Here is a 261,495-nt window from a genome sequence, read left to right as displayed (position 1 = left end):
TCATAAAGTCTTAGGTTCCTTATCCTTGAATTCTTTAAAAGGTTTTATGGAGCATGACTCCTAGAGTGGATTTTTTAAAAAATGTTTTCCATGTTACTTGAAGGAAGGATTCTTTTGTTTTAATTCAGTCCTTTCTCTTATGGCCCATATTGTATCTCCACCCAGAATATAAAACGTCTTCCAGTCGATACTGTCCCTGATAATAGCTGTTAAGAATTCTGAGTTGGGATTCCCACGTTGGCACTGTAATGAGTGACAGGCCGCTTTTCAGTGGAAAAGTCAGGCTTACCCTTCTAATGGGGAGGGCTCATGTCCCAGCAAATACCTTTCTGAAGCTCCCCCTCTTGACCTAAAACCCCTGAAAAGGCACCTTAAGTGTCCCAACTCCTAGTGTAGAAAATACTTAGGGATGAGTTGTATTAATGGTACAGTAAATACATAGCTGTGACTATAATTTTCAAGAAGCAGTGATGTGCAGCATTAGTGATGAGAGAGTGTTAAATGAGTACGTGACACCAGATAGGGATGTGCACTTTCTCCTGTCCCCCTCCCCTTTTTCTCATGCTGTAAATCCTCTCTAACTGAAGTGTTATGAATGGATGCTAAGTTAAAAATCATGGATCCTGTGCATTAAGATATATAAGAAAACAAATTCACATTTTATTTTATTATCCTGGCATTTCAGATGCCTTTTTTTTCCATGCATATGGATTTGTTTTGAAACATTTTTCACAAATGATACTCATGCCATCCTTTGGTGAGCTCCAAAAATATCTTCCTTTTATTTTAGCAAACAATGCCATTCTCAGACACATCTGAGCCCCATAAGACTCCCTAAATGAGTATAAAATCCCATGTTTTCGTGAAAAATAAATTCATTGTTTAATTATACTCAGGTTTTCTCAAAGATCCCATTTGTGAGAAACTTTCTCTTCCACTCAATTTCCTCATGCCTGTGTCTGCTTTCTGAAGCATGTTTTACCAGACAGGGAAGTAGAAGCGAAGTCAAAGCATTTTTAAAAAATTCTGTTTTCTCTCCAATTACTGAAAGAACTCCTAGCAACGTTGAAGTTTATTTTTTATTTATGTAATTACAACCCTTATTCAAGGTATCAGCATGCGTGGCAAATGGGATCTTGCAAATACTATCTTTATTAGGTTGGGCAAGATTTCTAAACTATGTGTGTTTCCCAAGTGATGATTGCCAACATTTATTCAGTGCTGTCATGTGCCAGTGATGTTCTTACCTTACCTCTTTAATACCCCCAATAGCCTAATGTGTAGGAAACATTTTAAAGATGTGTAAACTGAGGCACAGAGAGCCAGTGGTCTGGTTTTCTCTTGCTGCAGAACAGATCACCCCAATAGTTGACGGTTTAAAACAACAGTCATGATCTTTCACGGTCATAGTGGGTCAGGGATTCGGGAGGGGCGTGGCTGTGCAGTTCTGGCTTGGGGTCACTCAGGCGATTGTGGTCCGACCGTAACCGGTTAGAATAGGCGGGAATGGAACCAGGAGCTGAAGCGGGCGGGGGCTAGCTGGGAGTCTGTGCTCATCGAGTCTCGGGACCTTTCCAGGGGTCTGGGGGCTCCAGCGTGAGGGCCCCAGGCAGCAAGGTGGAAACCACCCTGCCTTTTGTGACCTCACCTGGGCTACCACGTAACAGCACTTCCACTGTGGCCACAAGCCCACCCGGTTTCAAGAGGAGGGAACATAAACTCCACCTCCAGATGGCGAAACGGGAAGAACACTGTGGGACAGGAGAAACTGCCACCGGCTCCGGAACATACAGTCCGTCATACCAGCGACACCGCAAGTGGGGGCAGAGCTGGGATTCAAGTCGAGGCACTGCACGCGGCCACCATTCTAACGCTGCAGGTGCTTGGTCCTAAATAATGAGTCTTGGGCTGAGCATGTTTTTGATGACTGAGGCATTGTGCATTCTGTGAGTTAAGACCTATGTTCTTTTTTTTTTTTTTTTTTTAAAGATTTTATTCATCTATTTGACAGCACAAGCAGGGGGAGCAGGAGAGGGAGAAGCAGGCTCCCCCCTGAGCAGGGAGGCCAACACGGGGCTTGATCCCAGGACCCCAGGAGCATGACCTGAGCCAAAGGCAGACGCTTAACCCATTGAGCCACCCAGGTGCCCCAAGACCTATGTTCTTAAGTCTATGGCAATAAAGCAGCTGCCCTTACTCACACATTTGAATTCCAAGTGTTTCCTGACCACCTACCATGGGCCAGTTTCCGTGCTGGTTGCTAAAGCCATAAAGGACACCCCATTCTTGCAGACCAACGGGGGAAAATGCCATTGCAAATAAATTCCACTACAAGGTGATAAATGCAGAAGTGGGTGTAAGACTGGTGAACTGATGGGTGTCTGGGATTTGTTTTAAAATGTTCCGGGGTGGGGGGGGGGGCTGGAAAGAAACAAACTAGGTCAGAGAGAAATAAGATTTGAAAAGTGTTGGTAATTGCTAAAGGTGGGTAAAGGGGTGCCTGGGGGGCCCATTTCTTTCTATTTTTGGATATGTCTGAAAATGCACGCGATTAAAGAAATACTAAAAATACAAGGGAGAAAGGAACCACAGTGGAGGTGAGCATAAGGTGGAGGTGAGGAAGCTGCAGGGAGGCCAGGGCTCCTCCAGGAGCAACATCGGAGTTGCTTTCATATTTGTAATAAAATGATTGTGCTTCTCTTGTATGGAAATGCATTTCCATTATCCTTGAACAGATACTGTTAGGTGAGTTGAGTTTGGGAGGACATATACAAGTTGGTAAAATAAAGCAGGGAAGAGCTTTGCAGGTGATGAAGGGTATGCTGGCTGGCATCCACTCCTTCCAGCACCGTGGCATGCCAAGTGCTTTGAGCGTAGGCTTGTCAGTTATTGAGTCAGCTAGCGATGTTTTCCTACCTGCGAGGTTCACATTCAGTGATAAGAGAATTGGAGGGGAGAGAATGAAACTCACCACTGCTCCTGGGGAACGGGGCTTTTTCCATTGGCATTCAAGGACTTTGGGGATGAAGCTTGTCTTCTTTTCAGTTTTAAAATGCTCATCAGATTGAAGAACTGTATCGTTTGAAAACTGATCTTGGGTGATCATCAACAACCATTGCCTCAGCAAAGGACTGAATCTCAAGTGCCAAATTTAACTGGAAGGAATAAGCAGCTCTATCTTCAAGATGAAATATGGAATTATTTAAATACAAGATGGGAGGAGCTCTGTGATAGCCCATGTTTATCAGAGGTGATCAGGAACCCCAGGTACTCAGACGACATTTACAATATTTTCTTCACTTCTGATTACCCTCCCTTTATTTCATCTTCTTTATCATGAAAATAACCAAACAGGGCACCTGGGTGGCTCAGTTGGTTAAGTGACTGCCTTCGGCTCAGGTCATGGTCCTGGAGTCCCAGGATCGAGTCCCACATCAGGCTCCCTGCTCAGCGGGGAGTCTGCTTCTCCCTCTGACCCTCTCTCCTCTCATGCTCTCTCTTAAATAAAAATCTTTAAAAAAAAAAAAAAACAAACATCCACAAAAATAGAGGCTATAACACATATCCATGCTTGTACTCAGCTTCAATCCCTATCAATACTTGGCTATGTATTTTTAATTCTCTTAGATAATTTCACCCAGAAATAAAAGGACTTTTTAAAAAAACCACAATGCGTTATTACATCTAAAAAATTACCAAAAATTCCCTATGATTGTCTAATACACAATACGTATTCAATTTTCCCTGACTGACCAAGAAGTCTTTTTATAGTTTAATCAGCATCCTAACGAGGTCCTCCATTATGTTACATCTCTTCACTAACCTATAATGTTATTCAAGAACTTTGGTTTTTGTTTTGGTTTGTCCTCTCCTTCCCCCTCTATTCTGTGTAAAAATCTTCTAAATGGAAAGCTGGAAGACAGGAATGTCAGGTTGGTGTGATGGCTTTATGACATTTTTCGTAGCAGCTTTCATCTTCTCTAAAGGAGACCCAGCACCCTCCATCTGAACAGAGGGATATTTGTGCCTATGTTCACCTGTTTAAAGCTTCTGCTTTGAAGAATAAAGTTTACAAGGAATCTTCAGCTGTATGGATAAAATCAGTGAGATAACTTCAAACTGATACTGATACCAGACATTCGTTCCTGAGAACCTTTTTCAACCATACACTTAAAATCAGCATTATAGATGTTCTAAATGATTACCTTGGGAAATTAGCGTGTGAGCCTGACAGGGAAGAAAGATGAAATTGTTTAATGGATGTATTTCATACTGATTATTTAAAAACAAGTAATCATTACATGATGGATCTTTCACCACACACACCCACACATGCACACACATACCATCAGAAACTGCTAAAAAATTATTCAGAACACTTGTTAAATAAAGACAGTAAGGCAGCCTTTATTCAAGAGGGGCTACTGCAATGGGGCTTTGTAGGGGAAAGAGGTTGGACTCAAGGAAGTTGGACTCTAATAAGGACAAATGGGGATGTATGGGCAAGGCACAGGGTGGGGGTCAGTGGATGGAAAATCGCCAAGAAGTAAGGGTGAGGGGGATTCTTGCTAGACCAACCACAGAATTCTGCAGGCAGCCCAGGGGATCAGATACCAGGGTGGAGGATTTCCCCTAAACTGATTTCGCAGCATTCTTGCTCAAACAGGATTCTCCAAGGTCAGAGAGAAGCCCAGGGGCAGACCTAGAGTGCTCACAAGAACCAGAAGAAAGTTTGGCCAGAGCACAGTCTTTGTCGATGCACACTTGCTTACAACTACTTCCCACCAAATGTTAATTTCAGGTTAATAATCCCCCCACCCGTCCAATAGTCAAGTGTTTACTGTTCTTAAAGGTTGAGCGCACTGGGTAAGCAGAACCCTTCTTTTCAAGCGTTGCATCCCCCGCCTCACAGAAAATTAAACCAGGGTTGCCCCTTCCCAGAGAGCTTCGCCGGGTAAAGCTCTTGCATTAATAATCCTGTGACCCGTGGGACCACTGACTCCAAGTTCCGCGGAGCATAAAGAAACTTCCAAAGTGGTCAGACAGGCTGGGTGACTTCAGGACAATGAGCCTTTCTGCTCTAAAATCGGAACCCAGCTGCGACGAACGCAGGTTTCCGGGCACTTAGCAGACCGGAGCTGCGGACTCCGTGCGGGCGGACCGCATCCCTGGGCCGCGGGTGCAGTCGTTCCCGCCTGCCCCCCGCCGCGCACGCGCACGCGCCGCGCCCCCCGCCGCGCGCACGCGCACGCGCACGCGCACGCGCGGTCCAGGTGTGGTCTTCACGTTCCCGCCGCCTGTGCCCGCTTCCGTCCGAAAGACGGTGCAGCAGCTGGCAGCAAGCCCCCCGCCCCGCGCTGCGATTCCGAAGCATAGCGCAGAATGCCTTGTAAGGATTTTGCAAAGCCCACCTAGGAGGTGAAGCGGTGTTAAGTCGACCTTTTCTTTCCAGGGGGCGGCAGGGTCCGGAAAGAGAAAGGACGCGTCCGGCTTAGACTGCCCCCCCCCCCCCCCCCCCGGCACACACACACCGCCTCGCCCGCCCCAGGTGCTCACCCCCACCTCAGAAGTCCAGTGGAAGAAAAGTGGAGAAACTCCGCTTTCCAGGGCCCAGCGACTAGTGTCTGAAAGGGAGGCCTGGGGATGAGCGGAGCAAGGCGGCCGCAAGGCCTCCGGGGCTGACTCGGGCGGGTGCTGCGGGGATTTCTGCTCCGCGCTGCCCCCCAGGCCTCCTTCATCCTTCCCGTCTGTTTGGTTTGGCAGATGTGCGGAGCCCCCCCGTGACCCCGGGCGCCCAGCCCAGCGCGGCCGGAGCCTCGACAGACAAATCCTTCTTTGTGAGAAGGGCCCGCCTCCCTGGTGAAACCACCTGTACTCCGGATATATAGGTCTGGTCCTAGAGAAATAGTTAATCGGGAAATGGCCACTCGATATTGTCGAGGAAGAAAGCAAGTTACGAAACAGCACGTGTGATACGATCTTGTTGGAGAGGACAAAACCAACACTAGGCACACATACCCTGAGGTTTCGAAATGACCAGAAGTATACACCCCAGACTATATTTTTGGATTACCGGATTATAGGTGATTTTCATTTTCTTTATTTTATTAATCTGTTTTAAGTGTTTTCAAGAGTAAATGGCTTTTTCTTCTAACGAGAATAAATGATAAATGTTATTTTTAAAAGGAAAGTATCACAGCCACCAGTGGGAAGAGAGTCAGTGGATGGATCCTGGGCATGACCTTGCTCCTTAGTGACCCATGACAGTCACCCTGGAGGTAAGGTGTGTGAAGGCTGCGTAATATTCTAGGATGAGGATATGATTAAGCAGTTTATATCCCCACCCAGAACTCTCTCTTCCTATTTGAGAAGTTCTGCTCACAGGAGTAGTAGGTGGATCTTTGGCAATATGATTTGGGAGAAGGTAAAAGGTTCTACATGTCTCCGTGTAACCCCGAAATTCCCTTTGGGTGAAAGAATTGTTAGGTGTCTGAGACAAGGAACCTTCTACTCAACTCTGAGGCACAGATATGTCTGCTTGTGAACCGTGACTGCAGACACCCACCTGAGAAGCATCCTGCCCAGAGGCACAGGCCTGGCTGTAGGAGCTCCGAGGGGCCAGAGCATGAAGGGAGGGAGACCAGCAAGGTAAAGACACAAAGATACATTTTTGAGGGGTCATTATTTTCCCCCTCAAAGGCCAGACCTGGAATGTTCACACAGACATTACAGTGGCCAGAGGAAGTAAGGAAATGCCATCTCCCTAGGTGCCCAGGAAGTGGAAATGGTAGACAGAGCGTCATCTCTGCCACAAGAACCCTTCAGCTGTATCACTACCTCCTCCACAAGGGTCCTTCCATAGCCCTCCAGAATCCTCTAGCATTTCCTGTGCATACTGCCCATCTTGTGACTTTTTAGAGGATGCATTCTGTCCCCTGACTGGACAGGAGCTCCTTATTTTTTTTTTTTTTTTAAAGATTTTATTTATTTATTTGAGAGAGAGAGAGAGAGCACATGAGAGGGGGGAGGGTCAGAGGGAGAAGCAGACTCCCTGCTGAGCAGGGAGCCCGATGCGGGACTTGATCCCAGGACTCCAGGATCATGACCTGAGCCGAAGGCAGTCGCTTAACCAACTGAGCCACCCAGGCGCCCCATGGAGCTCCTTATTTTTCACCTCTTTGCTCTCCAGTGCCTGGTACAGGGCTCCGGAGGGCGTAGGACACCACCGTAAATGGCCAGGAGGTGACTGAGGTGCTCAGAAGTGTGTCACCTGTGCTGTCCTAGTGCATTACTGAGAACAGTTCTGTGGATGGAATACCAAAGTTAACAGCCAGTTGCTCTCTACTCGGTTACTGAACTGGACAGAGAAGAGAGAGAATCCAAAACTGAGGTCAGCTGCCTTACTGATTTAGTCAGGAGGGAGAAAGTTCTCCCAGCCAGAGCACCCAGGAGGTCCAGCTGGCTGCCTTCAGAAACTTACGTCCTGGGAAGCAATGGGTCAACAAACACCTAGCGTTACTTGTTGAAGTTGAACAAGGATTTATTTACTGATCAGACAGAATTTTTTTAAATGTGTATTTCCTGCTAAGAATGGAATTAAAAGGCAGCTAATCCTGGCAGAAATTGCTGATTCCATGTCTGAAGACAAGAAATGTAAAGATGAGTTCAGAACGCTTTGTCATACCAGAAAGCAGGGAATAAATAGCCCAATATTGCTAGCGTCATGCCGGAATGACCTTGGAGCCAAGCCGAAGAGGCTCCCAGTGGATCTATAAATTCACAGTGGCACTCAAAAGAAACAAACTTCGTAGGCCATGTTGGAATATGTTAAAGAACCGTCTTATTTTGAGAACTGACAAAGAAAAAAAATCGTGTATTTTGCTGTTCCTAAATGAATTGTACTTTAGAGTAACCAAATAGCTGATGGAATAATTTTTCTTTATGGGAGTATTCCAGCTAATAATAACTCTTGGTAATGATTACTGACAGCTTGTGATACCACAAAAAGAGACAAGCTGACACTGTATGCCTCCTGATGGAAATACACAGTCCTATGAAATCATGTTGGCCAAAATTTGAACCTGATCCTGATCGTGCTTCTAGATGTAACTAGCAATTTTCAGAAAATACAGTGAAGTATTAAGTGGCACTGTAAGGACCTAAGCAGCAAAATCCAAGCTATAGGGGACAAAAGCTCTTCTGACAAATAAATTTTAAAGAACAAAGCGAGTGGTAGGAGAAGAGGGAACCTATACATTGAAAGGTACTTGAGATATGTATTATTTAATTCCAGGGGATCTAGTTGGTTCTTTTTTGAAATCTCCTTGCAGCCACTAGACTATAACCTCCATAAAGGCAGGGCATTTTGCCCATTTTGTACATTGCTTTATTCCTCTTCCCTAGAACTGGAATAATATTTGTTCACGGACAAATACATGACTTCATCTCCCTGCTGTAGCTAATGAGATAAGGAATAAATGGCTGACTTAGTTAAGACTCTTTGGGAGCAAATGAGAGCTGACGGTTCTTCTGTTCCCTCCAATGTTTGATGATCTCAAAATCTGCTGATTCTTCCCCTGAAAATCTATCTTTAGGACAGTTACCGACTGCTTTAGTTTGTGTTCCAAAGAGGCAGACCCTGAGAACCCTGAGAAAAGTATTCAAGTGCAAGGAGTTTGTTTATTTTGGAAAGGATCCCAAGAAACATCTATGGGTAAGTTGGGAACTGAGAGAGGAACAGAATGGCAGCCAATACAGGGTGTATTATAAAGCACATCTCTTTGTGGACATCTGGAGCTTAATGCCAGTGGGGAGTTCTGGGAGTCATTGTAGGGTTATCCCACCTTAGGGGCGAGGGAGCTTTGGTCTTTGTACACCACTTGCATCAGTCATTGGATGAGGACTGCTGGGGTTGGGGTGAGGGGTTTATTCAGTTCAGAGCCACAGGTGGGGCACCTTCATCAGGTACTACCCTGATAAACTTATTGACTCTGACAGTATATATCTAATAAGACAAATACTTAATATAGTGCTAGGCTAACATAGATATTAGCCTGGGGTAGTAGATAAATCAGATTCTGGAGTCAACCCAACTTGGGTTCAGCAATAATTTCTTCTATTTACCTGCTTTGTGACCCTGAAAAAAATCACTCAGCGTCTCTGCGCTTCAGTTCCCTCGTATATAAAAAGGGTCTGAGGCATAAGATTGATATGGAGAATAAATAAGATCGTACCTGGCAAACAGCGCTAGAAAAGAAATTTACATCTTTTCCCTTCTCTTGGATTTAAGCCAAAACAATAAATTATGAAATTTCAGGCATCAGCGAACCAGGAGAAATCTGCTTGGAGAGGACGAGGAAAAGGGAAGACAACTTTCTGGTATTCCTGAGTTACAATATGGAGGAAACACTGCCACCCTGCTTCCTAGTTTGGAGCTGGAGTGTCCACGAGAGTGCAGTACCACTGACAGAAATGGAGACGATGGAGACAGAGGTTGTTGCAGTGTGAGGATGACTAATGAAGCCATTCAGGCAAATATTTGGACCTTTAGTCCCTGAGAGGTCAGAGATCTGAATGCCATCCTAGACTTTGACAACCTACTAGCTCAACTTAAGCATACTTAGCAAATGTATATACACTTTGACATAGATCACTTGATTTGAGTTAGAAAACACTGTCTAGAGTTTTCACTGGGGCAAGAGACATAGAAACACAACTTGGTGAGAGACAGAAGGATTGGGGCAAAGGGAGAGAAGGTCAGTCGGCCTGTGGTGCCTACAGTGTCTGAGAAGACTTCTCATTCTCATGTGTGGAAAAAAACCATTGCTATCACTAATGCACATGACCGTATGTCCCAGTCTCTCTCAAATTTATGTGGAGCTGGGAATGAAAAGGGCACAGTTGGAATCGTTTGGGTTTTGGTGTTTCCTCCTAAATGCTTCAGGACTTTGTTGTGAAGCTTCCAGGGATCATACCTGCTTGTGGTTTGTGGTTCCAGTTGTCATTCAGATGGGCCAATTTTTAAATGAATGACTAGAATGGTAGTAGGCAAATGAGAAATGGGCAGGGGTGGGGTGAGGGAGGAGTTCTCAAGTATAGATGTAAAAATGAGAAAGAATGAGGAGGAGGAGGGGAGGGAGAAAGGACAAGAAATAAGAAAGAACAGGAAGAACTCCACAAAGGACTGGGATACAAAAATTTCCAGAGTAATTCTGTAGTTTACCCATATATATGCAATAAACGTTTGCCAGTCCCTTCTAATGTGTCAGGGATGGTTCTAGGAGCTGGAGACACATCAGTGAATCAAACATGCCTTTCTGGCACTTACATTCTAGTGGTCCTGCTGGAGGGCCCATTTAGGAAGTTGTGGCAAGACTGAAGTCCGGTTTAGTTAAGACTTTGTAGCTCTTTGGGTCCCTTGGCATCATCCCTTAGGTCAGAGATCTAAATCGAGATCTGCCTTTTACAATCTAAAAGCCGAGACACAGCAGAGTGTCTGCTGTGAGAATTCTCCCTGGCCAGATAGGATTGGAAATTGGAAGAGAACCGACTCAGTGAGAATGTTGCCAAGCAACAGATCAGAGTCACCAAATCCTCGGAAACCTGGGTAAGAGAAAAGCAGCATGGTTGTAATTACAGTGTGGTTCATCTGCCTCTTCCTTGAGTAGCCGTGGGGCAGGAGCAGATGTTTATCTTCAGCGGGGGCAGAATCTCTCCACATGGAATCCCCATGGGGTGCTTCCAGTTGACGTATTGGTATCCTGGTTACTAGGCCTTCCTTTGCAGAGCAGAGTATGCCCCAGAAGTTTTGTAACAATCATCTAGAAATCACCAGATGAGTAGATGAGTAGCTAGCAAAGAGCAGATAGCTGACACACTACCTTCTTGCCCCCAAACATTTCCAAGTGGGCAGCAAGATATATACTAAAATGCACTGGTAGTTCCAAGACAACCAACAATCCCACACAGAAAGCTGCATTCGTAGATGGCAGTAGGACACCAAGAGACCCAAGGGGAGGAGTCGTGCAGTAAGCAGGAGATCGATGGTAAGGTGTGAAAAATGGGTTCTCACCTGGCTCTGCCGCTGACTAGCTGTGTGATCTCGGACAGGTCACTTCAGTTCTGCCCAGAATCTGATTCCTTCTCACCATCCCACTGCTACTACTCTCCAGCCACGGGGATCATCGCAACATCTGCTGCGTATCTTCACACCCCAATGGTCTAGAATCGACACAGCTGCCAGAACAAGCCTGGAAAAGCTCTCAGATCTTGTCACTCTTTTGCTCCATCTCCCCAGTGGTTCCTCTTTCCTTCAGAGGAAAAGCCAAGTCCATGCAATGACCTGGAAGGTTCTACAAGATCAGACCGCCTACTACTGATCTCCTCTCCTACTCCTCGAGCCCCTCTTCACCCTGCTCCCCATGCTGTCTTGACAGTCCTTGAACCTGCCGTGTACTGCTAGTGCAGAATATTGGAATTAGCTCTTCTCTTCTCTGTGCCTGGAACCCTGTCTCTCCAACTAGCTCAAATCCAACCTCCTCTTCTACCCCAACTCTGCTTACATGCTGCTTTCTCAGTGAGCCCCGTTCTGACTTCCTATTTGAAACTGCAGCCCCTCAGTCACTTAACCTGCTCTATTTCTTTTTCTAGAGCATTTATTACCTTCTAAAATACTTCATAATATACTTCTTGATTATCTTTATAGTTGATTATCTGCATTCCTCTAAGACCCATGAGGATAGGCATCTTGCTATATTTTTTCACCGATGTACCTGAACTGGCTTAAAAGAACACCTGACACATTGTTAGTGTTCAACAAATATCTGTTAAATGAACAACTCAGAGTGCAATGAAAATCTCCATTCACAGGCAGATGGGACTCGAGGCTGAGATGACTGGAATATCCAGCAGGTTTCTTGCTTTGTTGTCTTCCCAAGGGGTGGGAAGGGATACTTGGGTAGAAACACTACCCTGTCGACTTCCAGGGAAGTAAAGAGTGGTTCTTTCTTGGGCTTCTTCTACCAGCTTGCTCCACCAAGTTCCTACCTATCCCCATGGGATTTGTGCTTGACTCAGAGATGAAGGACCAGACTGCTGTCTATCACAGAGTGTCTAAACTGGAAGGGATCCCCTCCCTCTTACACACAGCTCGGAGGCATTCATTTCTGCCATGCTCCTTGTATTGAAAGCAATCCAGTGCAGGGTTGTGCAGAAGACAGGATCCACTACTAAGTGGCCAGATGGTTTTCTTATCATTGGCTGAATCAAGTGCCCTTACACATTAAGCTGTGTTGAGGTCCAGGACCTCTGCCAAATCATGTTACAAATAGAAAAAGGCAAGTCAAGTCCTGACTGTCTCCTGGTAGGAGGTTAAGTTCCTTCTAGGTAGCACACTCTACAGAATTGTGACCAATGTTACCCCAGCATATTCATCCTGGGCGGAGTAGAATGAGGGGTAATAAAATAATCTCTTTCAAGGAGGCCCTACGCCCCGCCCCCCCCCAGGGACAACAGATAGCAAAATGCAAAAATAGAAGAGAAATTAATTGTGATTATTTTACTGTTTATAGAAATCTATCACTAAGAGTTTAGCTGCCCTTTTTACACTAAAAATATTTTACCAAAAAATCAAAATAACACTGCAGTGTCTCTGTGCCCATCGTGCAACTTCAGTGACTCGTTCAAAGCCAACCGTATTTCATTTACCACTCACCAAATAGCAAATACGCTATTTCAAAATAAGGCCATATTTCCAGATTCTGGGTGGATAAGAATTTTGGGGGAGACACTATTCAACCCAGTATAGACCTCAACCGTCCACATCTCGTGACAACTTGCTGGAGATAGTCAAGTTTCTATTTTTCTTGAACCCCTTTGGACAAAATATTTTAAACTCCCTTTGCTTACTTTTCAACATTTTAAGTCAAATGTACAGATTCCAATTGTGTTTTTTTTGGTAGACTTCGGCTATCAAATGTGCATCACAGGGGTCTGTGATGAGGTTTGAAGTCTGCTGTGCTCTCTGGTACTTGGGTTGGCACTAGAGAGTTTGTCTTTTTTTCTTTCCTTCTATAGTTATTACCTGCCACTTCTTGCTGTTGTTAGCATTTGTGTTTGGGTAAATAGATCCTCTGTCATTTCTAATTTCTGTCAGTTAGAAAGCCACAACTCTAAGTTTGCTGTAACTGTCCAATTTAGCCTTAAATAGTCTTAATAACAGGCCGAGGAGCTTCCCTTGACTAGAATAAAGTGTATTGAATGCAAATGTCACATGCAGCACACACAGAAATAAGCCAGAATTCTAGAGGTTTCCTCACTTGGAACTTGTCGAGAAAGCTTGACCTCAATGAGATAATATAGCTCATTTAGACAGGAATATAAACAATTCTAGGTGTTGATATTGATTTCCTCTTCCTTGTAATTAGAGGTCAGCTGATAACATTTTGGCCTCACAGCCAGGGGCAAGGGACCCTGTCCCAGCCATCCAGAGCACCTGTCCTCTTTGCAATGTCCCTGTGTATGGCTCTTCTTTTCTGTGTTGAGTCCCTCCTTTTTTTCACCCCCCCAGGCTTGCATCACTAATCATGGATCAGTGCACTTGTTCAAAGCAAAGTCTTGAAGCATGCAAGTTTCATTAATTGATTTCTTTAGAAGACTTTGCTTCCCTCCAGTATACTCTACAAAATGTGGGTTAATAGGAACAGCTGCAGAGTGCTCTGTCAGTCCGTCTGTTTGTCTCTCTCTCTGTCTACCCCAGGCATTGTTTTCTGATGCCCGTAATTTCCACCCCATCACGAGGCCCTCTTCTGCTTTCCTGGCTCCCACTGATGCATTTGCTATATAGTTGGATTGTCGATGCGTGGGGTGTGACTGTACTTACTCAGTCTGATAACGTGTAGAAGCTCAAGTGATAATGGAACATGCAGTTCTTGTATCACTGAGCCTTGGATTCCCAAGCGCATTAACCTCTGGCCCCTTTTCTGCCAGGATTCGACAAAGAAGTCAAAAGTTTAACTCCAGGGTAGGAGAAAATTGACTGTGTAAATGCAGATTTTTCTAGGCATTAAAATGAAAGCTCAAATACTGACCCCATGGTCTCCTGCAATCGTTTCTTCTGAGAAAAGGGTCAGTAGACTGTTTTCAGTGAGCGTATTTTTAGATGGTTTGCCATTAAATCCAGTTTTGTAGGTATACGGCTGGCTCTGGGTAAAACATGGCCAACTTGACTTTGCTCCCTCTGCAGCTCCTGTCTGAGTCCTCCTCCTGTCTGATAGTCCCTTCTCTGCCCCAGGTCTCCCACTGCATCTCCCTCCCTTAGGCAGCACCCTATGCTCCAGAACATCCCATTTCTAAAAGCATAGTCCTGTCCTGGGGTCTGTTTCCTCAGGGTTCAGCTAGATACTGACTAACGCAACACGGAATCCTGGAATTTCAAGCTAAAAGAACTTTAGAGGTAAATTAGATGGATTAATTTTAGTAAAGAGCTGGACGAAGGGTATATGCATATGCATATATGTGTGTGTGTGTGTGTGTGTGTGTGTGTGTGTGTGTGTGTGTGTAGGTAGGTGTATGTGTATACATATATATATATATATACCCACACAGATACAAAAGAAGTATAGTGTCGTACTGGGGTGCTGTGGGGGGAGTCCTCCCAATTACTCCACAACCAAGGTTTATTCCCCCAAAAGACCTGCCCAGTAAATGACACGCAGCTGAAATGATCTTCTCGCTTTTGTTCACTGAGCCACGTAAGACATAGTGTTACACCAAGTAGGAGACATTGGTGAGCCATTATCTTCCTGGGGAATTGCTGCTGTGAGAGTTCACTCTTTTTTTACGAGGACACAAGTTTCTTTAAAAATCTTGGAATTCAGCAATTTTTTTTTTGAATTAGAATTTTTATTTTGCGATAATGAGCGAATCATGTGCAGTTGCAAGAAATGCATTTGGTACTTTCAGTTGAGGGAACAATTTCATAATGCCTTACATACTGTAGGCATGTTCAGTATGTAATGCTTGATGGATAGATGGATAAAATAACTATAATTCATGCCTCACAGAGGTCTCATGAGGGAGATATGTTCAGAAGTTACTGGGCCCAAGGCTAGAAAGTGAATCTCTTAGATCATTTGGTGGCTCTGTGTTTTGTTTTCTTATACATTTCTCATTTGTAACGTAGTTTTATTTAGTTTTTACACACGCAGTATGCACTTAGTCGCATCATGTTTTGCTGTTGTTAATTGGCAAACATGATGAAATCTAACTTGTGAAATGCTAGTCTTTTCTCCACTGAGCTGGTCAGGGGTGAGAAGTAAGCTGAGGAGAACAGCGGCTGGGGAGAGCCGAGGACTGGATGGCATCTTTCTGAAGGCTCCGGGCTTCTCTGGTTATGTGCCTCCGAGGAGCAGCATGGCTCACGGGTCACTTTCCCACAGCACAAAAGGAACATCATTTCCTTTAGACCAAACTCACCCACAGTGGCTTCTACTTATCATTCTTCCATCTCCCTCTAGAATCCTGACAGACAAGAATGCTGCCTCAGGCCTGCCTGCCGTGCTGCAAAGTATGACAGCCTGCTCTCAGGGAACCATAAATATTTGGAATTTGAAGTGGATTCGGGACTTAAAAAAAAAAAAACAAAATAACAAAACACCTTAAGAAACTAAAGTTTGAGAACAAGTTAGCCAAACCCTGGATTCCTTGAAATGCATTTGAGAAGCATTGCATTAAAGCTGACCTTTTTGCAAGAGTTTCTGGAGAATGATGTTTAGTGGGTTTTTTTTTTTCTTTTAATGTGATAAAAATTCACTCTGCCAGCTGAGCATGTGCTACGGGGCGAGAGCAGGTTGCTTTCTCTGCGGGGGAGAGAAGTGTTCGAGTGAGGCCCTTTGGGCTACTTCCTGATGCTGGTTACAGCTTTGATGAAGGTTTAAGCTGAAAGATACATCAAGTTTGAAATACATATTTTACAAGGGGAAGGCGTGGGACGGTGTCCTGGATTCCATCAGGCATGCACAGAGCCTCCTGTCACGCAAGGCAGAGAAGGGGGTTGAGCTTGCTGCTCAAATCCCTGAGGAGACGAGGTCCTCTTACTCACCCTCAGGAACAGTCATATAACTTCTCCGGAGACCTGTCTAAACGAAGAAAATACAGTTCTCTAATTCTGAGGAAGGCCAAGAGTAATGTTGCACAGAGAAAGAACAAAACAGAGTAATCATCTGGTTAAGTTGTTTGGTGAAATTTTAATGCTTCCTCCTCCGTAGTCCTAGTAGGAATATCTTGGAGATAGTGGTTTACCATGCATAGACCAGAGTTCTCGAGGCCATGAACGCAACGGACTATCAGGGTCAAAGGCAGGGCCTGCATCTTAAATCACCACGTACTTGCTGGTAGCTCTCATAGGCGGTGGCAGGAATCAGGGCTGGGGGGGTTTGGGACTGGAATCTGGGAGGTGCGGGGAGAGCAGTGTCGGCAGATACGAAATCGGACCCTTCAGACTTGCACAGTAGGACTGTTTTCAAATCATATCCCTCCTCCTACCCCAAGACCACTCACTTTCCCTGGCAGGGCTAGCCCGACCTTCAGCTTGTGGGTTAACCCCCTTGTGTTATTTATCCTTCCTCTCAAATCTCACAAAGGGAGAATCTGGTGACAACCATCATCAAGGGGAGAGCTAAACAGAAAGAAGGACAGAAGGCCTCATCAAAGGCCCAGAGGTGTGGAAGGCAGACACCCAGCTCTGACCTCCCCCCACCTTGTATTTGTGTGATGACCAGCTCAGGCCCTTTTGACCACTAACTAGAGCACTAGCTCCTTCTCCATCCTATACCTCAGACCCCTGGCAACTTCTCCACCAACTGCCCCAATCCTGTTACTTGGAACCTAGTTCTTTCTGACCCCAGGTCTCCAAATCCAGAATGGCAAATTCTGAGAGTTCAAAGGAGACGTGAGAATTTGATAGAGTAGCTCCAGGGATCAGTTTGGATAGGAGTCTGGTAGTAAAGAATAGTTTTTCACCTTATCCTAGGCAAAATGGTTCTATTCCATATTGCCTTAGGATTAATGTTGCCAGATTAAGAAATAAAAATACAGATGCATTGATAATATGCCACAACGTGGATGGACCTTGAAATCAGGCTAAGTGAAAGAAGCTAGGCACAGAAGACCACATATTGTGTGAGTCCATATAGGTCAAATGTTGAAAATGGGCAAATCTATAAAGATAGAAAGTAAATTCATGGTTGCCTAGGGCTGCAGAATAAGGGGGGCCCTGGAATGGGGAGTGACTGATAATGGCTACAGGGTTTCTTTCTGGGATGATACCATGTTTTAAAATCAGATGGTGATAATGGCTGTACAACTCTGTGAATATACTAAAATCCATTGCGTTATATACTTAAAGTGGTGGAATTTTATGATACATGAATATCTTAATAAAGCTTAATAAAGTTTTTAGTAATATAGGATGGTAATTTAAATTTGAATTTCAGATTAACTATGAAAATAAATTTAGGGTAAGTATATGCTATGCAATATTTGGGACATATTTCTACTGAAAACATTTTCATTATTTATTTGAAATTCACATTTAACTGGATGTCCTGTATTTTATCTGGCAACCCTACTTAGGATTCGATTAAATGTCTCAGAAAGCACCAATCAATAGCAAGAGTAAGAAGAACTAGTTCATGAGATGTCATTTAAAAGAGATTTATGGGGGGGGCACCTGGGTGGCTCAGTGGGTTAAGCCGCTGCCTTCGGCTCAGGTCATGATCCCAGGGTCCTGGGATCGAGCCCCACATCGGGCTCCCTGCTCGGCGGGGAGCCTGCTTCTCCCTCTGCCTCTGCCTGCCTCTCTGCCTACTTGTTCTCTCTCTCTCTCTGTCAAATAAATAAATAAAATCTTTAAAAAAATTTAAAAAAAAAGAAATTTATGGGGACCCCCTACATCTTTTGGGCATCAAAATTCTTAACAATTCATCAAGACCAAGAACTTCTTAATTTAATGATAATCATTTTTTAAAAATCGAATTGTAGCTGCCACGGCAGAGAAATCCAAGAAGAAAAGAAATAGCATTGAAATTCTTCATTAAAAATGTCCAAAAATTATAGAAAATGTCTAGGAGTGAGAAGAACTGGATATTTTATAAGAACCTACTAATCTTGGGGCGCCTGGGTGGCTCAGTCGGCTAAGCGTCTGCCTTCAGCTCAGGTCATGATCCCAGGGTCCTGGGATCGAGCCCCGCGTCGGGCTCCTTGCTCAGCGGGGAGCCTGCTTCTCCTTCGCCCTCTGTCCTTTCCCCGACTCTTGCTCTCTCTTTATCTCTCTCTCTCTTAAATAAATAAAATCTTAAAAAAAGAACTTACTAATCTTTACATTTCATGAATCTTACCATTGAATTAGACACATTTTAGGGGAAGTTCAGGAGTGTGGATGTAAAAATTTTTGACTTGTTCACTTAGATGAAAAATTATTTTAACCTATTTACTATATATAGTGAGATTTGCTATAAAGTAAATATTGTCATGCTTATGGAAGAACATGAAGGCAGCACCTGTGAGAAAAGGTGATACATGTGTATGTGTCACACACACACACACACACTCACCCTCGCTCAACATATATACATTCTTTGGATGTTTCGTATTTGTTTTAAGGGGATGTCTCAGGTTGCAAATTCTAGTAAGCAGAATTGTTTAAGTTTGCACTTGCATAATGGTCATCTTTAAAAAATGATTATACCCCTGCTTTGATACTGGAAAATCTAGCATAAAATTGTTACAGTGGCATAAATCAGAATAGCAATTATTAGCTAGTTGTGCCTGCAAAGCTCTGTTCAGGCTCTTAGGCAGCAGTAACAGTAGACAATATTATTTTTCTCATCTTACAATTGGGAAAACATAAAACTGCAATACATTTCTCTGAATTTAATAATTTTATAAATTGAAATTCAAATATGTTGGGGTTACATGGTACAGCATTTAACCAAATGTTAGATTTTTGATTACGTATTTTGAATGAATAATGGGTGTTGAGCTAACCATTACACTGCAATAGCTCAACTTTCCTGCTGGTATTGGTGCAGTAAAGAAAAAATTTTCTAAACAAAAATATAATTATAGATTAAGATATATTAAAATTAAATTAAATTGGTAGGTTCCACGTAAGTTCAGAGAAAGAGACCAGTCTTGCCCCTTGAATAATTTCAAGAAGCGTAAGTGATATCAACATACGTGGATGTTATACGTGATCTCAACAGTGGGCAATGATTTTCAGAACACTTCTCCTCTTCCTACTTACACCCATAGTTTTAAAAAATCATTCATTTAGGTCACACATTGGGATTTAGATTACTAAGAGGCCACTGCATAATTGTTTTCTTGTTAAAATATTCCTTTTAAGGGCTAAGGTCTTTATATAAGAAAGAGGTTTTTTTGTTTTTTGTTTTTTTTAAAAAGAGAGTGTTTTTTTGTTTTGTTTTTTCCAAAATAAGAAGCAGAATTTAAGAATACAAAGAGTATTTGGGGATTGAATCTGCTTAAAAGAAGAAAAATCCAGGCAGCTAACTTTATTCCTTAGGTTCAGGAGCGTTCTTTCTGCTGAAACTCTTCAGGACTGGAGTATTTCTGGGGGCAGGAGCAGGGTGAGTGCTGAAATAGGTTAAGTATTTTGCCCTAGGTCCTACAGCTCATAAGTACCGGATCCAAGTTCTGGACCAGGGCAGTTGGCATCAAAGCTCACAGCAGTAACTACTACTCTGTTTTATTTATTCTGCGTAAAGCCTTCCCCAGACACTCAAACTGCACACGTCTTTCAGGTCATATCACAGATTTTAGCAGTTTATTGCATTCATACTGTTTTGTCCTGTAACTCATTGATAATGATCTGCAGCTGGACATCAAACTGCTATGTGCCATGAATTTTATTTTTGCATGGTGGCTCAGCTGCTCATAGCGTGCGTTCAGCCGGCACCTGTAACTTCTTCTTGGCCTTGACATAACGCCTCTGATGGTAAGAGCAAGGTGTGTGAACCTGTGGCCTGAGCCACACCAAATCGGAAAGAAATCTTTTCTCAATTGCTTTTGTCAATTCTTTGAAATGTGCCAAAGAAAAGAGAAAACGGTCGGGGCTCCTTCAAGGATTCCCCCGTGTGCTGGTCTTATGATAATCACATAATCCGGACAAGTCGGGGCAAGAGAACAGTCAGGGAAGAATGAGGGGGTCACTGCTGAAGCTGGTCAGGTGTTGCTCTGGGCTTCCATCTTCTCTGAACAAGGATCATTCCACAGGATTATTAAACGAATTCCTGTAGCTCACTCAGCCGACGGAAGGTCTCAGAGACTTGAAACTTCAGGACCAGGCCCTGCATTTTTGTATGTCCCAGAATGAAAAGGACCTTTGTTGACTTTCATTTGATTTATTTAACAGTCGGCCCACAGAGAACGGAAGGCCGCATGTGACATTGAGGGGAAAGAGGCCCCCACCCACCTCCCATCATTTGGGCATCGGCTGTTATTGGCTGTTATCCGTGAAAACATTGGAAGGGAATTTGTTTTGTGGTTGGGTTTCCTTTTTAACATCATTACAGTTATATCTGCAGTATTTCCTCAAATATGTAAGGGGAAGGGAGCGGTGACTTCCTAAAGGAAAGTATTTATATTTTTAGGCTGAAATATGCTTTTACAAAGCTTCTCCCAAAAAACACATAAAAAAAAAGAGAGCTTTGAACAACCAGAAAAACACGGCTTCAGCTGCAGCCAAGGCAGCGTGGCTTATGAAATACAGTCTAATGTAATGAGAAAGAGATGAGCAGTTTTGTTTTATTTTAAAGGGTGACCAAAAAAGAAAATACTTCTGGACTGTGGAGTATCTGCCTCGACTCCACCTTCTTCTGAGTTCTCTTGCTTGAGGCTCACAGGTCAGCAGAGTTGGGAGAGCCATTCCCTGTGGGCTGATAAGATCCAGCTCCGGGGTGTGAGTTGCGGGGGTGGGGGTGGGGGCAGGAGAGGAGGCGTGGGAGAGACGCTCTCTCGTGAGGACAGAGCCTACCCTGTTTTGTCATAAACGTCAGCGTGTTGTAGCTCAAGAGAGTTGTGCAGGGCACCCAGGGCAGTGTTTGGTACGCTGTTGACCCCGGAGGGGGCCCCGGCATCCCCATGCTTTAACAAGCAGCCCAGGGGAGCTAGTCCTGTACCCAGCTGGTGCAATGGCCTTATTTTTCAAATGAGCAGTCGGTGCTCTAGAGGGCTAAGGAAAGTCAGCACAGCATCCAATTTAAAGCCAATTTAAAGCAGAACTCACTTGAGACATGTGGCTTCAAGAGCGTTACTGTGCCGTGCAGGCGTGGGTGTAGACGGGCTATAGGCGTGGGTGTAGACCGGCGGACATAGCCTCGACGGTATGCGTTAAGGGGCTCTGGGAAGACAGCCTCCCTGGCCCTCCAATCCTCTCTCACGGGGTCATCCTGAAATCCTTTAAAGAACACACAAAACCTTTATGTCACAGTTAGAGATAACACGGGAATGCTCTTTAAAAAAATAAGAACTTAGCATAAGTATGCATGAAGCGAAGGAGAGGTGATAATGGGTAACTATCCATTTCTGAGCAGATTTTGATATGGGAGGAAGGGGTGGTACGAAATTGCTTGGGAGCAGGAAGGGTGCCCTGAAATGAGGGAAAGTCACAGGTCACAGACGGAAGGCAGCTGGAAGGTAGGAATTTTGTTTGCTAAATTTTTGTTATGAAAGTTTCAAACATTCAGAAAAATTAAAAGAATAGCATAGTGATCGTCCAGAAACCTACAATTTGTATTAAAAAATGTAAACATATCCCCACATTTGTATCACCTATCCATGCATATACGTGTGTGTGTGTGTGTGCACGTGTGCTTGGGGATGAGCATGTGTCTAAGAATACGGAGTGCAAGACGCAGGAAAATGCCAACATGCACTGCAGAGACATTCAGCATTTAGTCTGGGGCACAGTCAGAGGGAGGAACTAGACCTAAGGTTCCTGGGATCTCAGCCTCTGCTCTTTCCTCTACAAAACATCCTATTATTAATCATGATGATTCATACCCACCCTTTTGATCTCACTTTAGAGCCTTCAAGTTGCTTTCTCATAATGCATATTCTGCTCAGTGCCCCTGAACCTAGTGCCAAGGGAAGAGGAAAATAGGAGGGGAAGGGGGACGACACAGGGTGTGGAACGTCCTGAAAGCCTGGTCTCTCCAAGGAGTGACAGCTCAAAAGATGAGGCGCTGTTTTTCTCGTATTGGTTCTCTTGAAGTTTTGAACAGGAAAAGTAGGAAAAACTAACTGAGGGCTGTCAACCCGTAAGAAAGAGGTCTGGCTTTGTAGGAAACAGATGAGGCGGTGACTGTGGGATTTTGGGGACACACACCTGCTTACTTCGGGTGTCAGCATCTGTCTCTGCTGTAAGCTTCTCTCCTGAGGCTTCCTCCTTCTGGGATGCCCTCCTTCCCATCTCTTCAACTGGGTTGGGTGAGGGGCCCCAGCCCGCCCTCCCAGCCGGTGCTTACTCCCACGGTTGCATTTTCACCCTGGGCTGTCATTTCCTGTTTATTTATTTGTTTCCCGCGCTGAGCCACAGGTCACAATGACTGAAATCGTCCTCCTTGCCCTTGTCAAGCTCCATCCCTGGCACTCGCGACCATACAGTAACATTCATTGAACGATGGACCGGAGACCATCAGCTTGCAAAGATCTGAACTTTAACTCCATGGAGTAAGGTTTAACTGCACGTGGAACAAAGTGGAGCGGGGTTTGTTTTTACTGCATTTTACGATTTGTTTTTCAAGAGGGAGAGCGTTTGGCAAGCATCGGAGGAAGAGAGGAAACAGACTTCAATGCAGTTAGGATAGAGGCTTAAGCAGCTTGGAACGTAGCCCAAGGGAATATTTGAGGAGCTAATGACCCATTCTTGGGGACAGAAAATATGGATTTTTTTTCCGGACAAAGAGTTTATCGAGCCCGTGCTGGAGTCAGCAGGGATGGAGGCTGCAAGCCGGCAGGTGGAGGAAAACCCTGGGGCCAAGAGAAGAACGTGGGCATGGCGGGCAGCTGGCCCCGGCGAGCAGCCCCTGCGTGGCTGGGTTTTAACAAAGGGCAAAGGTGATCAGCTCAACGTGAGCTCAGACTCTGTGGACAGCCTGAGCAGGTCTTTTCTAGTCTCCAAAGGAAGAGATTTAAGTTTCCCGAAAAACTGTAAAATGTATATTTCCATTTAAAACATACATAATAGGAACGCCTGGCTGTGGAGTTTGGGAAGATGACAAAAGTTCCGGAGCTAAATGGCGGTGTTGGCTGCCCGACACTGTGAATGAACTTAATGCCATCGAACTGTGTGCTTTCAGATGATGAAAATGGTAAATTTATGTTATTTGTATTTTACCACAATTTTTAAAACATATTTTGCAGAGTTAAAATAATACATTTTATATTATGTATATTTTATTTTATTTTTAAAAAAGATTTTATTTATTTATTTGAGAGAGAGAGAGAGAGCACGAGGGGGGCTCAGGGGCAGAGGCAGAGGGAGAAGCAGACTCTCTGCGGAGCAAGGAGCCCGACACGGGACTTGATCCCAGGACCCTGAGATCAGGGCCTGCGCTGAAATCACGAGTTGGACGCTTAACCGACTGAGCCACCCAGGCACCCCTAAATCTACTCATTTTCAAATCAGGTTGTTGTTATTGTTTGATTGTGGGGGTTCTTTATATTCTCTACGTTAGGTTTACAGAAGTTTTAACCAGTGTCGTCTTAGAATTGGCCAAGGGTTGATCTTGATCAGATGTACTCATTTCTGCTTTTTGCGTAAGGACAAGTCTAGGCTCATCAGAGGGAGAGATTAGGCCCTCCGTGCACACTCCAGTTACACCAGCTCCCCACAGATTTCCAAATATGCCTGCATTTTCATTTCTCCAAGACTCTGGAGGGCAGTCCTCTACCCGGATCTCCCTTCCCCAACACGTCCACCCTGCAATATTCAACTTGCTTTTCAAGGTCCATTTCACATGCAAGTCTTCTTTTAGTTTCTGGAGTAGCTGGCCTTCAAACTTTTTGGTCAATACCCCCTAAAAAGATTTTGGAAGATCACTTAACCCTTGTAGATGATCAGTTTGGTGATACTCCCAATTTTTTAAATCATAAGTTGAAATACATTTAAATGAGATTTAATTTCCAGAGTCTTATAAAACTAATAGTTTAAAATACAATTATTATATGTCTCTTTTCAACGGATCCAGGGGTGGTGCAGTATTTCTTCCAGAGGCTTTTTCTGTGCTGACCAGGTCCTGGGGCATCCCGCAGGTGTGCAAACCTCCTGTTCCTCTCAGCATTGCCATTTGACCTCCACAAGTTTTTTCTTGGTAAGAGTAGAATGAAAGTGATAGAAGCCAGTAAGAGTGGCGATGTTGGTGGGTTCCAGGAGGACGAGCCCAGCATCTGCTTCTCCGATCATGGTTTGGGGCAGCCGCAAAACCACGGACAGGTTTGTGTGTCCGAGAGCGGACAAAGTGTGTGTTCCCCGCCCTTCTCGGGCCCCGGGAGGCCACTGGATCCTGGAGAAGAGGTGGCTATGGGATGGATTAGACACCCTGCCCCTCCTCACGTCCCAGAAACAGCAGGACCCCAGGATTCAGGGAGAGGACCCTTAAAACTTGAAAGGGCAAGTGGCTTGAAAGGCATCTATCTCTGTGATCACATCTGTAGACCAAATACCAAGGACCAGGCACATAATGGGTGTCCAAGTGGACTGAGGACAGTGAGGGCCTGGCTGACTCTTCTCCCCTTCTGGACACCTTGGCATGACATACGACCCCTGCTACCACCACCCAAAACCTAGATACAACCCCAGGTAAAGGGTTGGATGAGATTTAGTTTCTACCACACTGATGAAATGGTAATGATGTACTGGTGGCTTGAAAGATAAAATGGTATGAGTTAAAGAAAAGTAGAGCTATAATTCTTACACATCTGGGGGTGCAAGAAAAATACACTGAGACATAGAGGAGCCACAAACATATAGAACATATTATTCTTGCTCCTCTAAATATACGGTCTGAAAACGGGGATTGTATCTGCTTTACATTTAGCGTTGGCATACTTGTGTTTCTGGAACGTGTGTGTGTGTGTGTGTGTGTGTGGTCATGGCAACTGTGGTCTATGAGGAAGAACCATCGTGATTCCAAACAACTCAACCAATATTTCCACCATTCGATTTGATTGATTTATGCCTTTTTTGGTCTCATTTTGGAAGCACAAAATCTCTCATGAGTGTTGGGAAGTAAGCATTTTCACCAAGGACAAAAGAACTTAGAAAGCAAAAGCAAATTAAAACTGGAAATTGGAGAAGGTAGAAAAGTCTTAACGAGAATGAAGGAAATTGTGAGAAGAATTTCTCCCTGTAGGGGAACCAGAAAGAAGCAATAGGTCAGCTCAAGTTCATTGGACCATCACATAGCAGCCCAGAGGGGCCTCCAACTAAGCACAGGATGGGAGTCTAAGGTTCTCAGATTTAAATCCATTTCATCAATGGGCCTTCAAATCCAGTTAAATGGGGCCAGAGTTATGATAGCTTCAGTTAAGTTGTTAGCTGAAATCTGAGGCTGGGAAGTTGACTTATTCCTGTACTTTTGATCAAAGCAACAAATAGTTGGCTAGACAAAGCAAAAGCAATAATAAAGCAATTTTATGTCTTTAGAATCGGTGAGCAGACGAGCTTGCTGTTTACAACACACCAACCTTGGTGTGAAATAAGGTCTTGGATTAATAAGGTGCCTTGTGTTGGAAAGGTGCGTGGGCATTGTAAGCACCGTAAGAAAGCACATCTCGGGCTTGATGTTAGCATGTCAATGGGGAAGAGATGCTGATTTAGAGTTTCCTCCACTGGGGCAGGCAGGCGAGGTACTTAAAAGATATAAATGGTGCTTCTGCAAATGTTTGAATGGAAAGCATGTTACAAAAAAGAGGTACCCTTCTGTGCATGCGCCTGCTTGTATTTAATTACCAAAGTAACACCTACTCATTTTTAAATATATAAAATATTACAGAGCAGGATAAAATAAAATGTTAAATGGTTTATCAGTTCCTCCTAATTCTACTCACCAATGGTAACTCTTATTAACTGCTTGGATTGTGGCGGAAAACAGACAACACTCTCAAAAGCGGGGATTGAAGAAAGTTTTATGAAGGGAATATTAACAAAGGAGTGGGTAGGGTTATGGGAATCTAACAAGGGGTAGTGAAGCATCCTTGGGCTAGCTGCAGCAGGGACTCTTTGCTACTCTCCTAGGCCTGAGGAGCAAGCTAAGGAAGTGGTTGCCAGCCCTGCAAGACCTGCCATTATAGAACAGGGCCCTGGAGAGGAACTATTAGTCTTGGGTAGAGGACCACCTATGGCCAACCTGGGTGTCTGACCAGGGACAGCTGGGAAATAAATACCCCATTGTCTCTCTTCCCCTGGCCCCCCACGTCTTGCCAATTTCTGTTCATTGGCCAGATCTAACTGGAAGTAAGAGGGCAAGAGAGCCCCGTTGGTGCAATCCATGGCAGCTCATGTCTCCTGGTGGAGAGCAGGAGAGAGGAAGATGGAGAAGGAGTCTGAAAGGGAAATGGAAAAAAATCCAGCAGGTAGCTTGCCCACAGCCTCAGTGACTCCCAGTCCCTAAAAGTCTCTCCACAGCCCATGAATGGAGATTTCCCTGGGTTTCTCCTTGGGGCGGAGGCAACCTCCGTGGAGGATGATCTCTTAGAGAGGAGGGCTGTTGGGGTGGGTAAGAGCCTGGGGACCTGAGCCTCCCAAATGGTGATGTTTTAATATTTAGAGTCTGACTCATCAAATCCAGGTGGTAATCATTTAGATCCTTGGGCCACCCAGCAAAGATTTATGAAAGAGTACTTAGCTCTTAATTAATGCATAACAAAGCATAGAAGCATTTTCCCTTTCTGGGAATACAACGCCAGGGCTGGTCTGACCACAGCATCATGGGTTTTGTTTAGCGGCAATACTTTCTCTGGCTTGCACTCTGGTGTGATAGTAGACGGTAGGCAATTCTGTATAGATGCCGAATTATATCAAAATTATGACTAAGTAAGTTTATTTTTATTTTCAATATATTGTTCTTTAATTTACCCATGGAATTGATTAGGAGAGACTTAAAGGGGTTAAGGATAATATAAAATGGACCATAAGTTGAGTTGTAGGAGTTAGGAGCTGTGACTAGAGGAACGTGTCCGTGAGCTTCACTGAACAACATGCGTTGAAGTCTGGGCTAGGAGAGGAACAGTGATGGGAGCCTTCTGGAGGAAATTGGGAAGCAAACTGTAATTTGTTCTCAGCTCAGAGTCTGTACTTTCCTGCACAGTGACTAGCAGAACCGCGGAGTGAAAGAGAACCTTAAGCACTTTGAAGGAGTAAGGTATAAGGCAGCTTCCGTCAGCACGACTAGAACTTTCTAAATCCCCACGGATTTTCCGCACTCTCTTTGGCATGGTCCTCAAGCTAGTCACCCACTTCTTGGGGCTTGGTTCCTAATGTGAACACAGCACTGGGTGCCTCATCTCACTAGTGTGACTAACACAAATCGAGACCCACTTACCACATGTTTAAATAATCCAGTTTTAAGTCAAGCTCACAAACTATATGTTCTGAGAACGTGCTGTATTTGATTAGTTGATTAATTTTACTTTGTTTTTTAATTTTAATTGCTTTACTGAGATACAGTTTACATACAGCATAACATTCATCTGTGTTAGGTGTACCGTTCAAAGAATTTCAGTATATTTACGGAGATGTATCCTTATTACCACAATCTGATTTTAGAACGTTTCCATCACCCCTAAAAAGAAACTTCCTGCCCGTTAGCAGTCACTCCCCACATCTGCTCCAGCCCTAGGGAACTACTACCAGTCTACTTTTTTGCCTCTATGATGTTCTTTTTTTCAGACATTTCATGCAAATAAAAATGTGCAGTCAGTGGTATTTTGTGTCTGGCTTGCTTCACTGAGCATCATGGTTTTGAGGTTCTCCCACTTTTTCACATGGCTTAGTACCTCATTCCTTTTTGTTGTCAAGTAGTGTTCCATTGCATGGATACACAACATTTTGTTCTCCATTTATCAGTTCTTGGACACTTGGGTTGTTTCCACTCTTTGGCTACTATGAATAATGCTGCTACGACCACTGTGTGCAAGTCTTTGGGTGGGTATATGTTTTCCTTTCTTTTGGGTAGAGAGCTAGAAGTGCACTTGCCAGTCACATGAAAGTCTGTATTTCATTTTTTGAAACACTGCTAAACTGCTTTCCGAAGTGGCTACACCATTTGACATTCCCACCAGCCCTATATGAGGGCTCGGATCTGTCCACATCCTCAACAGCACATGCTGCTGTCTGCCTTTCCCATCAGAACCACCCGAGTAAGTAAGAAATGGTATCTCACTGTGGTTTTGTCATTTTGACAGTGTGCATTTTCCTAATGACTAATGATGTTGAGCATCTTTTCATGTGCCTATTGGCCATTTGTACATCTTCTTGGGAAAAATATCTATTAAAATCATTTGCCTTGGGGCGCCTGGGTGGCTCAGTCGGTTAAATGTCTGCCTTTGGCTCAGGTCATGATCCCAGGGTCCTGGGATCGAGCCCAGCATTGGACTCCTTGCTCAGCGGGGAGCCTGCTTCTCCCTATGCCCCTCCCCCTGCTCGTATGCGCTCTCTCTCTCTCTCTCTCACGAACAGGCGTGCTCTCTCTCTTTCTCAAATAAATACATAAAATCTTAAAAAAATCATTTGCCTTTTTAAAGAATTGAGGTATAATTGACATCCAACATTATATTAGTTTCAGGTGTACTACATACTTTTGTCTTTTTTTAGCTGAAATTTTTATTGAGGTAATAGTAGCTTCATAGGCTTGTGTAAGAAAAGACCCTTTGTACACTTGCCCAGTTTCTCCCAAAGGTAACATGTTGTAGAATATCACAACCAGGATGTTAACATTGATACAATCTACCAATCTTACTCATATTTCTTATTTTATTTGTACCTGTACGTGTGTGTGTGCACGCATGCGCACGTGTGTGCGTGTATACTTAGTTCTATGCATTTTTATCACCTGTGCAGGTTTGGGGACCCACCACCGCAGTCAAAATCTGAACGGTTTCATCCCTGCAAGGATGTCTAGTGTGGTTCCTTATAACCATATCCAGCTACCTACCCCCACCATTCCTAACCTCTGGCGATTGCTAATCTGCACTCCATTTCCATAATTTTGTTATTTCAAGAGTGTTACATAATGGAATCACGGAGTATGTGACCTTTGGAGATTGGCCTTTTTTCACTTAATGTAATTCTCTGGAAAATCATCCAAGCTGCTGCATGGATCAATGGTCCATGTGTTTTTATTCCTGATTAGTAGCCCGTGGTACAGATGTACTATAAATCTTAAAAAAAAATCACTTCATGTCTTTTGCTGATTTTCTAATTGGGCTACTTATCTTTTTGCCATTAAGTTTTGAAGGTTATTTATATACTCTGGATACAAGTTCCTTATCAGTTACATGATTTGCAAATATTTTCTCCCAGCATATGGGTTGTCTTTTCATTTTCTCGATAGTATCTTTTTTTTTTTTTTTTTTTAAGATTTTATTTATTTATTTGAGAGAGAGAACGAGACAGAGAGCATGAGAGAGGGGAGGGTCAGAGGGAGAAGCAGACTCCCCACTGAGCAGGGAGCCCGATGCGGGACTCGATCCCGGGACTCCAGGATCATGACCTGAGCTGAAGGCAGCCGCTTGACCGACTGAGCCACCCAGGCGCCCTCGATAGTATCTTTTGATGTACACAAGGTTTTAATTATGATTAAGTCAAATTTATCAATTTTTTAAAATTGCATGTGTTTCTGGTGTCATATGTAAGAAATCATTGCCTAACCCAAGATCATGAAGATTTATTCCCATTCCTTCTAGGATTTTTATTTATTTATTTATTTATTTTTAAGATTTTTATTTATTTGTTTGACAGAGAGCGAGCAAGAGAGGGAACACAAGCAGGGGGAGTGGGAGAGGGAGAAGCAGGCTTCCCGTGGAGCAGAGAGCCCAGTGCAGGGCTCGATCCCAGGACGCTGGGATCATGACCTGAGCCGAAGGCAGACACTTAATGACTGAGCCTCCTAGGCACCCCCTTTCTAAAAGGATTTTTGTAGTTTTAGCTCTTACATGTTGTTCTATGATAATTTTGAGTGAATGTTTTTTGTAGGGTGTGAGGTGTTTTTTATTTGTGAATATCCAGTTGTCCCAGCACTATTTGTTGGAAAGGTTATTTCTTTCTTACAGCATTTTGTTGGCACGCTTATTGAAAACCAGTTGACCATAAATGTACACAGTTATTTCTGGGCTCTCAATTCTTTTTCATTGATCCACATGTCTGTCCATATGCTAGTACCGTACCATCTTGATTACTATAGTATATCTTTTTATTTTGGTAACTACACAGTTACAATCCCCTATAAATTCAGGTTCTAATTTAGAACTTTTTGATTCCAGGGCATTCTTGCTCCCAGCCTGTCCCTTCCCCCTTCTCTTTGCACTCCCAGCTCTGTTTCCTAGTGCTAGAAGTCTCCTGTACACATGTTCAGATGCCCCGATCCTCAGACATAGTACTGGGGTTCTGTTTCTGTGCTGCCTGTCAGCTGGGGAACACCCTCAGCTCCTAGAGGGCTCTCTCTAGTTCTCCCACATGGGCTTGCACATCTTAGAGCCCACCGTGATGCACTGAAATCTCTCTGACCTTCCTTTCTGCCATATCTTTCTTTTGCCTTTCTCTTTGCTTTCAGCTGGAAGAAAGCTCTGCTTGGAAGGGCTCATATGATCACACATGGTTCACCCAAATAATCTAGGATAATCTTCCCATTTTGAGGTCAACTGACTAGTAACCTTAATTACACCCTCAAAGTCCCTTTTTCTATGTAATGTAACATATTCACAGCTTCTGGTGATTAGGAGGTGGACATCTTTGGAAGGCCATTATTCAGTCTACCACATGGGGGTTAGAATTGTTAAGTTAGTGCTGTGGTTTTTGATTGTCTGGAAATATGTTTAGTTCACCTTCACTTTTGAAGATTATTGTCACTGGCTATAGAACTCTAGGTCAACAGTTATTTTCGTTTTGTATTCAAAGAGGTATCATTCCATTGTCTTCTAGCTTCCATCATTTCACTGAGAAGTCAGCTGTTAATCTCATTGTTACACTTGAAGACAATGTGCTTTCTTTTCCACTGGCTTCTTTTTTAGTATTCTTTTTGTCTTTAGTTTCCAGCAGTTTTATTTTGTTATGCCTGTGTGTGATTTTCTTTGTGTTTATTCTGCTTTGGCTTCTGAAATCTGTGAGATGATGTTACATATTAGTTTTGGAAAATTCTCTTTTGTTAACTCTTCAAATATTTCTTCCTTACCATTCTCACTTTCCTCTTATGGAATTTGAATTACACACATATTAAAATTTTCAATATATCCTACATATTTCTGTGTCCCCCCCATTCTTGTTTTCCTTTGTGCTTTAAAATTTGCATATTTCCTGTTGATCTATTTTTCAGTTCACCAATTCTTTCTTGTACTATATATTGTTCATAAACCCATGGACTGAGTTTTAATTTTGGAGATTGTACTTTCCATTTTAGAGTTTCATTTGAATTTTTTTTTTTTTAAGATTTCTCTTCTGTGGTAAAATCCTCTATTAGTTTCTTTTTCTCCATCTTTTCCTCTATTTTCTTGAACATATTATAGTTATTTTAAAATTCTTGTCTGCTATGGGTCTGTTGCTAGTACATATATTTCTTCCTTAAGGACTCCATAGGGTTCTTTTCCTTGGCATGCCTTGTAATTTTTAAATGAATGGAGTGTGTATGTGTTTAAAATATTATCTTCTTCCAGAGAGAATTCACCCTTTTCCTTGCTAAGTAGATACAGATAGAGGGGAGGCTGGTCACGTTAGTTCACTAAGGGGCTGAAGCAGACTGTAGTCTGGATTGAAGTTTTGGCATAGCTCAGTTTACATTTGGTTCACCTCTTCACATGCTGATGTCCCCTAAGGCTCTCAGCTGAGAACTTGATGTGTGTGCAGGGGCTCCTCCCCCTGGGCAAATCACGAACTCCAATCCTTGTCTAATCTTTATACTGAGGTTGCCAAAGGCTTTACTTTACTTTTCTGAGGGTTTCAGCCCATCCTTTGCAGTGTCTCGAAGAGAAAATTTCCCCATTTGAGGCCTTCTAAGTATGTCACTCAAGCTGTATAAAACTGCCAAAAGTCTGTTGGTTTCTTCATCAACCAGGAGCAGTTCTCTCATCAGGCAAAGACTGGATTTTCAGCTTCTGCTCATATCCAGGAATGGGGCTAACCAATCTCCTTTGGGGAAAGTTAGGCTGCAGAAGGTCAGCTCACTGCTTCATGGGTCTTCCCTCTGAAATTTTATTACTTTCTTTCCCTCTTGCTTCAGCAACTACGTGATGCCTTTAAGCGGACAATGTTTATGTTTTACATAGCTTTTCTAGGTTCCTGGCAAAATCATTGGTCTGACGTTAACAACTCCATCCTACTTAGAAGCATAATGTCAGTGCTGGAGGCGGTATTTTTGATATACATCATTTTAAATGCTTGTACTGAGAAATTTTTAGGATATGTAGTGTGCTCTGTTGCCAGAAATGGAAGGCCTAAATGCACTTTTTTCTTGACAATTGGTATGTTTTCTATTAAAACATGTTGTCTCTATTGTATGTATATATTTAATTCTGATATGAAATACAATATTTAGACATGGAGCACTTATCTAATTACTTTTCCAAATTATATTTATACCTTTTAAAATATTTAAGTACAATAAATAGAACAAATTGAAAGTGATGAGCTGAAAAGACACCAGGATTTGCAATAACTGTCACAGATGGTAGACAATTCTTGTCAATGTGCCACTTATTTTGCACTTTTAAGTTATCAAAACAATCCTCATTGAGAGTATAAAGGAAATGTGAACAAATTGCAAATAAAACTACAATTTTTTTTTGCAAGAGAAGCTATCTATATTTTTTTCATCTACAATAAATGGGATAAATGTTAAGAAGTTCATAACTTTATCTTGAATTATTAAGAGTAGCCAACTACATTTAACATTTTTCTAAATGCTTTGGTTAGTCACATTCCTAACATAATTAAGTATAAAACAGCATAAGAATCTAATTCCATTTATAATTGAATGCCCAAAACAGATGATTTTGGAGTTCCACTTTTGGACAAATACAACATGAATTAGATCATTAAGCTTTCTCTTGTGAATGACTGTGTTTCTGCCTTTTAAAATGTTTTGATATCTGCATGTTTCAGATAGCAGTTATCTGATTAACCTTAGCATTTTCCTAAAACTGTCTATTTTTAGCTGGTCCTTCTCTTGCCGTTGGAGATCTGCCATGTGCAGTGATATTGGCGGGGGGGGAGGGGGCTGTTTACTGGAGAACATGTACTTTGGGCAAGATGGTAGGGTCCTGACAGGTTGTAATTTCCACTGTTGGAGATCTCAGACACTGAGCACTCACTTCCTTATTTGGAGGACACATAATCAAGGCTAGAACTTGGCAATTATATTAAAAAAAAAACCCAACAGATAAGGAACTGGTTCCATTCCAGTGAGTAGGAGAAAATATACAAAAATTGTGTTTGCCTTATCATGTTGCCTTGTTATTAATATTGGCCATTTTTATTTCAATGCAATAGCGACAAGGTGTTATATATGTTCATCTATATACTTACAAAATTAATAACGTATAGTGTGTATTAGAGTAGCACTTTGCCATGTTTTTTTGTTTGTTTGTTTGCTCCCACACCAGAGCTTTTATGGGGAATACCATTTACATGAGGGATACGGCCCCTTGGGAATGCTAGTGAAATGCATAAATCCCAGCAAAGTAGTTTTTTTTTTTTTTGTAGTTTTTAATTTTATTATATTATGTTAGTCACCATACAATACATCATTAGTTTTTGATGTAGTGATCCACGATCCATTGTTTTTGTATAACACCCAGTGCTCCATGCAGTACGTGCCCTCCTTAATACCCATCACTGGACTAACCAATCCCCCCTCCCCCCTCCCCTCTAGAACCCTGTTTGTTTCTCAGGTCCATAGTCTCTCATGGTTCATCTCTCCCTCCAATCCCCCCCCCCCATTTTTCCCTTCCTTCTCCTAATGTCCTCCATGTTATTCCTTATGTTCCACAAATAAGTGAAACCATATCATCATTGACTTTCTCTGCTTGACTTATTTCGCTTAGCATAATCTCCTCCAGTCCCATCCATGTTGATGTAAAAGTTGGGTATTCATCTTTTCTGATGGCTGAGTAATATTCCATTGTCTATATGGACCACATCTTCTTTATCCATTCATCTGTTGAAGGGCATCTTGGCTCTTTCCACAGTTTGGCTATTGCAGACATTGCTGCTATGAACATTGGGGTGCATATGGCCCTTCTTTTCACTACATCTGTGTCTTTCCAGCAAAGTAGTTTTAACTTCACCCTTTTCTTTCCTTATCTAAAAAGCCTTGTAGTTTGCAGAGGAATGAGAGTAAACTTATTGTTGAAGGAACTTTGAATCTACCCTAATTTAAAAATAAATAGAACGGAATCAATCCCAAACTGATACTCTATCGTTAATAACCAGTTTCTCTGACACACTTCCCAGTGGGATGGATACTTGCTTGTGGATCATATCCTTTAGTTTGGAAAGAGCTGTATGGAATACATGAATATCGTACAATAAATACGTACCTTTCAAGTGTTAGTTCAATATTACCTACTGTCTGAAGTCTTATCTCATTCTTGATGTCACCCAATTAATGAACTACTCCTTCGTTTTATCCCCCACCCTCTTTTCTGCTTCTGTGTGATACATACATGCTTCTACCATTGCACCAAAAGGCATAATTTCATTTCAGGGAGATTATTTGTCTGTCTCCTCTTACAAACTGTGAGCTCCCCCAAAATAAAGACTAGGTCATATTTATTTTTCTGTGTCTAGAACTCAGCACACTGCCTAGAATACAGTAGTTGTCTGCCATATGATTATTAATGAATGGGAACAAGATTTAGTAACTCTCGATCACTCAGAGTTAAAGCCTGAGGCCTGCATGCTAATGTTGTGGACATCCAGTATTATAAAACATTTCATGAAAAAAAAAAAGCCCGCCCTCATTTGGTGTGGCTGATGGAATTTTTGTTCAAATAAAAATGATTTTAGCATGAAATTTAGGGTGTATTGAATTGGGTTTACAATAACAGGCAGGAAAACTGTTAAATATTTTAATGGGGGAGAAAGTATTACTCTAGACTGGTTTCTACCCTTAACTGCTGCTAGGCACAACTCTAGGAATTGAACATGAATGAACCACGAATAGAAATATAAGGCAAAGAAAAATATATTTTGTACTCTGCTCTTTGAAAACTGGTTTTGACTGGGTTGGGCTTCAGCCACTGTAATTGAGATGCCAAGACTGGTACCATATGCCAGCCAGAGTACAGGGAGGGGTCATGCCTGGGTGATTGTCAACAAAGATATTATTCAGAAGCATCTCAAGAAACATCTAGATGAACCATCTTAATATTTCGGCTCTATGAGTCTCTCAGTTATGGTGGCAATCTTAAATTTTGTCCTAGAAAAGATTAATTCTTTGGGGGAAACCTGAGTGAGGAATCAGAGTAGCATCTAGGAGCACTCTGAGCCACTTTGAAAAGTGTCTCAGGTAATAAAAAAGTCTTCCATGTAAGGAAGATCAATATAGGTCTTGACTAAGGTAAGAATCTTCAGTAGGTTGTTGGGAGAAGTGAAGCATGTGATATACTTTTGCGTCTTTTCAATATCAATGTCAAATTAATTCTAAACCACAAAATATAGCCAATATCCTCAAGCAAGTGATTCACACATGTTGGCTATGATAATAAGATGATCACTGACTCTTTGAAGAAGAGTAGAGGGGTCTTACAGTATAGTTGTCAAGAGCACAGACTGTGTGGATTTGAATCCTGGCTTGGTGACTTAACAGCTGAGCCCCTGAGCATGTTGCTTAACATCTCTGTGGATCAGTTTCTCATCTGTAAATATAGAATAACAACAGTATCTACCGCATAGCATTGTCATGTGGAATAAATGAATGAATATACATAAGGTACTTAGCATGGGATGCAATACATAGGAAGCACCATATAAATGTTAGTTATTTTTATTATTAATCTAGGATAAGCAGTTACAGACAAGTAATTCAGGTCATCAATAATCAATTCTTTTCAGATAGTAGGTAAGCACGTAGTCGTAAGAGTCAAACAAAATCATTAATACTGTATAAGTGGTGTGACCCAATTAAGGGTGTGGATTATCCTTGAAATAACTTTTTAAGAGGCTTTTTTAAAAAAGTTTATTTATTTATTTTTTTTAGTAATCTCTACACCTAACATAAAGCTTGAACTCATGACCCCAAGGTCAAGAGTCACATGCTCTACCGATTGAGCCAACCAGGTGCCCCCTTTTTAAAGTTTGTTTGTTTGTTTGTTTGTTTATTTCATTATGAGGCTTTTAATTAGACCCAGTGGTCACCCCCCCATGGTTATAGAAGCTCGGTGGAAATTCTGGAGTCCTACTGCAGCAAGATTTTATTAAGTGGTTTGTGCAGATGCCATTGTTCCTGACACATTAATTGGTGCCTTCAATTTATTAGTCTAAATCCAACTACAACACTGGTGATATAAAAATAACATAGCAGCACTTCCTTTTTCTCTATATGGGTTGACTTTCCATTGGTACCACACTCAGGACGTCACTGAAATACGGTTTCCTGCCTGGATTCTTATACGTTGGAATTCATAATTAGCAGGCAGGTACTGCGAGAGCCAATAGTGGTCCACTTACCTATTGCTTTGTAACCGATCACCCCAAAACTCTGTGATGAAAAATGGCTGCCACTTCATTTTATTTAATTTTTGTAAATTTTTTTTAAAGATTTTATTTATTTATTTGTGTGAGAGAGAGCACAAGCAGGGGGGAGCAGCAGGCAGGGGGAGATGGAGGCTCCCCGCTAATCAGGGAACCCCATACGGGGCTCAATCCCAGGACCCTGGGATCATGACCTGAGCCCAAGGCAGACGCTTGCTGACTGAATCACCCAGGCGTCCCTGGCTGCCACTTTATTATGCTCACCATTCTGTGGGTCAGGCATTCAGGTAGGGCTCGGGGGATGGCTCACCTCTGCTACACTAAGTTGGAAGCTTCGGCTGAAGTGACTTAAAGACCCAGAGACGTCCTGATTGGAGTTCAGTCTGGGGACCTGGTTCTTCTATATTTGGTGTCAGCTGGGGCTAGAATGTCTCCTTTACTCACACGAGTAAAGTGTCTGGTTCCTGGGGCTGGGATGGCAAGCATGACTGGGAGTTGGCTGGCACTGCCCCTCTCTCTCTGTACCCTCTTCATGTGGCTAGCTCAAGCGTCCTCACAGCATGATGATCTCAGAGGAGTTGCACTTGTTACATGGTGGCTGGTTTCCAAGAGGTGGAAGTGAGAACTATGAAGCCATATGAAGCCAATAAGGTCTATGCCCAGAGCGGGTACAGCATCAATTCAGCTCTGTTCTCTTGGGCCAAGCAATCACAGGGCCTGGCCAGAGTCAAGGAAGTAGAGAGAGAGAGAGAGAGAGAGAGAGAGACTACCTCTTGATGAGGGAGTGGCAAAGCAGTGTTTAGAAAACACTGTTGGCCACCAACAGAAATTCCAAAGTGAAGGCCCTTGGGCTGGAATGCACCGCCCTGAGTGATGATTGTCTGAGCTTCTGTTATATCCCAGTGGACAATCAGCAATTGATAAGCCTGGGCAAGAGAAAGTTTAGCAACACCCTCTTTCCCCACAAGAATGGCAGGCAGTTGACTGCAGGCAATGGGGAGAAATGCTGACAAAGGGGTTCATTCACAATACTTTTTCATCCTGCACCAAATCCCACTCGATCCCAAACTTCAGGATTGAGACAACTGAGGCAAGTGTTCTCCCCAGGGTGTTGGAGTTGGGTTTGGGGGTTCCTTATTTGATTAATACTCAAATAGTTCTTCATTGTTTTTCCCGAGTGTTTTCAAGGAAATTGGTGCAAGCATTTCTTCTGAATGAAGTAACATTAAGTCTATCTTGTGGGTTCTTAGTTCCCTTGGAGGCTGCAGTGAATGCTGAACAAGCATTAAGCATGGGTTTTGGAGTCATAGGTCCCGTTGAAATTTTGGGTTGATTGGCTATTAGTTGTTTGACCTTGGGCAAATTACTTAACTTCTGTGAACTTCAGTTTTCTCAATGGGAAAATTGAAATAATAATTATTCCTCCTTATTGAATTTTGCAAGAACGAGCATTTGATAAATGTTGAACACCCTTCCTTGGAAAATAACCAGGAAATCTTCATGCTACTTGGGTCAACATAAAGGTCCTGAATACTGAATCTAGGGAAGGAAATAGTTCCTTGCCGAGTAATGTTTGCACCTTCGATCGGGGCTGGGGAAGGGGGCAAAGAGAGAGGAAGATAGAGGAAGAAAAGAAAGCTATATTCGTGGACAGATTTTGGCAAACTGACGTGAAGCAGAAACAACTGAGTTCATGGATAACTGGGAACTGAGGGTTACTGAAAATGAAAATGTGTTAGGCTACTTATCTCAAAGGTATTATCGCCATTATGTTTATCCTCTGGAAAAAAACACAATAATATCACCATATATAAAAAGTTCTTAGCACATTGCCTGGCATTTCATGAGTAATCATAAACAGCCCTAATGATGCTAATGAGGTTGATTATGCAAGTGATGACAGTGGTAAGAATCGATTAAGTAGCTCCTCATATTAATTGCACTGAGTTCTGATGGTATAGACTCTCACGTGGCCCTACCTGTTCAGAGGATCAGTAGCGTTTTGTGTGTATGTAAGTGTGTGAAGAGCTTGCTATCTGTATGTTAGAGGGAGCATTTATATTAGAAGGTGCCCTTTTAATTTGTCACATTATTGCAAACATTGTAAAAATGGGACCTTTTCATTGGTTCATTTTAAATGTGGTAGATAGCTTCTAGGATGACCTCACATGATCCCTACCTCCTGGTCCTCATACCTTTGTGTAATTCTCTCACTTTGAGTTTGGGTTTGGCTTTAGTGAATCACTTCTAGCAAACAGAATGCAGCGGAGGTGATAGGATGGCACCTCCAAGATTAGATTGTGATTTCCGAACTGGGTGATCTGAGGGAACCCATCTAGCATGTTGTGAGCTACCTTATGTAGATGCTCATATTGTCAGGAACAGACTGGGTCTTCGGAGAGGGAGGAACTAAGGCCCTCAATCCAACCACGCTCAAGGAACTGAATCCTGCCAACAACGATGTGAGGGAGCTTGGCAGAGGATCCACACCGAGCCGAGCCTTCAGATGAGACCATAGCCCTGGCTTGACTGCAACTTTATGAGAGACTTTGAACTAGAGGCATCCGGTTGGACTGTGCCTGGATTCCTGACTCACAGAAAGTGTGAGATGATCAGTGTTTGTTGTTTTAAGCTGCTAAGTTTGGGGGTGATTTGTTACGCCGCAATAGATACCTACTACAAATGTCAAATATCATTTATTCAGGAGGCACCATCAAAGGACTTTTTTTGAAAATTTTATCTGCCAGTTGTTGGTCGGTTAAATGGAACAGATGTGAAAGCACACAGGTTGAGCCTTGGAGACAAACTGTCTAGGTTTAGATTACAGTTCTACCACTTCATGACTGGGGAACTAGGTAGACAAATTACTTACATTATTTTAAATTTAACTTATTTATTTGTCAGAGAGTGCGAGTGAGCGCACAAGCAGGGGGAGCGGCAGGCAGAGGGAGAAGCAGGATCCCCGCTGAGCAAGGAGTCCGATGTAGGACTCGATCCCAGGACCCTGGGATCATGACCTGAGCCGAAGGCAGACGCTTAACCTACTGAGCCACCTGGGCATCCCAATTACTTACATTCTTTTGCCTTAGTTTCCTCTTCCATAAAATGGGGGTGGTAATATCTACCTCAAATGACTGTTGTAAGAATTAAAGACCTTTGCATACCATGAGCACTGAATAAATTTTACACTATTATTATCATCAAGGGAGATTGCTGCCCAAGGAAGACAGTAACCCCTGGAGCTACATGTGGGAAGAGTATGCCCATAGGGCTCATGCAGACATCTCAGGGCTGAACTCCTAAGGCTTGCATTTGGGAAAAGGGGCGTTCTTTTTGCAGATGCAAGGAGAGGGGAAGCTTGAGTCTTACTCTTGACTAAAACATGGCCCTAAGACCTTTGAGCCTAGATAAGTGTAGCCGAAGATGGAAAGCCTGTTGTTTCAAAGCTTCAAGCAATCTTTCCAGGGGTAGCTTTCTGAATATACTGTTCCTTTGTGTATTCTAGGAAACATTCTTTGTTCTGGGAAAATCATTCACATTGAGCATTAACCCCTAATGCTTCTTCTTATAGTCATCTCTTTAGATGTATGACAACTATATATAGTTTTTCTCAATGAAAAATAAGCAAAACACAGTTTTGCACAGAAACAACCTCAACGAAGTTTTTTCTTTTCTTTTAAAGCATGATTGTTACCTTTCCTGGTAATATCCGTATCCTCTTCATCAAGGGAGTGTTGTGTAGATAACAGGGGGAATTACTGGGTTTCTTCCGTAGCAGGCCCACAGTACATGATGGAGATATGACAGGAGAGTTCCACAAGAGTCTGGGAGGAGGAACTGATGACACGTTTTCGTGGTTTGACTCAGTTTTTTAAAAAGCCACTTCCAAGGGCCCATCAACCAGTCAGCTAATCCACTTGTTCCAGCAGGAGGTAGGAGGTTGGAGGTGGGTGGGGGGTGGAGCGTGGGGAGGAGCGACACTCCGCTCGGGAATCCTTGCTTCCAAGTGTCGCCCTGCGTGTCTCTCCCCCGCCCCCCTCCCCCAGGCCTCCAGGTCTCCTCTGAGCCCTGCCACCTAAACGCACACCCCCCGGCCTTCTGGGCCACCTCGAACACCTTCCCCCTTCGGACTCCTGGAGACTTCTCCGGCTAAGTCCAGCCAAGAGGGTTCCCCGGACGCGGCGCGAACTGCCCTCCTCCTCCCGCGTCTCCGCCCCCTGCCGGGGCCGCCGGGCGCCGAGGGAGGCGAGGGTGCCGCCGCTGTAAAATGAGCGGTGCCCGGAGGGTGGCCCGGAGCTGCAGGTAACGCGCGCCGGAGCTCGGGCCCGAGCGGGCTCCGCGCACGGTCCCCTTCCCGGCGCGGCGACCCTGGGGCTGCGCGGGGCGTCCCGGGCGGCTGGGGCGCGGCCAGCCCCGGCGCGGGTGGGGGCACTAGCGCTCCCCGCCTGTCGCGCAACGACGTTCCGGCGGCTGTTCCCGGGAGCGGCGGGAGGCGGAGGCGGCGGGGAGCCGGGGCCGCGCGGCGGGGGCGCCGGCTGCTTCAGAAGATGGAGAAGTTTCTGCAGATCGCGCCTCACTCTCTGGCCATCGTCCTGGGCCCGGCCGAGGGGCCAACGGCGGAGAGGTCCGGGGCCGCCCAGCCCGCGCCCCCGGCCCAGCCCCGCCAGCTCGCCCGGCACCACATCGGCTACGAGATCTTCGCCGACTTCAAAGCCGAGAACATGCAGCACTTCTGGAACAAGAAGGTCACGGCCGCGGTGGCCGAGACCTTCTTCCTGGGCTGGATCGACGAGCAGGTCCTGCTGATCCAGGGCAAGGAGGAGCATCTGGAGGCGCTGCGCGAGGGCTGGACGCGCCGGGCGCTGCGGCCGCCCTCGGGCTTCCACATCCGCTGCCTCGGTGAGTCCGGCCGCCGCCCGCCCCGTCCCGCCCCGAGCCCGCGCCCGGCCCCGCGGCGGGGACGGCCGGCTTCCCCGGGCGCCCCGCGCCTCCCTCCGCCTCCGAGCCCCGGCCGGGGGAGGGGCCGGCGGGCGTCCGCCAGCGCGGGATTGGGGGAACTTCCTGGCACCTAAAACGGGGATTCGTACCTACGCGCCCCCCCTCCCCGGCCCGCCCGCCGGAGCCACCCTGGCGGCGCGGGCCGCGCGCTCCAGCGGGGCGGTGCCTGGGGCCGGCCAGGTAGGCGGCGGCGCGGGAGGCTCGGCGGTCCGCGGCCGCTCGCGGGTCTGCCCGGCTCACCCTTTCCGCGCTGCCCCGATCGGGCCGGGGAGGCGTGCGATCGCGGGAGAAGTCGGGAGAGGATTCTGGTAGCATCAGGTGGCGGCGGCGGGCAGTTCAGGTGCGCGGCCGCCCTCGCTCCGTCCCCCGACGTCCTTCCGGCGGGCGACGACCCTGCCCCTCCGCGCGGCTCCCCGCCGGCTTTTGCCTGGGGCTGGGGGGGGGGGGGTGGCGCGTCCCGCGGCGCTGGGACACGGTGGGTGTCGTGCGCCGGCTTTTCTGGGCCAGACCGAGCTGTGAATTTCGTTTTAAATGTCTTGCCTCCCGTACATCTTTCTTTAGTTTTGTGTGTTTGAAGGGAAGAAGGGACACGAGGAAATCAGGGGGAAGTCTGATCCTCGACAAAAGAAGAATAGTGTAAGGGGGAAGAGAGCCGGATAGGTGGTAGTCGCTGCGCGCCTCCAGTGTTGCCTGACTTGCTGTGTTCTTTTCTTTTTTAATTGCACTCCTATATTCTTAATCCAGATTGCATCTCTTTTAGAATATACTTTTTAGTTTTGCACGTTGGGCCCAGTGGTTAAAAACGTAAATGGTAAATAGTAGCGCTTAATGCAACGATTTCAAGAAAGCAAACATTCTTTCTAGTACCACGGTTTAGAAATTCTTTCATGACGTTTTGGGAGGAGGTCAAAAGTTCAAACGCTAAAACACTGTAAAGCCGCCTTTTTCGTTGCCCACTGTCGCTGTACTGCTTTCCTCTGACGGATTAGTTTATACCTGCTCCTGGGTCTTGCTGTATGCCTATCGCAAATCCAGAGCATTTTTTATTTAGTGGTATTTTGTCTGTTTTTGTAGAGCAGAAATCTTTACAAAGCTTCCTTTGAATTGAGTGGACAAAAAACCCAGGAAGGCTTGCATCTTGTGTGTTTTGTAACCCGTGCTAAATTTCAAAAGGTGCTTTAATTATTTTTTCTTTAGCAAAAAACCGCAGTGGACTACCTGTAATTAAGCTGCCTTAGTAAAGGGGCCAAGGTTAATGCCTCTGAGACTTGATCTGCTCTTGGATGTAGGGCTGCAGCACATCAGGAAGCAGGGGTATATGCAGTTATTTTTATGCCCTGTGTAGATGACAGCGTTTTAATAGTTTTCTTTTAAACTCGACTTCATTCTTAGTTTTCCCTTTTCATTTTTGAAAATCCCAAACATATAAAGGTAACATAATTCCAAAATCTTATATTGAATTCCCATGTACCCATCATCCAACTTTGAAATATATTAGGACATGGTCAATCGTATTTTGCCTCCACCCCTGTTCCCCACCTAATGCCATTTTGAAATCCCAGACATTGTATCAATAGCATTTGATTGGTAAATATTTCAGTTCACTTTTTTTTTTTTTCATTTCAGCAGAATTTGTAAACTCATAGGAATTGGGGATCTGTTCTATTAACCAAAGAGAAATATTTTGGCAATTTGAAAGCTTCCAAATTGCTGTCGTTGATTGACCTTTGTCCTGACCTGGCTGGGTAGCCTGAGCGGTCTTAAGCTGACTGGGGGGTGGAGGGGGGTTAGCTGCTGCATTGCTCAGCTCCGCTGGGGCACTCAGTACCATGATGGGGAGCATCAGGTAAAGGAGCAGAGTGAGGTCTGCTGGGATCCAAGTGGTCACTTTCTTTTGAGCTGCTTTGGGGCTTCAGAATTTCTGCTGGAATTCCAGTTGCATTTCAGTAATGACCGTAAAAATGCTGAATTGTTGGGAGAGAGTTTATCTGCTCTAAGAATTCTCTGTGGGAGCCTCGGTGTCTGTTGCAGGATCGAAGGTGCAAGCAATTCCAAATGACTTTTGCCTGTTAAGTCCAAAAGCATGTGGTTCTAACCAACTGTAAAATTTCAGGTGACAGTTGGACAATGAGGAGGTGATTATGGATTCAAGAAGGAGCGGGGGTTGGGGGGGAATAAGCAAGTCAAAGGAGAAGTTTTGATTTGGAATTGTCACATTCACTCCTTAGAAGTGACCTGCTCTGGGCATGTAGAAAAAAAGTTCAGACTTTGAATTTCCAGGACCCTTCAAAGGGACATGTGTGCTCAGGAAAGTAAGGATGTTTAAAAATTGTGCTGTATATTTTGAGTAAATCACGGTAAGTTAAATCCCGTACGTGTTTATTGAGTGTGTACTAATTGCATTCTCTGTGTCTCTCCTGAGATTGTAAAGACGAGCGGGGTGTGCAGTCCTTTTTGGGGGAGACTCCCACAAAACTGGACAGTGCTTTGAAGGGAGCAAGGAGCGGCTCCTTCTGCCTTGTGAGCTGGTAGAGAGGTTTCCCAGAGATGAGGCTTGAGCTAGACCGTGTGCAGATGTGGGGCGCAAGGGGTTCGTTCAGAACACAACAGCTTTCCTACGCGGGCAAGAACATGAGCAGAGTTACCAGGTTGGGGAGCTCATGACATGTTTGGAAACTGGCTGGTTTGGGTGGCTGGGGAGAAGGGTGTGATCCAACAGTGCGAAAGGAGGCTAGGCCCAAATGTAATGATGTAGAAGCTGCTAGTGGCTTTTGAGCAGGGAGAGGGGTGACATATTTGATTGTTGTATAAGGAGAATTCTGGGGACAGTGGGAGTGGTGGATGGCACTGGGAGGGGATTAGACACAGGAGCCCCAGCTCAGTCCTCGGACACAGTTGTGGGGAGAGGTGATGAGAGCTGTATTAGGTGGTCATTCTCTAAGGTGCATCCCATGGTCCAGGGTTATTTCCTTAAAGAAGATAGCATCTTAGCTGGGTTGTGTCTGGAGGGCTTTCCAGCCCCAGCTCCTAACCCACCGGCCTTTGGCCTTTGTGTGGAGCCCACATGCTCCTCCTCCTGGGGCTCATGGGGTTTTCCTACCCCCAGCCTTAGTCAGATCCAGCGGTCAATGCCATAGGGCCTCCTGACTTCATATGTCAGGGGGCATGGGTTAGTTCTCTGTCCCTGCCAGTGGCTCTTTGTATGTTCCCAGTTTAACCTTCGATATTCAAATACTTAGCTCCAAATATGCGATATGCTTTTTAGACTTTAAATCAGAACTTGTATTTTATATTATAAAGTTGTTTAGAACTTATGGGCATCAAGATTTTATTCTATTTCAAAATCTTTATTGGTTTTCTCAAAAGGAGTTGCTCTCTTAAGGTGGTTTCTCCAAGTAGTAAAATTTTAGGACAGAATTGTGTTTTTTCTTTTTCTTTTTTTTTAGAGAGGGGAGTGGGGAGGGGCAGAGGCAGAGGGAGAGAAAGAATCTTAAGCAGGCTCCATGCTGAGTGTAGAGCCCGTTGTGGGGCTTGATCTTACCACCCTGACATCATCACCTGAGCCGAAATCAAGAGTCAGACGCTTAACCGACTGAGCCACCCAGGCACTCCCAAAATAGTTTTTTTTTGTTTTTTTGTTTTGTTTTTAGTATATTCTCCTGGGGCACCTGGCTGGCTCAGTTGGTAGAGCATGTGACTCTTGATCTTGTGGTCATGAGTTTGAGCCCCATGTTGAGGGTAGAGTTTATTTAAAAAAACCACAGGGGCACCTGGGTGGCTCAGTCGGTTAAGTGACCCCCTCTTGATTTTGGCTCAGGTTGTGATCTGGGTCGTGGGATGGAGCCCTGCATCTAGCTCCAGGCTCAGTGTGGAGTCTGCACCTCCCTCTCCCTCTGCTTCTCCCTGCTCTCACTTTCAAATAAATACATAAATAAAATCTTTAAACAACAACAACAACAAAACCAAAACCAAACAAAAAACATATTCTCCAAAAAAGTTTGCATAGACTCCCCCAGAAGTTTATTGTGTTTATTTAAGTCAACTTAAAATTGAATAATATTCACCGACTGATGGTTGGGATTGATTCATGAGTGTTATGAAGCTTTTTGAAGGAGAGATGCTGATTCATTCAACAACTGGAACACCTCCCACTTTCTAGGGTCTATTCTGGGAATGGAGGTAGAACATGGGTCAGACAAGAACAATAGTCCCTGTACTTTCGGAGGTTCCATTCTAGTGGGGCAGCAGACATTTCAAAAATTCGACAAAGAAAGAAGTTCATGGAGTTCCAAGTGCTGTAAAACTTATGCAGGTGATGGGCTCAAGAGTAATGAGGAGAGGTGGGATAATAATCACCATCGATCGGTCATTTATTATTGTCTAAGTGCTTTATTTTTATTAACTCATCTTTTTTTTTTTAAATTGAAACATAGTAGGCACACAATGTTACATTAGTTTCAGGTGTAGGACAGAGCGATTCAACAAGTCTGTGTGCTTTGCCCTGCTCATCACAAACACAGCTATAATCTGTCCCCATCCAACACGATTCCCCGGCCATTGACTGAATTCCCTGTGCTGTGCCTCTCATCCCATATTGGGCCCTTAACCGGAAACCTGAACCTCCCATCCCCCTCCACCCATTTTGCCCTTCCCCCCACCCCCTCCGCTCTGGCAACCACCAGTTTGTAGTCGGTATTCATGGGTCTGTTTCTGCTTTTGCTTGTTTGTTAATTTGTTTGTTTTGATTCCACATAAAGTGAAATCATATAGGATTTTGCTTTCTCTGTCTTATTAACTAATCTTTAAGACAGCTATCCCATTTAGGTATCATTATTTTACCTGTTTTACAAATGAAGAAACTGAGGCACAGAGAAAACAAGTACTTCTCCAAGGACATCTAGTTCAGTAAGAGAAAGAGCTAGAATCTGGGTCCAGACGGTGGGTTTTGTCTTGCCTTGTCTTCTCCTTTTCTCTTTTTCCCTTCCCTTCCTTTCTCTTTGGTCACATTGTCCTCACCAAAATTTCCTTCCAAGACACACACACACCCTCCCAACAATTTAGGGGAGAAGACGGCCCAGCGGCAACTGGGTTGGCCAGAAGGGGCTACGTCCTCCTTTTCTCTTAAACAACACAACGGACAAGAGAAACCAGTGTCGCCCAAGACCCTCATGTTTGAGCTTCCTTTGGGCCACACGGGTGGGTTCATTACTTTGTGTGGTTAATGATCTTTCCACAGGGCTTAGGCAAAGGAGAGCGGCTGCCTCCCTTTCTGCCGCGAAGCTAGGGCCCCCGCCCCCCCGTGTGTGGAGGGACTGCTCTGTAATAACATCTCCTTCGTGTAGCACTTGACTGACCATCAGTCCGCCAACAATGGAAGAGCCCATGGAAAGCAGCTTGACGTGTTGGAGGAACGGGAAAGAGCCAGCGAGGCTGGGGCTGGTTGAACCAGCAGAAGAATGGAAATGGAAGGCGGGACAGGAGGTGAGGTCAGACGGGCTGGCGGCCTCCAGGCCACATGGGGCCTCCTGGGATTTTATTCTGTGCGGACGAGGCATTGAACATCCAGTAAGTCTAGAGCACTGGGTTGGGGGTCTGTAAAATACCCAGAAAAGTTTCAGAGACGGGCCTCACGCTTAGAGAACCTTACCTCTCGTATTAAAAATCTCAGGATGAAGGCTAAAACAGCGAACGGTGATGCATTTCTGGTTTTATTAATTTCTGGCTGGTCATAAAAAATATTTTTATGAATGACCTCACTCTGGCTCAGAGATATTTTCAGTAGAGGTGTGTCAGTTTCATTGTAATAAAGCATTTAGAATGAACTTCTGAGACTCACAGGCTCGCTGCGATAACTGGGAGACTTGGCGGAGATTTATAAATTTTACCCTGAGCACATGTTTATCTCCCGCTTGCATTAAGAGGTAAATTTGCCAGTTATCCCCAAGTTCTTTTTAAAGGAACATAAAACTGAAAGGTGTTTGTCTGTGTCTCTTGTTCCGGAGTGAAAGCACTCGGTGCTTTGGGGTAAAAATCCAGAGAGGTCTGTTGTATACAAACTACTTGCTACAAATCATTTTAAAGGTTTCATCCTGCTTAAAGTATCTCACACGGTGATGTGTACGAGGGGGGCTTTACCATAGTCCCTTGAAGTTTGGAGATGTACTTGAGTCATTATTCTACTCAGTTCATGCATTTGTGAAGTTTTGAACCCTTCCATTCTGTATTATAGCTGTAGACATAATATAATCGCAGACTTGTTTTTTACTTTTTTTTTTTAGATTTTATTTATTCTTTTGTCAGAGAAAGAGAGAGAGAGAGAGCGAACGCATAAGCAGGGGGAAGTGGCAGGCAGAGAGAGAAGCAGACTCCCCGCTGAGCAGGGAGCCCCATGCGGAACTTGAACCCAGGACCCTGGGATCATGACCTGAGCTGAAGGCAGACGCTTAACCAACTGAGCCGCCCAGGCATCCCTGTTTTTTACTTTTTAAACGAATGATCTGGTTTATCTGAATGAGGAGGTTAAATAGATGTATTGATAAGGTATAAGCTGTGAATATAGTCTATTAATATATAAGTATTATATATATGCATACATAGAAATAAATTGATCTTTAAGAAGATCCTATGCCAAGGACTTTTTAATAAACTTTAATCACATTGGCATCAGAGGGTGTTTAAAGCAGCTTTTGATATTTTGGTATCAATAGGTCTTTTTTTTTTTTAGAGAGAGAGAGAGGGAGAGAGAGAAAGCGAGTGTGAGCAGGGTGGGGGTAGGGGCAAAGGGAGAGAGAGAGAATCCCAAGCAGGCTCCATGCCCAGTGCAGAGCCTGGCGTGGGGCTTGATCTCACGACCCTGAGATCATCCGAAATCAGGAGTCGGATGCTAACTGAGCCACCCAGGCGCCCCACAGTCAATCTCTCTTGATAGAGAACAGTTAATTAGGACGTTGTCAAGGACCATAACTAGAGGCATCTCTGAAGAATTTGATGAGTGATTTAGGTAAAGAGGATCCATCAGAGTAGTTTTGGGGTAGAGATGAAGGTAAACCCTCCTAGGGGGGCAGAGCCAGCTAATGAGAAGGTCCCCAGGGTGGTGGTGGACACCATGTGGAACAGAGCGGGTCTTACGACATTCTTATGATGTTAACAATATGAAAGCATACCTCTGTGCTGTCAGTTTTACTTTTAAGACACAAGTAAACACAATAAAATTCCTCTTTTTTTCAATGTCTTGCGAAGGCCCTAAAATATAATTTTCTAAAGTGAGGGCCCCTCTGTCGATGCAAAATGACTTGTCTCTGAAACCAGGATGTCACCTTCTCCTTTCCCAATACCAAACACGTGGGGAGCATATAAAGACTCTCAGTTTGCTGAATGTGGGCTGATTAGTAGTCTGTCCAAAGTAATCATCTTCTCAAGAATCTAGGGGTCCCTGGAGGTCCCTAAAGGCTTACCGATGTCTTCAAAGGGTGCAGTGCAGTCTGGTGGGATTTCATCTTCTTACCACCTGAGATTACTGCTGCCTGTGTCCTCACAGCCGGGGCGCTGAGGGGATGCTGGCTAGAAGGATAGGAAGCTGCCAGGCTTCTGCTTTGTTCCTTCCTGGAGGAGGTTGCTGTCTCCTAGCATTCTCCTTCGGTGGCTGCCAGGCTTCCTCCACAGCTGTGTCAGGAACCGCCCCCTCCCCCGCCCCCTCCCCCGCCACCAACTTTCCCTCCAGGGTGTAAAGCAAGTTTTCCTTTCACACCTTTGCAGCAAAAGATTATGATTACATCTCTGCCTTTCTAAGTAGTTTTCTCTCCCCCAGATTTTTCTGGAAACTAAAGTTCCCCTTAGGTATATCCATTTATAGGACAATAGAGCTCAGGGCCTGCTCTTCTAAGGAACTTTATCTTCAGAAATTCTGGGCTCCCCCCCGCCCCATCCCCACCATGCCACCCTTGAAAGTGACCTTCATGAGTCCTAGAGAGTTTTCTGACTCCTTCATGCTGGGAAAGGGGGGGAGAACTGTCTACATATTTGACCCCTTGGAGGGTTGATAGGATTCTCAAGACAAAATTTTATTTATCTACAGATATTCCCAGACCTTTGGCTCTTGCCCGTTTCAGCTGTGTTCTACGCACGGGAGGGGCATGCAGCTCCAAGCCCCCTGTCAGCGGAGGGGGCTGCACGCCCACCCCAAAGAGCTGTCAGCGTTTGCAGCCACTCCCACACCAGTTCTCAGTTCCTTCCCTCTTTGACTTCAGACTGGTGCAGCTGTGCTTTATTCATCAAGTCACAGACCTGCCAGCCTCCCAGCTCAGTTTCCTAATCCTTCCTGCTTGCTTGGCGGTGGCCCGTGGTGGGAGGATGGAGCCGGGAAGAGCTGCTCCTGAGCAGCGTGGGATGGAGCGTGTGTGTGAGGGAGAGGTTGGGAGTGTGGAGGAGGGCACGGGTCCACGGCTGACACGTGCACAGTGCCAGGGGGAAGGCCACCGAAGAGGGAAAGCCAGGGCACAGGGATCACAAGGAAGCACTGAAGACCGTCTGGTGCAGGTGAGGTGCAGGACGGTTTCACATTCGACAGTCTCGCGGTGAATCGGGTCCTCCTCTTGGAAGTCTTCTTGTCCCTGTCGGCGAGGGCGGGATGGGGACCGAGCTCTGTGCATTCTCTCTGCCAGTCTCGCCCAGGCCTGAAGTTGCTCATGGGCTGAAATGTGCGGGCCTGCGGTTAGAGGGCTTTCCCCCCCGTGCTGTGGGAAGAGCACTGTCCAGGCTGAACAATTCACCTTGGCCCTTTCCCTTAAATCTCTGCTTCTGGTCAACCAGCCAGACGCTTCTGGACTCCTCCTGAGGCAGAAAAGGATGATACGGCTCCATGAGCACTGCCATCCTTCTGGAAAGAAATCCCAACTCTTCAGCTCACTGATTATGTATGCTGCAATCTCCTATTCCCCATATTCACTCAGATCCTCAAACCTGCTCCCCCCCAAATGGCCTCTGGCCCCCTAGCTTCTGATGGCCTATCCTTTCCCCATCGGTCCTTCTCCTTTGGTCTTGCCCAGCATGGGGAGACTTGGAAAGACTCCTAGCTTTGGAGTTAATACAGAATCTCTGGAGAGATGAACGATTGGTGGTCAGTGGGGGACTTTGTGACCAGCACAATTTGTCTGGGCTGATCACTTTCCTTTCATCAGAGTCTGGTTATTAATTTGTTTAGAAAAATAAGAAAGAGGCTTTAAGTTAGTAACCGTGAAGTGCTAATGTGGAGGAAAGAAATCAGTACTTCAGAAACCAGGTGTCTGAATGCTCCCAGACAGTGAGGGTTACACTAGCATCTTCTACTCTTTCCTGTATCTTTACCGTTCCCTCTTACGCTGCAGAAGGAGCATTCTAGAACACAATCTTTATGCCATACGCTCCTTCATTTTACTGAATGTTTACCGGTTCTACTTCAAGAGTTGGTAACTGGGTGGGGAATTGTTCCAAGCACTTTGATATGTTGTCTCATTTAATCCTTATATAGAGGTAGTGCTAAAGTTATTTCTGTTTTGTGGAAGAGAAAACTGAGGTTCAGAGAGTAACCTTGCGTGAACAAGCAATCTCAAATTCAACCCAGTAATCCGATCCCGAAGTCTGAGCTGTCAACCTTTTAAAAATTGGTTGTCATTTCTTTATTTCTTCTTCTTCTTTTTAATCAGACCATTTTAATTTATTGAACTTTGGCTTTGTCCGGGGATCAGTAGAGCTCATAACCAAGCCCACCTTAGCAGAATGTCAGATTACCCTGCAATTATTTCCTAGCTCATGAGTGTGGAGTCAGAATTGATGTCCTCAGCAACTGGGAGAATCTCCAGATTGGCTTCCTGACTCCGGAGTAAGTAGGGACTGTTTCGATGGAGAGAGCCTCGTGGCAGCCCCGGGTCTCTCCACTTCCAGTACGACAGTCAGAAAATCTTTTGTGTCTTTGGAGAAGAGACTCACAGAGATTTAGACTACTCTCAGAGACTTGAAAGATTCAGGATGGAAATTTCTGTCTCATCCCCATTTAACTCTGAAGTACGACAGGTGCAGAATGACAGAGCATCGTGAGCTTAATGAAATAGTGAGTAACATCCCAGCTCCACATTTGGGTCTGGTCTTATTAGGATATATCCATACAGCCGTCGGCACAGTGACCCCCAACTGATAAATACATCTAGTTTGTAAACGTTTCCAAATACAAACTGGTATACGTAAAAAATTTCCACGTACAAAATACATACATACATATGCACACACATATATAGTAAGATTAAAACAAAATATGTGCAACCATGATCCAATTTAAGAATAACGTGTTATAGGAACGGCTTATAGCATCTTTGCGCTTTTCTTCCACGGCGTCCTCTTCTCTGTACGCAAGAGATAATGATTATCCTGAAATTTCTGTTACTCCTTCTCTTGGTTTTCTTTTGTAAGTTCACCAGATATGTGTTCATTCCTGTTTTGAATTTCATATGAGTGGAGTCATACGGCAAAACTGATTGTCATTTCTGCTGGATGCAAGTTTTGGCTTCGTTCACTATCATTGAGAATTTTACTTCTCTTGTACTTGAATGTTAAACAAAGTAGTCTCATCTGGATTATGATTTGCGAAACGTCCTTAAAACCATACAACAATATCCCACGAAACAGGTGAAGCAGAGACCTAACGACAGTGGTGTGGTCTTGATATTTAAAATGCAGGGTCAAGCTTTGTGCAGTGGCAGTATCGTAGCCAATGAGGTTTATCCAAGGCGCGATTATTGCTAATTAAAATGCAGGGTCAGGGGATAGCCAACACATACCTTTATTGTTAACTTTTGCCTTTTATATGCATATAAATACACATATAATTATATATTTATCCATATACGTCTAAGTGTATGTACGTTTATATTACATGTAAATATACACTTAACACAAAGTTCTCTCTCATCCTTTTTACCTTGAAATCTTTTTCCAGAATTCATATTGCCACCTCTGTGTTTTGGTTGGTATATCACTGCCACCTTTTTCTTTTTAATCTTTCTGTTTTTGTTGTTGTTGTTTTTTAGAGAGGGAGGGAGAGAGAAAGAGTGTGCGAGCACACGGTGGGGGGAGGGGCAGAAGGAGAGGGAGAGAGAGAATTTGAAGCCGACTCCACGCTGAGTGTGGAACCTGATGCGGGGCTTGATCTCACGACCCTGAGACCATGACCTCAGTCGAAACCAAGAGTCAGACACTTAACCGACTGAGCCTCCCAGGCACCCAAGTCCTCTTGTGAATTTTTTTTTTTTTAATGTAGGCTCCATGCCCAGCATTTTAATCTTTTGTATCCTTCTGCTTTAGTGTGTGTTTTATAAGCAAGATAGAGTTAACGTTTGAATTTTAACTCAAGGTGAAGAGTATTTGTCTTTTAGGTATATTGAGCCATTAACCGTATTGCACTAACTGATAACGTTTGTTCTTGTTTGGAACTTTTCTGATTATCTGGAAGGCCCTACAATATCAGCTTTTTATAAATCATTTGCCTTGTGCTGGAGTGGTGCAATGTGACCCTCAAGTGCTCACTCGCCAGTTTTTCAAATGAAAAATTAAGTCCCTTCTTTGGTGTTTTCTTTTTGACCTTGTAACTAGAACAACGGTTTGCAAACCTGATTATTCTATAGATTAGTGAGCCCGGAATTCTCCACCATCACAGAGAGAAAGAAAACCACAGCTGCTACCTTGCATTTCCTGGGAGGGAGCCAGTGTAGACGCGAGTCGGTAAGACAGCGCTGACTCGGACTAGGGGCAGTTGACAATGCTCCCGCTTGAGCGGGCCTCAGAGCAGGGAAGGGGGTGGAGGGTGCACGGGCAGTGGCCCCCATTTATCCTAAAGAGGCTACGTCAGTGTCATTTGGAAACTAGATATTTTGTTTTGTTTTTTTGTTCATACTGTGCAAGTATCTTGGATCCAGTATTCAAAGGCGGAAAAGTGAGGGACGTTGGCATTGTTCTGAGTTCACCTGGCTCACAGAGCAGGCATCGCTCTCCGGCATTTCTGCCAAGAGGTTTCCAGATGTTACAAGCAAGCACCAGCTCTTTGGTCCAGGCCCAGCGTGTGTGGAGTGTCCTGCTGTTCTCTTAGGGGACAGTTTTGGTGGTTGTCACTCTCCTCTGCTGTTGTAAATCTTCCATGTTTTTCATGCGGAAGAGATTGATTTATGTTTGAAACTACTTATGCCAAATCAAGGAATAAAGGCAAGAAAGAGACTGGAAGCTTCTTGTCACGGAAGCAAGTCTTCAGCTTGGGGAAGCCCACAAAGACAAGATCAGATGGAATTGGCTGGTGGCGTTAACTCCGTCTGTGTGACTAATGATAAAAGGTTTCCTGTACAGAAAAGGTTTAATCTGATGATTTTTTCCCCTTCTTTCTTTTAAAAATGAGCATTTATATATCGCTTTGGCTCTATGAAAGAAACGAGGCTCAGAAAACTCCAAAATGTCTTTCTTCCTTTTTTTTTTTTTTTTTAAGATTTTATTTGTTTATTTGAGAGAGAGAGTGAGCACAAGCAGGGGGAGCAGCAGAGGGAGAAGCAGGCTCCCCGCGGAGCAGGGAGCCCGATGCAGGGCTTGATCCCAGGACCCCGGGATCATGACCTGAGCTGAAGGCAGACGCTCAACCAACTGAGCCACCCTGGTGCCCCAAATGTCTTTATTTTCTTAAAATAATACCAGTTTCTTTTGTTCTGAGGTAGGTGACCGCTCCTTCTGAAGTGGCCAGAAGTAAGAAAGCCTGGATTCCTTAAAGTCCAGCTCTATGTAGCTACACTTGTACTGAAAATGGAAAAGCAAATTTAGCCAGCTAATTTACATGTAACTTGAATAAACTATTTTAAATTTATATGGACTGAAACTGATGATTAGTTGATAAAGTCACATCGTGCATAATACCTTTTAATGTGTCTACACTTTTTTTTTTTAAGATTTTATTTATTTGAGGGCGCCTGGGTGGCTCAGTCGTTAAGCGTCTGCCTTCGGCTCAGCTCATGATCCCAGGGTCCTGGGATTGAGCCCTACATCGGGCTCCCTGCTCCGCGGGAAGCCTGTGTCTCCCTCTCCCACTCCCCCTGCTTGTGTTCCCTCTCTCGCTGTGTCTCTCTCTGTCAAATAAATAAATAAATAAAAAATCTTTAAAAAAAAAAAAAAAGATTTTATTTATTTGACAGAGAGAGTGAGAGAGCACAGTAGAGGGAGAGGGAGAAGCAGGCTTCCTGCCAAGTGGGGAGGCTGATGTGGGGCTCGATCCCAGGACCCTGGGATCATGACCTGAGCCGAAGGCAGATGCTTAACCATCTGAGCCACCCAGGCGCCCCTGTCTACACTTTTTATATGACTTTAGATCTGCAAAAAAGGGAAGCTTTGTTGAAATAAGCATTACATTGCTTTCAATGATTCCCCCCCCCCCCACGTTCCTTTAAAATTTCTGGAAATTTATTAGTAGAAGAGGGAGGGATCATTTACATGCTAACAGAATGTGAATTGAAGTTATTTCTAAAGAGCAGTTTGATGTGAATTGGTGAGTTCACATAATTTCAGTGACTGGAAGTTTGCCTCCTCTGTTAGAACGTAAATCTGTGTTGGCCAATCTGAGGGTCAAGAGTATGACCTATTCAGAAAATGCTTCTACTTTCAAGGAGAGGGATTTAGAGTACGTGCAATTGTCAGAGAGACTGTGAGTCCTTTTCTCTAAGCCCTGACCCTGGGTACTCAAAAGTTCTGAGGATTTAAGCATGTGCACTCAAATGAGTGAATGAAGTCTTCTGTAATGTTACTAACATATTTAATTTCCTGAGTAGGTGGGTCATTGTGCCAAGTTTGTCCTCATGCCAAAAAGATTATTCAGACATTTCAATTAAGATACTGCCTCCTCAAGTCACAAAAGTTGACATGATCACCATTTATACAATCAGTTTAAAAGAACTGGCATTTGTATTCCACTTGCTTATATTAAGTTTCACTGTGAATGTGTCTTTCCCATTAGATTGTAACTTCTTTGAGTGTGGAGACGGTAAACGTCAGTTTTTATGTCCCAGTCTAATTCTCTGTGTAATGTGGATTTAGAAGTATAACGTAAGTATACTTAGAGGTATAGTTAATGCTAACCGGCTGCTGGTGGCAATTTCTTAAAGTCCCATTTGATAAAATAGTTAAACAAGGAGGCCATTAAAGAGCCTATGTAATAGGCCTTTGGTAGCCTATGTAAACAGATTAAATCCAGAGTCAACTAGATTTTCTTAAATCTGAGAAAATGGAACTCAAGAACAACCATCGTAACAGCTGAATAAATTTTCCCAAGTAAGGCAAAAATTTCAATTATAACCAATTAAGTAATTTCTTTGCTTTGCTTCCATGTCTTCTCTATAAATACTTCTGCTCTACCAGGAGACCCCCAACCCCTTTTTGGTTTTGGTAGTGCCCAGCTGGAATTGTTTGCTCAAATAAATTTTTAAAAATCTAATGTGTCTCGATTTATCTTTTTATGCATTTTAACATTGGGGAAAAGATGACTCAGGTCTGGTAAGGGCAAGATAAGTCTGATAACCTTAATATATTGCCAATGGTAGTGAAAATTGAAAAAAAAATTTTTTTGGAAAGCATCTTGTCAGTATGTATCGAAAAGACATCTAAATATTCACATAGTTTGATGTAGTAATTCTACCTTGAGGACTATGTCTAAGGTAGTAATCCAAACTATAGAGAGCTATATGTAGGAAGCTATTCATTATACAATTTTTTTAAAGATTTTATTTATTTATTTGAGAGAGGCAGAGCGAGAGAGAGCACGAGTAAGGGGGAGGGGCAGAGCGAGAGGGAAAAGCAGACTCCCCGCTGAGCAGGGGACTCAATCCCAGGACCCTGGGACCATGACCTGAGCCGAGGGCAGACACTTAACCAACTGAGCCACCCAGGTGCCCTCATTATACAATTTTTAAGAAAGATTGATTGTGGGGCACCTGGGTGGCTCAGTTGGTCAAGCATCCTACTCTTGTTTTAGCTCAGGTTGTGATCTTAGGGTCCTGAGATCAAGGCCAACCCCCCGCCCCCCGTGAGGCTCTGAGCTCAATTCGGAGTCTGCTTGAGATTTTCTCTCTCCCTCTCCCTCTGCCCCTCCCCCTGCTTGGAGTGCACTCGCTCTTTCTCTCTTTAAATCAATAAAATCTTAAAAAAAAAAGAAGGAAAGATTGTAAGTAACCTAAATATCATGAGTAGAGAGCAAGTTGTAGTTCTGCATACTGGATGAATACTGTATAACTGTTCACATGTCTGTGATGGTTATGGAACCACATGGAAAATGTCTATGGTACATAGTTTATGTGAAAGTGTGTGTGATATTTCTTTTTTTTTTTTTTTAAAGATTTTATTTTATTAATTTGACAGAGAGAGACACAGCGAGAGAGGGAACACAAGCAGGGAGAGTGGGAGAGGGAGAAGCAGGCTTCCCGTGGAGCAGGGAGCCCGATGTGGGGCTCGATCCCAGGACCCTAGGATCATGACCTGAGCCGAAGGCAGACGCTTAACGACTGAGCCACCCAGGCACCCCGTGTGTGTGATATTTCATAGCAATACAAATCAGAACAAAAATCTCAAACCAGGTGCATAGGAAAAAATGGGAAAAATAACAATAAATACCAGGTACTGTATAATGACTATGTTTTGGGCAGAGTGCCAAGTACATATTCTCACTGAATTTTTATACATGGTCTTTGATGCACCCATTTTATGGATGAGGGAACTGAGCTTTGAGAGATTGGATAACCTTGCTCAGCCATGTTAAGTGATGGGACCAGGTCTGGGCCCAGGTCTGTGGGACCCAAAATTTGTGCTTGAAACTGGTGATTCACAAAGTTGACTGTGCATCGTGGAACTTTAAATAACTAAATGAATTAATAAATGAATAAATACTGAATGGCTTAACCTCGGATCTGCTGGATCAGGATTACCAGCCAGACTGTATTTCTAACACACAAGGCAGGTACTGTGGCCAGTCCGTGGCCAGCATTTAGGACCCTCTGCAAATTCCAGTTGCTGTGTAAAAAAATACACTGAATATTAATTTGTGAATATTAATAGTGGTTGAATTTAGGTAATAAGATTAAGGGTGATTTTGTTTCTTTCCCTCCATTTTTCAGATTTTCTTCAGGGAGAAATGATGTTTCTTAATAAACACTTAGTAAACACTTAATGAGGACACTTAATGAGGACAGTGTTGAATAAAATACTTCATTTAAAGAGTCTCCCTTTTTGGGGAGAGGATATTATATGGTGCTTCTTTTTAAAGGTCCATTCCGAGAGTGCATAAGTGAGAAAAATGGAATGCTGTTCAAAAGACGCATAATTTTACAAGATACTACAAAATATATGATGATTACAGTTAACAGCACATATTAGATTTGTTTGCATTGTAACAGTGCCTTAGAAAATAAATAAAACTAAAAAAGAAAATAAATAAATTGGATAATTAGACAAAGCCCCAGAGAAACTGGTCTGTTTAGCATTTTGATGAGCAAGAGAGAAGACTGTGATCACAGAATATTTTTGTTGTCAAGTAAAGGGAAAGGGTTCTTTTTCTCATAGTTGGGAGGAAGGAGTGTGAAATGAGATCATAATTTTACAGGAAATAATGGACTTTATTGTTAACGTGCAACCACGTGATAGTCACGTTGGGGAGGTCAACACAGGGCCTTTTTCATCGGTCCCTGTGACACCGAGAACTAACACTTTGGGTCATCCTGAGGCAGGAATAACAATGAGGAACCTTAAATAAGGAAAGCAATGCTGACAAGTTTCTGTTTTTTAGGAGGACAGAGGAAGATGTCAGAACCAGACAAGTCCTTTGTGCATATCCTAAAGAGTATTCAAAAAGTGATATTTATTAGGAGACATGAAATGATCAAAACGTTTGCTTACATGAAGGGGGCCCCCGAGTAGCCTCAGCCTCCAGGGTGTAAGTTCAAGATCTTCACTTTACAGGTCTGGCCAGTATTCAGAATTCCTGGGGTGCATTTGGAAGATCATAAATAATTGCATGAGTTATAAGTCATGTATGGATTCATAAATGTATAGTGTAAAGAATAAGTGCATATTGTATATATATATAAATATTTATTTTATTTTAGAGAGAGAGTGCATGCGCGAGCACATGAGTGGGGGTGGGGGGAGCAGAGAGAGAGAGAAGCAGACCCCCCACTGAGTGTGGAGCCCGATGTGGGGCTCCGTCTCAGGAACCTGACATCATGGCCTGAGCCAAAATCAAGAGTCAGGTGCTTAACCGACTGAGCCACCCCGGCGCCCCAAATATTGTATATATTTTTTAAAGCTGAGTAATGATGTTATTAAGCCTTGGTCATGAAAACCTTATTTAAAAAATGGCAATTTTTTTTTTTCCTCTGGAGCACTGACTTCTACACAAGAGATGAGGTGGAACTGGAACAGATAACCAGAAATCCACCAAGACTGTGAAAGTTTTATATTATATCACCCCTTAATTGAAAAGAAAAAAAGTCCCCATTAAAGATAGTCTCATGTAAACCAGATTTTTACGTCGGTCCCAACTTTGTGGGTGAGGAAGGGGAGAAGGAATTCCAGATGATGTCCTTGTCCAATTTGAAGGCAAATGCCGAACGGGCTGAATTGATGATAGCTCAGTGGAAGCTACTGAATCTCCGGTGTCACCATAGGTCCAGCACGGCTTTTGCCGTCTGCTGTGGTCATTGGAATCATGTTCACCTGCTCTGGGTGCCATGGATCCCTGAAGTCATGAGAGAAGAAAACGAAGTCTGTCCTGTATTTTCAAGGGCGGAGACCACCACTAGCGCTTTGAAAGGTAGTGAACTGAACCAAAAGAAAAATCTTATTTTGGGGGCTGAATTAGGAAACAGTGGCCTCCAAAACTGCTCAGTAATCCAGGAGACCTCAATCTACTGATTAGTGGGGTTATTCACCTCCAAACGCATGTGCTAAACAACGGATGGTGCACCTTGCTTTGTAAGCCCTTGAATGCTGAACCCAGGGTCCGTCCTTTGCTGGGTTGTCAGAGGGAAAATATGCTCGCCGGATTTGTGAGTAAAAAGACATAGTAGCTCTATTTGGGGAAAAGCTCTGAATACACAGAAATGGATACTTCGAGGGATAAAGACCCAACATTAGAGTTCATGCCTTTATAGCTGATTTTAAAAATTAAAGCCACCTTTTTATTTTCTTTAATTTTTCTTTCTTTATTTAAAAAAATTGTTTATTTATTTGAGAGAGAGAGAGAGACCGAGCAAGGGGAGGGGCAGGGGGAGAGGAAGAGCCCAATGAGGGGCAGGATCCCAGGACCCCCAGATCACAACCCAACCCGCAACCAAGAGTCAGGTGCTCAACCGACTGAGCCACCCAGGCATCCATCACCTTTTAATTTTTTTAAAATTTGAGGACATCCTCCAGGCTTCCTGTAAGTGATTTTTAAGAAGTTCGATCACATCCAGTCTGTCTGCTGGGTGAATCCAGGTAATGTACTCTTGGTGGGAAGTCACGCCTGTGAGCTTTTGAGGGGAGACCTTTCCTGATGTTCTTGAGAAGAGGACTAAGAGGAGTTTTGGAAAAGGGATCTGATTCAGGTGTCAGATAGACTTTACAGATTACTGTGGTGATCTCCTTATTTGTATTAAAACAAGCTTTCCCAGGTATGAGCTTATTTCTCTCATTTACATACATGAGCTGGGCTGGTTTTCTCCTTCACTTCGGAGTATGAGAACAAGCAGGACGCTTGGATGACGATGTGACTGTCATTGTCCTTGCAGTGAGCAAGCATCCTCAACAGTCTTTAAAAACATCGCATGATGAAGAAAACATATGTATATTTTAAGGTTACTATAAATATTTTTCTTTGAAAATACTATTGCTGTGACATTTTGCATTGATATGTTTAATTTTGAAACACCCAGTACAATTAAAAGAGAGCGTGAGATTTTTACGTTTACCTAAAGGAGGATGGCTGTGAAATCTTGCCATGGTCAATCACAAGTGGGAAGGTCAACTTCTTCCTCCATTTCACTCGCTAGCTTTAGGGTTGTGGTTTTGTTCCTGTGTGAACTGCCTCTGGAAGAGAAGATGTGAAGGTTATGCTCTTAAACAGGGTACAAATAGTCTAGAAACAGCTTTACAATATAGTTGAGTGGGTGGCTCAGTCGTTGAAGCATCTGCCTTCGGCTCAGGTCATGATCCTGGCGTCCTGGGATCGAGCCCTGCATCGGGCTCCTGGCTTAGCGGGGAGTCTTTGAGGTGTGTTCCAGTTGCACAGTTAATAAAGTCTGAAAACTCCAGGTAATTTTTATTTCGTTACTAAAACAGTGTCCAGGAGACTGACATCTGCCTGTCCTTATTATGTCCCTCACTTTCTGTTTTTTACCTTAGTCCCTATATTAGGGTCCCATCTGGGAAGGAGGTAGATTACGGTCCCTTAACACCTTTTCCTGCCCTGTGTGGAGAGGCTTTGGGGATACGGCGAGCCGTCCACGTTGCTGTCTGGGTTGGGTGGACACAAGGCTTTGTCGGGTGACACACCGGAGTGTGGCGTCAAGAACCCTAGGAAGGTGGGGGTTCTCATCCCTGCTTTGAATTTGCCAGCTGTGGGGTCTTGGACGAGTCCCTGTTCTATCAGAGTATTAAAGGAAGTAAAAAAAACTACAAGTGTAGCCGTCTGTTCTTTTATCCTTTCCTGTTGGTTTACTTACTTTTTTGGTCTGTCTGCTTATTTATACCTTAACAGTGTCTCACTGGGTTCTGGGTCTTGCAAAGGATTGAATTTTTCATCCTTGGTTTCAAAGTATGAGGATTGAATGACAAGCTGTCGGTAGAGTAAAATTTGGCTAATTCCAGTTGTGGTTTTTGAGAAGCTCAAGGTAACTACGAAACTAGAAGTTACAAAAAAAAAAAAAAAAAGAAAAGAAAAAAAATGAAACTAAGGAGTTTTTTTCCCTGCTCCGGGTTCTGCTGATTCCCTGGCCCTCCTTTCATGATGCTAATCCAATGTAGTGTAACGACTTTATTTTGCTTTTGAATTGTACACAGAGGCTTGATTAGAGCCCTCCCTTGGCTGGGTGCCCGTGTGCAACCATATGGTACTTCACGGATAATGGCTTCATTTTCGTCTGGGTTATAATAGGTAGGAACCTGTGCGAGCAGGTACGAGAGCTTTTATACAAAGTACAGATGAAAGCATTGCACAATATTTGTTCATGCCAGACCACAGCAGACTTAATCTGTCAGAAATTGTACTTCTCTTCTTACTGGACATCTCACCCATGACTCTGAAGAGAGTTGAGGGTGACCTTGCTTTCAGGGTCAGGGGTCCCAGCTTCAGCCCTTTCTGTGTTCCTGGCTCTGATGGCACAGGTGTTGGGCCGAGGTGGGGTGGGGGCTGCTGAGGGAGGCTCACAGGCAGGGAGGTCAAGATGGTGAGGTCTGGCAGTGCCCATTCCTAGGTGCTGGATTGTACCTGTCCCCCAGTCCCCCGGGGCTCCTGGCACACCCCCGTCCAGGCTCTGACTAGGGGGAAGGGGGCCTCTTGCTCTCTCAGGCTGCCTTCCCCTCCCCAGCTGCCGAGGCACCCCTACTCCTGTCCCTGTCAGGCTTGATGCCACCTTGTGTCAGGGGTCTGTTAGTGAGTAGGCTGGGGGTCTGGGTCACAGAGTTGGAGCTTAGGGTATTAGATCCAGACGGAACCTCAGGATTCATTGTCTCTCAGCCTGCCCTTCGCTCAACAGGGAACAGAAGCGTAGAAAGATCTGATTTGTGTTAGCATCTCACAGCCTGGGTGTCCCGGAGCCAGGGGCGTCCCGGAGCTCTCAGCTTTGCCCTCCAGGACAGGATGCTCCTCAGACTCCCTTCCCTCCCTGTCAGGTTTTCAGGCTCTGGACGAAGGTGTCTTTACCACCCCTGCTGACAGTGAAATGGCTTTTCCAACACAGGCCCAGGAGGGTCCGTCCCTGTGCCCTTGTGGAGATGGCAGATGCCCCCGTGGCTCAGAACAAGGTTGAAAAAAGCTGTTATTTATTGCATACTTGCTGTATGTTAGACTCAGAAGTAGCCCGTTTATATATGTTTTTGTATTTAATCTGCATAGGAACCCAATGAGCTGCTGCTTCCCTCCACTTTCCAAGAGGCTGAAATTCAGAGTGTGTTACCCACTGTCACACGGATGGAGTGGCAGGGCTGAGGCTCTGACCTGCCCGACTCCACAGCCCAGATCTTCCCCCGGGGCCTCCCCCTGCCAGGGGGCACCTCTGCCCCCACACTCCCCTGCTTCCGATCTGGTCTCTTTGGTTCTCCTGGAACCTTCAGATGCTCTTCAAAGCTTCTTCAATCAATTTTTCTTTCCAATATAAATTTCACCATAATAATCTAGTAAGGGTCCTCTTTTTCTTTTAAGGTTTTATTTATTTATTAGAGAGAGAGAGCACAAGCAGGGGGAGGGGCAGAGGGAGAAGCAGGCTTCCCGCTGAGCAGGGAGCCCGATGCAGGACTCGATCGATCCTGGGACCCTGGGATCATGACCTGAGCCGAAGGCAGATGCTTAACCGACTGAGCCACCTGGGCGCCTTGCCCTCTTTCTTTTTAAAATTCTATTATCAGGAGGCTGTGGCTGGCCAGAAGTAGATGCACAAAGCATGTACTCATAGTTCTCAAACCAGAGACAGCAGGGCCTAAAACATTTACTGTCCCTCAAGTGCATCCTGCTTCAGCAGGAATGAAAACTTGCTTGATGAGCAGGCCTTTCAATTCCAGTGACTTCTACAGCTTTGCTGGGGTTTTCCCCATCAGTGCCTCTAGACTGTAAACGCTCCAGGGCAAAGATTTTGGTCTTCGGCACATTTTAACAATCGTAAAGGGTGATGTACACCCTACATTAAAAGAGATGTAACAACAATACAACCTTATCCTTTAAACGCAGCCTCTGGTCTCGATCTTTTTCCCAGATACGCAGACGTGTATAGCCATGTACCTTGTAAAATCGGCTACCATGCTTTCCACGAGAAGTGGTTTTTAACAAGATACATTTTGCTGTGTTCTTGCGCTCTTGAGAAGTCATGAAGTGTTAAAGTAGTTTGACAGTTGTATGTAATGGTTTTGTTTAGTTCATCCCCTGAACTGTTACCTACTTGAATATAATTTTGAGATTAAAACAATCTTATGATAAATTTAGACTTGCCAGAATAGGAGAATTTATTTATTTTTTTTTAATTTTTAAGAGTTTATTTTATTTATTTGGGAGAGAGAGAGAGAGAGAGCGAGCATGAGTGGGAGAGCAGGGGGAGGGTGGCGTGGAGAGGGAGAGGCAAGCTCCCCGCTGAGCGGGGAGCCCAGTTCCGGACTCAATCCCAGGACCCTGGGATCATGACCTGAGCTGAAGGCAGACGCTTAACCGACTGAGCCATCCCGGCGCCCCCAGAATAGGAGAATTTTTTTTTTTTTTAAAGGTTTTATTTATTTATCTGAGAGAGAGAATGGGAGACAGAGAGCATGAGAGGGGGAGGGTCAGAGGGAGAAGCAGACTCCCCGCTGAGCAGGGAGCCCGATGCGGGACTCGATCCCGGGACTCCAGAATCATGACCTGAGCCGAAGGCAGTCGCTTAACCAACTGAGCCACCCAGGCGCCCAGAATAGGAGAATTTAAACAGGCATACTGTCATAATAAACTTTATGTTTTTTTTCTGCATCATAAAGCTAATAAAATATTTTTTTATTCCCAATATTTCCCCTATTTTAACATAATTTATTTCTCACCTATGTTCTACTTTCATTTAGACTATTTTATTCATTAGACTATTTTATTTTCCTAGGCGGGGGGGTCCTTGGGTAGTTTCTTTAGATACATTTCAGTTACATCTAATATGAAACCCACCCCCCCAGGAGAGTTAAATGAGTCTATGGCCATACAACCCTGAACGCGCCCGATCTCGTCTGAAGCTAAGCAGGGTTGGGCCTGGTTAGTACTTGGATGGGAGAGAGTTAAATGGAACCGTCAGCCATCTTGTTAATCTTCAACAGCTTCTCAAATAAACAACCACAGAAATATTATCCTGTGTGATTGTAAAAAAAAACAAAAACAAATCCTTCTTGACCAACTAGTTAACAAAAACTCCATTTGTTTGACTTGTGGGATAAACTTCGGAGGGAAGCAAAGAGAGCAAAATGTACATATTTTAAAAATAACAGTATTTTAACCAACCGAGCGTTTATTTCATGCATATTATGCAATACGCAGATACGAGACACTGTAGGAGAAAAGAAGGCACTATGCATTTGGCCCCGGCTCCTAGGGGCTCCTGGCTTCACCGGGAGAACATGGAATAGTCGACTGGCCCATGGTGAAGAGCCAAGCGTTTTTTGCCGGGCAAGCTCCGTAGGCTCATGGAAGGGCATGGATCGGTAGAGCTAGAGTGTGGTCCTTACCTTGGACCTACTACGTGTGGGATCCCAAGTTGGCTTTCTACCTGGCCTGTACATCCAGGATGCCTTCCATGTCCCTTCACTCCTCATACGGCCTTGGGCCTGCGGACAGGGGGAGAAACGTGGTGGATCATCTTTGGCTCTTAGAGACTAAGGAGGCTGCCATCCAAGTTGAACGGGAGGGTCTGGGATCCTGCCAAGGTGTCAGCAGGTCCGTGGTGGATAGTCCGCGGTAGCCGGGACATTCTTTGCTACTTAGTATGCTTCGAAGATCTTGAGCTAATGATTCATGGAGGAGGTGGAGAAGCTGCGGGTGAGAAAGAAAATCTAAGGTGGGAGAAGCAGCTTGCCTAAGGCCTCCAGCCTGGTAGGGAGTAGGGCAGGCCTCGGGGGCACCCAAAAGCCAATTCATCCCTCTCTACCCATGTGAAGCTTGTGCTGGGGCTGGCAGAGGTCAGCCCCCAGCGTCTCCTAGCGTCCGTGTATCAGTGAAATATGCTTGCGCTGGGCATCGAGGCGGCCTTAGAACGGAGGGGAGTCTATACGCCTTAGAGGGAAGCTGGTGCAGGTAACCACCTTTGTTTGCAAGTGCGTGGGTTGGAGGATGCCACCCCCCGGCCCCAGGCCTGTAGAGTCCGGAGCACTTGATTCCATTGCTGTTCTCCAAGGGGGGCTTGAAGTCTGAACCTAGGGGCACATTAAGGAGTTTGAAAAATTGGGAGGGATTTTGAGCCTGCCTTTGGTGGAGAGGGAAGCAAGCAGAGGAGTTTAGATTTGACGCCATAAGCGATGGCAAACTGCTCTGGGTGTGATAAGAGCAGTGTTTGGGGACGATTCGTCTGGCCATAGGAGGGGGTAATGCTGGGGAGAGGGTAGAAGCAGCAACAGGTCAGTTGGGTGGGAGCTGAAAATGGACCTCATTTCTCAGTCACTGAACCCTTTGGGTAATCTTTGGCTTCCTCCTCTTCTGTTCCCTGTTTGTCTAACCTGGAAGTTCTCCATTTTTAGTACACAGCAGACTCACCCAGGGAGCATATTAGAAATGCATATTCCTGGGCTCCCCTACCCCCTGGGACTCCAGGAGTGGGACTGGGAATCTGCATTTTTGTTTTTTTTTTTTTGCATCCCAGACGATTCTAGTGCGGTGGAACCAAAGACCACCTTTGAGAAAACTGACCCAGTTGGTCGATGTTAGGTTCTCAGTTTTCGTTCTTATTTTGCTTTTGCATTCAGGCTCTCGGCTGCTCCCTCTGGCCTTGCCCCTCACTGTTCCGCTCAGGGAGCCGGTGCCCATCTGAAGGGCTTGCTCACTTAGCCCAGGGCAGGCCTTGGCGTCCGTCTAATTCCTCAGGCTCGGACGCCTCCCTGTCCCCATCAGCGGCCTTGGGGGGCACAGCTCTTCACTCTTCCTGCAAGACCTTCTGTCCTGGCCTCCCCAGCTGAGTAATGGGGGCCTCCCTTCCACTTCTGTGGCCTCTATTATTTATGCTATGTAACTACGATGAAGGGTAAACGACCAGCTTGTCCAAAGAGCAAGGGCTTTGAATCAGGCCGTCCCGTGACCCTGAGCAGGTCACTTCACCCCCCTCAAGTCCACATTTCCTGGCTGCACCACCCGCCCCCACCCATTTTGGGGGCGGGGTGTAAATGAGATGCTGCCCAGGAAGGGACTTCGCTCAGTGCTTAGTACTTGGCGTATGTTAGGTAAGTGTTCTTTCGCTTGCTTTTCCGGAAGCGTCCTGAATCCCCAGCTGGACCAAAGGACCCTCAAAAGAAAAAGATTGTGCCTTACCTTCCTCTCTAGTCTCAGCGTGGAGCTGACTGCTCAGTACGTAATAGTAATGCAAAAAGTAGTAATAGTAGTGAGAGTGGTAGTCATAGCAAGAGCAAATTTAGAGAGTACTTATGCTCTGCCAGGCTTCACATATAGCGTTACTCTTTTAATCTTCTCAACAAAGGTAGGTGCTAATAATAAATAACTCCAGATGAGGAAGCAGGGACACGGAGTGAGTGAGTAACCTGCTCAAGGTCACTCAGCTGCTAGATAGCAAAGCCGGCGTGTGAACTCGGAACGTTTGGCTGCCACCTCTGTATTCTTATAGCACTCGAATGAGAAAAAAGCCCATTTTATTAATGGGAAAACTGTTAATCATAAACTACAGAAATAGAGGGAATGTTATCCTGAATTCCCATTTATGCAGCCTCAGTGATAATCAGCGCACCTGTCTGTACCACCACCTACCCCTCTGTCTCCACTTTAAATGATCTTGAAGCAAATCCCAGACATCATATGATTTCATTGTAAATACATATATACATATGGCTCTAAAAGATGCCTTTTTTTAGTATAATCGCAATGCCATTATCACACTTAAAAATATTATCAGTTGTTCCTTAATATCAACTATCCAGTTTGTGTTTAAATGTCTGCAATTGGTTGCATTAACATTTTTTTTTTTTTTTTTAGAGAAAGTGGGGGTTAGAGGGAGAGAGGGGGAGAGGCAAAGGGAGAGGGAGAGAGAGAATCTTAAGCAGGCTCCACGCCCAGCGAGGAGCCCAATGTGGGACTCCATCTCACGACCTTGAGATCATGACCTGAGCGGAGACCAAGAGCTTAACCGACTGAGCCACCCAGGCGCCCCACATAAACCTTCTTTACAGTTCATTTGTTCAGTGAGGATCCAAACAAAGAGCTTATTTTTAGTAATGATTTTTAAAGCGGAGTACCTGAAAACTTGTCCTTCTTGGACTTCATTCAGCACATATTTATCACGTGTCTGCATTTTGCAAGGTCCCGTCTGAGGATGATGAAAGATATTTCCAAGGAACTGTCAGCTGGCATGGTAACTGACTGGATTCAGAAAATGGCTGGTGGTATTGGCTCATTTTGCCCCCAAGGTTATAAGCTTGGATGAGTAATGCTAGAGTAGAACTCTTGACAGAGATAGGGAAGGTGGAAGGAAGAAACAGCCCCAGGAAAATACGATGGGTTTGGCTTGTGGTTAGTATTTAGAATCTAAAGTCATATTCTGTCCTACATGGGTATTTTCTGCATTCCACTCTTCATCTCTCCCTTTGCACTTGATCCTTCTTTTATTGGCAATTGGGAAGTAATTATGTTGGCTTTTTTCCCCTTCCCCTTTAAAAAATGGATAGAAATTTGGGGGATGTGCTAAACAACAGGATCTTTTTGTAAAATTAATAGATGTGGTGGGGTCAATCCATAGACATCAGTGGCATAATCCCAGTGGTGACAGATTTAAGTTTCTAGATATATGCTTTCATTGTTCGGTCTGGCCCTAACATCCTGGAAAATGCCTTGTCAAATGAGCAAGCATTCAGAGAACGGGAAAGATGAAAGTCTATGAAATATTTCTGTTTGCTTTGAAATTACTCATCTTTTTGTTTTCGGGACCTTGCTAACTTCAAAGTAAAGTGTTGTGATTTACCTCGAGTTTGACAGGAATTTTTTTCTGTTATTTAACCAAGACCACACTTTAAAAACTCGACGCGGAGTCATACGCACGCTATAAAAATCTGCTGAAACCATACGAGTTTCATCAAGTAGATTTAAGTTGAAACAGGCAAACGAGAGAGCAATTTGACTTTGGTGCCAGCCAGGAGATTAGAACAGCAATTTGCTTATTTCGGCTGTTTCAAATAGCATTTATAAAGTTGACTAATTTCCTCCACAGATATTTTGGCAGCTAGCACCGAGAAACAAGAGATTTTAGAAATAAACTTTTGTTATACTTTTTTTTTTCCTGTCTAAAGAGGTGGTATTCAGTCTTTTAAAATCTATCATCTTTTTCTTTGGTTAGAGATATTCTATTTGATGCATGTCAATCATTTTTCATACTCGTTAGAAGTTATTTTCCAAAGTGCATCATGAAACTACTGGATTTTTTTTTTTTTTTTTTTTTTTGGTGAGTAGTTTAAGTTAATCTGCTTTGCTTTGAATTTAACTTCATGCATACAGCTTCTGATTTTTGAAATATTACAAATATTAATCTTTATATTCGATACGCTTTCGGACTGCCGCGGGATTGTGAGTTGTGATAGTAGCAGAGAAGAAAGAGGAGGAAACATGGAAGCAGCCTGTTCCCTTCTTGTGAAAACTTTTAGTCCATTATCATCTTTTGCCTTCCTCACTGTGCAGATCTTTCCAACCTCAAGAACCCACCAGTACTACATATAACTAGAAAACTATTTATAGTGAGAAAGTTTCTGCAAGCGAGCAGATTATTTATTGTTCCTCATCCTCTTGTGTTTTTGGGTTATAGTATGAGTCACGAGGATGAGTAGCAGTACACATTTTAAATTTCGTATGGACATTGGTCTCTGAGCCAACCGGGCTGTGCTCCTCCTGATTCCAACCCTACCCCTGGAGTTTGTGTAATATGAGCCAATAAATTGTGTGTTAATTTTAAGGCATCTTGACTTGGGGTTTCGTTACTTGCAGCCCAAAACACCTAACTAATTCTAATTGTAATGAACTTTATAAGCAGATCTTCTGTGTCCTGTTGAAAATGAAACAGAGCTGTTTTCCTCTGTGGGCCAAGGATTTCATACTCCCAAAGAGTAAGAAGACAAGTGAACAATTATTGAGCACCTGCTGTGTGTTTTCATATTTTCTTAGTTAATCCTAGAGATGGGCATGATTGTGCTTGTTTACCTTACAGTTAATGTCCATTTGTTCACGCAATTATGAGTGATGTGGATGGGATTGGCAAAGTCCTTTTTACTGCTTTTCCCATTGTTGCTGGAGTGATGGATTTTTACCTGATTCTGGGCACCGTGCCTCAGGGAGGCGGTACTCTTCCCAGTGTCTGTGTGAGAAGAACTCACCTCACTCCTATTCTAATATCAGGCATTTTGGGTCACCTGGCGCATTCTTGTTTGCTTTAAGTCCAACTTGTTTTTGTTGCACATGGTAGAAAATTGGGCCAAATAAAACTTCATGTTCTGACTTGAATTAAAAAAAGGCTTTCCTCCCATTGGCCAAAGGCAAGCAGATGTGGTTTATTAAATTCTCCGTTGGCTGGAGTACATTCTAGATGCACCGAGAGAGGATGACTATGGGTGATGACATTGTTTCCTCAATTCCCCAGGGCTAGAGTGGTAGACTTCGTCCTTTGGGAGAAAGGAAGTTGTCTAGTGGAGGTCTAAGCGGCGGGCTTGACAGAAGCAGTGACCTTGTATTCTGACCTTGGCGTTGGCCCTGCTCTCTCCATATGTGCAGGGGTGGTCTGTCCTGGCCGTTTGTCATTCCTCCTGTGGAGGTTAGATGAGGATGTTTGCGGGTGACGTACGGCTTCCCTGTTGGTTGAAATTAGCTGGAGTGGAAAGCATATAGCTTTCCTCACAGGCCAGTGGCTCAACTAAAAGAAATTAGTCATGAGCTTCACTTACACCTGAAAAGCAATCATTAAGGGTCTGCCTCTGAGCATAGGGAATTTGTCATGGTTTCAGCGTCGCCTGATCCACCATGAACACATTTGGGAAAGTCGCGGTGATAGGGGGCTATTGAATAAGAAAGCTGTGCAGAATGTTTTAGAAGGTTCTTGTCACAGGCAGGTCTGTGGTTTTAGAAAATACTATTTTGTTGTTGTCAGCTGCATGTAATTAAATTATTCTCGGTTTAAAAACTGTACCTTCTCCTGTTTCCATCACACTTAGGCCAGCCCTAGGAGGGTCGTGGGATTCTGGGTCAGGCGCTCTGAGTGAAGATGCCCAAACGCTGGGCTGAACTTTCGGCCTGAGCAGCTGGGTTGGAGGTTGGCTTCTTTCTGGGGGGAGGGGTGGGCGGTGGAGGATTTTAGTGGGAGTTGTTTGCTGCCCGAGGTCTCCAGGAGACGCAGGATATAGAAGGTTAAAAAGGTTGTCCTGTGAAAAACACACCCACAATTGTACAAACGTAAGGAAAAATTTGACAGGACAGAAGCTTGGCTCCTTTGCCGGCACTCATTTCTGCCCCCTGCCCCCGTCCTGCCTTGAACTTGGAACCTCACTTTGCTTGCGTTGCCAAATTCCAGCCCCTGTCAGGAAACAGGTGGTCACATGTGGTTCCTGAAAATGCCAATAATTGTGTGGATCATGAGTGTTAGCGTTTGAGGACCCCGATGGAAAATTTAGAAATGGGTGAATGTTTTGTGAATATCCCAGACTTAAATCACGGGGAAAAGGGTGGTCTAGAAATATATTGTTAGGTGTATTGTCATATTGTTGGAATCTGGTGGTGCAGTGAAGAATGAATCTACTATCCTGTGAAAACTGTACTGTGTGGTAAATCAGAGGAACGTTGAATGGATTTTGTTAACCCAGCTCTTTGTCACTTTCTTTTTTTTTCTTTTATTATGTTATGTTAATCACCATACATTACATCATTAGTTTTTTTTTTTCCTGTGCACTGTTGGTTTCTTTTTTTTTTAATTTTTTTAATTTTTTTATTGTTATGTTAATCCCCATACATTACATCATTAGTTTTAGATATAGTGTTCCATGATTACATCATTAGTTTTTGATGTAGAGCATTCTGTCCCCACCTCTGAGTCTGTGCTCTGCCCGTTTCCTTATTACTCTGCCCACATACTCCCTGGCCCCCAGTCCTCTCTCAGAGCCAACTCTAGCACTTCTGGAGCTGTCGATTTCTGTTTGCTTTCGAGAACAATGGCTTTACCTATTCCTGTCATCCATTCTGACATTTAATCGTCTTTCGTCACCTGCCGGAGAATACCCTATTGAAACAATCTAAGGCGTGTAAGAATTCATGCAATTTTTTAAAACTCCAGAAAACTAGATTCTGCAGGTCTTTACCAGCCCATTACTTGATTCTTACCTTTATTGTCATTATATTCCCCCCTCCGAATCTTTCCTTAATGAAAATGAAGGCAAGGTCACCTTCATGCCTAATACCAGTGCTCATGCTTAAGGGATAATAATACCTCCTCTTACTTGACACTCTGCAAGAGCAGACACTACAGTTTTCGTTACTTTAAAACTTTCTGCTATGCCATACTGTCTCTTTTTCATCTGAAATGACTTTGGAAGATCAGTCCGTTATTAAGACTATTTTGCTAATTTGTTACCAGATTTAGATTATCCAGGGCGACTGTGTCCCTAAAATTTCTCCCTTGTGGTGGATATGGTTCAGTAAGCTTTAGCATTGATGAGTTTAGTTCTTAATAAATCTTTTAAAATTTAGCTAAAGTTCATTTTGCTGCACCTAATAACCGCCTACAAAACATTAGGTCCGGACTAAAGGTTCAAAATCTCTTTCCGATTTTATGGGAGCTTTTGTGCTTTGCAGCCGGATCCATGTTTGTGTGACGTGTCAGGACTCTGTTCAGGGTTCCTCAGCAGAACACTCGGGTCCAGAATCCTCCAACACTGTCCGACTATATTTCGTGATGATGCCGCTGGTGGGGAGTTGCTGAATCACTCTCACAAAGTGGTTTCCCCAGGTAAGTGCCGCAGAAGAAGATCGTTTGTCAAGCGTTCCTTCCTTTAACGCCATCAGGTCACGGAGAGAATATCCCGAAGACATCCAAGCACAGACCATGCTAGCCCAGGAACAGTTGTCCCAGGTCGTCCCACCAGAGGAGCAGCAGGTCAGGGGTGGAGACGGAACTCAACAAAGTGCCGTAGGCAGAAGAGGACCTTCTGCTGGATTTTTTTTTTCCCCACCCCAGGCGTACAACAGTTTCACCCGAGCAGGTCGGAAGGATGGGAGAATGTGTCATCACAAGATCCTCCACTTTAGGACCAGGGGAGCTTCTTCACACAAGCCATTTGATCTGGTCCAGTCTCAACTTTCCCGTCTGTAGAATGGGTACAAGAGCGTTATTTGCTTCCCGGGAGAGAAGCACCTCCTACGCAGGAAAGCGTTCACCAGCCTTTGTGTTAGTTCCTTGTCACAGCCTCGAAGGATCCCGAACTACTGTAGTATTGAATTCCGTGGGTTTCTGAAGGCTTCACCCGTTTCATTTGAGCCAGTTTGGATCTCTGAGGTTTGACACGGGGAAAGCTGTTGAGCTGTTGGCCAACCCGGGCCTGTGTTGGTTGGCGGTTTGTTCCCTCTGGACCTGGTGCAGCTGGGGTCAGCGGGGAACCCCTGAGCTGAGGGGCTGGCACCCTTCCTGCTGTCTGCAGGGGCACAAGGCAGCGCGGAGCCGGGGGAGGTATTGGAGCTGGGGTCTCTGCCGTGCACTCGGGAATGAAGGCCGGGGGGCTCTAGAATCCCTTACAGTCTTCCACTGTGTCTCAGAATAGTCATGAAGATCCTGCCTCTATCTCTCGTTCTTTTTGTCTCCCGATGATGCTACTCTAAGGCAAGGAGAACACACAGGCTCTTGAGCATTAGCTGCTTGCTTTGAATTTCAGTGGGAGGCGTTCATTTGGTCATTCAACAAACCCATGTAAGCACTTGCCTATGTCGGGCATTGTGCGAGCGCCTGAGCGCTCCGCCCCAAGGAGCTTTACGTTTCTGGTGGAAGAGGCAGTGGATGAACCACGAATCTTCTCCTGACAGGGCTGGGGTGGATGGGAAGCAGGTACAGAGCAAATGATCTTTAGAGTTGGGTGCAACACTGTGGCGTGGAGAGGAGACGTGTCTTAAAGCAGAGCACGGCTGACTGAATTTCAGCTCCTTGTAACACCTGTGTGCCCCTCAGGCAAGTTTCCCTCCCTCCCTCCCTCCCTCTTCCCTTCCTCCCTTCCTCCCTCCCTTTGTTCTTTCCTTCCTTGAACCTCAGCCTTTTCATCTGAAAATAGGCAAAAAAGATGATAATGTCTAAAGACCATAGCACGGTGTTTGGCAGCCAATAGGTTTTTAATGTATTAATTGAAAATTAATTGGTTAGGGGCACCTGGGTGGCTCAGTCAGTTAAGCATCTGCCTTTGGCTCAGGTCATGATCCTGGGGTCCTGGGATCTAGTCCTGCATCGGGCTCCCTGCTCAGCGGGGAGCCTGCTTCTCCCTCTCCCTCTGCCGTTCCCCCTGCTTGTGCTCGCTCTCTCTCTCTGTCAAATAAATAAATAAAATCTTTAAAAAAAGAAAGAAAGAAAATTAATTGGTTAGTGTCCCTTTGTTCCCACTTCTTTCCTCTTACCGCCCTTCATGTTGTTACTGGAGGAACATTACTGTGGTAGAAAGAGCACTGCAGTTGGTGGATTGGACGTCCTGGCTTTGCCCTGCAAACTGCCATCTCTCTGCCGCGGTGCAACTCCTGGGGTGTGATCTGGTCGTGCCCGCCCACAGACCCTGTATGGGATCCGGGGGAGAAGAACCGATCGGGGCTCTTTCCACTCTCTGGCTGGAATGAGTAGTGCTGCCGTGAACACTTACGGACAGATGTTTGTGTGGACGTAGGTCTTCGTGGCTCGTGGGTAGATATTGAGGAGAGGAAGCGCTGGGTCGTACGGTAGCTCCGTGTTGAACATTTTGAGGGGCTGCCAGATTGTTTTCCATCTCACATTCTCCCCAGCGGGGCTTATGTGTTCTCATTTCTCTGCATTCTCACCAACACTTGTTATCGTGCATCCTTCTTGTTTTAGCCATCGTAGAGGGTGTGAAACGGCATCTCATGGTGATTTTGATTTGCGTTTCCCTGACAACTAACGATGCTGAGTGTCTTTCCGTGGGCTTATTGGTCAGTTATACGCCATCTTTGGACAAATGTCGGTTCAGATCTTTTGTCTGTTTTGAGATCCAGTGACTTTTAATATTTATTGTTGGGACTGGTTTTTATCCTCTGGGGCTGCATGGCAGGTCCTGTTCTTTAAGGTGGTGAATATGGTGGTGATATGGGGGCCCCCAGCAGCAGTGGTACCTGAGGTCAGCAGAGGCGGAAATCAGCATAGGCAGAGTGTCTGTGTCGGTCAGTCGGCTGTTTTTGATGATGTGACAAACAGTCCCAATATCTCAGGGGCTAAAAGTCTTAAGCCTTACGTCATTCTCATACAAAGTCCATGACCCAGTCTTACGGCTCTACTCAGCTTTCCATGAAGGGGAACGACTAGGAAGTTGTTCAAGGACTGTTCATGGCCTCAGCCCAGAAGTGATAGACATCTGTTCTGTTCATAAGCCATTGGTGAGCCCCGACTCCTGGCTGCGTCCAGTGGGGTGGGATCTAGGGAGTGTAGCCTTCCCTGAGTCCCGAGGTTAGTGAGTGCTAGCAATCTCATCTAAGAAATGCCATCACGTGGACATCTAGACTGGTGTTTGACCATCCCCTAGCCAAGTGGACACCATCACGCTGATCTGAAACGTTTGGGTACCACTGAATTTAATGGTCTTCGACGAATATGCAAAAAAATATTTAAAAATTACTTGATTTTTCCCTGGAGCCACTGGAGGGCACTGTGAACTAGGGAAACGGAAGATGTGGCTCATCTGCTGTTTTCTTTTACAACAATCAACTTGGGCGGTGCAGGAAGCCCTAGGGGATTTCTCTCCTTTTCCCTACTTTTCTTCTCTACTTTTCCTTACCTTTACAGCTGAGAAAGTTACTTTCACTGCCTGAAAGTTTCACTGCAAGGTTACAGAGTCAATTAGTGATGGCGGCTAGAGATAGAACTGTCGCTTTTTGACTTTACATCTCATGCCATTCTAAAAATTTCTATTAATTGCCTAATAATGAATATAAATGGATAATTAATGATAATAATTAAGTGGAAATAATTTGAAATATAAATACGTTACATATGATGAAATGGCACATATATGTTATGCAGATTATATGAGTATAGAATCCATATAACTTTTTGGTATGAATTATGAAATGATAGACTTTCAGGATACCCTGATTGTGTTGGTATTGAGTCCATAGCTAGTTTTGGTGAATACTCTAAGGGTTTTGCTTATTTTTCTTTTTAAAAAAATAATACTTTTCAAGGAACAGAGGGGGTTTGAGGCACAGGAAGACTCAACACACAAAGATTCCTTTCTTTTTCCTGGGGTGTGTGTGTGTGTGTGTGTGTGTGTGTCTGTCTTAGGGGTGGGGGAGTTTAGGGGAAGGGAGGATGCCAAAAAATAATTTTACTTTTTGGAATCAAATCCTTGGTACCTAGATTGGAATGTTCTAATATCTTTCTTGTTAGAGGTAGGCGTTGCGTATGAAAGGTGGAATTTTTTGAGAATGGATGGGTGATTGAAAATAATGATTCCTACCCTATTTGGAAAACTCTGTGTTTGTCTCAAATGTCTTTGCTTTGTCCTTGTCCTTGTAGAGCGAAATCTTGTTATCTGAAGGATGGATTTTCTTGGCTATTTTTGTTTCCCCTTCAGCGGGCAGGCTCATGTTTGGTTTCCCCACCAGGGGGCAAGCGAAGAAAAGCAGTCAGTCTGACCCTGCACAGGCCCCGCAGAGATGCTCTCCTAGCACAGGTGTGAAGTTTTATGTATGAGTGTGTGGGTGGCAGGTGTGGGGGGCATTATTTGCTGTATTTTGACTGTATAAAATTGCCTCAGTTTTCACTTGGCTTCTTAGAAGTCCTTTAAAAATGATTGTAATGTAGGGGTGCTGGCTGGCCCAGTCGGAAGAGTGCGTGCGACTCTTGATCTCAGGGCTGTGAGTTCGAGCCCCATTCTGGGTGTAGAGATTACTTAAATAAAACTTAAACAATTTTTAAAAAAATGATTGTAATACAGTTAGCAGTTTCGGTGGAAATTCTAGCGCTGTGGGGCTTGTCTAAGCTGCATATTTCAACCTTGCCAGAACCCTGCTTTCGTGCCCTGAGATTTGGTCTTAATCTATTCATCTGGCTACAAGAAATGCTTAGGAATGTGATCGCAGTATGTTCTTAGAGACATTGCATATGGTAGATCTGTGGGAGAGAGTTTTTAACGCAACATCACTAATCATCAGAACGCCCTGTCCCTCACTGGTCCCTCTCCAGCCTCTCTAACTGCCCAACCTGTTTCTCAGTTTATTTTATTTTTTTAAAAAAGATTTTATTTATTTAGTGTGTGTGAGAGAGAGAGAGAGAGCACAAGCAAGAGTGGGGAGGGGAGGGAGAGAGGGAGAAGCAGACTCCCCGCTGAGCAAGAAGCCCGATGCGGGACTAGATCCCAGGACCCTGAGATCATGACCTGAGCCGAAGGCAGACGCTCAACCAACTGAGCCACCCAGGTGCTCCCTCTTTCTTATTTTAAAGCAAGGTTCACTTGGAAGTTGCTTCCCTCACTATTTTGGAACAGCTGGAACAACATTTTATTCATGTATTTATTTAGCTCCAGTTTTAGGGAGATATCATTGACATACAGCCCCGCGCAAGTCGGAGTACAGCGTAACGATTTGACGATACACATGGTGCGAAGCGTACCCCAACTTTTTAGAACAGGTAAGAGGTTTCGAAAACAGGAGCAAGAAAAATAAACAGCTCATTAAGGCGTTCCGAACTACATACCGGAGGCTGGTGGAGAACAACTGTGTTTTAAGAAGTTATTACTGGATGAGCAGTGAAAACAAATACTCGAGTTGATCTTGCATTAATCAAGATTTTGAAAAATCATGGACAAGATAAACATGTCTGTCAGGCCATCTAGTTTCCCACGAAGGCATAACAATTTCAGAGAGTCCTTCATATGGAAAAAAACGTAACCGTGGAGCTATGAATATTGGCATCGCTTTCCGCAAATGCTCCGTTCTTGCCGGTGTGTGGCTTCTGTAATTAATTTCCTCCTATAATCCCTGTAAAAAAAAACACAAAACAATAACAACAACTAGATGGGTAATGAAGTCACCTGATCTTTTCATGCTCATTACAGCATACAGTCATTAAAATATAACACACAGGTAATTCCCCGTTTCCCTAGTAGTTCTTCCTGCCTTCAATGATTAGAGTGTTTAAGAAGCCCACCTTGGATTTGACGGCCCCTCGGCCTTCTTCGAGACTCCATCTTTGTAAGAATGTACTAGAACTGCTTTTTTAGATGGAACCTAGCCCATATCAGTTTACTGGTTCCCTACTACATGACTAAACTAATTTTTCAGATGCTTTCAATAGCGTATGGAAGACTATTGGTTTCCTACAAAAGCAAACACGAAAACTCCAAGCCTTATGGTTAACTGCGATCAATTTACCTTTAATTACCTCCTGAAGTACCTGTTAATGATGCATTACTTATAAAAACAAATTATAGGTACTCTGCAGCCCTGTTTGTAGTTTCTTTAAAGTTTTGGAAAATGGGCGAGTGGCAAAAATATGGACATGTGAACCAAATTGTTTTGTAATTTTATATATTTAATAAAGTATACTATAGGGCCGTAGTATAAACCCATGGGGTTAAGCTGAGGTGGAAGAAAGTGCTTTAGGACGCAAATCACGGCTTCCTGTAACACACCGTGTTGGCTGCCCACACTGTGGCTCGTGACCTGCACGCAGCAGACAAGGCTAATTGGCTTGCTGTCCTGGTTTGTGGGGTTTTAGATGCGTGATGGTTTCTTTCATTCATGGCCTTTGCAACTGGCCTCAGTTTGCAGTCATTTCTCAGAGACAAAATAGGTCACAGTGAGTTCCAAACTCCTTTTCTTTTCCCCCCAAGAAAACCCCTTTTCAAATAGAATGATGCATGTATCCCAATATATAAGGATGAAAGCAAAAGCACCCTTTCAGGGAAGAGGGATAAGAGTCTCAGAAGCTTCAGAAGCTTGTCCACATGTCTCCCAAAGAGGCATCACCCTGATCTAGAGGACTCCTCGGAACCCAGCGTGAAAAACACTGAAATAGAAGATTAAGTTGTTTTTGCCTTTAAGTGCCGCGTATTGCTCAGTCACGTATGCATTTCTGGGCCTTCGTGGGCATGAACGTTAGTTCAGGGATTGACAAACTTGTTCTATAAAGGGCCAGAGAGTAAATATTTTCAGCTTTGGGGGCCATATGGTCTGTGTCACAGCTTCTCGGTCCTGCCACTGTAATTCCACGGTCGCCACAGACCTACGTGATTGGTGAGCGTGGCTGTGCGGGAAGGCTGTACTTACGGACACCGAAATTTGAAGTCCAAGTGATTTTTACACACTATGAAATATTATGGTTTCGATTTTTTCCAACCATTTGAAGATGGACAAACAAGTCTTGGATCATGGGCCACGGAGCTGGATTTGGTGTGTGGGTCATAGTTCACTGGTTCTTGCTTTAGTTGTTCTATAGATATTTTTGGGAGAAAAAAAAAGAGGAAGTTATATGTGTTTAGCTGAAGTTCAGATAAAGGCGTTTGTAGTTTATTTCAGCTTTTCTGACAACCTCCTTCCCCTGTTCTGAGACTACTGTAGATGTCTGCTTTATGTCTCAGAGGCTGCTAATTCCTTTTTTTTTTTTTTTTTTTTTTATATTTTTAAAGATTTTTATTTATTTATTTAACAGAGATAGAGAGCACAAGTAGGCAGAGCGACAGACAGAGGGAGAGGGAGAAGCAGGCTCTCCGCCGAGCAAGGAGCCCGATGCGGGGCTCGACCCCAGGACCCTGGGATCATGACCCGAGCTGAAGGCAGCCGCTTAACCGACTGAGCCACTCAGGCGCCCCGAAGCTGCTAATTCCTGATACAAATGTTCTCTTGCGTATGTGGCTAAGAGGCAGTTAAATTTAGGCCGGGGTGGTAGGCCATCGACCTGGGTTACAAAATAGCTAAGCTGCTGGGTGTTAAAATTAAAAAGTTCTTATTTTCGATTTAGTATTTGCTTTCTTCCCAGTGTCTTCTGTTTCCTTCTTAATAGACATTTTCTCAGGAATAGATTTAAAACTCAGGCTAGAGAAATGTATGGTCGGTCTCCTAAGTTTCTCACCCGGGCTGCACCTGTTCCGATCTCAACCTGAGTGTGGAAGAGTTGGAAAAGTGCAAGACGAGAAGGAAAAACACCATGCACCGTGGATCCGCACACACACACACACAGGCTCTGTGAGCCCGTGCACGCATGCGCTAGGACCTTTACAGCTGAAAACAAGAATAATGCTCTTAGTACTTGCAGGCTACCCTGATATTTGATATTCCATTTTCTTCCTCCTTTTTTTTCTCATCACCCATGCCAACCAATGAAATCGATGTGATGACTCACAAAGGATCAGGAGGATGCCAGGTTGGTGAACATGGCCTCGTGTCTTGCATTGCAACGAATCTGAATCTTCTCTTCATGGCTCTGGGGAACAGTTAAGAACTTCTACATCAGGGCCGACACCTCCATTTGTGTGCGTTTTATAAAGATGGCTCTGGTTGTATCGTCTGAGAAAGCGATGGGCTCGAGAGCAGATGGAGAGACCAGCGAGGCAGCGGTTACAGCGTCCACCAAGAGTTGGTGGCCATTCTAAGTGAGCTGTGGAGGTACAGAGAAGGAAGGAGCCAGAAGGTGGGTGTGGGGTGGAGAGGAAGACTGTCAGGATGCAGGCTCGACTTCCATGTGAGTCTCCTCTTTGTGTCTCCATGCCTTACCTATAATGCGGTAGCAGGGCAAGTACCTGTCTCCTGAGTTTTGTGAGGTTTGCAAAGATGGTGGCATAGGGTAGACATTTCCCCCTTTCCTCCCCCAGGCAGAGGTGGGCCCAGATCCCTGCAGCTCAGCTCCGGCAAGACCCTGAGCTCTCTATTGGGACCCAGCTCATCGGGTCCTTCACCTGTCGTGTGGGGACAGGAACAGCATTTCATAGAACAGCTGGGAGGATTAAATGAGAGGATATTGGCAATGCCCTTTGTAAGTGCTCCCTGAGTGGCAGGTAGAGAGGAGGAGCTGCACGTGGCCTGTCCTTGGCCATCTGTAAATGCCAGACCCCTCCCCTTTGAATCTTTCCTGTTAACGATGGCTACTTAAATCATTTTTATTACTATTTTTTTGTTTTTTGCATCATCTGTGTATTAGTCTGCGTGGGCTGCATAGCAGAATACCATTGACTGTGTGGCTTAAACAACAGGAATTTATTTCCCACTGTTCTGGAGGCTGGGAAGGCCAAGATCAAGCTGTGGGCACAGTTGGTTCTGGGTGAGGGCTCTCGCGCTGGCTTGCAAACGTCTGCCCTCTTGCTGTGTCTTCATATGGAGGACAGAGAGCCAGCCCTGGTCTCTCTTCCTGTTGTTATAAGGACACTCATCCCCTCATGGGGGCCCCACCCTCATGACCCCATCTAAACCTAATCACCTCCAAATACCATTACATTGGGAGTTAGATCTTCAACACAGGAATTTATTTGGTGGGGGGAGACACAAACATTCAGGCCATAGCACTCTCAAATTTCTTTGTGTCCGTTTTTATAGAAGAGCAAAATGGAAATTAATACTCTCAGAGGTTTAGTGAGTTCCTGTATTTGCTCTTGTCAAGATCCCACATTGTTGTCACCAAAAAGGCAAATCCCAACCAGAGTTTCTCTCTGAGCTGAGCAGCAGGTTTTAAAGACAGGAAGAAGGATTGAAAAGGAGAAGACACAGAAGCAAGGGGAATAGCTCAACCAGTTGATACGCAGGTTGAAATTTACTTCTGTCGGTAAATACCCATGCAGAAATTTGCATCTTATGACTTGTCACCTATTCGTCCTATCCAACCACCCCAAGCACAGCTATATTCCCATGATGGTAATGATGTTTGGCGGTAATAGTGTGTGTGTGTGTGTGTGTGTGTGTGTGTGTGAGATAACTGCTATGTTCTTTGCTGTTCAGTGTTGGCTAGTGTTATGATATGATGCTGCCCCACCCCCCATAGTGATCAGGACCAGAAGTGTGGGCAGTTGGGCAGACTTGCTCAAGATCACATCACAAGTTAGTGACAGAGCTGAGATTGAACCAGGCCTGATACTCAAGTCCTGTGTAATTGTCACATCTTGCTACTTCCTACAACCCCCTGGATAGTTGAAAAGCACTTGTCTAAACCTTATCTCTGAGGCTGGATAAGAGTTTCCTGTTTCAGCTTCCATGTCCCGCCAGCTCTGTCATGTTTGATCTAGCTATTTTGTGTTTTAGTTTAAGTGTTGGGGAAATTTTAGGGGGTAAATTCTTTTTCCTTCCTCTAGGGAAGTGTCACCATTCTTTGCCCGTCATTTAATGTTAAATTCTGTAGGATGTTAGGGACAAGCTTATACTGGTTAGGAAATTAAAACTAATTCTTCAGTGCACTGGCCAATGCATTTTAAAATTTAAATTTTGCTTTCTTGGGATGCTGTTTGAGGCAGAGACTTGTGTAGGAGAGTAAAGAAAGAATGACTGATAGAAAACAATTTTTAAAAAAGGAAGACATAAAGAAGTCATTTTCTGATCCTTGAAAATATCAGGATAAGTATTCAGTTCTCTTTTGAGGCTTACATCTCGAGAGTATCTTCCCATTTATGAAATGACATTATTTTTCTAAGCTGCAGCTTCTTACAGTGTTTAGAGTTTGGGAATTGCTTTTGTAGAACTACATTCTTCAGGTCAAGTATATTTATCTCATGAAAGCTTGGAATATAGGTGCCTGGACCCTGGGGTGGCCACTTGGCCTTGCAACTCAGTTTTTTTTTTTTTTTTTTAAGATTTTATTTATTTGAGAGAGAGAGAGAAAGAGAGAGTGCACATGAGCAGGGAGAGGGGAAGGGGTAGAGAGAAGCGACTCCCACTGAGCAGGGAGCCCAACATGGGGCTCAATCCCAGGACCCTGGGATCATGACCTGAACCGAAGGCAGACACTTAACTGACTGAGCCACCCAGGTGCCCCAGCAACTCAGTTTGTTATGGGAAAAAACACAGGGAAATGTTGGTCTCCTTGATTTTCATGAGCTGGGAGACTAGTCTGGGGGCAGCCTCCTCAGTCTTCTAGGCTCCCAAAAAAGGGTTGACATGGGTCTCCAAGAGTTGCTTAAACTTTCTGAATTGGAGGGACCTGTGATGTCACCAGACAGGCAGGAAACCTGCCACAGAACTATGTGACTGGCTGGATCTGGATCTGGGCTTCTCCATTGACCTTGCAGAAACTGGCTTTTCAATGACTCCCTGTTATTTTTTTTTTTAAAAAGATTTTATTTATTTATTTGTCAGAGAGAGAGAGAGAGCACAAGCAGGGGGAGCCACAGGCAGAGGGAGAAGCAGGCTGCCTGCTGAGTAGGGAGCCTGACGCAGGACCCTGGGATCATGACCTGAGCCAAAGGCAGCCGCTTAACTGACTGAGCCACCCAGGCGCCCCAATTGTCTCCCAGTTATAAAATCAGATGTTTCTGTTGCTTCTGTCTGGGCATTGTCGGTTCAGTGCATGTTCATCATTCCTGACTACAATTGCGTGTTTAATAGTTTATCCTCCTCATGTGACTGTAAACCTGGTGAGGGTAAGGACCGCGTTCATCTCAGTCATGCATGTTGAGTGCCTTGTATGTAGTCGTAAGAGTGACTGCCTGGGGGATGAGTGTGGAACATTGTGCCTTGGCCAGAATACAGTATGGATTCGATTAATGCCTGTGGAGTAAATATGTTTTTTTCTTACTTTGAAGTTGTGTTTATTTACTTAAAAATTGAGGGCTAACATAATACAGTGAAACACATAAGGTGCATTAACCTTAAGTATACAGCTCAATGATTTTATAAATAGACACACTCTCACTATATATATATATATAGTGAGATATATATATATATATATATATATATATATATATATATTAGTGCATATATACACGCACATACATACCACGGAACAGCCAATCAAATTGAGATATAGAAATTCCTGGCATTCCCTAAGGTTCATTTTTAGAGGGAGGTGTCTGTGTTATATATTCTAACAGTAAAATTCATTTACTCAACTTTATTTTCTAGAACACTTATCATGTACACAGCATTATGCTATGTTCCAACAGATACCTACCAAAAATAAGGTACATTCTGCCCTTCAGAAGCCTCCTTATTTGGTTTGCAAGACAGGACTAAACATGAAATAATCCAGTAACTTGATGTTTACCAAACTTAGCACTGTAGACCAATGGTTTCTGGATTTTATGCTTGTATTTATTTTTTTAATGACAGAATCCCTTCTTCAAATTAACACCTACCTGGAGCCCAACATAGAAAACAAACAAGCAGAGGGATGTTTGGGTTGAAGCTAGAGTAAGGAGCCCCTCCTCGCCCAGGAGTAAGTGCTATGGGAGTTCAAAGCCGAGGATTCCTGTGGCTGGAGCAGATAGGGGAGACCCTGGGACTGGAGATGAAAGGTTTATACTCCAGGGGTGGGAAGCTCAGGGCAGCTGGAGGAGGGGAAAGTGGCCTCCCAGCCTGGGAGACGTGTGCGGAAAAGGAGTCTGCGGTCTGTATCCATGTTATGGAGGGAGCCCCTTTGAGGTGGGTCCCTCGGGAGGGTGCTGGGCAAGGGTTAGTGAGGACCAAGGAGTGACACTAGCCACAGGTCGTGCAAAAAGGGTGAGGGTGACGAAGAGTTATTCTACTCAACATTACATTAGATTTCCTCATGCATTTTGTTTAAATTTTACTCCAGATAGACGCCCGTTATTTTTCTTTAGATAGCCAGATCAACCCCAGAGAATAACTTCAGGGGAAGGAAGGTGAATGGTTCCGTCTGTGCTCTGCTGGGGTCAGGGGCAGCGAATCTACAATACCGGGTGATACCGTTTCCTTGAGCCATCTGAAGACTTTCAGGACTGAGCAAAAGTCTTAGGACTTTAAAATGGGAGTTGCAAATAATAAGTGCAGAGACTAAAAAGAAAGGCACAGGAGGTGCATTTATATTTATAAAATCTAATGACACGGCGGTAGTATGAGTGCTCCTAATTATACATAGAAAGGTTGTTAAAAGGCTCAAATGTACCGAGTCTGTTTCGACCAAGGTGGAGTGAGCTATTGTTTGCCTGTTGGAGTGGCCTGCATTCCTACAGGTGAATAGGTTGTCATTAAATGTAGTTAAATGACAGTTTACGAAATGGATCCTGCTACCTGAGTTGTGCTTTGTAGCAACCCCTGCATGTCAGCAAAGGTGAGCTAGCCCACATTGATTAAAATAATGCTCTATCTGGTTCTATAAGAGGCTCGGAATTTAAGAGATTCAACTTTAGAAAGTAGTCATGAAAAATAATTTTTGTGGTTGTCGACAGCAAAATTGATTACATTTCCATTTGCAATTCTTGGACCACTGAATTCAGTCTTTTTTTGTGATTTAGTTCTACAAATTCAACAAATACGTGACAGACATTTATTGAGTGTCAGTTGTATCCCAGGCGTGGTACTGTGAGACATAGTAATGAACAGAATTGCCAAAGTTCTTGCTTTCATGGAACTTGTATTATTGTGTGGTATTTCTAATGTTTTTCTACAGTCTCATCAACAAGGTGAAATCATTGCTTACGAAAGCATAAGCAACTCATTTGGCTGAAGTCTCAGTGGATTTTCAAGTATATAAAATTTGGGGAAGGTGAAGATTTTAAGAAAAAAGTAGATATAAAAGTGAATTCCAATTCAACATGTTAATACCCTTTTGATGTCCACTAGTTAGCAGCATTGTAGAACTTTCTCTCTCTCCGTCTTAGTATTCCAGAATTCTTTCAAAATTACTAACAGATATTTTTAAATACTTCATTTCATGTGGAAAATAAATAGAATTTGACAGCCAATAGCCATAGCTAAGTATATACATGGACAAAGTATGTAAATATCAGTGATGTGGAAATGTGTCATCCATTGACCAGGAAGGTCTTGAGTGATTTTCATAGTTAAAAAAAAAATGTATCTGAAAAATGTATGTGAAAACTTTAGCCATTTCTTTTATATGTTTAGCTGTTAGAGTAAAGATATATCATAAACCACTAAACGTTAAGTGACACAAAGAAACATTATAGGGCATTAATGTGGTCCAGGGGCTAAATCACTCTCACTTTCATGATTTCTTGAGGATAGTGAGGGAGCAGAAATACATAAGCAAATGAGAGGAAAGACATTTAGTGACAATTGTCTACCTGAAAACCAAATAAACATGTTAAAATCATCGGTACACATGTTTCTCTTGTATATATAAAAAGCAGTTGCTTCTCAGAGAGGGATATTAAAAAAATGCAACCCCAACTTATAGTCCTTTCCTTAAATAGAAAAGCACCAGTATTAAAAAGAAGATGATTAATCACCCAATGTTTTATTTGGAGTTTTACTTCAAACCCAAGAATTCTTGGTGGTTTCTAAACTTGGTGCTAAGGAATTTTTCTGTTCCAAATTAAAAAATACCATAATTTGTCAGTTATTTTAACACTTCTTAAATTTAAGTTTTAGAGACAATTGAGAGAATAACAATGCAAATAAACTAAGAACTATGTATAACATTAGCAGAAAAAAAGTAATTTTCCTAAAGGTCCCCTATAATATATTTCTGTTATTTTTTTGTATTCAAAATTAGAGACCACTGAATGCACTAGCTTGAGTGCTTAGAAGTGTTTTGTTTTGTTTTGTTATAGCAAAAAAAAAAAAAAAAATCCCCCCAAAACAAAAAACCCTAAATTTTCTTGTCTGAATTTTAATTACTATAAGGGTAATAGCTCGAGAGAAATTTTTGAAAAGAAAAAAAATCCATCCATTATTTCATAATCGATTCATTCCACATTCCTCATATGCCGGTATATTTTCTGATAATTGTAATTATAGTTGACTCATAGTTCTGTACATTTGTTTTTCCTCAGTATATATCAACATATATTAATATATATTTATGTGTGTTTACATGTTATATAAAAATATATATTATAGATATAAAATAAATATATGTTGAAGGGCACCTGGGTGGCTCAGTCGGTTGAGCCGCTGACTTCGGCTCAGGTCATGGTCTCAGGGTCCTGAGTTCAGGTCCCATGTCAGGCTCCCCACTCACTGGGGAGTCTGCTTGTCCCTCTGCCCCTCCCCCTGCTTGTGCTCACTCACTCTCTCTCAAATAAATTTTATTTATTTATTTCAGAAAGAGACAGAGAGAGAGAGAGAGAGAGAGCGAGCACAAGCAAGGGGAGGGGCTGAGGGAGAAGCAGCAGACTCCCTGCTGAGCAGGGAGCCCTTTGTGGGGCTCGATCCCAGGACTTCCGGATCATGACCTGAGCCGAAGCCAGATGCTTAACCAATTGAGCCATCCAGGAATCCTCCAGTTCCAATTTCTTCCCTAAAAAGTCTAATAGATATTTTTATAAAAACAAAACCATTATTCAATTTGGTGAATTTACATTTGTTGAGTATTCTGGAATATCAGTCTCTGAAAAAGAGACACACCATCACAAGTAGTTATTAGGATGGCAGTCTTTTTTTTTTTTCTCCTTCTTTCTCTCTGAACCTGTCCAGGGAGTTCCCATGGTCCAGTTGAATATTTTCTGCTGAAAAATGTCTTCAGGAAAGCAACAGTGGATTTCTTAGAAAAACCAACCTGTGAACTCATTTCTCTTTTTAGGTTGCCTGAGATTTGTAGGTGAGTGAAACCGAGGTGAACAATTGCTTTATTTTACTATAAAATCAGTTTTACTCACTTAATCTTCTTGTATTTAAAGTCTTTTTTTGAAAAATAAAACTGGGTGTACTTTCACTATACCTAATGCAGTCAGTTTTTCTTCTCTTATTTTCGTTTGACAACTTCATTATTGAATTGTGAAAAACAGCCCTGGGTTCAGAAAATTTTTACCTTGAGGGATACCAAAAAAAAAAAAAAAGTCATGTTGGTAGTAAAGTAAGTCGTTGCTTGTGTTAAAAGTCAAGGTGAGTCATTTAACTGCATCTATTAAAAAAAATTCTTGTACTGATTACCTCTGGTAGAGATTATGGATTGGATGCTAAAATCATTAATAAAAATGCCTCTAAATTATTTTAAATTACTCAATTTCATCTCACCACAGAGTTAGCATGCTCGTTCATTCCACAAAAATTTATTGGGCCCCTCACCTACTATATGTTGAGTATTTTATTGGACATTAATGTGACTGAAATATGGACTCTGACCCTGGGATAAAATGTTAACTTCACAGATAAAGTTCATTTGTAAAATGAACTACACATTACAAATAACATCATTAAATTCTCACAAGAATTTCGTAAAACAGATGTTGTTTCACTTATTTTAACGATGAAGTGGAAACACAGAAAACATAATAGCCTCCCCAAGGCTGTCTCTAATGCAGTTCCTTAGATTACCAATCAGGTGATCTTTGTAAGCTACAGAGAGGACTCTCTGACAATCTAAAAAGAACAATAAAAACATGTCCACCACAGCTAAATACAAAATAGAAAGTAATACATACAATGAGGGAAGTACAGCAGAAGAGGTGCAAGAGACTAGAAGAGGGAGAGTTGGCTTCTGGGCAGGGGATGGACAAAGGAATACCGCCGGAATCTGGCTAGATGGACTTTACCCTTACAGAGCTGGGGAAGCTCTTTCCATCCAGCCCTGGAAAAGCTTCAGTGAAGCTTAAGCCGGGTAGGAAATGAGCATGGGAAGATTGGAAATAGGAGTAGTCAGCAGTTCCATTTATCTAGAGTGCAGAATGTGCCACACAGAGTTTTTAGAGTTGAAGCCAAAAAGATGGAAGAGAGACACATATTCCAAGTCTTTAATGGCAGATCAAGAAGTTTTAATTTTATTTCCTAGGAAATGAAGAACCATTTGGGGTCTCTAAGCAGAAGTGTGATTAATCTAGGAGGAGTTTCAAACACAGGAGTTGCAAACTCAAATGCCTCTAAATGCCAAGCAGGTAACAAGTGAAGTGGAGAGGATGTGGAAAAAGAAGAGGATGTCTTCAATTGGGGATCGTTGTCATTCATTGCTTTAGGAACCCAACCTCTCACCCTAACGCGGATTTATTGTTCTCTTGTGCATATGTGCTTTATTGTCACAAATTGCGTCTTTATACCACGTGTGCTTCTCGACATAGATTGTAATTATTGTTTTATGTAGTTGTCTTTTAGGTCATACACAGAAAAAGGAAATAAGTACATATACATTAATACTGATTTTTATATTTACCTATGTAGTTACCTCTGCTAGTGTTTTTATTTCTTCATGCAGATCAGGTTATTCCCAGTCTCCATTCATTTCAGCATGAGGGATTCTGTAGCATTTCTTGTAGGGTAGTTTACTAGTAGTTTTTGTTTATCTGGGAATGTCAATTTCTTTGTCAGTTTTGAAGGATAGTTTTGCTGAATATAGAATTCTTAGTTGATAGTATCTTTTAGCACCTAGATGTCATCCAGTTGCCTTCTGGTTTCTGTGGTTTCTAACTAGAAATCAGCTGTTAATCTTATAGTGGATCCTTTGTGTGTGACAAGTCTTTTCTCGCTTTCCACTTTTGAGATTCTCTCTGTTTTTAGGTACTTTGATTACAGTGTGTCTCAGTGTAGACCTCTGAGTTTATCATACTTGGAGTCCATTGAGCTTCTTGAATATGTAGATTAATGTTATGGTCATTATTTCTTCACGTGTTCTTTCTACTTCTTTTCCTCCTTTCTTTCTGGGTCTCCTATTATGCATATGTTCGTATGCTTGTGGTGTCCCTTGAATTTCTCAGACTCTGTTCATTTTTCTGCATTCTTTTTCTGCTCCTAAGATTGGGTAATTAAAATTAATTTATCTTCAAATTCACTAGTTCTTTCTTCTGTTTGCTCACATCTGTTATTGAACTCCTCTCTTCCAATTATTATACTTCTCAACTCCAGAATTTTCTCTTTTTCCCTCCTTCTTTCTCCCTCTCTCTCTCCTCCTCCCTCCCTCTCTCTCTCTCTCTCTCATGTGTGTGCATATATATACACACATATATGTATATATATATATGTAATATTTATTTATTGATATGTTCTATTTGGTGAGACACTGTTTTCTTGGTTTCCTTTAGTTTTTTGTATATGGTTTCTTTAGATTTTTGAGCATATTTAAAATAATTGATTTAAAGTATGTCTAGTGAGTTCAATATCTGGGCTTCCTCAGAGACAGTTTCTATTAATTTCTTTTTTCCCCTATGTATGGGCCATCCTTTCTTGTATCTTTGCATGCCTTGTAATTTTTTGTTGAAAACTGATGTTTTGAATACTGTAATGTGGCTACTTTGGAAATCAGATTTTTGCTTCACAGATTGTTCTTGCTTTTTGTGGTTTAGTGACTTTTCTGAACTGGTTTTGTGGAGTTTGTATTCTCTGTCATGTAAGATCATTGAAGTCTTAGCTTAGTGATCAACTAGCAATTTGACAGAGATTTCCTTAAACATCTCAAACAGACAGAAAGTAATAATAGTAATAATAATAATAAGAAGAAGAAGAAGTAGGAGGAGGAAAAGGAGAAGGAGAAGAAAGAAATTTTAAAAAGAAAATAAAACCACATAATAGGTTGTGTGTGTTCGGGCATGCCTTCAACACTCAGCCATGCAGTTTATGACTCTACCTTAGCCTGAAAGTCAGGTGGAAGTGAGAGATCAAGGCCTTCTCAGGTCTTTTCTGAGCATACCCTGCTCTGGACATGTGTAGGAGCTATTAGATTCCCAGCAATATGTGGGAGCTTTTCAAAGTCCTTATTTCCTGAAGTATCTCCTTCCCAGCCTTTTCTCGCAGGCTTTTTGGTTTGTCTGTTATTTGTTCTAAAGAGTATCCCTTGCCCCTAGTGGTGGCAGAAAATTCATTTGCCTTTAACATGTTTGATAAATGCCTCTTGGGTACTCACTTCTTCACCCAGGGAGAGCTCTGAATTAGGTGAAATAAAGAGAAGCCCTTTGCACCAGCCCTTCAGGGAGCCACCAGACAGATCCAAAAACAAATAACCATAATTATTTGGGAAGAAGGTCTGCACTGCTCCTTCCAGCACCAGGCACCCACACCAGGCAAGTGGGTTGTGTCTTCAGGACCACCACTGATCTAGGTTGGGGACATGGGGCTAGGGTAAGTTAAAATGCCACAAATGTCTCCTACTGATATTTAGCCACCTTTTTCTTGATTGTGTGTTCACCTCGTTGCTGTAAACATTTAACTGGTTTCCAGATTTAGGATGAAGTTGATTCTGACAGTTTTTATTAGCTGTTTGTGGAGGATCTAGCCCATGTTCCCCACTCCACTGTTTTCGGGGATGTCACTCATGTGCCTTAAAAGTATTGTACATCTCAAAGAAAATGTACGTATGAGCTAAGTACAAAATGGTGCCTTACTACTACCTTGGGTATAGAACGAATTGGGGAGGAGAGTGATTGAATGAGAAGAAGGGGGAAGGAAATGGGGGGTTATTGACCACCCCAACCCGGGGCCCCAAAACTCAGCAGTCTTCCTGGCAAGTAATGCAGTTCATGAGTCTCTTCTATTAGGGGAAAGGTGTTTGGTCACCTGTCACAGAAAACCTGGCTAATACTAGCTCAGACAGATAGGAATTTATTTGATTCACATAAAAGAAACCTGGAATGGACAGTCAAGAGCTAGAGAAGTAACCCAATGACGCTGTCAAGAATTCAGGCCCCATCTGTCTTTCTCTTCTAGCGTCATTAGAATATTGTCACCTATGTCCTCTGTTGTTGCCTTTTAATCGCAAGGTGGCTGCAGTAGCTCCAGATATTTCCTGTGCATTCAAGGCCTAGGATTGGCGCAAGGCCTTTTCCTGGTGATTTTTTAAAAATATCAGGACAGAAATCCTTCTCAGACAACTTCTTATATTGAATTAGCCAAAAATAAGTCGGACACCGTCTCCGATCAGTCACTGGACAAAAGGAATGAAATTTACCATGACCCTTTCCTTAGGGCCCAAGCAAGTCCTGTCTGTCAAGAGGTCAATGGACCAAGGTCCTGTAAGCCAGGAAGAAAGAAGGAGGCTAACTATTCAGTAGGCAATGGACAGTGGTGGTCATAGGCAGAAACTAGGAGAGTTGGCCGAGGCGGGTGGGAGGTGGCTGCTTGGAAGAATAGTAGCTGGCTGCTTTGTTCTAGACCATGCCCAAATGGGCGCAAGCTGTCATAGTTACGGGGGAAGTGGAAGGTTAGGAATGAGGATCAGAAACACAGAATGTCCAGGCAGCCATATAACGGGTAAAACCAGAAGTGTCGATTCAGAACCAAAATAAGCCAAAGCCGGTGGTGTGTCCAAAGCTGGAACAGGATGCCGGAGCCCATGTCAGGGCCCAGATGGAGCACATAGAGTTCTGCTGAGCACTTGGTTTCTGGCTCCGGTCTTTGCTTGGTGGGAGTTCACACTGCGCTGAGAGCCGGCAAGCGGTTTCTGACAGGTGTGGCGATCTCTAGGCCCTCCGACTACTAGTTAACTCCGGGGAGGAACATGGTGTGGCAGGGGCTAGCAGATTCCAAGTATTGAACTGGAGACGGAAGAAAGGTTTGTCAGGGCCAAGTTGGGAAACTGGCAGGAGTCCCAGACCCAGGAGGAGCCCGATGTTTTGGGCAATCCCCAAAACAGGAGCTTGGGAACAAGGCCTAGAGGGGAAGCCCTGTTATTTGAGGGTTGGAGGCAGGCTGGGATCAGGGAAATGGGAGCTCTTTGATTAAAAGTGGGACTTTCAAGAGGGACTGTCGGTCGGTGCTCCCTGCTGTCGGACTCCAGGGTGGAGCTGGCTCCGGTTAAATTTAAGGTCTCCTGCCCCAGGGTGGGATTGGTCGTGGGAATGGAAGAGTAGGCCAAGCCTACTGCCCATGGAGGTCCGCTCGTCCCACCTGGCGATGGAAAAGAGGATGTAGCTTCATAGGGGATAGACACAAGAAATATTTTGGAGAGAGTGTTTATAGGACTTTGCAAGAGGTAGATGGTGCTTGCCCTGGAGAGTAGGTGGCTGGGCTTATCAAAAAAAATGGAATGTTGGGCGCCTGGGTGGCTCAGTTGGTTGGGCGACTGCCTTCGGCTCAGGTCATGATCCTGGAGTCCCAGGATCGAGTCCCGCATCGGGCTCCCTGCTCGGCAGGGAGTCTGCTTCTCCCTCTCCCACTCCCCCCTCTTGTGCTCTCTCTCTCTCTCACTCTCTCTCTCAAATAAAAAAAAAATCTTTTAAAAAAAAAAAAAAAAAAAAAAAATGGAATGTGGAGGCAGTAACAAGCCCCTTGAGTCTGAGCCATAGGGCACCTAGGTGGGGCTGTCCGTAATTGGCCATGTGAGACTAGAACTTGGGAGACAGAGTAAAATAAAGGCTGGAGTCATCCACATCAAGATAATGACGGGGTAGGATTGGATCGGGGGAAGGCATGGGGAGAGTTCAGCACGCTGTTCTATTTATGTGCCACAAAGGAGAAGCCCTTCCCACAAACGGCGGTGTTTCTTTCCTGTTCGTTTTACTGCCCCATGAATTCTTTTTCCAGATCCCTCAGATTTCTGATGGATTTTTCTTCCCTAATGTTTTCAGTTATACCCGATTTCCCCAAATATCTGCATTTTCTTATTGAAAGGTTTATTCAGATTCTTAAAGGACCAAAAAAAAAAAAAAAAAAAATTGGAGAATATCATCTTTCCCAACCCCCAGATGAGATTTTTGTTTATTATTCTTTATGATTTCTATTTATAATAATTGTTATTTATGGGTCATCCCCAAGATTCTGTAGCGAGATTTCTTTTAAAAATGTCAAAAGAAGACTATGTTGCAACTTTCTCCTTCATGCTTTAATCAGGCAGCAAATGGGAGAAAGGAGGATGCTGCTTTGTGTCACACCCACATCAAAATTATTCTAGATTGGATGATCTGACCACACCTTGTACCTTGGGAGGAATATTCCTTTAAGGCATGAAGGATTCTTCTGTGTAAGTTAGAGGTGGGTTTTTAAGGATTTATCTTAATAAGGAAAAAGAAAAATACTTAAACCAAGCTAATAAAATAAGTTGACAGAAGGGTGCCTCAGTGTAAGTAACAGGTGGGAGAAAGGTGTCAATTCTTAACTGTCGGAATGGCTAAATAGTTACTTGAACCTGTGATTTCAGGGGTAGAGTGTCAGCTAGTTTCTCAGACGCACACGGTAAATGTAAAGAACTTTCCAGGGGCGCCTGGGTGGCTCAGTTGGTTAAGCGACTGCCTTCGGCTCAGGTCATGATCCCGGAGTCCCGGGATCGAGTCCCGCATCAGGCTCCCTGCTCAGCAGGGAGTCTGCTTCTCCCTCTGACCCTCCTCCCTCTCATGCTCTCTGTCTCTCATTCTCTCTCTCTCAAATAAATAAATAAAATCTTTAAAAAAAAAAAAAAAAAAGAACTTTCCAGAACTGAGGTCAAAAGCTACAGATGGGGTAACCAAGTGGTGATGAAAGCAGGACAGTGTTGAGGGTGGAAGGCAGTGTCGGGGATGGTTCCACACTGGGGACTGTCCTGGGCTGCATGAGACTTTGGTCACCTTAGTTCTAGACCTCTGTCGGGGTTCACTGTTCACATACTTCAGGGTGCAATGAAATGCAAGTAAGGCATTTCCTCCTCGTCCTGGTCTCCAAGCTGAAGCACTGTTTTGTGATATAAAACACAGGTGGTTCGAGGGCCTGGAAATGCCCAAATGAGATCGTCTTAGTTGTTAACGCTTTTCCGGTTGCTTTTCAAGTCTAGGTGACAGTGTTTGGAGACTGTGTTGAGTGCATTCAGGGCCCGGCTCCGCAGGTACTTAATGACTTCAGTGTGGGCTTTTAATCTCCTGCCCAAGTGCTATCTCGCTTGCCCAGACAAGCCCTTCACCATTGCAGGAGAGTGAGGGAAAATTAACGCCGCCAAAGCCACCGGGGAAGGAAAGGCATGTCGGAAGGTAGAAATGAATTGCATTAGTATTTATTTTCATGCGGTCTGGAAACTTTAAAGCTCTGTGCCGCTGCAAGAGGACCCAGCACCCTCCCATGGAAGGGGAAAAAGAGAATAAGGAGATTGAAAAATATCCAGAGCATGGCTATCTTTAATGTTGGAGTTAGCTATCGGGAAACCTGAAATGCTGAATGTAGTAAAATGCTGACTGCAGCTTCACTTCACATGCGGTAACCCCGGCACAGAACAGCGTCTCTGGCACCAAAGGAATTCAAGAGAATAAAGCAGAAGTCGTCAGGATTTGAAGGAAGCCGCAGATGATTACCATCTGTACATTTTACAGACTGCTCACAAAACCAAGAAGCCAGGACCCACACTGGAGAGTAAGTATATTGAACTCGGGGGTATGTTTCTAGATGGAGGAAACTCAGGAATTGGTCTGAATTTTTAAAATACAATACTTCATAAGACCTGACAGGTTTCTTTTCTTTTTTTTTTTTTTTTTTTTTGGTCTGGTGACATGGGCACTAATAGTTCATTTGTCCAAAACCTGGAACACCAGGAGGTTTATTTGTGTGTCTTGCGTGGGGGATACGATCGCTATAAACTTGTACTCCACCAGGCCCTCCTACTTTCATGATTTCTCCGTAAATGGAGAATTATTTGTCAATTGCTCTCCGCGTTCAGATGGTTCTCATAAATGCGTTTTCGTGTTCTTTCCAGACACTTGTGGAAAGGTCATCGTGAAACACATTTAAGGGTTTGGGAGAATGAATTGGTTCATCGCTGTCATAGATCACCTAGCTTGGACTTTCCTATTTATTAGCCAAAAGAAGGTACCTTTGGATGAGCCCGCAGGAAATATCTTTAGATGAGCTTTCTTTGCCCCGTGTTTGATTGACGTTGCAATTTGAGCCAATAGCAAGATTCCCTACAGCTGAGAGCTACGTGGAGACCAAGACATAAAACACAGAAGCTGTAGATGGTGCGTGTAGAAATGCATGTGCTTTCATCAGGATTTCTATTTGTTCTGAGAGCTTTGACCAAAACTTACAAACTCTGGCCCTTGAAAAAAACTAGATTCATGGGAGGCCGGGAGGGGTCGGGAAGGGGAGAGTTGAATTTGTTCTTTTTTATACAAAGTGAACGTATGTTTTAAAATAATAAGCAGTGCACAAGAGAGGCCCGCTTTTCTGAAATGTTTACATAAAAAGTTAAATCCTATATAAATGGAACCATTAGGTAGATTATTTGACATCTCATTGGGAAATAGAAGCTTGCTTATAAACGGGTTTGAAAGAGAGCCCTGGAAATAAATTTAATGGGATAATTTTTACTTGAAAATAGCAATTAATGACAGATTGCAGAAGTCAGCCAGTGAATCGTAACTTAGCGCTTTTCTGTCCAACGCATATGGAAGATTGTTTATAAACAGGGAGTATTTTTTTAATGTGCATATGAATTTAGTATAATACTTGGCAATTCTTGGCTAGTTTGGCAACATTGAAATCTCAAATCTTTGAGACTCAACAAAGTCTCCTGGATATGAAATGTTCCGTGGATAGATTTGTTCTTTCCTGACAAGCCCTGAAACCTTAGTGTTTAACAAGAAACTCTTCACCCTGGTTTTCTTTTTCCTTTGGTGATTAATCTAAAACCCACAGAATAATTCAATATGGAACATTTGGCCAAGTTAAAATGAGGGGGAGTGTAAATAACACAGAATTAATTCCCACACCTGTTGTACACTAGGTTAGCAAGGAAGTGGAATCACACACATTAGTTTTAAGTGCTTAATTCTGAAAACTCCTCATCCCAACTGTTCACTTTGCAATTACGGCGTACGTTCGAGTCTCTCCTACAGCAGGGTGCTCCCAGGTTAGTACAGACCGTTCCAGTTCTTTAATTAATGATGCAGATTCTTAGTCTATAGACTAGTCTTGGGGGAGTCGTTTAGCATATGTGAAAGGGGCCGTGAGGCTGGACTCTTGGGTCCTATTTGATAAATTGTTGCTTCAGTATATTAAATGGGCCCCAGCGTCCTGAAAACGTTCATGTAATTTCCACATGTTCACTTTTTCTCGCTGGAAAGTGTAACTTATAGCAAGAGTAGCTTGGAAAGAACCAAGCTCATTATTGAAGAGAAACCAACGGTTCATCTGTTTAGCATACATTTTGCAAATATCTCCGTGTGGGAAAATCTTCGGTAAAGTTTATTATGGATATGTTTATCATACGCTTTTTTATGTGTATGTAAGCATCTTCAAGCTTAAGGAAAAAAAAGTGCTTGAATGGGCAGAGTTGATTTTTTCCGATTGCAAAAATACATGTGAGCAAGCCACGAAGTTTTGTTCAGCAGAAGGTATGGCTGGAATGACGCATGGAGGAATGTTAATGGCTTGTCTGGAAGCGTGTGAATGGGGGGCAAATGTGAGCGCTTCACCTCCATCTGCCTGAGCAGGTCTGTTCTGAGTCAGCTTCCGGTCTCGGGCTTCATTCCCGGCCTTGCCGGGAGCTCCCTGACCGGCTTCTGGAAAGTCTTCCTGCAGAGATGTACCTCTCATCGAACCGCTCTGAGCGCGCCTTCTGAGGGCTGCGAAGCAAGCACGGGGATCTGCCCGCAGACGCCTTGACCGAGGCTGCCGCTGTTGTCACCCCCCGTCCCCCGCGGACTCGCGGCTGATAGCGCGGCCCATAGGAACGTCACCTTGCAATTAGCCAGCACGCATGGTGGGGGATGATAACTCCCCTGCTCGAGTACAATGGGGTGTGTTGCTGTTAGGGAAAAAGGGAAGGAAGATGTCAAGGTGCTACTTTAAAAATAGCCTTTTTTTGTTGTTGTTGTAGTGTGTGTTTAAAAGTTAGTGCCCGTGTATTTATGTCTGTGGCTGTGTTCTCTTTGGCCCTGATCCCAGGGGGGCCAAACCATCAACTACCAAATCTCATCGAGGAATTTACTATGGGAGTTTACCCCACGGTTTGGTGGGCCATCTGAATGAGAGGAGAGGACAGAAGCAGCTTCCGCGAATGATGTGAGCGTGTAATTAGAGCTCAGTTGCGTGGTGTGCGCTAGGAGTGCCGCGGGCGGTCAGAGCATGGGGCGATCACACGGGTTTTCCTCTTCCTTCTGCCTCCGACTGCTGCCTGTGCAGGTCCCCCGCTTGGATTCTGGACAAGTCGGCCCTGACTCAGCTTCTCCGAGAGCTGCGGTGTTTCACCTCCTCACTACACAGCTTCGGAGCGGGTTCTGCTTTCATTCATCGGATTTTGTCCCTGACACCATTCTCTCTTGAATCACCAGTAACCTTGTCACTGGTGACCTTTCCCGTCCTGTCCCCCTGGACCCTCACCTCTGCGGGTCCTTGTTGGTCTCCTTGTTGGCTTTGCAGCTCCCCTCCGGGGGTTTCTGGGAAGCTGCGTTGTCCTTGATCTGCATCTGTTTGGTTGGCAGTACTGTCCCTCCCACGCTTCTTGTATTTCCCAAGTGTCTGTCCGTTCAGCTCCTCCTCCTCTCAGACATTTCATCCACTCTCCCTGCTTCAGCGGTCACTGCGGAGGATTCAGCAGTCCGCCACACTCCTCGGGCACCTGTTCTGCCCCAGGCATTGACCTAGGCATTGAGGGGGACCTGACGCGTCAGCTGGGCCCTGCCTCCCGGAGTCCAAGGTCTAGTGAGGAAGGGAGACTAGAAGAAGGCTCGTCTGGGCACAGCCCAAGGGCTGCCCGGCTGGAGGAGTCCGGCTCCTGTGGGCATCGTGGAGGGGCGCTTACTCTGAGCTGGGGCTGGGCGTGACTCCTAAATCTACGGCCACCTTACTCCCCCCGCCCCCCGCCCCTGGTCTTGAACTTCAGTCCCTCTTGGATGACCTGTCGTTACTTCAAGCAGACATGGCAAGGGGAATGATCTTTTTTTTTTTTTTTGCGGATTTGCTGGTTTCTTTTTCTTTTTCTTTTACTTTATTTTATTATGTTATGTTAATCACCATACATAACATCATTAGCTTTTGATGTAGTGTTCCATGATTCATTGTTTGCGTATAACACCCAGTGCTCCATGTAGTACGTGCCCTCCTTAATACCCATCACCGGGCTAACCCATCCCCCCACCCCCCTCCCCAAAGGGGGAATGATCTTTTCGTCCAAACTCACTGCCCTCGTTGCTGGCCCCATTCCTGGCAGCATAACCAGCATTTCCTCCACGTGGGCTGAAAACCTGGGAGTCACATTGGATTTCTGATCGCCCTTAAATTCATCATCCAGTCAGGCGCCCACGTCTGTCAGCTCTTCTCCCCAGTTGCTCTTAGCTCTGCTTCCTTCTCAATTCCCATGGCCACCGCCTGGGGCCAAATCCTCGCCAACTCCTTCCTGCACTGTTTAATATTTATAAACGGGCTATTTACTTACTCAGAGGAGATTTACAAAAATTACCCAAGTGGTTCATGTTCATGGGAGAAAGAAATTTGGAAAATACAGATAAGCAAAGAGAGAGAAGGAAAGAAAGAAGGATGGGAAGAAGGAAGGGAAAAGTCACCTGTTTCACTGCTCAGATAATATCTCTGTTAACACTCTGAGGTTTTCCCTCCTAGTTATCTAAGTATTCTCATATATAAAAATGATAAAAATATCTTAAAAATTGCGATTCCATCACCTATATGGTTTTGTAGCCTACTTTTTGTATTTAACCTATATGATTGCTTTTCCACATCTATAAATATAATTGTCATAATTTTTCATGGCTGCATAATTAATGGAAATAATTTGTACTTTAATCTCTATGCCATTTGATTGTGATGTAATGAGTACTGGGTATTATATAAGACTGATGAATCACAGACCTCTACCTCTGAAACCAATAATACATTATATGTTAATTAATGGAATTAAAATAAAAAAATAAGTTAAAAAATAATCTCTATGCCATTTCAGTGTATTTATACACCACTGCGAGGTATCCTTCTTAAAACTTTTTTCTTTCTGGCTCTTCTTCCGTAGAAAAAACATCAGTGGGTTCCTATTACCTACACACACACACACACACACACAGACGCACGCACATGCGCGCACACACGCACACGTGCACACACACGCGTGCGCACACGTGCACACGCGCATGTGCACGCACACGTGCGCACACGCACATGTGCACACCCGCGCACACACATGCACACACACATGCACACACGCACACATGCGCACACACACCCTTCTCTTTATATAGGAAGGTTTTTCTGATTTTCTCAGTCTTTAGGATTCTTTCTCTCATGAGGAATAAGATTATTTAGACCATATTTTGGTGGTTATCGAACACTAACAACGTGTATGGTACATCTTTCAGGAAGGTGGGGCTCAGGATGATGGAGGTCGGTTCTTGGGATGTCCACAGTGCCTCGCTCAGCACCTTGCTTGCCCTTTGTCCATTCTCTCTTTTCCTCCTTTGCCATTCGGGTATCCTGGAGCTGCAGATGTGACCGAGGCCCCTCTGAGCTCTGGTTCCTGCAAAGTGAGGGCGGGAGGCCGCTGTGTTAACAGGCAGGTACAATAGGGCAGGATCACGCTGCTGTGGGAGCAGAGGACTCTGAACGGGGTGACATCAGTGCGACAGGCACTTACTGAGTCAAGTTGGTGGTGATCAAAGAGGATGAGGATGAGAGGATGAGGGATGTGGGATGCGAGAGGTGGGGGGCGCTGGGCAAACCAGACCTGGAAGTCCCCAAAATGAGATGTTGCGGGCAGCCCTTGGAAGGCAGGTGGGGAGCCGGGTTGTGGGTATTGGTGTGGCTGTGACAGGAAAGAGATGGTGGGTCCAGGGGCTGGGAAGCCTTTATGGGGAAGTCTCAATCCACTCCGCAGACGGTGTTGACTATGGATCACATAAAGGCAGCATGGTTCTTGCTCTCTAGGAGCTCATAATCCAAACCAAGATAGGTTCTGTGCTTTTATGAATTTTGATATTGCAAGTCAAATCCTGAAACCCAGATGTTACTGGGCAATCCAAATTATTTTATTAAATTAACCGGATTCTTTTTTTTTTTTCTAGTATACCAAAAGACTGAAACAGCTTTTTAATATCTAGGACTTTCTTTTCATTGCCTCAGTATCCCTTCCTGTCAGTGGGGATTCCTTCATGTCAGTGTGTGTGTATGTGTGTGTGTGTTTACATATTTATCAACCTATTAAAGCTAGGTGAGAAAACATATAGCTCTCTAGGGAAGAGAGGTATTCAAAGGTCGTACGTAATTTCACAGTTAAATGTCTGTGTGCCTTTAAATCACATCCCTCTTCGCTGATGTGTATACCTATTTGTATTTAGCGCAGTGTGAATTTTTAAGTCAAAGAGAATCACTTGCTCCAGCTTTTGGATAGGGAGACAAGGAATCATTCGAGCTTCACAAATAGGATCATAGTGTTTTAAACTGGGAGGGACTTTCTGTTTGGTCCAACCTTCTCCCTCATTTTGCTGAAAAGGAATCCGAGGCCCTCAAAGGTGAAGCAATTTGCCTAAAGTGACACAGCTAATTAGCAGCTCGGCCACAACCAGAATCCAGTCTGCTGCCTTCCAGTTCTGTGACCTTTCCATTACAAAGAAAAAAAGAAAAGAAAAGCAAAAAAAAAAAAAAAAAAATTCAAGAATTGAACCAACATTGCTTTAATGCTCCTACCTCTTTAGAGAGTGTGAAAAATCCTGATGTACTTTAAAAGAAACATTTAAAAATGTATCCGGACTCGTAAAGAAGATCAGGACTATTTGTGTTATGCTAATTAAGCAGTATCTCCTTATGCAAGGAACAGGAAATTTGGCAGAAGGATGGGATTCAGAGCAACTTAAGGAAACCTCAACGATCGGACAAACGAGTGTTCTTTTTATTTATTTGATAGTGTGTGGCTGCCCTCAAATTTCTGATAGGGTCTGACACCCTTGTAATAAACCCCAGAGGACCTGGGGGAATTTGTCAGACACATGGAAGGAAAAGCAAACAGTTTCATTTCCATCTGAGTTTCCTCTGGTGTAAGTCAGGGCCTTTCCCGTAGTGCTCGCCTGCCAAGCTCCTTCCTGTAGAAACTTGTCAGTGCCCCCATCCGTAGTTTGCAGAGGGATTATATTTTGGCAGCCATGCTAATCACTCCAAGGTGACCCTCTATTTGGAGAAATAAATCCTTTTCAGTTGTTGTTACGGTACACTAATCCAACGATGCAAGTAGTTATTTGGGGGGAGAAAAAAAACAACAAAGTCTGTTCTCTCCCCATGGTGGCTTATTCCCCCAGATCTCTTCTAACTAGAAGTGCTGTTTCTTCCAAAGAAGTTCTCGATGACGTAGAGAAAAACACACGAACCTGGTCAGATTTCAAACTCAGGACCAGACTGGAAGCCCCAGGTCTGACTCTGCCTCTGAGAAGTCCTCCGGGCCAGAGCAGGCCATCCTGTTACCTTAGCACGTCCTCACTGCCACCGCTCTGGGGCACTTCTGCTCACTGCATTTATGCCACATACGAGGATTTCTGGTGTGTTCCATGCAAAGGTGAAGTTCGTCTGGCGGTGGTGTTTGTAGATCCCTGAGAAGGTGTAGAGTAAGGGGCCGCATTCAACCCCTGTTGGTCTGTGACAGCCTCTAGGTAGGAAAGGGTCTGGGGAAGGATGAGGACACCTCAGAATACCAGTCCTGACTCTGTAAGTGACTTTCAAGCAGGACTCAGTAGAACACATATACATTTAAAATTAGAACAGATGAGTTTGGGATCCCAGTTGTGTTGACTTCCTACCTGTGTGACCACAATCAGATTACTTGGTCTCTCTGTGCCTCAGTTTCTCCATCTGTAAAATGGGTTGTGATGATTACTTAAGGTATTTTTGAGGATTCGATGTGATAATATAGACGAAGTGCCTAGCAGGATGTAGGGCTCATCGTGGGTCCTCAAAAATAATAACAATTACTCTCATTTCCATATTCATGATTATATAAACACCAATACATCAAAAACCATTTTGGCTTAAACCAAGACCAAAACAGAGCCTAAATAGACATTTACAGCTTGATGAATTATCACAAAGTGAATGCAGCCATGTAAACACTGTCGGGTAAAAGTGAGAACATGGACGCCTCCTCATCCTCCCCATCTACAGGATTCCTGCTTCTTCTCACCAAGTAGCTGTTTACTTGAACTTCTTGCATGCAACAGATATTTAATGAGGGTCTCCTAGATTCCTAGCACCAGACCACAGTGGACACAGTAGGCAGGGTGCTTGTCCTCATGGGGCTTACATCCTAGGAGGAGGAGCCAGGTAACAAAAATGTACATGAATACATTAATAGGTTGATTTCTGACAATGCTCAGTGTTATGAAGAAAATAAGCTAGGTCATGGCCATCGTGGGGTTTTTCTGAAAGGGTGGTCAGGGAAGACCCTTCTGCAGACATGACATTTGAGAAGAGCAGCCATGTAGAGGGAGCAGACATTGAGGTGGGAATGAGTGGGGGTCATGTCTGAAGAACAGGAAAAAGGCCAGAATGGTATGAGCAAGTGGTCCTTTATTCAGCAGGGTCCACGTCATGAGGACCTGATAGACTATGGGACAAAATTGGGTTTGTCCTCATTTAAGTGGGCTTTAAGATCAGTTGTAATCAGTGCCATGAGAGAAGCAAAGGACCAAGGAAATTCAGAAGAGGCAGACATTGCTTCTACTCCTCTTCCTACGGTGTCTTGCTGAACATTGTATACCGTGTTTTTCATTTATAAAGCATGCTTGCATGTAGGGTCTCCACTGGTCCTCACGCTCACCCTAAGAGGTCCACAAGAAAGGTAGGAGTATTTCCTGTCAGAGGAGGACCACTGAAGCTGTGAGGGCTTATGGCCTATTGCAGGACTTTACCACACCAAGGAGCCCACTGATCCTCACATTTGGATTATTCATGTCATAAGGGCTTAGAATCTTCCTGTCTAAAAAAACCAATTAACTCCTGCAGACAACAGGTAGTCTTGTGTCTTCCAAAAGGTTATCAGTGGAATATCAGGGACATACAGTACTCATGAAAGAAGCGGTCCTGGGTTGAGTGAATGAGGACATGAGGCACAGCACCTCCTCCCCACTGAGGTTTCTCAAAGTAAAATGTTGTAAAGTCTCTGGGAAGTTCTGCAGTAAAGAAATATAGTAACCTTGCCATTGCCCACACCTGGCCAAAGGACCCTTGTTTATATGCAACATCCATTGACATCTCAAGGAATACAAGTTCTGGACTAGCCATTTGGAAAATACCAGCCCAGAGAGTTGCTATTTAGTGTTTACTAAATGGTGTCTTGAAAGAATTCAATTATTTTCTGAGCATAAAACTCCTTTCTCCGTGAAAGGATTAGAAACCACAGATGTAAAGCACTTCCATATGCTTAGCATGAAGAACCTGGATAAATGGAGATTCAAAGTGATGAAAATCATAAATCTACTCCTGTTTTGAACACTAATGTTAATTACTTTGCCCTTTGGACTCCCAGCATTTCCATTAGTGTTGTGCTGTGATTGGCTTATACTTCTGGATTCTAGGATGTCAAAGCTGGAACTGGTTTCATCTGGTTTAAAAGATAAGTATTCTAAATCACACATGGCTTTGATTTTGGATTATTATCTACAAGGATATATCTTTACAAAGGAAGGAGTCCAATTACAGATCACTCACCATTTCCTGTACCTGTTTCCATACGGATTCCTCTTTTTTTTTTTTTTTTTTTGCTCTTACCTAGGGAGGTACAAACTGACCCTGCACTTGCAGGAGATGCTTTTGATAGATGTTCCCAGAAACCCCACTGAACCCTGGCAAAATTTGTGGAAAGTGCCTGATTCACTTCTAACTTCAACTTTATAATTTCTCACAGATTGTCACATCGCTTCACACCTTTGTTTCTCTCTGTTTCTTAGCTCCAGCCCCATCTGTGTTGTCTCCTTCATTTTGCTAACTCTGTGGTCTACACTCTTAAAAAATGTGTGTTACTTTATTTTAATACTCCGCACTGCCTGAAGTTCAGCATTTCTTAAATTAGGGTTCCCAAAGCAAAATTTTTGAAATATGTGAAAACCCAGAGGAAAATGGGGCTCTTTAATGCAGGACTTCTCAGTGCCTTTAATATTCTAATAGACATTGTTGATCTCCAGAAGGGAGGCTAAATAGTATTTTCCAAACTGATTTAACTACCAAAACTCTACTTCAACCCTTTTAATTGCAACTTGTAGGAATGTTATTCTGCAAATCTTGCTTTGGAAAATGCTGTCCTAGGATCCAACTCAAACCTCTCGGCCTGCGTTTTGCAGCATTATGCCCCATGTCCCCTTGGATTATCTGTCCCAGCCAAACTAATTATTTTATAATCCTCCTAAAACACTTTGCATTTCTCCACTTTTAGTCTAACCCTCTCTCGTCTCCTTGGATCCAATGATCTTTCCTCACAAGTCAGGTATGCTTTATTTTCTTTTCTTGGCACCTGTGTGAGAGATCACAGTTCTTCAAATCTCAACTCCTCTGGGAAGATTTTCCTGACCACCATAATCTACAAAGAATCTCTCTTAGAGTTCTTATCGTCTGTATCGCACTGTTAGCCAGTATTATTAATGTTTACTGCCTCGTGGTTTACCACATGTATGTTGTCTCTGATTCTGGAGGCTGAAACCTGTGTGTGTGTGTGTGTGTGTGTGTTTAATCTCCAGTTGAACTTTGCACATGGGGAAAACTCCGTTGAGTGAAAAGGATAGTTTATATTTTGTTTTGAAGACTAATGATTCATTTTCTCACTTCCTGGATAAGGTGTGGAGTGGGGGTGGGATTGTTGGTTTACCTACCGCCTGGTCCACGAGGTGGACAGAGGCTATAGAAGAGGAGTGAATAATTGCCGTGGAAATTGCAATAATTTGCAATTATTGCGCACAGAGGGTGCCAAGCTCTGTGAATAAAAGCACTGTTATTTTCCCTAAATGAGCTTGCAGTCTGTTGGGGGAGATATATACAATTTAATAAAAGGCCATGCTCATGGTACCAAAAACCATTATAGGAATACAGAATTCAGGATGGTTAGAGGAGGGCTGCTGGAAGGCAGATACAAGGAATTTCAGAGATGCAAAGAGAAAGACTCGCCAGAGAGGACACAGTGATGTAGGCAAAAAGAATAAGTGGACTTGGGAGTTTGGGAGGTGGAGGGGGAAGGAAAGCAGATTCCTTGCAGAGGAAAATCACCAAGAATGAAGTCCAGAAGGCATGTAGTTTGCTCGGGGAAGTATTGTGGAGATACAGGTAGAATTTTGGGGGGTCGTGTTGTGGAAGGCTTTTTACCACATAGGCATGGAGAGGCCGTTAAAACAAGTTTAAGCTACAAAGGGATGTGGTCAAATGTTTGGGCAAAATGGAAGGGGGGGTTGACCGTAGATGAGAAAAAAATGAAGGTCCAGCGGGGATGATAATGGATCCAATCCAACTGTCCTGGTTATCCCCAGCAGATCTGGGTCTAAGGAGTCGAGAAAACCTCCAGCCCCGTCGGGGGTGGCGGGGGGGGGGGGCGGTGGAGACAAGGATGAACGTGCAGGTGGGATTTCAGTTCCTTTGGCAACATAGGCACGGCCGGTGCCTTAAGCCCTTGCCGTCCGCCTTGGCGAGGCCACACCTTCTCGCGTTCTCTGATGACAAGTAAGTGCTCAGCCTGTTGGGGAGGGTCAACTCGCCTCTAAACAAGTGCTCTATTTGCCTGGAAGTCTCATCACTGGTCTCCCCCGGAGTCTCTCTCCGGGTTTCTCTAACTAGCTGCCTCCACGAGATCACATTCTACCGAGTGAGGAAAGAATGTTTTCCACAGAGAACCCGTTCTGACACTCTCAAGATCCTGTTTCTCCTGGTGTTATGAGTAGGATGTTTCAGTCTTCAGAGCTTCAGGCTATGATTTAAGAGCCATCTGTTTTAATCAGGCCTTTTTTGTGATTTATGGGGAAGAGGAGGATGTGGGGGGAAGGGGCTGGTATAAACTATATTCTCTTAATTAGATCAGAATTATTATGCAAGGACCAGAAGCCCAGGTGATGGTGTGTTTATATTATCTGATTGCCATTGTTTTTCCTCTAATTGCCCTTTAGCTTAAAGTTTCAAAACCCTTTGAGAGGTTTTCTAAAACTGCAACAATTTATATTTTTGGAGCTCTCAGACTTTGGATTTTTAGCATAAAATAATACAATATTTATCTTATACATATAACTATGCATAACATCTCCCTGCATGAAAAAATGCTTAACGGTTGTATAACATTTACTGTAGTTCAAAGAATTGTTCTATATGCCAGACAAAGAATTATTCTATATGCCATACAAATTCGTCTAACCTCCTAGGAACCCCCTGAAGGAGATCCCGATGTTACTACCACCACAGGACAGGTGAGGATGCTGGAGGAGAGGGAGGTCTTAGTAGCAGGAATGCCACGGCTGAGATTCGAACCCAGGCCCCTGAGATCCGCAGTCTGCCCACACAAGTGCTCCATGACACGACCTTTCCTTGGGTAATTTTCCCATTTGCTACAATGTGGAAAGATGCCGCGAGTGCCATTTTTCTAAAAGAAAAAAAAATTTAAACAGATGTTCCAGATCCGAATGATGCATTTCCTACTGTTGATCCCTTTCCCTTCCAGAAATTCTTGTGGCAGATACAAGTGACGTGAAAGGTTGCAAGGTGGACTTGGTTTTTAGGATGTGGTAGAGAGAGTGGAGTGACTTGAAAGTCAAAAGGAGTGAGTTTCAATTTGAGCTTTGACTCCGACATTGTGCAAGTTAATTTACATTTTCCGAAGCCTGTTCTTGACGTGTGAGACTGTTCCAGCTTTAAAGTTCCATGAAGCCGTTAACACAGAACGGTGGAGAGAAGGTTCTGGCTGCCTTTGAGAGAGACGTAGGGCGAGGGCTCGTGCCTTTCAGGATGACCAGACCTCGTGGAACTTTGCTGGAAGGTGTGGGGCTGGGCGGAACGGGGCTGGCGGGGTCTGCCAAAGAAACATCACCTGTAGGTAAGATTCATCTCAAACTAGCGTTTTATCTTTTCTGGCATGCTATTTGTCATTTTCATAGAATTGTGGGTTTTTTAAATCCAGGTTATAAATGACTGCCATTTGGAATGCTATCACTGTTTCTTGTTAGCACAAGCATCATCGTCACAAGGAACAAAAGTTAAAGGAGTTTGCTTTTCTTTTTTTCTGCTGGTAGTTTTGTTTATGAATCAGATTTAACTCGAATCCAGCATCCTGACAGTACGTTGCGTTTAACCGACCACGGTGCTCGGTGGGGACAGCATTCCAGTGGCTCTGACTTTTGAATCAGATGCTTATTCCCATTCTAAATGTAATATCTGATCTGTGAGATTTCTCTTTAGTTTCTCATAGTATTGTAGATGGAAACGTGCACCTGTGCAAAATGAGTATGAGGAGCTCCTACATTAACTGCATTTGCCCCGAAAAAGACATATTTAATCATATGGCATCTCACACTTTTCTTTGGGACCCTCCTCTTCTTGCTCTAAGTTTCACTTTTTTAAAAAATATTATTTGAAAAATCTAGGAGTGGAGTAAAATTTAGGCAGACGTCAACATCCAATCACCTGGGCCCTCCGTAGGGGGAGTCTCTGAAGTTTGTTTTCTTGTGACGAGAATATCTGGACTGCCAATTTGGTTGCAAATTAAGCTTTTTCCATTGCTGACTAGATAGGACTCGAACTGCACTCACTTTAAAGCATATGAAATATTAGGTCACGGATAATTAGGGGAGGCAAAGTAGGGAATATAGGTGTAAATATAGTGGACAGAAATGATCGGTGTATTTTATTTTGTAAATCAGTGATTGAAGTAATTCATCCTCACATTTGTTTTCTGTGGTACGAATTAGAGGGAAGAAAAATAGAGCTACCTTTTGTTTATAGTTTTTTCTTCCCCCACGAATGGGGGCTATTTTACGTGTTAAGGAAATTGGTGGCTACACTTCCTATCGTCGTGTTTCTGCTGTAGAGCGACCTGTAAACTGCTTCATTGATTGGAGTAGATCAAGGGAAGTGCATGTTCACCATCCATACGATTTTCCATGTGCGTGTCTGTTGCATGTTTAGAAGACAGTTTTTCTTGAAACTTCCATTATCATTTACTGACAGGTCCTTAAGAAATTTCTCCAACATTCTGATTGATTTTGAAACTCCCAGATGGCCTTTAAAACTTACCAGGACTATTTCCCTATTGACGATTTAGAGAGAGATTTTTTTTAAATGTGACATAAGGTGCCTGGGTGGCTCAGTCGGTTAAGCGTCCGACTCTTGATTTTGGCTCAGATCGTGATCTCGGGGTCATGAGATCGAGCCCTGTGTTGGGCTCCATGCTTGGCATGGAGCCCGCTTAAGATTCTCTCTGTCCCTTCTCTCTCTCTCTCTCCCCTCTCCCCCAAAATTAAATAAACAAATAAAATGAAGTTACAAAAAAATTAACTCAAAATGGATCAAAGACCTAAACGTAAGAGCTAAAACTATAGAACTCCCTCTTTCCCTCTCTCTCTCTCTTTTTCCCTCTCTAAAAATAAAATAAAATAAAATAAAATAAAATAAAATAAAATAAATGAATAAATAAAATGTGACCGAGGAAGGAAGGGTGAAAGAATAGAGCTTGTTAATTCCATGAGCCCTAAGGAGTAAAGACCGACATGGTGAAGGATGGGCATGTCACTCTCCGGATGGAGCTACTCGAACAGTGGTGTCAAATGAGGCTTCATCACCAAATGAGGCTTCAGTGAATCCTAAGTCTCAGTTTTTTTCTTGGCCAGATTATCATTAAAAGCATGTAAAACTGTCATAGTTTCTTGGATCAGTAGCCCATCCAGCCATGATCCTGCCTAATAACGGCACGGGTGAGCACCATCTGTCCTTCGTGATCGGGAGAAAGGGTTTCCCATCCAGGCTTGTCCCATACAGTGACTTCTTGTCTCGTGCAATGACTTTTAGTCTGTTGCTATTCACTGAGTCTCTTTTGTTGGTCCAGGTTCAGTTCTGGGCTTGGGAGATAACAAGGGGGAATAACTCCTCCCAAAGGCTGCCTCACAGCCCCAGAGAGGAAATACCCAGGGAAGCAAAAATGTCACAAAGTGCCCGGCGTTAGAACAGAACACCCACAGCATGCTGGGGATGCAAAAGGAGGAGCTGATTGCTCGGGGAAGTCAGAACTCCGGCAGCCCTTTATTCGTGTTGTTTGACGTGTGTGTGATAGGGAATCAAATTAATCGGCTGTGTCAACTGATGCCTTTCAGACATTGGAGTGCATCCGAGGTCAAGGATTTGGGCTCTTGCTCAGCAAGTCTGTATTTACCCTAAATGCCTCTCTTCAACATCATCCCCACGACTGTAGCCTTTCAGTGACATCCGAGGTGAAATGTTAAGAAAACATTTGGACATCAGGCCAATAAATCACAGAAATGATTTCGCTAATAAAGCACAGTGACATTTGAGAGAAGACACTAGAATCCCAGATAGCCACGGACAAGCCTGACTTCAGCTCCTTGCTGTGCCTGTGGGTTGGACAGCGGAAGACCTGTCTGAATCCTGCGAGGTTGCTAGGGTGGCGACAAATGGCTTGGCTGTGGTGAAGGTTGCCCAGGCGCACAAAGTCGGGAAATGAGCAACTGATCACTGAACTCCAAGGAGGCATGTCACAGCCCACCACATCCTGGCTGCTGAGAAGGATTCAGATACTCAGTTTTTGCCCCGAATGCTAGTCTTTTACAAGCCCAATTCAAGACCTTATGGAATGTAGCAAAACCTCACATGAGCCTGTCTTAACTAAAGTGCCTGGCTTAGCTGAATGCTCTGGTTTATTAAGAGTAAACCTTTGGGGGGCCTGGGTGGCTCAGTTGGTTAAGTGTCTGCCTTTGGCTCAGGTCATGATCCGGGAGGCCCGGGATTGAGCCCCGCATTGGGCTCCCCGCTCAGCGGGGAGTCTACTTCTCCCTCTGCCTCTAACCCTCCCCCCTGCTCATGCGCTCTCTCTCTCAAATAATGAAAAAATATCTTTTTTAAAAAAGAGTAAACCTTTTTAGTGAAATTAAACCCTTTTTTCCCTCTGCTCTTGTCTGTGAAAATATGTCTTCAATATGATACGGTGAATACTCATGAATCTTCTTTCTTGTTCATTTGGCGTTTTGAGGATTTCCCCAGGTTTATTTGACTTCGATATCCATCCTCATGGTAAGAGGATGAGAATGTAACTCTTGGAAATTCAGATTATTTTCTTAAACACTTAAATAAACACCGATTATGTATTTATTTGCTGTGAGAAGGTGCTGGTTAGTGAGGTTAAAGTTTACCAGTACAGTGTGATGTAGCCTGTCGTTAGTATACATGACGAACACAAGAAAGCAAGCTGTGCTGTCTTACAACACAGTTTTGCCACCAAAAAGGAAAGAAAACAGACAATAAAGAAAGCAGAAGTGATGCCTGGGTGGCTCAGTCATTAAGCATCTGCCTTCGGCTCAGGTCATGATCCCAGGGTCCTGGGATCGAGCCCCGCATCGGGCTCCTTGCTCAGCGGAGGGTCTGCTTCTCCCTCTCCCACTCCCCCTGCTTGTGCTCTCTCTCTCTCTGATAAATAAATAAATAAACTCTTAAAAAAAAAAAAAAGAAAGGAGAAACCACCAGTTAATAATACTGTCAGAGTCATTAAGTGGGGCTAGAAACTGAGTTATCATTGGAAGCTATTCATAATCCATGTCTGTTATCAGCGGTGCATACAGACTGATGGGTAGAAACAGGTGTTCTTAAGGCATTTCTCTTTTTTCTGTAGCCTTAGGAATCCCAGGAAAGGTTAAAAACTATAACGTTTCACCTTTCAACGTGCTAAGTTAGATTCATCATTGGAAGTAATTTGTGTTAATGTATATGTATACCACCTATTTATACAGTTGGAAAACAGAGAATGTTTTCACTCCTTAGATTAAACCAGTAAAGGTGAAATTTGGCATAGCTCTCAGAATACTAAGACTAGTCATGTATCACACTATGAATTTGTTAGCTCAGAACTTACCTTTATTAATTTTGGCCTCGCTGATTTTAAATGTGATTAAGTGGATACAATCGGGACTGGGGTTACCTTTGCAGGATGTGTGAAAGGCTTGTTAGATTATATAATTGTATACATAGACACAAGCAGTGACGATTTAGAGCTACTTAAGAGACCATTCTTTGGAAGTTTCCCTATACTTGCAAACATTGATGAGCTATTTAAAAATCATTCCTTTCAGTCTAAAGGAAGCCTGGAGACAGTTCGCTTTTCCTTGCTTCTCGACCGTGATGTGTTCATTCCAGGCTTTATCATGGCAGGACCAAGGAATGGGCTTCTGATGAACAGAGGGCTCCTTCAGATCGGCAGTCCATCATGTGACACGGGAATCTTTCCCAAAATTTGTCTTTGAGTGGATTTGAAGCAGCTCAGAACTCAGATTTCCAAAGGGAAAATAATTTAAAATAGCAAGTTTTTAATGCCCATTTCATTCCTGGTGCAGATGTGATATATATGATGGAAATAAGATCTCCAGGCTGTAATACGGTTAGATAGTTTGCTAGACTTAGAGGACCAGAGCCACATATGATTCAGATAGTTTGGTGAGCCAGCCCATCAAAGTAGTACATTACTACTCGTGCAATCTTACTGGTTATTTCACCTACATTAGGGATTATGTTGGTCTTTTGTACTCTGGACTGTGACGTGAATTACCGCTGAGAATATTGTTTCTTGAGACCATGCATACTGTGGTTTATAAATTTTGAGTCAGAGAACAACTGTGTGCATATTTGAATTATCAGGACGGGAGTAAACTCTGTTCAATAGTAAGAATCTTTAGATGAAAACTTGTTCTTTGAATAGTTATCGCTTACCCTGTTAGGGTTCTCATAGCATTGCTGTCCTTAGAAGGTCTTTCAACACCATAATTATGAATTTCGGTTGTTACACTGAGCAGGGTCGTGACTTGCAGTCACTATATATGGAAACTGGAAGTGCTGGTTAATAGAACCTTGTTTGTCGATAGAATTATATTCTTAAACATAGAGAAGTGTACTTTCTAAGAGGATTCCTTATTTTACAGTTTTTGTGAATTCCAACTTTACTTACCTTGGCAAGCCCACATTCGTGGAGTTTATTGAATGTAAGAATGCTCTTGCTTGAGATCTTCTATGATTCTATCCTTTCACTTAAATTTAAGAAACCTAGAAATCATGCAGATGCTGGGGATACGTGGCTTACCTAATGACTGCCTAAAATTAAGTGTGAGCTTTCAGTTTCTTTGATTCTCTTATCTGTCTTAACTAACATGGCACCACAGTGATGACACTCTGCTGAGCGGGCACCCTTCCTGGCTGGGCTTAAGAGGGATGCCATCCTTCCAGGGGAGCCAGAGTCTCTATACCTTGGAGTTGGATCTGTTGCCCTGGCTGTGCCCACAGATTTTAGTTTTTATTTTCCTCTCCAACTGTCACCCTCCCTATAACGACTACAAAATCTCTTCAGGGGATAAAAATTCTTCGCCCTCTTCCTGGCTGCCCTTTCAGGGGGCATGTCCGATAGGCATTTCCTGCTCTGTTTTCAAATCTTGCTAAACTTGGAAAAGTTTTTGAACCTCGCAAAATGTGTATCCTGATCTACTTTCAGTCCTAACGTCAGTGAGTAAAATTACACTAATTGCTTTTAATCTCCTAGTCACTTTAGCTTTGCTATGAGAACATTGTGGTGTTTGTGAACGGGCTTTTGTGCCAGAAAAATAACATAAAACCATTGCTCAGAAACACAGTGCCATTAGGAGCCTTCAGCAGCACATAATAATGGCAATTAATGACAATCAGGACTAACGTACCGCCTGCCACATCTGACATTTTTTTTTTTTTAAAGGAGCAAAGCATATGAAGTTTATTTTATTATTATTTTTTTTACTTTGTGCAAGTATTTTTACATCTGCTTGTGATTATTCTGCCTTGTAACTACCACCTCAGGCCCAGTTCTTTTTAGGGGGAAAAAAATGGATTCCTTATGTAATAAGTTATCGTTCGGAAAATTTCTCTGACAGACCGTGAGCTCTTCTTATGAAACATTCGATATGAAAAAAAGGTACGGCTATAATTCACTACAGAAATATGGGTTTCTAATGGCAAGATAGTGGATTTTATGTAGCCCAGTTAGTTATTTTTGTGAGGATGAAAATTTGTACCTCATATATTAATGTAATAATGTAATATGAAGTGTTGCAGAATAAAATTAAAAAACCCTATCATATGGATCAACTGGAGCTTGGACCAAGACAGCATGGCATAAGGGGGAACCATTTGGATCTTGCTCAAGATGACTTATTTATTAGAAATATCTTCAGCTCGGGATTGTACTGGAGCGTACACTCTAAAGGAGAACTATGGTCAGATTCCAGAACATGTATAAACATTGTATGTACTTAAAAAAAAAAAGCAAACACAGGGGCATTTAAAAAATTTAAATATAAGAGAGAAACACAAAGGCAATGTGTCGGAGGCTTGAAATAGCATATTTAACATTGATAACAAAAGGAACTTCTTGCAGATTGTGAAGTGGTGGTTTTTAAAATTAGAAGCCGGGTATGTTGTAACCTAAGAAGCATTTGATAGAGCTGTTGCTAGGGTGAGGGTACTGCTTTTGCCAGAATCTGAGTAAATAAACAAGATAAACCCACATAAATTGATGGCTCTGGTCCTCATAACTCATTGACCATCTGCTTATTTTTTCTTTTTTTTTTTTTAAATCCCTTCTTTTCTCACCCTGCAGTATCTGTGTATCTGACACTTTGGAATTCAGATCGGCTGTAATGAGATTAGTCACTCATCTTTGCGGTGTTTCTGTTGTTGGCTTTTCAGCGAAAGTTTGAAGGACCATGAAAACCCCAGAATCAACTGTAAGACGTAAAATGTTCGGCAAGTCACGTCCTGAGACTTGTGTGTAAGCCATGAATGTCACTTCTCAGATTTGGCAAGTGTTGCTTCGTTTTCGGAAGCTGTCTCTTTATTTTTCATAGGAAGGGGGTCTCCAGTCTTTCCCCTACGGGTTATGTCCTGTTGGCACGCTCTGATCTGTCCATACACATCTGCCTATTGTGCGTGTGTAGACATTTGGAGGATTGGTTTATTTTCTGGAACGTTCTGTCGAGCTTTCTAGGAGAGCATGGAAGACTGCCTTCACAACTATTAAAGGACAACTGCGCTAGTCACACCCACCCACCGCGGGCACCCTTTTGTCTGAAACACTGGGACTTGGGGACTGTTTTCACGGAGACCGTGGGCGTAATGACGCCACCCCTCACTATCTCACAGGTAGGCTGGAAGCATCCTGAGACAGTGTGCGCGCTCACAGGCTGGGAGTTCTTGCAAGAGAGCGCTTTCAACCAGGCATGTAATTAGCTTCATCCCCATTATTATCTGTGCTTCTCCTAAACATTTCCCAGGGAAGCTCCACGGTGATGCGGCGTGGCCGCTGTGGATGCGGCCGGGGCTGCCCTGCCCCTGGATGCCCTCATTTTCCCAGGACTGTCCCTCCGGGGCTCGGCAGGCCGTGAGTTTGAAATAGCATCATCTCTGCCGGGGAGTGTGGACGAGCTCTGTTCTCCAGACTTGCCGTCCCCTCCACCCGGGCAGGTGCCTTTTGGTGCCCAGGGGCCCACCTTTTTTTTTTTTTTTTCCCCACACGGGCTGGACATTGGAGACAGTTTTGCTCGTGGATCCTAGGCAGTCAATGAGTGGACAGTCCTTCCGATCTTGCTCAGAGAAGCGACGTTCTGACTCAGACGTGGTTGTACCCAGAGCCTAGCAGATGGCCAGAAGCAGACTGCAGAGACTTGGAGGGACTAAACGTGGCATGGGTGCCTCCAGCCCACGCTTGGAGCCACGTCTCCAGTTGGGCTGATTTCTTACCAGTGTCATCGTGAGGAAGTCTTCACGCCCTGGGACAAGTTGACCCTCTTGTCAGTCATCTCTCCTTGGGTGTGCCTGTCAGTCTCCTACTCTGCTCTCCAGGTCCAGCCACCCCCAGACCTGATTGAATAAGAGTCTTTTTTTTTTTTTTAATTTCCTGCCTCTCAGAGAAGTGGGGAGGCGTGTGGTCAGAGCTTAGATGCACACTTGGGTCGCCTGCTGGCGACGTCAGCGTCTCTGGGAGACTAAAGATGATTAACGAGCTCTTACCACTCGGTTGAGTGTTTTAAAATGTCCTTATTACTTTAAGCAATTGTACAGAAGTCTCTCCACTCGTATTTTTTTTTCTTGGTGGTAGAACTGTGCACACATTTATGCAGAGACCATACCTGTATATTTTAGGGTTTTACGGTAGAAGTTAAATTTGCACGTTGTGGGATATCTTGGGTTTGGGTGCATACTCAAGAAGAGCGTCCCATCCATTTCAGGAGCTCCCATGCCTCAGACTCGCCGTGACTCTCTGCTGCCTCTCTCACTGGCCGACATTCTGCCCAAGCAGCGGCCAGCAGAGCCCATCAGTAGGGGCTTGAAGCCATGGGCATTACAGAGAAACTGAACTCCGCTCCTTCTTTCAGTTCTTACTCTCTTACAAACACTCAGGCTCTTTTTGTCTTTCTCTTTCTTCACCCCCGCCCCTCCTTCCTACAGGCTTTAATCCCAGCCAGGTAGTGGTGAGTGCCAAGGTCAAGGTTTTAGAGATGGGACAGAAAGGAGAGGCATTGTGTTTCTGTTTTCTTCTCCTTGCTGCTAGCACTTTCCCCTGGCCGAATTGCTCTTCTAGGGGGTCTCTGCACCTGCCCAGGTCGCATCTCCTTTTGGGGGAAGGATCTGGGACTGCTGACTACGGGGCCGTGTTCCCTGGAAAGTTCTCTCTCACACGCCAGGGGAGCCAGCAACCCTGGGAAGCCGGGCAGCCAGCCTCCACACTGCTAGTCTTCCCCCCCCCCCTTCCACGCGACAGTGGTTGGTGGCTCTCTGCAGAGGGCTCTGAGAAGCGTGAGTGCCCGGATGTGTTCTATCAAAAGATGGAAGAAGAGGAGGGTCAACTTAAAACCTGGCTCTTGAGAATGATGGAGTTTTGCTTATTTTAGGTGTACATCGATACTTGAGATAGCGTCGACCCAGAGACCCCAAGTCAGCTAGAGTTTCTCCAGGAACGTTTTGCCTACGCTCACCTTGAACCTCACGTCCTCCCCAAGAGGTACAGATCTCCTGTTGACCCCTGTTCTGTTTCCCGGGGACACCTGAACCCTGTCCCTGACACACACACTTCTTTGACAGAGACCAAGTCTATAATTTGAACATTAAGGGGAGACTCCAAGCCGTCCGAGTCATTACCCCCGATTTGTCAGGCCCCAAGCACTTGGCAGTCTCCCAAACATGCCTGCAAAGACTGTGTGTGCCGGCCTTCCAGAGAGTCTAGGAAGTCTGGGCTTTGTTTCCTTGGGGGATGACAGCTTTGGCTCGGCAACCTACCTGGTTGGCTCTGACCAGTAAGTGGATGATGAATAGGCTTCTTGGTGTTCCTTGTTTATAGTATTAATATCCAGAAATGGAGTTCCACCAGAGAGGAGATTTTTACAAATGAAAGTAGTCAGTCACGTGAAGCCTGGGATGAGGAGGCGAGGTTGCCAACGTGAAGTGATTTGAGAGGCGCTAAAAGGCGCCACCTGCACGAAGGCTGCCCGCCCAGCTGTTAGTAATTCTCAGCATCCAGTGGGGGACTGACCAGCTGTGGCCTGAGCCAAGTCGCTCAACTGCCGTGCCCCCCACTTTCTTGTCTACAGAGCGGAGCGGGTCAGGGGTTGCCAGGTAGGGAATGTAAATGAGTGAAGTAGGCCAAGTAGACGTTCTTGTCTGTCCTTTCTTAAAACACGTGGCCCCCTGTGTACCGCTGTGACTTGAGAATTGAGAAATATGGTGTGAGAAGAGTTTACAACAGTGCATGCATCATGATACACAGTCCTGGACATGAGGCCTCTGTGTTGGAGAGGACTATGGTGCTCTGGGGTCCTGGAGAGCCATGTGGTCCATCCCGAGGGCCATTACTCAGCGCCTGTGTTGGTTGCCATTGAAGAATAAAGGCTCTATGTTATGGTATCTTCGGATTTCTTTTTCATGCTGTGGATCTGTAAAAATTCCCCAATTGCTGAAAACAGTTGGAGGACCAAAAAAAATAAAATAAAATAAAACACTTATGTGTGAGCTGAATTTGACAGTTTTCTATCTTTGGGATAAAAAACAATCTTGAAGTTCTTTGTAGCTCAAAGTTCAATGGGTCTTTGATTTTTATTACCCTGAACTAGAATCCTGTCACTCAAAATGTGGTCCGTGGACCAGGACCAGCTGCGGTCCTGGGAACCTGAGAGAAATGAAGCATCTCAGACCCCCGCCCCAGACTACACAGACCCCAAACATAGCGATTGGAGAAACGGTAGGTGAGAATATCCTTTCAGGAAAGGTCCTGCTGAAATATTTCAGAGTAGGGGAAAACATGAACACTCACTGCTATGTTAACATGAATCCAGTCTTTAGATTAATTCATTGACAGGAAGAATGAATGGGTCAAACACATGAAAATTTGTTTTGTTGAAAGGAGAAAATAATAAGGCTTGTGACTTTGGTTGCGATGTTTTGAATTCTCTGGGCAGCAGGGTGGGATGTGTGAAAGCTTCTGGTTGAGGATAGAGGTTTTTTGGTTTTTGTTTTAACTTTATTAAGAATCATAAGCACCTACCTGATGCCACACTGTGCTTATAAACCCTTTCCCGTAATTTATCTTATTAAGTCGTGACAACAGTGTTTTGAGGCAAAGATGATCACTTGAATGTTTTAGATGAATAAACCGGAGTTGTAGAAAAGCTTAAGAAACCAGCCTTCCAAGGCCACTTTCGAGGAGGAGAAAGGACTGGGATTTGCACCCAGGACAGCCGGATGCCCAAAGAGCTGGACAGTTCAGGTTTCTTTTCTATGCCTCTGCCACGGCCTGGCCTTGCCGGAGACACTTTCAGATTCGCTGACCCTGCCCACCGAAGGTACAGAATTTCCGGGAATGAATCAGACTGGAACGCAGGCCTTAGGATGCCGCGTCACCCGGATTCACTGCGTTTTATTTTTTACTTGTTTTTTGGGGAAAGACTGTTTCTTCGATCTCTGATGGCCAATAAAAAGTGAGAGCAGCTCCAAGATAAGAAATATTTGTCACTTCATAAGGACCAATTATTGTGTCTTCACAATTGTTTCCTGCACTTATTTGATCCGGGAAGTTGGGTCCTGATTTTGACTTTTCAATGAGAATTGCAGACAGTAAGTAGCAAATGTGGAACATTCACATGGTTTTGGTGTGGGGGAAAAAGAACTGAAGGAGTGTGAATTTAAAAAGCGTGTTCTTTGTGCACCTTTTATGAAAAAGTTGCCCCTGTAAGGACCGCTTCACTTTATTATTTAACATTTCAAAGGATTTTGGAAGGACTCTGCTTTCTCAAAGGTTGCCAGAGATTTTAGCTATTGTCATCATTAGACTTCAAAGCAGAAACCGCAGGCTATTTTAATGCCAATGCTTTTAATCCTAACCTTTGTATTGAGATTAGGAACACAAAGAGTAGCCTGTGAGGGGCAAGCTGCATTTTGTTTTGTTTTGCTTTGTTTTTCTTTTTCCCAAAGAGTTACAATGAACACTCCACTCTCTGGAATTGTTCTTTACTCATTGATAGATTTTTAAATTTTTTTTTGAGTTCGAAACTATGTTGAAATCCGCACAGTGGGATCTGTCATTAAAAAAAATAGTTGGAGTAAGGGAAGGCCTTGGCACTTACAAATTAACTTCATGTGCTCACAGCCTGTTTCCATAAAGGATAAAAAGCCATAAATCTCTCTCAAAGTATCTTCTGTGTATTGTGATTTCAGTGTTTGAAGGGTATATATATGCAATGCGGGGGGTGGTATAAATTAGTTGCAGTGACGTCAAGCAGTCTTAGCCCAGCCTCCATGGACCCTTTGCCCAAGGGATCCCCCTATTTTAGGTGCTGTCCCCCCTGCCTCTCACCATACCTGCCTTCCCCACCCCCACCGCCCCTGCACACTCCATTCACACACCTTCTTACTCTCAGCCGGTGGATGTGTTGTATAGCTTCTCCACAGGATAAAGACCGCCCAGAAGCACGCCGTGGAGGGAGCCACAGAACTGTGGCGTGGTGTCACGAGCTCTTGTAGGTCTTGCGTGAGTTCACAAAGTGGCTGGACAGCGGGTTACAGGTAGTGGTTTTCTCTTCTAATTGCAATAACCCTACGTCCAAGCGAGATCCATCTCAAGTACAGCATTTCTCGTGGCAACATTCACGGGCAGCAGTGTATGTTATCTTCTTGGAGAAATAACATGGGGGCACGGTTTCAGGAGGTACGAGTGGCTGGTTGGTTTGGCTGCTGCCGAGTCCAGGGAGAGGTTAGCGGGAACGGTTTTCGGTGTGTGGCCGGCTTCATAGGAGGCTTAGGGGATGAGAGAGAAAGAGAACAGGGATCAGTTATGCTTGAGAAGAGTGGAGGAGAGGACTGTGGGAAAGTGGTAGCAGTGTGATCTGACCAACAGCACTGATTCCCGAGTCAGAGACGTGGGGCCTGGTCCTACTGTGTCCTGCCGACCAGCCGCATAGCCTTGGGAAAAACATTCACTGCCTCACCAAACTGTAGGTGTAGAAGATGACTTTAAAAGTCTTCTTTTTCAGCTATCAGACTATTTGATTCTAATCTGATGACTCCAGTCAACCAACCAACCAACCAACCAACCAAATAAGGCACCCTCCATTCAAAAGTCTTGATGAGGAGAACCAAATGTTGTGCTAATTTTGCAGAGGAATTGAGAGATACTGTTAGAATTTTTTATTTTTAATTTTAATTTTTTTAAAAATTTTTAAGTGATCTCCACACCCAACATGGGGCTCGAACTCACAACCCCGAGATCAAGAGTCACAGGCTCTATTGACTGAGCCAGCCGGGTGCCCCGATATTGTTAGAATGTCATGGCCCGATCTGGAACAAAGATAATTTTGTCATTTACATTAAATATGACCAGAAAAAGTGTTTCTGGGGTCCGGGAAAATGGAAAAGACAAAACTGAAATGTTTAGGTTTGAATTAAGTTGGGGGAGTTTGTGCCATTAAAGACAAGGTGGAGAGAACTGGAGAGATTAAAAAAGATTGTGAATGAGAGAGCAGAAAGATTGGACCACATCTCTGTTCGTTATTTTCCCCTCCTTTTAAAATTTGAGCAACCAAAGTGTGAAATTTTGGGATCTTATCTCCAACAGATGAAGAATACTGTAGGGTAATAAATTTGACTGGTAACTCATTTCTGAATAGGATTTAGTGACCTTTTAAAATCTGTGTAAAAACTCTCAGGAGGAAAATTTCCCAAGGAATACATGTTATTGTTGGATTTTTAAGATGTAGCTTTGGCTCATTGGTTGGATGGTTCATGCTTCAGATGCCAAGCGAAAGAATGGAGATGAAAACATTCTCAAAACATGACAAAAGACACTGTTGGTGGTGCAGGTCCCTTCAAGATCCTTTCTGTCTTCTGTGACACTAAAGTAAAGTGTCTTGTCTGAGCTCCAAGGGCTGCGAAAGTTACCCATACGCTCAGAGATTGTCCGGGAAAGAAGTACAACCTCAGGCAGGTCCCAAGAGGGAGAGGAAGTCTCTGGCCCATTTGTGGAGAACAAGAAAAGGCTTGGTCAGTACATTAAAAGGATATCACTGTGGCACATCTTTGACTCTCAGGTATTTGTTAAATGACGAAATGAGATTGTCGTTTATGAGAACGAGATTCCAACATGAATTTATTGCCTAGGGCACATAGGAAAACCTGATGAAAGTATTGAAATCTCTCTATAAGATGATTTTTAGGCAGAAATGCACAGAAAGAGTGATTTTTCTATGCTTCATTGTGCTGTTCCCATTTCCACTCAAACCTATTTCATACTATGGTTTAGAATTTCCGTCTGATTTCGTTCTGTGTGACGTGTGAGCTATCATCTGGGTGGCTTCATAACACTGCCAAATATTGACCAGAATAATTTCTGATGGAGACATCTTTAGGCACCCTCCATTCTAGTGGTAGAACTAATTTGAACCAGTAACTTTAAAATACTTAATTTCAACTGGTTCGAACTTGAACTGATCTAGAACTGAATGAAGGACATGTGATGAGGGCCCCAGTGGAAGTACCATTCTGTGACGTGCTTTGTGACCCACAGTGCTATGTGAGAAGTACGGGTAAGCGACAGATAGTAGGACTTCAGGTCTAATGTACATAAATACCCAACTCACTGTTCTGAAAATTTACAGTGGAAATGTTTGTTCTAAAACAGATCCCAGCCTGTTGTGTCTTTACAAGGACTCCCAAAATGGAATTTGGGAAACTGAATCCCTGGGATGAAATGCTATTCCCTTGATCCGAGTTAGACCCTCTGTTTTTCTGTAAAGGAGTCTTCTGTTCATTGACCCTTTTACTTTGCCTGTACATTGATCTTTACGGGTTCCTGAGTGCTGGGCTCCCACTTTTTAAAGCAATTATAAAAGAGAAAACAGGGCATTTCCCAGACATAAAACTCTTTCTCATGTCCCAGTGGGTCAGTTAATCCTGGGATACTGCAAGAGTTCAGCGAAACCTAATTCAGTTAAATTCTATCACTTCATTCTATCCGGATTCTGGGGTATACTTCTGGCTGCATAAAGAGGAACAAAGCCAACACTTTGGTCAGTGTCAGAAAATCCCTTTTTTCCAACATTCAGGTTGAATGCTTCGTGTTTGTCGTCGAGCACATGTACTGTAGAGTTTTAGCAGCTGTTGGGATTTATTGTGCCTGGGTTGTACTTTAAACTGCTTGTCTGACATATTTTGCTGCTTATTTTTAAGTGGGCTTCGTATTTCATAGAATCTTATAGCTGGAAAAGAGCTCAGAAAACTTCTGGCTTGACCCATTTGCCTTAGACAAGAAGCAACAAACCAGCAGGAGTCAAGAGACCGGCTCAAGGTCACAGAGCCCGGAAGTGGCCAAACCCAGGCTAGAACCCATATCCTGACTCCTGCATAAGTGTTTCCGGTCGCTTATTTCCAGATGGAATTTGGTGATATTTTTCACCTCTGTCCAGCACCGGGAGGACAGTTTCCCAAGGAATGCATGTTATTGTTGGAGATTTATAAAACTTAGGCCATTTTATGTAGCTGTTACTTTTTTTCCTTTTTGCTGTGCACCATTTCTAATGGGTACAAAGGTGGAGAGCCTCGAGCATAAACCAATAGCCAGCTTCACCGATTTCCAGCTCATGGCTCACCTTGCTTCATCTACATCCCTCCTGACTCTCCCACCCAGGTTAGTTTCAAGCAAACCCGGACATCCTATTATTTCACCCATAAATATTTCGGTATGCATCTCCAAAAGATGAATGCTTTAAAAAAAAAAAAAAGCCCATAACTACCATGCTATTATTAATCTAAATAAATTAGCAGTAATTCCATAATGTCACAGAATATCCCAGAACCTTTTAAAGACTCTATTATAAATACTATTTGACCATTTTATTTTCAAATATGTTTTTTTTTTTTTAAAGGGGAAACAAAACCTTTTAAAAAAGGGTTGGTGGAGGGGGGGGGGGGGGGAGGGATGGGGTGGCTGGGTGATGGACATTGGGGAGGGTATGTGCTATGGTGAGCGCTCTGAATTGTGTAAGACTGATGAATCACAGACCTGTACCTCTGAAACAAATAATACATTATATGTTTTAAAAAGAAGAAGAAGAAGAAGATAACAGGAAGAGAAAAATGAAGGGGGGGAAATCGGAGGGGGAGATGAACCATGAGAGACTATGGACTCTGAGAAACAAACTGAGGCTTCTAGAGGGGAGGGGGGTAGGGGGATGGGTTAGCCTGGTGATGGGTATTAAAGAGGGCACGTATTGAATGGAGCACTGGGTATTATACGCAAACAATGAATCATGGAACACTACATCAAAAACTAATGATGTAATGTATGGTGATTAACATAACATAATAAAATAAAATTAAAAAAGAAAAGAATGATGGGTGTTTTAGGTCAATGAAAAGAGAGAGGGGCTAATCAGGGACTCTAAATATCAGTGATAAAAACCTGCCATGCCTTTACAATCACTGAGGAATTTACTAGATATTCATTTGATTTTTGGAGTGTTTTAATTCTCCTTTCTACTGAAACTAGACAATTTTAATACGATGTTTTCCAAAGACATTGCAGCTATTGTTTTCATATCGGGTTGAGTTAAGGATCCGGAGGTTTAAAGAAACTTATCACCACCGAGGAGGGGAAAGTCGTGGTGATTTTGGGTGGTGGGTCCATCACTGATTTTTCCTTCCCATCTGCAGATGTGAATAGCCCGGGCTCCTCAACCTCTGGTTTCCTAGGATGGGCTATAAAATATTTTACGGTTAGAGACGTGTTCTGTTGACTGCAAGTGACGTTCCAAGGAAGCATGTTAGGGGAGACAGGCTGATGCTTGAGGGGCACATTGTTGATATTGCATTTCTCGTTTCTTCGACCTCTCCTTTTACTTTTTTTTATTTTTTAAAGGATTTTTTTTAATTTTATTTTTTAAAGATTATTTATTTACTCATTTGACAGCGAGAGAGGAAACACAAGCAGGGGGAGTGGGAGAGGGAGAAGCAGGCTTCCCTACGGAGCAGGAAGCCTGATGTGGGGCTCGATCCCAGGACCCTGGGACCATGACCTGAGCTGAAGGCAGACGCTTAACTGACTGAGCCACCCAGGCGCCCCTGACCTCTCCTTTAAAATGTCTTCAGTGAGAGAAGCCAAGAGCAGGTTTTGAATGAATACCCCATCTCAATAATATCTCCAGACTGGCCTGGCATTTTGTGTTGCCCGATACAGAGCACGTAACAAAAATTTCCTCCTTGCTCGTCTGGTGTCATGAGAAAGCTATGAATTTTGTCAGGCTGGCTGAAACCAGACGTCTTCTTCCTTAGAGAAAAGGTAGGGAGAGTTGGGTCCTGGGGGTAGAAAGCAGGAAGCAGGATTTTCCAGCAACCAGCAGGCATTAAGCCTGACCGCACGGTGTATGCAGCCGGCTGGGGGACAGGAGAAACCCCAGCCACCGGGGAGGGACAGCGCGTGCCCGGGTGCCCGCTCCTGTCACCGCACCCCTGAAACCCGACCGAGGACAGAAGTGTGATCTGAAGGCAGCTTCAGACTTGCTCTAAGTAGGTCAGACTGACTTCCGGGATGACATGAAAACCGGTGTCACGCGCTGATCAGGGCCACAGATACACCTGTGATTTGCTTGCTCTCACCTCTCGGTCACCAGCTTCCCCACAACTTCCCATACGGTGTTTGTTGTCGTCGTCGTATGCCTTTTCTCTCTGCCAGTGGTTCTGGCTGGTCTAAGAAGCACAAGGGTTTCAGGAAAACAACAACAGAAAAAGAGGGAGGAATTATAGAGCTGATCGATCCTATGGCTGGAACAGCTGTTCGTGATTCGGGGTGAACACTTGGGTCTCCAGGGCCTGTGCTCTGGGATCAGTGCCTCCCGTCCTCGGCCTCTTAGCCCTGTTTGAGCTATGGGGACTCTAGTTCTTGTGCCCGGAGACAAATGAGGCTCCTCCATCCGTGGGAGCTGCGCTGGGCCGGTCACCTCATATTTGCTTTGTTAGTGGTGCTGAGGAAGGAAGAGGAGACGCCTCAGCTTCTGGAAGCTAAACAATGTGGACGTCCAGCCTGATGGATGAGTACAATTTCTGTCTCCCTCCCTGATAGTTCATTTATCCACAGCCCTGCTCTTTAAACCCGTTGATGTGTAACTCCGACTGTGGGAATGAGAGGCAGCCCACCTTTAAAATTGCCTATTTGTTTACCTACTACAATTGGCTCATTTATTACAATTGGCTAATAGCCAAAGGCCCAAGCTAGTAGAGCGTACCCTACAAAGAGAACCTTAGCCACTTCTGTAACAATGCCCGTGTGGAAGGTACCGGAAAGGTTCCAGTGTCACCCCGTCTCCTCGGCTCCTGACATCTGAGATCGCTGGCCAGGGGGAGTGAACTTCCCCGGCCCAGAAATTGGGCCCCAAGTGGCAGGGTGGACACAGAGGATTCTGGAAGGAAATAAGGAGCAGGGGCAGAAGCAAGGGGTCCAAAAGCCTGTGCAGGCTAGAGGGTGTGACGGGGTTTCAGGTGGCTGCTTGGCAGGGGTTGCAGATGAGGGTCGTGAGGGTTGGCTGTTGCAGAGGAGAAAGAACGGAGCAAGGGCGAGAAAGCAACCTTGGAGATGGGCCTTGTACTTAAGAGATGCTTTGCAAATGGAATGTTTCTACCTGGGGGCCACCTGGATTTTTCGGTAACACAAACCTGGAGAGTTAATCCTGCCTGCGTGTCTGTGAGTCCATCAAGGGTACTTGGGGACACAGGAGAAGGGGAAAGCGCTAAACGCCTGGGCAGAAGTTGGCACTGCTTCCCAGGTGTAGGACGAGGACAGACCCAGACCGGGAGGCACCTGTTAGTAGGGCAAGATGCGCAGGAAAGGACAAGCGATAGTGGTCTTTTTCTTCCAACTGTCTTTCTCTCTGATATCCTTTTACCCTCCGAACAGCATGTCTGGAACACTGACATCCATCAGTTGAACACAGAACAATCCTTAATGACAACCGCCTACCGTCCCCTTTCCCCTCTCCCTCCCTTCCTACTGTAAATAGTCTCTATTTATTTATTTTTAAAGATTTTCTTTATTTATTTGACAGAGAGAGACACAGCGAGAGAGGGAAAACAAGCAGGGGGAGCAGCAGAGGGAGAGGCAGGCTCCCCGCCGAGCAGGGAGCCCGATGTGGGGCTCGATCCCAGGACCCTGGGACCATGACCTGAGCTGAAGGCAGATGCTTAACGACTGAGCCACCCAGGCGCCCCTGAAAATAGTCTTTAAATACCTTCTATGCACAAGCAATAATGCTAGGTACTTGGAGGACATGTCCCTGTCCATGTTGAGAAATCTTTTCTAGGGCACACCAGCTCATAGCATTAAGCAGACCAACCCTGCCCAAGGATGTTTTAACGATGAAGGTGTCATTCACATCAGGAGTTTATAGAGCAATGACAACCGTTTTTTTGGAGAGACAAAGTAACATGTCCTTAGGGTACTCTCCCCCCCTTCCCCCAGTTGTCACAAAGGTACTGTGTAAGCTGGGTCTGAATCTAGGCTCTGACTCTACCTGCTTTCCCCCCTTTAATCAGACGCATTACTGCTAATGATTGAACTGCGTAAATAGTTATTAGCAGGCACCCTGCTGAGCACTTTACATACATTTTCATATTCATTCTTCACATAACATTAGGGGAAAGCTATTTTTCCCATTTTTACCTTAGAGGAAATGAAGGCTTAGCAAAAATTTTGGACTTTGCTCAAGGTTATGCATCTAATAAATGTTAGATCCGGGCTCCCAAGCCCAGGCTCTTCTTAATACCTTAGAATGGTAGGTAAAATATCTGAGACCCATCTGTATCCTCGTACCCCATGGGAGAAAAATACGGTGTTGGAGACCTCCATTTCTCTTTATTATTCCTGAGACAACTTCCTTTTTCAAAGGATGGGGATCAAGGCTCCAAGCAAGAACCTCCCCTTAGACTATGCCCCTCAAACAGTGATAATAGTAGCTTACATTTACAATGCTGCCTCTATATTAGCTGTTGTTCCAAGCTGTTCATGTGGATTAATTTATTTGAATCTTATGGCAGGCCTGAGTTCTATTTTATATATATATATATACATTTTTTTTTAAGTAGGCTCCACACTCAGTGTGGAGCCCAACGTGGGGCTTGAACTCACAACGCTGAGATTAAGATCTGAGCTGAGATTGAGAGTTGGACACCCAACCGACTGAGCCACCTGGGTGCCCCCTGAGAGTTTTATTATTATCCCCGTTTTACAGTTGAGAATATTGAGGCACAGAGATGCCCACACAGGGAATATCAGTGGCCCAGGGCATTTGGCCGGGGCCAGCGGGCTCCAGAGTCTCCACCCACAGCCTCTCTGACGTGCCACCTGGATCCCAGGTACTACTGAGGCCTGGTCCTGCTTGTTTTCTCCTGGCTTCCATGGAACCTGAGGAGGAGGCCTTTGTGAGGTCTGAGGGAGACAGCGCAGCCTAATTGGGACCTGGATGTGTTCTCTTGCCTGCTCTCTGCCAATCCTGTGGATACTTCTTATTCTGACTTGCCTGTTTAGGGGCCCTGGGGCTTGGCACGGAAGAGACTGGAGGTCCACACAGTCTGCGCTAAAATGAGACAGATTCTTGCTCCTGTTAATGAGAGTTAAACATCTCCAGTGCTACTTTTTTCCCACCCCTATCTCCCACTTTATTTTTTCGGGTAGTGCTCAAATCCTGCAATTATGCTGGTGGCTGTAAGGCAGAGCTGATTTGCCACTTACTTGTTCCTTGGACTCTTTTGGTTTGGTGCAAGGAAAAGGGGCAAATGCTCGCTTTCTCTAGAGCTCAGAAAACAAGTTGGCTTCTTCCTTGTGTAAGTGATGTGCACAGGTTTACCCAAAAGGGAAGTTCTGCTTTTATAAACTGCCAGAGAAGTTCTTGAAGCATTGTTGGCCCATCTTGCTTTTGTTGTTGTTGTTGTTATTTGTTTTTTTGGTTGGTTGGTTTGTTTTTGCTTTTTCTTAATGAATCTAGCTTTGGTTTAAGACTTTGAAGGAGTGTCAAAGGATTGTCATTAACAACACTGTTACGTGTCAGGTTGTGTCCCCCTCCAAATTCATATGTTGACGTCCTAGCCTCTAAGACCTCAGAATATGACCTCATTAGGAGCTAGGGTTGTTGGAGATGTAATTAGTTAAGACGAGGTCATAGGTAGGGTGGCCCCCAATCCAAAATGACTGGTGTTCTTATGAAAACGGGGGAAATTTGGACAGAGATACACACACAAGGAGAATGCCATGTGAAGGTCAGGATGGTGCCCCAGCTAACAGCAATTAACAGGAACCACCAGCAGCTAGGAGAGAGGCCTGGGACAGCCCTCGGAAGGAGCCAGCCCTGCCAGCACCTTGATCTTGGACTTCTGACTCCAGAACTGTGAGACAGTTTCTGTTGGTGAAGCCACTCAGTGTGGTATTTTCTGCTGGCAGCCCTTGCAAACTCATACAAATTCTTCCCTTAAGCAAACAAATAAAAGAAAACAGCAAAAATGAAAGCGTTAATTCAGCAACGTTTGTGAAGGTGGGCTTTCCTTTTTCCAACATTGTAGCGGCTTAGAAGCAGAGGACCTCGGTGCTGGTGGGGACCTGCCTGGGGCGCGCAGGGGACCTGACGGCTTTAGTCTGAGCCCAGGCACACTGCCCACCGCTCTTCCCCACCCTGGCGCTTTTCCCTTCCCTCTCGTCATTGGGTCCCTTTCACCAGCTCCGAATCCCAGAGACTGTCTCCTCTCAGCCTGCTAACCTCTTTCTCTTTTCCCACCTTTACCTTTAAATCTTCCTTGTTGGATAAAAATACGCTGACTGCTTCCTTTCAGCTTTCCCAATCTGGAAGTGAAATCACCACCCCCCTGTATTGTGGAAGAAACACCACCCTAATTTTAGACTTATTCCCAGCCTTAACCCCTCCCGTGCCTTTACCCTTTGCCTGTGTATTTGGATGCCACATTTTGTGCCTCCTTGTCTGGTGCTTGCCCTACTTCTGCCACGTGTTAGGTCAAGTTGGAGCCAGGGTGGGACTGGCGTTGGTAGGGAAGCCCATGACTGGACTAGGCTGCAGCTGGAGGTGAAGGAGGGCGTGGGTAGCACCCACGAACCCTGAAGGGGAGGCAGACCGTGGTTAGAAACACAAGCCAACGCATTGGTGACTTCACAACTGCGGGATCTGGCAGAGAATCAAAGACAGAGAAGAGAAAGAACCAGCAGACTGGGAGTATGCATTTAGGATCCAGGCTGAACGCACAGCGGTGTAGACAGTCTCTTATAGTCGCGGGAAGTGTATGTGCATGCCACCGGGCAGTGAGTAGGGCTTGTAGAGCTCAGAGCCCTACACCCAGGAGGTGCAGAGACCATGGGACCTGCCATTGTGTCACCCGAGATGAAAATCTCTTGAATTCACGGACCCAGCCTGTGGAGGGTTTTGAGTATTATGCTTTCTACAATATCATGCTTTACTGACAGTAATAATTCTTTCTAAAAGTTTGCTCATTTTCTCTTTGGAACCCCAGGGGTTTTCTTTTCTTCCTTCCTTCCTTCCTTCCTTCCTTCCTTCCTTCCTTCCTTCCTTCCTTCCTTCCTTCCTTCTTTCCTTCCTTCCTTTGAACTGAGCCACCCAGGTGCCCCACCCCAGTGGTTTTCAAATCTGCTCTGTCTGGAAGAGTGGCCAAGAGCTATTCCAAGGGGATGGGAGAGAGTGTGCTGCACCCTGGCCATTCCTGGAGGGTGGGAGTTGCTGGCTCAGGCACTGTTGTTGAGTGTTTTGTGCAAATGTGGAGGATCATGGGGAAGATGCCGGAATACCTGCGCATCTCGTTGGCTGGGTGTTTTCCCCAGATGGCAAATCCTTTTTTTTCCCTAGCAGACACCAAAGTAGAGCTGGGTTGCTACTTCTATTTTTCTGTTCTCTTTGGGAGATGAAACAAGCCTATTCTACACCCCCCCCCCCCAACAAGGACTTAAGGTATAAGTTAAATAAAGGCCTAATGAAAATCCTTGACTTTACTAAGTTTTGCCTCATTTGCTCGTCTTTGATGGCAGGGACTTTCTGGGTATAAGACTGAGCCAAAATAATCCTAAAATTTGTATGGAACCAGAAAAGACCCCGCATAGCCAGAGGAATGTTGAAAAAGAAAAGCAAAGCTGGCGGCATCACAATTCCAGACTTCCAGCTCTACTACAAAGCTGTCATCATCAAGACAGTATGGTACTGGCACAAAAACAGGCACATAGATCAATGGAACAGAATAGAGAGCCCAGAAATGGACCCTCAACTCTATGGTCAACTAATCTTCGACAAAGCAGGAAAGAATGTCCAATGGAAAAAAGACAGTCTCTTCAACAAATGGTGTTGGGAAAATTGGACAGCCACATGCAGAAGAATGAAACTGGACCATTTCCTTACACCACACACAAAAATAGACTCCAAATGGTTGAAAGACCTCAATGTGAGACAGGAGTCCATCAAAATCCTAAAGGAGAACACAGGCAGCAACCTCTTCGACCTCAGCCGCAGCAACTTCTTCCTAGAAACATCGCCAAAGGCAAGGGAAGCAAGGGCAAAAATGAACTATTGGGACTTCATCAAGATAAAAAGCTTTTGCAAAGCAAAGGAAACAGTCAACAAAACCAAAAGACAACTGACAGAATGGGAGAAGATATTTGCAAATGACATATCAGATAAAGGGCTAGTATCCAAAATCTATAAAGAACTCATCCAACTCAACACCAAAAGAACAAAGAATCCAATCAAGAAATGGGCAGAAGACATGAACAGACATTTCTCCAAAGAAGACATCCAAATGGCCAACAGACACATGAAAAAGTGTTCAATATCGCTCGGCATCAGGGAAATCCAAATCAAAACCTCAATGAGATACCACCTCACACCAGTCAGAATGGCTAAAATTAACAAGTCAGGAAATGACAGATGTTGGCGGGGATGCGGAGAAAGGGGAACCCTCCTACACTGTTGGTGGGAATGCAAGCTGGTGCAGCCACTCTGGAAAACAGTATGGAGGTTCCTCAAAAAGTTGAAAATAGAGCTACCATATGATCCAGCAATTGCACTACTGGGTATTTACCCCAAAGATACAAAAGTAGGGACCCGAAAGGCTACGTGCACCCCGATGTTTATAGCAGCAATGTCCACAATAGCCAAACTGTGGAAAGAGCCAAGATGTCCATCAACAGATGAATGGATAAAGAAGATGTGGTATATATATACAATGGAATATTATGCAGCCATCAAAAGGAATAAGATCTTGCCATTTGCAACGACGTGGATGGAACTGGAGGGTATTATGCTGAGCGAAATAAGTCAAACAGAGAAAGACATGTATCATATGACCTCACTGATATGAGGAATTCTTAATCTCAGGAAACAAACTGAGGGTTGCTGGAGTGGGGGGTGGGGTGGGAGGGATGGGGTGACTGGGTGATGGACACTGGGGAGGGTATGTGTTCTGGTAAGCGCTGTGAATTGTGCAGGACTGTTGAATCTCAGATCTGTACCTCTGAAACAAATAATGCAATATATGTTAAGAAAGAAAAAAAGAAGAAGAAGAATGTAGCAGGAGGGGAAGAATGAAGGGGGGGAAATCGGAGGGGGAGAAGAACCATGAGAGACGATGGACTCTGAAAAACAAACTGAGGGTTCTAGAGGGGAGGGGGTTGGGAGGATGGGTTAGCCTGGTGATGGGTATTGAGGAGGGCACGTTCTGCATGGAGCACTGGGTGTTATGCACAAACAATGAATCATGGAACACTATATCTAAAACTAATGATGTAATGTATGGGGATTAACATAACAATAAAAAAATTAAAAAAAAAAAAAAAAAGACTGAGCCAAGAGCTTCACATTTATTATGTTATTTGAACTCTCCACTAATGTAATATTGTTCTCATTTTAAAGATGAGAAGACTGAGGCTTATAGAGATTAAATAATTTGTCCAGGGACGTAGAAATAGTTAGAGGCAGAGCTAGCACTTAACTGAGATCTGACTTCGAATTGAACTGGCATAACCTGTCATGTCATACTTAGCAATCCTGGGTTCCCAAGAATTCCTCTTCACTATTCTTGTTGTCCCAAAGTAAAATTGTCCCATAACCTGCTGTATTATCACCTCAAAATCACAAAGAAATAGAAAAATGACCTACCATTTATTATTACTCCAGCCCTCATCAACTCCTCTCTGTAAAACTGAGTTATAGTGCTTACATAGACCTCAAAGTGTGTTCGCATTGATTATCTCATTGTAATAACACGGGATGGAGTTTGAGCCAGGAAAGGGAGCCCGCAGCTGTCTAATGCACTCCCCGGCTTTTCTAAATGAAGATGTCGAGACTCACAGAGGCTTTTTGAGTTGACTATTATAGGGATCATTAAAGTCTGGCATGGGACTCGAGTTTCCACACTTCCATTTTGGTGTTCTTTCCCTGTGCTTGCTGTCCTGCCCAGAGCCCTGATCCTCCCCAGAACCTCGCTGAGGTGGTGGGTGAAGAAGCAGAGGCTCAGAGCAGTGTAGTGACAATTACTGAAGAAGCCAAAGGGAATTAGGAGCTGAAGCAAGACATGGGCTTCAGAACCTTGGTTACTGTCTTGGGGTGCTTTCCATCACCCCACCCCAGCTCCCCAAGCCTTGCCATGTTGTGCCCAGTAGGGACTGCCCTCTCTGTAGGTCTCCGAGTGGCTATGTCGTCTTGAGCCCACTGAGAGAGAGAGAGGGAGGAAGGGAGGGAGGGAGAACCATAACCACATTGTATCTTATAGTGACTTATTGTGAAACTCTTAGAAGATGGCCGGGCACTTTTGTTGCATGTGTGTGTCTGTGTGTGTGTTTGTGTGTTTCTTTAACTCTCCTCTATTTTTCTTTCTTTTTTTGGTAAAAAAAAAACAGATTTTATAAATATTAAGGGATTCTTCCTATTTATCGACCAAAAAAAAAAGAGGAAAAGAGAACTGCTTGCTTCCATTTCCAGCAATATAGCTGACTACCCTGAAAAGCCCCAGATTAGAAAAAGTAAATCTATAAATTTCCAGGTGAAATATTTCATAGTATTTCTTGGCTCTTCAATCTCATAAAACACAGTGATCTCCATCCACCATTAAGCTAGCAACTCAGACCCAAGGGAGCTGGTCTGCTCATGTTGAGCAAGGAAACTGGTAGACGGGCCAATTGCAACAAGGTTTATTTAAAACAGTAATAGAAAAGAAAGAGAGAAAGAAAGAGAGAGAGAGGAAGGGAGGGAGGGAGGCAGACAGGGAGGGAGGGAAGAGAGAGAGTAAGAGGGAGAGTGAGAGGGAGGGAGGAAGATGGGAAGAGGGAGGAAAAAGAAGCAGGAGGAGGAAGAAAAAGGGGAGGGAAGGAGAGGACAGACAACAGTAGCCTGGGAGCCAATATGTGTGTGGACAGAGCTGAATCATTCTAAGGTCTTTGTGTTGTTGGGGAGAACATGGAGATAGTGATTAATTTTAGATTAAAAAAAAATGTAAGAATGTTTGCCAAACTAGGGTAATCCCTGAAAGAACAGAAGGAGAGGAAGAAATGGAATGGAGAAAAAAGAGAGAGCTTCAACCATCTCATGTGGCACATAGACTTTTGCGAGCTTTCCAGGGGTGGACCCCTTGCCTTGGCGGGAAGAAGAAGGTGTCTGTGTGTCCAGCCCTGGACCAGATAGAGGGAGTTAATTAAAAATAATTAGGGGCGCCTGAGTGATGCAGTTGGTTAAGTGACCGACTCTTGGTCTTTGGCTCAGGTCATGATCTCAGGGTCATGAGATCAAGCCCTGCATGGGGCTCAATGCTCAGCGCGAAGTCTGCTGGAGACTTTCTCTCCCTCTCCCTCTGCCCTTCCTGCCTCTCTTTCTCAAATAAATAAATCTTAAAAAAAAAATAAATTAACATTTACTGAGCAATAACTAATTGCCAGGCCCAATTCTAAGCTCTTCCTCGTCCTCTTGATGTGGAAAAAGAGCGATTGTAGGGCATGTCCACAGTCACCTGGCTGGGAAGCGGAGATGCCAGGATTTGGACACTGACGCACGCATTCCAGAGCCTTCCCTTGTGACTCCTACACCACGTTGCCCTGGAAAAATTCTTGAAGGGAAATCCTTGCCCTAGCAAAATTCCAGAGAGGGAGTCAAGGGAACCATGTTCCTCTAAGATGGCTCAAGGCCTGTCCCGTCCATTCTCGGGTCTTGGGCCCCCGAGCCCCCTTCCAGGAACCTGCAGCTGCACAAAGACGGGACCCGTTGCCCTGATGTCATGGGTACAGTCTAGAACTGCAGTTCTTGAATTTGGATCATGTGTGAACTACAACAAGTACGTAGAATCACTTTCTCTTAAACTTTTAGATTTTGGTGGCTAAGGTTGTGGTGGTGATTACAACAATCTGTAATGACACATAAAAGCCAACTGGATGGTCTTCTCCTAATTGATGCATACATAGGACATATCAAGCCTCTCACCCCAAGCAGTTAGTTTTCACTTGTTACAGCATCTAAATTTAAAATACCACACTCGCAATTCCACCTTTTCATTAGCATATGGGTGATGACTCCAAATAGCATTTATTTGTTAGGACTACACGTGGATGGATTTCCTTATGCCCGAAACTGAAATAATGTAAGTTTAAAATTGTACAGTGGTTCTGGAAAATTCCATGGAAGGCTTGCCTCCAGGGACTTGGAAGTGTTTAAAACACAGTGTCTGGAGGCCAGGAAGCCAGATAAGATATCCCCTGGAAATCAGTCTTTGAGATTTTGGAAGAAAACTATGTCACGTAACTGTGACCCTTTCTTATCTCTGTGTTCAATTTTCCTCTTTCCTTCATTGCCTTCTGTCTCTTCCTTGTAGCTTCTTATTTGGGTTCGGCCCTTTCCCACCTCTAGGATACTTTCCCTCCTTCCTTCTGAGAAGCCACTGAGATAGACAGGTAGAGTTTCCCGACTGGCACAGAGGTCTGTCTGCACAAAGCCCAAATGTAGGCTGAGGCCAGGGCTTGACTGTCAGACCTAGTTTTGTTTGTGTGCTGAAGCGTGTTCCACATGTAAAATGTTAGGAAGTGTAGCATTTGTCCCTTCCCTCTGCTGCCAGTGTCCTCAATGTGGTGGCCTGGAGGGAACCACCAGTGGCTTCTTCACACAGTCAGTCCCTCCTTCTCCGTGGGAAGCGGGGGAGTGCCGGGGACGGAAATCTGGGCAATGCTGAGTTCACGTTCCCTTCACAAGGACCATTTGCCATCACATGCAGTTACCTGAGCCGGTTGGTGTTTTGTTTTTTGGCAAAGGGGTTCATAGCAGAGCTGATTCAATACATGTCTCGGCCAAAACTAAACGTTTGCTTCAGATCTTTGAATCCTCACCATTTGAGTCGGAAGAGAGAGAAGAGCAGATAGAGACACCCCAAAATATTACTATTTTACATTTAAAAATGACTGATCTTCCTGGTAACTACTCTTGTCTCCCCACTTTAGATTTATTTATTTGCTCCTATAAAGGAAAACTTACATTTTTTTTTTTTATTAATTGTCTTGAAAGTAGGGTGACCAGATGTCCCTGTTTGCCCAGGAGGGCACTGGTTTAAGTATTTTGTCCTAGTCTAATTAATAGCATCCTTTCTACTTTAAAAAGTGTCTTAGTGGAATAATAAATAATATGGTAACTCTAATGAAGGCTGCTGCAAACAATTTTTAGGTTATAGCTACTCCTCTGTGTTTGAACTAGAGGGTCCACAGCACCTTTAAAATAACCAGATGAATAATAATAAGAAGATTGAAGATTATTATCCACAAGTCTAATTACTTCAACTCCTAAATATTGAAAGAAAGCTAAAGGAATATTTCAAATGGACTTAGCAGAAATTATTAAATAACTGCATCTGTGTGCTTTTCACTCCATATTAAAGTTTAAAATGTTGTTAGTAATTATGTAATTTGATAGAATAGGAAACTATTGGAGCTTGGCTTCTTTTTTGATATATGATTTTAATTTTCGTATATAACATTTCCTTTAAATTACAGGAAGGCACATGTTGGAAAAAAAGATCCATCCTTTAAAATCCGCCTGTGGTCTGGTGTGGTTTTTTTCATGGGCTTGGGAAACGGGTCTGCAGTGACCTGCAAACAGAACTGAAGAAAGAAAACTTTCAAGATTGATTAGTCTGAAGGAGGCGTGTGGATTTAACTCTAGATCTCACGCACCGTCTGCACAAAGCAGCCCAGGGAGTTATTTGAATCATCTGCAGAAATTCGTCTTGTTTTACATGCGCCCCTATTCATAAAAATTTATTAATAAGATAACAGAAATTTGGGAGCTATTCCAGCAATATAAAAATGTGTGTGAACTTCATTCATACTATGGAAAAGCAATGAGCAGATGAGCCTTTGAACCACTCACATCAGTCCTTCCAGAGGCAGGTGGGTGGGGAGGGAAACTTCTGGACTGGGAATCTCAAGGATGGAAACCTGGGTCTTCAACCTCCGTATGGCTTCAGGCAAATCCCTTACTGCCTTTGGGTCTTCGTTTCTTCGTTTTTATATTTATAACTCCTGCCTTGCTCACCTCAGACCCCAGAGACTCAACCTATAAAGTCCGGTGCAAACAGAAGGCATCATGTATTATTCCTTAGTTCCAAGCGGATCTGAAGGACAATGCAATAGATACAATATTAGGTCCCTTACGATCCCAAATCCACTTTACATATCCATGGCATTTGTTGCATTCTGCTAGGACCACAGCACTGAAGAGGGTCTCAAATTAGCACTGCACACATTTATTGAGGGCCTGCTTTTGGAAAGGCACGAGGCATCCCTGATTACTAGAGTGAAGCTGTCCCCGGCCACCCCATTTTAAATCGCAAACCTTCAGCCTCCGTGTTTGTCCCTGGCTTTATTTTCTTCCATGGCAGTATTGCTATTTCACGTTCTCTGTAACTTTAACTTATTACTTTATTTGTTTATTGTTGTCTCTTCCCATGAGGATGCAGACTCCTTAGTGACAGAACGTTTTGTTCTTATGGCTGTGACTTTGTTATCCCAGAACTGACAGCCTTTATTAGCACATAGCACGTGCTCAGCGCACAGTGGTTCCATGAGCAAAACGGTCCTTGGTCTCAAGGAGTATACAAACCAGGGAGGCAGCTGGCGGCTCTGTGCAATATTATATTGTATTGCAATGGCTTCTCTGCAGGAGAACGGGAACGGGAGGGCTGAGGGAGGGAGAAGGTGGAAAGTTTAAGTAAGAGTACTGACCACAGTTTGAATCTTGAAGGATGAGTGAGAGTTTTGCGGGAGGATAAAGAGGTGAGAGGCATCTCGGGCAAGCAGGGCGGCTTCCAAGAAGGCCCAGAGAAGGGAAATGACGTTGTTGAGGAGTGGCCGTAGTTCAGCCTGTTGCGCACATTGCGATGCATGCCCCAGGTGATTCGTTGGGCCTTCGGGAGAAAATGCAAGGACTTGTATTCATATTGCTCTTCTGAGTAAAAGGTACAACAGAAATGAAGACTGACAGATTGAGGGCAGGACCCGCACTGGGTGAGTGTGTCGGGTGGCTGCGTGTCACCTGGGATGGGTTTTGGGAGTACATTCTGTGGGGCCCCCGTGCTGTGTGTGTGTGTTTTTTCAAATTTTTAATTTAAATTCAATTTAGTTAACATATAGTGTATTATTAGATTCAGGGGTAGAATTTAGTGATTCATCAGATGCATATAATACCCAGTGCTCATTACATCCAGTGCCCTCCTTAATGTCTATCACCCAATTATCCCTTCCCCCCACCCGCCTCCCCTCCAGCAACCCTCAGTTTGTTTCTATAGTTAAGTCTCTTGTTTGTCTCCCTCTCAATTTTCATCTTATTTTATTTTTCCTTTCTTTCCCCTAGGTTCATCTGTTTTGTTTCTTAAATTCCACATATGAGTGAAATCATATGGTATTTGTCTTTCTCTGACTTATTTCGCTTAGCATAATACCCTCTAGTTGCGTCCACATCGTTGCAAATGGCAAGATTTCACTCTTTTTGATGGCTGAGTAGTATTCCATTGTATATATACACCACATCTTCTTTATCCATTCACTGTCAATGGATATCTAGGCTCATTCTATATTTTGGCTATGGGGGACATTGCTGCTATAAACATTGGGGTGCATGTGCCCCTTCAAATCAGTATTTTTGTATCCTTTAGTTAAATACCTAGTAGTGCAATTGCTGGGTCGTAGGGTAGCTCTGTTTTTAATTTTTTGAGAAACCTCCATACTGTTTTCCAGAGTAAACTGAAAAACACCAGTTTGCATTCCCACCAACAGCATAAGAGGGTTCCTCTTTCTCCAGCTGTGTTTTACTTTTAGGATATTACTCTGTTGCAGATTATCTATGCTCAGAAAGTGGATTTACAGCTCACACAATCTTCACATTTTGTCATGAGGTGAGGAGTAACCACGAGAAGAATTTCAAACACACAAAGGCGGCTGGTTATCTTGCGGCAGAACACTTTAAGGAGTTGTTCAACATAAAGATACAGTATTTTTCGTTATAAAATGATGAGAGTTGGGCGCCTGGGTGGCTCAGTTGGTTAAGCAACTGCCTTCGGCTCGGGTCATGATCCTGGAGTCCCGCATCGGGCTCCCTGCTGAGCAGGGAGTCTGCTTCTCCCTCTGACCCTCCCCCTTCTCATGCTCTCTGTCTCTCATTCTCTCTCTCTCAAATAAATAAATAAAATCTTAAAAAAATAGAAAATAAAATAAATAAAATGATGAGAGTTGACAATTTTGCTGGTACAAGGTTGATACTACTCACTACAACCTGAGGAACCCACCAATACTGTGATTTTAGCTAGTCTTCTGTGGTTAGTCAAGAATGAGCGGAACATTCACGGAGACATTGTGTCGGGTTGTGACCAAAGTCCTGGTGGTCCAAGGGAGAGCTCAGCCTACCTGCTGAGGCTTGGCTGGGGAAGCAGATATTTCTCACTGTCCTGTGCACAGGGTAAGTCTGACATGTATGTGAAAAACGGAAAGAGTTACTTAATGAATTGTTAATATTACCAGTCCTGTCAATCGGGCAACAACGTTCTACTTTTTCTTCTCTCAATCTGTATGGTGGTGAGGTGGTTCACATTTTTCATTCACTCCATTCACTCAAATTGTTTCGTTCTGAAGCTTATTAGATCCTGTAAGAAAGTCCAGTATGCATCTGTATGGGTTTCAGAAAAATATTAGGCCTTTCTAGAGGAAGCCTATTCTCTGTGAGAACGTGCCTAGTTGCCTCTGGCCTTGTAAGTGGCCATATTTTGGTGCTGTCTTTAATTACTTAAAGTCTTGTGAGTATAACTTTAGGTTCTTTAAATGAACAAATGTAGCTGTAACACGTGCTATTTCGCAAAGACAGTTTTTCGGGGTAAGGAGGATTAAAAGAGGTGGTTTTGTAGCCGGACATAGAGGCTGCACACCGAGATCATCGTGAACGGTGTTCTCTTAGTTGGTTGAACAACCAGATGAAAACTCTTCTGATTTTACTGAAAGGATTTTAAGCATTTTGAAGAGAGACTTGAAAGCTTGATATGAGATCCTCATGGGTACTTTTCCAAAGAAGAGGGCAGAAGATATTACTAACCATGTGGTTTACCTCAGGTAACAGAACTTGTTGAACAGAAGTCAGCTGCCTCATGGTCAGTGTCAAAATCTTATCAGAGAAGATGGTTAAATAGTTTTATGATTTCCAGCTGCGTTCACGTATGATTTGGGGCTTCTCCATGCTCGTTAATATAAAGACTGAAATGTATAATCTTTTTATGACCAAACAGTCTGATTTTTGCCTTCAACTATTTAATATTGAGCCAAATTACTGATGATCAGTTTCCATTTTTAATTGAAAAACTTATTTTGAAGTATGTATTTAGACAAATAAATTAGGCATATGATTATATATATCTTATTTTAATTTTTGATATTTAAATTTATAATATAGTCTTATTTCATTGAAGATTTTAGGTTACCTTTTATGTATCTTTGGCAAGTGATACCGGTTTTCTCTTTATGGCCAGTCGCTGCTTCCCCAGGGCCTTGCCTCAGGCCTTTGGGACAAAGGCAGGCAGTAGAAAGTGGGAGGAATATGGTGATAACTGGGGGTGGTGAGGGTCATGGGATGGATGGGAGGGAGTCCTGAGAGAGAGAAGCGTAGGCTGGTTGATGCCCATGTTCTTGCTCTACGAGCCTGGGTGTCTGGGAGCACCACTGACCATGCCTGGAAATGTGTGTCAGAAAGCCAGAGGTTGGGGGAGAGCGGAGATAAAGATGATTAATTTTGTGTAATGAGCAGCTTGAGTTTGATTGTCCATGGAGAATCTGGGGAAAACATTCAGCTGGCAGTAGGAAGTAGGGATTTGCAGACTAGGGGAGAGGTCAGATGGTGAGAGTTTAGGGAAGGCTTTCACTTATGGGGTTAACACTAAGCAGAGGGTGTAGTTCAGCTCAGCTAGGTAGACTGGAGGAACCCAGAGAACGCCAGGGTTTCGTGGGCAGAGGGGAATTGAGAAGTGGGACGAGAGCCAGTGGAGAGGGACAGTAAAACAGACAAAGGAGAGACACACTTTAAGGGGAGAGTGGGGGGCGCCTGGATGGCTCAGTTGGTTAAGCGTCTGCCTTCGGCTCAGGTCATGATCCCGGGATCCTGGGATCGAGCCCCGCATCAGGCTCCCTGCTTAGTGGGGAGTCTGCATCTCCCTCTCCCACTCCCCCTGCTTGTGCACACGCTCTCTCTCAAATAAGTAAATAAAATCTTTAAAAAAAAAAAGAGGAGAGTGTGAGCACCAGTACCGAACAAGAACCCAGATAAGGACTGACATCGTCAACGGATTTGGCAATGGAGAGATCGTCAGTTACATCAGCAAAAAGAAAATTGTGTGCGTATAATATTTAGGAATTAGGTAATATTGAAAAGTATGAAAATAAGAGCCAAAATGTGTAGCATAAATAATCAGAGCTACAAAGTTCAGGAAAGGGGAGGGTCCAGAAGTAAAACGACTTCCTGGTTTCTGTGTGTGGAATCACTAGTCCATAAACCTTGGAGGTATCTCTGATCCTCTCTCCTTGGTCTGTCCTCCTCGCTTATCCCCTTGTAAGATCAGCTGTGTAGGTCTGCAGGTTCTAACCTGGCAGTGTCCCCATCCACACTTCTCCATTCTTCCAGCAAGAACTCAAATTCGGACTCACATCGTGTCAACCACACTATTGCAATAGTCTCCCAGCTGGTCTTCTGGGGCAGGTCTCTCTCTTTTCCAGATAATCCTCCACTCTATGGCTGGGTAATTTTTTTTTTTTTTTTTTTTTTTTTTTAGAGAGGTATAATTCGAATGCCATAAAATTCACCCATCTTTAAGTGTTTGATGTGTTTTGATACATTTGTGAAATTTTCAGCGGCGGCCACAGTTCAGTTGTAACAATATTTTCAACACCCCAAAAAGCTTCCTCCTGCCTGTTTGCAGCTAGTTCCCACTGGATTAAATTTATAAGTGCTACCCAGTTATGTCTCTCCTTTGCTCAGTATTCATTATGCCCCTTTTCCTTGTGAATTATGCACAGACTCATCGGCCCAAGTCCCAAACCCTCCCTCCACCAACTGTCCCAATATACCTTTACACCCCAGTTGCTCACTATTCGCTACATCTCCCTACCTTTCAGCTGGACGAGACCATTAGCTTCCTCTGTTGATTTCTGACCAGTATCATTGCTCAGGCTACTTTCTCCCATTGGTAGAAATGGAGTGTTAGAATGGAGTGTTCGTTAATACTCATTCATTCATTCATTCATAATATACATTTAAAGAGCAAAAACTTCAGTGTCTGTAAACCTAAAAGAAATCTTAAAAAATTTGTTCTCTCAATCTTTGCAAATTCCAATGCATCCTTGAAGGACCCCTTTCCCACTAATACTTTGCCACTAATACTAATACCCGACCCTGCTGGTTTGCTTCTGAGCTTGTTCTATGCTTATGGCCTCCCTGATGTTAGCCTGGTGTTCAAAGGTGATGAAGGAGAAGATGTGTGCAACCAGTGTGGGCAGGTCCAAAGGCCAGTTCGCACTAGCTCGTCCTCCCGGCAACAGTGCACACACAAAACCACTTCTTGAGGGTGGCTTTGTTCCATGTCCTCTATTCTTCTTACAATTTTGATGAAATATACATAAAACAGTTACCATTTTAATTATGTTTGAGTCAGCAGCATGAAGCACATTCACGTTGTTGTGCAGCCATCCGCCTCTGGAACTTGTTCATCTTCCCAAATGGAAACTCTCTACCCACTAATCACTAGCTCCCCCGCCCCACTCTCCCTAGGCCCTGGTGACCGTGAGTGTTCTTTCTGTGGCTATCAGTTTGTCTACACTAAGTACCTCATTTAAGGGGAATCATACAGTTCTTTTGTGTCTGGCATCTTTCACTTCGCTAATGTCTTCACGGTCCATCCACGTTGTGGCCTGTGTCAGAATGCCTTCCTCCTTAAGGCTGAGCACCATTCCATGGTCTGGACAAGCCACCTTCTGTTCGTCCATTCGTTGATGGGCACTTGGGCTGTTTCCACCTTCTCTGGACTCTCTTCTTGATCCCAGTGACATCTCCACTTGAATCCAGGTGTGCGGGGCAGTGAATGCCTTAGCTCCTGAGTATGTTCTAGCTGGGCTGGGTGCTGTTTTCTTCTTCCCTTTTTTCTAGCCCAGTGTGTGGATGCTGTGTATTTCAGCTCTGCAACTCAGCAGCACCTGCCATGTCAGCGTGCTCGCTGGTAGCCTCCCTGGCGCCCCCGCACCCCCGGAATTAGTCAAAGTAAACTGCTTTGTTAATTTGCTACAAAGCAGCGTTCATAGGTGAACAAAAGGATCTAGAAAGGATTCAGGTTTTTAAAATGCTTCCCTCCCTCAGTGTTCAATAAATAATAATAATAATAATAGTAAAAAAGGCTATATTTTACTGATGCTTTCCACTTGGTAGCGGTGAATCGGGACATTGGTATATTTACCTCAAATCCTTGCTACAACATTTTAAGAGACATATTATTGCCATCACAATTGAAAAAAACAAATGGAACTCAAAGACTAACTTTTCCCAGGCCCCCCCACAAAGATATGATTGCCTGTTACCTGGGCATCCCCGCGCCTCAGGCCCTCTGGCACTCTACCTGCCATCAGTCTGGTGTCAGGATGTGCATCACATCACAATGGTACCAGCCCTCCCATCGGCAGGCCTCCCAAACGCAGGCCCCTCTTGAATTACTTCTCCTTGGTGAATCCCTCCATCCCTGGACGTTGCTGTCTTTGAGGGTGGCATTCACCGATAACCATTACTCATTACGGCCCTGTCAGGGGTGAATGGCAAGTGACAACGTACCTAAGTGGAGAATAAGAGACATTCAACTTAGATTTTGGTAGCAACGGAAAGGAAATACACACACACACACACACACACACACACATTCTCATTATTCATAGGAGTTCTCTTAAATGTGTTTTATCCTATGGATTTATCACTTCCTGGGGTGTTTCAGCCACCACCTGTCTAGCATCTTCTAAGAAAGACCGTAGGGTGCTGGAGCTTTCTGTTAAAATTGTAACTAGCAGTTTGGAACCTGGGTTAGGAAGACAAAATGTGGACAAAAGTGCCCCGGGGGATGAAGCCTTGGTCAGCTACCTTAATTAGCTGTCTTTGGAGGCCAGCATATCCCAGGCCCCATGGATGCACAAACATATATACCTAGGGACGTAGGAGTGTAGATATTGTCCCATAAGAAATTCCCCCAATTTTCCATCTCACAAGCCTCTGAAAAAGCCCTAGTCCTTCAGGAGCATGCTCTTTTCCAGATTCCTTTAGCTTTATAACCTCGGCCACACAACTGCCTGACTTCAAGGTGCGTCTATCTCTCTCTCTCTCTTTTTTTTTTTTTTTGACTAATCAGCTCATTAGTCATAGTAACCTATTAATATCATCTGTAAATCATGTTTCCGGAAGAAGCAGAAAGAGAAATTACTATCAGACTCGGAATTCTGATTTTTAGGAGCACCTGGGTGGCTGAGTTGGTTAAGCATCTGACTCTTGATTTCAGCTCAGGTCATGATCTCAGGGTTGTGAGATCGAGCCCCGCGTCGGGCTCTGTGCTGGCATGGAGCCTGCTTAAGATTCTCTCTCTCCCTCTGCCCCTGCCCGCTCACGCTCTTGCTCTTTCTCTCTCTAAAAAAAAATAAAATAAATAAAAATAATAAAATTAAAAATTAAAAAAATTCTGATTTTTATTTGACAAATATTTTAATCACAAAGTTCCATGCATGTATCACATAACATACATGGATGACTATATCCTTTCTGCACACTTTAGGTCTCTTACCATACCAGTCATACTTGGGCAGAAAAATGAGGCCACAGGCAACTTTGGCTACAGTTTCAATGGAATGCTTCTTGAACATTCCAATTTGAGGAGTCTAATATGCCAATGGAAATTGCTAGTGTCCTATCGATGGGCATCCCTGCATCCCAGGGTACTGTGTGCTTAGGAGGCCCTGGATTGAAATTCATCTTTGCTAGGCTACAGGGTCAAGGCTTAGAGCTGTTACCACTCAGGTTTATGTTTGTGTTTATTTCTCACTCATATCAACCTTTACTCCAGTGATTCGGTTTCTCCCCGATCTATTCCACATTCAGTCTATAGTCAGTATGGGCTTTCTAATGTCTGGGGGGGGTGCTTTCTGTGCACAACAAAGATCGTTAACAGCTACTTAGGTCTTTAATGTTCAGTATGCTAGAGGTACAAATTCAAAAAATCAAATTTTCTTTTCCTAGAGTTACACACTGAAAAAAATAAAAATGTCCTTAAGTTTTTAGATTCCGTTAGCTCTATTTGTAAATTTAAAAGAAGATAAAATAAAATAAAAACTGTAACTCTTGGGGGAACTTTGAAAATCATTTGATTAATTCAAATTGAAGACTAAAGTCCCTTTACTCAACAATTAGTTCCATTTAGAAACACAGTTAAGTACATTCTCTTAAAACCTTAAATTGCATTTATGAATTTGGTATATTTAATTTTTAAAAAGCACTTAGTGTGTCTGACTGGGAAGGCTTCAAACCACATTTTCCAGAGTACTCACCCTGGCTTCATGAGTCATCAAATACATGTCAGGCATTGCTGGCCACTGGAGATAGAGTGAGCAAAACAGAACAATGAGCAACAATGAATAAAACAGAAAAATCCCTTGCCTTCATGGAGTTTATATTCTTATAACTCTTAAGTGCATTAAACTCTTAAAAACCTAATAAACTGAAGTTTTAAATGAGAATTTCAAAGTCAGAATTCTTACACCTTTCAACTTAAAATTGTAAGTCTAAAATCAATTATACATTTCAATTAGAATCATAAACCAGATGTGTATCTAATTAGTGTCTATAATCTGATGGTCTTTCATCTGATACCTAAATACCAAGTGTACAAATGATTCTTAAGCCTGATTTAAAAAATACTAATACTGTAAACTTGATTTGCTTTATCATTTCTCCATTTATTTCTAAACTTTGGAGTACTGAATCCTGGGTTATGCAACTGAGCTTCTGTGATGTTCCTAACCCAGTTCATAACCCAGATACCTGATCATCTCATGTAGGTTGAGACACTTGAAACTAGTGGGACTGGGGACCTACAGGTCGCATATGACCAGAGTGAACGTTTCCATTGAACAGATGGACACACTGAGCCAGATTTTAACAGTGACTACAATAACAGGGGATTCCACATCTACTTTCCTCAGACAAGATTGGTTTCATAATATGCTGTTTGCTAGATTCAAGCCTTAACTTCATCTTTTTTGATGTTGTCATCTGATTTGGATGGATAAATTACATAACTGTCCCTACCTCTCCTACTTTACTATCTGATTCCATTCAGCTAATCCAAACTATTCTAATTCTTCTGTGTTTGGCTCTTTGGCCTTGCCTCCCAGGATACTGTTTATGTGTACTAGAAGATGCCACTCCCCTGCAAGGCCAACATTCAGAGGTGGCTGAGTGTAGCTCTCCTCCCCACATCTCCATCAACCCATCCCCTTTTTTTTTTTCCCATACACACAATGACTATATTCTTAGTTTTAAGTCAAGGACAATTCAGGCTTGCTCTCCAGAAAATTCCCGGCTGACCCCTCCCTTCAAACAGATTCTCTCTGCTGAGCCCCTTCTATATAGAAATTCTAAAACTATCATTGCGTCTTTGCTTAAAACCCTTCAGCAGTTCACGCTGCACTTGGGATAGAATACAAAACCCTTAATGCAAGTCCTTGCATGATCTGGCTCTCACCTTCCTCCATGACCTCATCATACGCCTTTCTCTCTTATGCTCCACTTCCAGCCACACTGGCCTCCTTTAACTTCTTCCAACAGAAGCTACACTTCTTTCCTACCTCAGGTCCTTTGCATGTACTGTTCCCACTTTCTGAAACACCATTTTCCCTACTCTTTGCTTGGATGACTCCTCATCCCATAGGTCTCAGATGAACTGTCATTTTTTCATAGAGGTTATTCTTCTTCGTAGAACGTGGCACACTTTGTGCATTTATTTGCTTACTGCGGAGACCTTAAACTGTGTGGGGCCGTGTGTGGTGTTCTGTTTGTCCAGCACCCATCACAGTGCTGGCATATTCTAGATAGTCAATAATTCCTTGCTGAACGAGTAAATACCACAGTTGCCACAGCAATCACCATTAGCCTTCAGTCATAACTTGTAATCATTCATATCACCACTTTTGGCTCATGGGAGGTACTGAGTAATTGTATGTTGAACTGGATTGAGATATCTAAATGTCAATATCTGGTGCATTCATTAATACAATTATTTTGTATTACCTCTATGGTTCTTTGCACATTTAGTCTTCTATTGCTTCTAAAGCTGTAGTCTTTCTGTTCTTAGAAGATCTCTTACAGTAAACAAGACATTTTAGCAAAATGTGCCTTTTGGGGGGACTAGCCTTTCCTAATTTTTAAAAAATGTCACTGACCAGTAGCTAATTGTCTTACAGATAGAACTAAATTTTGATCAGTGTAAGTATAAGTTCCGTATGATACTTAGTGATTTTGTTTGTTTGCTTGTTTGTTTACCCCCCACCATCCCAAGAGATGGATTAGTTCCGCTGGCCCCAGGTTACAGAGGGCAGCCTTAAGATACTGAACGGAAGCTCTAGTTCTAGATTATCTAAAGCTTGGGGTTTAAACCCCGCCTCCTCCGCATAGTTCTTCAAGAACCTTGGGCCCCCTTCTCCCCCCGCCCCCCCGCAAAGAATTCAAGCCTCGGAATAGCACCGAATTGCGCTAGAACTCTTGAGTCTTAACCATTTAGAGCCTGCTGTTTTTCTGGGTTTTGTTTTTTTGCGGTATCAGCCTGATAAGATCATAGCCCCATAAAAGATTTCGCGTATCCTTATCTCTGCACCTTGGCAGCTGTAGCTACGAAACTACGGCATAAAAAAAAAAAAAAATGATTTTGAGCGTTGCATCGTTAGTAATTTTTTAAAAAGCGCAAAAAAAGGTAAAATAAAATACAATGCTGAGAAAGAAAAATCAGGTTTATTTTTGTTGTTTATAATGCCTGAGCATTTTTGGAAACCCAAATGGGGGTGTGGGCGTTTTGAAAAAACGGCCGCGGCACAGCGTCGTCGGGGTTCGCAGCATTGTGACCGCGCGCCTTTAACTCGGCGTGACCTCGGCGTCCCGGGCCCCGCGCCCCCCTCCCCTCCCGCGTCGCGCGCATTGTTGTCCTTTAGCGATTGGTTGCTGGACGCGAAGCCGCTGTGCAGAGCCGTGCTGTGTAAAGGACCTGAATGCAGGTTAGCGGGCGGCCAGTGACTTCCACGGGGGATCCAGGGCGAGAGAGGAAGAGCCGGAGGCCACCACCACTGCGTTTCCCAGGCGGCGTGGAGCAGGCGGCCCGGCGTTCGCGGCTGTCGCAGGAGCCCCCGGGGGCGCCCCCTCCTCCGGCTCTCGCCGACTTCGGGGTTGGCGCAGGTGGGCAAGACAGGGCACCGCCGACCTCCCGGTTCCCGCCGAGGGGGTTCTGTCTCTCCCTGCGAGGGGGAGGGAGCATCCTAAAAATATGTAAATATCCAAGCGCTGACTTCGGGCTGGGGCACCAGCCAAGGTCCCCGCGCCGCCGCAGGGTGCTTTACATGAAAAAGAGAAGCCTGTCAGGATCCGTGCTCTAACTTAAGGCAGCGCCGTGGTTAGCATGAGCCTGGGCGGCTGAACTGCTTCCTGCCCTTCAGGAGCCGTTCTGCGCGCTCGCGACCGAGCAGCGGTGCTGCCGTGCGGGTGTGGATCGGCCGGCACGGCCTCGTTGGCAGCCATGGCTCCCGACGCCCCCTCGGCCAGTAAGTAGGAGCATGCATGTGTAGGGGGGCACATGCGTGTCGGCGCGCGAGCGCGCGCGCGCGCGCACACACACACACGCACGCACGCACACCACCCTGAGCCTCGGAAGGAGGAAGATTGACGAGGCGCTGCAGTTGCGAGGACGACTCGGGCTCTTCCTGGATTCCGCAGGAGCCCGCCCGCCGCAGCTGCTGTCTGCAGAGCCCGCTCGGACCCCCGTGCACACGCGCCCCCCATTCGAGCCTCTGTAATGAAGACTGCCTCCCGAGGACTGCAGGAGAGGCAGAGCCAGCCTGCGCCCGCCACTGCGGGCCGCGCGGCCGAAAGGCCCTGGGGGACACGACTTGGACACTGTCAACCCCACGCCTCGCTCTGAGCCGCCCGGTGCGGAGGGTCTGCCGCCGCCCCTCCGGCTTCCCGGGCGCCCGATCCCGGGTCAGCCCCGGAGGCCTCGGCTTCCTCATTTGTTTGGATCTTTTGTGCCGTGGCTCACAGTTGGCTAAGCACTCCTGCGCTGAATCGGGCCATTGTGTGCGCTCCCATTGCTTTCACGCTGCAAGTCTCGGCGCCCCCACCCCGCCCGCCCCCTCCCCGCCTCCTCCTGGCCGGGGAGCCTGCTAACGTGCCTTTCCCCCCAGGAATCTGGAAGCTATAAGCCGGGCGGATTGCAAATGAAGTGTAATGCATTGTGGGACGTGTGTAAAATCGGAGCCTTCACCGTGGGGGTGTGTGGGGGCGTGGGGAGGGCCGGACCCGCCGCTGGCGGTGTAGACGCCGACGAGGAGGGGCTGGGAAAATGTGCGCAGAGTCCGCCCGGGTCGTGCCCGCCGTAGACGGATGAAGCAGCGCGCTGCGCCCCGGCGCTGAGGCCCCCAGGATCGGGGTGGCAGGTCGCGCTCCCCACCATGAAGAAGACCCGGAGCACAACCTTGCGGCGAGCCTGGCCTAGCTCGGATTTCTCGGACCGGGCCTCGGACCGCATGAGGTCCCGGAGCGAGAAGGACTACCGCCTGCACAAGCGCTTCCCCGCGGCCTTCGCGCCCCAGGCTTCGCGGGGCTACATGACATCAGGTGGGTACCCGCGTTTCTGCCCCCGGGCCGGGTCCGCGGGGCGTGCTCGGTGCGCCGCTGCCGGGGAGGTGGGGGGGGCGCTTAGGTGGGAGGACGGCCGGTGATGGATGCGCTAAGTTACGGGGAAAGCAGGAAAAAATTAGCTCACATCCACCATTTTGTACCTCCGCAAGATCCACAGCAGGCCCTCTCAATATGGGGTTGGAGAGCTATTAGTTAGGTAAAATAAGGGAGGGGGACGTGCCGGGCGTTTTGGCTGCAGGAGATAAATGACTGCAAGCTCCTTGCGCGGCAGCCTCCTGGAGCTTTGTGGAAGAGCCTGCGTCCGGTGCTGCCTGCGGTCCCGAGCTGGCTGGCTCCTGCCTTGTGGCCAGTTATCCTAGCGGCTATTTAAATAGCCCCCTGTTCTTAAAAGGGAACAGGTTCCATGCACAGTTCTGGATGGTCTGAGTCAGGCAAGAGCCCCACGTACATCGCAGGCTCGTCCGATGTGCACGCAGAGAACTCTGTTGGAGCTCATTGAACGCATTCTGTGGGGTAATGGTGTGGATGCGGATTGCACGCTCACATGATACCGTGTGGGTTTAACATATGTTGCTTTGAATTAGGTTGTATGGAAAGCATGGAGGCTGTGTTTGCATGTCAGACAGGAAGGACGAACAAAACGGTAAATGGGAACGAAGGCTTCAGAAAAGGGTTCATCATCATAAAACGCAGTGCTGTAAAAAAGCATTTCGGAAGGAGCCGGTTCCCTTTGGCAACACAACGGAATGGCTTTGGTTGTGACTTGGGAACCCAAGGGGTAACATACTGGAGGAAATGCTGAAGGAGGAAAATCCTGGAACTCTTTCCTTGTTTTCTCCTTACTGACTGTTGACCACTTGTATGCGGTGATGTATAAGACATCAATTTTTGTTCGTTTTTCATTCTGAAGGAATTAATTTTCTGCTGAACATAATGTGATGGAAGAGCTGAGTTTATATTCGAAACCACATACTATTCCAAATCACCCTGAGCCCTGTCTTAACTGGCAAGATTGCCTTAAGCCTGTGGTTGTTGCTCACAGGGTGTCTCTACTATCTTTCCCTAAAACAGCAAGTTTTTTTTTTTTTTTTTTTTAAACTGGGGCCAGTATCTCATGCTTTAAAAATGCCTTGTGACCACATTTCCATAAATATAAAACCTAAATAAAATAACCATCTTTTTTATTGCAAAATCTGGTGACAGAAGGATGTTGTACTATTTTGGCAATAAGGCTCCCTTGATTCTCTCTTTCATGAAAAGCCAGATTTGCAAAGTGACAAGTACAGTTTATACTTTAGTAATTTCAGTCAATCACTGCTGTGGTTGCTACATTCCTCAAACTTGTGATAGTAAATTTTGAAACACACCTAAGTCGAAATCTAAATCTCAAAACACATATGTACATAAACGCATGTCTGCGCCGAGTGTTTTTAGATAATCCCAGGTTTCAAATGCTTGGGTCTGAATGTCTTCATTCCACACTGAATGGTTCCCCTCTTTTTTTAATCCCTCTTCAGGTGTTAGGCTATAGGAGGGCAGGTGGCCATAATTTCTTCGACAAACCTGTGAGATTCTTTAATGATTTCAGGCGTAATCCCATGGAGCCTGTTTTTATCTGTCTTTGGCATAGCTTCATTATGATCACATTTTCATTATTTGCTAACGTACTTCGCTACATTGCCAGTTCTGCAAGGTGTTTCTGAGGGCTCAGGGAAGAAACTCTTAATTTTATTTGATTCTCTTTTCTTATTTTATTTCTTGATCTGCAAATGGCAAGCTGGTCTTAACGGTGATACTGAAAGATAAGCTGTTTCAGGTTGGTGGTTATCTATGCAGATTAACGTTAGGCGCCCACGGAGAAAAGAAACCCAAGAGGTGGGGGAAGAAGAGCTGTGTCATTCATTCAGCATTTTCTGGAGTGTCCCCTAAGAGCAGAGTGCCTTGCTAGATTCTCATGGGGCTACAGGGTTGGATATAATATGGTTTGGCCCAGGGACGGAGGGCTATTATTTATTCATCATTTTAAATGTTAGCTAGAACATGTAATAAAAGCTATTGGTGCTAACGGGAGGCAATAGTAAATATTAAGACAGATACCTACAATGAACACTGGGAGAATAGATGGGATCGCTCATGTGCATCTTTTGTGTGTTGCGGGGGGGAGGTATCTTATCAATTTCCTTTTCAAATATGGCTCTTTTCCAAATCTGAGTCTTGATGGGAATAGACAGTATATGGAAACACGCAGAGATCATTTACAGGAAGTTCTCTTCCTCTTAAGAAATGTAAAGGAAATCCACTTGTATCAAGTTAGTGACTCTGGATACAAACAGAGCCTTTGTCAAATAAAATGGAATAGAAAATGAAGCAGCTAAGAAACACATGAGCCTTTTCATATTCTTTCTGTTTGTCCAGTCATTTGGGATAATGTCGACTGGCATTATCATACTTCATTTTCAGTAAAAAAATGGTTTTTTTGTTAATTGAGTTCAAAGGACAAGATAAGTTACCGAGTTACTTAAGACGAGGAACTTAAAATAACTTCAGTTGAGACTCTTTTTAGAAATCCACACCCTCCCCCCACAAATAGTCCTAAAAAATATGGGGAGGGGGAATCACTTTTTTTTTAACTTTAGGAGAGGGGAGAGAGAGACAGAGAGAGAGAGAGATCCTTGGAAATGTTAATAGCTGTTGTTTGGTCTGGGATAACTGTCACGCAGTAGATTCTGGAAGTTTAACTCTGTTTATTAAGGTAGAATTGCAGGAGTTCCATAATAGCTTTCTAATGAGACAGCACCATTTCAAACAGCCCTCTCTCCACCAATAAGTAATTACCAGTTTGAAATGTGATTTATAGCAATAGGCTTGACATTTAGCCTGGACTTTTTCATATAGCTTCGGGATAAACGACACTTAAACTCAAGAGGTTCAGATAGGCGCGTATAAAACTTAAAAGAGATCCTGTTGAAGCATAGTTCAATAGAGAATTCTGAAACTTTAAATCTTGAAAACCGCGGCTTTTATGACTTTGTAAGCTCCCAATTCATGCTACCAAATCTAAAATAATCCTAAGAATTCACAGACCTCCTCCTGGCACCCGGCAAGTCCACGGGTCATGGGATGAATCCATTGTTCATCTTGAATATTAATTTCCCATTGGTAGTTTCTGGGCAGAAGGGGGGACAATCTTGCCTTTTGTTCAAATCAAGATGAATAACTGAATGTGAATGCATTATCTGAAGAAGAAAAGAGGTTAGATCAAATGGAGGTAAGATCATTCTTCTGCGTTTTCTAAAACTAGAAATGATGATAGCAATTAACTAGAGATAAAAGCAAACCCCCCTCCCCAAAGAGGAAAATATCAGTATAATTCCTAATGCTTTACATATGAAAACATGCTCACAGACCTCCGTGAAATAATTTTCAAGGCGCCAAAGCTTTTGTTGGTGAAACTGTTAGAGCCCCCTGTCTGTTAACTGTGTGACCTGTGACCTCTTCACACCAGTGATGCTACTGAATCCATTTTCTTCACTGCCTTCTCCCCCAGCCCTGGGGATGGGTGCTTCTGGATGTTCTACGTGTAATGCCACCAAGTTTGGGGGCATTCTGTAGATCGGGCTTGGAAGGTAGTTTTTCCACGAGAAAGGTTCTCCTGAGCATGTTCATAAAAGGGGTTGCTTAATGTGAGACCCTTCCAAAGTTATGGCACTTTCACACGGATACTTGTCACTTTAAAGAACAGGAAAGCAGACAGTTTTAATACCATGGCTTTAAAGGATTTGAAAAGAAAGATCCATTAAAAAGCGCCAAATTGACGTCTTTTAGGAAAATTTAAATTGGGGTTGTCTGCCCATCAGACTCATACCATCAGTGGGGAGGAATGACCAGCCCACCACATTGATGAGTATATTAGTTTTCATTTTATAGAAACGAATTCTGGGGCACAGCTGATGGCGTGTCCCAGTTCCTTATGTTCTGTTATTTTAAGAGATGTGAGAGTTTTCTGGGAGTGGAGGATGGACACTCGAGGTTCTAATCTGGGCCTGCCACCAACCAGCTGTGTCCCTGGCGAGTAACATGACCTCCCTTCCCGTCTGCAACGGGTCCTTCTGGTCCCCGCTTCCATTACAAAATTGGGCTCCGCGGTGACTCTGTAATGAGCCATCCCAGGACTTGTGAGCACTCACACAGAAATCCTTAGAAATAACCTTTGCCCTTTCTGCTTATTGGAGTCATGTGCTTCCCCGTATGTGGGGTATGTGGGAACAGTGCTCATTTTGCAATAGAATCCTACTTCCTGCCATCCCCCAGCATTGCGTTAAATATGCCCAGGGCTTGTCCTGGCAATCAGAGTAATGGGGGTAGGAGATGATGGACGAAGCTATACTCATATGCAAGTTTTAATAAACAGCAACCTGTCACCTCCTTTCCCCTCTTTGCAGAGATCCATTTTTAGCAAGCTCCCCCAACTGTGTTTTAATTTGAAGCTACCTGTGTTGACTCCTTTCATCAGGCCAGTGGAAGTGAGGAATATTACACTTGGTGGTGAATGACTTTATTCTTTATTTCCCAGGAGAACATGAATGCGCTCACAAAAGGTCACCTCTCTTGGTATTTCAGTATCTTTTACACCCTTGTGAACGTTTTTATTTGAAAAAAAGGAATATGAGTATATTGCATAAAAGCCTTAGCATTTTTACACCCTGAGAGCAATTCTGACTGAAATTCCCTATGCCCCAGAGAGTTAGGACAGTTCACACAATAGCACGTTCTGTGGTACGTGATTGCTTATGCTGAGCTGCAGTTATAACCGAGAAACAAAATCTGGTTAGATCCTGGCTAGTGGGATAACATGCTGACTTTTGAATTTAGGACAGGCTTTTGTAGATCAGTCCTAGAAACCGTGTGGAGCCCCATCTGTAAGGTGTAGAGTAGGGGGTCTTGTAGTTTGTAAGAATGTAAGCTGTAGTCAACTCTAAATTAACCCTTAGCCGCAGTAACACCAGAAGGAAATGACATGGGTAATTTTTTAAGTAGATAGTAAACTTTTCCTTAAGTAGTTAGTCCCTAGGCTATTTTTATGTGGCATTGGAATGTACAACCAGTTGGTCAGAAAATCCACCTAAATATTTCTAAGATCTGCCCCTAATTCTTCATCTGTGGTGTTTAAATCTTCTTCTGTTCTATTATAGTATCTTCCAGACTGACTTTTCTTCCAGTCCAGTTCATCCTTCCTGTGTCCCCAGAGGGTTTTGGGGTTATAGTTAAATCATTTCTCTTTTCAGTGTTTCTCATGCTTGTGGATAAAGTCCTAGACCAAGGCTCTTCATGTCATGACCTCCCTCACCTTTTTCCCCTCTTCTTCCTGGGCGTTCCTCACCACCCTGTGCGCTAGGCTCGGGAGACTCTTTACCTTCAGCAATACCTTGCTGCTGTTTCGTGACTTTCGTAATTTCTCCTACCCTGCTGAGAACATGCTCCCCTTCTTCAGAGGTCTGATGGAATACTTCCAGAACCAGCTCATACACCCCTTCTCTTTCCGTCTTCCTCCACATCCTTTCTGGAGTAAATCACTCCTATGACATTCGTTCCGTACCCCTGTCATAGCCCCGTGGCCACACTAGGTCACACCACGAGTTCACGTGTGGGTCTCCTGTCTGAGCCGGTGAGTTCCTCAGTGGCGGCCCGTATTTTATTCACATCTCTCTTTTGCCAGCAACCGCAGAGCTTGGCACAGATTGGGTACTCAGTAAATGTTTATTGGACGAATGAATAAAATATGACTTCTCTTAAAAAACTGGATGAAGACAGGAGCACCTCTCCATGAATGGAGCATTAGAAAGCAGTAAATAATAGGAAATGATCAAGAGGCAAGTGGGGTGGTTGATGTGGTTGGTGTGAATGGAATGGGACTTCCGAGAATGATACCAATTAGAAGAGGCTGCCCAGAGGGAGGATTTCCCGGTGTCTTGAAGGACTGACTGGGTAGGTAGGATTTGAGGAGACAGGGAAGGAGGCGGATGGGGGGAAGGTTGTTGACACAGTAAGAACCAAGGATGAGAGGAGCATTTCGGGAGAGGTGTCTGTGGTGGCTTGCAGGACAGATGGGAGAGATGAGAGTCTCGAGGCCAGGAAACCAGCGAGGAGGTGGTCGAGGGGGCCCATGTGATAAAGCCATGAGATGGTGAGCGACCGCCACAGAACAGTGCTCCCAACACTGCTGGGCATTAGCCTACCGCCCCCAAGGTTTTAACCATGTCCACACACCACCCATATTATGTACTTAATATTTTTCCTTCATCTCACCCACTGTTTTATTGAAATGAATTGAAAAGAAGATTTTGTATTCTCTCTGAAATTACAGGTTTCATTTGATAATTCTTTTTTTCCAATCCCCATGTAAATTATTAATATATTACTATTTCAGTTAAAATACTCAACTAAGTACCACCTCACATACCTGAGTGGTACTCATGCCAAGGTAGTGGAAAACCTGTATCAGCCAAGCAAGAAGGGGTGGGACTGAAGGGGAAAGGGAGAATCTGGGAGAACAAAGAACTGGCTGTTCCTTGTAACTGGATTTAAGAGGTTAAAAAGAAAAGAAAAGAAAGGTAAACCAGATCTGTGTTGGAAGAATGCGGTATATGACAGGGAAACATGGGCCGCGGAGCCAATGATGAGTTTCCATTTTGGATGTCAGGGGCTGGTTAGTCACACAAGTAACAGTAAAGGTTACAGATATAGTTTGGGGGTCATCCACTTAGCCACGTTAGTTGAGAACACGAGGATAGCTTAGCTTTTTGTACTTTATGTTCCGTTTCTTAGAGGGGAGCAGATGACTGACTTATTTTTATTTCCAGCAGATGGAGGGTCTGTTGGATTCCGTTCACTTTGAGTCCTACTTGGGTTTCTGCAAATGTGGGGAATCAAGGTTAGGATTGCTTGGAGATCATCTGCTCTCCTGTTCCTAAATGGGAAGTGCTTTTCATTGCTAGGATCTGTTTTATTCGTGTTTGCATTTATTCAGAAGCCACTGTGTTGTTGATAAAAGGGATATATGTTTGATGTCTGTAGTCAGGTGTGAAAAGGGTTGGAGCTATGCACGTCGCAGCCCAGAAGACTAGACCAGCTATGTAAATAATGTACATTTCAAACATCTGTCATATACCTCTGCAGCTGAAAAATTATGGCTTAGGTAACTCATATACACAGTTAAAATCTCCATTTATCTTTCTACTCAAATCCATGATGGCCCCTCCAGGCCAAGTTTTCTCTTTTTGAAGATAAAAGAGAGATTTGGCAGATGCCTGGGGCATTCGTGGCAGCAGGACTTACGCCTGGCCCTATCCTTCTGATGGCCATAGTTTCAGAGGGAGGAACCATCTCGCTTTGCAATTAACACCCCCACCTCGCCCCCACTGCACATTCCTGTCTAGCTGATTCCCCTAAGAGAGCTAACAGGCCACGTATTGCTCTCGGCATATCCAACTTTCGCTTTGAAATCATTTATTCATCATTACGTGAAATGAAGGGCCCTCAGAGCAATTGAGGTACTGTGGATATTTCTCATTTTGGGGGGCTGCCCAGCATCTGAACACCCCATCGTGTGTAATTCCCCACTGTCATGGGTTGAATGAGTGAATGAGCCCCCCCCCCACCCCGCCCCCAACCGGAGCCATTCAAGTCCTAACCTCTGGTACCTGCGAATATGACCTTCCTTGGAAATAGGTCAGATGTAAGTAAGGTAATCCGGTAAGGCTGGTGTCCTTGTAAGTAGAAGAAAAGAAACACAGACGCAGGCACAAGGTCATGTGAAGACAAAGGCAGAGATGTGAAGGACGCCTCTACAAGCCAAGGAAGGCCAGGGATGGCTGGCAGCCACCACGAGGCAGGAGAAAGGCGTGGGATGGGTTCTCCCTCAGAGCCCCCCGAGGGGAAACAGCCTTGCTTCTGTCTTCCGGCCTCCAGCACCTTGAGAGAATAAATATCTCTTGTTTGAAGCCGTCTAGTTTAGGGCACTTGGTTTTGGCAGCCCCTGGGAATTCATACACCCTCCTTATGAATGTTGGCGGGAGGCTGAAACCTCATTTCTCCGTGTGGGTGCTGAACTTGCCATGGGATCGCTTTCCTGGCCTGCCTGGCACGGAGGGCATGGGTGCATGATCTGGGTTTCACCCCGTCACCCACGCCCTTCCAGACTTGTTGGGAGCGGGCGCTTGTCGGCAGAGCAGTGGGGGCTGTGAGGCATCGTCCCGTCGCAGGGTGGCGCTGTTGAGCCAGGCGGCGTTCTGGAGGCGGGGGGCGGGGGGGCGGGGGGGGGGGGGGGAGGGGAGGTGGCAGGGCTGGTAGCACGTGAGCTTGATAGTGGCTGCTGAGGATTCCTCACCGAAGCAGCTCTGGCTGCAGAGTTCCAAGCCTGGATCTCCACCCCCCCCCCCCGAAATTCCCCGAGTTCCTCAAAATATTTCAGTAAATATTTCAGCCTCTCTTTTCTGAGAGTCTGTGTGGCATCGCTTCATAATCCAGCCTTTCCAAGACTAGCTGGGTAAATGTGACTAAAGAACGGGGCCTTCGGGGCCTCGGTTTCCTCACCTGCAAAATGGGAATAATAATGGTCTGTCCCCATGAGGTTTGGGGAGAATTAGGTGAATATACGCGAAGCGCTTGCAACCAAGCTTGGCACATAGGAAGCATTATATCAGGACCGCTTGTCATTAGCATTCTTAAAAGAGTCAGCATTGGTTTCTGCTAACCTAGTGAACTCATTCGAGTTCTCATTTTGATTGGTTTTAAAATAACTGAGAGGAGTATTTGGACATTTTTTTCCCCCCACTCTTGCTGGTTATTTATAATGAAGACAACGGTCGGCTGTTGATAAACTTTAAAAAAAATGCTTTAAAAGAGTTTGTTTGGCCAGGGAGTAAACGTGCCCCCAAGAGCTGAACAGGAAGGATGGCCGTAGTGTCAGATGGGGTTTTCCGCCTCTGTGAGACTGGCTTCATTCAGTCACTTCATACAGCAGTAGAGCCTTGTGACTTAGGGCTTTAAAATCAGAGGGTTGTACATCGGTGTCCTGGCACCCACTCGCTGGCCCTATAATCTCGGCAATTTATGGGCTCAGTCTATCCTCTGTTTCTCCTCTGTAAAACGAGGATAAAGTAGCATCTAACTGATAGTTGTTATGGGCATTAAAGGAGCAAAGCGAGCAAAATGATTAGCATGGTACCTGACACAGGGTAAGAACTTTTGCACATTTTTGCTACTATGTTATTATTTCTTTGGAGGCGTAACTACAGGACTGACTTGTTCCTAAATGTTTAACACCTGAGGGTGCAGAAGAAGGGAGACAGCAGGTAACATGTCCATGATCTGGGAGAGTTAAAAACAGCATTCAGTCTGACTCTTACACTTGGTACTCATTTCATCAGAAATCACACATTCCATCCCTCATTGATTTTGGAATGTGATCTTCTAAGAAATCTACAGAATTATTCGTTTACCTAAGTGGGCTCACTTGTCCTTGAATTTCCATCTTAGGAAGAGTGGTAGAGAATTGTTGTGTATTCAGTACTCCTGTGGGATATACATCTAGGAGAACTTGGCTTCACTCGAATCAGAGGAACAGTGCCTCGTATAATCAGACTCAGCTTCATCAGAGATACCTGCATTGGCTTTTCAGTTGAAGATAAAGGGGAAAAAAGCCTCTTCTGAGCTGAGGGTTGAGCTGCGTGCTTGCGTGTGTTTGTGCGTGCAGTGAAATCGACTATCACAGAAATGCAGCGTAAGAAAGCAATGCTGTGTCTATGGTGTATCTATCCAGGGCAGTTTTGAAAGTGAAGCCCAGTGGCTTCTCTCCTCCAGACCAAGCCCATTTCCCTCCGTAGGTGGCTTGTGATGGTCCCATGGAATCTCAGGTCAGAAGTCCCCCTGAATTGTGTAGGAGGTCAAGGGGTGCTACAGCTTGGGGTCCGCTTGTCAAACGTGTTACTATTTCAGCAGCTTTTCTTTCTTTCTTTATTTTTATTTATTTTTAAAGATTTTATTTATTTATTCATGAGAGACAGAGAGAGAGAGAGGCAGATGCAGAGGGAGAAGCAGGGTCCCTGCGGAGCAGGGAGCCTGATGCGGGACTCGATCCCAGGATGCTGGGATCATGACCTGAGCCGAAGGCAGACGCTTAACCGACTGAGCCACCCAGGCGTCCCTTCAGCAGCTTTTCTAAGAGCAGCTGGTTTGGCTACAGGACTCGGGGCTTTGGGATGGCAGCCTGAGCTGGGGGAGAAAGGGCCCCCCCCCAGCTTTCAGAGCTGCCACCACCCCCCGCTTTGCCTCCCTTCCCAGACAGACATGTGAGCCACGGCCACTGGGATTTGGGAACTCAGAGCTTCCCACTTTTGCCTTGTTTACTCCTGAGTTTGCATTTTACCTACTCATTTTCAACACTTCCCCCCCCACCCACCCACCCATCCTCCTTCCTTAAAGTCCAGGGAAGGATATTAAAGGGCACCGAGGACCTTACTTTACATGGTTGTGGCCAATTCATTGAACTTCAAAAGCCCCCTCTAATTAGAACTCCAGAATGGGACAAAAGCGTTGGCTTTTGTTGGCTGAAGCAGCATTTCTGGAGAATGCAGATGTTTTCCCATAGGTTTGGGATGCCAAAGCGAAATAAGCAGTATACCATCCCGATCTTAAGGACCAGTAATGGAGGTTTACGTTTTCAAATGCAGCCAGAGGTGTGCAAGTTTCTCTCCAATGAGGCCCTGTGAGCGTCCTCGGGCTGGGGCTGATGCTGTGGGTTTGTGGTAGTTGTGACTAATGGTTACCCACCATTTGTGTAGATAGCGTGGGCCTGGGAGGTTTCTGTTCAGCTTGATGGTGGGAGGCCAGAGGTCGAAGGCCCTGGGACCTAAGCATAGTTCCCGTGTGGCCCTGAAATGTAGATATTAGTGGGGAGCCTTTTTACTCTCAATCCCCCTTTCCCCCCAGGAAGGGAACCAGTTTATTGGGCATGTACTTGGTACCAGCCAGTGGTTAAGAGTGATCTCATTCATTTCACACAACGGTCCTGGGAGGCAGCCACTAATTAATATTTTAAGCAGCACAGATCAGAAAACTGAGATTTTATATACTCACACACACACATACACACTCACGCACATACACACGCATACACTTTAAGTCATGTACGTATTCAAATACTGTTAGTCTCTAGGTTAGATGTTAGTAAAATTAACTTCTTATTTTTAAGTAAATATTAAGTAATTTCTTTGACCGCTTTGGTGGTTCGTCTTGCTCTTACTCTAGGTCTCCCCCGCCCTTGAGAGACCTGAGTTGTACTGAGAGGACAGATTTTCACCTTTCCTGCATATTCTGATGAGTTTAAGCTCAAATATTCATGTATGTTATGTTAGAGTTATCTCTACTCTGCCAGCAAAAGTTCTAAGAGTTACCTTGACTTGCCTAAAGGATTGTAGTCTCCCAAAATCTAGCAGGTGATGGGGCGGCGGTGGAGGGGATGGGAGGGAATGGTGGGGGGGGACAGTGGGTGGGAGGTTGCTGGAATCTTTTCCTTCTGGTGTTTCATACCCTTTCTCTTACCGCCTTAGACAGAGTTTCTTAATCTGTCTGTCGTGAGCCCCTCCTTGTCTTAATTGGTCTCATGTTTCCATGAGCCATGCGGTGAACATCCCTGATTCTTGGAGGAGATGAAACAGTTGGGATCATAAACTTCCTAGGTCTTAACTTGTTTGGGACCTGACAACCAAATTAGAAACTTTAAATGGAAAGAAGTCCCCCCACATAAACATCATTTCATTTATTTGTAAACCATTTTCTTCTGCAGGCTCATTTTCCCTTGTACTCTTCTTTCCTTTTTTAGTTATGAACAATCGCTAAAGAAACTATAGTGCAGTTGAACTTTTGCCGTCTGTTGTTGTAAGAGCTCAGACTGAGCATTATTCTGAGCAGTACTATAGGCCAGGATCCAAATAATTGAATAATTGGACAGTACTCTGCTCAATAATTTTAAATGATGGGATGGGGGGGCAAAGAAGGAGGAGCTATATGCATCTGAATGGTACAAGATAGGATTAAGTAAAAAGTAGTCAGGAAATTAATAAACTCAGAATTTTGGTGACTATGTTAAAAAAAAAAGTATAGATGGTTAAAAGGGATAAGTGGACTATATCTTTGAAAAGAATCAGTTAACTGGTTTAGAGTACATCAGATGTATATTATGACATCTTCAGTTGAGAGGAAAAGGGAAAAAAAGTCTTTGTGATTCCCCATAGGAATCACTCAGAAAATCCTGTGCAGTCTTTCCTACTGTTTCAGTGGCCAAGGGAGATGAGTTCAGTGACCCATGACAATGTAGTGAATGTGGATAATATGAAAACATAATCTTCATTTAGTACTTAGGCTGGGACTTGCAAAATCTAGCACCTATGTAACCCTTGGAGTGTACTTTTTTTTTTTTAAATATTTTATTTTTAAGTAATCTCTATACCCAATGTAGGGCTCGAACTTACAACCCTGAGATCAAGTGATGCACGCTCTACCAACTGAGCCAGCCAAGCGCCCCTGGAGTGTATAACATTTAAAGTAAAACAAATAAAGCAAACTCCCCTATTCTTTAGAATATTAAAGAACAGCCACAAAGCTTTCAGATACATACTGGGTTTTCAAGAAAACCAAAACCCAGAAATTGCTTTTAGACTATGTAATTGTTAAAAACTGTATCTATTAACTCTTCCCGTTTTATGGCTGATCAGCGAACACTTACATTCTGTCTGTACCAGACTTAAAAATACTAAATAAATATAACAAAATTGCCAGCTCTTAAATAAAAAAAAAAATGTGACTTATAGTTTCTCTGTCTTAACTTTAGAATCAAGGCACCAAACTAGCTAAACTCACAGGAATGAAAAAGGTCACATTCCCTTGTATTCAGTTTCCCAAGATTAGAATTTCTGAATATTTGCATATCTCTGTTTTAACTTCTTATTGCCAGGAAAGCAGTCTGGGAGAGAGCACTTCTTTAGAGAAAAGCGTTTAACGATATGCAGGAAATAAGTGGAAATAACAAGACTTCTCACCAATTCTCCGTGCCCTGCTGCTTTGAGATGAATAGTTTTGCTTCTCACGTACAGGCATATTTTAACTCGATAGACTCATTCTTTAGTCATGTATTTTTTTTTTTTTTACCTTTTATTTTCATTGTGGTAAGATCCATGTACTGTAAAATTTGTCATCTTAATTCTTTCTAAGTGTAGTTCAGTGGCATTAAGTACGTTCGTGTCGTGCAACCCCCACCATCCATCCACAGAACTGCTACCATCTTGCAAAAAGAAAACTCTGTTCCCATTATGTAATAATTCCCTGTCTCCCTCCTCCCAGCCCCTGGCAACCACCGTTCTATCTCTGTGACTTTGTCTACTCTGAGTACCTGATACCAGTGCAATCAAGCCATATTTGTCCTTTTGTGACCAATGTGTCCTCATGTCCTTTTATTTCACTCAGCATAATCTCCTCAGAGTTTATGTCCATGGGTTTCCTTCCTTTTTAAGGATAGGTAATATTCCAGCGTATGGATAGACTGTATTCTGTGTGTCCATTCATCTGTCGACGACCCTTGGGTTGCTCTCACATCTTGGTGACTGTGAATAATGCTGCTGTGGATGTGGGGGTACAAATATCTCTTCAAGCCCTGCTTTCAGTTCTTCCGGGTATATACCCAGAAGGGGAATTGCTGGATCATAGGGTCATTCTGGGGTTAATTTTTTGAGGAAACTCCATGCTGTTTCCACAGCAGCTACAGCATTTCACATCCCCACCGACTGCAAAGGGTTCCAGGTTCTCCACATCCTCGCCAACATTTGTTCTTTTCTTTCCCTCCTTTTCCCCTTCCTTCCTTCTTCCTTCCCTCCTCTCCTTTTTCTTTTTTTTAATAAAGATTTTATTTATTTGAGAGAGAGAGAGAGAGGTAGAAGAGAGAGAGAGAGCACGAGCAGGGGGGAGGGGTAGAGACTTGGGGAGAAGTAAGCTCCCCGCAGAGCAGGGAGCCCGATGCGGGGCTCCATCCCAGGACCCTGGGATCATGACCGGAGCCAAAGGTAGATGCTTAATGACTGAGCCACCACCCAGGTGCCCTTTTCTTTTGACAGTAGCCATCCTAATGGATGTGAGGTAGTCTTAGTCATGTATTTTAGGAAGTGTAGATATTCATAGCTTCACTCTGTTACAGATGATCTTTCTTCCCTGGGAAGCTGGAAGGAAGGGGGAGTGATCTCCGTGTGGTCATCTCCCCCCACCCCAGAGAAACATGATGAGTGTTGGATGCTTTTTTTTCCCCCAAGAAGGCCACGGTCCCCTGGTTAATAAGCACAGTGGAAGGTAAAGGTAGAGCAGATACAACAAGGAGCTTCTGGTTTCTTTGAATGCTGTTTTCTTATTTTTTCCCCAAATGAGAGACATATTTAAATGTGGGTAAAGTCAACTTCTGATCATCCGAACGCTGTTCCTGCCTGTGGCGTATGCTTGGAAGCAGTGCTCTGGGACGTAAAGACAAGAACCCTGACCCTCCAGGTGCGTGGAGAGCCTGGCGCATCCGTGGAGGTGAACTGTAGAGATGAAATATTGGGTTGTGAGCAGTCACGAGTCCTCATCGAGGGTAGAGAGAGGGCAGCCCGAAGTTGTGCGGTGCGTTTGGCGGGTCGGCACGGAGATGCCCCTGTCCTCGCATTCTGGACACGCTCGCCCGGAGGGAGCCAGGCTAGGAACGTGCTGTGTGGACCGTGGGCTCCTGGATACCATCTGTGGGCCCGCGTGGGGTTGGTTCCTTCTGCAGAATCACCCAGGGAGCTTGGTAAGCACACACAGGTCTTGGCGTCCTTCCTCAAGGATTTAGGTTTGTAAGTTTGGGATGAGGCCCAGGATCCTGTAGTTTTGAAGACTCCCCAGGTGATTCTGAGGCACCGTGAGGTGTGGTAGCCACTGAAAACGTTCCTCGCCCAGGGCAGCGAGTCTCTCTGTGTTTTCGTCCCTTTATTCACTTGGCCTGTCCTCTCATATGCACGGATTGCTTATGGGAGAGCCTGAGTGCCCATGGTGGTGGAGCATGCAGACCAGCCCTGGCCTTTAGGAATCCGGCAGTTTTCCGGAGCCCCAGAAGAAGCAGTTGTAGGATAGTATCATGCAAGCTTGGGGGGAGCTGAGTGAGGTATCACACTGCAGGAGTGCCTGGCAGAAATCTGGGGGACTGCAGGGGACTTCAGAAGAGGGACAGTGGCCCCGAGCCAGCCCTTAAAGGTTCCAGGAGGGTCAGCTGGGCAGGGAGGGACAGACAGCTGGAGGGGGGTTCGCATAGGCAGGCAGTTCTCGTCCTTTGGAGGCAAGCTCGGGGTGGTGGGAGATACTGCTTAAGATCTAGAGGGGTCCTCGAGTTTAAGCCAAGGAGCTGTGATTTTATTCACAGGATAAAATCTGGTTTTTCCACTTCTGCACTCAGATTAAAGAGCACTGATTATGAAAACCACTCAATCAAACTAAATTAAATTTAGTTAATTTAATAACTATTAGTTATTATAATAACTGCTGCAGGGTGGTGACATGTTGTGATTTGCATGAGATCATCCTGACTCGGGACAGTGGGTTGTGGACCTCGAGAAAGAACTGGAGAGGAGAGTGGTTATCAATAGGCTTGGAAGGGTCACAGGGGCCAGGATGTGGAGGGATTTCGATGCCATGGTGTCTGTCTCCTCCTTGAAGCAGGAAGTTGGCCATCGGCTGTAAGAGGTGGAAGGGGAGATGGGCAAGGGGGTGAAGTCAAAGTAGTCGTGTTGGTACCAGGAGAGGGATGTGTAGACGGATTGGTGAGCAACTTCTTGAGGAGCTCAGCTGAGGCTAGATATGGTGAATTTGTGGTGGCATTTAATTTTAAATTTAATTTAGTTTGATTGAGTGGTTTTCATAACCAGTGCTCTTTTTTTTTTTTTTAGATTTTTTTTTTTTTTAATTCATTTGAGAGAGATAGAGAGAGAGCATGAGCAGGAAGAGAGGCAGAGGGAGAGGGAGAAGCAGGCTCCCCGCCGAGCCAGGAGCCCGCTGTGGGGCTCGATCCCAGGACCCCGGGATCATGACCTGAGCCGAAGGCAGACGCTTAACCATCTGAGCCACCCAGGCGGCCCCATAACCAGTGCTCTTTAATCTGAGTGCAGAAGTGGAAAAACCAGGGGCGCCTGGGTGGCTCAGTCGGTTAAGCGGCTGCCTTCGGCCCAGGTCATGACTCCAGGGTCCTTGGATCGAGCCCCACGTCAGGCTCCCTGTTGAGTGGGGAGCCTGCTTCTCCCTCTACCTGCCGCTCCCCCTGCTTGTACTCTCTCTCTCTAATAAAAAAAAAAAGAAAAAAAAAAAGAAATATTAAAAAAAAAAGTGGAAAAACCAGACATTCGGATTTCTCTAGGTTTGGCACTTTGCCAGGCAGAAGGATCAAGAGTCCTAAAGAGCTGAGGTTCCTTCTCTCTGTGTGTTGTCACCTTCCAGGGAAGCCGGAGCTGGTGTCTCATTGGAGGTGTGGTCTTGGAAGTGCAGGTACAGCATATGACGAGGGATCCAGGGGATTTTGCTTAATCTTCTGGATGGTTCTCTGATGATGGTATTCTGAATACTCAAAAGGTGAATCCAAATTCCACAGAAATAGAGAGGGCAATAATTTGAGTCTTTTTCTCAAACCGAGTCATCCCAAACTCCTTTTAACATTGTTCCAAGAACAATTCAGATCTGAGTGTAGCATCACGAAGAAGTTTTTCTTCAGGACTGTTGGTATTCTTCTGTAGCTCTAGACAAGAAAAATTGATCATCTAATTAGGCCTTTGTCAGATGGGACTTGCTATGTATATAATGTCTCACTAGACAATGTAATAAATATAACTAGGACTAGAATTGCACTAATTTGGGATAATTAGGAGGAAGACTTGTCTAAATAAGTGAAAGATTTAAATTTTATAGAATGTCTAATGAAATGGAGTCATTACTTTCATGTCCTCAGGCTATCTAACGAATGGGTAAATTATTTATAATTAGCATATCAGTTGTTGCCATATAAGAATTTGCTCCTTTAGTATTTGAAAACAGGTTATTTTTCCTTCTTCAGTAATTGATATGATCCCTTGAAACCGTATTTATGCCACTTATCCATCCTAACTAAAGTAAAGATGACCTTCAGCCTAGCCCAATTCTATAATTCCCTAACTCCAGATTGGTAGATAACAAATTAAAATGAAATTTTTTTATAAGGGAGGATGAGGTAATTCTGCATTCTTAGAGACATCTTGGGTCTTCTGCTTTCCTTTTAAAAAGAAATACATATTTCTGCCATCTATATGAGAACAGATACGTTTCTTTTTTTTATCTAAAATTCATAAGTAATACACTAAAAATGCACACTACATAAATACATCATGCATAAATATGCAAGATAAATTAAGAGTTATTCAAGATGAACTTAAAAAGTAAAATTGAAAGAAGGTGATAGTCAAGATAAAATAAATACTAAAATTAAAAATAAGTAAAGCATACAAGATAAACACTCAGAATGATAAATATATATCCCAGAAGAAATAAGTAAAAACCATGCTGTTTTTCCCTAAGGATTTTAGAATTTTGTGCCAATAATCTCCTTCATTATTGAGGGCCTGTGAGATGCCAGTTACATACATGCTTAATAGAACAAACAACCCTTTGAGTTCGGTACTATGATCATATCAGTTTACTGATGAGTCTGAGGTTGAATATTATTACATAGTCAGTAAACATCAGAGTTAGGATTGGAAGCCAGGTCCAAGTTTCCTTAGTAAAAACCTTTAGTTCTTCATCCTCCAGTTTAGAATTAGGGTAAAAGCAAATGGTGGTTTTTGTTTGTTTTTTTGTTTGTTTTTTGAGAGAGAGAAAGAGAAAGAGGTGGGAATAGGGGCAGAGGGAGAGGGAGAGAGAATCTCAAGCAGGCTCCATGCTCAGCGCAGAGCCTGACACGGAGCTTGATCTCACGACCCTGAGATCATGACCTGAGCCAAAACCAAGAGTCGGAGGCTTACCTAACTACACCACCCAGGTGCCCCAAGTGGTGTCTTTAACCAAATCTAACAGAATTAGGAGGTGGACCCTGGGTTGTGAGCCAGGTATCAATGTACAGCTAACAGAAAGAAAAAAGAAAGATATGGTAATGCAAAAATGGCGGCATACCATGAGGATCACAACGATAGGTCATGGCGAGTGTTCGTCATCGACCCTCATCTGTTTTCCAGCCAGTTATCTATTCTTTGTACACACAGACTTTTCAGTTGGTTTTCTGGAAGTAGAGTCAACGGCAGCCACAGTGGCCCCAGACCCAGGTTTGGGAGAAGGCTGCCGGAGTCTGGACACGGGTCATGCACCTAACCGGCGGGGTAGCCCCGCCTCTCTCTGTCTCGTGTGTAAAATGGGATAATAACAGCATCTATTTATGGGGTTGTTTTGAGGATTAATGCCTTAATAAATGTAAAACCTTGAGAGTAGTGCTTGGCACAAAATTGGCGCTCAATAACAGTTAACAGTTCTTCTTATTAATAATAACCTTATGGTCTGAGGATAGCAATAAGCAGCTTTGGGTCTAAAAAGGGGTCATTTAGGGGCGCCTGGGTGGCTCAGTTGGTTAAGCGACTGCCTTCGGCTCAGGTCATGATCCTGGAGTCCCTGGATCGAGTCCCGCATCGGGCTCCCTGCTCGGCAGGGAGTCTGCTTCTCCCTCTGACCCTCCCCCCTCTCATGTGTTCTCTCTCATTCTCTCTCTCTCAAATAAATAAATAAAATCTTTAAAAAATAAAAATAAAAATAAAAAAAAAAATAAAAAGGGGTCATTTATTTCTTACAACTATATCTTTTTTTTTTTTTTTTTTTTAGGGGTAGGAAAGGCTTAACTGCCAGTAATTACAATTTCCCTGACCCATAGGGAGCAGTTTTAAACCGTGTGTTTAAAATAGATTGGCTTGGGCGCCTGGGTGGCTCAGTTGGTTAAGCGACTGCCTTCGGCTCAGGTCATGATCCTGGAGTCCCTGGATCGAGTCCCGCATCGGGCTCCCTGCTCGGCGGGGAGCCTGCTTCTCCCTCTGACCCTCCCCCCTCTCATGTGCTCTCTCTCTCATTCTCTCTCTCAAATAAATAAATAAAATCTTTAAAAAAAAAAAAAATAAAAAATAAAATAGATTGGCTTTGTGGGGTAGACGTGGTACTTTTTCAGCGCACGTGTTACTGATCTGGAAGTAGCAATTAGGACTTAATAGTCATGAGGTTGCCAACTGATGTGTTTGATAGGAGGTAGGAGTGTGCGTGTGTGCTGGCGTGACATCCTAATCACCGCCTTGTTTTGCCCTTTCTGGGACTTACCCAGGGCTCTCCCTCTGTGAGGAGCTCCCATCAGTCTGTTCTGTCCTCTCCCTTAGCAGATACCCCACTTTCTATCTGCAGGTCAGTGAGCAGCTCCCTCAGCAAGGGCACTCAAGCTTCCCCCCGACATTGCCCAGAAACTGACCTAGGCTCTGCACCTCTCCTTGCTGTTGAAGGATTGTCTTGCGGAGGCTCTGATAGGACCAGCATGGCGGTCATGGTCGTCCGCGGAGAGGACAAAACTGCAGATTTGTTCCCAGTTGAATGGAGGCCCTGAGGATCCACAGCGTGGGATTGCATTGGTTCCATTTTGCATTGTTTGCTTTGTGGCAGCTTCTTTCTCACTCATTCGTTTTCGTGTCAGGCCATCCGTCTTGAGCGCGGTTGTTCCGCTCACCTCGGTGAGGAAGGGGCTCAGCTCTAACAATGGGGCATTTTTGAATCCGGTCCTGCCTCTCCTGTTCCTTGTGGCGTCTTCCCAGAGGGGTGCCCTGAATGTTCGTAGCCCTGGTTGCTGCCTTCATTTGCAGAAGATAAGCTCTGGGGATTCAAAACAACAACAGTAAGAAAACACACCTACGTAAGGCTACTTCCGTGCCTGAAGGATTTTGGATTTTGCCTTCTCAAGGTTCTTGAGAAATTTCTATTTCAGGTGGAGAATACTGCGAAGAAGATAATGGAAGAGAGCCTTGAGGTTCAGGGATTTATTTATTAGCGATTTCATTTATTAATGAATGATCATGAAGGAGGTCTAGAATGAACTCGTCGTTTATTTTTGTTTTGTTTTGTTTTGCGGAGGCACAAATTTTGGATCAAGTGTCCTGTCTATGTGGGTGTGGGCCGTGAACCCAGTGAGTGGGCTGAGCAACCTGTCCAGCGTCCAGTCCAGTGTGGCCTGAGTCTTCTCTCAAAGTTTCCAAGACAGGAGAGAATTTCCTTGGTTTCCTTTTGGGAAAGGTCCTGAAAAGAACCCCGGCCGCTCCTTTTGGTGGTAAGAATTAAAAGAAAATGAAAATGTCTGAGAAAGCCGTAGTTCTTACACAGAGAAATAGAAGCTTTGGATAAAGTGTGAAATACAAAATTGGGTGATGGGTTGGGTCTGTGATGTAACTCAAAGCCCAAAAAGATCAACTTCTGTAACTGTCCAAAAATGCACTCAGATGAATACCGTATTTTAATTGCTGTCTTAAGTTTCATGCACACAATCTTTAAAGATGTAAAGAGGTAACTTAAAATTTGTAGTTATTTGGGAAAATTACATGGAATCATAGCCATATTTAGGAATGTAGAGATTTGCTGAAGTCCTGGGACTTACTCATTACTAATAATTATGTTCTTGTGTACAACATGGAGGGTGAGTCCAAAGAATGTAGAGCTCACCCTGGATATTGAATAACTAACTATACCTACGTCAAATAATTTATGCTATGTTTTGGTTCTATGGTGACATCTGCCTTCCCTCACCGACTAATCCAGCACATATTTACATACAAATGTTTTAAGAATTCAAGGAAAAGAGTAGTCTTGGTGTGGTGGGTTTAGAAGTAGTATGCAGTTTCTCCTCATACTACATTAAGTGTAAATAATGTCGGGCCATTGCCTTCATGAGGGTAATTTTGTGATATCATTTATATCAATAACCAATTGATTGTTGGGCATATTTCAGATATACAAGTGAGACTGAGAAAGTGCTAGACTCTTCGGCCATAGATCGCACCAAGTTCTTCTGAGTCTTTTGTAAACATGAAAACCAAGTGAACAAAGAGACTTGCGAAGGATTCATAACTTTGACTTCTCACTCGACCCCCACATGTACCCAAAGAAAGACCATTTAGCTGCACTGTATGGTGGAAGTCCGCAGCATTGATGAGCTCGTAGTTAGATGTATTTCTGAGGTACAACAGCTGTCTTGTTGGCATTATGTGTACCCCTTTCTGATTATTTTTGTCCGTCTCTTGCGACTAATTATCCTAGGTACATAACTTTTGTTTTTAAGAAGGAAGTTGGGTTTCAGTATTAATTTTTAAAGCATAGTAGAATAATATGAAGTTATATTTCTCGCCTTTTTCTTTCTTGGAGGAAGAAGCCATATATATATATATATATGCACATATATATATAAATTTATGCCATCCGTCAGTATTTCTGAAAACCTGGCTCAGAATACTGATCCATTTCTACAGTATTTTGCGTGAGACTCTAAGAGCCATATGTGGTTTCTATAGATGTCTTCAAATCAAAGAGACTGAGCATCAGCCCTAATAGAAATCTCTGTTGAGGGATTATGAAAATGTATTAGTATCAAAACAGCCCTTTCAAACAGTCATCTAGGAACTAGAGTTTGTTGTTGAAATGAGTGCCTTAAATCCAAACCCTAGCTTGCTGAGTTGTTTTTCCTTTTAATTTCTCAAAAGATCTTCATCAGTCATCTGCTACAATATACTCATTATGGAGCTACCATATTCCTGGGACTCTCTTCGGTTGGTTTATTGCGTGATATCTGGTGTCTGTGTGCAAGTAGTAGATTAGGTGCCAGGTGCCTAGGGAGAGTACAAGACACAGGCTCCTGTTCTTAGAGTCTGCAGACGTGGGGAAAGCAGGGGACTGAAAGACATTCACTATGCCTAGAAGGTAGTGTGCAAGGTAAGGAGAAGCCAGACCTGAGTCGGGAGAGTAAGGCAAATCAGAAGGGGCTTTGTAGGTAGGGTGACCGTGTAATTTATCATCCGAACTGGAACCCGTGGGCCTGTCAAAGGGGGCATTATTAATAAATACACCAGAACAGCAGGCATGAGGTGCAACTATCCCAGATAGACTGAGACGCATGATAGTTACCCTGCTTCTAGGGTTAAGGAATTTGCGTATTATTCAAGAAGCGGTAAACAAGGAGCTGTGGCAGGTTTTTAATCTAGAAAATGACGTTAGAGTACTTTGCATTGTGGAAGGCAGAAGGGGAGACATGGAGACCATGTAAGGGCTGTTCCAGGGACCCAGGCCTCAGAAGGTGGCGGCCAGGAGCTTGTGAAGACAGTGGAGAGGCAGAGTGGTGAACAGAGCTGAGGTTCCCTCGGAGACCCAACTGACAGAGCTTGGTGATCCATGAGACATGGCGGGTGAGCAGGACGGAGGAGGAGAGGATAGCACCCAGCTGTCTGGGTGAGGGAAGGACATCGTTTACTGAGATGAAAAACGCTTGAGGAGAGGAGCGGCTTTGGGGTAGAGGACGTTGGTGAGTTCTGTCTTGCACAGGTTGTGTTCGAGGTACTGCGGGAGATACACCAATTGCAGATGCTTGATAGACATTTCCCCCTTGTGTTCATCTGAGAAATCCGCCTGTACAATATACCAGTACGCATGGCTTTAATTCCCTATAAAGGTCTTAAGCGCCTAGATTTGCCGTGTTTCACACAAGGGATCATGTCGCTCCGGAATAATCCAGTTACTGTTTTGAGCCTGGTGCAAAGTGCGGAGTATGGTCTCTCCTCCTGAAGCAAGTTCAGTTTGGCTACGAAATGGGGAACCCGGCTTCCTGCAGCACAGTGTTTCCCCACTGCCTGTCAGGCTGGGGGAGATGTGGGTGTTTCTGTAGCTTTAGAACTAAAGAAATGTCCCGCATGAGAGCTCCTCATTGGAACAATATTTATAGCCTCTTGCAGAATACTATTTCAAAAATACCTGGTATTTATAAAGCACTTGTTCTTTTTTTTCTTTTTAAAGATTTTATTTATTTTTTTATTGGAGGGGGGGCGGCGAGGAGCAGAGGGAGAGGGAGAATCCTAAGCAGGCTCCAAGCTCAGCGCAAGCCAGATGCTGGGGTGGATCTCATGACCTTGAGATCTTGACCTGAGCCAAGATCGAGAGTCTGACACTCAACCGACTGAGCCACCCAGGCGCCCCTATAAACTACTTCAAAGAGCTTGCCTGTATCTTTCCATATGTCCTTAGAACGTACATATGAAATTGGCAAGAGGCAGATTCACATTCTAAATGACAGTGAAAAAAACACAAATATCACAACACTTTCTGAATGCTTTATTGCTTAATGTTTATATTACCCTAATATTTCCATTTTTAATGTGCAGCCATCTAAAGGCTTCCCCTTAATCTCCTGGATAATTTCAGAAGCAGATTATCTAGTTCGCATTCAACGTTTATTTCAATTTATGGACAGATACTAATATCATACCTTTCCCCAACGTATTTGAAATGATAGTGGTTCATTTTAAATTTCATACCGTAGATTTAGCAAAAGGCATCATTGGGAATGGCTTTTCTTAAGCGTGTTTAATCTTACTGAAATTAAAGTGATTATATAAAAATCTATACAAAAAGATGGGGGGGTAGTTTTAGGTCATAATAACACTGCGCCCAACCTGGGTATCCCTCACCATTTTGGTTTGGGATGCAGAGGCCTGACAGGATTTGGGATATCAGGGAGATATTTAAATCTAATAATATGTTATATGTTAATTAATTGAATTTAAATTCAATTAAAAAATACAAAACTGAAACAAAAAATAAATATAATATGATTGAAAAAATTAAATAAATGGAGAAACGGACAAAGGGAGAATAAAAGGAAAGTAAACAGAAGGTAAGGTATTTAAGGATTCACAAAAAGAGGGTATAGGGCTGGAAGCGACACGAAATTCAAACCTGATTCCCACCTCTTTAAAGGTAAAATATAAATATGATGTTTATTTATTTTTTTTAGATTTTATTTATTTGCCAGAGAGAGAGAGCACGAGAGAGTGTGAGAGCACAAGCAAGGAGAGCGGCAGGCAGAGGGAGAGGGAGAAGCAGATTCCCCACTGAGCAAGGAGCCCAATGCGAGACTCGATCCCAGGACCCTGGGATCATGACCTAAGCCAAAGGCAGATACCTAATCGACTGAGCCACCCAGGCGTCCCATAAATATGATGTTTAATCGAACAATCTCTGCCCCTCTCTCCTGATGTCCTGCCCCGCACCCATTCTCTTGAATCAGGGACTTACTCAAGCACCTTGAGTTAAGCGTGTAGGCATCTCTTATTTTTTATATAGCTTATCTTTTGTCTCTGTCTCCTTTCACTGACTTTCCTAGTTACACAGCAATTAGTGACAGAGTTCTCTAAAATAAATACCCAGGGGCGCCTGGGTGGCTTAGTCGTTGAGTGTCTGCCTTCGGCTCAGGTCATGATCCCAGGGTCCTGGGATGGAGCCCCCGGTTGGACTCCCTGCTCAGTGGGAAGCCTGTTTCTCCCTCTCCCACTCCCCCTGCTTGCATTCCCTCTCTCGCTGTCTCTCTCTCTCTCTGTCAAATAAATAAAATCTTTTTTAAAAAATAAAATAAAATAAATATCCAAATTCTCCTATTCAACAATTCTTTGATATGGAGCAGTGGTTTTCAGCCCTCTTAGCCTCAACAGACCTCCTTCGTTACAACAAATACCTTGGTCGTGCTTCTTCTCCTACCCAGAAATATAATCTTACCTGTACACATCATTGCAAAAAACCAGTATGTTACCTAGTTGCAAAATAAGAGAGAAATAAAAAGAATGCAATGCATAATAAAATAACGGGTATTTTAATATGTAAATGCTTGGATAGGGCTTCACTGGAAGGCCCCCATGACGTGGTCAGGTCCCTGCACCTGTCAGCCGTCATCCCGAATGCAAACACAGGCCGATCCTGCCGGGTGGCTCCAGCGATAATTGCCATTACCATTACCCACACAATTGTCTGCAGTGAGGAGTAACTCAAGGCAACATTGTAAACGAAGCAAAGTTTATTCCATGTCCAGTTGTAATCTCCTGGAGAAGTCAGCGTTTATTAAAGGTGGGTCAAACGGTTTTGTGTTTATATGTAAAATGCAATTCTATTCTAATTGCAAAGAAGTGTTTCACATGTGCGGCAGGACGTTGGGAGCACACACTGGAACACGCCCTCTGGGGGTCTGTCCCGTGCGCTGCAGTGGGACCCCAGCCACTGAACACAGTGACACCCTCTCTTGGGTTGTGGCAAACAAAACTGCCTCACAAATGTCCAAAACGTCTCTAATTGGTATCACCCTGCTGAAAGAGAAGAGGAAGATTTTTTTTTTTTTTTAATTGCAAATCCTTATTTAGGGTTGTCTTTCCCTTCGGTTTGGAGTGCAGCTTTTGGGGATCAACTCCTTAGGAATTGTAAGGGTGAATAGGTCTAAATACCTGTTCCAGAAAAACTTAGAAGGGAAACAGGTGAGACGAAAGGTGGGTGAACGAATCAGAGGCAGGGCACGAGAAGGGCAGAGCAGTTTGGTAGCTGGTGGAAGTCAAACCAAAGTGAATCCTAGCCCTGGCACTTGGCTAGATGATCTGGAAAAATCCTTTTAGACTCTCTGGGTCTCTTTCTTCACCTGTAACACAAATACTTACGCCTCATTTGTCGGGCGGTTATGGGAATGAAGGGGGATGGTAATATATTGAAGTAGCTGACATTGTGCCTGGGATCCAGGATGGACTTAAAACCTGCTGGTTTCCTCTGCTCCCCTCTGCTCCTACAGAGACTTATAATAATGGAATTTGCATTCCAGAAGGAGAATGTCAGAGTAAAAATTAGGTGACATTTTTTTCTGGGTGCTTAGGTTTTTAGGTTCTTAATTTCTTAGGTTCTTAATTTTTAAGGTCAAAAACCTGAGATAGGGTACATCATATACCTTGAAGCACCTTGAATTTTTGTTGAAACGGACCTTTTGCATTTCAGATTTGGATTTGAGACTCTAAAATATTCCTTGGAGAGAAAAAAGGTTACTTTTTAAAGTTACAAAAGAAATACGTTGCTGTAGAAACTTCAGACAATATAGGTGTACATAAATTTAAACCTGAAATCCTTACCACCCACTCCAACTCCCGAAGGGTAACCAACATGAGTAGAATTTAAACTTGAGTGCTGCTGTAGTCTGCCTCCTAGCCTTGGCCAAGCTGTTCCTTCTGGACTCTCTGAGCACTGTCCACGTGACTCTTCCACATCTGTCCTGGTGAAGCCACCCTGCTATGAAATGCCCACCTGATTCTACTCATTTCTAATTGCTTCCACATGGCTTTTCTTTGTCAGAGGGCTGTGATTGATGTATATCACTTTACGTTTCTCCTGTAAAGGTTGTGCATTTTTTTTCTTTTACGGTGGGTCGTGAATTTATTGAAAAGACTATTTTACTTTATTGTCATATATTATTTTGCTGTATTATAAGGCCTTACGGTTTTTTCTGTTTGCATTAGAAAGTTGCTCAAAAGCAGAAAATATGGACCAAAGCGTTGAAATTGTGACGATACATGAACATTGTGTAGGATCAACTCTGCCTGGAGACCATGAATGAAAAACGTAGAGTATGAGGAACTAAGGACTTTTTGAGTATTAATCATAAATAAGCTTACTTAAGGAAGAAATATAAGTGCATGGAATTCTTTAACATTTGGAATTACCAGCCTGCTTGTATCCCTAGAGGTACTTGTGTGCTGGGTGACGCTGTCTTACTTCCTAACTTTGTGCAGCATTATCTTTGTAACCACTTATAGGTCTTGTAAATGCTCTGTTACCTTATTTCCATTGTAACTGTGATTGAAACAAGTTTTGTAAGAATGAACAATTCTTTAAACAATTTGAGATGTAATTTTGTGGCCAGAGGATTGATGCTTTTGTGTATTATGAGTTTTCTTCACAAAGGCATTATCTTATTAATTTTAACCAACTCTGGAATAGGCATCATAAGCAAAGAGGGAAATAATCACAACAGTATCTTAAGTTTTCATGTGCACAGATTTTTATGCACTAGAGCAGTGTGGGGGGGTCTGATGCACAGTTAAAGCATTCCTTTGTTGGGGGGACTGTGGTGACCTCCACTGCATCCGATGGGCATTCATTAGGGTTTTCCTTTCCATTCCCTCCCTAAGAGAAAGCTTAGGAGCAGGCAAGGAACACCCCTAACCTATGGAAACTGGTATTTCACATATGGGATGCTTCAGCCGAGGTAAAAATCTCATTTTTTAAAAAAATTATTAATCCAGAATTCCCCTAGTTAATTTCAGTTCCCCGTGTATAGACATCGCTTTCTTGAAAGGCTGTCGTGATTTCTTCATCTGACTTGAAGGAGTTTCCAATGGGGAGAAGACAATGTCTTCTCGCCTTATTTCAAACACCCAGGAAGCCGTAAAAAAGCCGCCTCCTTTATTAGTTGAGGCCACGGTGCTTCCTTAGGGATATCGGAAGTTTGCTTGAAAGCTACTCTGAGTGGGGTTGGTGGACAGGTCCACCAGGATTTACATTCAAAAATTAAGAGTAGGCATGTCATTATATGTCAATAAAAATGCGGGGCGGGGGAGAAATAGGCTTCTTTTGAAGGTAGACCTAGAAATTGTGTCAGCCATGGCCATCTAAAATGTACTCTCGTCTCTTAGGTATACGTAAGTTTTTACTCGGTTTGTGAGTTGCATGCCTATACACTATTGTATTACAGAAATACAATAGTGTCCCATCACCTCCAAAAGTTTCCTCCTGCCCTCTTTATTAGTATTTTGTGTCTGGGTGATAAGAATACTTAGCATAAGATCTACCCTCTAGGCAAATTTTTAAGTATACAGAACAGTGCCATTAACCACAGGCATAACGCTGTTCCACAGGTGTATGCTTCTCTCTGACATCATCAGGTTGTGTACATTAAATACGTGCAGCCTTTTGTAGGTCAATCATACCTCCATAAAGTGGTTAAAATATTTAAAAATACATTGAGAGTAGGCATCTAAACCTGGGAGGAGATTGACATTTCAGCCACGTCCAAGCACATTGTTCGTGGACTGTCTCGTTAAATTCAGGTGTGGTTGGAGCTGAGCTAGTAGGATGTTGTTACTATATTCCCCATTTTTCTCTCTTTCTTTTTCTTTCTTTCTTTTCTTTCTTTCTTCTTTCTTTCTTTCTCTTTCTTCTTTCTTTCTTTCTTTCTTTCTTTCTTTCTTTCTTTCTTTCTTTCTTTCTTTCTTTCTTTCTTTCTTTCTTTCTTTCTTTCTTAACATTGTATTTATTTATTTGACAGAGAGAGAGAGAGCAAGCACAAGCAGGGGGTAGTGGCAGAGGGAGAGGGAGAAGCAGGCTCCCTTCGGAGCAGGGAGCCCGATGCGGGACTCTATCCCGAGACCCTGGGATCATGACCTGAGCCGAAGGCAGACGCTTAACCGACTGAGCCACCCAGGCGTCCCCAATAGATGATTTAAACTTAGCTCTGACTTAACTGGATAAATTGTGGGCAGTGATTACTGATGGAGGATTAAAGATAAATTTTGAAAATACAGCATCTCTGGCTTTGAGTAAAAGTTAAAAAAAAAAAAAAAAAAAAGCCCGAGCTTGCTGAATTGCTTTAAAATCTCCTTCATTCCCGTTTAACATACCTTTTTGAGACTGATTTCTTTACTATGACTGTTATTAAAACAAAACACAGGAATATTTTAGATATGCATTATCTCTTGCAAGAGCATTGCCATCCATCCAGTTTAGATTAGTAATTTAACAAACAAGAAGCAAGCTCATTTGTCACATTAAAAACCATATTGATATACTTAGTTTGTTCAGGGTGTGCATATTGACATTTAATATGGGGAATACTATTTCTTTCATAAATTTTGTTCCATTACGATTCTGAAAAGACAAAGAATTACGAGTATAATAGCTTTTCTTGAAATTAATTGTCTGAGTACACTTTCAGTGAACAATGTGCATGATTTGTCTTTTCTTCCTGTGTTTTATTTGTTCTGGTTATATTTATTGAAATGCAATTTGATATCTGCATACAATAAAAATTTGGAAAAAATAAAAAATGAAAAAATTTGGACTTCCTTTTTTTGGTTTTAAATTTCATTTGCCCCAATAATTCATTTTTATTATATTTTACAAAAGCATCCTTGCCACAGGTAATTTGAGAAGCTCAAGTATAATGAATCCATCTGAAGTTGAAGAAACAAGCAGTTATTTGGTTTATATGCACATCTTGCAAACACCCCTTTTTCTAAGAGCTTTTAGTGATGGATTACTTGTACCCTGTGGTTTTCCCGTGACGTGTGGGGTCCCCACCATTGTTTTTGTTCTTTTTAAATAAATGTAGATTGTTTCCTTCCAAGTTATTTTTTCCATGAGTTTGTTTATAGGAGGAATCTATTTTATTCCCAGAGTTTGTTCTTTCAAATGCTATGACTTCTGTGTGATAACTTTGGTTTTCATAACTCACCTTGGAGACCACATTCTGTCTCATTTTAGGATGATTGTTTTGAAATGCATTTCAGATGTCTTTTCTAGCCTTGTAATATCAGTTGTTACAATCTATCAGCTCTGATTTAAAATATCGGTCTTGGGGTGCCTGGGTCGTTCAGTCGGTTAAGCATCATGATTTTGGGGTCCTGGGATCGAGCCCCACGTTGGGCTCCCTGCTCAGCAGGGAGCCTGCTTCTCCCTCTCCCCCTGCCCTTCCCCCTGCTTGTGCTCTCTCTCGTGCACGTGCAAATAAATAAATAAAATCTTTAAAAAAATAAAATACCGGTCTTTTAATAGGCTACTCGTTATAAATATTTTTTTCTGAAAATAAATTATTTTTAAAACGAGAACCACATCATGAAATTGGTCAAGAGTGGGTTCCTTAGTATCTCCTGGGTAGGAGATTGCTTTCAGAGTCTGGACTTGGAATAGCTGTTAGTAGTTGACCAGGTCATTTGGATTTTTAAGTGCTTTATAACCACCTTAGTTATTTGGTGATTTGGATCCATGGATGGCGCTGTAGTTTCCTCGCTGCTGTAGCCAAGTACCGTCAACAAGGTGGCTTACAATCACAGAGAGTTCTGGAAGCTAGACATCTGAAATCGAGGTCTTGGCATCGCCCTGCTCCCTTTGAAGGCTCTAAGGGGTGGATCTTTCCTCTTCCTGCGTCTGGTGGCTCCAGACCTTGGCTTGTGACCGTATCTATCTGGTCTCTGCCTCTGTCTTCATGTGGCCTTCTGTCTCTTACAAGGACACTTGTCATTGGATTTACGGCCAGCCAGCTAATCCAGGATGATCTCCTCTCGAGATCCTAACCTGAAAGACCCTTTTCTAAATCCAGTCACCTTCGCTGGTTCTGGGTGTTAGCATGTTGATGTATACTTTTTGGGGGACCACCACTCAACCCACTACAGATGGTAACAGAGTTTTTATAGTGACTGAGCATCCCTTGAGGGTTGTGTAGTGTGAGCTGTAATGGAGTTGCTGGACGGCTGGGAGCAGTGCCCAAGGGAAGAGTGCCGATGTGGGGGAGACAGTCCTGGACCTGAGTTCCCGTGCCCGCATCCTCCTAGCTCCGTACCCTGGGGACCTGTTTCCTAACTTCTCTGCATCTCAACTTCTTCATCTGCTAAGTGACACAATGAGGAGACGTAACATTCCTGAAAATTCTGAGCCGTGTGATAGATATGTCCGGCGTGATTATAACTATGGTATACTCTTATTTGAAGATGCATTTTTTTTTTCATTTATGAAATCAGGGCACCCCTGGAAGCGAGCCACATGTTCCCTGACTCTGTGGATTCATGGTGCCTTTTGTCCTGGCATTCCTAATGCAAAAGAAATACCTTGTCATTTTTTTGACAGTGTTCACTAATTTAGGTCCAGATGACTAAATAAGTATTTAAAGAATGTCCTAACAACTTAGTAGCAATTTGAAAAATAATGTTTTATTCTTCAGTAACTCCAGTTACTAAGGAGACATATGCTTACGCTGGGCACTGCACCACCTCTCAAACCTGGGAATTAGATTGGACACTGCCACCCTAATTCATGCTCCACACTGATTTTTGCACAATACTGCTTTTTATCACAGTGGCCATCCAAGAGCCAGCTTCTCAGAGATGTTGTCATCAACAGGAATGTAGCACAATCTAATCTGAGGCTCTCCGATAACCCAAGCTGGTTGTAGGCATGATATCTGACAGAGGTCAAGTACTCTTTTCTAATTTGGTTATACTACATTTACTCCCGAACCAGCAACTTAAAAGCCTGCCTTGCTTTTTCTTTAAGAGTTTCCTACTTTGTATGACCCTAAATAATTGATATATTATATTTTGTTCTAAACATACTCCTTTTTCTAAATTTCCACCACTATTTATTTTACCGTTGTAAAATTTTGTTTTCTAATTCCTGCATAAAGTAATTGTTCAGTAAATGCTTCTTGGTGAATACCATGCCAAAGACACCATTTTTTTTGTTCAGGCGAACACAGAGATGAACACAGGTGATACAGAGTTTGCTGTGTGTGTTTTGTTCGTTTGTTCTTGACCTGGTACGGCTAACCAGCCACTTTTTATGAAACAAGCTCTGATCTAGCCTCTTTTACCTAGGCTCGAGGTAAGGATGATGAGTTAGTAAAAAAGTACTAGGTTGTCTTTGGTGTATCTTTCCATGAACCAAATTAATTACTCTATGAGATGACTGTACTGAACTATGGATTCAATAGATGGAGCGTTTGAGAAATATGCACTTGTTCACAGTATTCCTTCTTACCCATCCTTCTGGTTCTCCTCCTCTTCAGTTCTTTCATTCATTCAAAAAGTATTTCTTGAGCACCCCCGTAGCTGTGTACTGGGGGTCTACCCCTACTAAGTGTCCTGAGCATGCGGAGATACGACAGCTATCGCGTGGTGTGCTGTAAGTACCTAGGACAGTGCCTGGCGCATAGGTAGTCGTTGGCCCATGGTGGATCGAATTAATATTAATATTATTAAGTTTATGTATTATGCATTAAAAAGCTCCACCAGAAGGAACACAGAGATGAAATATAAATCAGTAGATCGTGAATATTTTATTGTGAACTTTGGCTAGAGCGAGAAGAATTTGAGACTTCTCTATGACAAGAGACATAATGATTCCCTTGTCGGCATTTGTCACATGCTCTTTAGTTTTTAGATTGCACATGTGTTGAAGGATCTGTCCTCAACCCATTAAAAAATATGTATGGTCCTCAGGGGTATTTAGTACATCAAAAGTGTTTAAAACCCTCAAGGATTAGTAAGTAATTAGCCTTCATGCCTAATGTGTAAACAGCGGAGGAATCTTTGATTTTGGCTCAGTCAATGTAATTTTGATGTTAACAGATCAGCAGCCAACAGTTAAATAAACTTTGACACCCAGAGCAGACCTGTCAACAGAGGCACAATCAAATCTACTATTGATTGATCAGCCAGCTAATTTCCTTCTAGTTTAGACATTTGTGAAACACTTTTCTTACACATTTGTGATACGCATATGTGCAAAGCTTCTTGCTTAAAAAAACCCAACAAAACAAAAAATGAAAAATAGTTAGATAATTGTAGGGCACTCATGACTCACCCCATCAGACCAGATTTGAGATTGCTAGATTTGGGTCTCCATGCACCTGCTGAAGAATCACCGAGAAGCCTCTGATTCTTCTGAGCTCGTATCTAGGAGACAGCTACACTCCCCTCTTTCATTTTTGTGACCTATATGCAAAAACCTCTAGTCCTTGAGCTCCCCTTCACCAAATCCTTCCTTTTCTCAGAAAAAAAGAATAATTCCATATTGCATAATTTACATTTGCAAATTGACTTTGTAGGCACTCCCAAAAGAGGCGGGGCGGGGGGGATGTCTTTATTTGTAAGATACAAGCCAATTGCTGTTGCAGCTTGAGAAAACAAAACAGGACCTTTGTAGCACTAGGGGGCTGGCGTAGGTTTGAATGGAGAGACAGGTGACATTCCGAAGGGTTTTCTCTCATGTGGTCTTTTTCTAAAAACAGTTTCTTTTGGAAAGTAATGCTTATGGAAGTGAAATTTATTATTATTACTCTCCTAGTCAAGCGTTTTCTTTTCATAAAGAAGACAGCCTCTGTCTTTGGATTGCTGTGTTAGCATGACTTACCAGTCTGTCTAATTGCTGGGGCTCTGAATTCCAATTCTGGAAGGAGGGGGTTAAAACTTTTTAGAGAAATGTGTGACTCTGGGATGCAAAGGGCTTTCAGAGTGGCATACAGAAGAAACTGGGAGATTCCAAATGTAATAAGGTTCACTATTGCAGATGAAAGCTTAGGCTCGAGAGGAAGAATGATCCTTCATTATTAATGACATGCGGTCACTTAACTAGCATTAATTGTCGGTGCAGGATATTATGGGACAATGACCCTGTGTCTGCAGAGTTGACAATCCAGAACATGGCTTCACAAACAGGACCAGTAGCTAGTTGTTTAATTGATAAACCTAGCTGAGGCAGGGAGTCATTTTATAAAAATCTAAAATATTTTAACTGAAAACAGCTTTTTGATGTAAGGCCAAGGACTCTCCTTTGCATGTGATTTTGCATAGTTTTTCTTGAATAAATCATACCTATAATATATCGTCTGTGATACCCAGTTTTGGTTTCTATAAAGAGGGATAAAAATGAGTTAATTACTGAAGCTGGGTGATAGATACATGAGTATACTTTTCTGTCTGCTTTCTGTCTGAAGTTCCCATGTTAAACATGTTTTAAAAATAATATAAAGAAATAAAGTGATCAAGAATTTAAAGCATATGAAGAGCTATGGAAGCACAGAATCATTGTTGAGTTTTATGATATTTTAAAAATCGAGGAGATCCACTCCACTGTAGCTATGACTGAGCATTAAGCCAAGTGCTGTCGATGCAAAGATGGTTAAAGATAAGTACTACCCTTGAGAAAACCATGGTTTGATGTATAGAAGACAGATGTATAAACCCAACAAATTACTTATAGTGTCCTAAATGCTCTAACAGAGTGTGCAGGGCAGGAGAGAATGAAACCATGTTAGGAATTTGGGGAATACATCACAGAATAGTTGTCAGCACTATATCAGAAAAAAATAGTTATTTATCAGGTCATTCCTATCGCAAAGTGAGTGTGTTGGCCAGACTGTGCACAATGGAGACTGAAGCTGCCATACCCCCTCCACATTCTGGAAAATATGCCTTTCTTTGAGTGCCAGTGCTTAAGTCACGTGGGGCTGATATATGGGTCCTCCAGATGCTAACGAATACTCAAATACATTGAGGTGATGTCATTACTCAGTCAGGTATTTACTGAGCACGCATGTAAAATACATGGGCAAAATTGTGTAAGTTCTCTGTTTGCATTTGAGTTTGATGTCTACTAGTGAAGAATGTTTGGAAGAACTTATTCAGCAAATTATGGAACTGCCCTATTATCAACCTATCTTTCATTCATTCATCAGATATTCATCTAATATTTTCCATGTCCGCATGCTATTCGTCAACAGAGAGGACAGACACAGTTATAGAACAATCCACCGTCTGATACTATTTAGTTAAGTCTTTTATTATGCACTTACAAATACCAAATATCCTGTGTGCAGACATTTACATATGTAAAAGTGTTTTAAGTATCCTGGGAGGTTTGACAGCGAGTTAATGAGAGTGATTGTCTGTGGGTATGGGGACAATGAACCGGTCACCTTTACCCAAAAGATTTCATTTCTTCTATAGAGAGGATGATGACAAAATTTCAACAATTGCCGAAAACGTGGGGGTGGCGGCGCTGCAGGTGTTCGTTATTTTTAAAATTTCTCTTGGATGTTTAAAATTTCTCCAAGAAGGGAAAACACAGGAGAATCCCAGTTGCAGAATTCGGGGGATGGAGGTGGGGGGAGACAGAAGACAGATCTCATTTTAGCTGAGGAGAGAATTGTCACAGTACAACCATTCATGGGTGAGAAAGCCACAGCAAAGTGACTTACTAATTGCTTATTGATAGAAAAGTTCTATTTAGAATAGTGAGTAATTTTGTCCTCTGGATTTCGTAGATTGTTTTCAGGTTGTATGTTTATTTTGAGCAAAAGTGAGTTGTGCTCGAGTCAGTTCTGAGGGGCGTAAGGTGCTATGTGTGCCCATGGAAGAGGCGTCAATGAATGAAACCTGTGGCATTTCTTAGGAGAAGAGGTTTTGTGAAAACAAAGAAGGTTCAATCTTCTTGGGGCATCATGAATGTTGCAGAGGGTTGAGGAAGACCATGTCACCCGGTACAGCGAAGGTGTTTTAGATCACTGAAGTCGGGGCACATTATTTCAGTGGCAGCTAAAAGATACTGTAATGGGTCTGACAAAGACTTTTGGAAATGAGCTCTTGTCCTCACTCAGTATGTTCTTTTATCTTCGGTTTGTTTTGCTAGGACACATCATTTCCTCTCTCCTTGCCAAGAACTGCAATCATCATAACCTCCCTTTAGAATGTATTTCTTGAAGCTCTTTAAAAAACTTCAGTCATGAAATGCTTAATGTTCTAAATCTGAATAATACATTTTGAATGTAGCTGTAGAGCTCCCTTAGGACTACAGGTTTTTAAATGGAACAATTTAAAATATTTTCTATGTAAATGGGCACTCAGGGTAAATGATTTTGGTAAGAATGCAGGAATGTTTCCGTATAACTGGTCTCGTTCTAAAACAAATAAATACAAGGTATTAGCTGAATTTGAGGTAAAAAAAAAAACAAACCCACTTTGTAATTGTTTCAAATGACCTCTTGGTGTTTAGTCAAAAGGCAGCATAGCATCCTGGTGAAAATTGTGGGCTTTCTAGTCAGACTGACTCGATTTCAGGTCCTGAATCCAGCATTTATTTACTGTGTGATCCCGGACAAATTACGTGGCTTTTCTTAGCCTTAATGTCCTCATTTGTAAGATGGTTATTGGAAGAAAAACTATTTCAGAGACGATTGACGTGAGGAGTAAGTGAGGTCATATATGTGGAAGGTGCCAAGCACATAGCAAGAACTTAATGATAAGTCATACTTAACGTTGGTCTCAACATTGACTGGTGTATTAATTGTATAGTTTGTGAAGCGGACCTGCCTTTTGCATCTTACTCAACACGCATCCCAAATACGCCCTGTTGTCTTAACTCTTGGGTGATACACTCTTCCACCAGGTAGACACATGATTTAATTTCTCTGTGCTTCTCTTTCCCTGCCTGTAAAAAGTGAATGGTAATAGTACCACCTGGTTGGATTGTTGTAGGATTAAATAGTAGTAGTTACCTTACTCTCAGTACTCAACAAACGTTTGCTGATATTTGTATTGCATGCACTCTTGTCTTTGCTTGAAATGCCTTTCCCTCTTACTCCTTCCTGAAGACTCCCTGGTGGTCGCCTCTCTCTGGGACATTTTTGGGGTTCTTCCAAGCAGAGTTTATGTTCCCTCTGTGTGTCCCACTACATTTGATACATACTAATATAGCGGTTGGCTTTTTCCTTGATTCTGTGCTATCCTAACTTGTAACAAGGTGCTGTTGTAACAAGCTTCCATCTCAGGGTAAGTAGAGAGCAATGCTTGCCAAGTAGTGGATTTCTTTTCAAAAGTAGAAGCCCATAGATAGACTATTTTTAGCTCGCGCATTTATTACTTGTCCTTAAACTGATATGTAGCATTTCAAAATTGGCGGGTGGAATGTTTTCCAATTTAGCTCCAGACTACTGTTGGTCTGTTCAACGCCTGGTTTGGGTAATAATCACTCGACAGGGAACCCGGTGCTCTCAGGGCTGTTGCTCTCGTGACTGTGGGGCTTCTGGACAAGCTATTAACTTTTTAATGCTTTATTCTTAAAACTGAGATAACGAGACCTAACTTCCTGGGTTGCCATTATGATAAATGAGACAATAGGTAAAATACTGTCCCTGGTACTTAAGGTGTGGCACCCAGTAAATCTGAGATCTTTTCTCCTCCTTGCTCCCGATTTATCCATTGCTGAAAGAAGATGCGGATTCTTAAGAGATCACGAGAAAAATAAGATAAGCGGTATCTGCTAATTAAAATTCCATGCGGTAGTGGCTTTATAGTCTTGATAATTATTTGCACGTTCTCATGAGGAAATTGAAGTTCTTGGTGTGATAGTTGGGGTAGTGTGGAGTTCACAGCCACCAGCCAACCGGACCTAAAGATCAGGCACCAAAGGAAGATGGAGAAATGTACAAAAAGAGAAGGCGCTCTCAGAAATGATCTCAAGTTGTAAAAAGTCCAGAGCCACATTGCTAACCAAATACTCGAATAGGCAAGGGTTCAAAGAAGCAAAATATTGATTCCTTAAACACGGGAGCTCAAAGATACCATTTTCCTTCTGTTCTCCTTCTTTAATTTCGGCAAACGGCCATCATAGGCCCCATGTTTTGGGTTTGTGATTTGCTGTATTTTAAAAAATTTAGCAATTAATTTATTTCACATTTTCACCAAATATTTTTATATTGGTAAATCATATTTCCTTACTGAGTTCTTGTTGTTGTTTCAGGCTGAGGGTCTTAGAAATTTAGAAATTTAGCCAAATGATGCTTCACATTTTGGGCTTTCACGTGAAAGTCTTTGTGGTGGTCAGCATTATGTTCTGCTGCATCCCATGTCTCCTGGAGCCTCTTTTCCCACATCGTGCACCTCTGAGGGGTTTAAGGTCTCCCCATGAAAGTTAATAACCTGAATTAAACATCATGGAATTTTCATTTTAGGCATCTTCTTCTGGCCATGGTACAGCATTTTTATTATATTTGATTAGTGTGTCTACTGCATTACACTTATCAAATTACACTGTTGTTTCATAGAAAGGTTAGCTAAAGCTGAAATTCTTTCAGTTTTGTTTCTCCAGGTGGATCTAGACACTTCATTCAAGCATGCATGCATGCATTCATTCATTCATTCATATACTCAGGACACATTTATGGAGAGTCACTGTGGGCCTGGTGGTGGTCTGGGGATTATTTGAGGAGATCTGCTGGTGAGCAGAGGGCCTTCGCGGACCAACAGTTTAGTGGGAAAGAGACAGCATCAACCACGAAGCTGCCATGAAACCTGGCCTGGGCAGGACTCTGGGCAGAGTGTGGGGCAGCAGGAAGCAGAGGGGAGGCCAGTGTGGCTGGAGCTCCCGAGGAGCTCGTGGGGAGCAGGATGGAGAGCCCGAGCGCCCCAGGAGTCAAGGCTGTCCTCAATGAGGCAAGTGGCCTGATTCGGCCGAGTTTGGAAAAGATCACAGTGTGCTGAAGAAATGGAATTGCGTAATGGCACACTGCTCGATGGGGGCGTGACATCCTATAAGACCTGGTACCTCAAGGAGCTTCCAGGGGGCTGGGGACTCCGGACATGTAAACAGGCAGCCCAGAGAGGACTGATTTCAGGAGCTCATGGTCCCGCAGGAGGGTAGTGGCCAAGAACTCTTAGCTGGGGTCATGGCAGAAAGCACCCTACAACCCATGTTAAAGAGGGTTTCATTTCAGTAAGAAGAGTGAAGGGGAGTGGTTGGAAGGGGACTGACATGACCACGCTGAGACCCCTTAGAAAGGCCCTTTTCCTTGCACGTGAGGGACAGGTGCAGGGTGACCGTGGGGAAGAGGCCAAGGCTGGGGAAGGGCAAGTCATGACTGCTGCCTCTTCTCAGGTATCTTCATCAGTGACTTGGAGGAAGACAGTCTCTTCTCCAGCTTTTGAAAAGCAGGCGATCAACTGTTTTTACTGTCCAGGGCTTTTCCTTTAACCTTTCCAGTTTTGACACATGAAAGCAGTTGTTTGTTTGTTTTTCGTGAACCAAACAACACTGGGTTTCCAGACTCACTTTCTCAGAAAGCACCAGCACTGAGAGAATGTATTTTGAGTTTTCTCAAAAGGCAAGAGAAGCAAGTGAATATAAAATAATCCGAGTCATGCATATTTCAAAACAGGAAAACTGCTGCCGAACCCACCTGCTCTGTGTTCTAACGGAGGTCTTGCAATGTAGATTTGTTATATAAGCTTCCAAAACCATAACATCCCATTTCACAAATCACCCAGAGTAATCTTCTAAGCATAAAAGCAAAGAATCTATCCCCGATTTTACCTTTGTTCTAAAAACTTTATTGGTTGTGAATTATCTGAAATCAACTATAGGATCATTTTCAAAAGTATATGCAGATCTCATCAATACATATTAGATTCCTTTTCCTAGAAGTAATTTTATTAGGGGAGCTTCCTATTAAACCATATTTTTACCACTTTTAAATTTGTCAAAATAATCGAGGCAAATGAAAAGGGAATTTAAAAGGCTATGAAATTGGAGGAGCAGAATGAAAGTCTCTCCATCTTGACAGTCTCAAAATCCATGGCCATGGCTCTCCAAACGTCTCATGGGAGCAGCACTTTTGTGACACTTGGGCCTCTGGAATAAAAAAGGGTTCCATGGTAAAATTAGTTTGGGAAATGGTGGGTTTGAACCCTTTTCTTTACCATAGGACTGCAGAGCTGTAAATACGCTAGATGAGTGGCGACTCTCCCAAAGCAGGTGTAATATGTAGTGGTTTCCCAGATTGATTGGACCACAAAACTTTTGTTAAAGAAGTGTTTTCTCGGACTAGTGTTTTCTGGAATTTACTTTGGAAATGCTGATCTTTTGTGCTGGGGTGCTGAGGGGAAGTAGACTACAGGAACTTATCTCCTAGCCCCACATCTCTCTCTACCCCTTTGTGGCTTTGCATTGTCATTGTCTACTTTAATGCCACCTGCCCTGGCAGGTCCTGGAGGACAGGTGCTCCCCAGTGGCAAGCCCAGGGCCCCATTCGTAACAGTATCAGGAATGGTTTACTTGATTGGGCATTGTTTTCTGTGCCACATGCTATTAATGAGATATGTATTATTATTTTAATAACCATTTTACAGGTATGCAGACTAAGACACTAGGAAGTTAAAAACTTGCCCAAAGTCACAAAGCTGTGCTGGGCCCATAGGAGGTACTCAGAAAAGGTATTACTAATGGATTGATTTCTACCCTACCCATGCGTGTGCTATTCACCAGAGTTTTGTTTTTATAATTCAATTTTTCCTTTTACAAAGGTTAAAAAATGATACAGCTATTATAGTAAGAACACACATACACACACACACACACACACACACACCTCATCACCCTCTATCCCCCCACCATTTCTGATTCTTACTTCCTAGGGGCAATCCCTGCCTAGGTGTTTCTTTGGTATTTATTCAGTTTCTAAATAATGTGCTTATAATGCTGTATCTCGATTTATTAATTTTATATTTTATCTTTTGTCTTCCTGGCAGGGTAAATGAAGATTTAGCTTCCTTGTAAACTCACTTCCCCTCCCCTGATCTTTGCAATGCAGTTATATAAGAATTTAAAGATAAATCAGTAATCAGTGTTCATGTTATGATGACTGTGTAGTTTTTGTTTAAGGAAGGACCAAGAATTGCACTGTGAGTCCGTTTACTTTCTAACCCAACTGTTTGTTTTGTCTGCAGTTAATGATTGTCTTTCTTTTTTGAATTGCATAGATTTTTATATATCCATCTTTAATTTTTCCCCCAAGTGCTTCATGAGATGTGCCATACGCCCACCAGTGTTTTTGTTTTTTTCAAAGTGTTCTCATATTTCAAATGATCTACCCATTCCCCTATTTTCTTGGAGAATTTCCCTTGGGAGCACCTTATCCTCCTTTTCTGATCTGGACTAATTGCTTTCTAGGCTGGCAAACAGCTGTTATCTGGGAGTTTTTTCCTCACCACTCTTAGGTTGGATCCACTGTTTTCTAAGCCCCATGTCTTTGTAGTCCTCAGTTTACATCCTTATTTTGCCAGGCTATCTCTCTGGTAGCTTCCTGGGAATATTTAGGGGTTTGGAGAAGGGTTCTTCTACTCTCTTCCTTTGTCTCAATTTTTTTAGAGTTCCTTTTCTAGTTTTTGTTTTGTTTTGATCTCTGGAGGCACTAAAATGCCATTTGGAAGTTCTGTGGGACATAGAGTTTGTCCTCTGTTGGACCTTCCTGCAGAGAGATCTAGAGGGACTACAGTGGGTCTTTTCTCTTGCCTAGTCAGCTTCCCCAGAAGAGTCTGCCAGTCTCCTGATTGACTGCTGGCATTCTAGAGGCTGAGTGAAGTATGTCATTTTTCACATAATCCTACTTTATTCAGTATCTGACTACTCCCTGAGCTATGCTTGGGGTCCCTAAATTAAAGATCATCCAGTTTAACCTCTCTAGAATGTAAAATTCCTATGTCTACCTAGGAGAAGAGGTAACTATATTAGATGGAGGAGTGGGCCTGAGTGCCCAAATCCTCCTTATCAAGTTTTTCCAAACAATAGTCCTGTTTCCAGTCTGTTCCATACCTCCCCTCTAATGATACCTACATTCTAGAGACTTTCCAGATTTCTTTTCCCTCTCCAGCTTTGGATTTATTTCTTATAACATAAAAATTACAAAACAAATGAAATGGGCACCAGTATAACCTTCACCTAGTTTTACTAATTGTTGACATTTTGCCACATTTGTTCATCCTTTCTGTCTATCTATCTATCCATCCATCTACCTACCCATCCATCCATCTGTCCATCTATTCATCCATCTATCCATCCATCCATCATCTATCATGTGTCTGTCTTTAGTACCATTGGAGCGTAGGTGCGAACATCATGACACTTCATCGTTAGGGTGAACAAGGATATTCCGTTACATGATGAAACCAGAATTGCCAAATTCAGAAAGCTAAACATTGATATAATGCTATTATCTAGTGTACAACTCATATTTAATTTTGTCCTGTTATTCCAGTAGTGCTCTCTATGGCTATTTTCTTTGAATTTTTATTTTGTAATCCCAAGCTCTAATCAAGCCCCACGTGTTGCATGTCTTCATTCTCCTTTAAGCTAGAACAGTTTTCCAGCTTCCTTTTGTCTTTCATGACATTAACCTTCTTGAACATTACAGGCTGGTGGTTTCGTAGAATATTCCACAATTTGAAGTATGTCTGATTATTTTCTCAAGATTAGATATAGATTAGACTTTTTTTTTGGCAAGAATATTTTATAGGTTGGATTGTGTTCTTTTCAATGCATAACATTAGGAGACATATTCTGGCTCTTTGTCTCATTGGTGATGCTAAGTTTGATCGTTTGGTTATGGTGGTGGCAGCCTGGCTTTACCATTGTCTTTTCCGTTTGTAATTAAAAAGTAATATTTGTTGATACTTTGAGACTGTACGAATGCTTGTTCTCCAACAATCTTTTACCCTGTGTTTTTATCATGCATCAGGAATTCTCACTCAGTGCCTTTGATTACAATGGTGGTTACAAATGCAGATTCTAATTCTTTAATTTCTTCTGAAGTTATGACTTGGTGTTCATTTGTGAACCAAAAGCATTATTTGTTTCTGCACACCCTTTATTTGTTTCTTTATTTTGGTATCACAATGTATTCATGGGTTCTTTTTTGTTCAGTGTGTTATATAGTGTTTTGCATACACATTCTTTGATGTTCAGTTTGTTTTTGATTTGGCCAAGGAAACTCCTTCAGTTTGGTCCCCGAGTCTTTTCAGGTATCTCCCATCAGTTTTGGAGCCTTTTCTTGCTTTCTGGCACAAAAAGATGTTCCTGGTTCACTTGTGTGTTTCTTGCCTAAGACCAGAGATCAATCATTTCTCTGAGAATCCTTTTTCCTTTTGGTGGGGAATGGTATTTAGAACCCAAGATCATGAATACTGCGTGGGTTCGTTGCTATTGGGGTAACATTGCTTCTAGAGATTTTCAGTGACAGAGCTAGGAAATGGGGCTCCTCCTCTCCTCTCCCCAGGCATATGTGTATATTCCTTCTCCCACAATGTATTTACTCACTTTCTCAATCTCACCATACGCACAACATCATTTCTGAATTACTACACCCACACCACCATCCGTGGTACGCTTTTCCTCTTGCAAGTATATTTAAACTTTCTTTACTCTCTCCATTCAGCTACATCTCATCCATCTGTTTTTCCAGCTTCCAGAATTATTCGATGGTTTCCTCTTTCATTCTCTTCCTTTCCATTCCACTTACTGTCCTCTTAGTGGGAGTTAGGAGGTACTGTTTCCAGCCTCCCATGTTTAATGGAGACCAGCCTCATGTATGTTCCATCTCCTGGTTACTTGAAGTGGGAAGACAGGGAGAGAGTAAACAGTATTTACCTTTAATACCCAAAATAGCTCTGCCAGTCACCTCTCCTTGGCTTTCGGAGGCCGGCCTTGCTCCCATATCCCTCACAGACAAATTAGAATTCTATAGGGCTTCTTTGACATTTCTAACTATCTCAGTGGGTGGGACTTCTATCAGTGGTATTTGGTGGTAGATCTGAAAATTCAGAGATGGGGGGACCCTGGGGGGAATATGGCCTGCCTGTCTGAGTATGTGTTTGCCCTGTGTTTGAGGACTGAATGCTACGAGTCAGGCAGTCGTGGATGACTTCAGACAGGAAAATTAGCAGACCTACCTGGGAGGAAGCAGAAGCCAAGCCGCCTCTCCAAGCCTGTTTTTGGTATCTTGTTTTTTTCTTATTTAATTGAAATTAGTACAGACTTTTCCCATAAACTCTAGCACTTGGATTTTCAAAACCACTTTGAGGTCTGTTATCTCTGCTTATTCACAATGAACAGAGTTTCCGATTTTAATTTTCTTTCTACTCTATTAAATATGTTAAGTGGAAAGCTGACCCGAGAAAAAAGCAAGGGGAATTTTTTGCTGTAGAATTCTTAGAATGTCTGTGGTATCGACTCCAGTTGTCAGGTATCAGTTAGAGGCATAAGGGGAGTTTGCAAAAACGCGATGTGTGTGAGGCAGCCATCATCCCTGAACCCGTTGGGGAGGTTTCGTTGATTTCTCTGTGCTTTGGTAAACAAAAACTGGCATCTTCTCTCCACGGGTTTTCGACTGCAGAGCTGCTGTTTCCGGCCTCCCGCGGCAGTGGTACATTTTGGTGGTCAAATCTAAAACATATGGCAGGTCCACAGACAGGCTTTGGGCTGGAACCTTTAGTGCTTGCCATATTGGCCGCTTTTACAGAATCTTTTTCCTCTGTGCTTTATTTATTTATTTACTCTGCTTGCATTGTGGAATTATGGGTAAAGCTGCTTTAAATCAGAATCATGTTAAACAAAAATATTTAAAGAACATTTTGACCGAGAATAATGTGAATATTTCAACGTAAATCATCTGTGCTGAATTGGCTTATATCTTTCAAAACAGGAAGAACATCTTTAGCGATGTTCATGGTTTGGTTTTGCTTTGCTGCAGATTAGGTTTAGTGACAAATTCCATCTGGCCAGAGCTCCACGCAGTCTCTCTATTGATTGGTTATATTGGGACTTCATGGGAGTGTCCTTCAAATCGCTTTTCCCAGCATTTTTTAAAGCTCCATTGAAAAAAAAGAAAAAGAAAAAAGAAGGAAAGAAAAGAGAGAAAGGACCCTGCATTGTTTCAATTTGCGTCCAACATGCAAAACATAGTCCTAAATTTTTAATTAGCTAAGTGAGTGGTGAAAAGGAAAAGTAATATAACAAGCCTCGGTGAGCAGCTGGGATGTGTTGCCATGACGACAAGTTCAGCAGGCTGACAGCGAGCATGTCAATGGGTAATATTGGGAGAGGGCTTTGAAACAGTGCCTGCTAGCCACAATGTGATTGGTCACGCCTCTGTTGTCTTTGTGTGAACCGGAGGATGCTGGGTAAGGCCTGGAGTGAATGCTCAGCTTGTCTCAAGGCTGCAATGAGGTAATGCTTCTGAATCTTTGGGGATTATGAGCTCCTGCCTCCAAAAGACCGCAGTCTCGAATGTTTTCATTCCTATTTGCGTTAATTACGGACTCGCGCGTGTTGAGAAGTTTTACAGCTGCTTTTATTCATTCTTTCATACGTGCATGTGTGTGTTAGAGATAACTTAACACGTGTGTATGTTGCATATAGAACCTCACGCGTCTTCTAAAAAAAGAGATAACCCTCCATATTAGTCATTCTGCTTAGAGTCAACATTTCCTTTGAGCGCTGGCATCAGTGACAAAATCTGTTGATGGATAAATGATGTATTAAAGTGCATTTATGTTGGGTAAGCAAACTTGTTCCTTTCTAGAGAATATTTTGGTGTTGATTACTTCGTGAAGTCTTTTATTTGTGATAAGTCTTTTAATAGATGTAGAGGAGGTTGTAATGAGTGTCGGATTCGCTTGGTCAGGAGGTTGAGCTCACTTGAGATTCCTTGCAATTGGGTGCTTTATATCCTAATATTGATCTTACAGAGATTGTCATTAATGGAACAGACTATCTGACTGCTCCAAAATTACCTGCTGAATAGTGGTTTGACAGCTTAAACTTAAAGCTCTAAAGGGAAGCTGCATTTGCAGACCCAGAGATCTAGAAATGTGTGTGTGCGGTTTGTGAGGCAAATCCGTCCAGGTGCTGATGTGACAGAGGTCCATGAGCCAAACTCCGAGCGTGGTCCTCCAGGAGCCAGTGGCCTGGACTCGCTCCAGGGGTTTTCCAGGTGGTTAGGGAATGTTTTATCACATTCATAAACGGTAACCTGGTGCCCTGGAAAGGTTAGGGCAATGGCTCCCAGTGCTGGGTTGGGCTCGGGGGAAGCTGAGGGGATGCCCTGGCTCCTCATACCACAAATGGCAAGCCTGGGAGCTGGCATCTGGACCGAGCATGTAACGACCCTGTTGTATTGACCTTGCAGAGTTCATAAAAATTTATAAGCCTTTAAACGGATACACAAAGAATGAAGACACCTCTACCAATAACGGTCAGAGTGGTTTCTGCTGCGCCACAATACGGTGAACTCTGCCGGCTCCCGTGCTCGATCTGAGGGCAGGACACGGGCATGAGGTGGAGACCGGGTGGTTCGGCGGTCCAGCCATCACCGGTCAGAAGTACAAGGCCACATGGCAGGAGTCCGTCAGTATCTGGTCTGGCTGCAAAACCACGCTTGCTTTATTCCCTTCAGGAATTTAAAGCCTGCTTTCATTTTACTCTATGTGGTTGTAAACAAAGACTTTATGAACAGAACCAGGGGGAAGTAAATGTGATAGTCTATCTAGGTTTTAAGTAATTGGTTCAAATACTTGTGGCACAAAAAGGATCTTAGACTGTGACTTTCCACCAACGTGTTGATTCTGTCTAGGGGAACAAATGCCAGGGCCAAACAGCCTCGACTTACTCATGAATGGGGAGGCCCTGGAAATAGGCTGGAGTCCTTTGTCTAAAACAAGGCAGGATGTGGTGACAGCCCCCCCCCCCGCTCCCCCGCTCCCCCGCCCCCCGAGCAATGCAAGGAAAACCCACCTGTTGATAAGACAGGCACTTTTTCCTCTGCGAAAAATTTGATGTTTTGTTACCTTCATTTCTCCGGGGAGAAGTTAATTGTGTAGTTGCAAATCTCAGGCCTGCCTGGCTAATTTAAACAGTTTTCAGGTTCATTAATGATTCAGAGTTTTCATAAGATTGGAGATTCTGCAATACAGTCCGGCGGTTATTGGCAGGATTTGTTACCTTTGTTACCTCGCAGGCTATGAAAGATCCTTACTTGAATATTGTGCAACCGTGTGCTAACCTGTTTCTCTTCATCAAGCAGTAAAATTCTAATCTCTTTTCCTTAGGTGATTGAGTATGTCTCTGCGGATCGGATTATGATATTGCAAAATCTTCATCATTAAGTCAAAAACAACATGTTAAAGATGAAGTAAAATGAAAAGTAACTTTCTGCTTAAATTCCTGCTTCATAAGCTGTTTAGTAGTTCGCAAGCCCTCTGGAAGAGGGAAATTGCAGGTCTCGACTAGCATGAGTCATTATGTCCTGTGACAAGTTCCACGATAAATGACTTCTGACTGACGTGAAGCCCGATGCGTAGAGATTGGGGGCAGATACAGTATGGCGGTTCCTCGTTTTCATCTCTCGTGGTATCACATGAAGCTCGTAGCTTCGCAAAGGGCCTTGCTAAAATCTAAGTGTGATCGATGATATCGATGGTTTGTAAAGTTGCAAAAAGATGACGCTTGGGGAAGCCCAAAGGTATGTGTGTGGGGGAAATATGCTTTTAGATAGTCTGAGGGATTCAAGGGATTAAAAGATACTTCTCTTTAAAAATTCATGATTTACAAATGAAAGCCCAGCTGATTTATAAAGTGGGGTTTATTGAGTAGTAGACGCAAAAGTTGTTGCAGGAAAAGCAAAACTTTAAAAGAAGAAGAATAAAATGAGGGGCTCTGGGAAGTAGAATAATCAAAAGTATGAAGGCTTTGCAATGAGACAAAATCCAAATTGTTCTACATTCCTTCCGGGAAACTCTCTTGAGTTATTGTTCTCCCATGTTTACTGGTCACAAAAGTCAGTGCCACTGTGGGGCGGGGGTGATGGGGACTGATGCACACACCTGGATCTTTATTCTAAGGAAAGTTCCTTCACATGGAAGCAAGAGGAGGAGGGGGGAGCTCTTATTCCCCCGTTGAGAACAAGATGGTCTCTATTCTCATGGGCTTTATTATGACATCAAAAAGTTTCATTTGTGTGACACCTAACTTCAGTAATAAAGTGCCATTAAAATAGTTCTTGTAAGTGGCACAACTCACTATAAGAGTCGAATGTTGGCTTCTTCCATTTTAAGGTGTTACGTTATTTCTAATATGATAAAAATAAAACCTTAGAAATGCACAGTGTGCTAATTCAGAATGTAATAATTGAAATAGGGGCTGGCATGAAATGTACTTGTCTTCCCTTCATGAAGAAAGGGTTTTCTTTTTTCTTTTTTTTAATTATTTATTTATATATTTGAGAGAGTCCGAGAGAGCAAGCAAGGTGAAGAGTAGAGGGAGAAGCAGGCTCCCCCCTGAGCAGGGAGCCCGACGTGGGACTCGATCCCAGGACCCCGGGATCGTGACCTGAGCCGAAGGCAGCCGCTTAACCAACTGAGCCACCCAGGCACCCTAAGAAAGGGTTTTCTAGTTGAGTTAGTAGCACTGAAAAATACAGAAGGGGAAATGTCTGTTTTAGAGAATAAACTTTGCAAGTCCCTTCAGTTCTTCATATGAATTACTCTTTAGTACTCGAACGTCATGTTTACAAAGGACCCCTTTTCAGATCGTTATGCTGTAGAATCTCCCATTATGGTGTAATTTATACATTTGTGTGGTTTTAATAGGTCAGATCCTTTTGTATTTGGAACTGTTCTGTTTAGATTGAATATACGGTGAGGTTGTGTGTTGTATCAATAATGTCCTGATGCTGGGATAGCAAACGCTGCCTTTATCAATGATCCCATGCTTATCTTGGTGGCCCTGAGTTGATAGCTTACTTCTAGGTGGCCAGTATCATGGCTTTGTTTTCCTTTTGTCCTCATAGTACCTAGCCCAATCCTAAGTATAGAATAGACACTGATCCATCTATCTTATCTAGTTAAAAAATTGGTGGGTTTTTCTATGGAAAAGTTACCCCTGACCTTAGACCCAGGGAGTGGAAGGGGTCTGTGAAATCTGAACGATGTTGCCTGTTCAGTTTTCTTATCATCAACTCGTGTTTCCCATCTTTACCCAGTTTCTCTGTCAATCAGCAGGGAAGTTTTATATTCTTGAAATTTGAAATTTTAACAAAAAAGGACATATTGTGGTTGAATTGCAATCGAAGCAATCATACCATGTATGTGAATCTTTTAGTCACTCCTTACCCCTGTGAGCTTCAGACTTTTCTTGGGGAGGTGGGATGGTGGCAAGTGCATGGGTTTGGATACTGCGCAGAGTGACATTTGAAGTCTTGGTTGTACCACTTATTGCTGTGAGACACAGAACAAATTACTTAGTATTATCCCCTTAAGTGAGGGTTATTCCTTTATTACAGGGTTGTATTAATTTAGGTAACTTATGTAAAGTACCTGGCATATAGTATGTGCCATGTAGTAGATGCCCAATAAAAGTACCTCTATCTCCTGTTTGCATTTAATTGCTACAGTGATCAAATTATTTTAACCTTCATGGGATCTCTTTCCTGCTGGGATAGGAGAAGAATGATTTGTTTTTCAACTCATAAGTTATTCTAGAGGAATGTCTTTCTGAAATGATAAGAACATTTTATCACTTGTATTTACATAACATTAGCTTCGTTTTATTTGCTTGAAAATATGGATGTAATTGGTATCAACATATTTAGAGCGTTTGATGGTGATTATATCCCTATTTTCAAGCTGATGAAACCGAGGTTGTTACATAAATACAGGAGCCTCAGACAGGAAGCATATTCTGGTAGTCCGGCTTAGGGTGGGCACGAGAAACAGCAGGAGGCTTTCCTGGTGGTCCAGAGAGGCCGAGACAGGCCAACAGCAAAGCAGAAGAAAGGAACCAGATTTAGAGACATCCGGGCAGGGAGTAGACTGGCTTTATTGACTCTGGATTATGGGGAATGGATTATGGATTATGGCTGGTGAGGAAAAGACAGGACTCTGACGTTCTCGGGTCATGTGTCTGCACCCATGATGGTGGTGTAATCCAAACTAGGAGATTAAAGAGATTGCAGGATTTATGGGAAGGATAAATTCCGTTTTGGACATGTTGAGTTTAAGGCACTGGAGATGTGTAGATGGAGTCGTAAGGAGAAAAGTGGGAGGTAGGGCTGGAAGTCAGGGGAAGGTTCTAGGACCTGGGAGGGAGCTTTGGCCCCTCAGCTGTGTGTATACCTGAGGGTTATACCCGGGATAGTGGATGGGGGGGTGGGTACCTCTGCTGGAGAGAGAGCAGGGGGAAGAGAAGAGTGTGAAGGTTGGAGTCTTTGCAAGCACTCTTTTCTAGAAGCAGCCAGGGGAAACTCAGACCCTAGTTGTGAATTTAGAATCCAGATTGCCTTTTAATGATTCACACATGACTTGTTTCCCCAAAGAAATTGATAAGTCAACTGTTTGGAAGTGAAAAGCCAAAGCTGGAAAGAGCCACAGCCGTGTAATTCGGCCCTTCTGCATTTGACTGACAGACTGATGGGTGTCCCAGGTCAGTGGGAGACCTTGCCTTTTCATCACACCGCAGCCTTCCCATGATGCACTTTCCCCAGAAGCTCTGCTCAGTGGTCATTGTGTACTCAGGCCAAACCACACAATGTTCTCCGACTTGCATGACACAAACTTACTACAGATGGCTGTGGAAAATGGAAGAAGACCCTGAACACGAAACCAGCAATGTCAAATTAAAAATAGCTTTTAACTCTCTTCACCATGAGTGCATAAACAAGCTTATAATTAGAGGGAATGACCTAGGACGCATGTGGAAATTGTGACTTGATCTTCTAATCTGTACTTTCGAGAGCTGTTAAAACAAGCAAATCATTCTTTACTTTGTCAAGTTTTGCTTCAAACCTTTTTTCTTTCCCTGGATATAACTACATCAGTCTCATAGCTATTATGATGATCTGTCATTTAAGCTGTTTATTAACTGGGACCCCAAGCAAGTGACCAAATTCTCCTGGACTTCGTCCAGCAAATGGAGATAATACTACCTATTTCATAATGCTCTGATGACAAATGAATGGAATGGCATATGTAAAGCCCCCTTGGTAATGCCTGGTACATATGGGAACTCAATAAATGTGGATATTGTTATCAATAGGAGGAGGGAAGGCAGAAATATTCAGAGGTGCCGGGTAGGCATTTCCAAGGAGAGGACAGTGGTTAAAGGTGAGGGGGGTGTGTGCACACAAGTGAAAATGCTGGTGGTGGGTGGCATTATCAGAAGGGTAAATGGTGCAAGGGGAAGAAAGGGGAAATTTGAGTGTATCTGGTGTCTTTAAGGGTGAATGAGGATGGTTGGGAAGACACTGGAACACGTCCTAGCCACCTGAGTGTGTTGTCCAGACCTGACAGTTGGATGTTTGGGACCCAAGGCATACCTAACCGAATTTGTTGATATCCCTATGCTCTAATTGTTTTGTTCGCTCTGTTTTCATTTCCTGAAATTGGACGTAGTAGGATTGTAGGATATGGTGAAAATGGTGATACTAAGAAGGAAAGTCGTTACATTGTATTGGATTTGAAAGATCATCAACTTTGGATTACAAGCTAGATAGTGCCAAAAAACTACAGAACATTAAAATTTATAAACCAGAGACTTAATAATGTTAATCTTGAAGACAGAAATATGAAAGTCCCGTTTTTTTAAAAGCAGGAGAAAACAAAATAAAGAAGGAAAAACAATGAGGCAATCCACTTAAAAAAATTCATTAGTACACACTGATTAAATGGCTAAAAACAATACCTTTCTTTAATCCAAAAAATATCAGGGTCAGTAACACTTTGCTTTCCAAACTCTGGGCATCACCTGTGGGTGGGGATGGTTTCAAGATGTGTGAGACTAATAGATACCTCTGCCTTTCTACCTCCCACCCATCTGAAATCTAATCCAAGGGGTGAAGTTTGGGCTTCACAGACCAAAAGCATTTCAATAAAGTCTGTGTGGACCAACATCACATTACCCCCTTTCAGTTCTAGCAAGTAAGTTTTTTAAAAAAAGCACCAACCATGGTCAGCATAAAAGATGTTTTTGTTTTTGTTTTTGTTTTTTAATCAAGTAGACTTATCTTGATGAAAAATTTTCCATGTTGTCCAATTTTTCCTTCTTTTCATTGGGGACTTGGCATTGTTCACACAAACACAGATGTGGGGCCAGAATTTGGAAAGTTCTGGCTCCAGCTGTCATCTTCGGGCTCCCAGGTGACCAGCAGCCAGGACAGCTTGGAAGACAGAAATCCTGCCATTTCCACGGCTACAAACCAAGTGCTGAAAAGACAAACACTTTTTCTAGACCACTTTGTGTCCCCAAGCCAATTTACCAAAAGGAGCTTTGTTGCCAGGGGACTTTTTTTTTTTTCTTTCTTGAGACTAGGTTGGGCTGGGGAGGGAGCGAGGATAGAAGGGATAAAGGGTAACTTGAATAACACAAGAAGGCAAAAACTTAAATACATACAATGACTAAGTAGTATGACTTTAAGATAGATATGTTAGATTCTAGCATAAAGGAATACTATATAGTATCGCGATGGGAATAATGTCATTCTTCATCAGTCATTTGGTCTTAAAACCGGCATTTTATAGGGTGTGGAACTTGAAAAAGGACAGTTTTGCTATTCCTATGAGCCTCGACTCCATTATTTCAAAATTTGAATGTGGCAGACATGCTGATTTTTTAAAGTTAACGGAAAAATTTTACTCATCTGAACAGATCATTACAGCCTCTTTCATCAGTGTATGTGGTACTTCCAGAAAAAAAAAAAAACCCAAAAAGACAATAAAATTGAAAAACTTGAATTGACAGTGATTTATCAGCAAGGAAAAGGCTAAAAGTTGAAATGTGGAAGCAAAACTGTACTATGATTCTTTTATTATAAAGCAGTTTACAGATAACTTGTGTTGATAAATTTCATGAGTTTAGAATTTATAGGAACAGCTTAATATTCAGACACATTTACTTTGTAAATTAGTTTGATTCGTACTTATTCCTAGTGTATTAACTCTGGTTTTATAATGTGCGGGGTTTACAGTTTGTAGATGTTAAACTTACTTACCTGCTGTTGTGGAAACTATTGATTTGGGTCTGGGCATCTAAGCAAACCCGAGTGTAGGGGAGCTGGTCAGCCACCTCTCTGGGCAGACTGTGTGGTACTGCTCTTTGCCCGACGGGAGAAAATACTTCTAGCACCTTGTCAGTTCTCTTGTTCTCTGTAGCCTGGTGTGTGGGGGGGGGGGGGGGGGAGGGAGGGGAGGTTCAGCTGAATCCTGAATTTGAGTTAGAAATCAGATTTTACTTACTTTATAATTTGTCATTGTTTCCATAAGCATTGGTACCAAGTGTAGTATTTCCGACCTCTCCGGTGGCCTTTGCTGTGTGAATACGTCTCGGAGATGTCCACACTGGTAACTCAGTTTAAACGAGTCCCTAGCCACGGGATGGACATGAAAGCTCTGTTTTCTCAGTTGGGTGGGGGAGCTCCGCAGGGCACCACGCTGTGCAGAACAGCCCAAGCACAGCCTGTCACTCTCTGAGGAAGAGGCCCCTGGGCCTCATTCCCTGACCCAGGTCACATCATTGCCCCCCCCCCTCCCCAGACCCTTGCTTAAATGTACCCTTCACATGTCATGGGAGGGAGTCATGCAGAAGGAAGGGCAGTCACCTTGTAGCTGAAGGAACATGGGTGGCTTCCCACTAACAGCAAGGGTGCATTCTGAAGTAGTTGGAGCTGAGTGACCTTCTTCTCTCCCTCACTCTCTCCCTGCCACAGCGCTACTGCCCATAGCCAGAATTAAAATCCTCATTTGGGCTGAGCAGGAAAGTGTATCCATTATACATAAAGCTTTTCTAACAAGTCTGCTCGTGCTACAGATAGGACTTGCAGCTTTTACTCCATGGTAGCGTAGAATTATAAATATGCCTTGCCCACTCTTCATGCTGCCCACTAGAGATTTCTGTTCAACAGGCACTTTCTGTCCTGTGGTGACTAAACTACCCCAGCTCTGTCACACAGAATGATACCTGTGGTGTGAACATTGTCTTCTTAGAGCCCTTTTTAAGGTGCCACTAGATAATAGCCCACCCCCAGTCAGAAGGCCATTGGAATTTGGGGGTAAAGTTACTTATGGGTGGGACTATGTTGTTGGGGTGTAATGTTTGAGAATTTTGTTTTTGTTAGAATGTTTTGAGTCTGTAGAGAGGCTAGTCATGCTCATGTACTGAACAAATTGAGTGGCATGCCTCTGGGGACCACAAATGCCAACAGTTTGAAGTAAAAGTAGGGGAACTGAACATATCTGAGTAAAAGTCTCCGGCCACACTTGTTTCTCCTCTCAGTGGTAACGGCCTCAGCCATGGCGAAGGAGGGAGTCTTTGAAGCACCTATTACCATGCTGTGTGTAGTGTGGATAAAAGAGAGAGGGTCAAAGAGGGAAGCAAGGAATGCAATAATGACATTTGATGCTAATGATCTGGTTTGTGGGGAGTGTGGGTGCCTCACTGCTCCTGATCTATCTAACACTGATGACAAAGCTCATTAGTCCTTGTGCCGGAGGCTGGACGCGGAGAATGAGAGAATGGCACTCATGTCAATCATATTAGCTTCTCTGTGGTGACTCTAAAGAAAATATTGTGCTGCAGAGGCTAGGGCCACAAAAAAGGAAGTAAATCTTAGTTAACCGTGTCTATCTACCATTATCACTGAGGTAGGAAAGGGGGAGGTGTTTGGGATGTGAGAAATGGATGAGCTGCACTGAAATCTTTTTGCAGCTAAAATGAAACAGTTTAAAAAACCATCTCAATTAAATGCATCCTGAAATAAAAGTAAGTTTTTATAATAGGAAAACAAAGACCAAAGTTAACATACTGGCTTTTGTTGTCAACAGTGCTTATTTATGATTATGTTTATTTAAACAGTAAGAAGTAATTACAATAAAAAGAAGATACCACTTCTGAGTAAGATGGATAAGCATACCCCCCACCCTGTCTTTCCCACTGAATGGACCTGAGAATTTTGCACAGAAGATATCAAGCTGCCATGTGAGGACTCTGAAAAGAAATGGTAGTAGCCGGCAAGTTGGGGAAGGAGACCAGAATTTGAAGTACCACGAAAGTGGTTGTGAGTTTCCTCTTTTTACCCCCTCTGGTATCACATGGCATAGACTCAAAGGTGGCCCAAAACCCAGTAGGGCACAGTGGTGTGGACAAAAAGATCTTGAAAAGAAGTCCTCACTTTCTGGCCTGAAAAGCAGAAAAGTAGACTCCTACACTCAGATGAGTGAGGAATCACTGTTTTCTTTCTTCTGTTTTTCTTTCTCTCCTATTCAACTTATAGTCATCCTGCAGAGAGATAGCAGCAGTAGGGGCTGGGCAGTCAAACTTTATTTTTTATTTATTTATTTTTTTTTAAAGATTTTATTTATTTATTTGAGACAGAGAGAATGAGAGAGAGAGCACATGAGAAGGGGGAGGGCCAGAGGGAGAAGCAGGCTCCCTGCCGAGCAGGGAGCCCGATGCGAGACTCGATCCAGGGACTCCAGGATCATGACCTGAGCCGAAGGCAGTCGCTTAACCAACTGAGCCACCCAGGCGCCCTGGGCAGTCAAACTTTAAAGATAGGGGAATCTTCTCTCTGATGAGAGGAACCATGGTCCCAAGAGTGTGGGGTGAATTCCTGTTACTTTTTCTCCCTCTCTCTGTCCTCCTACAACTTGGCACCAGACTGACTGACACAGTAGCTAGAAGTACATGGTTGAGCAAGGAAACCAAAGCCCCAGCCCTCTGGCAGAAGGACCCCAGGGAACTGGAAAGTGTTGAGGAGATCACCAAGAGGAGGAAGCTCAAGAGAGCTGTCACATAAAATGTTGTATGAACTCCTGGGTTCACTTCTAAGCTGCGCATGTGTGGATCTGGACCCAAAGCAGCATTCTAAAGACTTTGAGATCTGACATATGAACTAGACCATGACAAAATTCTCAGATTGACCACTGAATGGTATGCACAGGGGACAGATCCAAATAACATTGCAAAAGCTTTGAGCACACTGACATTCAAATCACACCTGACAGAGGTGCTTTGGAAATTGCAGCCTGAACTTACCACGTTGATCACTTCCCTTAAAAACAAACAAACAAAAAACTTTTTCCTTAGGATTTAAAGACTCGGAGTCTCACAACATAATAATCAACATGACTCAAAATTACTCAGGATAGGAAGAACCAGGATAATCTCCATTTGTATGGTAAAGGAGAGTCAGCAGTTGCTAGTGCTGAAGTGTCACATGTTGCAATTATTAGACAAAGACTTCAAATCAACTATTATAATTATGGCTCAAGAATTGTGGATAAACTCTCTTGAAAAAGAATAGGAAGGTAGAGTGGAAAGGGATAGAGGATATAATGTAGAATCAAATGTTTTAGAATTGAAATCTAGAATAACCAAAATTAAAAATTTATGCATGGGCTCAATACAGAATAGAGCTAATCGAAGTCTGGACTTGAAGATCAATCAATGGAAGTTATTCAGTTTCAACAATCAAGGATAAAAGATTGAAAAAAAAAATAGAGGGCGCCTGGGTGGCTCAGTTGGTTAAGCGACTGCCTTCGGCTCAGGTCATGATCCTGGAATCCCAGGATCGAGTCCCGCATCGGGCTTCCTGCTCAGCAGGGAGTCTGCTTCTCCCTCTGACCCTCCCCCCTCTCATGCTCTCTCTCTCTCATTCTCTCTCTCAAATAAATAAATAAAATCTTTAAAAAAAAAATAGAGTCTCAGGGGATGTGGGACAATACCAAAATGTCTAACATTTTTGTCATCAAATGTCTGGTGTGATCTGAAAAAATACTTGAAGAAATAATGGCTGAAAACTTTCTAAATTTGGCAAAAGACATAAACGTTCAGATTCAAGAAGCCCAGCAAATTCTAAACAGGATAAACTCAAAGAAATCCATTCCCAGATACATCATAAATTGCTGAAGATTAAACAGGAAAAAATCTTGACAGCAGCTAGAGAACTATGATACATAATAAAACAAGTAGAAGGACTGCAGACTTTTCACTAGAAACCATGAAAGCCAGAATGAAGTGGAACAATATTTTTTTAAAGACTTATTTATTTAATTTTTAGAGAGAGAGAGGGAGAGTGTTGAGTGTGAGTGGGGGGAGGGGCAGAGGGAGAGGAGCGAGAGAATCTCTAGCAGACTCCCCCCTGAGCACAGAGCCTGGTGCAGGGCTCAATCTCATGACCCATAAGGTCATGACCTGAGCTGAAATCAAGAGTCAGACACTTAACCTACTGAGCCACCCAGGCACTCCATGGAACAATATTTTTAAAATATCCAGTGAATATATCCTTCAGATATGAAGGTGAAATAATGACATTTTCAGATAAAACAACAACAAAAAATTCACTGCCAGAGACCTGCTCTAAAAGAAATGCTGATGGACAGAAAATGCCAGAGGAAAATTGGAACATCAGGAATGAAAGAAAAGCAGCAATGATAAATATCTGGTTAAATATAATTAACTATTTTTCTCTTAAGTTCCATAAAATATGTGTGATGATGGAAAACAAATATAAACAAATATAACAAATATAACATATAAAAGAGGTGATGAACTTTTTAGTGTGTATAGATGTAATAAATATAATAACTATAACATAAAAAGAGGAGAGTAAAGGGACCAATATGGTGGTAAGGTTTTTCACTTGAAGTGAAGTAAAATATTAATTCTAAGCAGACTGAAAAGTTAAGAGTATATACTGAGATATTTAGAGAAACAAAAAAACTATACAGAGAAATTAATAAAAACTCAGGTAAATAAAATAGAATAGTAAAAAATATTCAAATATTCCAAATGAAAATAAGAGGAAAACAGGAACAAAATGAGGATAGAAACATAAAAAGTGGTAGATCTAAATCCCAACATATAAACAACTATGGTATAAAACATACCAAATAAGTACCAGAGATTGTCAGAATGAATTTTTTAAAAATGACCAAGGGATATGTTGTCTACAAGTAATACAGTTTAAATATAATGATGTGACTAGGTTAAAAGTAAAAGGTAAAATGACATACCATGTAAACATTAATCAAAAGAAAGCTGGAGTGGCCGTATCAATGTCAAAAAAAGTAGACTTCCGAGCAAGGAAAATTATTGGGGATAAAAAGGATCACTGCACAAAAATGAATGGGTAAGTTCACAAAGATGACATAAAAAGTGTAGGTACCTCTTCTACCGTACATAAAAATCAACTCAAAATGGAATTAAGACTTAAATGTAGGACCCCAAACTCCAGGACTTTTAGAAGAAAACAGGCAGCTTCATGACATTAGTCTTGGCAATTACTTTAATGATTTCCATTGAATGATTTCAGTGACTTCAATGATTGTCATTAGATATGACACCAAAACCACAGACGACGAAAGCAAAATTAGGTAAGTTGGATTAAATCAAACTAAAAAGCTTCTGCACAGCAACAAAATCAACAGAGTAAAAGAGCAACCTATGGAATGGGAGAAAATATTTATAAACCATATATTCAAGAAGAGGTTAATTTCTATAGTATGTAAGGAACTCCTATAACTCAGTAACAAAAACAAAAAACTAACAACCTGATTTAAAAATGGGCTAAAGACTTGAATAGACATTTCTCCAAAGGAGATATACAAGTAGCCAACTGGTATTTGAAAAGATGCCAACATCACTAACCATCAGGGAAATGCAAATCAAAACTACAGTGGGATATCACCTCATACCTGTTAGGGTAGCTATTATAAAAAAAAAAACAAAAACAAAAAAACAAGTGCTGGTGAGGTTGTGGAGAAATTGGAACTCTTGTACACTGTTGGTGGGAATGCAAAATGGTGGGACTGCTATAGAAAACAGTGTAAAATTTCCTCAAAAAAATTAAAAATAGAATTTCCATATGATCCAGAAATCCCACTTCTTATTTACTCAAAAAAATTAAAAGCAGGATCTTGAAGAGGGATTAGCACTGCCGTGTTCCTTGTAACACTGTTCACGAAAGGCAAGATGTGGAGCAACCTAAATGTCCATCAACAGATGAATGGATAAGCAAAATGTCATACATACATACAATGGAGTATCATTCAGCCTTGAAAAAGAAAGATAGTCTACAATATGCAACAACATGGAGGAACCTTGAGGATACTATGCTAAGTGAAATAAGCCAGTCATAGAAGGATGAATACTGCAGGATTCTACTTAATATATATAAAATAGGCAAACTCATAGAGACAAAGAATAGAGAGGTGTTTGCCAGGGGCTTGGGGGAGAGGGGGGAAATGGGAAGTTGCTAATCAGTGACATGTATGACATTTTAGTTTTGTAAGATGAATAAGGTCTAGCAATCTGATGGACAATGTTGTGCCTCTGGATAACAGTATTGTATTGTACACTTAAAAATCTGTTAAGATAGATCTCATGGTAATTATTCTTACCAAAAAATTTATTTTTTAAAAAGAATATATTAAAAGTATGTGTACCTGGGGCGCCTGGGTGGCTCAGCCGGTTGGGTGGCTGCCTTCGGCTCAGGTCATGATCCCGGGGTCCTGGGATTGAGCCCCGCATCAGGCTCCCTGCTCGGCGGGGAGCCTGTTTCTCCCTCTCCCTCTGCCTGTCTCTCTGCCTACTTGTTCTCTCTCTCTCTCTGTCAGATAAATAAATAAAAAAAAAAAAATCTAAAAAAAAAATATATATGTACCTAATCACAGAACTTTTTAAAGTACATGAGACAAGATGGGACTGAAAAGAGAAATAGATGCTTATAGTTGGGGACTTCAACATGAGTCCTGTAGTAATTGATAGAATAAGTAGGTAGAAAACCAGTAAGAATATAGAAAAACTGAATAATACCATTAAAATCAACTAGATCCAAGTGACATTTTTAAAACATTCCTCCTCAAAATAGCAGAATATACATTCCTTTCACATCCTCAGAGATCATTCACAAAGATAGATGATATCCTGAAACATAAACCTAAAAGCAGTTAAAAGAATTGAAATAATTCAAAGTGTGCTGTTTTATCATAATGGAATTTAGCTAGAAATCAACAACAGAAAGGTAGCTGATAAATCCCCAAATACTGGGAAATTAAACAACTGCTTCTAAGTAATCCATGGATCAAAGAGAAAGTCTCAGGAAAAGTAGAAAGTATTTTGAGGTGAACAAAAATGAAAATACAACATATCACAACTCATAGGAAGCAGATGAAGCAGGGCTTAGAGAGAAATATATAGATTAAGTGCTTATGTTAGAAAAGAAGAAAAGTTCTGTAATGAACAATCTAAGCTTTTGCCTAAGGGAACTAGAAAAAGAAGAGCAAAATAAATCCAAAGCAAGGAGAAGGAAAGAATGATAAAGAGTAGATGTCAAGGAATTTCAAAACAAGATTAATGGAGAAAGCCAAGGATGTCAAAAGCTGGTTCCTCAAAAATAACAATAAAATTGATAAACCTCTAGCCAAATTACCAGGAAATAAGATACAAATTATCAATATTAGGAGTGAAGGAGGGCGTATCCCTACAGATCTCACAGACATTAAAGTAAGTGAACACCACAAACAGGTCTGTGCACATAAATTCAACAATTTAGATGAAATGGACCAAATCCTAGAAAGAACATCCTCTCAGAACTCACTCAAGAAGTAGATTACCTGAATAGTTCTCTATCCTTTAAATGCATTTAACTTATAGTTAACATTTTTCCCTCAAAAAACCCAAAATCCAAAACTCCGGGTCCAGATAGTTTTCTACCAAATGTTTATGGAAGAAATACCACCAATTTGACATGAAAAGAGAAGAGGAGGCAACACTTCCCAACTCACTTTATGAAACCAGCATTATCCTTATGCCACAACCAGACACAGATAGTACAATAAAACTACAGATCAATGCACCTCATAAACATAGATGCAGAAATCCTCCAAAAAATATTAGCAAATTGAATCCAGCAATATACAGAAAGAATAATAAACCGTGACCAAGTGGAGGTTAGCTCTGGAATGCAGGGCTAATTCAGCATTTGAAAATCAATCACTATAGTCCACCATATTAAAAAACTAAAGGAGAAAAAAAATCACACGATAATATCAATTGATTCAGAAAAAACAGTTGACAAAATTCAACACACACTGATGATAAAAGCTCTTCATCTGGGAATAGAAGGCAACTTCCTTAACCTGATAAAAACATCTACAAAACTCTGCTGCTGACATCATATTTAATAGCGAAAGACTGAATGCTTTCCCCTTCACCCTGGGAACAAGATGAGGATATCCACTCTCGCCATTCTTCTTCAGCATCATGCTAGAATTCCTAAAAAATATTCTTCTGGAAAAAGAAACTAAAAGGCTTACAAGTTGCAATAAAACTGTTCCTATTTGCAGACAACATGATTGACCGTGTAGAAAAATCTCAAGAAATCTATGAAAAACTCCTAAAAATACACTGCTCATTGGATTGCATAGCCAATCTGGAAAGTAGTTTAGTAGTTTCCCATAAAGGTAAATACACTCTTACCATAGACCCAGCAATCCCATTCCTCCTACATACAACAACATGGACATACCACTTGTTTCCAGGGGTTAGGAGTGTAGAAGGAGCAGGATGGAGTTCTGGAGGGGGAGGGGATGATGGAATTGTTCTATGTCTGACTCATCCTGATGGTGGTGATAACTTCCACAAATCTACATATGTGTTAAAACCCATAGATGTTGAACATTAAGAAAGTCCTTGATTTTGGTATGTTAATTTAAAAAATTACATCTAAAAATTATAGGTTTTCATGGTAAAAGTGAATGGTACCTGATATTCTTGTGATTGCTTATTGATTAACTAGATCATTATTGTCCAATAGAACTTTCAGAGATGATGGAAATGTTCTATAGATGCTGTGCCCACTATGATGAACACTAGCCCAATGTTAGCTAACGAGCACTTGAAATAGAGGAACTAAAATTTAAATTTATTTAATTCAAATTAAATTAACAAAAAAAAAACCAAACGTGGCTAGTAGCTACCATATTGGAAAGAGCAAATACAGATGATTGTATAATCACTGAGATCCCAGACAGCAAAGAAATTCTAATTATTTTTATCCATTCACTAGGATAAAAGAGAATATGACTGGCTTATATTTTTTGACTCCAGAATTCGATGATTTTTTTCCCTGGTTTGGTAAACACTTTATTTGTGAATACAAATGTACACTTTGACTTCCTTAAGATGACATGTGGAGATGATACTGAGGATTGGACTGACGTCAGCCAAAGAACTTAGTGGATAAGTAGAAGTCTGTGGTAATGACCACGTAGAGGACACCCAAGCCCACGTAATGTTCTTGTTTTTCCGTCAATAACTCTTTGCCTGCTTTAGGTGCTGAAACCACTGTTTCCAACCACTGTTTTGAGTACCGGAAATACAGTCCAAAACCTGTTCTCACCCGAGTCAGTTGGAATAGTGTAGACGTTAGAGTCAGCCCAGGGTTTATGGAAGTGTCAGAAGAACAGCACGCTGGAGGGACCCCAATTCCCCTGAAGCGTGTGTTTGGATTGGTGCCCCCCCGCTTCCAACAGCGTTCTGTTGGAACCTGTAAGAAGTAGGAACCCAACCCAGGCATGCCGAGTTCAGCTTTGTGATCGAAATGTTTGGCCCGTATTTCTTTACACTGCGTCTGGACTTCGTTTGCTGTAATTTTCCCCCTTCTTATTCATAGTTTTCTTGGGGAGGTTGTGTGATACCTTCTTTTCATGTGTGTTTACTTTTCATTCTTTAGTTAATTGGAAGCACCTTGAGGTCGGAGGTTAGTTCTATAGATATGTCTCCTTTTAAAAAATATGGCAGGCTTTGCAACGTTCTTTTTTCTCTTTTTCTTTCTTTCTTTCTTTCTTTTTTTTTTTTTCTGATTCCATCTTACAGAGGAGGAATGCAGCCCCCGGAGAGAATAACTTGGCCATAATTAAATAAGCCAGTGATAAAGTAATTCAGTTTCTCAGCTCTTTGACCCTCTAACTAATTCCAGCTAAAAGAGCTCTAGGATTCTATAATGGTATGTCTTTAAAACTGCAGAAATACGGATGATAACTTTGAAAATGAATTGGGAAATACCACTTTCTGGTGTATTTTCAGATGTACTTGTTGCTTCTCAAATTGGGGGCATATTTGCCTCCAGGGACTGGGGCCTACACTGCAGGTTTATACAACCTCAAGACAAATGTGCACAGGCTTCCCCGAGCTGGTGTGTAGATTTTGGAAAGTAATGTTGAATGATGTTCAGTGGAAACATTTTTTTTAAAACTTTTACTATTAAGACAAAAAGTGATATAATACAGAGTATAATATATTCTCCCTGGCAGACTGTGGGCTTTCTTTGGGCACACCGTCCCTGTCCTCTGCAGTTGAAAATACTGAGTACCACTGTGTGAGATGTACCTAGGTGAGTTTTCACCCAGTGGGTTGGAAATGAATAGTCCACAAATCCGGATGCTTTCGTAATAAAATTATAATGGAATTATATGATGTTAAATTAAATTATACCCCATGTCTTCCCATAGTTTTCTTAACGTTGAATATCAAAACATCAAATTTAAAATCTGTCTTTTACCTGAAAACTCCCTGGCTCTCAGTTTTTCTGACTTCACTTTTATCTTTTCCTTCCTTGTCTTCTTTGGATGTTGATTAGAAGAACTGAGGGCAGAAAAATAATTTATACCACAGTGAAGAATGGAAAATTGGGCATCTGCCTGCTTTATTTATAATATCTTACCCAAAATGCATCCAGAAAAGCCTTGGAATTTAATATTCTATTAATAAATTTTACACGGTGTTGCGGAATAATGGAGGGGGGCTGCACTGAGAATCAGGACCTCTGGGGGCTAGCTCTGGCTTTGGTACTGACTCTCTGTAACCTTGGGTGAGTCATTGCCTCCATTTGGACCCTAAGATAATCTTCAGTCAAAGGATAATACACCAGATGACTTTCAATGCCTTGTCCAGCTCTAAAATGTCATTATTCTGTCTTCCTAATCCCATGAGAATTGATCTGATCCAAAGACTTTTTTTTTAAGATTTTATTTATTTGAGAGAGAGAGAGAATGCACGAGCACATGAGCAGGGGGAGGGGTAGAGGGAGAGGGAGCAGCAGACTCCCCACGGAGCAGGGAGCCTGATGCGGGGCTCAATCCCAGGACCCTGGATGCTGGGCTGGATCCCAGAACCCTAGGATCATGGCCTGAGCCGAAGGCAGCCACCTAACCAACTGAGCCACCCAGGCACTCCAAATCCCGACTTTGGAGAATTTTAGTAAGTCACGTAGAATAACCTTATTCTTCACTTTGTGGTCCTGTTGGTGCTCCCCACTGCCGGCAGGGATACCACAAGTGTATTTGTTCTTTAAATACTTGGTTTGCTTGCCTATGCTGCGCGGCATTGAATCCAACCGTAATTGCAATTGCTTCTGCCACCGTAACAATAATGCACTCACCTCGGTAAACCCTGGCCTGTAGAGCCCTTGAAGACTTTCGAACTTTCTGTTTCTGAAATCACTTTCATTAAATTTTAAATCTGTGCTTTTTTTTTTTTAATCAAGGTTTGTGCAACTGGGAAAGTCTGGTCTTTTATTGGTGCCCAGGGATTTCTCTTTAGCAGATTTCTCGTCTTCCCTTTATTTCTCAATTTGAACTAATATTCTACCCTGGGCACTACTCCAGATGTATGACTATCACCCGAGCCCAGACAGGCTTTTGGATAGATTCTTGGCGAGTCATGGTAGGTGTACATGATGCTTCTAGAAATGCATTGAGGATAGTACCTTAATATCTCATGCCGGACATTTTGGACAGTCCCTTTGGGAAACAGAAAAGTATCTTACATCTCTGCACTTCTCTCTGTTCCTTGTTCAGGCATCTTGTTGTGTCCCTCACAATGGGCTCTTCCCTTGTGTCGGTCAGTCATTATCTTCTCTCTTTGGATGTGTCCTGTATCCTGTTGCAACAGCAACCTAAACGTACAGCATGAATAGCATCCCCCCCTCCCCCGTAAGAATCCGTATTGCCTTTCTCCTATAGTTTCCTGCTTCTCAAAATCTTATCTCAGTCTGACTGCTCTGGCTTTATCTCTACTCATCTCCTTCATGGATCCTGCCATGCTGGCCCAGCAAGGTCAACCACCAGCTCTTCTCCAAAACATCTTGTACTCTCTAACACACGTGGTCTCTCAGCACACTGCTTTGCTGCCTCAAAAGACATCCCCAGCTTTCTTCTTCCTCCTCCTTTGCTTACCCATCTTCGGGGCCCACCTCATCTGCTGCCTCCTTCCTTTAGCACTGCCCAGTTTCCACCGTGCTTCCTGGCCACCTCTGTCTTAGGTCAGAAATTGCCAGATTTCTTTGGTCTCATGGTACTCTTTCCCTGTTTGCCTGGAAGGACTCAGAGGTTGACACAAAACTGTGAGGACAGATGCTGTAACTTTGCCATCTTTATTCTGACTTCAGCAACGAGCAGGGTCTTACATGTTGTATTTAAGAAATGTTGACTTGAACTACATCGAATTAGGGTCAGTTTAGTAGAATACTGCTGCAGACTAGGATTTTTTTTCTCTCCCATTGGTACGTTCTTGCAAAGCAGAGAGAGTCTTGGTATCACAGACTTCTGTGTGGTGATGGGGGTGCAGAGAAGCCCCCGGGGGAGGCAACATCTGGTCATCCTGTCAACATACCGTCCCTCTAATGGGCCGCCATAGACTTATAAATACTTGTTTTTGGAGAATGAGGGGTTCATGTAGGGGTCGTGCTTCTTAGGAGGAGACTTACTAATGCCAAGTGGAATACATTGTAAATACAACCTGGGTCATTTTCTAATCTATTAGAGACCATTCTTAATCTGATTGTAGGCCACCCCTTAGCCTCCTCTTCCTCTGTGTTCCAGTATGAACCCTCTGCTGCAGGCTTCCCCACTCCCTGCATCAGCACCTCCGTACTTGCTCTCTCCAGGTCATTCATTCATTCAGCACATACTTATTTCGTGCCTGCCATTGGCTGGGTGCTTCTCAGGAATACATCTGTAAACACAAGGCACGCAAAAACCCCTCTCTTCACAGAGCTCACGTTCTAACACATGGTATGCCCTTTCTCTTCTCTCTCACCAGTCCAGATTTTAGGACAGATTTGCCTTTGCCTTCGAGCCACTCCTGACTGCTTCGGCCAGGTGTTTTACTCCAGAATTCTCAGAGGCACCTGTTACCTGTTCCTCCTATTGGACAGACACTGTCTTGTATTCTTTGCACTTTTTATGTGTGAGTATCGTATCTCCTCAAGTGTCTTATAAGCTCCTTGAGAGTAGAGACCATGTTTGTGTGTACCAGTGTACGTAGCATGCGTTATGTGCACTGTTGAAACACGTCTGGATCTCCGTACTCACAATAGGACTTTGTACCTGAGCGCCCAGTAAATATTTTTAACTGATTTGAGATACTTGTTGCTCGGCTTCAGACTGTTACTCTCAAACTGCGCTCCTCCCTCCGGTCATCAAAGCATGCTGTAGGACCGTGCGTGACTGTGTTACGGGGTGGTGCTACTGTGACCTCTTTTGCCAAGGAACCAGTCAAGTGCCACACACAGCCTCTGCTCACACCTTCTCAACTGAGCAAAGCCCCTCTGCGATAGTCTATGGGATGTTTGTAAACCTTTACTGTTAACACCGAATCTGTTCTTAAAAGGAACAAGAGACATCAGGAGGAGGAGGAGGGCTGCTAATAATGTCTGTAGTTGAGTCTTGAGTTTATCTCCCCATCAGACTGGTATGGAAAACATCAGAGTGCCTTTCTCGCCTTTATTTCCAAGTTGAGGCTCATGGTTGTCCATCGTAAAACTCCCCGTGCTATGAGTAGGGCCGCAAAATGATCTTACGGTTATGGTGGTGGCTGATCACGTACCCTTCTCTGCATCACCACTGAGTAACTGGCAGCGGGGCGAGGTGGGAGGGCAGCCCTCCACTGGGTGCAGAACTGGGCAAGGCAACTGCTCTGAAGGGGACCCCGCCTGTGAACTTAACCTCACTGGCCTGGCCTCGTGCACTAATGAAGTGAATTGCCTTCAATTTAAATGTAAAAATTGAGGTATAGGTGTTTTTTTTTTTTAATTTTTGTTTCTAGTGGTAATTTTATTATAATAGTTGAGAGGCAGTAAATGTGTTGGTTAAAGGCTCGGGCTCTTAACTCTAGGAAACAAATTGAGGGCTGCTGGAGGGGAGGTGGGCGGGGGGATGGGGTAACTGGGTGATGGACTGAGCCCTGGGTGTTATATGCAACTGATGAATCACTAAATTTCACCCTGGAAACTAATAATACACTATATGTGAACTAACTTGAATTTAAATAAAATTTTGAAAGAAAAAAATAATAATAAGGTCCATTAAAAAAAAAAAAAAAACCAGCACAGACCCTGGGGCCTCTTGCCCTGGGTTCAAATCTTGCTTCTGCCATTTAGCAGCTGTGGAACTTGAGGAAAGCAGTTAATCTCTCTCTCTCTTTTTAAAAGATTTTAGTTATGTATTTATTTGAGAGAGAAAGAGAGCATGGGCAGGGGAGGGGCAGAGGGACAAGCAGTCTCCCAGGTGAGTGGGGAGCCCAAACTGGGGCTCGATCCCAGGACCCTGCGATCATGACCTGAGCCGACATCAGAGGCTTACCTGACTGAGCTACTCAGGCGCCCCAGTTAATCTCTTTTTAATATGGGGATAATAACAGTACTTACTTTACTGGGTCCTTGGAAAGCTTAGGTGAGTTTCTAATATGGGCACCTTGCCAGAGCTAAAGGTATCTCTATTTAGATCTTAATTTTTAATACATTTATTATATAGTTACATCATTGTATTCTTAAAGTGCAGGGGTTTATTCGGCATACTTTCTAACCTTGTAGTGATCAGACTGTGCCCTACAAGAATGAGCCAGAGCAGGTGGATTTGGTAGATTTATAACTAAAGACACAACCAAAATCAAAGGGAGTTGAGTAAAGGTGAGCAGTCTCAGTGGGAGGCCCTGGTGCTGGGCCACAGGCTCAGTCTATGTCATGGATGAGAATCTAGGTGGCATATCAAATGAGGGGAAATCATACATCAGGAAGGAAAATCAAGACCAAACCATTTCTGATGAAATGTATAGGGCATTATTGATGAGGATTTTTAAAGATTTTATTTATTTATTTGACAGCGAGAGAAACAAAGACAGCGAGAGAGGGAACACAAGCAGGGGGAGTGGGAGAGGGAGAAGCAGGCTTCCCACCGAGCAGGGAGCCCGACATGGGGCTTGATCCCAGGACCCTGGGAGGTGTAGAGCCAAGGGGAGAACGCAGCCAAAAGTGTACTCGGCTATTCGTACAGCATTTTAGGAAGGAAGCTGGTGTGAAAGAGCAGAAGCAAAGGAGGGAAACCATGAGGGCAGAGGATTGGGAAAATGTCAGATGGTTGAAGGCGTTGAAGATGTTTTATTTAATGTTAAGACCAAGTGTATCAGTCAGTCAATAAATGAGCATATAATGTGCCTACTTACAAAGTGTCCCAGACTGTAGGCAATGGGAGAAGAAATGAGTAGGAATGTAGGGACGGGATTTTTATTTGTAGATACTGCATGAGTTGTCAGGCAGAAGAGGCTTATACATTTTTTATTTTCCGAGGGCAGAATGGGAATCACGGTGTGGGGTCACAGGACTCAGCTCGGGGAGGGAGGGCCTTGACCTAGTGGCTGGGGGGGGATGCCCAGGCTTGGATGAGGCAAGAGGTGGATGACAGGCTAAATCACAGAAGTTAAGAGAGGATCTGATTGTGGTGGGACTTGAGCCTGGGGATCCTTCTACCTCAGTGACTTGGGATGGTCTGAGAGATTCGTTCCATCTCTGGACTCCCAGCGCTGGCCGCACCCTCCACTTGGTATTCAAGGTAGGCTAGCTGCTGTATTCACGAGGACGTGGGGAATTGGCTGTAAGACAGCCCTCTGCCACCCAAATCTACTTGGTTTCTGCATATTGGATAATTTCTTGGCATCTGTTCGGTTCCCGAGTTCAGACAGTGAGAGGCGCCCGCTTCGGTATTATTTCTTTGGGGGCAGTTTGGGCCGCATCATTGCTAATACAGCGGAATTCACTTCTTCCTTAATGATCCTTTTCCTCCAGACTCCATTTTTCTGTGGTTGCAACGTGATTGCTGAGACTCCTCTCTTCCTCTCCCCTCTGCCAAACTCCCACCCCGCTTTTCCCCTCGAGATGTTTATATGTGGTGTCTTGTACTCTAAATAGAGATGAATCATTTTCTCTATGGCTCTGTGTGTATGCGTGTCTATAAATACGACGCGCACACGTGTGTGTGCACACGAGTTAGTCGGTGCGGGGCTAACGAGGAGCGCGCTGCAGCACCAACAGTCCCGTGAAACAGACGTTTGCACACAAATATGCAATCGGGGTTTTTTGTGGGTTTTTTTTTTTTTTTTTGCCTTTACTGATCTTAGACACAGGTTTGTTTTTGGTTTTGTTTTTGGTTTCCAAAAAAGCAGAGGAAGCGGCGATCTAAAAAATCGTACCGCTCGGTGCAGTTTCAGGGGTGTTGCAAGCTGCAGAGAGGCTCACGCTGCGAGCAGAGTTCCTGACACAGTGACCTCATTCCCAACACCGCCTCTCTGGGCGGCGGCGGCGGCGGCGGCGGCAGGGGCGGCGAGCTGCGAACTGCGGGGCCGCCTTTGCTGCAAGCCTGCCGGCTGCGGGGGGAACGAGGAGAGCCGGGCTTGCAAGGGCTTGCGCGGCGACTGGAATTCATGACAAATAGCTCACTGCAGCTAAACTTTGATCCGGTGTACAGTAGAACCGCCTGTTACACACAGGAGGGAGATTCGTCCTTCATCACCATGAAAAGCCAGCCTTAAAAAAAAGAGAGAGAGAGAGAGAGAGAGGGAGAGAGAATGGGTCAGGTTTATAATGACGGATTGGTGAGTATACGACGCTAGATCCATTTTAATGTGTGTGTGTGTGTGTGTGTTTCCTTCAAGCATCCAGAGGTATGTGCCCTTTGTGCTGTTTTAATGATGAAAAAAAAAAATCTGAGTTGGCGCTTAATGCACGGGAGGGGACCTGGGCCCCTTCAGAGAGGAGGATGTACCCCTCGCAGCCCCGGGGACCTGGGGTACAATCCCAGCCCGGAGTCTCCGCACTGCACAGACAAAGGAACCTGCACAGACAACCAGAGGCTGTAGCTTTTCTTGGAGCGATGACTCATTTCAGTTCACAAAGGATTCTGGGCAGGGTAGTGAGAAGTCAGGTTGGCTGATCCATCCCTATGACTTCACTTTGCAGAGAACAAGGCAGGAGCCGAGTGACATTGCAGATTCCCGAGGCACTGCAGCGGGATGCTGGCTCAGTGCAAGTGGTTCTGATGTATGGGATAGGCATGGGACAGATCCCAGCTGTTCCATGCAAATAGGATGAAAGAATGGTAAAGAAGATTATTTTTTTCTCCTAAAATTGTTCACCAGCAAAGTACATTCACAGAGCCTTTTTTAAAGGTGCTTTTTTGCCAGCTTTTGAACCGAACTTGAACCAGTATCTCGAGGTAAGAAGAGCTGAGAGTTCTGGAACTCATTTTTAAAAAGTAGATCTACGAAGGTAAAGTACCAGATTCCTGTTGTGTTCCACGTGCCCTCAGTAGCCCATCTGAAATGCTCATTGAGGCTATTATGACTCGAAGGTTTACTCTTTCTTCTTATTCCAGATTCTAGGACGTCCGTTTCTGTTACTGGCTCCTTCTTGTGCCTGGATGCAACCCCCTAGCATGCGCCAGGCTTTAGCGTCAAAGCTGCCTGGGGGATGGAGCCAGTCCAGAAAGGGTCAGGTAGGTCTCCCCTGCTTTTCTTTCAAGAGTTGTTGTGTGCGAAGCAATATGGTAAAATGTCTAGACCCGCTCTGATAAGGGTGCGCTGTCCTTTGAGAGGCGGTCTTCCTGTTAAGACCCCGTGCAGCCTCCACTGGAGGCAGCAGAAGCGCCTCCCGTAGGCTGCCCACCAGATGCGTGATTCATCCTCAGTCACGTCAGAACTGAAAAGTCAGACAGCCTGTAGGATCTGCAAATAGGGAAGAATTGAACTGCTCCAGATTTCCATCAGCCGTAGTATCTCTTCCACTGTTCGGATGGAGGCGTTCGGTAAATACTATTTGACATCTTTTCTTCTCAATTAATATAGTCCCTGAAATTTGGCGTGTTATTTGGCCCGTTAACCTACATGCAGTGCACTAAAATCCAAGCGCTCCTGATTCATATGCTCAGGGACTGTTTCCAACACTAACATCAGATTGAGGTTGGCTATGACGGAAGCAAGCATATTTCTTCTGAGTCTGCTTTAGGAGTCAAATTATTACATAGCTGTTTTTTTTACAACAATCCACAGGCTCTTCACACAAGAGCTTTCTCTTTTTCAATAGTGAGATGGCAAAATGGGGTCCTCCAAAGTCCATTACATGCTGTGTTTCCAGAATGAAACTTGGCACATCCAAAAGCATGGTTTTACCATCCCATCAAATTTATAGGTTTTGCAACTCTTTGTCATTAAAGATATTTCTGAGAGTACTAAATCCCTTATGTCATTTGTAATAATAATTAGAACATTTTAAAATGCAAACTATATATTGGATCGGCTTCTTGAATATCTCTTTTCTCTTTGCTTTCATATCCATTCCCCTAGCTCACCCTTTTGCAGAGGGGAAGAAAGCATGCTTCCTCTCTTCACTGTCAAAGATGTCTCTTCTTTGTGATAGCGCTCTGCGTCTTCAAAGCAAAGTGGAGGGTGTCGAGTCAGTTTTGAAGGATGCTTGGTGACATCATAGTATGTTGAGAATATACAGTAATTATATAAGGTCCCCACATCCATCAATTCCATTCATCTTTAAAGACCCTATTCAAAGTCTTCCTCTCCCGTAAAGCTTTCCCTGATTACTCAACAGGAGGTCATTTCTTAATGCTGTTGGAGAATTACTATTTCTCTCCATGGAGAGATGGGTATAATTATATATTAATAAATTCCTATCGTGGGAGTTAATTTGCTAGTCATTCATGTATTTTCTTGTATCTCTCCTAAGGATGTTGTAAACGGTAATTTGAATATGTTAGAATTGCTTATATTTTCACACATTTATATCATGTTTCCCCACCTAAATCATAAGCTCATTGAAGGCAAGGATCAAGATTTATGCCTTTTTCCACAATTCACATCTCCTAGTAGTTCCCTACACATGGAAACCACTCAGGAAATAGTTGATTATGAAGAGTGGCAGTTTAAAAAGCATTCATTTGTCATAGAGGGTAAGAATGAACTGTTTTGTTCATTTTAAGAGTCTTCCCAGGGTAGATTAATGTAGGGTAGATGTTGGGAGTTCAGACTCTAGAAATGATGATTGGTCTTACCTTGAGATAAGATTACAGATGACACTGCATGCTGCTTGTAAAGGGTTGTTACTGTTCAGAACAAATGTGAAGATGAGGCCCTTACGTGTGGACATTGATATGGTTTACTCGATTAGGAAGAATATTATAGGACAAGCCATCTGTAGGTAAGGGGTATGCTAAATTCTGAATATTTATGTGAAAGTGACTGTCTTGAGTCCCATAGGACATGTTCCTTACAAGGGATGACCATCATGGTTCTGTCAAAGTTTATGTAGCTCCTAGTGTCCCTGGTCTTTAGTACTAAGGGTGCGCATACTCAAGTGCTGAGTTTCCTTTCTCGGGTAAGAGATTGGCCCAGCCAAACTTTTGAAATAGGCCCACTTTCTTTGGTGTCCTTATAACTGTCTACCCCTACAATTTCCCATCTTCTGGTGCTCTCCTCTCCAAAGTCCCTGGGTAATGCATGCTTCCCATTTGCTTTCAGACCGTTCTCCCCCAGCCCAGCAATACATGCCAAATACTATATGTTTACATATATATATATGTGTGTCAAGCGAGTGGTGTGACATATTAAGTTATATTATATATATATATATATATATATATATATCTTAACTTTTCTGCTTCCCAGTCAAACCCTTCCGTTTGCTCAGTGCTCCTGCTCACATTAAAAATCTAGAGGTGAGCAGTCTGATTAAACTAATTCACATCAGTGTAACAAAGACTGTTGTCCTCTTGGCCTTCTCTCAGATGTCTCAGTTTTGTTTAAAAAAAAAAAGGTTTCTTTTTAGGTCCAAATGATTTTCCTACTGGTAGAAATTCAAACACCATGAAAGAGTAAAATGAATAAATTTAAATAGGCTCAGGGAAGGCAATTGTAATACTATTACTATTTGTCAGATATTTTTTGGTCCCAGGGACAGTGGAAGCATTCAACATCCCTACCTCCTTTGATCCCCTCAGCTCTGTAAAGGGAACATTACTTTGTGCCCTTTACTGAAGGAGAAATCACGACCGCCCCCCCAAATTAAATAATTTGCTCCAAATCCTACAACTAATGAGGAGCAGACCTGGGCTCTGAACCTACAGTGTTAGTCGACCCCTGTCTTGTGATGCCGGACTTTGGAGAGAAAGTTTCCTTGTTGGGACAGGTAGTTGGGCGTGTTCTCTGTGGGTGCCCTCTGGCCTCTGCAAGTTTTCATCCCAGTAGACTCTTACGCGTTCTTCCATAATAGCCTCCGTGGCCGTTGAAAGGGTTGCTAGAGTGTTCAGTTGTGGGGGAGTTGGTAACAGTCATTCAGTATAATTTTGCCGTAATTTGGGAACTGTCAGCATTTATATATATTTGAACTGTATTTAGTTAGGCCTTCTTGTTCTGGTATAAGTGCATTGTAGAGAGCCTTACCTGAAGGGGTGAAGCAGGGAGTACTGAGGCTGAGAACAGCTGTGGCGATTCTAACTTATAAACAGTGGAAGGGAATGACCCTGGGGATGTCAGACTGATGTATTAAATTGTCGTTGAGAGATATCGTCGGTGGAAATTGGAGCATCTCATATGGCTCTGGTGTTAGGCTGGGTTGCGGTACAGGATGGAGATGGAAGAGAAGTACGTGGTAGCTTAAAAGAGGCATGTCGATTCTGTCTTGCGTGATGCACTTCTAGCGAAGAGGAGGACGACGCTGTATTCCACAGGACTCCTGTTGGCCGGGTGCCTCACAGGATCGCGGGACCTTTGAGAGGTCTTATTAATTGTCAGCGAGGACTAGCATGTCATCATGGTTTTATCCCTGGTGGTAAATGGCTGTAACTTAGCCCTGGATGAGCGTCTAGAGAGCAAAGGGGCAGTCAGTGATGGAAACGTCTGGCAGTTAGGTGGGTCTTACCTCGCTGTGTCTGTATGTGCAGTATCAAGGTATTCAACAAACATTTGAGTGCCTGCTTGTGAATCGCACACTGCTAGGATTTATTCCATAGTGCCCAACATACACCGCACTTGGGTGATAATGTGGAGCCTGAGCAAAGGTTTGAATTACTGAAGCATATAATTGGCCTGATGGCTCATATTTCCATCCTAACTTTTCAGCTACAAATCTATTGCAAGAGCAGAATGGTCCAGCAGCATTAGCTGCTTATGATTACAAAGCTGTCATGGTCATCCCTGGTGATGGTGACAGCGGCCCCCTAGTAGGAGGTTCTCAGCTGTCACTGTCCATTGGTCACCCCCCTCCACCTCATTCTCTACCCTTTCTGGCTTGCCCATCTCTGCTTTTCCTGCGACGAGTTGTTATCAGTAGTCAAATCTCAGGAACGAGAGCGATAACTAATATGACTAATGAAAGCTTGTGAAGTGAGGAAGGTAATGGTCTTCTTCGATAAACCAGTGAACTGATCGATTTATCATTACACCTAGTAGCTGCATGTCTACGCATTAGACTGCTAAGCGGGAAGATTCAGGGGATGTGATGGACCTTAACCCATTTGTGTGCACGCACATGCGTGCGTGGGTACCATAGGCCACCATGATTGCTCTTGTTTACTCTCATGTGAAGTTTCTTAGTAAAGTCATAGGTGATGGACACCATTAACTTTGGTATTACTAATGGGAGCCACTCACTTACATTTCTTTTTTGAATTAAGACAATTTATTCCTATGATAGCTTAGGAATTAGACCTTCTTTAAGAGACCCATCACGTATTGAAATAAAGCACCAGGTAACTTTAGAAAAGCTGTTGTAGAATTTCTAAATGTTCTAAAATTCCTTTTCTTAAAAAAAAAAAATGTCATCCTTACTGCCATCAACGATTGCAGTGAAGGCTCAGCCTTAAATTTCTGAAATCAGTGGCATTTAAACCAAACGTAGAGTAAACTGGTAAAGGGGCCTTTTTCAATGCCAGTTTCCTTTGAGATTTCAAATACAAACATTTGAAAGTCAAGGGTAGCAATTTGGTTTCGAGAGAAAGCTGTTTAAAATGTCGCAGCGTGTGAGTTAATGGGAGCTGTATGCTCTGCCCTCCTGCAAGGGGGTTGCTGTCTGCTGGAGAGGGTATGGGAGGGGAATGTGTGTTCTTCTAGAGCAGCTTCTTAAAAAATATTGTAGTAGACCATCTGTTAAAAGAACCAAGCACCATTTATACATAAAATTGGGGCTAATACATTGAACTACATTGTAAAACCGAGGGTCTGTCTGATGTGCTGCATCAGAGACATTGTTCACTTAACCTCAGAGAGCTTATGATTTCCCCAGGCTCAAGGGTGTTTCAGATAAAACTTGGCATGTCAGGAGTCCTGTGAATAGTTTACGGAAGGGAACACGTTGTATTGCTGCTGTGCCCACTCTGCATTTTATAGGCATGTTTGACCATTTTTATGAGTCACAGTATCTACTGCATGTGGTAATTTTATTGGCATCTATAATTTTAACTTTAGTGTTAATTTTGGCAACACGGAGAACAAAAACAGGCACACTTTAGTCCTGAGGAGTGAAGCTGAGCAAGACTTCGAGTTAGAAAGAGCAAATGATGAAGCCTTTATTACAAGGGAAGAGATGAATGGCCAATATATGTTGCCATTCTTTTTAAAATTAAAGCCTACTTTTTTCAGATTGGATTGAGTATTAAAATAGTTTCTCCAGCAAGATGGAAATAGAGCTACACATGAGTACTGTATTATGCTTTTATGCCAGAATTCTGCTGCATTGATACGGAATCATAGAATCATTGAGAGCCTGAAGGAATCTTTGACATCATTTCCAAACCCTCATTTTACAGATGAGGAAACAGACGCAGAGTGGTAATTGTGTTTTGTTATGAGAGACTGGGTGGGCACTTATCAAAATATCTCCTGAATGCCTTTATGTGTTGGGAATTTCCCGATTATAAATTAGTACAATTTCAGAACTGCGTTGGTAAGTAGGTTGGTTTGATTCATAAACTTCATTAGGGTGAAAGGTCACTTTAATCCAGAATACAGATTAAATTGATAGAGCGGAAACTAGTGTTTAAAAATAAACAGGAAAACAGGATAATTTAAGCATAATGCTGGTGGTTGAAAAAAAAATAGATTATTTAAAGAAGGTTAAGATGAGAGATGGGCTTCGGGGTCCTTTCAAGGGTGTAGTTTATTATGATGTAGTTCTCTGGAAAAATCTTGGCTGTCCTTTTCTTATAGAGTTGTATGAAAATGGGTACTTTAAGGTGGAAGGAAATAGATTTATGTTTGCTTTTCTAGCGAGGTATCTTTTGGAAAGCTGCAGATATCATCTGGGAAGAGATGGATGTGAATTGTCTTGAAAGTCATGTCTTCTTAGGAGCTGTGTTGCCCTCCCTCAGATGCAGAGGTTGGAGAGTACGGAGAACCTAAATTAATGACTGAAAAAAAAAATGGCATTTATAAAGAACAGAGCTTTTTTATTACAGTACCTTTTTTTTTTGGCACACAAGTAGAACCAAGATAGGACCCATTTTGCAATGTGAGTGCCTAAAGGTATTGAATATATAACAGGCTTTCAAATGTATTTCTTGAAAGGATGAATTATGTGAGGCAGAATTTTTTTGAAATAATTCCAACTAAAGGAACTGGCCAAAAGTTGGAAGGGAAGGGGGGGGGGTGGTTTCAATAGTAAAAATGTATGTTCGTGATGAAGAGATTTCTGAGGTGGAAATAAGTAGTGGCAGACGGTACAGCCTAGAGGAAGTCGGCGTGTGCATGGCTTCTGCCTGTCGTCCCAGACCCTCCTTGTCAGCTGCCCGGGCGGTTGTCATCGTTGCGGGGGTTTGTTTCCCACAGTTGCATAAGAATGATTTTCTACCACCAACATGTCACGTAATTCCTCTGAACAAACACACGCAAAGGTGCCCTATCAGCATCGAGAACGCGATCTAGGCCTCCGGTCAGCCCAGGATCTACCTGGCTCCTGTTTTTCTCGCCATCCCACCCGCAGCATGCTCCAGCTGTGCCCAGGTGTGCCCAGCTCCCTCAGGCTGCGCTGCTGCCTGCCCGCGTGCGCATGCGCGCTCTCCAGCCCCTGTCGGACTCCCTGCGCTCCTCCCCGCGCTCCTCCCCGCGCTCCTCCCCGCGTGGCCCTGGGGTACTTTCCTCTGCCCTCATGCTTCTCAGCTGACCAGTACCTCAAATAAGAGCAACGTCCCAATATTCACTGAGGCATTTGACTTTAATGGTAAATGCTCTTAAAATCAAGAAGGTGTGCGCACAACTGGAATCTTGTCATGTCTTCTCAGATTTTAAATTTACTTACCAGAAATTTATGGAATGCTTACTCTGTCCAGGGCACTGTGCTTGGTTTTGTCTGAACTATTTTGGATTTGACACATGCTCCCTGAGGACTGTACTTAAATGGATGTTTGTAAGAAAATAAAGCTGAAATAAAACCTATTTACCCCCTTCTTTTTAGAACAACAGGACAGAATTGTGGCGGTCCAGAAAAAAATTTGTTAGCCTGCAAAGTAGCTATGAGTTGTCTTTATGAATGTGTTCAGAACTCATTCTGACAATAGAAAAATCCATCCCATAAATTACAGACAAGTAACCATTCATAGTTTATAAACAACATAGTTCATACATAATCTGTAGATTATGGTGCCCAATGATGTTTTAGCAGTATTTACATTCCCTTGTTTTCTTCTTTGACCGTTAAATGTGGTCCAGTTGTTGGAGGAACTTTCTGGTATTTTTTTTAAAAGATTTTATTTATTTTGAGAGAGAGAGAGAGAGACCGAGAGAGAGTATGTGAGTGGGGGGAGTGGCAGAAGCAGAGGGAGAGAGAGAATCTCAAGCAGACTGCTCGCTGAGCATGGAGCCCAACACAGGGCTCACCCTCACGACCCCGAGATCATGACCTGAGCTGAAATCAAGAGTCAGACGCTTAACTGACTGAGCCATCCAGATGCCCCGAATTTTCTAGTATTTTAAGAGTGACTAGCTGGCTCATTAAGCAGATCTTATATAAAAGATCCATAGAAAATCATGGTAAACTTGAATAATGTGTTGTGTTGTATTAAGAGATATCTGTGATTCCTTTAATATAGATCTTAAATGCATGTCCTGATCCTCACTTAATATATAATTATTTTTCTGTGGCAACTGCTGTGTTTTGGTGCACGTTGTTGGTGAAACTAAGAGAAGGGGTCTTAGAAATTGCCTGGCTGAGTATATTTGGTCTCTTGTGATTTTGTTTGTTTCTTTTGCAATTATTTAGCAAAAATACGTGAGGGAAGTCACAATCCTTAAAATACCCTGGGAAATTCCTAGGATTACAGTGTTATAAATGGACATTCATTCATTCATTCTTTCATTCTTTCATTCAACAAACATTTACTGAGTATCTCGTGTAACCTCTGCATGATTCTAGGCACTGGGAATGTAGTCGGAATATAGCATTCATGTGTTCTTCTTTTGCAGAGCTTATAGTCAGGTGGGTGAGGCAGACAGTAAACCAGTACACACACACACACACACACACACACACACACACGCATGCATGCGCACACACGCACACATTCAGAGAGTGAGGACAGTAGCTTGCTTAGATTCTGGTACCAAGTCAGGGGTGTGTGTGGTTTTTCCACACCACCAAGCACTTCTCTAGCACCAGCCTACAACTGGGCTGATTTCTGATACTGTCTACGTGGAGAGAGCAGCAGATCCCACAGGTTTTATCTGAATTATTTTGGATTTGACAAATGTTCCCTGAGGACTATACTTAAATCGAAGTTTGTAAGAAAATAAAGCTGACATAAAACTATTTACCCTTTCTTTTTAGAACAATATGAGTTACAGCGGCTCAGAAAAAAATTTTTTAGGCACAAAGTAGCTACGAGTTGGCTCACTCCTAGAAGACTGCCCCCCTTCCAAGCCAATGGAAAGCCCAGGTTGTCCCTTGTGCTTCTGAATGGACTGGCTATAAATTGGGAGGTTTCCATGACCCCCTCCTTGGACTCAACTTGCTAGAGCAGCTCATAGAACTCAGAGAAGCTTTTTTTAAAAAAGATTTTGTTTATTTATTTGACAGAGAGAGATATAGCAAGAGCAGGAACACAAGCAGGGGGAGTGGGAGAGGGAGAAGCAGGCTTCCCTGCAGAGCAGGGAGCCCGATGCGGGGCTCGATCCCAGAACCCTGGGATCATGACCTGAGCTGAAGGCAGACACTTAGCGACTGAGCCACCCAGGCGCCCCTCAGAGGAGCTTTTTTACTGATTAGAGTGCCTGTTTCTTATCCAAGGATACAGCTCAGAATGGCCACGTGGAAAAGCTGCGTGGGGTGAAGTACAGGGAAGGGATTCAGAGCTTCCATGCTCTCTCTGAGCGTGCCGCTCTTCCCCAAATACCCATGTGTTCACCAACCTGGAAGCTCTCTGAACTCCATCCTTTGGGGTTTCATGGAGGCTTCATTACAGAAACATAATCAGTTAAATCATTGGCCATTGGTGACTGATTCAACCTTCCCAGAGGTTGGGGAATAGGATTGCAAGTTCCAACCCTATAATCACAGGGTGAGTTCTCCTGGCCTCTAGCCCCCATCCTTTGCTTCAGGTCCAAAAGCACCTTATTGACATAACACAAGACAGCTTCTCTCGCTCATCACTTAGGAAACTCCACAGGTTTTAGGAGGAGGGAATGGGGATAAAGACCAATACGTATTTTCTATACATCACATATCATACTCGGGTAACATGAGAGAGTGTCCCCTGTAACGTGGGAACAGCATTGGATCAGGTAGTCAGGACAGGGCTCCCTGATTAAACTGAGACCCAAAGGAGAAGCCACTCCAGCAAAGGTCTGTGCAAGGAGCCTCCCAGAAGCTCAACAAATGCAGAGGCCCTGAGTTGAGAAAAAGCTTGTCGTGTTCAAAGAACAGAGGAAGTTGTGAATGTGGAAGAGGGAGGGGTGGGGAGCAGTAGGGTGTTGGTCCCAGAGGTGGCTGGACAGGCCCAGACCCAGACCCTGTGGGCTACCGCAGGCCTGGTGAAGCATTCCGCTCTCTTTCTGGGTGCAGTGGGCTGTCACCGTAGGACTTTATGCAGGGAGGTGGCGAATTTTCTGTTTTTCTAAGACCTGGCTGCTCAGTGGAGAAGGAAAAGCTGATAGTCATCAAGCCAGTCCAGTGGCCCAGGGGAGAGGGCAGTGCTTTGCGGGAGGGGTAACACTGGAGATGGAGCAGAGGAGCCCATCCAGGGAGCATCCGGGCATAGCATACACAAGGATTGCCGATGGGGTTGGGGACCGGAAGAGAGTGGGAAATAATTTATCTTAGTGCGGTATAAAAATGAGAGGACAAGAGAGTCACTTAGAGCATCCAGATTCCATTCCGTTCTAGATCCTGAGTTAAAAGTTATTGCACATATTTACTATTAGAGCGAAACTGAGCTTTTCCAAAACAAATGCAATTCAGACACACTCGAAGCATGCTGGCTTTTGTAGTTGGCAGCGATGAATGTAAAGAAATTAACTTAGAAGATGGCAGTTCAACTCAACACATAATTTCCGCTGGAAGCGTAAGGACAAGCGGGGCCTAAACTGCAGTGGTTAGTTTTGCTAACGGTCTTTGCTTTTCCACAGAGAGCGTAAGTGCCCTGGAACCTATACAAAATTCAAAAGTAGACCTGCATTTAAAAAAGAATCACATTTAGTGGTTTTGCATCCTTGGGCTTCTGAGAAGTCCTTAATCATGGTAGGCAAATCTCAGAAGGTGTTCTGAGATTTGGCACACGGGTCCAAAGGTGCTGGAATCTGCTTTGATCTCCCCTGGGGCTCGCTGGCCCTAGCTGCCTTTTCATCTCATTTTTAAAATCATCCCAGGTGACTTTGAGGTCCATGTGGCTAGCCTGGCAACACTTCAAGAACCTAGCCTCAGTGTCCCCATCCTCTCCTTAGAAGGTGGAGGGAGAGGGAGGGATTTCCAGAGAAGATCTTTCCAATGGCCGCGGCTGAGCTACGGGGCCCACGGTGGGGAGGAGAGATTTGAACAGGGACAGCTCCAAAGTCCCACCCCCATTGTACCTCACCACCACCACCACCACCACAGGCTTTAGCATTAGATTTTGTTTTAATTGAGGCCACAACAGGTTTAAAAAAGATACACAGTGTGCTAGGCAGTTAGCGCACTTGCCCACTGAGATGGTCCCAGCCCACATAATTCTGTCATTTTTGAGTCACCAATATGAATTGAGCTTTATCAGCCAGCGAATGAAACTCAGATCCCCAGTGACAACCAAAATTCCGTGTTCTCATTTCTACCCACTGCTGCCCCACCAAATGTTTGCAAGAGGCCTCTCTTTATGATATTTCTAACCCATAGGCCCCCAAAGTTCGTGGGTTCTCAGTAAGGTCAGTTCCTGCCTTTTGCTGTTCTTCTCTTGTTCTGGGTTTGGGTCCTCCCCCCTCCCTCTGACGACTGGGAAAATTGCTCATCTCACCCCCATCTTGCAGAGAATGGAGCCCAGAGTGAGGCAGGAGAGAGGGAAGCACTGAACTGAGCTGGTTTGGTGGGAGATGTAGGGCTCCAACCTTTGACCCTGGGGTCTTGCTGCTTCATCCACACGCCTGTTAGACTTAACCCTCCCCTGGTGGTTTTCATTCCCAGGCCCTGTTGGCCTGGTTTCATTCATGAAACCTTTTCCCATCTAGTTCATCAAAACACATTCAGGTTCTTTCTCCAAGGGCCTCTGGGCTCCCAGCCAACCAGGGATCGTGGCTGGGCACAGTTTTAAGTGCCCCGACAGTGAGGAGGCTGGGCCACCCCAGAGCACCCTGACACCATCCCAGGAGGGTGCTGCTCTGGCCACGGGCTGACCCGAGTCTGGGATCTGGCCAGCCACGGTAGTTTACTACGACAGAGAAATCATGCTTAGGAAACAAAAAGAGAGAGATTATGTAAATACATGTGGGAAATAAGCTCCGAAGCTCACAGATATTTGCTCTGTTGAAAACTTCACCCTCTTTCTGTAGGGCCTTTTCTCAAGCGAAACCTTATAGAGCCCCCGTGTAGGAAGCAGGTGGCACCCAGGGGTCAGGGTCAGACTTCCCTGCTCTTTCAGCCTCTCCCTCTGCTGGGTCCCCCCCACCCCCACACCCACGCCCACCCCAGAAGTCTTTCCAGGGAATTCTAGGAGTCCTGGGAACATAACTTGCAAACCGCCACACCGTGACATGAAGATCACAGAAAGGAAGACAGACACCCTGCATGCCGACACTCTTCACGAGCCTTTGTCAGCAACCCCCCTCGCTGCTGGGCCTTCAGCCCACCCCCTGCCTCCATTGGTTCCTTTAGTCGCAGACCTGTGCAGGCGGCCACAGTCCCTTGTGGATGGCCGTCTGCTCTCTGCTGCTCCCTCCAGTCCCTCCTCTTGCTGAAATTCACATCTGACTTCGTCATCCCTGAAACGCCTTCGGTGGCTCACCATCCCTCCTAGGATGAAGGCCGTGGGCACTCAGCTCTTTCCTCACGGTTGTCCCTGCCCACCTGTGCCCTTTCTCTGCTACTCCCCAGAAAACATCTGCTTACACGTCCTACCACCCCCCACACCTCCAGCCAGCAGGTGCACTCCTACTTCAGCCTGGATTCAGGCTGCACATCCGTGGGGAAACCTCCCACTTCCTGCGTCTAAGCCCCGCCCTCACGCCCAGGTGCTGCCGCACCCCCACCCTGCCCTCCCTGCCCTCGCTGTCTGTTGTTCTGCCTTCTCTGGTGAACCGTGAACTCTGTCTCCTCCACTTACGTAGAAACTCCTTGAGAGCAGAGATGTTTCCAGGGGAGGGGAGATGACCCTGTCCTGAGTAAATCCCAAGCCCCCAGCAGATGCGGGACACATAAAGAGCGCTCAACATCGGAATGAATGAATCTTCAAGTTTCCACAAGTGCATTTGTCGAGATGGGAATGGCAGTTATGACATAAACCAGCTCCAAGTTAATAAAATCAGAGATCATCTTTCAGTCTCGTGTTGTACGCCTTTCAGTCGTTAAGTCTGCTTCAGTGAGATCTCAGGTTTGCAAGGCCGGTTCTATTTGTCGAGGCAGTTGGAGCGTCCACTCTTCAGTGGACGTCTTCCCACCTGTGTGGCATTGGCCGTGGCCGTAACAAACTTCCGCGTTCAGAGTTGATCCCATTCCTAATACAGGGAACAGGGAAGAGTCACGGAAGGGACGCGCGCGTGTGCGTGTGTGTGTGTGTGTGTGTGTGTGGAGGTGTGCGTGTGAGACGAAAGGCCGGGTCTTTGAATGAACTGCTTACTTGAAAATTGTCTTTCTGCAGGTGATGTGTCACCAATCAGCATGTCTCCCATCAGTCAATCTCAGTTTATCCCACTCGGGGAAATCCTTTGCTTGGCCATCTCGGCAATGAACTCCGCCAGAAAACCTGTCACCCAAGAGGCGCTGATGGAGCACCTGACCACGTGCTTCCCAGGTAACGGGAAAAGAACGTAGCACTTTCCAGATGGGTGTGTGTTCCATTGCTCGAGGACATCACACGGACCATTCCTCTTATTTAAATGTAATAGAAAAAAATTTTTTGCCAAAACGGGACGGAAACTTTTCTTAGTTCTGTAATTAAAAGCCGAGGCACCTCTGTTACCACAAAAATACTTTGCCGTCTTCAGGTATTACTGCAATCCTTTTTAAATTGGCACTGAGAAGAAGACATTAAATCAGAATCCATGAAGAATTCTGGCAAAAACTACCAAGGTTCTGTTCAACGTCACCATAACCTGCTTTAAAGACGTGAACATCATGATTCATGGGAGCAAGTCAGAAAATTTTAGTCCCAAGGGATTACACTAAAGAGACAGTAATGTCAAAAATAAACAGGTCTTGCATGCTTGTATCATGGCTTGATGAGTTTTAATAATCTGATATTTGATAGATCAGTTAAGATCCCATCTTGAAAGAAAAAAATAAAATGTTTCCTTTTCTCTTAAATATTAGTAAAAGAGGACAATAGGCCAGCTGCTGCATGATTGGCACTGGGTGCCTCCAGTTCAGGAGACAGTGGGAACGGTGATGAGCTAAAGACTACATGCCCTATCTCGAGGGAGGTGGCCCACCACTCAGCTCTGGTGTATTGACCCCCTGCCCCAAAATGTAGAAGTCTGCCAGAGTTGCAAATCTCCTACTTTTTCAAGAGAATCTGGACTTTCAATTTTATGTGAAATCTGTAGACTTCCCTCACTATTGGCAGTTGTGTGTGTGTGTTGTGTGTGTGTGTACATTTTAACACATGGGTGCCAGTGACATGCAAGTCCAATAAAACACATTACTGGGCCACCAGTTGGCCAACTTGGCTTGGACTCCAACCTATGCTTACATTAAAAATGAACCCTTAACACAGGTTTTATGCAACCTAGAAGAGACCTTGGTAAATAGAAACTAGAGGCTGTAGCCGTTAGCTTTTACTACCAAAATGCCGGGTTACAATCACAGAACATCCGTGGCATACAACAATGGACATTTATTTAGCTCCTGGGTTCCCCAGGAGTCAGCTGATCCAGACTGGACCTGCCCAGGTGGCTCTGCTCCACCTGTCCTCCATCCCTTTGGAAAATGAGACAAGCAGAGGCCTGTTCTGGGATGACAGAGGCACAAGAGAACAGGCCCAGTTGTCCAAGGGCTCTTCAGCCCTTTGGTCACGCCATACCCACTAACATTTCATTGGCCAAAGCGAACCTGGCTGAACTCAAGGTTGAGATGTAGGAAAATGTAGGCAGAAGGACTACTTCTAAACTAAATATTCATCTACCATATTGAGTCTCCCCACTTTTCCTTTTGCCCCAAAGTAACTTTACATTTCTCTCCCAGTGATTTTTTTCTCCTTCTTCTATTTTCTAATTAACGTGTTTTGAAATTATGTATACTGTTTAAAAACTCTAACACGGACCCACCTTTGCAACCTATAAATTGCCTTAAATTTCCTAACGTTAGCTCTGAATATTCTTCACTGTCTGATGGTCTTTCCTTGTTAACTTCCAGGCAAACCCTTTTCCTTTCAGTAGTAAGGTAAGCAGAGTCCCAGGTGAGAGCAATCTAAGGAGACAGATGCCGTTCACAGACGTAATGTCCTTGTGAAGAAAGACCCTTCTTGCAGCCTTATACCCAGTTAGCCACTTCTGACATCAAACGTCCCAGCAGCTTTTAAAATCCCTCTATTTTTAAGTAGCTTCATGAGAGATCACATAGCTTTTCCAAAATTGGTTCCGTCTCTCCCATTACTGGGCTATAAATAGAGGATGGAAAGAACACAGGGCCAGTATGTAACAGTAAATTGTGAAAAACAGCGAAATCAAATAGTAAATTGTCAAGCAGCTGATTACAATATCACTAAGTTGGAATACTTTGCAGAGAAATTCATAGGTCACCCGTACTTAAAAGAACAACTGCTTTGCTAGCTTTTATGATAAGTGAACTCAGATCTCAAGGCCTTATTGTCAGATGGACTGAGAGGAGCTAACTCAACCTTTTTCATCTTTGTGACACTGATGACTCATTGGTCAACCCCAGATGGCAGGAGCACTGCATAAACCTGAGTCTAGGGCAGGGATTGGCAAACTATGGCTGCAGGCTAAGTGTGGCCCACCGCTTGTGCTTATAAATAAAGTTTTATTGGAACACAGCCTTGCCTTATTTGTTTATGTATTGTCTTTGGCTGTTTATGCTGCAGTTACGGAACTGAGTAGTTGCAGCTGGGAGATCATATGGCTCACAAAGGAAAATAATTACTTTCTGGCTCTTTACAGAAAAGGCTTGCCAGCCACTGGTTTAGGGCACGGTAGTAATGATTTAAAGCTTTGTTCAGCAATAGTTCCATATTTTAAACTAGTATTTCATAAAATGAGGTTCTTTCCTGCCTGTCTTCCTTCTTCCTTATCTCTCTTCCTCCTTTCTTTTCTTTTTTTCCTTTGATTTCCTTCTTTTCTTTTGCTAGCATTTAAGGTACTTCAGAACAAAACAATTTAGAAACTTAATACAATTCAAATTCTATTTGAAAATATATTTTCAATGACAGTGCTAAAACTCTGGAGGGATTTATCATAGTTATGGGGCTTATTTTGTTTTCTTAAGGTAAGACTATTTACTTTTTTATAGCTTACTCTTTGAAAATAGAGTTTTAAAGTCTAACCAAATATTATTAAAATATTTGAATTCTCATATTTAATGCCTATTTATAAATAAAAAGAATAGCCTAGATTTGGGCCTCTATTACTGTTTTGGACATCCATATTCTAAAGAATGTTTTTTTAGTGAAAAGCCTTCTAGTAGAAATGTCTGACATACTGAAATGTGAACCCTTTTATCACCTTTCTATATTGGTTGAATTTTTGAAAACAACTTTTGTCTACAAGTTTCTATTACAGAAACAAGGATTTTTTTAAGGTATAAAAAGAATGAAATACTTGCTTCACAGCTTAAGTAAGTACTCGTCATCCATCCATCCAGAATGATCATTTCAGTCAGACTGGTACTTGTTGAGTTGTTACAGTCAGTTCTTCCTGGGAGGAAAGCTGACCCTCAGAGAAAGAGCTGCTAATGGGGTTGAAGATGGCTTTCGATTTTGCTAGAGAATGTTAACATTATATACCCCATGTTCTATCTCCCAACTCATCCCCTTTACGTCAGTTCTTGCAGAATTCTCCCTCAGCCAGTGCTCTTTACACGCGAGAAGAAATAATCCAAAGAAGCCGACTGAAAGTTTCCATCCAAAGTGCTTAACATATAGAATGTGTGCATGTGCTCTCCGTTCCGACAGTTGTTGGATTTGCGGGATGAAAGAGATCTTAGAAGTCTAAGTAGCACCCCGTTGACATGCAGTGTTTTTAGATACTTGTTTTTGCTTTGGAAAGATGTAAAGGTATGGAAAAGGAGAGAAGTCAGCTTTTAGCTCTATTTGGATATAAAGCTTATCTTTGTTCTTTAAGCCCTCAAAATCCAAATTCGTGGTGAATTTGGGGACTAGGATCTGGTAGTGGTGGAATGTGCAAACACTGAAAACAGCCATCTCTTTCCCAGGCGAGCCCTGCAGATTTCTTGTGCGAGTCTGCATTTCACAGACAACTGAAAATACCAGTCATTCGACAGAGGCTTCGTAATAAAATAATCATCCTAAGTATCAGTGACTCGCAGTTAAAGCTTTGAAAAACCGGTAGAATTGTGGAAAGGGGATTGGACAGGGAATGTTTCTCGTTTGGTTTTTTCAAATTAGGCATTATTGGACTGACAAACTTCAAATTCAAGACGTGAAAACTTTAGATGTAAATTCTTTTTGGAAACTCGTTCTTATTCCTTCCTTTGGGAACAATCCGAGCACCTATTCTTAATGGTAAGTAAACACGATGACACTGAGGTCATGATTTTGTATAGGTTCCTAAGTTTTCTGTGATCGGCGCTTGAAAGGCTTACAGTCAGCAAATTCTGTTTATAGTACTAGCTGTTTTTCTGGATTACACCTCAGCTTTCCTTCATTACAGCAGCAGAGTCAACGGGTCAATCATGAATGCTTATAAATGAGCCTTACCATTTTTTTGGCAGAACTTGTGTCTGTTGCAATAGCGATTGCAAGCATGCTACCATGTCAGATACAGTTCATTTTCGGTGTGGATTTGACACCTGCATAGCTTTGTCACACAAGCCCAGTGGGCATCATGAGGCTGCAGTGGGCATAGTGTCTCATCTTGGGAGTGGTAGTCTGTGTAGTGGCGCCCCCCCACCCTCCCCACCAAACTTGTTCAGCCAAAGGCCCTGGTTGGGAGTAAGGCACAAAAGCTCTTTTAACTTGCTTCTCTTAGGTGCAAGCATGTTTGTTTTATACGGCACTCAAGAATTTCATATATATGGTTTGGGTTGTATCACTAATTCACATGGAGTTCATTTTGTGCAGAAACTATCATAAAATTTTTTTAAAAATTTTTTGTTATACCAGCCTGGAAGCCATTTGAGTAAACGCCAGCGTACATCTCTCAAGAGCAGAGCCCTAGACTAAAGGGAAACCATGCAGCGCAAAAATTAAATAATTATACTAAACAGTACATTATTCATAAGCAATGTTGCCTTTTCCACCTTGGTCACCAAGGATGGCTTCTGAAGATGGTAACGTGGATGGATGGGCAGGTCACATCGCATTCGTGGACGCTCTCCCAGGCCATTACTCATGCTTTCATATCCCACTTTTGTAGTTTTGGAAGGATTGTGGAAGCCTAAACTTAGTTTACCCTGCTGTTCTAGGTGGCTACACGATGTTCTCTGAAGGTAATCTGGCTTCCATGGGTCCTGCCGCAAAGTTGAGACGATTGATAGCTAATGCTTTTAGACCCCACTATATGTCAGGCGCTGCTCTGCATACATTAAACGCAGTTAAACTCACAACTACCCTAGGAGGGTACCTGCTCTTATCCTCATTCTGATGGCCGTGAACAGAGGCTCAGAGAGGTTAGTTAAGTTGCCTAAGGCGACTTCAGCTGTATCAGTTTTCTAGCACAGCCCTAACAAAGTACAGGGGGCTTAAACAAACAAACAAAAATTTATTGTCTACAGTTCAGGAGGCTAGAACTACAAAATCAAGGTATCAGTACAGTTGGTTGTTCCTTCCAAGGTCTGTGAGGGAAGAAACTGCTCCAGACCACGCTCCTTGGCTAAAGGATGGACATTTTCTACCAATGTTTCTTCACATTGTCTTCTCTCTGTGCATGTCCTTCTGCCCAATTTCCCCTTTGTAGAAGGACATTGGTCATGTTGGAGTAGAGCCCACCCTGATGACCTCATTTTAACTTGTTTATAAAGACCCTGTCTCTAAACACGGTCACATTCTGAGGTTTGGGGCATTAGGTTTGAACACAGGAATGGTGTGGGCAGGGGAGGTTGCATAATTCCACCACTACCACCAGCTAATAGTGATGGAGCTGGAGTTTGAATCTAGCAGTGTGGCTCTGGGCTCTGGGTGCATCATGAGCCATGGTCAAGTCTAACTGCCCTTTTATGTAACTTACAAAATTAAGTTTATTAAGTAAGCTTAGTCTTGAAAAATGAGTGTATAAAGTAGCTTCCAGTGTATATGGTAGCCTCTGTATGTGTCCTGTTTGTTTTCAAATGCCAAGACAGCTATTTCAACCCAGTTGCCCTAGTTTTTTTTGTATCGAGAAAGGCTTTTTTGTAAATGTATATTATTACATCATGTAAAACATTTTTCATTTTCCCCTCCTTTAAAAATACTCTGCCTTTGATGGCTCAGTTCAGTAAAGGCCTCATGACAAGTATCAACCTCACTGCACCTGGCTTCCATCTCTCTTCCTGAACACCTCTGAGTCCTGCGGACTTGCCATGTGGTAGTACTCGGAAGCTTGGCAAAATTCGTAGGATTTTGTCTTAGGTTGGGCTGCTGGAACAAAATCCCATAGACTGGGGGGGCTGAAGCAACAGACATTTATTTCTCATAGTCCGGGAAGGCTGGGAGCTCTGAGATCAAGGCACCTGCAGGTTTGGTGTCTGGTGAGGGCCCTCTTGAGGGCTTGAAGATGGCTGCATCCTCACACGGCAGAGGAAGGGGGCTTTGGTCTCTTCCTTTTCCTATGAGGGCACATCACTGAGGGCCCCACCCTCAGGAACTCATCTAAACTTAGTCACCTCCCAAAGGCCCTACCTCCTGGTACCATCACATCAGGGATTAGGATTTGCACATAGGAATATTGGGGGCGGGGGTTCAAACATTCAGTCCGTAGTAGATTCTGAGAAATCAGGAACCAGCAACAAGTTCCCTCTACATTCTCATGAGTCTATGTTCCTTTGGTTTTAGGTGTTCCCACCCCAAGCCAAGAAATCTTACGGCACACGCTGAACACGTTGGTACGGGAGAGGAAGATCTACCCAACTCCGGATGGCTATTTCATCGTGACCCCACAGACTTATTTCATTACTCCTTCTCTCATAAGAACTAACAGTAAATGGTACCATTTGGACGAGAGGATACCTGACAGGTCTCAGTGTACCTCTCCACAACCCGGAACCATAACGCCCTCTGCCTCAGGCTGCGTCAGGGAAAGAACATTGCCCAGAAACCACTGCGACTCTTGCCACTGCTGCAGAGAAGACATGCACAGCATGCATGCTTCCACTCTGCAGAGGAAACCTGCCAAGGACTGCAAAGACCCCTATTGCCCTCCTTCACTATGCCAGGTGCCACCCACTGAAAAGAGCAAAAGTACTGTAAACTTTTCTTATAAGACAGAAACTCTCTCAAAACCTAAAGATAGTGAAAAGCAGTCCAAAAAATTTGGGCTGAAGTTATTCCGGCTAAGTTTTAAAAAAGATAAGACCAAACAGCTAGCCAATTTCTCTGCCCAGTTTCCTCCTGAGGAGTGGCCCTTGCGCGATGAAGACACACCAACTACTATCCCTAGGGAAGTGGAAATGGAAATCATTAGGCGGATTAACCCGGACTTGACCGTGGAAAATGTCATGAGGCACACTGCACTAATGAAGAAACTTGAAGAAGAAAAAGCGCATCGGAGTAAAGCTGGGTCTTCTGCCCATCACAGTGGAAGAAGTAAAAAGAGTAGGACTCATCGAAAGTCCCACGGAAAATCTCGGTCACACAGCAAGACACGAGTGTCTAAAGGAGACCCTTCGGATGGTTCTCATCTGGATATCCCAGGTGACAGAGAGTATGACTTTTGTGATCCTCTTACCAGGGCACCCAGGGAAGGCTGCTTCATCATTGAACACAAAGGAGATAACTTCATCATGCATAGCAACACGAACATGATTGAGTCTCATTTCCCCATGACACCAGAATGGGATGTGTCTGGGGAACTGGCCAAAAGGAGAACTGAGATGCCTTTTCCTGAGCCTTCCAGGGGAAGCTCCCACTCAAAAGTGCACCGAAGCCACAGCCATACCCAGGACCGAAGGTCCAGGAATGAGAGATCCAGCAAAGCCAAGGAGAGATCCAGATCAATGGATAACTCGAAGGGCCCTCTGGGTGCTTCTTCTCTGGGGACACCTGAAGACCTGGCTGAAGGCTGTAGCCAAGATGACCAAACCCCCAGCCAGTCCTACATTGACGACAGTACTTTAAGGCCCGCGCAAACAATTGGCCATCAAAGGGCTCATGTTTCGTCCACAAGCTATAAAGAGGTGTGTATTCCGGAAATAGTCGGTGGCAGCAAGGAGCCTTCCAGTGCATGTAGCCTTTTGGAGCCAGGCAGACCACCTGAGAGTTTGCCATCCTATGGGGAGCTCAACTCCTGTCCAACAAAAACAGCTACAGATGACTATTTCCAGTGCAACACGTCCAGTGAGACAGTCCTCACGGTGCCATCGCCTCTGGGAAAGAACAAAGAGGATCATGACACTCTGACTCTGGCGGAAGGGGTGAAAAAACTGCCGCTGTCTGATAGGCAGGCCCCACATTCTTCCAGAGAGCCTGTAGGGCACAAGGAGGAGTCACCAAAAGGGCCAGGCGGAGGCCCAGCCGCTTCTGGCACAGTGGCTGAAGGGATTGCCAATGGACGCCTTGTCCAGCACCACAGTGCGGAGCCCAGCAGCCTGGACAAGAGGAAAGAGATATTCAGCAAGGACACACTGTTCAAACCTCTCCACAGCACCTTGTCTGTAAACAGCTATCACAAATCGAGCCTGTCCCTCCTCAAATCTCTCCCGAAGACACCTGCCGACACACTGCCGGGCCGATGTGAGAAACTGGAGCCGCCCCTGGGGACCTCGGTGGCACCGGCCGTGCCTGGTTCCCAGCGTCAGCAGGAGTCAGGGGGGAACCAGGAAGCCTCTTTTGACTATTACAATGTCTCCGATGACGACGACTCTGAGGAAGGGGCAAACAAAAACACGGAGGAGGAAAAAAATAGAGATGATGTAGGCACCATGCAGTGGCTCCTTGAGAGGGAGAAGGAAAGAGACTTACAGAGGAAATTCGAGAAGAACCTCACCCTCCTTGCCCCAAAAGAAACCGACAGTAGCAGCAACCAGAGAGCCACCCATTCGGCACGCCTCGACAGCATGGACAGCAGCAGCATCACTGTGGACAGTGGATTCAACTCCCCACGGTAGGGAGAGGCATCTCTGCGCGTGCACACACACACATGCACACGCACACACCTGTCGGGGCCTGGGGCTTTATACAGATAACTTGAAAAGTTTCTGATTTCAGTTTTAATTCTGTGAATGCGGGTGAAGGGTTGTGTGAGTTGCACTGTTAACAACCTGTTTCTGACTTCTTTTTCAGGAATTGAAACAAATGTTTCTGCAGCTGTAGAGATCCCCAATCTGGACTGGTGGGTTGGCTCCCTCCCTCACACTTGCATCAGGCCAATCTAACTAGGACCAACATTTTCCAGGATTTTTCTTCTGTGTTTATATTGCCACCGTGCTGATAAAAGAAGGGTTTTTTTTTTTAGGTCCTCAAAAATAGTCACTTTTTGAGTAGAATGAGTGGTCAGCAGTCAATTGCGGGTTGGGTAGGGCTTGGGTATAAATTGATTGACTCAAGGACGGGGTCCTTCTAGTGGGAATAGCAGATCTCAACACCTTTCCGGGGGATCGAGATGCTAGTTGCCATTGCAATGTCGACTCTGTGCGCTCCCTCCCCGACCTTGCTCATACACTTCACATCCGCAGAGAAATAGAACCTTGTGTCTCTCACAGAGTCGTGAGGGGCCTGTGTTCCCTTAGATCAAAGCACATGCCCACACTTTTCTCTCTCCTGCAGAATTGATACAACCCATTTAGGCACTCGAATCATAGCTGGTAATTCAGCAAAGGGTTAACAGCAGAGGGTGTGCAATGCCTAATGGTCATATCCAGCACACTGAAGTGGTTCAGGGGTTAAGAAAGCAAAAGAGAGTCTATCCAACTTCCTTTTTTTTTCTCCTTAACTCTTCCTTCTCCTCAAAGGGCAACTTGGGACCTAATTCTCCTTCTAAATTCTCCTCCAGATTGGTGACTCTGAGATGCAGAAATACTACTGAGAGGTGGACATTTCTCATTAGCTGCGATTCCCAAGATTCTACGATATTGATAATTTTAACAAGTACCCAGATAGGATTATATACTTCATATATTTTAATTATTAATAATGAAACTTAGTTCTGTTGTGATCATTTCACTTTATCTCTGGATAATTTGGGGACAGAACATCCCCAAATCAGAATTGGGAATCATGTTAGACCTTTGTTATTTCTTAAAGGGCTAGTTTTTTATTATGATGATGATTATTTTTGCCATGTAACCTTTTTTTCCAAGTTAACACATGTGTGGAAGTCTAATGTCTAAACAAATCACAGAAAAGGTGCTCTGGTTACAATGGGTGTGAGGCCAGGAGCCCCATGTCTCCTCTGCCAGTCCCTCAAGGAGTCCTAACTAACCTCAGGGAGCTATGGCACTCAGTCCAAAAACTATTAGCCTACCTACTAAGTGACTTTTCTACAAAATAACTTCCACTAGGTATTTTTTAAATCAGAAATCAAATCTTAATTTATTTACCAATTATTTTGTATATCCTTTTCTTTCTATTGCCCGCTTCTGCTCTTTTTTTTTTTTTCCTCTTAAATTTCTAACAGTGGATACCAGAGAGGCATAATTGAAGGTCTGTAATTGATGGTAGACGTTCAAAATCATCGTTTATGGAAGGTGTGGTTTATCTGCCTGTATCTTATGCTCAACTGTTTCTTATTATATACACTCTGCCTGCCTAGTACAACTAGTTTCTGACCTTGCACTGTGCCCTCTTGGCCCCTACACCCTCCACAAAGGGAAGGCTGCGGTCCTCCAGACATAATTGCTACAGAGACGAGAGTAGTTTAATGGGTTCTAACTCAACAACCTACCACCGCATGATATTGAAAGTTTTTTTGTTTGTTTGGGGGACAAATAAGCACAAATACTCATGAAATAGTTGACCCTGTCCTGCCACAGAATGTATTGTTTTATCTCTAAAGTCGGGCTGCAGAATATAGAATTTATGAATGAGATTATTTCTTGAAGTAAGTTTATTTTCATTTGTTTAATAAGGTACTTAAGGTTAAACGCTTTGTCATGGTAAGAGGTAAGATCATTCTGAGGAGACAACTGTCTCACATTTAGCTACGTGTCTGTCCACTACTGTTAGGTAGAATTTTCTCTATAGGAAAACATAGATCGCCTATAAATTTCATGCAGTTAGATCATCTGCAGAACAATTCCTAATTTTGCCCCTTTCATATTTACTATTCTTTGGCTAGAAATTAGGTCACAACTGTTTTTAAACTGTATTTTCGGTACACCTCAGTTAATCGACTAAGTTGTTTTCTGATGCGTGAGAATGGTCTATGAAGGAAAATATTTGCGTTATAGGGAGTTTTATTCTCCAGCATGAGGAGTATTTTAGCCAAATAGTATTACCAGGCTGATACTTCTCCACTGCCTCGAGATACAGAAACTTTAAGTGGGCCACTTATTTGAGTCTTTCAGTACATATTCCACTGAGCAACTAAGATCCAATTACAACAACAAAGACCAAGAAAGGTGATCTCCACACTCCCAGCTTTCCGTGCTGGCTCAGAAGTCATGTTCAGCCACATTCTCAAAATTCTTCAGTTCCTTTCGTTGGGACCTAAAGGGTTTTGAGAAGGAAAAAAGGTAAAAGTTTCAACTATGCTATGAGATCTAATATTGAACACGAAAATTCTTGACCTGAAAAACCTGCGATTCCAAATCTGAGGCCCAAAACTGGTTGACAAACGCAGTGTGAAAACCCGAGGTAGCAAAACTGCCAGGAATGTGTCTGCTTCGTGTAGGGCGCGAGCATGCGCTGTCAGAGCGCGGGGCCGAGGGAAACACACGCATCCAGGAGGATGAGCCGCACACCTGCTCCGTTCACTTCTTCTGCTTATAAAATCTTGACATCTTATTGTTAAGGTTGCACTCCATTGGGTTTCTTTTTCAAGAAAGTTAAGAACTTTTAAACTGGAGGACCGTTTTTATTGCTAATGCTCTATCTCCATTAGCTTTTTCATCATCACACCCAGAACCCTCGTTACGAGTGTCGCACCCTGCACTCGTTATTACAGCAGTAACGAAATATATCCTTTGGAGAAACTGGAGTACTGTATATCTTTATCACTGTGATGACTCTGGCCAAAGGTGGTCAGAGGCATCTTAGAGCACAGACAGCTCCCAGCTTAGATGATCTTTTGCTGTGATGTGTGTGCACAGTGCCTGGCAGACAGCGGGTTCCTGATGAGTGTGAAGCCTGTGCCTCAAAACTAGTTTCAAAGGTTAAGAGGGCTTAAGACCTTAAAATGCATTTTTCCATAGAAAAGGTGCCATTAGTAACGGATGGATTCTGAAACCAACTCATAGTAGCTCCTTCATTCATTAGATGCCAGATGTGCATCTGAAATAATGAGAATGTATCTAGCTTCTTAGTGTACAGATTCATTGACGCTTATTTCTTCACAATCACTCTATGAGTAGGTAAATCCCATAACTCTCATCATTTTAGAGATGGGGAAATCAAATACTGTAAAAAGTTACTATCACAATTAAGAGTGAAACTGAAGGAACGTGTCACGAAATCTTGGGGTTCTACATGTTGATTGCCCTTCTTCCTTCCTGCGCCTGACCCTGTGCCTCAGCTATGGTGCTGGCAAGCCACTGGTGAATTTTCTTAGGGAAGGTGTAAGGCAGGTAAGTAGGTGAGTCTAGCACTTAACATCGCTTTAGTGATGATGTTCTGGGGTATTCTTTAGGTATGCTCAGATCTACCGTAAGCACAATGAAAGAACTTAACTTCTTTCTTTTTTTTTTTTAAGATTTTATTTATTTATTCGACATAGAGAGCGAGAGAGCACAAGCAGGGGGAACAGTAGAGGGAGAGGGAGAAGCAGGCTCCCTGCCAAGCAGGGAGCCCGATGTGGGGCTTGATCCCAGGACTCTGGGATCATGACCTGAGCCGAAGGCAGATGCTTAACCATCTGAGCCACCCAGGTGCCCCAGAACTTAACTTATTTCTATAAATGTATTAACCTTCTGGAGGTGCTCTTTGCAGTCAAGAAAGATTCGGTTGTCTTTTTGGTAGTCGATGAATAAACTTCCTTTTGAACAATTACCTCTTGGCTCCTTGATGAGAAACAAACTCAGAGCCACAAAGGTTAGGTTGAAACAATCCACTATCTAGGAAGTGCAGCCAAAGTACAGGCATCCCTCGCTTTCTGAAACTTTGTGTTAACATCCTTTCACTTTAACGAAAGACCCTACATTAGTAACAGCTTTCTTTGTGAAAGCGAAAATCTTCGGATTTCTTTCAGTTAGCAAAAACAGGTACTAATGTAGGTCTTTCATAAAATCGAGGAGACATTAATGGCGAACGTTTGGAAAGCACGTGTATGCTCTTTCTGACATTTAGGCTTAGGAAAGATTTCATAAGAACACCCTACACTCCGAAAGCGGGAAAAACCTGTGTGGGATTCAGACAGAATTGCTATTAATTTAGTATGGGAATGAAAGAGAGGTGGTGAGCATGTCTACTGCAGTAATCTGACCTGCTGACTAGTTTCAGCAGGCTTAAATCAGTGATGGGGGGGCCAACTCTCAGAGAATATTTTCTAAACTCTGAATCTGCCCAGTCGGGTGAATGGATGTTTTGAGCATCATTGTGATTTCTTCAATCTCTTTGTAAACTAAGTTTCTTATTCCCACTTTGAGGACTTTGAACATAGAACCTGTTCAGTTCCTATCAATCAGGCCAAGTAACCTTATTTCTGCTATTGCCCTACACATTTAAAATGTGAATATTCTGAATCTCTTGGAGCCATAAAACAAATTCAAGAGTTTCTAACTTAGGAAAATTAAAAGAGAAGTAGAAATACTAAAGCCTTTAAATCACTTCTATTCTATAAGAATCCTTGAAAAATAAAATACTGCTACCAAAGTTGGGGGAGGGGATGTAAACTTCACAAATGGGGCAAATCTTAAGATTCCTTATCTGAAAATATAATGTATTTCCATGAAAGTGTTAAAGTTTGAAACAGAGGTGCAAAGCCTTTTAAGAAGAATTTTATTCCCATCAGGGTGGCAAATTAGCTAATGGCATGCTTGAAGTCCACCAAAGTCAAAATCTGCTAATCAGGAATGAAAACAGAATCATTAGGGGCAAAATTGAGTTTATTCATTTATTCAGTGAGTTTCCAGCCTGAAATGAAATCATCGCATATGTGTATTTAAGAGGATTCTTTTCTAAAATGAACGCGATAGCTATCTATCACATCAAATTTGGAAGCAGTTTCCTTGAATGGGGAAAGAAGGAGAAAACATTTGCAGTGCATCTAGCTGGATGAAAACCCGTTATTTAGGGTGCCACTGATTCTAGCGTGTGTGAAACTTCTGGAGCCCACACTGGAAGAGCATATGTGAATAATCAGTGGGGTAGTGTATATATGGCATCATGAGCCGACAGAGGAAATCCATTAACTACATCATCTGCTCTTCCTCGGGGCTCAAGAGATAATTATTTATGTTTAAAACAAAACAAAACAAACCCTTTTTACTCTTTTAGCACTCGGGAGAGCCTGGCTTCCAACACGTCAAGCATTGTTGAAAGTAACCGTCGTCAGAACGCTACCTTGAGCCCGGTCCACGGTGGAGCTGGCCCGGCCTTCAACTTCCGAGCAAGTACAGACCCCGCAACCAGCGAAGCTGAGAAACTGCAGAAACCTTCCAACTGCTTGCAAGCTTCTGTTACTAGCGTGTGACAGTCGTTCTGCCTCAGATCTCCTGTCTCATTCGATACAGCCAAGTTTACGACACTGGGACTGATGTTTACATCTTGGGAAAGACAAGCATCTCGACCACAGTTTTTGTGTTTACTTAAACTGTGCTGCTAAGTAGGCTAGGGCAAAAAACAAAAATCTTTATTTCAGAGTATTGCTTTTCACATTTATGGCTCTGTAGCAACCGAATAGCAGTAGGGGTGATATGTATACTTTTGCTTCACTACTTGTAACTGAGCACACATAGGAAAGTCTAGACACTGTAAGTGTGATATGCATTCCAATGTCATGAAGTTGCCAATTCCATTTTTAAATGCCACAGATACGTGTTGCTCCCAGTCTGTGGTCAGAGGGTGCCACAGAACTGATCCTTGACACTTCCCCCCCCAAAAAAGTAAGCCACCCCAAAATGTCAAATACCAGGGTCCACCTTAAGGGAAATCAATGTCAAACTGACCAGAAGGGACCCCAGCCCTTTGTGTGTGAATTGTTTATGCACCAGTCATTTCTCACTGTGAGTTTTCGTGACACGATTTTGCAGGAGCCCGTGGAAGTGTGTCAGAAGGGGTCGTGATCGAAATTCTGGGAGTGTTTGTTTTCAGGATTTTGTTTTTAAGTGTTACAGATGCTTGTCTGATTTTTAACCTTCCATAATCACAAACAGGAATATAGGCCTTTGATTCTGAAGTGGACGAAAGAAGGAGATCCCCAGCCTGGCTGGGACACAGCACTAAGGGATGGAAGAGGGAAATGTGGACTCTAAAGCTGTCAATCAAATATTTAAGGAAGATAATTTCCTCCTTGTGATACTTATGATGATCCTATCTTACTATAATAGATACGATAATTAGTTTGTTTAAAAGCAAAATGTTCTTTGTGATACAAATGAAGAGTATGGCCTGGGGATGTTATTCTTTCTAATGGAAGGACATTAATCTATTTTATGTAGTTTTAAATAGAATGCCTAAATTAGGCTATGGGAGATCATTTTTAGTGGTTATAGGAAAGAGCAAAGTTAGGGAGAGTTGAACTTCAGGCCTTTTATTCCTGGAAAGGTATCTATAGAGAAAAGTTTAAAATAATTTTTGATTAGAAATATACATGTGCCCATGTAATTACCAACAGAATGTGCTCATTCTGCAAGTATGGTATAATCTGAACTTGTACTCCCCTAAAATTTATCAGAGTAACAAATATGCATACATGAACTATGCCAGAGTGATGTTTACAGATACTTTGTAACCAATTTCAGGAGGCATTTTTAGGTGGATGTATAGTTACTAGCCCAGCTTACTTCAAAATGGTTCGTTAACATTTTGCTTTGGTTTACAATGTCTTATTGAATACAAAGAAGACTCCGCAGCAAAGGGATTACAAATAATCGAGCTTCAACTTTACAGAAGAGAGACATTTCAAAGTTCCCCATTTTATTCTATGAGAACAATGGACTAAATGTGTAGATAATGAAAAATTATTTGCAGAAGGGTTACATATGACACAAGTAAATGGTCTGACCAAAAGTTTAGTTTAGTGGCGTGTGAGCCATATAACCGTAAAAGATATATCCAAAAATAAATCTAAAATCTTCCCACCTCAGACTTCAGTAATTGGCATAAAATGTGTGAAACATTTCTGCTTCAGTATTAGGTTCAATCACTAGGGATCTGTTTAAAGAATGCACTCCTATACATAGCTGGACCGATTCTTGAAACATATGGATACTCTCTCATGCTTTTTCAGATATTTGGAAGTTGCATTAGGTCAAACTGGACTCATCAAGTTTAGTCTAGATTCCTTTTTTGGTGCTTATAATGAAACGTAAGCACATTTCTTGGTAAACCCCCATACCACTAAAATGCTTAAGTCGGTTGGCTTTCAATCTCATGCCTTATTTCCTCCAAGGCATGCCCTGATTGCCCAGAAATGCACTATTTGTCTCATTGCTTAAATATGTCCAGGAGGAATGATAATCTATCTAATAGACTATACACACAGTCTATTTCCTTGGGGAGTTATATACCATACGGTTACTAAATTCTTCTGGCTAAATTCCTTTTTTTTCCAAAAAACCTGCTCTCGAGTGTTGAATCATACCATCAGTTCATAAATAATGTAACCATTGAAACAATACATCAGCCTCTCGTTGATCCTCTTGAAAGTAGCCATTATAATAATCAAACGCTGTGTGGACAGGAAAGGAAAGCATTACCTTTAAGAGAAGCTTTAAAATAGGAATCTATCAATATTTCACACGATACAGGTTTACAGAAGACATGATTCAAATAAAATGTGTATAGTATTTGCCTGATGCTATGGGGTACACGATTTTAAAAACAACAAAAACTCCCTTAGACCTGGAGCCATTAGCATAGAGAAGATGGGCTTTAAAGATGCTACGATGTAAGCAGACGTTCCGTGTGGAAATGTCCCCGTCTGCATCTAACAGGAGTCGTGGATGGGGGAGGCGTGGCGGCAGGAAGCATTGTTACAGATGTGACCCGAGATGGTCCTCGGACGGCGGGCGAGCTTCTCAGTGACCAAACCCTCAGCCCACGCCAAGCTTTGCCAACATCCTTTTCCTCCCCTGAACTGATAGCTTTGTGAGACGTGGCTGCTTATCTAGTCTTCACTTAGAGTTTATCAGCTGAAAGGTTTACAGAACTGAGTCTGGTTGAATCTTTGTGTAGCGTTCAACTCTAAAGGGTCAACCCGTCTGTCGGCATTTTGCACACTTATGTATTATTATGATGCAGCATATTACTTTATGGCAATTTTTATTTTTACATATAACTACCTCCATAAATTTGATGAAGCGGCAGCAGTGTGTTTAAAGTGTATTGTTCAGAAAAGCAAAGTGGAAAACCTCCGTAAACATGAGGCCATGGCGTTCTGTGTGTGTCCGTCAGTGACTGCCCCTGTGGACTCGTGACTTCTTCATGGCCGTGGTTTTGTTTTACGGCACTATTGAGCTTTCAGATGTAAACCTGTCTCTCCTCTCTTTCCCACAAAAGCACACTTGATTTTGTTACCAATGAAAGGAAGTTGAAATCTCTTGTCTTTCCCTGCCCCCTCTCCCCCACCCCACTCCTGCTAAGAGTTCTCCCCGGTGAAGAGCCGATCGGTAAACATAATTTAGCAAGCTCTTTACTCCTGTAAGAATCTGATTTGGAAATTCTAGGTATTCAGTAACTGAAGACACACAACAAATGTGGACTGTGCCGGCTTTGAAGTACTTTGGGCCTCTCTGCCTTCACTCACATGCTCCCATCCCGAGCCCAAACTTCGGTTTAATCAAAAGAGCTGTGTTCTGTTAAATAATTTGTATTCCATTTTATATATTTTGCACATCTCAGGGGACCTTAATGAGCATATGAAAAGGGGGGGTGCCATCAAATAGAGAAGACAAATGGAGGAGCTGAATGGGGACCAACCAGGATAAAAATACCAAATTAGTGCTTCTCTGATGTTGTGGAGTGCAAGTTCAGGAGGCATAAATTGAAAGTTAATCTGGACTAACAATGATCTGAACACCAGCTGTTCCCAAGTCTCCCTTTCTCAGAGCCCAACCAGCGGTTCGAAGATGTAAATTTAAATTCTATCGCAATCGCCATGGGGGGAAAAATTTGTTGGACGAAAAGGAAAGCATTGTGCGTTTTGTTTGTTTGTTTGTTTTTTTAGGTTGGCACAGCTTTGTAAAATCCTACCCAGGATAAAAACCACTTATCGCCACCAAGTGTACTTGAAAATAAAGTTTTTAACTTAAATTATAGGCATATAGCTCACAATACAAGAGTGAACCTATTTTGAAGTCTCGCCATTTATAACACGGGCACTATTTGGAGCTTGATTAAAAGCCAACAACAAGCTATCATGACTTTGCCAGTTCATTTTGGGATCTCAAAGTGCTTCCAAAGCATTCAGATTGACAAACAATTAACAAAGCAGATCCTACTTGTAATACCCATACTTGAAATGGACAGACAGAAGGGGGGAACCTCAGATTACCCAGAAATTCCGTGGCAGCTACCAGTGATCTGTTTTCTATCTGTTTGATAGACCATCATGAGAAATCACTAAATACAATGCTATTTTTCTGATGTGTGCTAATAAAGTCGAAGAAAACAAATACAACTGTACACTTTTGTCCATTTTCATTCAAAAAGTTCAGGGTGTTTGGAATTTTACAAAACCCACCCAAATGCCGTTGCGGTCAGAGGTAGATCCTAGACATACACCCTTGTTTACAGTTTCCTATTGGGCTTCTGTAATTCCTGGGCTAAAATACCATCCTTCAGGAGCATGACTCTTCCCAAGAGTGGAAGGTGCTGAAACAGAAATTGTAATTAAAAACTTTATCAAGTACTCTTCACTGTGCTGCTTTAGCACACTAGAAATTCAATACAATATATTGAGTCCCACCTGGAAGAATCCGGATTTCCGAGGGAGCCGATCTAGTTCTCAGCGTGTTCTCAAACTAGGAGATACCAGATCCTTGCTGAGGACCTTCTCCATTGCCACAGGCCAGCTACAGAACCAGCCGGCACAGGCTGTCAGGCGACAGCAGACCCCCAAGCAGAAGTGATCCCATCCTCTCCTTTCCCCCAGCCCACCTCCCTCCCCCCACCATCCTGCCCGTTCTCTTCTGTGAGCAGCCAGGCTTCTGCACATGTTCAGGGCTTGAGGACGCTAGAACACAGGAAGAACGAATGCGAAAGCGTGGAAAACATTGTTTTGCTTGGGGTTAGTAAAATACAGGCAGGAAGGAGATTACTATCGGTCTGATCTTTGCCAAGTTAGATAAAAGAATCAGCTGTCACTCCGTCATTCTCCCAGGAGGTTTTACAGTATTAAGGATACATCCAATATTTTCCCACAGATTTTTATTTAGGAGACATTTCATAAATTATATATACAAAAAAAAATCATGATGAAATTTCCTGGCGCGTTTGAAATAGGCGTTGGCATCTCCCTGATTGAGTTAATCTCTGCGTCTTTTGCAGCAACATCCCAGAGAGATTCCTCCAGCGATTGCTCCCCTAACACATAATCCTGTGTTTTTACAGTTGTTCTATGACTTACAGTTGCTGATTGGCAAGGTTGAGGATTCTACAAGGCTCAAGGGGGACTAAACCTTCTTATGATTATATATTATCAGTTATAGGGCTTTAATTGCTCATTGTTGGCTTCAAATGCGAACACACACACACACACACACACACACACACACACACACTGCCAACAAGGGAAGGGGAGTTTCACAAATGAGGCAGCAAATGTAAGGCTGAGGCTTGGCTGGTCCACGTACAGCTGCCTACCTCCCTGTCCAAAGGCTGACCTTGGCACCCCCGTTCCCTTGCTCCCAACCAAAAGAGGTACCAAATCTGAGATCTGAGAACTCCTCCAGTATCAGTCCTCTGCAGTTATGGGAAATTCATGAAGTACACACTCAGCAGCTCCTTGCCCGCCTTTCCTCCCAGGTCCTTCCTCCCTGCCTCCTTCCCACTCCCCCACCTAGATACCGATCCACCGGCACGGTTTCCACACCGGAAGGGCAAAACAGTGTGTGGTATTGTGCACACATGATGGGTTAGGACTAGAGCTGCCCTTGGGTCACCTTCATGTAAGTATTGACAGCTACAAATTAAGGTCCTTAGAGTAGTTGACATAGATACTACTTTCTAGAAGAGAAATTTCAACATTAAGCTTAAAGGGATCATAATTCTGCAGGTATCTTTCTCTGAGTGACTGAATGTGACTATTGCATTGGGGTAAATGAATTAAGAAGTGCAAGTGGGATTTACTGTATGTTAGAAAGGAGTTTTGCAGCCAAGACTGCCTTGAATAAAATGTGTTTGCACTGAAAAAAAAAAAAAAAACTTTAAATTACTTGGTCTCTGGTTGCTGTAAAGGTCATCCAAGATGGATGTTCTGTTTATATTGTATAGTATTTCATATGAAATAATTACAGTTCATGAAATGTCTTCCCTAATGTTACTGATTTATGACAGCACATTTGTAACATGGTTTTTATCGTGTCGGTGTGCCATATTGTAAATGATGATGGCTTGTCATGCTTAGTATAATAACTTAAAAGGAAAAAAAGCACAGGGATTTTTGTAAGTCTATATTTGAAAGTCCCTCCATAAGGTAATATTGTGTTCATGTTGTTTATGTAGTGTTGTGTGAAATATCCATTTTGGATTGTGTTACTTTTTAAGATATTAAATAACATTTGGTTATATGTGTAAGTGGATTTTTTTTGGTACTTGAGCAAAAATACTTTAGGTGAGACCAATTCATTTCTTTCCTCAATTAATAGGAGTTTGTAACAAATTTTTTATTGCACAATCTTTGTTATTAGAGCTTTTGAATTAAAATAACTGAAAAGGGAAATATCTGATCAGAATCTTTTTCCGGGAATATTGAAAAACCACAGTTTTTTGGTTAGCTATTCAAATTTCAAAGAGTCAGGCTTAGGGACGATACCCAGAATTGTGTTTTCTGTGAAATCAGAAAGCAGTGGGGTTGGTCTGTTTTGTTAGCCCTCAAATCACAACTTCTATCCCCAAATAAATGTGATCCCCTTTCCAGTGAACCCCTAGGGGTTAGCCACATATTCTCAAGTTGGGAATTCCTCCATGTTTCGCTGCCTTCAGAATCTATCAGATACTCTCTTGGCTGTCCTTCCTAGTGGCAAATCTTTGTATTTGGAGAATGGACTCCCTTTTTTCAAACCAAAAGTAATCTGCCATCAAGCAAACGATGAAGCTAGGAAACAGCATGATTAGTCAAAAACAATAGGAAGCTATAAGGTTGAGCCTGATTTTCTTGGAAAGGCAATACCCAAAACGGACCTCCGATGACAGTGTCATTTGGATAAGCGTGGAGAACCCAAGGTGACCACTTTGAAGGACAAATCTGATTTTAGTTGTGTACGTTTGTCTATAGATACCTTAAACTGTCTCAATTCAGCCACTTCATTTTTCAAGCACAAAGCTCGGGAGAATAAGAATACTGGAAGAATATGTGGGTTTTACACTAGGACCAAAAGCTACTGTGCTAAAAGCAAGGTAACCGTATGTTCCCTTCAGAGCGATCCAGTGAGCCAGACACATGGAGGAAATGTGGTGACTTTAATAAGAAGATGGAAGTCAGGATTCGGACTCCTTTGAGAGAACGGTCACAGTTCATAAAAATCTTTTCTTTCCAAAGGAAATGGTATGGTTTTAACTTATTTTTAAGTGTTTAGAGTGGTGGGATTTTTTTCCTCCATAAAGAAAAGCCAAGCAGAGCACCAAAGAAGGTATTCACCTGACTTTAATAATTTATTTAACTGTGAAATCGTATCCCTACTGTGGGAATACTTGGATTTCATGATATGCCCCCTGTTTGGGCCCGGTGGCTCCAGACTTTTCCTGTAAAGCAAATAGTTAATCATGTAACACATGGAGTAAGTGTGTGTGATGAGTATTCACAGAGCACATTGCACCAGATGGCAGTTTCAAGGAAAATCAAAGCACCTGCCCTCCAGATAGGCTGAGCAGGGTTTTCTGGTGAATCTTCTTAAAAGAACTGCATTAGAAGTGCGATGTTAAGAGTTAGAGGGAGATACCATATGTTCGGTAAGAGAGGTAAGGTCAAAGATGTTGATTTGGAATTCGAGGGACAAAACTGAACTGATGATGTTCAATGACGAGCAAATTCTTTCCTCCTGATGGCCAATGACGAGCGAGGACTCTGGGCTAGTGTCTGTGGGTCAGGTGGAGGGAAGGTCCCGGACTTCCGGCCAACACTGGCCTGTGTAGGTGCCCCTTTAAATGGGTTACTTAGGCAGCCCCCAAATTCCACCCAGCATGTTCCTCCTGGGTCACCCTGCTTCCTGTCTCCCCTGTTTCTCTTCCTTTGTTGTAAAGCTCCACGCATTATTTTTCTTTTCTATTTCCTTGGGTTTATTTCACTTCATTACTCTTTTCTCCATGCTTAACCAAGAATTTTTGTTTGGTTGATTGTAGTTATGCTTTCTTGTCTAATGTTTGGACTCTTTCCTGGTCTCAATTATTTATGTATAAATATATATAATTATTTTTATATATATTTATGTATTGTGTATTGATATATTTACATAATATATATATTATAGATATAAAATGTATGTGTTATAATGTAGGATATCTAATAAGTTATATACATAATCTGTATGTAGCTACAATTGATAGCTAGTATTTTAAATTTCATATTTATATTGCCCTATCCTCCTTGGATCCACAGGCCACTGTCTTCCCTCAATCTCACTTCCACTCAGCTTTGCACTAAGAGCTGTTTGTTCTCCAACACTTGGATGGAAATCTGCCACCAGCTGATTCATCAAAGGTCTGATAAATCACTGGCAACTTCCAGAGATGACAGATAGGTAGATGACAGATAGCTAGATACTGCATGAGACCAAAGATCTCTGTATCGCTATAGTCTACGAATGGCAATGAAACAAAAGGAGATGTCAGGCAAGAGGCTATAGTTTGACTTCTGTGTGACTCCCTTTTAATGATGTGTTGAGAATTTATTATCTTGGGAAATTATCTTTGAACATTTTTATACCTGTGCTTCAAGCCAACATCTGCCATTCTTTATTACCCCCTAGGTTGTGTGTGTGGGGGGGGCGGAAATCCCCCCTGAAAGGCACTTCCTTTAAAGTTAACAACAGCTTCGTGGTTTCTAACATTTCAAATCTCATTCTCAAATATCTTCCACCAGCATAGCATTTCCCCATTTGCCACCCAGCTAGATTGCAAAGGTACCAGCCGTCTGTCTCACCCAGCGTCGCTTCACATAGTTTGTTATTGCTGACAAGACATGCGACAGGTTTACAAATCTTAAATGGATTGGAGATGACAAGGTCTTTTCTTCCCCTTCCTGTGTTATTTGATGGCAGTTCATAAGACATCTGTGCTGAATGTCAAAGGATCGATATTCAGACGTGGAACGTATCAGGGTTTCTAGAGACAGAGTGATGGCCTTGGAAACAGAAGATTCCGTTTCCACCATCAGTGTCCTCCTGTGCTTCCTTCTGTGTCTCTTTAAAAGGGACCGAATTAGGTGGTTTAGGGGTTGCCTGCTGGCCTCATAAGAAGTCAGGCAGATGGGTCTGATAGAGGTTATCTTTTACAATTGACTTTTGTTCTAGCCAATTAATTGGTAGCACGACCAAATGTGTACACATCCCTAAAGATTTTGGCAGTCAGAATATTTCATAGAGTGCTTATTTAAAGCACTTCTGTTGAGTTTTTTTTTTTTTTTTTTTTAAAGATTTATTTATTTATTTATTTGAGAGAGAATGAGAGACAGAGAGCATGAGAGGGAGGAGGGTCAGAGGGAGAAGCAGACTCCCTGCTGAGCAGGGAGCCCGATGTGGGACTCGATCCCGGGACTCCAGGATCATGACCCGAGCCGAAGGCAGTCGCTTAACCAACTGAGCCACCCAGGCGCCCCTTCTGTTGAGTTTTTAAAGCAAAACTTTTAGAATAGTTTTTGAATTACAGAATTATTGTGACAATAGTAGAGAGAGTTCCTGTTTCCCCATCATTAAACATCTTGCATTAGTATGGTACAGTGCTTGCAATTAATGAACCAATATTGATACGTTACTGTTCACTAAAGCAATACTTTATTCAGATTTCCTCGGTTTGTCCCCACCGTCATTTTTCTGTTGCAGGAGCCCCATCCGGGATACCACATTATATTTAACCGCTACGTCTCCTTAGTTTCCTCTGACGGTTTCTTAGACTTTGTTTTTGATGACCTTGACAGTTATGAAGGGGACTGGTCAGGAATTTTGTGTAATGTCCCTCGATTTGGGTATGACCTATGCTTTTCTCATGATCAGGCTGGAGTTATGTGTTACTGGGAGCGGGGATCATAGAGGATACCATTCTCATCATACCATATCGAGAGTAAATATAACTTATACCATTGACGTTAACTTTGATCACCTTGCTTGAGGTAATGTTTGAAAGTTACTCTTTCTTGGCTTACATCCTGTCCTCTTTGGAAGAAAGTCACTATGCTCAGCTCCCACATAAGGAATGAGGAGTGAGGCTCCATCTCTTAGGGCGGGGAATCTAAACAGATTATCTAGACCTCTTCTGTACAGATTTGTCTCTTCTTCCGCATTTATTCAATCATTTATTCTTATCAGTATAGATTTATGGGTATTTATTTTATACTTTGGGTTATAGTCCATTACTACTTGATTTATGTTATTCCTTGAGTTTTTCCAGCATTTGCTATTGATTGCTGTTTCAGTTGGTTCCCATATCCTTTTGACACACCCCCATTATTGCAGGTGATTGTTACTTGTCTTCCTAACTTCCTGGCACTATAAGACGCTCTAAGCTCATTTTATATGTACTGCCCCAGTCTTAGAATCGGCCACTTCTCCAAGGAACATGGTTTCTTTTACTGGCAGTTGGTATTAGAAACCAAGATCTAGTGGTACCAGGCATGCCCACTGCTACCAGAGAGCCAATCTTTTTTTTTTTTTTTTAAGATTTTATTTACTTTTTTGAGATTGAGAGAGAGATAGCACGAGTGGGGGAAGCAGAGGGAGAAGCAGACTTCCAGCTGAGTAAAGAGTCTGATGCGGGACCCAATCCCAGGACCCTGGGATCACGACCTAAGATGAAGGCAGACGCTTAACTGACTGAGTCACCCAGGCGCCCACCGGAGAGCCATTCTTTCTAGGATCTCTCAGGTGACAGAGCCAGGAGACAGAGGTGTGCATGCTAACCTGCGTATATGCATGTCTATCAATATTTCTATCTGCAGTCATCTGTATCTCTGATAAGCTAAATGTGGGTTCATACTGATGTATCCCACTCTAATCCATGACTACGTTGATCATTCTAGCCTGCTTATCTGTAACCTTCCCTACTCCAGCAGTGAGAAACCAGGCACCCAACACTGCCATCTCTTTACTTAATTATTCGATTGCAGTATACATGAATAGCAGTTCATCCATTGCATCTTATAAAACTGATCAGGTAATCATGGATAAACAGGGAAGGGAAAAAAAATGGAAAGGTTTCTCGACTTAGCCTAAGTAGGTGGCATACTTGATGTGACAAGACAGTGAAGATCATAAGCTTATCAATGGACTTAACTGGTCTGATAGGATTGTTCTAAAATTTTTAAGGTTCAGAGGGGGAAAGGCCACTACTGATAACATTTAATGTGTATCTTTCCTTATGTCACATTGTCAGTACTGGTAGGGAAAGGGGTGTGCTGACTTCCTAGTAATAGATCCTACGTTTGATAAGCCCCCACTTCTTCTCTCCGTTCCAGTCTCTGCATATCTAAATTTTAACCACATTTCAAGGTCCAGATCAAATGCCTTCTCTTGCACAAGGGCTTCTCTGAACACCCCTTTCCACTTCCATGCCCTGACAAAAATATGGCTTCTTTTCCCTTTCTTATAGTACAACACTTATCATTCCCAACTCTGTGTTCTTGAGTCCTATCTTAAAGTCAGGACTTCAGACTCCTGCCCAAGACCATGAGCTCAGCTAAACCATTTATGCCATCTTTATGCTATTTACTGGACCTTTGGGGGGTGGGGGGGGGCACACACACACCTGCTCTTGTCATTGTTTCTCAGTGGCCCTTAAGAGCTCTGAAATCTTCAGTAGGCTCCACTGTGCAAGCAATGGGCTCCATGTGATGTTCCCAGCAGGATTTCGAAAACCTTGAGCACTTTGCTCAGGCCTGCTTCTAACCCAGGCAGCCTTCTGGAAATGTGCTCGCTAGCCGAGCTGCTCGGCCTCAGTGTGTCTTCTCTCTCTCAAAAGAAAACCAGCAAGGAAGGGATGGCTTTTGACACGTCAAAAAGTTGTTACGAGATTAAAAGCTGAGTGGGAAGTTTTAGTCCCTTCTTGTGAGCCCACGTGTTGTGGAAGCCTGCGGTGATGGGGGGCGGGGGGGACTGGGTTTCACGCAGCACCTACAAAGATGGAAGAGGAGTTAAAAGAGGTGGTCAAAAGCCACTGAATGTGCCGGGCAGGGAAAGCTGCTGGCTGCGTGAGAAAGGGGCCAACCTCGCTCCGTGAGTGTGTAGAGTCTGTTTGTGTCCCTGTGTCCCCGAGGCTGTGTTTCTGCAGGGCTCCCTGAAGTGGTGGGAGTATTTATGACCATGGCCACAATATGTTTCTTTTTAACCATATCTTAAATCTAAAGACAGCCGACTATTGTTTATGCAAACTTTCCACAGAAGTATAACAAAAAATTTATTTTCTCTGTCTTGATTTTGAGGTTTTTTCCCCCCATCGTAGCCACATGTTTTTCTTTCTGCTTCTTGTCATTTCTTCCCCCAATCTTCTGCTCCTTCCCTTTCTGCATCTGTAAGATTTTGACTGCAGCTAATTTTTCATTTTAATGCTCTCATTTCTCTCCCCACCCCACCCTCTCATACCCTTTTAAAACAAGTCCTGGATTTTGATTTCTTGATAAGCTTTTTCCTATCTTCCTACAACAGTGTGCCTCGATACAGCTAACTCATTTAGTAGCTGTACTGTGGGTAGTTTAAAAGCTCAGCCATGGAATTCTACTGACAAACTACTTGCTATTACTTCCAAATACTCAGGTTAGCTGGAAAAAAAATTAAATAAAAAAATGAGTCGTGCACCAAAAATCTCCCGAGCTGTAGCTGACCTGCCTTGTCGGGGATGGGATCTTCAACAGGAGTGTCTGGAGCGATGGTTTTCTCTGTGGCACCAGGGTGCAGAAGCTGGGATTGGAGTCCTGTCCTGGGGCGTGGTTTGGCTCAGGGTGAACTGAATGACTGCAAAGTCAAGTTCCCACTGGGAGACATGGTGTTACACAGTATCCTCCAAATCCGAACTTGAAAGTCTTGCCTCTATGAATATACACCTCTTAATTTTAGTTTTTTTGTGTGTTCCAATTATTCTACAAGAAGCACATACTGTTTTAAAGTCAGAACATTGTTTCTTAAAAAATAAAATGTTTAAGAATACAATGAACAGAAGAAAGTTCGTGCACGGAGACTTAGGCGCATCCTCTGTGTTACGACGTCCTTTCTGGCCTCTTCGCCTCTGCTGGGGGCTAGACTCTGGAGCCTGCAGATTTCTCTTGAGTATAGAAAGGCTTGATGGGGCGCCTGGGTGGCTCAGTTGGTTAAGTGACTGCCTTTGGCTCAGGTCATGATCCTGGAGTCCCGGGATTGAGTCCCGCATCAGACTCATCGGGACTGAGTCTGCTTCTCCCTCTGACCCTCCTCCCTCTCATCATTCTCT

The 261,495-nt window shown here is 43.5% G+C and overlaps 1 protein-coding gene and 1 pseudogene across 8 annotated transcripts; both read left to right on the top strand.

The window, feature by feature from the left end:
• The first annotated feature begins 41,482 nt into the window (after positions 1 to 41,482).
• Positions 41,483 to 248,285, top strand: STOX2 (storkhead box 2). Of its 8 annotated transcripts, none has more exons than XM_032413674.1 (5): positions 41,483 to 41,881; positions 233,707 to 233,859; positions 240,229 to 242,494; positions 242,674 to 242,722; positions 247,981 to 248,285. In XM_032413674.1, the coding sequence occupies exons 1-4, from the start codon at positions 41,530 to 41,532 to the stop codon at positions 242,678 to 242,680; spliced, it is 2,778 nt and encodes a 925-aa protein (XP_032269565.1). In that variant the 5' UTR covers positions 41,483 to 41,529; the 3' UTR covers positions 242,681 to 242,722; positions 247,981 to 248,285. The 8 variants fall into 8 exon arrangements, with proteins under 8 accessions (XP_032269565.1, XP_032269566.1, XP_032269563.1 ...); XM_032413677.1 differs by lacking the exons at positions 41,483 to 41,881; positions 242,674 to 242,722 and adding exons at positions 150,195 to 150,259; positions 220,771 to 220,890; XM_032413672.1 differs by lacking the exon at positions 242,674 to 242,722 and having other exon boundaries at positions 41,484 to 41,881.
• LOC116638060 lies at positions 52,693 to 52,824 on the top strand (annotated as a pseudogene).
• Positions 248,286 to 261,495: the final 13,210 nt, after the last annotated feature.

Source organism: Phoca vitulina, unplaced genomic scaffold (assembly GCF_004348235.1).
Source record: "Phoca vitulina isolate PV1807 unplaced genomic scaffold, GSC_HSeal_1.0 scaffold15, whole genome shotgun sequence".
NCBI classification, from domain to species: domain Eukaryota; kingdom Metazoa; phylum Chordata; class Mammalia; order Carnivora; family Phocidae; genus Phoca; species Phoca vitulina.
The sequence above is the reverse complement of the archived record's forward strand: the minus strand, read 5'-3'. Positions and strand labels throughout refer to the sequence as shown.

Excerpts from the sequence above, each read along its gene's own strand:
- STOX2 (XM_032413672.1), top strand. The coding sequence starts at position 41,530 with ATGGAGAAGTTTCTGCAGATCGCGCCTCACTCTCTGGCCATCGTCCTG. Across the intron at positions 233,860-240,228 it reads CCTGACCACGTGCTTCCCAG|GTGTTCCCACCCCAAGCCAA; the intron begins GTAACGGGAAAA and ends CTTTGGTTTTAG. Across the intron at positions 242,495-247,980 it reads AGTGGATTCAACTCCCCACG|CACTCGGGAGAGCCTGGCTT; the intron begins GTAGGGAGAGGC and ends TTACTCTTTTAG.